The 243,793-nt window shown below is 42.9% G+C and overlaps 3 protein-coding genes across 18 annotated transcripts; 1 reads left to right on the top strand and 2 right to left on the bottom strand.

The window, feature by feature from the left end:
- Positions 1–102: 102 nt before the first annotated feature.
- Positions 103–7,770, bottom strand: arm (armadillo). Of its 7 annotated transcripts, none has more exons than XR_010890405.1 (11): positions 7,523–7,770; positions 6,200–6,260; positions 5,889–6,119; positions 5,013–5,807; positions 4,664–4,932; positions 4,247–4,588; positions 3,985–4,167; positions 3,505–3,810; positions 2,263–2,359; positions 1,948–2,009; positions 899–977 (listed from the first exon to the last, which is right to left on the bottom strand). XR_010890405.1 is itself a non-coding variant. In XM_012372751.2 (10 exons), the coding sequence occupies exons 2-10, from the start codon at positions 6,234–6,236 to the stop codon at positions 793–795; spliced, it is 2,436 nt and encodes an 811-aa protein (XP_012228174.1). In that variant the 5' UTR covers positions 6,237–6,260; positions 7,523–7,769; the 3' UTR covers positions 103–792. The 7 variants fall into 7 exon arrangements, 5 of the variants coding, with proteins under 5 accessions (XP_012228174.1, XP_012228172.1, XP_012228173.1 ...); XR_010890406.1 differs by having other exon boundaries at positions 905–977; positions 1,948–2,006; XM_012372751.2 differs by lacking the exon at positions 1,948–2,009 and having other exon boundaries at positions 103–977; positions 3,985–4,158; positions 7,523–7,769.
- Positions 7,771–45,720: 37,950 nt separating this feature from the next.
- Positions 45,721–113,015, bottom strand: LOC105675481 (zinc finger protein 600). Of its 3 annotated transcripts, XM_012372675.2 has the most exons (10): positions 112,869–113,015; positions 112,702–112,783; positions 92,384–92,587; positions 73,326–74,154; positions 72,653–72,937; positions 71,557–71,874; positions 70,191–71,275; positions 52,714–52,905; positions 49,672–49,843; positions 45,721–46,147 (listed from the first exon to the last, which is right to left on the bottom strand). In XM_012372675.2, the coding sequence occupies exons 4-10, from the start codon at positions 74,133–74,135 to the stop codon at positions 45,911–45,913; spliced, it is 3,099 nt and encodes a 1,032-aa protein (XP_012228098.2). In that variant the 5' UTR covers positions 74,136–74,154; positions 92,384–92,587; positions 112,702–112,783; positions 112,869–113,015; the 3' UTR covers positions 45,721–45,910. The 3 variants fall into 3 exon arrangements, with proteins under 3 accessions (XP_012228098.2, XP_012228097.2, XP_067212185.1); XM_012372674.2 differs by lacking the exons at positions 92,384–92,587; positions 112,702–112,783; positions 112,869–113,015 and adding an exon at positions 87,892–88,030; XM_067356084.1 differs by lacking the exons at positions 72,653–72,937; positions 92,384–92,587; positions 112,702–112,783; positions 112,869–113,015 and adding an exon at positions 87,892–88,029.
- tio (tiptop) lies at positions 88,429–231,681 on the top strand. 8 transcript variants are annotated; one of them, XM_012372665.2, is made up of 5 exons: positions 88,429–88,888; positions 89,387–90,070; positions 182,706–182,837; positions 222,454–222,697; positions 224,963–231,681. In XM_012372665.2, exons 3-5 carry the CDS (start codon positions 182,771–182,773, stop codon positions 228,672–228,674), a joined length of 4,023 nt encoding a protein of 1,340 aa, XP_012228088.2. In that variant the 5' UTR covers positions 88,429–88,888; positions 89,387–90,070; positions 182,706–182,770; the 3' UTR covers positions 228,675–231,681. The 8 variants fall into 8 exon arrangements, with proteins under 8 accessions (XP_012228088.2, XP_012228087.2, XP_012228093.2 ...); XM_012372664.2 differs by having other exon boundaries at positions 88,429–90,070; XM_012372668.2 differs by lacking the exons at positions 88,429–88,888; positions 89,387–90,070 and adding an exon at positions 113,342–115,161.
- The last annotated feature ends 12,112 nt before the right edge of the window (positions 231,682–243,793 follow it).

Here is a 243,793-nt window from a genome sequence, read left to right on the forward strand (position 1 = left end):
TCTGCTATTAAAAATAATCATAAACACATGAATTAATCTCCATTGTTATTCGCGCAATTTGTATTATTGCAAAACAGAAGCAATAATGTAACAACGGAGATGTAATTTTTCGGTTAATTTTATTTTTATGGACAGTTAAACGATACATGTACATGTGTGTACGAATTACATGTGTCTTAAATTTAAAACATCGATATAATGTTTATATGCTCGGGTGAATATCATATTAGGCGATTACATACAGGCGATACATATACATGTGTGTACGAATTACATGTGTCTTATATCTAATACATCGATATAATGTTTATATGCTCGGGTGAATGATCATATTAGGCGATTACATACAGACGATATATTTTCTCGCCAAGAGAGGAAGGGAAGATTGATAGATTGAGATTGATTGACTGATTGATTAAGATTAATTTTCTTTATAATACAGTTTCGATTATTCGAACTGAGCAGATTTTTACAATAAAGCTTCGACTCTTCGAATAATAAAAGTAAAAGTCCGCTTAGTTCGAAGCTGCATTATAAAGAAAAGCAATCTTAATCAATCGATCAATCTCAATCTCTAAATAAATCTCAGTCTGATAGAATTGATTACTTTTAAGCGAATATTTATTTATTCAGTCTTTTATATTTTAAAATGCATTTTTAATAATAAACAATAGAATAAAAACCATAGAAACCGTACGATAAGAATGAATTTAACTTTGACTCGCTTATACATTTCTAACACAATCTACCGATCTTTCTTCTTCTCTTGGCGAAATTGGCGGCGGTACGAATTCAAAGATCGGTGTCGTACCAAGCCGCCACCTGGTTGTTATCTTGGGGCGGTGCGGGAAGCTCTTCCAAATGATCGAAACTCAAATCACCCTCGTGCGCCACATCCATAGTATCCATTGCGCCGTACGTCGAACCACCACCTATCTCCAACCCTTGCATGGAATCTACTGGTATCTGGTCATAACCTGTCGTACGGAAAAGATATGTTGTTAACGGTTCGGGTTTTTATCGCTCGTACAATAATTACACAGATAAAAATTGACATTGCACACGGTGGTGCGGAACTTTATTGATCAGTTAAGCATAAAGAACTTTGTAGTATATTAGCTTTTGAGATATATAGTTTGCTACACGTCATCAGACTACTCTTTTTTTTTCCTAATGGCTATCGTGTAACACTTAATTCGATTACTTCACGATTATGACACCAACATATTTATTAATTAATTTGTGATTCTTTTTTTTATCATAAATATTTTGTAACAAATTGCAGGACAAAAACTATCCAGTGACAAAAGCTACTTACTAAATAGTGCTAAATAAATAATCACAGGCAGATATATGGTATAGATACGTAATCAAGTCTCCGCAGGGTTTATCTCTGTATTCCTAACGAGTTTATCTTGTGAAGTGAAAAGGAAGAAGTTCAAGAGGAGAGATAATGAATGCGTTTAAAATACCGCGGAAACTTGACAAATTAAAAAAAACTCTTAAGCCTTTGGTTTTAATTAAATACATAACAAAATAAGCGATACAATATAACATTAATTTCATGCTATTATAAAAAAATAAAAAAAAATGAAAAAGCGTCGCATTATTAATGTTTCCAAGAAAACCTATGACAAATATACAATACTTCCTTTTGGAGAGGCAACTGTATTGGGAAATTCTTTCTCTCTCTATTTTTTTTTTACTTACAAACATCATCCTTCTATACGACTCCTCCACCACAAAGCGCATATTGTTGCGGAAAGAAACGGATAGAGGAGTAAATGTATACGCATGCAAGAGAAAGTGTAGAAGCAGAGAATTATAGATGAAGCGGCTTAAACATCGCAACACTACGCATACTTGAAACGACGATAATTTCAAATAAGAAAAGGTGTTTCGAAACAGGTAGCATGCAGTTAATACCGACAATAGATTAGACGTCACCTATTTTACTGCGAGATACTGTTGATAGCCTGTATTTTAATTTAAGTCCATGGGTTAAGCTGCTGTTAAAATAACATAACACGATTAAATGCATCGTTTTATTTTAGAAGTAAAATGTCGGGGAAGAATTGGATAAATCAATTAAACTCCCACGTATTTACAATTTGTCATTTTATGATTATATATACATAAAGGCATTTACGCAGAGCGAAATATTATTTTTATGACCAAACTCCCTCTATCTACCCTCTCGAGTAATAAGTTGATTATTTAAAAGCGACATTCAATGAACCAAATGGATAACACAAAAATTACCTTGAGGTTGATAACCCCGACCGCCATGGCTGCTGTGTACACTAGGAGGTCCTTGGCCATACATACCATCATAGCCTTGATCAGGGCCAAGCATGTCCTGAAGATTAGGTAGCTCAGGTCAACACAAAGCATATCGTCTAAGGGAGGCGTGTCATGACGCCCCAAAATATACGGCGAGATACGCGTTATAGTTGGTAAGTCTCGTACATTAATAAAAACGGCTAAGGGGCTTGCGTGAACAATAATAATAATAAAAAAAAGGACAACTTGAAATAAATATCTGCAGAAGGGGGAGAAAACACATTCCCATGCACATTATAATCTTGCAAACTATTAATTAAACTAAGATTCTATTTAAAAAATATCGTATCCGTTGTTTCCTCAAGCGTTATCTCCTTTAATTTCTACTTTTAACGAATATAATATAAATATATTGATATAAAGATGTCATGTATAACTGAAAACTCTCTTCGAGCATAATAAACTTGTATGTTATAAAGCTTGTAAGCATGAGTTTAAAATTCATATGCACATACAAATTAATGTAGTATTAATTAAAATATATATATATTAAAGTGCACTTTGCGCGAGAGAAGCAAACATTTAAACTGTTGATGAAATGTTTATCATAATACTTGTTAAGCGACAAAATGTAAAATCATATGAAATTAGTTTTAACGCATTATAATACCGGCCATTTCTGTAAAATGTAATGATAAAAGTTTAAAGCGTGAAAATTGCTGGACAATGAAAATTAAACGCTGTAAAAACACAAATGAGAAACACAAATGAGAACTGCAGATGCCTTAGTGGTGCAAAATTGGAATAATGGACAATTATATCGTACATGGCTTATAAACAGCTGTGCTCAGAATTAATCTTACATGGGAAAAACCTTGTATATAAATACCTGGATTTATAACTAGAAAGGGGTGGGGTGTCTCTACGACCAATAAGAGCTATTATCATAACGTGGCACAATTTACTCAACACAATGTAACGACCTAAAAGTATTTAACAAATTTCTATGCTACATCATAATGTATCTCTATTGAAATCGCATTACAAACCTGATTCCTGGCAGGTACTTGAACAAAAACAACTATAACAGACGAAGCCTGCTCTAGCAAGTAAACAAAAAAAAAAAAAAATACTTACTATGTTACATAGTGTTGGCAAGTAAATATATTTCGCCACGGAACGAGATGTTTGACATGCATTAGTCTAATTTTTTTATAACACCTGTAGATCTGGAGCCATGGTGAAGTCTGCGTTGTTCCACAAGTTGTTTGTGTCCTCACGGAACAAGGAATTCGTCAGTTCCATGGAAAGTCGTTTTTTGTATTCCTGAGGCTTGTCTTCGCTCATACGGAACAACACCGCTGCTGCGTAAGTGGCGACACCCTCATTCCTGGAGTGCAGCAAGTCTGTCAATGGGGCAGTGGCACCCTCGTGCTCTATTAATTCGGCGCCTTCCTTGTCGGCCGCCAGTTCGCAAAGTACACCGGCCGCCACGCGTTGAATATTTTCGATCTCGTTAAACAGTAACTGAAAGCATGAAAAGTAGAACCGTATTATTAGAAGAAATCGATAAAAATTGTGCCATGATAAAAATAGAACAGTTCCTATTTTATTATTATTTTAGATTTCTAGCGATATAAAAATTTAGAAAATAAAAATGTATACTGAGAGAACTGTTTTCGTGAAAATAACGATACGTACTCGTACGAAAATTGGAATCACGTTCTGTGATCGAATTATCGCTCTGTTATGGGACTCTCTCGCCAGAATGTGAAGCGCTCCCACTGAACCTTCCACTATCTCATCCATGCGCACTCCATCTGCATACGCGCCCGACGGCTGTTGGCTGCCGGTACTAGCGACAGATGACCGTTGCTGCAAATACTACATATGTTAAATGTGTAACACTGTATATTAAATAACGTTATTCTACACAATAATAAATCGTGTCGTGAATACTCACTCGTTCTGTGTCTTGGAATGCACGCATCAAAAGTCTTATGAGATGATGTATTGCTCCGTTATCGCGTAGTGGACTGTGATTCGCGGGGCACAGAGCCAAATTGCGGATTAAACCAATCACCGCCTTCACTAACGGCCAGCGAGATGGTGGATTTAATAATTTAACTATAACTGTAATTCCGTAATTCATTCGTACTGCATTTTGCGCCATTTCCGCTTCGCCGTGACGCGAAGTCAAGTGACGCAATGCGCACACCGCCGGTTCGGTAATTTCCTCTCGATCGCCGGCGTTGACAATCGTGCGAACGAGAGCTTCGACACCTCCGTAATTACACACCATAACCTAAAAAAAAAAAAATTCAAAAAATTAATCTCTGCCAGATGTATCATGAGAGTCGTGCCAAGTATTCCAACATACCTTGTTGCGTTGATTGTTGCAAGTTAAATTTGATAAAATGCCAGCCGCGCATGTGACGACATTCACGTCCTCTGACCCGAGTACAAGTACGAGACTTTGCAGCAGAGCGTCCAGCCCCTCGACTTTTGTGCCTGCGTCTGACAAATTACGTAATGTCCATAAACAATTTTGCACCAATCGTTGACTCTGATTCGTGAGATGCATCGCGAGTGCTTGCATGCCGCCTGCTTCTACGATGGCGGGTTTATTGCTCGGGCAAACAGACAGTACTGAAAACAAAGTAAATCGCTGATTAATAAAAGTAAAATTCAATCCATTATCAAATTATTACAATAATTTGTAAATTTACCCTTTAACACTCTCGATGTGGTCCACAACAATTTCTCGTATTCATAAGAGCGCATGATGCGCACTAATTCTATGGGACCCTGTGAAGCAAGAATGATTAACTTGCTTTCCTGATTTCCGTATGCCAAAATCTGTAGACAATCGGTAACGATGGCCAAGAATTTAACGTTGTTGCGTTGCAGTAGAGCGACCATCTTTTGCAATCCACCGGCGAGACGTACGGCCATTTTGGAGCCATCCTGATGGAGCAGCAAGTTATGAAGCGTCGTTATTGCGTAAAAAAGAACGGATTCCACTGGAGAGCTTAGCAGCTTTACGAGTGCGGGAATGCCGCCGCTCTTGAAAATGGCCAGCAAGCCTTGTCTGTGATGTGATAAATTGTGCAAGGTGCCGACCGCGGCCTTCGTCGATTCTAGATCGTCGCTGTTAGAGATTGCTCGCACCAATGCGGCCACCATTTGCGCACTGTTCATGATAGCGTGACGAGAGGCTTCTTTCTTAGATAATTGATGCACCATCATAGCTGCCTGAGAAACGACCACTTGATCTTCATCGTTCAGGAGCTTAATTAATTCGGGAATAGCGCGAGTGGCGAGATCAGCGTCGTCCTGATAATTGATCAAATTAACAACAGCGTGCTTCAACATTTGGCTCGGCTCTGCCAATCTTTGTACAGCGGTGGGCTGCGCCGGGTCGAACTGTGTGGAAGGTATCTCCACACCTTCCTCCAGCGTTTCGGGGAACATGGCAGCGCGCACACGCTGTGACCGAGTGTGATTTAGCTGTTGATTCATCTCTGGAATATACAAACTCTCAATGAGAACGAACGATATTTAAGTTTGCAGTGTTAAGCCAATTTACAAGAAGACAGTCTCACCGTCAACTTGGTCCTGTGTAAAACCCTGTGCAAATCCTTGGTCCAGATCAAACATCAATTGATCCCCTTCCATCTCTTCGTCCTCTTTGCCTGAAAGAGATGGCGCCTGAGTGACGGCGCCAGAATGGATGCCTGAATCGTTCATGTAGGAGTTTTGCTGCCACATCAGTGTCTGCTCCTTGGCAGAACCCATGGGCAAGTCGCCCGGGCCCTGATAATTCCCTTGAGACACTACAAAGCCAAATAAATGTAAGGATCCGATCTCGTTTATATCTTAAAATGATCAAATAAATCACGCAAATGCGACTTACTTGGTCTGGACTGATTCGTTGGCATTGGATAACTCATGTCTTCAACGAATGAGTTTGCCTCCTGTAATGAAGCAATATTTAAGATAAACCTGCAAAAATCTCCTGTAATGAAGCAATATTTAGACAAAGCTGCATGTTTCACATAAATTTATATTATACTTTATACGCAAATGCTGATTACGCAAATTTCTCTGAACTATCCTGAAACTTGGAGCTTTTAAATACCATTTCTTGCAGTGCAATTTGTCGGTCTCAATATTCCTTCGAATTATTTCAATTATGCAAAGGAAACAACAATGTAAAAAGACAACACGCAAGATAATGCTTTCTTATCTGCGAGATCGAGTCATATCCGGTTCACTGGCTTCGACGAAACGCGCAAATACTTGTAACGCGAATCGTTCGAAAAATTTTTCCAAACAATAAAAATAAAGATTTTTCGAAATCGATTTAAAATAGGGCGTACGCTCTCATCGAAATACCTGCTTACATGTATCGACAGCGTTTGTGACAGGGGTAGTGCGCGACACTACGATGGGTCAGTGCATCCCGTTTCGATGCGGAAAGATGCTCTCGTGCGGAATGTGGGCACGATCGAAGGGTCTCCCCTCTTTTCATTCTTTCTCTTCCCGTCTCTGTCTCGCTCTCTCCCACATCGCACAGCTTTGAGTGCCGCACGGCCGGTTACGAATCGAATACGCGTTTCTCAGCGTGCCGTTGTACTCGCCAATATGATGATATGATGATGCGGAATCCCCGTGGAATGCAGAAAGAGCGAGACGCGCGGTCTTACACGGCACACTAAGCCACCGAGAATGCGATGTATCACCATTTTCTGACAATCGATGGGGCCGCGTGGGAGGGGAAGAGAGAGAGCGAAAGAGCGAGAGAGAGAGAGAGAGAGAGAGCGAGAGAGTACAGTAGCAAAGGGAGAGGCAATTGACATGTGTGCGTGCATGTATAATATGACAGAGACGAAACGAGCGAAAAAGTGGTCGTAGGAGCGACCGAGAAGGGAGAAGGGTATAATCTCGAGAAAGAGAGAGGCTGGCCGCTAGACAAAGACGGAATATGGATTAACGAACGCCGACGAAGCGAACGTTCTGTCGGCAAAGAGAGTTTATCTCGCGGGATATTAGCCGACACCGATGCGCATGTCGTGTCCAGCGATCGACTCGGAATCCAAGGGTTCGAACCGATGAACCATTTCATGTTTCCCTTAGCGAGATCGTAAATGACGAGAGTCACGGTATGCTGTCGCATACTTTTGTCAACAAGCGTCATCGCTTACACGAAAGATGAATAAGCCCTACGTGTACTTACTGGATATGGTCGGAATTATCTCTCTCCGTGTACTCTGATGACAAAAAACTTTGACACACCCAGTGTAAACACTCGCGACGTAGCACTTCTTTTTCCGAACGGGCTGCGAACTCGCGCAACGGAACTGCAGGCGCGACTTACTGTGTTGCGTCGCGACCAGCTCACACCTCACCGCGCGTAACTCCGACAACGACGGATCGCACTACAAAAGATGGCGGAAAGTGGCGGAAAGCGACGCGCAATCGACGCGACGCGCAATCGACGCGACGCCAACGCCGCCAACGCAGCTGCGCCGATCCAGAGAAGCGCGCCAGGGCGATGAGACTGGATGGAACGAATGGAGCGAGAGATGGATCTCTCTCTCCGTCTCTCTTTTATTTTCTCATCTCGGCCGGCTCGGGGCATCGAACCGCCCGCCTCTTTGACGTTTGGTTCAACTGCGAAAGCTATATTGTTCCCGGAAGAAGTCACATGATACTTCTGAACGGATCCAAAAGAGATAAGGATTTAAGGTGTTCGCCCATTGTGCTTGACGAGAAGAGAAGCGCGATGAAGGGAAGCGTGGTTTCAGGGGCATCCGCCCACTGGAGCGCGGAGAGACGAAAAGAAGCCCTCGTGGCACAGGTTGTGCACGCACACAACTCAATGAATTTCCTATACCACACGCCATAATCACTACAGTACAAAGTTTATCGTTGGGAAGTAGGTTGTTAAATATTAACGAGACTGATTTTTTTAAAGTGATATAAAAAGCATTTAAATTTTCAGAAATGATATACTTATTATTTTACATATTCCCCCCTGGAATTTAAGACATTTTTCCCAAATTTCTGGAATATTCTTTTCAAAAAAGGTTTTTGGCTGAGTACGTATTCAATTTTGCACGTAGTCAACGAGAATGAGGTTCATTGTCGACGCGTTTACGTCCTTATTTGAACATATCACACCACTTAAACACTTGAGACTACTTGAAAAACAATCATTTGTAAACTGTTTTTTCAACTTTCATAAATTTTAATTGATTTTATCATTTGAACCTGATTCTTTTTAGATGTGTGTAAAAAGACGCACTCAGTTAAAAATCTTTTTCGAAAAGAGTATAAAGAAATTCCTAGAAATTTGAGAAAAATGTATCGAACTCCGAAAGAAATATGTAAAACAAGAGGTGAACTATTTCTGAATAAATGCTTTTTATACTACTTTAAAAAATCAGTCTCGTTATAATACCTTCAAAATAAACATTTCAAGAGACGGCAAGCAAGCAACAGCTACAACAGCACACAATAACCACGATAAGAAAAATGCACATGCCTTCTCTACCTAGCGAGAGAAAATTCGCCCAACAATAGCTGAAAGTTTACGAAGAGTGACGAAAATATTTTGACTTTTCGCTTCTCCTACCCACTGCTCATTGGTGGAGACGAAGAAAGGCGACGGAAGAAATTCTTTTCTCTTCGCTTCTTTCCGCCGCGTCACAGTGGACGAGCACCTTTAGCCTTTTAAATAGAAAAGCTTCATTCATTTTGCGAATTTTTACATGTATTAAAAATGTTCATTTAATTCAAACAGATTTTACACCGTTCTGAAAGAAATTTGTTTCCCTTCCTTTTTTTAGTGTAAAATCAAATTTGAAATTAATGAAATATATTATTAAACGTAATGTGATAAATAATTATAAATAAAATAAAAAATGTAGAACTAAATTATAATATTTTGTTAAGATATAAATTATTTTATGTATTATTACATATCTTTCCACACAGCGATGCGCCTGCAGTCTGCAACTCAATGAACAGAACAGCATGTCGGGACAGAGATCTCAGGTGCAAGAATAAAATGTAAGATGCAAGAAATCGTCAGAATCATAGGACGATGCAACGTCTCGGTTCACGTGCAAGACAGACAAGGCGCTCGCGAAGTTTTTGACCGAGGAACGATGATCGCGCGCGCAAGAGACAGCAATTTTTTAATGGATTCGCGGGTATTTGTCCGGCCGCGCGACTCGAAAATTCCTGATCGAGCCCGGCGAGTAAATCGTACCGGGCGGACAGCCAGAATGCGCACAAAATAACAGACACTGGAGAGCAAAGTAAAATATACTGGCCGTTTGGCGGGAACACCATTTGTTATCGGCTGCGCCCACGCCGATTAATTTTCGGATGCGTGATGGTGGTAGCGTTCCTTCCGTTTCGAGCGGTGATGATACATTTTATGTCTGCGCTGATATTAAGCGGATAACTGAAAAAAAGTGGAAAAATTTCCTTCAAAATATACGGCGACCGACCGGTGAAATACAGCCGCGAAGCGCGCGATAAATCCGCGCGGATCCGTTGCCGTAATTAATGATAAATATCGATTAAATTTTTACAAGTGAGTTCGCCGGTTGAAATACCAGTAGATCGAGCGCCGCGTTTTTTAATTATTCCCAGAATCTATGATCGATGCACATCATTGTTTTATATACGATTCTGTTTTTGTCGCTCTATCTTCTGACTCTCTTTTCTTTCTCTCTCTCTCTTCCCCCCTCTCACTCTCTCTCTTTCTCGATGGAATATGTATCATCGCTTCCGAAGCTTCATAAAATCCTGTAAAACCAACATTTTAGTTGAACAATTTATCATGATAAAAATGCAGAGATAATAAACTTGAACTATATTTTTGATTGGTAAATGCATTCGGCATCGATAGCGCGTTTATGCCGGCTCGCTTCATAAAATATACGACTCATAATTGTGAGAAGTATCTAACGGTAATCCGTTGGATAAACGTTAGGCAAATATTTATCATGAAGATGCACCTTTGCTCGGCAATAAAACCAGACAGTTTATGACGCCTATCACTCGCAGAACCTCTCTTTCTCGCGCCTCTTTGTGCGCGTACATTTTCACCGAGTGGAAAAATATTTGATCAGTAAGACTTAGCGACGGACGTAATTATATACCTGTTAACGAATGAAATATCACCGAGTCGAGGAAAGACACTTTCTGATTTATGAGTGGGAGTCTTATTCGAGAGGGGTAGAACTTCGTGCGGCGCCCTGATAAGTGTCGCCGATAATATGCTAATAATGATTTGTGGTGATGGGGACTTCCGTGTTAATCTACGTAAACGCCACGAAGTCGATCCGCGCTGGGAATTTAGAGTGTTCGAACGTCCTCGGTGAAAAATACCGTGGCATTCCTCATGCTGAATTGAAGGGGATCGTTAATCATCGACGGGCGATGCCGTCCATGTGTCTCGAATCCTTCTTGAATTCCTCGACCTAATTTTGCCATATATTATTCTCATTTCCTTACATTTTCATTTTTCTCAGATTTATCTTATTTTTCCTCCGCTAATTTCTTTAGCCTGTTTCTTTATCTTTTTGATCAAAATTTATATCGGATTGTTTCTTCCACAAAATATTTATTAATTCATGAATCCTTTTGCACAGTTATCATAGAAAGATGAAATTAACACGCGCAAGAACGAAGCGAAAAGAAAATGGAAATTTTCTCCTCGAAATTATATAAATTACTGGAATATCCATTCTATTCGATAGCATATCCAGTGAAATTTGTCATACGAAACAAGAAATGATGCAGTGTGTCAGACAAAAAAATCTCGATTTTCTCGCGCGAAGGTGCTTTACGTAAGTACAATATATTGAACAGGCAAACACTTTTACGATGATTCACATCGGAAGAGGAGAATGTACACGCTTTTTATACGAGAAAGGCCTATTTATGCACACGCCACTCCGCCGCGGTATCTTCTCGTAGGTTTCATTTATTTATGAGCCTAAGAAGAGGACGATCTAGCCCACGCTTCGCCATATCGAGCACATTGCTCCCTTTATTCAGATTGGCGAAGTCGCACGTTGCCTACTTTAAATACGGTACGGTGACACGGGGTAAAATCATCGCGGTCGTTTGTTACCATGCGTTTTACCAGCCGCGCGCTGTGCAGCACCTTTCACATCGGAGGATATCTCGATAATAATATTGTTGAAAGGATGTGACAACGAAAGTAAGTATATGCCGTTTTGTCTGTGTGGTTATACTATTTGTGCGACAAACCATGTTGTATTTCATCTAAAAACATTTTAAAAATTAACATTAAGCGGATGGTTGTAGGAAATTTCGTATAAAAGCAATTAAATATTCTTAAGTTTTCGTAAATTGTTATATAATACGGTAACTTATTTGTATGATTAAATCTTGAAATCAAAATGGCCGTCTTTTTGCAAGCGCAACATACATTTGTAGAATCAATTTTGTGATAAAAATTGCACAAAGTTTGTTAATATATTGTTTTACTTACCATTAGCAAATGTATAGTTGCTATTTTCACAATATCGTTCTTGGATCCACCAGCACTTTAAATAATCTCTAAATATCTCTCTCTTTATCTAATCTCTATGCTAACAGAAAAATCTGGCCTCTCTCTCATAACAATATGATAAGTTCTTCCTTGATATTAATCTTCTGCAAACACTAAGAAAATGTTAGATATAAATCAAAGAAAAGATAAAAAAGAAAAAGAAAGAATACATGCGACGTCAAAGATTTCAGTATGCAAACAATTTGTTATATCTTACGAGTATTTTTTACTGATGTTTCAAATCCTAATTAAAGATTTTTCAATTATTCTCAAATTATGTTGACAGAAACTTGATAGACATATGTACATACGTTTTGAATGCACAAGAATAGCTTATATGTTTATTCAAGAAGCACTTGCGTGGATCCTAGAGCATATAGATAAGCCACTTAAGAAACGCTCATTGCCGTTGGTCAGCATACACAGTGTATTGCCACTGTGTAATCTGAGTCTGTCATTGCTTCAAATGCACCAACACACAAACACACTAATTAATACAGTTTACTTATACAGCATACTCGAGTTTTATAAACACAATGCTCTTCAAATGGGCAATATACAATTCACAGTAATTAACCACAGTAATTGCAATCGTATATACTCGTTAATTAATGCTCTTCGATGATTGCCTGTTATTTAAGTATATATAGGATGTCTAAAAAATTATCATTGCAATTATGAAGCCATATAAATAGACGCAGTTACGTTTCACGTTAAATTACAAGCAACAAACGAGTATGTCATGTCATCCTAACCTGTAAATTCGTCGGCTGGTAGATATTGTTCCGCGTTTTTGTAGCATTTTATTGTAAGAGTTAATTTTATTCTTATAATCGAGCGATGATATCACTCATCTGAGATAAATCCGATTTTGGACTTGTCGAAAGTGGTTTCAGCTTTTAGATAAAAATCTCATTGTTGTCTTTCATCGCACCTTTTCGACGCGCAAATATTGACAATTATATCGACCGGTGGTGCTCATATCGAGTGCAGTCCGAGTGATCCCGAACCGAAACCGAAGTCGATCGATGATATTGCCACGAATTGTGTACGAGTCAATGACCGGCCTTGTCGCGGCCTTCCACCTGTTACTCACGTGATCAGCTGATCGTAGTACCGTAATAGTTACGTAATATTATGCATGCGTGCACACGTACGCGCGCACACACACTTATAAACGGTGCGCCCGCGCTCGATTTTTAAAACGTTATAACTCGGTGAAAAATTGACGTAGCGACATGCGACAAAAACGGTTCTTCTGTGCTTTGCATCCCGCACATGCCTATACCAAATAAATATACTCTTATCATGACACGTTATATGTATTAACAAAAAGATATAATCGTGCAAGGGACTAGATGACTTTCTTCCGCGAGTGACATATTTTCTGTCGATATTTCTAAAATGTGGTGAGACCTTGTGCGACTACGAAGAGATTTGTAAGCAAGTAAGCCGGCCAGGTCGGCCGAGTGATAGATGCCTGTTCAACAACGTGTCTCCCCACCTACGCGGAGCGCGTTGCTGACACGAGCGCTTATGTCTGCATAAATTCTCATTTAAGACTCGATAATAAAGTAAGCACACAAGGGGGGACGGACACGTGTTACTCGGTTCGGCGAGTACAGTCCGACCGATAGATCACCGTGAAACGTGGGACAAGAAATCAGGATCGATTTGCAAAATTGTAGGAATCTAATATCTACTTTTAATGCGCAAAGTTTTACTTACAATTAGTTGAAACGTCAATTTTTCGAAATTAAATTTCAACAATATAATTTTACGTTCATTAATAAAGAAAGCCTCTAAAAGCCTAAATTACCTAAAAGTTTAGTATTTTTCCTGACCTATTTAAATTAATTTAATTTTTTTAATATTGAAAGCAAAGCTCTTTATTTTCTCTTTCAGAGTGTATTAGCGCACTGTGCACCCGATCTTGCGAGAAATAGCGAAGAAAACGGATGGTTGAAAGTTTTTTTTAACGATGGGATGGCAGATTCCATCGATAGTACTAGTATATATTTACTAGGTATATATTTACGCGCTATATAAGGGACACATAAGCGCTCATACGTTATACAAAGGCGTCTTGTACGAGCGCGTGGCAAGACGCGGCATGCTTAATTATATGCATTCTCGGAATCTGTGCGGATCCGCCTCGCCTAATGCTCGTGTACATCGCAACGCTTCGTGTTTACGCGTTGAAAGGAAGAAAGGTATGGCGCGCCATGCCTTATTTACAGCCCTCAGTCGTATAATGCGAGAATATCGGCGTCTCTACTCTTTCTCGAAAACTCGGACTAGAAACGATCTCAAAAACTTTAAAAACTTTTTACAAAAAAATAAAAATCTTACATACATCAAGTAAGATGTCCTTAATGTATAAACGCAAAAAACTTACATCAATTGTTTCATTTCCATCGCAAACATAGAGATCACTTTCACATATCTGTAAAATCAAAATCTGAATTTACTGATATTACATATCGCTTATTCAACCGTTAATTTTAATACTTGAATTTACTTTGATAGAAATTCGCTTTGCTTCGTCAAAGCTTTCCCTCGCGCATTCGATTATTTTTTGGAGTTCTTCGCGCAACTTGTACGTTAGACGGAATGAAAGACGGTTATTTTTGCGGCAAGTCCAGGACGCGAATAGGTGGAAATGACCACTGGCCTCCCGTGGGAACGAAAGAGCTGGAGGGAGGCGGAGTGAGCTTTCAACGGGTACACAGTCGTATAGTCTGGCGCGCTTGATGGAGTAGTCTCGCGGCTAATGTCGAGCGAGGGTGAGTACAGGCCGCGACGTGGACGACGAACGATGCCTGATTCATCACCCTCGCCTCGGTAGACGGTGGGCTCACGCTACTCCCAAGACGCAGACAAATCAACGTACATTCGAAAATCGGAGGAGGAAGCACACGGCGGCCAGGACCTGACCGTCAGGATCGATTGTAACCGGCGCTCCCGCGGGAAGGAATCTGACTGCTCGCTGTATCCTTGAAGAGGATCGCTGACCTCAGCATTCGACTACAGATTCGTAATGTGATGCAATATTCGTCACTTTCGACGAACTAACACATTTTATTTGATCTAATTTCTCGTTGAAAATAATCAGTTTATAATCTCGGATTATTTGTTTTTTTAATAAAGAAACGTTCTTGGGAATGCTGTCAAATAAAATTGTTTGTCAAAATAATGTTTTAATAAAACAAAGTGCAAAACAATAGTATATAATAGATAATTAATGTTATACAATATATTTCTACAATTTTTTCTATCAAAATAATATTTTTCTTATCTTTCCATATGCATATTAAATTTACTTAATAGAAATAAAATCAAAATTATGATTATTAAGCAATAATTGTTAATTAAATATTTGCAAAAAATATTTGATATGCATATGTACCACAGTTTCCAATCTTTATTTGTTTTCTCTTTTTACATTCATACTTGATAAATTAAATTGTTCTTTAAAAGCATTAGCTAAATAGATATTTAAAATATAAAAGTATATATGTATAAGTACATGAAAATTGTATAAAATATATAAATGTAAAAAGTATAAAAATACTAAATAAAAATTTGAAATATAAATACATTACATTAAAACTCGAAAAATTAAAACATTACATTAAAATTTGAAAAATAAAAACATTAGATTAAAACCTAAAAAAATAAAACATTACATAAAAATCTAAAAAATAAAAACATTAAATTAAAATTTAAAATATAAAAAATAAAGATTACGAAAAATAAAGACATCAAATTAAGATCTGAAAAATGAATATAGATAGAGATAGTCGTCAACAAACTACAAACTAACTGCCAAGGCAGAAGTTTCAAAATTTATCGATGCAAAGAATTATATAGAATGTAAAATTTGTAAAAATCTAAAAATTCTACCCAAATGGAAATTTTCTACCTAATGGAAAATCCTACTTAATAAAAAATTCGATCTAATAGAAAATCCTACCTAATACAAAATATAAATACTTCAAAAACTCGAAAACTACAAATCAAATGAATCGATAAGATCTAACGAGATCGAGAACTGCGAATAAATATAAATAGAAGTATGAGAATCTGAAAATTAAATCCCATTTCGCGTTTTACGTACTCGTGTGCACAAATATCTCTCAGCAGAGAGAAACTCGAGAAAGAGTTTTTCGCGGAACAGTTTGGCACTTTTTTACAGAACCGCTTGCGGCTTTTTCGCGGGACCGCTTGGGACTTTTTCGCGAGATGCTTAGCGCAGAGCTCAGCTCAGTTACCGCAATTTGCATTTGTAATACGAGAGGCAGTTTTACGCACGACGGTTTGAGAGTTTTTTGCGGGACGCTAGCGCACAGCTCAGTTCAGTTTCCACTAGTTGTGTTCTAAATTTGTGTTGATAATCGACCATTATTCAATGATCGATCGTATCAACATTGTTTCGAGATCCATGCTCGATGGGACCATAAATTTCGAATTTCCGTGCTCGACCATAGGATAAATTAAACTATGGGACCACGGATGTATGGTAGGCTAGAAAAGATTACAAAGAAATTGGCGTGTAACAAGAATAAATATATTTAAATATCAAAAGTCCGTTAATCAAAAGTGCACTCTTTTATGAAATTATTTCAATTCTTTTATGAAATTAATAAATTATTTCAAATGTAATTTCAATTTTTTATTTTCAATTTATATTTACATCTATGTATTTCAAAATTTTTTACTTTTATACTTTTCAACGCCAATTTGTACAATATTTAACCCTGGAAAGATATAAAAATACAAAGTACTTATCGTATTTAAGAAAAAGGAAGGAGGAGAGATGAAAGTATGCACATAAACACAGGAAAAAAAAAATTTCGCTATCGTATGAAATTATCGTTGCTATTGCATAGATGTAATCCACTCTTAAAAAAGGCATAAAAGATCGATACTCGAATGTATCGAAATCTCGAAAGTATCGAAGTGTATTGTTGCATTTTTATCGCGACGCTGATTGGTTATCTCAATGTTGTCATGTGCAAAAGTATATTTTGACAGTTCATATTTAAATGGTTGTCAAGGCAATATTGATTAGCAATTTATTGATTAGCAATTTATAAATGTTTCTATGATACTTGTTTACATTTTCAAAAGCTGTCAAATTGTACAGACGTATTCTCTGTTATTTTTTTAAAAAGAGTGAAAAAAGAGTGAAAAAAAGTGAAAAAAGGAGAAGGAAAGGATAAAAGGAAAAAGTAAAAAAAAGGTAAGTAATAATTTTAAAAATTCTCATACCTATAGCGCGCACCACTTCCAGTACATGCTTTCCTCTCCGTATTTATTATTTGTCATTTCAAATTAATATGCTTTCGCTTCTTGTTAGACATTTATTCTTTACTTAAATTTAAAAAAACTGCACCGCTGTGATCTATCCAATCATTTTGTTACATGCTAAATTTTGGTAACTGCACATTGCATAATAATTGTATAATCTTAAATTACACAAATTTATCAACTTTTTAAACACTATTTTTGATGCATGATTAGCATTATGATATAATTTTAATGTAATAAATTCTTAAACATAAAATAAATTCTAAATTATTGTGGAATAGCAATTAAAATATACAAAATATACAGGCCAATACAATTAATATTAAAAATTATAAGATGCGATAAAATATTTAAATGGAAAGTAGATAAAAAATTATTTTTTTATGTGAACAAAAACAAAATAATTACAACGAATAAGATTTGCATGTGATTTATAAACGTTTATAGATTTCAAATTTTAAGTAGCAATTCCAAATTATATTAAACTGTTTTAAATAAAAAAAAGACTTTTAATTAAATTTTCAAACTAAAATATATTTGCAACGCTGGTAAATGTTGTTCACTGAATCAAAAATTTCAAAATTTATTTAAGAAATAAATTTTTAGATTCTGGTTTCCTCCGTCACGTTTTTATCTTAATTATCTAATTGTAAGTCAATCCGTTAAAAACGGTGATATTTTCGTTACGCTTTTCGTTCCAATATTTGCGTTTTTGAATATATTATATAATTAATTAATTATTAATTAATTAATTATTCTATAATTTTTTCAAATTTCAAGTACTTAATTACATTATTTAAAAATTTTAGAGAAATGAATTTTAACAAATATCATCTAGCAATTGCAAATATCTCAAAGTCGATCTTTCAAATGGAGATTGTTGCTTGTATGAAATTAAATCATCAATGTATTTTAATTTCATACAAATAAAAATTTTTATTTGAGAGATCGACTTTGAAAGATATTTGCAATTGCTCGATGATATATGTTAAAATTAATTTCTCTAAACATTTTAAATAATGTATGTATAAATAATAACAAGAAGATAGCAAATAATTTCAGCATTAACGATTTTGTGCTTTGATTAATGTATAATATTTTTTTTTACATTGGCTGGATAGCTTAATATTAAAACGGTTTCAGCATTAAAATAGTAAATAGAATATCAAATTATAATTATTAGCTCAATATTAAGCTATCCAGGCAATGTAAAAAAAAAATATTATGCATAAGTCAAAGCACAAAATCATTAATGCTGAAATTATCTGCTATCTTTTTGTTATTTTTTATACGTACATTATTTAAAAATTTTAGAGAAATTAATTTTAACAGATATTAGCGAGCAATTGTGAATATCTTTCAAAGTCGATCTCTCAAATAAAGATTTTTATTTGTATGAAATTAAAATACATTGATGATTTAATTTCATACAAACAACAATCTCCATTTGAAAGATCGACTTTGAGAGATATTTGCAATTGCTAGATGATATTTGGTAAAATTCATTTCTTTAAAATTTCAAGTACTTAATTACATTATTTAAAAATTTTAAAGAAATATATATATATATATATATATATACATATATTATAGACAAATTAATACACACACATACATATATGTGTATAAATATTAATATTTTATATATATAAATGTACATATATATAATATCGATCCAACTATAAAATTATGGTTGGATTTACCATAATCCATTGTGGTAGATCCAACCATAATTTTATAGTTGGATCGACCATAATCCATTGTGGTAGATCCAACCATAATTTTATAATTGGATCGACCATAATCCATTGTGGTAGATCCAACCATAATTTTATGATTAATTAGGACGAAATGGTTTAGTAATTATTACCAAATATTTGGTAATTAGGACGAAATAATTTAGTAATTATTACCAAATATTTGGTAATTAGGACGAAATTATTTAGTTCCCATTACCAAATATTTGGTAATTAGAAAAAATATACAAGTAAAAAATATCTAAATAATTTTGCAAAAAAATTTATAATTAACGTCCTAATTTTTTACATATTTTTAAATTCCTTTTTTATTTGAATACAACTTGACAGCTTGAGAAAATGTAAACAATTGTCATAGAAACATTTATAAATTGCTAATCAATATTGCCTTGACAACCATTTAAATATAAACTGTCAAAATATATTTTTTGCACATGACCAATATTGCCTTAACAACCATTTAAATATAAACTGTAAAAATATATTTTTCGCATATGATATTGAGATAACCAATCAGCGTCGCGATAAAACTGCAACAATACACTTCGATACTTTCGAGATTTCGATACATTAGACTATCGACTTCTCATGCCTTTTTTAAGAGTGGAATAAATCTATGACATTTTTTATGATTTTATCTTTTATAATATTCTTGTATATATTATTATATTTAAAATTTTACACTGTATAATTTACTTTATTCTAGATTAAAATCTATCATAATTTATTGTATTCACATATACGAGGGTAAGATAAAAAGTAAAAAGACTTTTTGATTTTCAAATAAAAATAAAAAATGTTTAAATATTGCAAGATAAACTATTCCTCGTATAATATTCTTATAATGTAGATACATTTACATACTCTTTAATTCAAATTTTTAACACATTGCAAATCAAAAGCATAATAAATAGATGTGTCGTTAATTAATGTATTTTTTGTTTCATAAATATATTACACCGTTCTTTAACACTTAAAATTTTTTTTATAAGAATGAAATAATTATAATTTTATATAACGTACTCTATAAACTCATATAATATATAAATGTACATATGTATTTCACAACACGAACAGAAAGTTTCATAAAATCAAGCCAATACGAAACGTATTAACAAAAAAAAAGCATATAAAGCGCACGGTAAAAAATATCATTCGTCAAAATAATATAAATAATTTTTTTCTATAAAAATTAATGTCTACCTCCATCAGAATTTAAAATACTTTAAAAATGCATGAGAATAAAACTCTTAAACAATCATTGTATGGTCTGCAATGTGTCATAGAGAGTATTTATTATGTATCATAGATCAATTATCTTGATAATAAAATAGACAAATTGAACTGACTCACCGATTGATGCGCAGCAGCGGAGTTGTCTGTTCTGTTGATCTGCACAGTTAATCTGTAAAATACAAAAAAAATCCAGATTAGAGCTGCGTTCAAAATAATTAATATTTATGAAATTATAATTGCACACATTGAACTAAGCAAATATCTAATAAAAGAAATATTTAAAAAAGTTTCACTATATATATATTTGAAAAAATAATAAATATGCAAAAAACTTCTAATAATAATGAATATTTTAAGTCGTTTGAATATTTTAATGTAGCAACATTTTCAAACAACAGATAAGAAATAAATTATAACTCACCGTAAAGTTGCTCCGCCAGCGCCTGATGCTCCTCCTGAGCCTCCTTTTCTCCTCTTAGTAATCTTCAAAGTATTCACACACGTTCGCGACGCGAATACGAAAATCGCACGGCATTTTAAACGGCACTCCCGACACGCGTTTTATTATATTACGGAATTACGGCGGAACGAATATAACGATTCATGAAGCGCGACACAATAGTTTATAAAATACATTTACATTAAAACAAGATTCTTATGTTAAATCAATGCTGGAGATCGCAAAGAAATTAAAATATTACATATGAATTTTGCTAATATAAAATCGAAACTACATATAGAATATTAGTTATGAGAAACTAAAATTTACATAGTTGGAACATGCAATTTGGAAAATATATAAAATATTTTGTAAGTTTGTACATTAATGTTATATTTCTATGTATTTATTATAAATATAAATCATTAATAAAAAATAAATTCTGGTAATAATCTACTCGTGGTGTCTGAGAATAATATTATTATCTATAATAATAAAATTTTGTCTTAGATTTTTTAAAAATTATCTAATTAATTAATTATTGATAAATGATCAATATATCTCGACTTTCTATTATTTAAACTGTTCTGATGCTCCAAAGAATTGATATTTAACAAATAATTCTATAATTCTTTAATTGTTTCTCGAGAAATTTGATAAATTAATTGTGTTATTACTAAAACAATTTAATTTCTAAATAACAAATAACAAACAAATATGATTAATTACCTAAACGTTGCTCCTGAGTCTCCTTTACCTCTTCTTCTTGTTGATAACAATCGTTTTCGAAAGTACATTAATCTGCAAAATACAAAAGTAAGTTTATATTATACTTGCGTTAAAAATCATGAATATTTTATAAAATAAATTGGTACGTATTAAATTTTTTAATTCTTTAAAATATTTGAGAAAATAAAAATAATTATATTATTAACAAAAAAATTGAATTCTCAAATAAAAAAGTATAAATAAATATAAATATTTTAAATAATTGTAAATATTAGAAAGACTGAAAGTATTTGTGTTATGAGAAATATAAACTATTATTTTATTATTAAAATATCAAATAATAAAAAAATATAAGTACTTTAAAATTGCTCCGCTGGTGTTCAATGGCAATGGAATCCTTTAACGTTTCTTTAACGCATTACATGCGTTTGCCACATAAGAGCCATTGATCGACTCGTGGCAATGCTGTGTCTGGGTACGTTAGCTTCCCCTTTAAGATAAACGATTCGGGTACTGAGCCCTCCCACCACGACAAGGTGTACCCATGGGAGGGAAAAAATACATTTTACTTACTGCAACCAAAAGAAAGAATAATTCTAGCAAGTGCCAGTAAAGTGACCTAATACGTGAAGTATATAAGCGATAATTGAGAATAGAAAATCCGAAGTCCGTGGAATGAAAATCCAAATTGTTAAACATTGGAAATGAATAACAACCCGAAAGCTATCGGCTATCAGTTCTTTAGAAAATAATAACGTTATTTTGAATTATCGCAGTTGATTTGGAAGGATAATTAGGAAAATAATAGAAAGGTGCTAATATTGGAAAGGATAACGCACCGAAAAATTTGCCCCGTACAAGTGCCGCCGTGCGAAAGATAACAGGACAATAACGAGGACAAGGTCGCACCGATTCCGAAAGAATGCGAGAGAAGGGATGTAGAGCGTACCGGCTAAGCGCGACGTAAACAACCCCCACCAAATGTCGCGCGAGTCAGCCTCAAAAGTTTTAACATTAGAACATTTATTGAACATTTATCAAAATCGAATTTAAACTCAATTTCAACTTGATTTCAATGTTCGATAAATGCGTCAATGTTAAGAGTTTCGAGACTGACTCGCAGCGTTTGGTAGAATTCTTTTCGTCGTGCTAAATCCGCGTGCTCTATATATCTCTCAGACCCTATCTAACCGTACACACATTGTATGTGTATGTGTGTGTGTGTGTGTGTGTGTGTGTGTTGTTTCCTACACGCATTCTTACAAATCAGAATCGGGGAGAGAAGATATAAAACACGCAAGCTAAGCGCGACAATGAAAATAATCTTACCAAACGCCGCAGTCGGTCTCAAAACTTTTAACATTAAATATTTATTGAAGATTTATCAAAATCGAGTTTAAACTCGATTTTGGTAAATGTTTAACAAATGCTATAATGTTAAGAATTTCGCAGCGTTTGATGAGATTGTTTTCATTGCGCTTAGTCTGCTTGCTTTACATTTTCTCCCTCAAATTCGATTTAGAATGTGTGATGTAGGAAATAACAAGTGCGTATGGATACATAAGGTGTGTGAGAGAGGATATGGAACGCACAAGCTAAGCGCGACGTAAACAATCCCCACCAAACGCCGCACGCCGGCCTCGAAATTCTTAATATTGGATATTTATCGAAATCGAATTGAAATCGAGAGTTTAAACTCGATATGTAAATTACTATATCTTTTCTTTGTATCCTATCTTTAAAATCTTTACCTGTAGATTTATTATCGATTTATTATCGATTATTATATATTATATAATTGTAAATAAAATTGCTTCCATAAATACATAAATGTCGTTGGTAGTAAAAATGAATTTTAAATTAATCGTTATATAAAACTGTATATATATTTATATAATTGTACTTTTTCTGAAGTCAGTTCTACTTATGTGAAATATACAAGCGCAAGTCGAGAAAATGTCTCGAGGCACATTATGAAAAAAAATTGTTATCACTAAAATTTTTTTTAATATTTCCTCAGACATAATATCCGCCTTAGTCGACGCGCTTCTGCGAGCCGCAATAATCAGCATGCACTCAACTGCGGATAACGAATTGTGCAAAATCCACGGTATCATCGGATGTAATTTACATTAGGGAATCGGAAGCTACTTCGGGAATCGTACTTTAAAAGGGAGGCGTACCGCAGCTGTGATCAAAGCACGGAGATCGCGGCGCGGCCAATTAAACGCGGATGATTACGGCGAATCGTGTCCTCGCTTCAATGACAATCAAGCTGGTCGTATCTGTGCCAAGTGCTCGAGTCAGTATTAAAGTCCATTATCCGTGGCTTGAGAGCCTCTCGGGATCACTCTTTCGGGATCCGTTCGCAGCGTGCGCCTCCAGTAACACGGTATCGTCGTCGTCGTCAAATGGGGAACCCTCGATGAAGGTCATCGAGATCAGTGCACTCAGCGTGTCGATCAGACGATTTTGCGCGGCACACCTGCGCTTATCCGGCGCTCTTCGCCGTGCCGGCACCCCGGCGTGTGGGTGTGGGCTGACAGCTCCTATCGCAATGGCGCGGATAGATTATTGGAGGTCCTGAAATGGTATCGAACAAGGCTCCGCACGGGGAGGAGTGATAAGACGTGATTTCTCCAAGTATTGTAAAAGTCACAAATGCACACCAGCGAGACCGAAAGTAAAGCACGGACAAATGACGTAAACATGACATGAAATCGAAAGTAATGTGACGCTTTCTGGTTTTAATTAGATCAGTTTGGAAAGTCGTAATGACTCGCGAAGTGAAAACTGCATCAGCGGATACGAATTCGATTGTTTATCGCGTCGTCTTCTCCATTCCCGATCTCACACGCCGGCGTTTCTTTACATGTTTCAGACTTTATCCGCGCAATTTCTGCAATTACTTTGAATCGTAACTAGCTTTCAAATGCGCGGCGGAAGCCGACATTATTGCGTCAAGAGCGACACATTTCCCGACGTGTCGATTTTCGCGTGTCGCTTCGTTGCGCCGCGTGAATGTAAACGCGTACAGGCGTGCATCTCACGCGCCGCGCGGAGTCCGGAGATTGGCCGGCCTCTCTCGCCGGTTGTGTGTCGAGGGAAAAGATACTGGCGGGACGCGGCCATCACTGATGAGCCAACCCACACCGCGGCGACAGCGACAAACAGGACAGCGCCGGGACAGGACAGGACCGTCTCGCTCACGGTATCAGGACTGTAAATCCGGGATTTTATTCGCCCGGTATCGAGGTTTATAGTGTCCTCAGACCGCCGCGGCCGTATGCGTCGCCGTACCCCTCGCGTACGTGTGCCTGAGTTATGTCCAACCGTCGCGCGGCAAGACGTTTGCATATCTCCGCTTCTCTATACGGCGTGGGCAAGGCGGGGGGGGGGAGAGGCGCGAGAGGGGACAGGAAAGCCGTCCCCCCTCCCCCCCCTCAATTCGACGCTATCTCTCGTCCATCGTCGCTCGTCGTCGATTTCTTCTGCCCAGTCTGTCATCTCGCGGAGCGAGTCCTTCCTTCCTGAAAAAATGCGCGGTTTATATCTTGGCCGCCTTCTTCCTCCCCTCAGCCCGCTCGTCTCGCGCGGGTATTAACCGCTGTCCGGCGAATTGAATTTATCGGACGGACCCGCTTTATCGAACGCCCCCACTTAATGTCTCGCTTAATTAGACACCGGCCGCGCCGGTGTGCTTAATGACGTAGAGGAGCCTCGATGACGCCGGGACGATCGTGGGCTTCCTCGACGAACCACAGCGGTCGCAATTTTCACGTTCGAGAAATATCGTTGGTGCGGACTCGACTGCAAAATCAAGAATGGCCATTTCTGTTAATTGTCATTAACTTCTCGTTAGTTTAAGCGTTTGTCTCTGTAGAAGTGAAATTGAATAAGGTTCGAAATGAACGACATTGACAAAATCGATCGTGAATGAGGCCGCGACTGTCGGAAGAAATGGAGGGAAATAATTCACCTTTTCTACTTCGAAAATACATAAATCTTGATAGAAGAGACACGTGTAAATAATATAAAAAGATATTACGTTAATTGCGTTTACTTTATCATGCCAATTTGAATACCGATCTGGAAATAACGTTATTGATTCCAGTGTGATCAATCAGGAGAATTTTCCACGCGTTAGATGAACGTCCAATTTGTTTGCGCGTATTGACTGTCTTCGAAACTAGTTTGACCGCGTAGACGATTCCGCCGAGTAATCTCCGTGGGAACGCGCCGGACGAGAGTTCGCAAAAAGATGACACCAACCTGCAGCTGTACGTTCTCATAGAGTGTTTTACGATACGCCGGAAAAGTGACAGAAAAATAATACGGATTGCCCGTAAATACCGCGACTGCCGCAGAGACTGGCAATCAGAAATAAATTCGCGCGAGCTGCGAGCGCGGAGACGCGGAATTGTTGCGCGATGGTTACGGCAAGATGATTCGCGTCCATCTCTCCGGCCTCCACTTAATCTCAGCACGCCGCGTACTTTGTGATAAGACCGGCCGTATCCGACCGAGACGGAAATATTCCAGAGTCGTATAGAAACATATTACGCGACATAAACAGCCGTTGATTAAGCTTACCGCTACGTTTTATGATATAATTTTAGAACGATATCAGATCCGATGATTTTCCACGTTCGCCACATTAACGTCAGCCTCAATAACGTCAAATTCCGCTGGCTAGTTTTAAAATTGATTCGTGAAACATCATCGCGCTGCGCTCGTTCGGTCCGCATCCTCTCGATGCAACAAAGGACATTCAATTTATATTTTGACTTAATCTTTACTGTCTGGCAAAGCGCATTCTTAACTTTAGGTCGCCGTGAATCGTCACGAGTTTTAAAATAACACGATCGAGCGATCTTCGGAAATGTTCCCCGTCCAATTCTATTGTTTATAACCCGCCGTTTGTAGAATTCAATTGCGTCGAGGCATCGAGCGGGAATATACATACGCAAACGGTGAGAATCCGGAGATTGCAGCGATCACTCATATCGAACTGATCTGCGATCCGAAATACGGATCTGCGCGATTTCCTAGCAGACCGTCTCGCCAGCTACGCGGTCGGCCGATGGTATTTTTATGGCAGACAATGGAATTAATCGCGCATGTCCGCGCTACCGGGCGGTTTTAATAACACGAGACGATAAAACTGGACGCCTTCGTCGTCGAGACGCATTACGCGGCAATCGGAGAACGATAACTTTCGCGTTACGTGACAGCGATACGGTCGGTACGGTCCCAAGGAAATTCTTCCCGTTACGGGAAGAGTCCCTTCGTCCGCGAGGAACGACGGCGGGACCTACGCCGGCAATCAGAGGCGATGGCAGCGGTATTAAAATTATGGACGCGCGTATACGCGCCGATTCCTTTGATCGCCCTGCAACATGATACCTCGTTACGATCGCGAACGCAGAGAAATACCGCAATCGTCGGCAATCAGAAAAATGCGCGAACGCGTTTCTGCAGCGTATAAATTAACGAGGGATGGCATCAAGAAACAGCTGCGTATTAAGATAACTCACTTTTCACATTGTTTCAGCGATAAGCGAATTAAATTTAAATCCGAAAAATTTAAATAAAACGAAAGTAAAGTAAAATGTATGTATATAATTTGGATTCTCTTGACAGCTGTGTGCATTGCGACAAAGTTATGAAAAAGTTATGGAGAAGTAAATTATACTTGTCTGTTTTTCGACACTCGTTAACGTTTATTTTATTCTGCAAACAGCTTTATACTTTGTATTACAGTAAATAAAAAAGCATGTCTTGCGAAAAATCTAATTTCTTAATTGCTTTCGTGTACTCCACTTTTACTTATTCATATTCTCACTTTGTTATATTCCGGAATTGATATCTCAACGAGTTGATATTGATGTAGTAATCCTATAAAGCTCGCCTCTCGGTTCTTTAATCTTCAGTCTCTTGCTCATCGCTATTCATTTCTCTTCAGTTCCGCCAGCGGCTATTGAGAATTCGTGAATCGATAATAGTCTAACAAGACCTACCTATATGCACCGCACGATTCGGCTAACTAATAACGATAGTGATAGCGACATGGATAAAGAAGCACGAATACGAGAACCGAGTTGCGTGTCGAGAACTATTGCGCCGTTGTTGAGAAAAGGTTGGTTGATTAACTCCGTTGCCAGTTAATACATCGCAACGGCTTTTGACAAATAATAGTCATAGCGCACGTGCCTAAAAAAATTAGTTGTGATAAAAAAAAAAATTCTTACGGATTTCTGAGAAATTAGATAACGATAATCGCGCGGCTCTTTGGATAAAAAGATAGAAAGCGTAACACAAATATGCGCTCGCCGATTATTATTATGCTAAACTTCGACTGGCAGCAATAAATTATCGCGACAGTATTGGCGATTGATTACGCGCAGTTAATTATTCGAACATACCGGTAAATACCGGTTACGCAGCGATAAATTGTGGGAGATTAGTGGCAGTCCTGCTCTCTCTCTCTCTCTTTCTCTCTCCCTGCACGCCTGCTACGATGTGACTTCGCTCGCGGGACTCCGTCTAGGATCCCGTTCGTCGTCGTCCACCCTGGGACGTCCATTCATAGATCGCGGAAAAATCGACATTCCCTCGCGCATCCGCGACGGATGGTTCTTAGCACGCGACGCCGCGCGTCGCGACGGGGGTTGAACGATCGGTGTATCGATGACCGTTCGCGCCGTCCCGGCCGTAGGAAACGAGACTTATAGAAATAAATTCAATTGCAAGAATAATTATCGTCGCTTATCCGCGTATAAAGTAGGATATCCTACAGCAGACCTCGTGACAGGTACCAATTACCTTCATAAATGAGAAGCATTCAATTCAATTTTCATAAATAAGGGCTATTCAAATGAGCGGGGCGAGGCGAGACGGCGGTGACTCCGGCGGAAGGAGGAGGAAGATGAAGAGGACGAAGAAGAGGACGAAGAAGAAGAAGAAGAAGAAATGAAGGTGGAGAACGATGACGCGGTAGCGGGGAGGAGGTCGGAGAAACAGCCGCGGGGGGAGTCGCGGGAGAAGAGAGAATCGGCCCCGAAGAGAAGAGGAAGGCTGGAGAACGGAGGAGGCGGGCTGGCTGGCAGGGAGTTTTGGTGAGCGGGGAAGTGATCTAAGCGATGCGACAGCGGGGAGTAAGCTGGATATATTGCCGCCTGAGAGCGCGCTGTTTTCAACCAATTATTTCTACTTGTGGTTGCATGACGGGCATGGCCGCGGCGGGGTAGGTCGGGGGCGGCCAGCGTACGAGAAAGAGGCGAGTTAATGCCATAAATACATCAGCGTTATGGATGCCAGCAATTATATGAGCCCCGGCCGAGGTGGAGCGGCCCCGGTGTGTACACATATAGACACACACGCGTCGCAGCGTACGTGTATACAGATGTATCTATATAGAAATATGTATGTACATACGTCGGCGTGTAGAAATGTACGAGTCGGCATGCGTGCGCTGGCGTGTCTTTGTATGTATGACATGATCCTTCTTCTCGGCCCTGAATATCTCCTCCTCGGCCTCACCTTGATCGCGACTGGTCCGGTTCTCACGTTAGATCGAATCCATTGCCGATCGAATTCGTTCTCGGTCGTTTGTCCACGATCGCACGCGCGTATGTATGATCTTTCGCGACGGTAAGATTCAGCGGATTCGGCGAGGGCTGACTTATATTCTCCGTCGATTGAAATATTGCCCCCTCACATTCGTTAAATGTAGAGAACGTCGCTTTGCATAGAAAATGATAAATATGATATCATCAATTAGTTTACGTAGAAAATAAAATATCACGCGTACTCGATAGTACTTTATTTTCTACGTGAATAAATTAAGCGCGACGCGCGACACGATTATTACAGGCTTTTGTGCGATTTCGGGATTAACTTGCGCATTTGCGAGCGAGGCCGTTTTGGAACTAATGTGTCCGGTATCTGAATAGGCTCGACACGAATTTAAGACCGCTTGTAGGCGGCCCCGCTTGCAGCCGAGTGAATATTTTCGACAACATTGCGAGCGCGAAGTGCGTGCGGGGACGTTAGACTTCCGATCGTCCTCGGCTCAGCGTGTGCGCCGATAAGACGCGAGAATCGCGGCCGCGGACGAGTATGAATCGTGCGATTTTATTCACGGCACAAATCAGAAGATTATTTCCTCCCGGCACCGCGACAAAGTTGGTCTCCCCGGCTTGTACTACGCCGAGCCGGCTGCTCCGCGGTCTTGTGAAATTGAATCGTTGCATTCGCAGCCTTAAATTATACGTCGTCGCCGACACCCACGCGCGGTATCCCGCTACTCCATCTGGTATATTCGCGAAGAGGCCCTCGACTCGCGCGAGAATGGAAGCGAGAGAGGTGGCGGCGGAAAGCCGCGCGGATTAAAACGTTTGTTTCGACGAGATTGCCTAGCTGCGACCCCTTTTATTACTTCACCCTGGCACTTCGCGCCTGCTTCGTGCTCTTATTCACGCTCCTTTGATACGCGCGTACGTGCTCTCTCTCATTTTCAGGCGCCTAAGGAGAGGAAGTGACTCGATGCAACCTTGAGTTCTCGCGTTCTACCGCGTCTCTCGCGTTTTATATCGACGCGAATAACTAAATTTGCTCCTTTCTCGTTCTTGTTGCTTCTCCCCGAGTCATATATTTTTCTCACTTAAATATAAAATATTTTTTTCTCCTTTTAATTTACGGAGTGAGCTAAAGATAACTTCACTGCTGGATTCTTTGATTCAACTTCTCCCCGACTTAATTTGAAATCATAATAATTCCTTATCCGAAAAAGATGATCCGTTAGCAATTGTATCCTTTCCCCGTCAAAGATGTCGTACGTGAAAAAGGGATGCGGATATAAAGAGAAATATTGAGCATTGAGATAATTAACAACAGCGCTCTCGGCAGTATCACGGCCCAGTCTGCGTCGCTCGATAAATTAACATCCCCTTCGTGCGCACTTCGCGCGCGAGCGATTGCAAAAATGCCGGCCAGCGCCGGGCTCTCTTTCTTCCTCTCTCGCGCGCGCGAAACGTTCCGTCCGAACGCCGGCGATAACTCAGCTATTATCTCGCGGAATCTCGCTCCATCGCGCCGCGCGCCATCGTGGCTTGCCGCGCTTTTGCCGGGGCGTGCCATCAGTCAATCCCCCGTGGATGTATAGGTCGACGGGCATAAATTTGCGTCTCGCCGGCGCGCGAAACTTCGCGAGAGAGTCGTTCGAGCCGCGCGATACTCTCGTGCGAGGAGCCCATATTTCTGATCCGTCCATCGGAGTGCCCGGGCCTTCATCCGCGGAGGCGATTGGCCGTAGCCGCGGGTGTTCCCCGCTGCTCTCTCGCTCTCTGGGCCTTTATCTCGGCTTCGCTCCCTTCCTCTCGCGGCTGCGTTTGCCCTCCCCCTCGTCTCGTCCCGCTCGTCGTTTCTTCGGTCCGCCGCGCGACCGCCTTCCGAGATCTCTCTTTTAATTCTCAGATGTTCAATTAAATCAGAGCCCGCTCTTTCGTTTCAATTCCCCTCTCCTCCTCCCTTTCTCTCCTTGCTCGATTTCTTGACCGCACTTATCGGCATTATCTGGGAAGCGTCGTTGCGCTTTTCATGCATCCTGCGAGCGCGCTACTTACGCCGAGAGGCTGCTTTAAACCACCCCACGTTAGATCCACGATTCCGTGGAAACGATTCTGTGGCCTCTCGTCGATAAGTGCTCTCCAATTAGTGCGAAAACATTTCTCCGCTGCTTTTTGCCGCGACTGCACGGCCACGACGGCGGAAGGAGGCTCGATAGCGATCTCAAGGAACGGGCATTTCGTGACCCTGGCTAACTCTCGTTCAACTCCGCATCTTGTTTCTGACAACTGGAATTAGATACCACCCTTGCTAGAAATCGACTCCTGCGACTTCTATCGCCGATTTATTAGCCTTGAATTCGTGACAATTGTTTCGTCAAATACGCGAGTTTGCAGAACTTTCGGAAATTTTTATTGATTTTTTAAATTTTTAAAGGAAAATTTCTGAACACTATATTGCAAATTTAATAATATTTTTCTCGTAAAATTTCATTCAACTTCCCGTCATAAAAATTTAAAAAAAATCGCGATATTACTATGTTCGTATCTTTACGAGACGTGGCAGTCGCGAATATGAATGTCCGAATGGTTTTCCCACGAAATAATTTCCGTCGTCGGATCTACGAGGGCAAACAACGTGTCATCGACAAGGTATACCAGCGGTCGGTGGTATACTGTAAATCCCAGACAAGCGTCCATTGAGTCCCGAGAGGACCCGGCTATTAGGGCCATCACCGGCATGCTAAATGACATCGGTGGAGAGCGCTTAGTCGGGCTAAGGACGACATAAAGTTGCGTGTACGAAAATGAATGTTTGCTGGAATTTATTATTGCCGGGCCCGGCTCGTAACTCAAAGGAGGCTGGCGTTATCTTCATCAGGGGCTGCACCGGCCCCGGCCGGAGAGCGCCGCGTGAGCTCTCGCGATGCCTCAGCATCATTCGTATTAGGAACATCCGCGCACACTCTCGCACCCGTGCGAATCCCCACGCGCTCGGACATTAGTCTGCGTAAGCGCTCGCATATATCTGCGGCTGATGCGTGCCCGTCCACCATAATCCAGTAACGTTTCTTCGACGCTCGTTCTCTCGCGCTTTGCTCTCCAAACTCTGAGAGATTTCACCGGAAAGCCCGTATCGCGAACGCGCATTATCACGTTTACAATAAATTTTGTGATAAAACCTCCCGGTAATTTAAATTACACACGCATACAGTAATTTTAATAATACAAATATAATACGTCCAATATATATTCTTTTAAACTTCCTTCTATCTTTAAAGTAGATTTCAAAATGATTGTAAGTTGAAATTTAATAAACGCTTAGAGGATAAATTGTGTTTATAGCGCGCATATTAATAAAATTATCAATATTGACAGAAAAATGAAAAACGATCTCGAGAATATTGTGTATTTTCTTCGAATTCTAATAAAAATAATTCTTTCGAATAACAATTATGACAAATGTACGGGAGGAAAGCCGCCGCGCATTTTACGCGACGTTAAATTACGAAAGCGTCTTATGTACCCGATTCCTGATGTGTCGAGAGATGCTTTTCCACAGGTATTCGGGATCTGTCGATAAGCGGAAGGGATGCAAGTGGATTTGGCAGCCGCTTCGCGGAAATGCTCAATATTTACGTCGCCGTTCGATCGGCCGTCAGGAGCAGGTAAGGCCAGTTGAAAATAAGAGCAGCGGAAGGCAAACTGACGGTGGGAGTTATCCGCAGTAGAAGAGGAACGAGACACATCAGACGAGCAAGCCACAGGTTGGCTGGCTCTTGTTGAGATGGCGCCAAGGGTTCTTCAGAGTCTGAACGAATTTCCACTTCAAGAGTACGCGCAAAGGGATACGCCGTGTTTCTTTTCCACTAAGCGTCTCATTTGAATCTCTGGAGAATTTTGGGTTTTCTAGAATCCCTCCGGTTGCCTAAAAGAACCTTTTTCGACGATAATTTTGCAAATTGCAACACTACAGTAGATATCACAAAAAAAAAAAACTGGAAAAAAGAAGGCTACTGGGAATTATTTAAGCTATTTAAAGATGCTTGAAGTATTTCTGAAAAAGATAAAACAACTGCGGAAGAGAGAGACCTTATTTAAAACTGAAAGATGTATCAGTAAATTAATAAGAAATTCGAATCAATATTAAATAAAATCTACGCAATCTGAATGGGCGAAAAAGTGATACAAATAAAATGTTTTAGAATTGGAAAATTCCCAAGTGATACAAGTCGACGTAAAGCAGCTTGTTTATCATAACAACTATTTATAGAATTTTTCTAGGATTTCATGAAACACAGAATCAAATGTTTCACTTCACATTGATACAATCGTGCATGGAAACTCTGAGTTTTATTTTACTTCTACATGTTTATATGATTTATAGCAGAATTACATTCAACAGCTTGTACGTCAAGATTACACACATCTCGGACATCGAGGAATCCTGATCTATAACGAAACGGATATCTCCTATATCTCTCGGCGAACGAGCACGGCAACTTGCCGATAAGTAGACGTAGGCAGAAGGTCGACCCTTTCGAACAATGGAGACGAGCTTCCATATGGAAGCGGCGCGATACCAGAACGAACAAGACTCCGCGCGCCCGGCAGGGAAAGGCGCGCAGCGCAGCGTCGAAGGAGAAGAAGAAGAAGAAGAAGAAGAGAAGGAGGAGGCGGAGAGGCGGTGGAAGAATAGGCAGTAACAGACGAGAGAGGCAGGTAAGCTTTGAGGAAGGCGAGCGCGAGGCACGGCGGGACAGCAGGTGCTTTGTCACCGCGCGAGTAAATCCGGCCAGTTTCTGGTGCGCTTCTACGTAGCACTTTGCGAGTCGCGCGGCCACGCAAGCCCCTCGCGCGCGCGCGCGCTTTTGTGCCGATGACGTCATTGAAATATGGTTGGCCCTTTTTCGGCGTCGCGGGAGCGGAGGCGCGCGTACTACAGGTGAGGAGGAGGAAGGGAGGTAGGGGGGGAGGGGACGGTAAGGGCCGAAGAATCACGCGTGGTCCGTACATCGAGCAGTACGGGTCTGTGGTGCACGGGCCTACAGTCAGAAGAGAAGAACGAGAGAGAGAGAGAGAGAGAGAGAGAGAAAGAGGAGGGGGAGCGTTTTTGTTTCCTGGTGACATTTATTTGGGCGCTGGGGGATGTCGGGGTCCGCGTTTTGCATAAGTCAGACGCGGCCGTGTGTGAGTGCAGGCACCGTGATATAAATCCTGGCGCGAGGAGACTGCCCAGTGGCTACCTCCTCCTTCCTCGGCCTCCTGTTCCTCATCCATCCCCCTTCATCGCTCCTCGTGTCCTCTCCTAATCTCCCCTCTCTCTCTCCGGCTCGCGTCTTCTCGCGCTTTCGCCTCTCTCTTTCTCTCTCCTTCTCCTTTCCTGTATCTCCTCCTTCCCCCCCCCCCCTCCGTCTCGTATCCTTACCGCGGGACTCTCGAGCGCAGTATGGTGCACCCTGTTCTGCATATAATGTACCCAACCACCGTTTCACCCGCTGCCTTCCCCCTCCTGTCCCGCCGTTGACTGGACTCGCTCCACCCTACGGCACATGCCGATCGGCGCAACGTTGATGACCCACGAAAGGATCATTACCGAGCCAACGAGTACCAAAGTCTCTTCTCCGGCTCCCAAAGGAACATGATCGCCTCTCGCTCCAAGAGACTTATCTGAATAAACGGCGCCGGCACGAAAAATTAACAAGCTGATAAGGCGTCGGCTGTGCCGTAGCCAAACGATCGAGCAGTTATGCTCGCGTAATTATGTGATTTGTATAAGCAGATGTGAAATTTACAAAGTATTTTCGACAAGTAATATACGATGCTATAGATACAGAAAATATTCAATAAAAAAAATATGCAATGCGAAAAGTCTTGGCGATTCTCGATCGATTAAAGCATTCCGCGAAATAATGACTGACTGGTCGCGTCGATCATAAAATAAGATTGCTGACGCACCAGACGAAATAGATCAGGACCGCAACGATTTTCCAACGATCGATTGCAAAGAGTGATGCACGAATCACGGTAATCTTAAATCGATATCTCGGGGTGTTTAGTAGATTTACCGAGGCAGCCGGGGCACATATAATCCGATCGTAACAGCCGATGGTTGATGCCGTGCCTCATCGTAACGAACGGTCGCCGCGCCACCGCTGCACTCTACGTAATACGTTTCAGATAAGCTAAGAACGCAGTAACTCTCGCGCCGTAATAATTCTAACAGACGTACGAGAGTCAGGGTGGATACGAGTTTTTCAAGCACTGTCGCTTAAAGTTGCGCGGAGAGCTGTTGAAAGTACGGCGTCACAGCTCGCGAACGAACGAAACGAATGAATACAATTAAATCTGTTACTTGAGAATGTTATAAAGCTCTCCACATCCACTATTTATTTCTATCTACGCGTGTAAAGTCACGATTTTTAGTTCAAAAGAAATTGACTCAAAGAAACTAATATGATTAATATAATGAATTATATTTAGAATATTTATAATAAATGTTTTTCAGAATCTAATTGAGATAATAATCTTTTTGCAATAACAAAATTTAAAGCTGCAAAGCAAAGATTTACTGGCAAAAACACAAATATGCGGCACAGTTCTTTTCTTCTTTTCTGAGAATCATTACTTATATATAACCTCTTTTTGCGTAATTTAGCTCTTTTACTGCGACACGTTCAATTACGCGACGGGCATTAAATCGATTTCGTGGACGTGCAATAAGCTGATCGGGCAGTTCATAATTTTTTTTAATGAGGTCGAATTGACATCGATGTGCGCGTGTCTTGCATTTCATTCGGTGGGATATCGATTGCGGAAGGGAGAAAGGAAAAGAGAAAAAGCGAGAGGAAGGAAGCGTCGAGAGGCGCCTGTTTCTCGAAAAAAAAAAAGGTACGCGACGATAGCACTTTCGGTCGCGAATAATTCAGATGGGGGAGTCGTTTAAACGTCCGGGCACGTCGCTCGACAGGTGTAGGCATCGATTAGCATAAGGTACGCCAGCGAACACGTAAACACGTCGCGGCCGAGCGATCGATGGATCATGATCGCGCCGATCTTTCCGGCGATCATGATTAAAGTGGGTCTTTAGCTCGAACGTAACGGATCGTCCGTTCGTCGAAAGAAGCGCTCCTTGAGGGACAAACCCCGTATATTCTCGGACGGATCGTCGCGGCCTCCGTTCGCGCAGGCTTCTTTCACCTGTGTGAGACGTCCAAGAGACCTTGGCTGTGATTAACACCCAGGTAAGCAGACTCACCGGCTCGTATATATGTCGACCTGTCGAGCAGGTTCAAGGCTTCCCCGCCCGAACTGATCGACGAATTTTCGGGAAATTCCGCGCGTTAGCAAAGCAATTGCCAAATATTTGTGAAGACATTTTGATTGTTATTAATGTAATTACTAATTTACGCCTTTGCGTTTTTTTTTTCTATTTCGCGTATAAGAGCTATAAAAGCTGGATAAAACTTGAAAGCAAGAAGGCAAAATTTGCGTCACGATGATAATTGATCTATCGTTGATTCTAATAATACGAATAATAAGGATCCGTCGATTATGCAAGTTAAATCGATCCTCATGTGACATATTTAGTTCTCGGTCCCTTGAACCGCAACCCCGAGGCAGCTCAGGTGATCATATTGAATTTATGCGCTCAGTATAATGGCCTATTACCGGCGCACGCTGTAATGATCGGATGGGCCGATGCTAATGGGGATAGTGAGATTTTTTTTTTTTGCAATCCTGCAGTAACCGCGAAACTGCGCGGCTTTGCTACCGAGTTACTGCTGGCCGCTGCGGCATCACGCGCGTAGTCTGCAGCAAGGGCGATCCTTATAAGGGTTGTCACCGTGGTCGCCCGGATAGGATAATAAGATACTACCTTCTTGCTCCTGGATCCTGGACAACGGGCGGTAGCTGTCTCGATCGTGACCGTCTTGTCACGAAGCAACCCGCGCCTAGCGTCTGCCTTTTCCCGTGCGAACTCCTTTATGAGCGAGTGCGTATCCTTGATGTTACCGGCAGTTCCTTACATCGCGTCCAAATAAAATCTAATAAATATATAATAAAATATGTTAACTAAAAAAATTAATTCTCCACAGAACTTCCGCCGATGTCTCATTTAACAAACAAAAAATGTAAAGACAGAAAACATTTAGCGTTCGTATTGTTATCACATAAACGTTTTATCACAAAAATAGCTTACAAACTATTTACAAATAATACTGTAAAAATAGAGCTATTGTTTCATAGAATTCCTCTAATAATTATTATCTCGCAATAAATTGAAAAATACAAAATATATTATTAAATTTATCCTACAGTAAAATAAAATGATATTCATATATATATATATAAATTCATTCACTGTGTTAAATAATCTTCGAAATTCATATTAAAGTTTATATATAAAATCAAACCAATCAAAAATTTGAGAATTTTTCATCTGCTCATCTCCGTATCTCGCTGATATATTTAATCCAACTTTAATATAATCTCGTATCTCGAGTATACGCCTGTTTCGAGTGGTATCTGACGAAGCACCGATAAGTATAGTCCCGAGAGCGACCTAATCCCGCACGTTACATATAGGCAAGCATCGAAGTTCACGAGGATCGAACGCACCGGGGCCCCACAGATCGTATCTGGCGAGTGAGTTTACGTAGAAATTCGCGTTCTACCGGCGGTGAGCAAGCAGCCGAGCTGCCTGGACCGACCTAACTTCACCGCTCTCCGGGAGTCAGCTTCGTCGGCTGCTAGTATCGCACTACGAATCGTCTTTTCTGGATCCTCACCGCATATATTATCACTTCGACTGCGGCGAAAGTCCACCAGTGAGATCGAAAAACTTTCCTTACACTTCTAGTTTTTTAATAAAAATATACTTCGATACAAAAAAATCAATTTTTTTAAAATTATTTTCTCGGTGTAATATTTGTTAAAAAATCTCAGTTATTATTCGGGGATTAAATATTTCAATAATAAAGAAATAGTATTTAAAAACATTAAGAAAAAAATAGCAAAGCAAAAATATTAATAAAAAATATAGCAAACATTGCGGACCAGGAATATTTGCCAGGAGTAGGTTAAACTTTTTATTGAAATATATTAAGTGTTTTATCACTCACTCCATAATTCCAGACATCTTATTTTTATCCTTAGCTTAGAAAAAAATTTTAGAGAAAGACGTACGCCTACATATATTACGAGAAAAAAAATGAATTCACAGAAAATATGTATTCTACATATGCAAAAATTATCCTAAAGTATGCCAAGTTATTTAAAAAACACAGTTACACTTTTTCTTAAATAATGCGATATTTATTATCCGCACAATGACTTGTATATGCGTTCCATCATATATGCGCAGACCGCACTCGGGCGCGTTTGGCTTGGAGCGCGACGCTTATCCGAAACCCGGTGACGTTTATGGACCCATACGGTGGTTGCGCGCAGCGAGCTGATCGGTTCATAAAGCATCCGAGCCGCGATTCCCTGGTAGTCACAAATCAACTCAACTGGATCGTTCGGGCCCAGTGTTTCAGCGATCTGCGATGCAGCCGCCGGAATGTACCTACGGGCCCGCGCTACCAAGACGGACACAAGGAGGACCCGGGAGGAAGGAGGAAGAGCGGCGGGGAGGGGGAGAAACTCGCACACATTCATGTTGGTTAGAAGCCCCCGTCGTAGAAGCAACAACCGAACCTTCGTCTTCTTCGTGGTCTCTCTCGCAATGGACGCGGTGTGATACACGTAATGCGACGCCCTTAAATCACTGCGGACCCAAACCATCTCTCTGCCCTTTCCCCGTCGCCCCGCCACGCTCCCCAACCTTCGGGGAAGGCAGGCTTCGCAGTAAAAAAAGATGGATTTATAAGGGGCCGCGAGCAGCCTGGCGTTTCGGAGATTCTTCTCGTTTGCGATTCGGGGATGTATCGCCCTCGAACTGCGCCTTATGCCTTTCTCTCTGTCTTTCTCTCTCTCTCTCTCTCTCTCTCTCTCTCTCTCTCTCTCTTTCTCTCTGGAAGTGCCCTATCGATTCGAGGATTATGCGCGATCTTAGGTCCCTAAGAGTCAACTGCCGCAGAACGTCAGACTCTGTCGCTTTTAAGAAGATGCATGGACGCAGATGCAGATCACCCCCTCCCCCCCCCTTCGCTTTTAAATTTATCAACGCGCTCGATCCGAGAGATTCGACAAAGCGATACGAAATTTATTCCTTACACGAAGCTGGGCGTTCGAGATATATGTCTTTCCGCTCCTTATTTTATGATTATATATATTCGCCTTATAATTTAAAGGTATTTAAATATATGTAGAGGAAAGAGAATAAGTATATTCCCCTCCTTGGTCGATCGATCCGGCCGCATTTAATAATCATTCTCGACGCGACGCGTGACGCAATTATTGCAGGCGGCGGGATGCACTCTGCATGTTGCATACATGCCAGCACGTATGTCCTGCAACTCTCCCACGGACTTCCCGCGCGCTACAAGAGAGAGACCATATTGCGCGGTCTTGATATTTACGATTGAAACAAATCAAACGTTATCAAGCATTCCGGACCGACGATAAAGAACACAGAGGGGACGCGTAGGCATCCGAAGCTCCCGGGGGAGACGTCATCGCGAAATCCTCCTCGGTGGCGTCTCTCGTGCGTCGAGTCGCGTCATGCTCGCGTTATGCATCGCGTTATGCATCGCGCTACCGACGATTATTGGGTGATAACAAACGTGTTATTACGCCTCCTGAAAAATTCACGAGAATTATCGCTCGGCCCGCGCGTCGGTGCACGCGAAGGTACACGATATGTTTATTCGAGACAGGGTGTTTTCGTGATGCGAATTATACTGCGATGACTTGTATAGCGATTTATAAAAGAAGTTTGGCGCTTATGTTATAACATAAAATGTAATATAATACATTATTGTAACAGAAAATTTGATGTAATTTTTTTATTTTGAAATAAACGTAAGAAGATATTTTGGAGCACACTTGAGCCTCGCTCTTTGTATCGCTATCAAACCGATGTCTAAGATTTTAAATACAATAAATTAAAGTAAATTTTTCATCAATTAAATTGCTATATATAATTCGATGCATTAATCAAAATATCATCTGAAAAAAGTAAAAAATATCGCAAGCGACACTTTGAGCGATTACCGTCACTGCGGAAGTAATCTTTGCGGAACCGATGACTGAGATTTTCCGCAATCTGCCTAAAGTCGACACGCAACGTTTATCTCGAGGACGTTCACCGACACTCGATAACTCACGATTAGCGTAACACGCTCGGAACAAGATATCGTCGTCGCGGAGCAAAAAGTCCGGCTGTTTCGGCGCGGACGCGCTCTTAAATCCTCGAAGAAACGACGCGGCGAGACGCAAAACGAGCGAGGAAGCTGGGAGAAAAAAGAGCGCGGAAGGGAAGAGAAAGATGGATGTAAACGCCGGATGCACACGCACAGACGCGCGCATCGTGGTTTTTCAATCGGGTTTTGGTGCGTCCTTTAATTCGTCGAGGATAACGCCTCACCCCTCCCGCGGACGCCCGCGCGGCGCGTTTCTACATTTGCATTCTCGGAATAAGAGGTGCACTCGCTCGCTCGCTCGCTCGCTCGCGCCAACAAGTAGACAGCGGGCATCGAATGTTTAATTCAAGATACGCGAGACAGAGCCGGTGCGTGAGAATGAGCGGGAGGAAGGGAGAGGAGTCGTGCGTGCGTGCGCGCGCGGGAGAGAGACGGAGCGAGCGAGAGAGCGTAGGGTAGCAATTGATGGGACAGGGTGGCGCGTTTGTTGAGCTAATTACTGTAAGGCGAGGCGCTTACTCGCGCCGCTACATACAAACGGCATTAAAGGTGGTGGTCATCAATCCCTGGTAAGGTCTCTTCGCCCGCCCGGCGAGTCGGCCCTTCGCTTTGCCACTGAGGACTCTTCCCTTCGCGTCCCTCGCCACCTCGCGCTCTCTCGAGACGCGACATTAAGGATAAGATCGAATCAATGTATTTGTAAAGTTGCTCAGTTCAACGTAATTACCAATTCCAATAAAACACACTACTTGAATTTGCGACTGTAAAATTATTAAAAATTTTTGGTATCATGTTTCACGATAAAAAAAAAAAAATTTACTTTATACAACTGTAAATAACGATGAATAATGATACATTTTTCATTTTGAATTTTATCCGAATCAAATCTGTCGTAATTAATTCGATGCGGTAGAAACGACGCGGACAATAATGATTACATTTGCACAGATTTGAATACTTCGCGTTGTCGGATTCGATAAATGACTTTCGCGAGACGTGAATCGGTGAGCGTTTAATTGACCAGGTTCAGGACGATGCCTGTATAATCTTTTCCCGAGGAAGTAGGCATCAATATTTTTGACGCAGAAGCCATTAATACCGTCGCTTAATTGTATAAACTGCGGTGGGAAAGGATGCGCATTTATTTTGCATTTGTTTAACACCGAGATTGATTATTATTGGCGTTACTACTCGATGGGTACGTGTTGCCGCGGGATACAAATAATGCAATATTAATTGACCGAGATCCGCGTTGGTCGAGTCTATCGATTTCTATCTAGCACTACATGCACTAGATTGAACGAATTAATATCCCTCTACATCTAATTAAATCGGTCTTCTTCCTTTAGCTTACTTTGAACAGCGGTTGCACTTGATTTATGCATCGCATGATGATATATCGCGTCGATATTTAAATGTCCTAAACGTTCCGTTTGTAAAAATATTAAAACTATCTCCGTGTCCGTTTTCCCGACCACAAAAGAAAAATAAAACCAAAACCACTCTACAACTACAATATATTCATTTTTCCAAGTTATTTTCGCTTATTCTATAAATTTACCAAGCTTCGTCGAAATCGGACCAAGACGGTGTGCGAATGCTGCTGCTTCCTGTTTCTGATAAACATGTCACGAGTAATGATTTATTACATCCCCATCCTTCAATTTGCAAGAATGATAATTTCCGAGGTCCGCCGTGGAAAGACTTCATTATCCGTCTAAAATGTCGGCGCTCCCGGGAGAGCTTGAAATCGGTGCGTACATCATCTCGCGCCCGATCGGTGTGCGCGCACGGTCCGGTCGCGCACCGCCCGCGAAGATGTCGCGCGTGTTAAGGCCTCCGCCGAACCGGTGCAGCGGCGCGTCGCGGCATAAATAATAGCGGTTGATAATTAAGACGGCGTTTCGGCGCTAAGCGCGGGACGGCGCACCCGCTGTCTCTCCTCGTGGCGCGACACCGAACTCGCGCGTGTAGACACGCGAGAAGACCGCGTCCACGCCAAGGCGAGGGAAGAGCAAGATATATCGCGTCCCGGACTCGCGGCAACGATGGAATTTCAACGATCTCTCGCAGGGGATGGGAGCTAGTGTATATCGGTAAGGGTCCTTCGCTTTGTGTCCGTTTCTCGGCGTCTCGTAAGGGAGAGAAAGCGACGGGAGAGCGCGAGAGAGGGATCGGAGAGAAAATGAAAAGGGCGCACGGAGGAAGTCGCGCCATGTGCGAGAATTCCGCCGCCGCGGTAAAAAGTATTGCGCGGATTCATCTGGATAAACCGCGGCGCGATCAATCACTCGGTGATTAAATGCGCTACCTACGGAATCGAACTCGTCCATAATTTATGGCGGTTTTTCTAGATAAGATATAAGGGACACGTCGAGGCATGTGACACAGGTGTTCATGTAGGAAGTACCCTCGTTATTGAAATAACGCGCTCGCTGTGTCCAAGATAAAAGCGACTTTTACGCGCGTGTATCTCAAACAAATGTTTGACTGCGACAAGACGATAGAAACGGATTATTTAACTTGCTCATGTAGATTAAATTAGATAATTTTTCTACTTTTTGCATCAAGCTTTTGTCTACGGTGTAAGTAAAAATATATATTTTATTATCTCTCAATTTGTCAATGTTTTTGCTGTTTATTATTATTTTCTCGTCTCGTCGCCATTATTATCAAACATCTTCAGAAAAAGTCCACAGTATACAAGATTCCTTATAGCGGCAAGTAATTATGACAAAGTACCTCAATTATCGTACAAGTGACAACGTTAATTATGAATAACGCCTGAGCTTTAACATAAATCGTTGAATTCAACTATCAGAATTTGGAGCAAAGTTTGGACACTAATGTAGTTAAATAAAGAGAATTACTCATGTGAATAAATGTTATCTTGCATGAGTTGTAGATATTATTAACATAATTTTCAAATTGAAACTAATATGATCTAAGTAGAATTTGGATCTAATTTTATGTCGCGTATATCGTGACACACATATATATATATATATATAAACATTCAACATTTTGAGCAAATTGTTATTGTACTCCATTTCTGTACAATTTAATTTACTTTTATAATTATTTTTAATTATTTTCTAGACACAATTTTCTAAAAAAAATAAATGGCGTATATAATTATGATTTAAATAAAATGTAACGCGGACTGAAATTTTATCCTCTCGGAAAATTCAACGACAAAAAAGAAAAAGGCTTTATTTTTGCGATCAAAAGAGACAAGGATGGAGTTAACTATCGCACGAGTGCTCGGATGAGCACTATTGTGAATGCGCGGCTCCTGCGCCATCGATATAACTTTCCAAGTGTAATTGAGGGAATAAAGTCCGCAAAATTTCGCGAGTCACGACGTTGGCGAGGATCGTAAAGAGGATGAGCGTGTCCTGGCGTAACCTGAAGCTGCGAAGGGGCTGCAGAAACGCGACGAGGACACGTCGGGAAATGAAAACGAGGGGCGTCCCGGTGCCGGCGACGTCCTACCAACCCCACGGGGAGCCGGCACGTTATATCTTCATTAAGCAGTATACCTAACCGTCCTGTCGCGACTTCTTAGCGCTTCGCAGCTCGCGCTAATTCCGCGTTACTTCTTCTGTCTACATATCGGTTTCTCTGATCCCCACGTAGTCGCGTAAAGACGTTCAAAAAAAGAGCGAATCTTTTTGCACGTTAGCTGCGATGATGATACTCTTTGGGTACTTTTTCTGGAATTCTTTAATATTTTTGCGAAATTCTGAAAATATCAGAAAGTCTGCCGAAATTTTTTTGCAAAATTAAAGAGATTTAAATATATTGTATTTCTCTTTTTTAATTAATAAATATATTTTATAGTATATTAACGGTTCTTAATAATTTATACAAAAACTTGCGTATTCTCACTTAAAAAAATATATCACTATTATGACTAAAATCATCATTTTTGTTTGAAAAATTAAATTTTGACAAACTGTACGACTAATGAATATTTTATTATTTACTCGATTATTCATCTTTATATTTTTATATTGATAGCGGATGTATCAGAAAATTTCTCACATATAAAGGGCAAAGCCTTTGGTCGGTAAGGACATGGTCGAGTGTCACTTCGTTTCCAGCTTTTATTAAACCGGACAACCTTAACAGCCTCCTTTCGGTATCTTTCGGCAGAGAAGGAACCAGCGCGAGCGGAGCCTCCTTAGGATTTAATCGCGACCCTTTGTCCAACGAGTAACGCCCGCGAGTCCCATGGTCGTGTCGGCACCGAGGGGTAAGGTCCTTCCCCCCCTGTCCCCGACGGGTCTCCCTGGTTGCGGAGGAAATTCCAGGTCCCCGAATCACCGTAAGATCGGGACACATCGTTATGGGTATCCGCGCGGCTTCTTCGTGCCTCTCGCTCGCTCCCGGACGGTATCGGGGCGGAGGAGCCTCGGTCCAGAAGGAGGACGCGGTCGTAAATATTCGGGCGCCAAATAATGCCGGTTCCGAGCGAGAGCAAACGACCACGGCTGCCGGCCGACCCGTAATGAAGGACATCCTCATTAATTAGTCAATAAATTATCCTTCACGCTCACGACGCCCGTGGTCGGCCTCCTCGCCCGCTCGCCCGTCCGGGAGCGTTCGAGAGGGACGCGTACTTTACGACACCTATCTCGCGCGACAGCACGATGCATTTCTCACAATCAGCAGCCCCGAAGACGGAAAACGCGTCTCGCGGGACGATCTACGAGGTGGTCCCGTCGCGTCGCTCGAATCTCCGCCCGGGTTCGCGGTCACGCTCGAATCTCCCGAGAAGCTGTCGCACACGAAGAACGAAGAGTCGCCGATAGCGCGAGGTGACGGCCAATCACGACGAAAATAGAATCCCGGGACGAGCTCGCGCAAACCTGTTTCGACAAAAGCGCGTCAAGGTGGCCGGATGGCAATGGTGTCATAAGGCGCAGGATGAAGATTGTATATAGAGTATGAAGAGCTTGGTCCTTGCACATATATGGGCCAATTTTGTATCTTCATAATACTGATAATCGAGCCGACCACTCGTTTCTACGCTCGTCCAGATCCACGCGGTGCGCAGGATCAGAATCGGTAAGACGCGTTCGTAGATGGTGCGATTCTTACGCTAATCATTATAAGCGCGTTCCATATGAAAGCAGCGCGTGCTGCTTCTACCAGGTGGACAGTGTAATGTCTCGTAATGTCTCATGTCGTACGGTGCACTGAGCATAAAGATTGGATCCTATACGTGTCCAAGTTACATACCGTGCCACGTGACCGTATATCACTCTAACTACTTCCTAGCTCGGTACAATCCCACCGACTCACGCGGTCGCGAAGGACGGTGCTCATCTTCCGAGAAATCGCGAACATACACGATGTCGCAATGTATCAATCGTTATTTAAAAAGGAGCATATTTACTCATCCGAAAATATCTCGAAAGAGTTGTTAATAGCAAAATCTTAAATATTATGTTAGCTCCTAGCAATAATCAAACTTGAAGAATTTTCACATGAAAGTATATTAGAATGTTCTTCTTTGTGTATAATAATCATTTTTAAATAAAAAAAACCTTTACATATACGTAATATTCTCGCTTATTCAATTAGCAATTATAAATAGGGGAGCCTTAATTAAATAACTTAAATAAATACTTAATAAATACTAATTTCTTTTTTGGCACTGTTTTTGGTTAGTTGAGTGTAGAATCGTTAGCATTAAAATTACCGGAAAAAATTTTGAGGACGTAATCATTCGCCTCGTTTGGTGTTGGAAAGTCCTTGGTGTGAGCTTCCACCAGATGAGCACGAAGTTCTTTGGAGAAGTTCGTGCAGAATACGTTTCCCATTTCCTCCGTGCAAAAATCACATTCATAAATTGTCTTACCTGGATGTAAACTCGTGGATACTACGTGTTTCCGAAGATTTTCCTGCAAACAAAAATTATATCAAGTTAAATTGAAATAGAAACAACTCAAATAAACGCTGAAGCAGATAATTAATGATTAAGTAGAAACAATTATTAAAATTGCGTGATGTAGCGGTCGCTGACGATTGCCAAATATCCTAATGTTTTTAACGGCAGCGCAATTAACCAATCAACAACCGATATTCTTATAATCTAACGACTGTTATTAGTCGAATCAGGCACATTTTACGAGCGTGTACTCGATCGTTTTACGCAATTCTCCAATTCTCATCGAGTTCTTCAAATGAGCCTGCTGTTCGGATGTCGTTATTAAAATCTCATTCGAGTTAAACGCTTATACAAAGGAATCTTTCACCGCACTCGGACGCCTCGAATCAGATCGGCCTTTCGTTTGCGCTTGTACGACAGCGGATACTCGGTGGTGGAATCGGTTCGCCGCAGAACCGGACGTTCGCGTTCATTGGCTACGCCGTTGGCGCATTTAAAGACGCTTCACCCTCTCAGGCCCTAAGTAGCCGGTCATGGTCGTAAACATCTTCTTACCAGGCGGGCTTATACGAGCCGTTGATGGCAACAGCAACATCAAATTTAATTTCCTACAAGTAAATCTTCCCGCGGGGCAGCGCAGATTAAGTCTCGTTCACACCGCCATGGGCGGTCGCGCGCTTTGACGATTGTCACGGAGATCGGATCGCTATCATGCGAATCTAGCATGGACGTTTCATTAGACCAATTGAGTTTCCACGAGTATAACTTCTCCTGTACTGATGAACTACACGCTGCTATAAGTTATCCGAGGTGTAAAGCTGTGCGGTTCGCTTTTACGACCGAAATGATGACTTGATGAATCTAATTATTTTTGAAAGTTAGCAGCTGCAGCACAACGCAACAAAAACTGTTGGAAAATGTATCTCCTATTTTGATATATCTATTATATCTGTTTGACAAATTAATATTTTGAGTTACGCATCTGAACAAAATCAGTATATATATATATATAAATTAAATATATATATAAATACGTAAAGCTAATATTCCTGCTATTATTTAATGCACATAATTTTCCATGCAAAAAATAATTGATATAAATAACGAATAATTTTCTATGTTTATTAAAAAATATATAAATCGCATAACAACAATTTTATATGTATGTAAAGAAATCGTTTTACGATGTTTTTGATAAACCCATTCCAGACTATTGCCCCTAGGAAGCCGCAACGGATATTTTATCTCTTTAGCGTCTCTCTTAAGAAACCGCCGATATTAATTTTCTTTCGCGGCAGAAGGAGAGGTAGAAACGCGGCCGACTGCAATTACAATATAAACGTCCCGCTGGATGCGCAAAAATCGCCGAGAGCGGCGGACAAGTCAGCTGCACCCTCGACCGCGCGAATGGGTCGTAAAATTATGGAGAGAGACGGGGAGGAGACCTTAACCCAGATCAACGTTTTATCAAAGATCCGCTTTTGTGAGGTTCGATTCGTCCGCCTGTTTTTCTCTTCTCCCGCCGAATGTCTTATAATAAGTAAAATTTAATTGACCGTCTCGCGTAATGTTATATGGACCAATAAAATCGTGGATAATGTCGGCCTGTAATTCCTATTAAACCGATCCGCGAAATTTGTCGATCGCGGAATGTAGCATGTTGCAAAAAGTAAACTTTGTACAGATAAGCGGGGAATGCGTGACTGATGCAGGCAATAAAAGCTTTAATCGTTTTATGTTGTAAATAATTAAACGAGTTTGAAGGAAAGAGATTGAGAAAGTGTTGCGAGCAATTAGAACATGCCTGACGCATGAGTCGGCAAAACAAAAATTAAAGATAATACGACACGAAACGGAAATCATATATTTGTAACATTGTAACAAATTATTTAAACCTCTGGCTATCGCTATTAATTAAAAAATAACCAATGTATGATTTTGTAACTCTTATTGTTGAAGATAAGACAAATTATTCATCGAGCATTGCTTCAATTTCTACAATATTTACCGCGATTCAAAGTCCATCGGAACGAAATAAGAAGCGACTTTTCGCTGACTTTTCGACGATTGATGCAGGAAACAGGACACAAGTTCCGGATTCAGCGTTAACCGCTGTCAGCTTGAGGAGTTACCACCCTCGACGAAAGTTTCCCAAGTGCCGGTGGTAGCGAGCCCAAGCTGAAGGGAAGCAGGAGGGAAGACGGTTTCGAAGCAAGGACGGAAGTGCCGGTCGGCAAAAAGAGGCGTGTAACCATCCGAGATAAATCATAACGCGGAGGGAAGAAGGAAGGAAGGAAAGTGGCGCGCGTAATCTCGTCGACGCAAGGCGAGCCGTCTGCTCTACGTGGAAGAGAATCCCCCCCTCGTTAAATCGTCCCGCGCGTTGCTCGCACGTTCCTTCCCTTATTAAAGTACCGTGCAAACAGCTATCGTCGGGATCCGATACTTTTTCGTAGTCACGATGCATCCCTCCTCCAACACATTATTTTTTTCCCATCTTCGGTCGCGCGAACATCACCGATTTATCGGCGCTTTGAGATTGTACAGCGCTGATCCTGCAGATCCGAGAACAAAGATCAATCGGATATACATGCCATTACACGATGATTCCAAAATATTTAGTTTGCGCTTTACACGCAATATTTTGCATTTTAAATATATAATTGGCTGTCTTTTTTAAAGACTAAATTAATTTTCTTTACATAAAAACGAAGCTTTTTTTGTATTTTTTTAATTTTTGTATTTTTATTTTGCAGCACTTTTGCCGCATCGATAATTGATTACTTCTTCTTGATCCGACTTCGTCAACAGCAACAAACACTTGATCGAAGTATCCGCGAACACGATTGAGAATCACTGGAATGAGTTTATGTCGCTATCAAAGAGACAGGGAGAACCTCGTATGCGAGTCGCATCCCAAGTCAAGCTTCAAAGGACATTAGCATACCGGCCGCACGGTATGACTGGGCTGTGCGTGTGTGGGCATCCAGTGAGCACAATTAACTCGTTATCTTATCGCGCCTCGGCAGCGGCAGAGACGGCGGCGCGGTCCAAACGTTAAGGTGTACTTTGCTTAATTTACGCCACGGAGTCACCGGCAGGACAAAAATTGGACTATGTCGGGATTACAGGCGCGAGTAAACCTCCGAGAGCGCTACCACCGCGATGTTAAGAAAGAACGAGCTTTGAGTCATGACGACGCCCGCGAGCGTCGCGGTGGATGTGTGCACGCGATAGACCCTTCGAACACACATGCATACCGGAAAGCGTGCATGATGCTACTGGTTTTAATCGCGGAGAATGATACGAAGTTCTCGCGACCTTTGCCATCGCTAAGCATCGTTAGAAAGTCTGATCTCGAATTACGAAATAAAATCTAAGATAGGTTTCTAGATTTCTCATTTTTTCAATATAAAACCGGCCAAAGTTGATTATAATACATATAAAAAGGGAATTATATGGCATACGTGTAATAGAATTTAAAAAATTCTTTACCTCATGCTTTTCGTAAATTATATATTTGACATAGTAACTTACCAAAGCGTTGCACGCATAGGAACAATGTCGACACTTATACGGTTTAGAGCCTGTATGCAGCCGTAAGTGCCTTTGCAGATGATAACTAATTTTCGTTTTAAAATTGCAACCCTTATAATTGCAGCAGTGGACTTTCTCCTCGTTTGTGGTACCCTCGTGCTTCTTCCTATGCCTGGAACAAATGCAATCACGTTAAATTAGAACGATACCAATGATAATCAGCAGCCGTAAAAGATTCTTGCAAATTTACGCAATTTTATGAAAGCGATCGTTATGGAAGCGTTCTTTCCGTTAATTAGACTCTTTCGGTGTTGAACCACTGACGCAGGCAATTAAAGCATAATGATAAGGATTTACGTATCCAATATATATGCACGATTATTACCATTAAATGAAAATTCCCATTGGAATTGAGCGGACGCGAAATTTATTGGAGCCAATCGAAGCATTTTATGAAAGTCTGATTAACGCCCAAGCGCTAATACCGGTCAACGCAGCTATTAACGCCAGATAAACTTTCCGTGCCGAGGTGAAGTCGATACCAAGTATCTAATCTCGAAAATATATCTGTTGGGGCATCATACCGGTCTAAGTTGTTGCCGCGATACTCGCCGAAAAAGATAGATACGAGTTTGTCATCAAAAGGCAGTTAGACGAGGTAGAACACGAAGGTAAAAGCAATATCTTCTAAAACATATCCAGTAGTGAGATTGTTATCAACATTGCAGCGTTAAACGATTTATATTACAAGTCAGCTTTAAAATCAACTCATGGCTAATTAAGTGGTAATCACATCCAGCGATTTCAACTTTGAAAAGTATTATTTAAGATCCCTATTCGACAAAAATTATTCCAATTTAGTTCTGGTATAAATGAAATCGAGATCCAACAATTTACTGAATTTATTAAAAATGAACAATTTATAATAATTAATTAATTAATGCATGTACGATGTGTCTGGAGAAAAATATTTTTATACAATCAGGACGCAACATCAATGTAGAAGTATATACTTTTTCAACATGGAAGACGCGAGATTATATCAGAGATGTGTCCTCCTCATCGGCGTTTCCTCCTCCTCCTCTGTACGAAGTTCATCGTCGCAGTCGCGGCCCGGTGATTATGAACGATGCGATATGCGTGCGCGATATTACGAGGGGGGAAGGGCGCCGTTGGCCGCGGCTACGTGTATATCAGGTTCGAGATGCGTGACACGTTTAATTAAAATCCCGCGTGATTTACTCTCCACTGGGGCTCTCGCAACGAGATCGTGGCGCGGGAGGACGGGCGAGAAAGAGAGGAAGAGAGAAGGAGGCGGGAGGGGAGCGACGAGTGGACACACGCGAAAGAGAGGCGTCGGTGGAAGAGAGTCCGCGACACACTCTGCGGCTGCGTTGAGTTCGACTCACGTAGTAAGTACTCAATTCACGATGAAATATCGCGGCGACCATCGGCCATGCGCGGACGATCATAACGGGTTGCCCGCACTTAGCCGGTTGCAACACGCAACTTCCGCTTTCGCGGTCCTCGATCTTTCTCCCGCGCCATTCCTCTCTCGTTCGCGCCCGCCTCTCTCTCCCTCATCCGCGACATTCGTATTTCTTCTCCACTTCTCTCGAGAGCTGTCGCGGGAGCGGGAAAAAAAGTGCGGCGTCAAACGAGGCGAAATTTATTAGAGGCGCTTCCCGCGCCACAATGGCCTTAATAAGGCTTAATTTAAATCGAATATCTCGCTTTCGCGCAAATTCATGAAAGGAGGTTTAATGCGTCACGCGATTTTTGCAAGCTCGAATATCGATCAGGAAAAAAATTTAAAAATTGATCAAAGTGGAACTTTTATAAACATGTTGCTAAATAATATTATGAATTTGCTGCACTGTGTTTAATTCTTAATCGGCAAATTAAGTTAAGCTATAGGAATTTTTTCTTGTATAAAATAGTCATTAATATTTTATATTTTAAATAGAAAGATAAGATAGAGAAGTGTAAATCCCCATATTTTGTTCACGAATTGTCAAAGCACTGTCGTTTGTATAAAATTAATTTAGCAAGTTTAAATAAAAGTGAAAAAGTCAAAAAATATTTATACGTTTTTCAGTTTTTCTCTGCATTTTGCTTCTTCAAAGATTATTATCAATATTGGATATAGCCTAGTGAGTTGAATAGAATATCTCATGTCTGAATGAGTCGCGAATTAATTCAGATACAGATGATCCCGTCTGTGTCTTAAAATAACTAGAGAATAAATCCAGAAGAGATAAAAAGCGATACGAAAATTGCCGAGTATCGAGGCCATGCGCCGCGCGCACGGAGATGCAATCGGATTTTCGATAAATTACTCTTCAAATTATATCCTCCCCATTGTCTCTATCAATAATCCGTGAAGATTGATTCTTTCGCTGTCCGCATCCTCGCAATTACGTATGCGTAGCGGCGCGCGACGCGAGTACTTGCGTCCTCGCAATTAATTCTCCGCTTCCTCGAAGCCATCGATCATACATACGCGAGCCGTGAGCCGCGCGATTAATGGCGCAGGAATGCGTTGTTCCCGCCGGGGACCTCGATTAAAATTAATGTCAATAATATCGGCAGTCCGAGAAGTCGTGCCGCAGCCCTCTGCGAGATGGAGCAGTGGATCGCACGCGAACTGAATTGTTAAAAAGATCCTCGTATTGAAGCGCTTCGCCTTACCCCATTTCGATAATCGCTAACGAGCTCGAAATATCGAGCACCGGTGTGTGATACTCAAATATTATAATCGTTGTACGATTCTGACATTATATTTGACTCACCGCCTTCTGCCGACACGTAACGATGAAATTGTTACGTGCGTTGAAAATTTTTATCATAAAATTATTAGCTTTCGATTTAAAATTTATACACTTTGCAGTTTCTCTGCTTTGCATTGCAAAACAAATTTTTTGTCTCTTTCTTTGTACACGCTTAAAGAAATATATACTTTGAAAAATTTCTAAAAATAATCTGTCTAGATTAATTCATTAAATTACAGCGAATAATAAATTTTGATCTGATTTTATTTACCTTCTCAGCTGCGGCTGCGTTTTAGTGGCGTACGAGCAATTAGGACATTGATATTGTTTACCAACGCTATCGTGGACCAACTTTCGGTGCCTCTGGAGCTCGGATGGAGTGCGAAGGACTGTGGGGCATCCCGGAAGCCCACACCTGTACTTCTTGCCAATGTGTCGCAGCATGTGCTGTTGAAGAGAATATCTAAAATATTAAAAAACATAACGCATACATTAGTATAAAATATTTTTCACATTACACAGCTTCAACCTACATATTTCCTAATATACTTCTTATTATAATATTCATTAGATATTTTTACATCTTATATCACAAGCAAACATATGTAAATGAGAAGCGAAAAATATGGAATATAACACCATTACATTTGCTATTCTAAAGAGCTATCAAATGGAGAACTCGTAAAAATTAAATGCCTTTAGCTGTGAAATTAAAAAAAAAATTTGCTTGATTATCATCTTGGTATTTCGTATAAGTATATTTCTGCCTCATTCTTACTTAATCTTCTTTCACAATATAACTGCGCTTTAAAATGTAGCGATAATTTTGCTGGAAATGCGTATGGCGCGTTACAAGGATGTTGCGCGATTTTTGGAATGCCGCTATTGGCCGGCGCGACGTGTCGCAAATAATGATTTTGTGGTGGCGAGAGAACGCGGCGCTTTCGTTAAATCCAACTTGTAATAAGACAGCACAATGGTCCTCGCGTATGCCTGGTACGCGTGTGACTATCGGCCCGTTCGCACGCCGTACGATCCGATCGCAGCTGTTGCATCTTATATCAATGTGCACGTCGGCGGAGCGCAACGCAGGCACGGCGCACTTTAAATAGTTCCCGTCACGAGGTGACGATCTATACGGTTAGTGAACTTGCCGTGTTGCGCTAAGTGAGTCAACAAGACGTATTGAGGCCCGGATCTAGTTCTGTGCGTTTGCCCGCGCGCTTCGCTCGCCGTGCGGAATTCCCCATCCTTTAAGCGCAAGTGAAATACGAGTGCAATACGGTTGCTTTATAATTAGATGGAAACGAACATTCCGCTCTCCGCATCAGTTCGAAAGCAACTTGAATTAGCAGAAGCCGAGCCGGGAAACTCGTAAACGCGATAAACACGTGGCGGCACTTTTAATTAACGGCCGGCTCGCAATCGCGGCGATAAATGCGCATCAATCTGCTTGACCATTTGACGCGTTTAAAATCTAATACAGATCCTAATGTAAATTGTCGTATGTGTAAACGTATATCCTATTATCTATGTAATAGCTACTACATAGATAAATTAAAAAGATAGACTTACTTTGTATTAAAAAAATTTTATGTTACAATAGAATCAACAGAAGAATTTTTCGCTTCAATAAACAAAAATGTTTCGAATTCGCGATTAAAGTGGCGATTAATTTACTGCAATTTAGAGGCACATCTTAGCAAACTGTTCCGCGACATTATGCAAGGCGCACGAAGAATCGTGCAAGGAAAGACACGAAGCAATCGGCGCGCGCTTGTCGTAGAAACCCAAGCGCGTTCGTCGATGTTATCGAAATCGGCAGCAAATTTCCGAACGTAGTGTAGCCACGATCTTCCCGTACGTATCTCTGGTAATCCTGTCCGGTGCTCCTGTCGGCAGATCTCGAGAGCCTCGGACGAGGCCGGAAGAAAGTGCTCGCGGTAGCAGAACGAGGATTTTTCGAGATGGCAGTTCGACGATATCGAATTCAGAGTTCCGCGGAAGCGAGACAGAGAGAAAGAGGACGACGAGGACGCGGCGACTGGAAAAAGAGAGAAGAGGACAAAACCCAAGAGGTCTGGGCCGTCCTAGAAGGAGTCGGCCTATCCAATTGGCTACGCAAGTGTAACGCTGAGCTTTACAATGTCAGAATATACACGCCCTCGCACGAGCCCGCGGACGACGCGGCCTACCTGGCTCGCCAGGTGCGAGCCAGGTAGTCGTGCGAGCTGCGTATCTGGACCTGCGGATACCTGCGGTGCCCCTGCGTGTGGAAACAGGTACCCCGCTAGATACCCTCGCGTGCTCACGCATTTCGCTTGCGTGCGAAGCGGCGGACCAGAGGCGACAGAATAAAGATAAGGGTCAGAGACGTGTGATCTTACTTCGTCATATCAGATTTCGGGCTTTCCGAGATATCGCGATTGGTTAATCCGAGAATGTATCGCGGCTTCTGTTCGCCATGCTCGCCCGTCGTATTTCTCTTTTTACAAAAATCGCGATGGCAGAGAATAACCGATTCGGACAATTTCAAATCGTCTCACGATATACTTTTATGGCAGGATTTTAATCCAAAAGTGATATAAAATGCAGAGCGTAATTAACACATTTAACAAATTAAGTGGCACTTTTCAGTTCTAAAGATAAAAAAAAGAAAAAGATGCTTGAAAAATATGAAAAGGATTAGAATGCTCTTTTCCGCGTCATATTTTTCAGTAATTAGTAAACTCAATGGCAATGCAACAGCGAGAATCTGATAATAGACGGGTTAATGAATGACCATGCATATATACATGCAGAATACAAATAAAATTTGCAACACAAAGATATGTGGGTGGATAACATCTCACATTTCGTTGCCAGTGAAGATTCCTTAAAATATGCTCTACGGAGATGTTAAACCCTTCTCAAGGCCAAGTTGTTTGGTACCGTAACATTTAAGAGTTTATGTCCGATGAATTAAGCGTTTTGGGATTCTTTGGCTATACGGGTATTTTGATTCTCCACTGCACTTTTTATCATACACAATCTCGGGCATATCTTATTGCTGATCTTTTATCACAATTTTTTCGAGCAGTGTAAACAAGATGTGAAAAAGCTATAAATTATTAAATATAACGATCTATTAATATGCTTTATATAACATAAAGATTATTTTTTATAAAAAGACAGATATTGAATATAAAGCGGTGAATAGAATATCGGTGATTTTTAATAACAGATAGATTTGTAATTAAATACGAATTCCAAAACTGAGTTTAATCATGATTCAAACCGCCAATTAGTATATTCGTCCATAGCAGCTGAATTATCAAGAAAAAAAGTGAATGTTGATATATGTTTCATTTCGTGCTATGTGTTCGCGAGCCTCGCGAGAAAGATGCATAATTTAGTTAGCTGTGGAAGCGGTCGTTTCTTCTTCACTGCACATCACATACACCACGGAAATAATAAAATCCTCGTTACAATAAAATCAAAGAGATCGTACGAGACTCGCGGACCGTTTCCTTGATAGAAATTAATGACGGGCGTGACTGTATCGGAGTTCCTATACGCTGGCCGCGGTGAATCGGTTCAAGGTCCGCTTCATGAACGCCGTAATTGCGCTGAATTATGACAGTCGAGGTATACGAAGACAAGACCTTTCCGGTGGATCGAAGCCCGCGATAAAAAGTGACAGCAATGCGTATAAAATTATTATCTGCTTGACGCCTTGAAAAATATTTTTCTCGTAATAATGCATTTTTGCACAAAATTTTATCTCACATATGTAAAATTATTTTTATTTTAATTATTGACGCACTATAAGTTGATTTTTTCAAACAAATTTTGGCCCGCAATGTAAAAAAAACTTTTTTGCTTTGTTTTCTACTTAAACAAATTACTTCTGACCGCTTGGAAAAAAAATGTATTCGTGTGATTTACTGTATTACACGCTGCATTACATTCTCAACGCAAGGTCATGTATTAAAGATTCGCGTAATGCAAATTGTTCGCCAATATGGTTTCCATAAAACGTCATAGTTTATAAGTCCGGGGAACATTTATACGAAAGCTTCGACCGCAATAATTGATTTTAATCAGCGAGCGAGCGAGTGAGCGAGGGCAAGACGTCGGTTTCACACGAGAACCCAGATCTACCCAAAAATATACCGCGACCGCCATCCATATCGATCGCTCGCTACACCCGGTGCTTGAATTATGACGTTGAGAAATCCCGCGCGCGACGCATACTGCCGCCACGCTGGAATTCCGATAGAACAATATTAATATCGGCGCCCGGCGAGAGCGCGCAACGCGTTAACGCGAGAGACTAAAAGTGATGATGAGGAGGAAGAGAAGGTGGCCGGGTCTTCGTTTTTCAGCGAAATGTCGTGAGTATGACGAAAGATCGTTAAGAGGGGAACTTTGGTTCGGGCAAGCGGATGCGGTCGCCGGCGAATGATTTAGCGCGACGTCCGCCGTCATCTCGTGAAAAAAATACCGAGTGATTCGTCAGGCTTTAGAGCTGATTTCCATTTAAAAAGACTAATTCGCCGTTATTAAATAATTATATTGATGAACGCACAAATACGGTGACGCTTCTTGGAGAAACCCGTCTTGCGGGAGGCGATCGCGATTTCCGGGCGGCCTCGCGCGGACCGCCGTCGTCTCCTCAGGGTCATGCGATCCCTTCGGAGGAACGAGCGCATGGCACTGCGGGCCGTTAACGGCCTGATGACTTTATAGCGTTCCGCGCGAGTTTTTAACGCTTTTTATTCCACCCGAGTCCTGCAGCCGTAAAAGCGATGACGGGCGAAGCTAAGGTTTCACTTTACTTCACGCGTCCGTTGATCGGCATTTGTAGCCGCAACGATACACGTTGTATCGTCTTCGTGTCGTTCTGCAGTGCGGACTAATGGCTATGATCAATTTGCGGAATGGTCGTGTCATCAAAGTGTACGATATTCTAGTATAATTTAATTTTTGCTAAATAAAAACATTACTTTTATCACATATTTATGATTTTATCACGTCTTTCGATATCTCAAGCAGAATTTAAATTTTCGAATGCAAACGGAATATTAAAATCACGTAGTCACTAATTAAATAAAATTACACAGTCGACCACTTAGACTTCATAGCCCATTAAACATATCGCGTTATGATTGGTGGAATTAATGCTCGCCCTTAATTGCTAATGTGTACTTTCATCAAATAGGCATATTTATCCTATTTGTCAAAATTTGATTTTCCCGCGTATCGAAGCATCGCAGCGTCATTGGCGAAGAATTCAACGTGCGGATGAGTTTCTCTTCCTAATTACGCGAGTCGTGTAACCGGTTTATCATCTCACATCAGAAATTATCTCGTACAAATCTAATATATACATTCGTTACAAATGCCAAAGTAACTATGATGACCCCGTAAAAAAAAAAAGAGTAACATTTACGGTTTCGAATAAACGGCAATAATTTTACAATCTTCGCTTCGTCTGCGCCGGTAATTCAGTTTTATGACCACGGAACCTCATAAGACGATTAAGATCTTTGCTCGTCGGCATCCGCGCGGTAATGCAAGGTTTACAAGCAGGGGCGAATGATGACTTTTCAGAGCTTGAAGTCAATAATTCTCTTAAAAGTATTGTTTACGCTTCTGTTAATAAGCAAACAGTATTTAGGAGCAATTACTTAAAAGGCAATATTGTTAAAAGAAATGATTCTCTTCCTTCTCTTCGCGCTTAGTAACCATGTAAATTGACTGGGAAAAAAAATTACTTTTCAATCATTAAATTGCCATATTAATTAATTATAGACTATAAGTTTTCCTTGAAAAGAAAAATTGATTTTAAATAGACTTGACAATGAATATTGTGAAAAATATATGATAATTCTTGGGACATTCTGCGAAAAGAATACTTCAAGTTGATTTTCAGGTAGCTCCGTTCCTGCGTGCACAGCTGCCACTTCGATCTACAGTGATTCCTTCTCTAATTTCCAAAGCTGGATGCAAACCATCACGACCTGCAGTCGCAAATAAGCCCCCGTATTCTTGCTTAAAGTAACGGTGATATTAGCATCACACTTAATTCCTTCAGAAACTTACGAGATACGCGAACCACGGGCACACATATGCCCGGGCAGGTAAGTCGCCGATCTGGAAACGCGTAATTAAACAAGAAAGCGTTAATCACCGCGCGAGAACGTTTAACGGCTCTCATCCATGAGAGAAAAGGCGAGTCGGTATCTTCGGCGGATCGGAGAGGAAAAAAGTCGCGACATTCCTTTATCCACTCCGATTGCGAAAAGATGCGTGTTGCCGCTAATAAGTATAAATCTCGTCGATGGAGGCTAATTTCAGCGCCGAGAGCGGGATGAAAAGAAATCAAAAAGTGAGAAAGAGAAGGACAGAAAAAGAAAAGAACAGAAGATGTAAATGGGGAGGAAAAAAAGCGCTGCGCGGCTCGTAATGCTCAAGCGAAAATTCGTATAATTAAAATCAAGTAGCTAAGTATAGTAAGCTCGCTAGATTGGCTCGCCTTCGGTCGGGATTGCTCTCGCCGGGTTATAGTGATCTCGCGGGCAGACGTAGCGCGCGGAGAGATACAGTCAGGCGGGATATAGTGACGTATAGGTTTTAATATAGCTCTCTCCGATCGCTCTGGGATGGGAATGGCAGAGAGTCGCGGCCCTCTTTCTCTCTCTCTCTCTCTCTTTCTCTCGCTGTAGCCGATCGTGTACTACGCGAGGAGGAGGGAAGCGGATGGGAGCGAGCGAGCACGGGCATTAATTAAAAAGGTTGCGCATTAAAATGATTTGTTTTAATTGGCTGAACGCGCTGAGGTATTTATGGCCTCGCGGTCCTTCGCTCGGTCTGTCGGTCTGCGGCCTCTACAACGACCGTCGACTTCTTCTTCTTCTCATCTCCCTCCCCCCCACCCCCTTTTTCCTCACCCGCCTCCTTACGGCCTCACTCCCCTCGGCCCCCTCGTCCGCCCGCCCTTTCCGGCTCTCTGCGTCTTCTACAGCCGCTAAGTCCGCGCCCTAGTCCCCTCCGCCCCTGACCTCTTCGATTATCTCGAAATCGGACGATCGCTCATCCGGACCGACGCGAGAGAGCTAAAGATTCTCCTCTGCCGTGCGGAGAGAGAACCGAGGGCGATTCATAAATATCCGGCCACGACAAGTGGATCTTTATTACCGCGAATGATTTATGCATGACTTGGCCGTTATTGTTCGACGTCGACTCGTGTGTCACTGACGTATCCTCGCGTTTAGAACGACCCGCGCGCCCATGCCGTTTCTCCGTTTGCTTCGCCTTCGGCACCGTTCGTAATTTCGGCCGGCCGGACGCCCGACGAAGAAACTCCAATGACGAGATATAAATTGGTGAACCTTGCGAATAGGCAAGGCTGATTAGTGTTCAAATCCTTGCGCGCGTCCTCGAGGACAAAATATTTATAATATATAGCTATTGTATTTTTAATCCTTCAAGTTTCTATGAATGCCGACTGATCAGAATGCGGAGGACAAAATGATGCAATGAAGGACGAATCTTTCATTGTTGCGTCCCATTTTTATTTTCTGTGTCCTTCCCCTCCTTCAATCTTGTCCTTTCGCAGCAAAATAAAAAAAAATCTCATTTTTATACATGTAAGATTGTTGAAAAAGATATCAACAAATACAAGTCATCACTACTATGAGGAATTCGACTTGATACTAATGATAGAGTATCGATATTTCTTGTGAGAACCGCAAAAATAATAAAAAAAATGCGATAGAAGTCACGGTCGCGATGCACGCGCTCGCGCGCAACATATTATAATCCCTCCCCCCCCACCCTCCGCCCTCTCGCCGTAACGAGAAAGTGGAGAAAAAAGGAGCACCGATGGAATCTAATGAGCAAGGAGGCAGATCCCGATGGCTCCGCGTCGAGCTCGTACTTCGCCATGATCAAGATCGAGCCCTCGACGAGAAGCGAGATACGACACGGGCGCGCGAGGGAGAGAGGGAAGCGCAGGGGGAGATGTCGGCGGAGGAGAGAGACAAATGCAGGTGCAACCTGCACCGGTGCGGGACGGACGTACGGACGTACGAGCGGACGAAGGTGGGATTGAGTTATGACAGCGTTTGCTCCAGGGGGCCGGCTCTGGACCCGGCGAAGCGGATATTCTTCTTATTCTTTATTTCTTCGTCTGCGGCCCCGCCGTAGGAACCGTCGGCCATGCATCACCTTCGGTTCACTCCGGTCCGGCCTCCTCTTCGGCATCGTTGCACGACCGCACCGCCATCACGGCCCATCACGATCCCACCTCAGCCATCGTCCTGGCTGGAATTGTCGATTCCACCCACCTTAGCAGGTCGAGAGTGCTCGGCCGGCTCTCGCAAGTATTTACGTTTCGTGCGCCGTCCGTCTCGTCTCCACTCCCCCCCCTCGCCCTCTTCCTCTTCTTATCTTCGCTGTTCTTTATAGTCGAATGAAACGATCCGGACGACTCTGTTCGTTAATTGCATCTCGAGTGACACTTGGCGAAACCTTGACCTTCGGCGTTTCTCTTTCTTTCAACGCTCGGCGACTGAACCGTGACAATAATATTCCTTTCTAATGTTTTCTCGACGTGAAAAAAAGTTGTCATAAAATCACGAGAAAAGTTACTTTCTCTCGTAAAGTAGTTATGTGAACAAGGCGTAGAAAAACTATTCTTACGTTCCTTTTGTACGACATAAATGTCAGTCGTGCAATCTTAACACGTGTAATAAAAACGTGGTTTTTTTTTTTTTGTTTAAACATGGAGAACATATTTACAATTCTCTCTCTCCATTATAATTTAGGCTTGTATATATTTCTTTCTTGTGTTCAATTTATCTTTCAATTTTACCATAAAATCTAAAAAATATTTTGATTTCTTTTATTATTTTTCTTTTTTTACATATTTAAATCTTTTATTGAAATTGTTATAAATTTTTTGATGCACTTAAAAATTTTTAAATTTTACCATAAAATCTAAAAAATATTTTGATTTCTTTTATTATTTTTCTTTTTTTATATATCTAAATCTTTTATTTAAATTGTTATAAATTTTTTGATGCACTTAAAAAATTTCCAATATTGAAATTTTGACTAAAACTTGTTTTCATCCGAGAGTTACCCAGCGCACTCTGATTTCGTCACCTTCGCTGCCATTGCACCGCGAAACCGGTTTAATCAATGATTCACGGACGTTACTGAAATTATATATATGCTCGTTTCGCGGTGAAGTAAAACTGGGAAAGATAAATCACAAGATTGGTTATCAATTTCTGGAATTTACATAAACAAAGAGATAAATCAGCGATTACTTTTAATCAATTCTAAAAATTTATTAAAATATAATTTCTTATTTAATATCTAATAAATTTGAAATTCAATATGTTTCTCAAGGAATTGGTACTTATTTACTCTATAATATTGTTAAGCAAATTTTTAACCATAAATCACTGATTAATCATCATTTAATTGCATAAAACTTAATATTTCTCCAAGTCAGTAGAAATAGTTGTGCGTGCTTGCACAATTTTAATAAAATTCTCGTTATCGGGCAAGAATATAACTGTAAATTATGTCTTATTTGCAAAAGTCCGTGTCACGCAGAATATGACAATCCCCTAATCGGGCGCAATCGCAAATCACGGTAAGCCATGTCGTCCACGCGCGTGCACCGCTATCCCCCACCGAAAGTAGGTTTCATTAGCGCACACGTGACCGCGCGTCGGAATAACTCGGAATTAACGCGAGTCTCCCAATCAAAGACGGCCCCGGCGGAACAAACAAAACGGAACTTCGTTCCCGGCGATCCCCCGGGGGAGCGGTTGGTTAGCGGCAACCGGCATTGGCGCGCTGACGCTGAAAGTCGAGGCGAGAGAGCGTCTCTCCGACCTCGCCGCGTCAGGAAGATTAGGGGGATCGCGCGGGGGAGAGATGGTCGTAGCACAACGGACGTAGGGATGGCGCGCAGGGTTGTGGGTGGGAAGAGGGAAACCGGAGGGGTGGTTAACGCTTCGCAGTCGGGGCTCAGAATAAACAACAATATTATAACGCGAGCTTAATTGCGCCAGAGGGCTCGGTAACGGGCGCATAAATCGGAGCAGTGAACGCGCGCCCGCGCCCTCGAAACTACCCTCGTTCCGTCTCTCTCTCTCTCTCTCGTTCTTCCATGACTCTTCCTCCTCCCTCTCCGCCCCGCCCGCCGTGTCCCCGGGACACGTAACAGTCCTCCACGAGCCGCCTCCGGAGTAGGATTCATTTACAATAAACATGTCCCCCGCTAATTTCGTCGGCGGAAAAGGAGGAATCTCTGGAACAGAGGAGCGTCTTAAGTACGATATACGTTGACGTTTCCTCGCCGTCCTGCTCCGAGAGGACGATCGCCTTCATAAGAGTTGTATCCCGATCCGGCCCGCGATCTTTGTCCCCGAGGCTATCGATGACGGCTACCAATTTAATATATGCTCGCGGTTAATTCCTGTTTTTCTTTTATTTTTTTTTTATAATTCGGAGGATCTTTGGCGGTTCAGCGTTTCTACCTGCCAACCGTGACATTTTGATGATTCGCCTTTTCAGTGCGGTGCCGCGAGAATGAAAGAAAGAAACAAGCTAGATTGACGCGAATATTTAGGCAAAAAAATCATCGAGAATTTCTTCGAGTCTTTGTGGCGCCTGTTTTCAATAATATGTTTTTGATAATTACGCACAAAGCACAAAAGAAGCAAATATGATTATTTTTATAATTTCTATGTAATTGTTTTACGTTTTAAATTGTTTTATTACTGCATAATGTATTTTTCAATACGCATAATATAATGTTATATGTGCGGTTTGTATAATGTATAAAATTTCATTGTAACTGCCATCGCAAATTATAAAGCGTGGAAAATAGAATTTATTGCGCAGTAGTAATATTATATTCGTTTTCGTATATATATTCCCGGTATTTTATTTATGTAATTTATTGTACGTCGGTTCCTGCAACATGGCATTCTTATGAGGGACCTCCCTACAGTAAGCTGCGTTTTGTAACCACCCCTGTGCGACCCGCAAGTGCGGATTCCACGACGAAATGTCGCAGCGGTGGCCGAAAAATTTGGACGCGCGAGGAAAGCCGGCGTTACGACGCTTGCGGCTTGGCGGCGTTTCAGCCAACCATGGATAAATGTACGAACACGTACGGGAAGAGGAGGTTGAAGAGGAACAGATAAAAAAAAAAGAGCAGGGAACGCGGAGAGCTGAAATGATATGGAGTGTACGCAAGCAGGCTCGATTTACAGTTTTTGGGAATCTCGACTATGCGCATAATTGTACCTAAACATTTCTAACTCTAGTTTAAATCAAGCCTGCAAACTGCAGTCTGATAATAAAGCAGACGTAATTTAAACAAAAATTCACAGATGACAATCTTTGAAAATATATTTTTAACAAAAATTCTGACAATTACAAGCGAAATGTTAAGCTAATAATAAAACAAAATGATGAAATAATATTAATGGTATAAATGTGATAATATAAAATAGTTATGTGGTTTTTAGAAGTCTTTACATTCCACCAATATTACGCTACGATATTAATTAACATCGCTGGAATAGGCGATCGTAGAAAACGACACTTCAAATTTACGTGCCACCGCTATTTTATCCCGAAATATTTTCGATTGCGCGCTCTTTTTACGATTCCCCCAAGAGTCTCCGTACCCATTGTGCCCAATGGATAATCCAGCGACGGAAAGAAAGATAAAGAGCTGGGGTACAGCGATGCAGTCGGAGGGCCGGGAAAGAAGGGAGGCGAGCGGAGGAAGAGAGAGAGAGGAAGAGAAAAAGAGCGAAAGGGTGAAGGGGGTGTCGCACCAGTCGAGCAGAGAGAAGGACCACGCTGGAAGGAAGAGAACGCGATGGAGAAAGGGTAGAGAGGGCGAAAAGAGAACAGAAGGAGGCGGGAGGACCGGGCGGGAGGGGGGAAATAGGGGGTAGGAGGCAGAGGGTGAGCGTTAGGACGGTTAGCGGCCGGTGGCTATACGTACGCGTCCTCGACCGCAGGCCTGTTTTATTTTATGAATCGCAATATTTTACGCGACAACTGGACTCGCGGGGCGGCCACCACTAAACTGTCTGCATACGGAGCCGTGCGCTTACCGCGTGCCACACCATACCGTACGACGCACCACCATCGCCGCACCCGCCATCCCGTCGCGTCGCATCGCATCGCATCGCAGTGCGGCCGCCGCCGCTACCACATCGGCGAAGGCGGCTAGCCAAATAACAAAAAGCGTCTGAGATGCGCGTCCAAGTGACGTCTGACGGCGAAAAATTAGGATATCGGCTTTCACAACGTTTCTGTTGATTTGGATTTGCGTATGCTAGAATTCTCTGCGCCGTGTAAAAAATTATTATGAGAAATATATTTGTTTATATAATAAATATTATTTAGCTTGATTCTTGAAATATTTAAATTATCCGCAAAATCTTTTCTAAAGTCGACGCTGAAAAATACGTACACAAGTACGTGTCGTGGCCCGCAATGCGCGAGCGAGAAATGCTTTGCCGATGCATCTGAATGCGACGAACGCGGCGCGCAACAGTATCTCATTGTTTCGATGCGGGAAAGAGTGTGCGGAGATATCTTCCCGCGCCTTTTTCTTTTTCTACGCGAATAAGTCTTCCCTCACCGGAACGATAGCACGCGAACGGCCCTGTGGGATGCGTCGAGGCGTCTAAAGGATGATCCGTAAAGACGACACCGCGTTTAACACAACGATCGACGAATAGTACGAAACAACGGAAGCTACCGTAATATTTAATTGTTTAAAAAAATTGTAGATAGACTCTGGCCAACTTACCATTTTCAAAGAGAACACAGGCAATAGTTTTCAATTCCAAAAATTGAATTAAATTGTCACAGTTAATTAAATGAACAAGAAAAATCACAAATGATGGTTCAAAATATTAAATCTAAAAAAAATATAAAAAATTATTTTGTGAGTAATAAATCAAATTCTTAAGAGAGAAAAAATGTTTTCTGTACGTGGAAAGAATCGCACAGCTAAAAGCAGCGCGACACAACGTAACGTGTCTTATACTGCAGACTTGCGTATAACATTCCAAAGCTACTGTCCAAGGAACACGCTGTATCCTGCCGTCACATATCTTCTCTCGATATCAGTACTGTCGTCCAACAGGACGTCAGCGGATAGCAAAGTTAGACCAATCTCACCCCGTATGCCTATCTATGCGGTGTTTACCTGGCCGGGTGTACAAAGGAGGTGGACGCGCCATTACTGCTACGGGAGATAAAAGATACGCTCGCGCGGTCCATATATGTAAATACCTCTGGGGATCTCGCGTACACGTCGTGGAGGCCGTGGAAGAGAGGGTTGCCACAGGAGGCTGGACAGGGCCGCGAGAGGACAGGGGAGGACCGGGCCTGTCGGGGGGGAGCGCGCGGGGGTGGACGAAGGAGCGAAATGTACGGTCAGTAGCTCGCGTATGTAACATACTATCTTGAATATGCGCATACATCGCGAGCTGACCACGGATTCCGAGAATCGGTTAGGCGATCGGTTGCGCGGGAGCTGCCCGTCTCCTCCACGTAATTACCTTCTTTCTTTCTCTCTTTCTTTCTTTCTTTCTGGATTCTCCTCCGTTCGCCACCCGGAGCGCGGCGTTATGCTCCTTTTCTGCCCCCGCACGATCGCGGAGACTTCGCCATCGTCACGTTCGCCTGGGCTCCTTTTATTCCCGCGCTGCATTGCCCTCGCATGCAGCAGCTACGCGAGTACGCGTCTTGTTCTACAGGTAACGAACCTGGCGAACGAGGAAAGGAGTATCGCGCGCTCTCGTGAAATGCCGAACGATCGATCGTAAGACGTCGGACGCGGATTAATTAGATTATTCGGAGTCCTTGATTCGCGGAGCGATACAGAAATATATGTGAATAATAGTGCAACGATAAAAAAATATTTATGTTAAAAAGATTGCAGTGTAAAAATACAATCAATTTAAATTAAAAAAAAAAAAAAAAGGAATTATTTAATGAGTAAACACTTGAAATTTAAGATGAAAGTCGAAGATACGACCATCAAGATAAATTGTCGCAAAATATTATGCGTCAAAAGTTTTGTATCATTTCATTTTATCTTGCGTTTCTAAATTGAGATGCAGAGTGTCATTAATTTTCCCTGCTAGGCAACTTGTCTAACAGGTTGCCGAATATTTTATCGATAAGTTTGCCCGTATTTCCATCCAATAGGATTGCCATTTTGTCTGTTTCTGCCGTCAGGTGAAATAAATTCCATCAGTAGTGCATAAATACATCTGTCAGACAAGTGTGAAATAACGGGATCGAATTTACTGTATAATATGAAAATCTAAGAAATCTGACATTTACTCATCGTTAAAAGCAACCGAAATACGATAGCCTGGCGTGTTTACGATGCCTGGCGTACATATATTTGCATTTTTCTTTTGATTTTTTTCATTATCGTTCATCATTAATATTTTCCGTACTTTCAAATTAACATAATATTTATGTAATAATTGTTTTTGTCACAGTTTCTAATCAATTATTATTTTACTTTAAATTTAAACGATATAAAATTGTCTTAAAAAGACAAATATACAGTATATTTCTTTTGAATACCTTCTTATTACCCTTTTGCGAGAGAAAATAAATCGCGCAGTTAGTAACTCGCGCGTATGACATACTATCTTGAATATGCGCATACATCGTGAGCCAGCAGAGTATTCTGGGAATCGCTTAATGCGCGATCCATCGCTGCGCAAGCTCATCTTTTCGTATTTGGTTTCTTCCTTCATTTTCTCCCTTTCTAAACCTTTGAGATTCATTACAAATTTTTTTCTCTTCCACATACTGCAACACTACGCCGATATGACTTGCATGCTTTCGATTTTACGTTTTCGCATATTAGAAAAAAATTTGCCTAATAAAATCTTGCAGTTTTCGGATATCCAAGAAAGTTTAGTCTAATTGTAAGCATATACCTTTAAAAAAAATATTATAATTTCTTTAATATTAAAGATGGCTTTAGCACGAGGAATTAACGTCCGTCTTGACGGTGGAGTCAAGGCGCAATACTTTCTGCTTGTCCTTATACGAGGTTTCTCTCCCGCCATCATTGCGCGTTCCTCGTGGTCTCCCTACATTGCCACGGCGCGTTACTCATCCACGAACATGCCTCATCTTGGAGCTAACGAACGGACTTGCCAACTGGCTCTCGTAAGAGATGACGCATATGCCTCTGCCTGGTCTTCCCTTTTCTACTACGAGACGTAGTAGAAGCGGCAAGAAGAGGTGGAGGAGAGTTCTAATCAAGGTAGCGTACCGGAACTTCTAACTCCTTTCGCACAGAACGGTATGTCGACTTCCAAGGTACGTCGATCTCGCGTTCTAAGCTACAGGAAACTAAGCCCGAAGGAAGATTATAGGGTGTCTGCATAGAGATGGTCCGAGTTTGCTGGAAGGTGATAGTCTTGTCGAGATGGTCGCGGAGAGTGATTTTCCTAGGATAAGCCGAGCGGGGTTGTAAAATTTGTCGATTAAATAATTTGAGGACTTGTCGAAACTTTACAAAACTAGTTTCGACTTTCTTAAGATGCCACCGCGTGATCGCGGTCTCCACCGTGAGAGACACTCACGCGCGGATATAAGCTGCCTGGATTACGAAAAGATGAAATTTTCATGCATAATAATTTTCATACTCAATAATTAGAACGGTCAAATTATTCATGTCACGTTATTTTAAGGAATTTATAATTGTAAAATAACGCAATTTAAGGAGTCGTCGTCTTTCTTAACAGAACATTTTATCAACGACAATTTGTATCTTAATTTAACTAATTTTTTCAGAATATACAATTTTAAGAAAAAGCAAACAATCATTTGAGAGGAAAAATTGCCCCATTCATTCCGACCAGTCACTAATTTTTCTACATAAAACAAAATACGGAATAAATCGGAAAACTTTGTCGAAAGATGAATTAACTTGGGGGGGAAAAGGGAGGAGGGAGAAAAGAAAGATATCAGCACGTCGGAGCGCGCACTAAAGGATGTGCCAAACGACGACGGTCAAGCGTAATCCCACGAAACGATCGGAATCGCGGCATTAAGCGAAACCCTCGTGGCTCAGGCTGCATGTCGAGACTTCTGGCCGGTCGTTCGGCCTTCGGAGTCACTGGCTGTGAGAATAGGACGGTGGCTGGGTGTTGAATAGGTGCTGTTACAGAAGGTAATGCGTGTACGGTGAGGACTCTGAGGAGACGGCGGAGGCGGAGGAAAGGCATGAAGAGGAAACCGAGACAGCGGAGCCAAGGTGTTAACATTTGCTTTATAGCAACCGCTCTACAGCCGGGGCAATGGTTTAATACTTGTGTCGGCGCGCAGTACGTGCGACACACAAACACCTCCGGAACAGCCGTGGAGGCCCGCTCCACCTGCATGCGTTGATATTAAAAGGACACGGGGTATATATTCGTTATAACGCCAGCCCGTTAAACACCGAAATGATCCACGCGCTGGCAGCCGTGCGTGTTACGTCGCCTATTGGCAGCAAGCCTATGTCGTTACTAAAATGACATTACTCTTATTTTGCATATGATGCAGTTGGAAAAGTGGAACTCTCTACCCGTTAACGCGTTATATTCGCCGAAAATAGCCACTTATGAATTTATCGTTTGACTCTCGGCAAAATTATTTTCTTTAGAATAGAGTTTAATTATCGATTTATTCTAGTTTATTTATATTTTTCGGACGTAGGTTTGCAGTAACGCATATAGCGATATAATTATTAAAAAATAAGGTTTCGCATCAAGTGTATGAAAAAAAAAAATAAAAACGTGAAAGTTATCACATCATTAAAATAAATTATCAAAATAAAATAAATGTAAATAATTTTTTAATTAGATAAAAAATACGAGAACGGGAAAATTATCAAAAGCTATCAACCTCATTAATCTGTGTATTTTAATTTTACGATACCTCGTGTTAATGTACTTATAAACATCGCACTGCGACGTTGGCAGAAATATATGACGCGTACTACCGCGAGCTATATAATGGAGGTTCGTTAAATAGTGAAATAACCGGCGAGTTTATATACATTGCTATGAGATGTTAATACGCGACCCGTAGTCGGACGTGCATCACCCTCCCCCCCCCCTTTTCTGTGTTCCTCTCCTTCTGTCTTTCAAGCCCAACGACACCTTAACGCTCTCGTCTCGTTTCTTTTCTCTCGCGTTTTCGATCCGCTCTGTCTAGTCTCTTCCATTGGGTCACGCTCCTTTATTTTATAGTTATGCAGCGAGGACACTTTTACTACGACCGCGCGAACATTTCGCGGTTTCAGCTCGCGGTGAGCGCTTTTATTGCTGAGGACGCTTTTACCCCCGAATACGCTATCCTTTATTTATTACGAAGCGGTCGCACGCGTTGCAAAAAGAATAGCGTGTAACGAATCAAAAGACAAATCGAAATCAAAGTAAGTAATACATTGAGAAATAAATCTATTTCAATAGATAGTTCAAATCTGAAAGATCTAACCACGGAAAAAAATTGTTATTTGCATTTAAATGCAATTTTTGTATTCGCCGTTTTCGTAAACATTCGAACTAGCGTAATCAACAAAATTATGCTCGATTATAAATAAAGATATTTCATATAATTCAATTTACTTATATCAATATTCAACTGCGATAATTAACAATCAGTAATTAAACCTTCACTTACTTGGTATAGAAGCCTTCCTTGCACTCCGAGCAAATAAATCTTCGCCGACGACCTCTTGTGTCCAGGCACTCCGACGAGAAGGTGCCGCATATCCTTTGATGAACGCTGAGCTCCGATCGCCTCGAGAATGAGATGGAACACTTCGCGCAGGGAAAGGGTTTTTCTCCAGTATGCTGTATAATATGATTCCGCAGCGAAGGTTTTGCAAAAATCTTCTTACAGATCGGACACCGGTACTTCGGCAACAACTTGCTGGAGCTCGGAACTTCTTCGTCAACTTGCACGGCACCGGTGTGGAGGGCTCCGTGAAAGATGAATTCAGCTTGAGAGTCCGTCGAGAAGATGCAATCCTGGCATTTCCATTCTTTCTTCACGTCCCCTTCACCCGCATTCGAGCTATCGTCCTTGGTGCAGTTACCCTCTCGCGTATGTTTGGTGACGTCCTGCGACAGGGCAAGAAGCAGACCGCAACACGGACATCTGTGACAAAGTTTCGGATGAGAATTGAGAAGGTGAGTCTTGTATGCCGCGAGATTCGGCAGCTTCTCGTCGCAGTGAGGACACTCCCGCACCACGGTCTTCGATAATCCTTCCCGACTCTTGTGCGCTTTTACGGCTTCCTTATGACTGGAGGTTCTCCGATGCAGAACTGCTTCCTGGGTGGTGGTAAAATTCATCGAGCAAAACGAGCAGAAGTATGGCGCCAGTCGCGCGGCCGCCGCGACTTCGTCCTTTTCTTTATTCTTAGCGACGTGACAGAGCAATTTGTGGCGTTGAAGCGTAACCAGGGATCGGACGACGCAAGGGCACAGGTTGCACTTGATACGCTGCTGATACTCGTCCGACGCAGTGTAACTCGCGTCGTGGCCGGTTTCCTTAGCATGCGACCGCAGTTGGAAATTGTATCGAAATTGTCGATCGCAACTGCCGCAGGGTAACGCTCGTTGACGACTAATTACCACCGGCACGGAGCCGTTCATCATCGATACCACATCACGATGACTTGCACTCATAAGGTGCGACTCCATTGTCCCGTTGTCCTCGCACCAGAAATCACACGGCGTGCATCTACAACTACCGCTGATCTAAAACGAAAAGAAAAAAAAAACACCTTTCTCACAGTCGAGAAATTAAGTTTAATTTATTCAATAAATTCGTTATTTATTATATATTTAGCGTTCAATGAGCAATAAATTAATCGGCAGATGCAGAAGAATTATATGCATAAAATATCAGTACGGAATGAATAATATCTTTGAATCAAAACACTTCGTAAAAATATTATACAATAAAAAGACAAGAGTAATTATATCGATTATAATTTGGATTTGACAAATCTTTTATGTTTTCGTGATCGATGACTCACCTGTCCTAAGGTCTTGACATGAAGTTCAGAACGCCAATGAAGCAAAAATGTTTCCTCGGTGTTGCAGTAGAAACGACAAGGAGCGCACTGGAAAGGGCACTGTCGCACCACGTTCGCCATGTTCTCCAGCAGGAAACGTCGCGCGCTCGGACTGCTAGGATTCACTCCTGCCACACGGCAATGGTAATGGGACAGCAAATGTTTACCCATTTGAGGCCTTTTCACACGCGCGTGGCACATCTCACATGAGATAATTTCTTTTTCTCTTCGACGCACGCCTTTTTTAATTTTCTTTTGCTCGGGCTCTTCTATTTTTCTCTAATGACACAGCATGTTTTAATCGAAAAGTTTGTGCTAGTAGCTTAAAAAAATTCTGTCCATCTATATGTTCGCAAAGTTATCATTGTTATCTTTATAATCGAAATATTTCATCGCAAAATATTTTTATATACTTTTTAGATGTTAATATTAATGTGTTTAAGATACTACACACATGTTATTTCATAACAAATTGGACAGAATTTTTTTAAATCTTTCACGCATTAAATATATAAAAGAAAAACATTTCACAACAAGAAATCTCTTCTTATTACAATTTTACATAAAAAAATAATCTTCTTAGATTTACTCTAAAAAAACTGGAAATAAAAATATAATTATTATTTTAAATTAATATAAGTAATCAAAATTATAAGCAGGCGAGCAAGTATGGAAAATGAGCAAGCGAATGGACAAGCGAGCGGGCAAGCGAGTATATGAGCATGCAAACGAGATAAGTGTGCGAGCAAACAAGTAAGCAGAAGAGTGAACAGGAAGGAATAGTTGTGCAGAGTAGAATTTATGTGCAAAAATTTTAATAAATAATATATAATATTTTACGTAGATAGCTGATTGAAAAAAAAACATTTCAACTGCATTCATCATTATCTATTTTCGTAATATGTAGAAAGACAGCGACATGCAAAACGAGAGAAAAATTAATGAAAAACAAATTAGCAAGTAAAACGACAAAAAATAATTTAACGGAAATAAACTGAAAGATATAAATATGAAGATTGATTCCACACTATTAATAGGCCTTTGAACAGATTATTACCGTTACGAATGAAGCTTGTCTACGAGCAGATACTCTCCTACTCGCGCGCAGATTCATTCCACATGGTAAATGGAGATCACCGTCGATCTCTCTAATGCTCCTCCTGGCGTGCAAATCAGAGAGCAGATGCCTGTTGTAGACCAATCGTGAGGCGAGCTTCCTGCCGCAAGGATTGCACCAATATCCCGATTCGATATCCGTTCGTGCACCCGGTACCCATTTCCCTCGCGTATGTCCTGGTGGCGGCTGCCCGGATGCATCCTTGCTCTCGTATTCCTCGACCTTCTGTAATGGTCGATGTCTCTTTGTCCAACGGCATCATCATCGCTCGTGCGCGCTTGCGGAATCGCATTGCATATCGCATTACACATTACATGCCGATAAATCGAATATTCCGGATGATTCTCCGATGCCGGACAAATAGAAAATTGGAGGACAAATCGGACTTCCACTAAAAAACTCGCGCTTTTCATTTCATTTTATTTGCATCAATTGCAAATTTGCACCCTTCCGTTTACATTTATTAATTCTAATTAAAAAATTATTACTCTGCTGCCCAATCACTGCATTTTTTCAAAGTGCAAAAAGTAATGCTCGCCTCGCCAGATTTCCAATTATTTATCACCTATGACATAAAATTATTTATGATTTTATAAAAAATTTTTTCCCTTACTTGCGACGCCTCCGTGGGTTTCCATTTGCCGCCGGTGTACGTCGGCGGTGGATGTTCCTGATGATCGTCCTCGGGATCCACATCCTCCTCATGCATATGTGGCATGTCCTGCGGCAAATCGTCGAGCTCAGGCTTCCATTTGCCGCCGGTATGATCGCGCGGCGGACGCTCACGATGTTCGCCGTCGTCAGAATCCAAATAGGAGTCATCTTCCCCCAAATCGTCGTCCAACATATCGTCCTCGGAATCATCGTTCTGGTGGTACTCGAAGTCGTATCGCGCCAGCTCTTTATTCTCGCTATTTTCCAACGCGAGGTCGGCGAGAATGGTGTCTTCCAACCAGCTCTGCTCCATTCGCTGCGGATTCTCTTGTCTCTTTCGATTGGTTTGCTTGAGGGGTTGGATACATAGGGGATCGGTTGGATCATCCAGATCGCTGACGGCGGGTAGCATGCTGTGAAGTTTATCTTTCGCACCGGGCTCGTCCACCTGACTTTTCTGATCTTTTTTTCTACTCTCTACTTCCTCCTTCTTGAATTTTCTACCGCTTTCCAATAAAGTCGGCGCCCGTCGAGGATTTGTCTTCGCGCTGCTCTGCAACTCCAACGAGCTGAAGAACATATCCGCATTGAGAATTTCGGGATACGACACCGTCGTCGGCGTCGCGGGCGACTCGTGGACGGTCTCGTTTTTATCGTCAGGCGGTCGGCAGCCTGACCGACGATGCCGCACATAATTGTCGAGGCCGTGTACTGTCAGATTACACTTGATGCAAAAGTGAGTGTCGTCGTCGTCTTCGTAGCCTTCCATTGCTTGATCTTAGATAACGCTGAAATTACAATAAAATGACAGAAATTAAAATCGCGTAACTAGGAACAACAATTTCCTTCTTAGATATTACAATCAATATATCAGTGACAGCGTAAACAAGTTTGGATAACGTATTAGAATTTAGAAGTATAAGGTTCGAAGAAATATGTAATAAAAAATTAATTAAAAGTAATAGATCGCGGAATAGCCACTCGGTTTTTGTTCTCGGCGACAACGCTACTGTCGTTTTGACTCCACAAGACATCGACGCTCGCTCTCACACAATTAAATAACACGACTTTCCGCTGTTTATACATTCTGTCGGCTTCTAGCAGGTTAGAATCACAAAAGAATCACTCGGTTTTGCAAAAAAAGAAGTAAACATGATTTAACATAAACTTCGGATTTCGCAAGCAATAGGGTTTCTACATATATTTGTTTCAACATGATTTCTTAAAGAAATATACATATAGATTATATTAGGTTTCAAATTAATTGCAGTTTCCTCGACAACAGTTATAAAATGTTAGAAATACATATAATCTGAATTAACTTTGCTTATAAATCATCTTCTCATATTTTAATGTGTAAAAAGAAACGCGTGCGAAAGAAACGCTCCTCCTAGTTATTTCGTTTTGCCCGCCCGTTCGACAACAGGAATTCATTTGCTCGCGGTTTCGGGCGTGTGCATCGCCGCGGAGTGAATTCGGGAACCGTTTAGCCCGTCATACCCCGATCACGCGTCACGCAACAACCGCGTCATGGACAGCTCGCTGAGGACAATCGCGTTAGCGAACCGCAGTGGGCAAATTGAAGGTCCGACATTCGCGCAGCAGAAGGGAAACAAGTTGACGCTTCGTGCGGGCCGGGGGCAGGAAGATCGGTCGATGCCGCTTGGCCGTTATTCGGACGACGACACTTCGCCTCCCAGTCCTGGCCGCCCCTCCGCAGCCCCCGCCGCCCTCGTAACCCCCACCCCCCTCCACCCCGCAGCCACCGCGCGCCCCTTTCCGCCGGGGGAGCCCGTGCGCGTCCTCCGCATCACCCCCGCCCTTGTTGCGTCCTTTCTGTTTCCCCTTTCCGAAGTCTGCAAACCGGCAGCGACCTCGTGGCTCCGTCTCTCGTCTTATTAAGCGGAGAAAACTAGCAAATGAAATTTCCATCCAGCTCCGAAACACGCTCGTCGGTATCGTCTTCTCCCCCTCCCCCCCCCCCTTTCCAACCCCCTGCGCTCTTTCTTGCTCTTTGCCGATCGACTAATATCCCGGTTTCGTCGTCGTTTGTACTTCTACCGCTTGACGTGACTGAAATTCGATTTGCGTATCGTCGAAAAGTTGCAAAAATGTTACCGATACGGCGTAACCGACTTAGCGGGTTAACCGCGCGTTGATCGGATGTCGCGTATCACGCGTGTCCGCGCAACGGAGGGGACCGAACGAGCCCTTCGTGGATTATTCCCCGGCTGCCAATATACTCTTGAAGAGTAAACTTCAACGTATAAAATTCCTCGGAGAATTTTTTGTAATTTGTTCTTGCGATATCAAACGGTGTAGCGAATGCTGTTCGAGTAAGAGTACACGTTGTAATCTTATTATACGTAACAATGGTAATCAGTAATAAATTTTCTCTCACATCCCCAAGATATCTTTTGCATTCTATGCGATTTTAGAACAATGTACATGTTGTCTGTACAACTATATTTGTAAAGATGCATCTCATGTTTGTATTATATTCGTCAATGTAATTCGAAAGAATTTGTTAGTGATGTTGGATCAAATATATTCATCAAGATAAGTTTTGAAGCGTATGTAAACTAACAAAAAATAAATTAATTTTTAAAATAATTTTCGATTGACACAATTATCAAGTTTTCGATGAGAAAAAATCGACTTCAACTTTATCAGACAGCGTGTCCTTATAATAAGTTTAACATCCTGTAATATTAATCGTGAAAATAATTGATTGAGCAAATTACAACAAATTCTGACATCGATTATAAAGAAAATGTAAAAGTCGACAGATGAAAATAAACAGATCTTTACGAAAGACGCGATTATCACGACAAATGAGATCCCAAACCCGATTCTGTATAAATCCATTGTATCACGTATGTAGCACGTGTACGACATTAATAAGGAGAACGATTGCCGCGAGTATTGCGGAGGGTGGAATAAGCGGACGATCAGACTCGTCGAGATTTACGAGTATTTGCCGAAAAAACAAGAACGATCGTTAATTGGGCTGCGCCCATGAACATCGCTGAAGTATCGATACGTCTATATAATATCCATGGTTGACGCATCGCGCTGGCACTTTCAGCTAACTGCCCGTTGTCGCCTTTGATCGAGGGTCTCGTCGATGACTAATCCCTAATTACTGATCGCAGCGCGGAAAAAGGATGCGCACCTGCCGCCAATAACATTCGCGTAAACACAACATTGCACTCCGAAATAATCTTATAATTTGATCATGAAGCGAAAAAGATAGAAAAATCCGAAAAATAAATACTTGTTCAATGTCATAAATTTTCGAATTTTCCACAATTTTCCATTGCATGATTATATATATGGTAAATGTAAATTTAATTGCAAAATAATAACCGTGCAAAGTCTCCAGTAATTGCATTTTGTTTCAATTAATCGAATTATTTTTAAAATTTTAGAAATATGAATTATATATTTTATGTTGTATATAAAAATGTTAGATATAAAATATTTTAATATAAATATGTATCGCTTTGAGACTTTGATTTGAAATTAAAATATTATGAAATATCACTATATTGTAAAAAAACGAATTATTCCATATACAATAGCATATTACATATTTTACTCGCAACCAACATAAAATTCGGTAGAATATTGAAGACATCAGTGCAATCTCCAGCAAGCATCTACCATGCCTTCGATCACCATTACTAATCTGACCAGAATGATCGAGGGTCCCGCACCCTCTCTCGCTCTTAATGCCCGCTATAATTAACAATAATCAACGCGATCCCTCAGACAAGAATGCCGACCTCGCACGATTCCGTCACCGGTATCGAAGCTCGTAGAGCAAGAAGACGAAGAAGAAGACGACGGATAGAAGGATCCTTACGGGACTCGTCGAACGAAATTAGACGATCTCGATCCGAAGCCGTAAGCGGCCACGACTCCATTCCCGCAGACTCCCTTAACCTTCTTTTCATCGCTCTCCTTTTCCCAGTTCAGAAACGATGAGATCTACCGAGTGATTGTATGAAATCAACCGAATCTCCCTAACGCAATTCTACTCGACCTGTTTGTATTTGTAAGAAAAATGGCGCGGCGTTCGTTCTCTCGTATCTCCAATTACAATTACAGTGAGTAATTTATTGTCCCGTGTCGATCTTTCGTCGTTAAGAATAGAAATTAATTAAAATAAAACGCGAAGATGGATTTTTTCAATTTCTAAGTTTCTCGTTCTGCAATTTGCATTCCGTTCGATAAAATTTAATTCAAGAATCGTCACGCGACGAATGAAAATAATTGTGATTTATATTTATTCCATCGCGTCAAGCATTCCGCATAATTTTATGTAACATATGTAAAAAAATTTCATGTATTGGCAATTTTATTAAAACCTGGCTACCCTGTATAAAAGACACATATATCGGTGGGTCTGAATTTCTCAGTTCGTTTTCAGCTGATGCTCAAAAATAACCGGTCTCGGACAAAGGCGCGCATTAACGGGTGGACGGGTGGGCAATGTCCGAAAGCTAGTTACGCTGCAGGTACCATTCAACGTTTCGTACATTCGCTAAGAAGTGGCGAGTACACCCTTTCGACTTCGGTCATTCGAAGCATACCAACTAGGTAACCCTTCGGATAGGGTCAACGAAGGACCCGGAAACTGTAGCAAGGTGAGCTCGCCGCATGCGAGCGTCCGGCGGGCAAATAGGGGGACGGGGTTCGCCCGAGAAGGGAGATGGACCGGAGGTAGACGCAGGGGGATGCAAGGTCCGGGGAATATTGAGCCGCTCCGTTAATGTTTATAACGACGTTAGACGTTGGTGTCCCCGACGGCGCGTGTGTAGGTGCTACGGGATAGGTAGAGAGAGGGTGGCTTCGGCCACCCTCCGTAGCCGTAGCCGCTGTCTCTTTTTCTCACGGGATCCGCCGCTTCTCGCCCGCCGCCACCGTCTCTCTCTCCTCCTCGCAACGGTGGCGGCAGTGGCAGCGCCGGCAGCAGGACAGGAACTGACATAAGCGCGCGAGTGTGTATGTAGAGCACGTACTCGGGGGCTCTCCAGTTCGACGGAGTAGGTGGAGGTGGGTGGTCGTGGGGACCCCTGTGTAGAGCGAGGGGGAGGCCGGGGGGTGGTGGATGGCGGGTGAGTGGGTGGTTGAAGGTGGCGGACGGAGGAGGGTGGGCTGCATTCTAGCAATGGGATGAGGGAGCCTCTGTCTAATCGATGCCGCGGCGGTGCGCGCTCGCCCCGCTGGCTATTACGCACCTTAATGTCCTTTTCCCTCGGTCCCCCTTCCGCCGCCCCCGTCCGGCCAGCCACCCACTCGACGGTCCCCGCGTCGTCCTCCTCCACCTTCGACGCCGCGCGCCACCCGCCGCTGTGCCGCCGTCGCCGCCGTTCCTTCTCACTCCCTCGCCCTTATTCCGCGGCTTCTCACGACGGCCGACGTCCTTCTCTCGCCTTCCTTCCTTTCGTTCTCTCCGGCGCACCGAGAGAGGCGGCCATGACACGTGTCAATCTACCGCAGACGCCCGATCGATACCGACGGACCCTCGGCTTCTCTCTCGGCGCTCCACCGCCTCTTCCTTCGCCCTACTGCCGACAACTGCCACCCCTCCTCCCCCCGTCACCCTTCTCACCATCCCCCTTTGCCCCTCGGTTGGCCGCCGCACACCCTGCAACGAACCTTCTACGAATGCTGGCGCTGTATGCTAGGCTAACACTCAACGTCTGACCTGCTGTCTCCATCGAGATCCTGTCTATTCGGATACCGAGGAAGCTTCAGATTCGGTCGAAATATTTTCGAGTTTGGCCAGTCGAGGCGAGATCTTTGGTCATCTGGATCGACGTCGCTTGAGATCCGAATGAGACAGAGTTTCGTAAGTAGACGAAAGAGGATCTCTTACGCGGACACGTTCGTCCCTTTAAGGATATCATTTAAAGATGTTTGATCAGAGGATTATTCAACACTGTCGGCAAAGACTGCGACCTTTGCTGACAGTTTTAATATAGTTCCGAAGAGTATCACATTCTAAGTCAAAAGGATGTTAGGCGGTCAGTAAGTTTGCGGAACAAACTTCTTGCGTGGCCGGAACTTTCTCACAAAGTGCATGATTATTCATAACGGGTCTGAAAGAATCGAGCCGCGCGAAATAAGTATTCCGAAGTGGATGCATTTCCATGATAACTTGCACATTTTATTTTGTAAACGATTAAACGGTGTGAGACTGTATAAAATTTCAAAATCATTTTAAAACTTCATCCGATACATTGTAACACGGTGACAAGATAGATAAAAGCCAAATAATAAATTGTTTTAAACATAAAATTTTATATCAATATATCGATGATATTTTTGCATAGCATAAAATCAAATATTTTATACAGTATATTTTATTTTACAATTTACTTTCAAACAACATGTTTCAGCATTGGCATTATATATTCTGAAGTTTATTCCATTATACATATGCGCATTTTTGCGGTTATAATTGTGTAAATTTCACACCAATATTCTTTTATAGTTATTATCTCGTGAAAAAATATTTCAAGTTTCATGAATGCGCATTAGATAAATCAATGTTTAATGGACACTGCAATGGACTGCAATTAATATCACAAAGTAACACCGGCTAGATTCTCTGACCACAACCCTCGTGACAAAAATGGAACGCGCGATCTGGACTACCCTCGCAATTCAGAAACGCGACCCCTCGATCGAGTCATAAAACTTTTATTCCGTCTAACAAGCGCAATGCTTATTTATAACGGTATGAAAAAAAGAAAAGAAAAGCATTAGCAACTATTTCAACCATTTCAACACTTTGTCTAGCATTTTAAATAATATTGGCGTTTATAAATATAATTTCGATTTCTAAAATATGCAATTGCAAATTTTTAAAAAGACTATTTTAACAGATAGATTAATTTATTAAGTTTCAAGCGTTAAAGATAAAACTTCAGGAATAAAGTATGTCGTAACGAGTTGTTGTCACAGCTAAAAGAAAGATTAATAAAGCAGTAATTAAATAAAATTTCAGTCTTTCCTTTACTGCGTAAATTAGCTTTTATGTCTCACTTAAATTGCCGCTTCGGTATCATGATTAAACGGTATGAAATAATTTTTCTTTAATATCGAAGTGTTCGTTACGCAAGCAGAAGGATTAATTGCGTTAAGAGAATGTCGACGTGCGTGAACGAATTACAGTGTGATAACGTTCCTTACAAAAGTGGAGGATAAATTAATGTCTTTCATCCAGACCAGCAGTCCGCTTGCGTTTCTGGTACTTTACACTCGCCAAGTTCACAATATTATCGCTCGCATCACTATAAAAAATTGCGCTATGTCGCATATGAGCTTGCGTACAGTACGTTGCAACCGTAATTTTTTAACGCGAGTAAAAATATGGTGTCCGCGCCAAAATATAATGGAGCATATAAGAATAAAATATAAGAAATAATAAATAAATGCAAAAGAAAATCTAATGCTCGCAATACCATGCTCTTTGTATTGTATTTTCTGACTTATTATAAATCATAGACTAATATCAGATACTATTCCAAAATTGTTTACGTCTTAAGAAATTGCATCTTTTAATCATCAAATCGCATACAAAATATTAGAAATAAATTTGTAAAAAAATTAAAATATATGTTTTTTCAAAATAATATTATCCGTTCTAAGTGCAATATTTTTTAAATAATTTTACTTTCTATAAATCTGTAATAATATTTTAATGCAAGCGGAATGCATAATTATATTATTAGTTATTTCTCTTAAAGAGCAGTCACGCCATTTTTCGACTTTTACTAATCATAAACAATACTTTTCATGCATAATTACATTAACATTTTAACTATCATAAGAAAGCAAATAAATCAAAATGTCAATTTTAATTTCTCGCAGATCGAAAATACCGAGTGTCTTGTGCGATCTAAACATTATCTATTATTGTATAAATTTCTGAATACTTTGTTTCGATATCCGCACAATTAAGACATATATTAATTTCTAACTGCAACGTTCATGTCTAGATGTAACTCGCGAGCCTTCAGATGCTTTATAATTATCGTCAAAAGTCACGCGATAGACGGACTCTATCAGCGATCTAAAAACAAGCGAGTCGTAACAAACGGACCATGGGGGGTTCGTCTGCGACTTCTCCACGTCGAAACATCGTGGCAATTATTTTCAAACATGCCGCCCCCGGACGGTCAATCTTCTCATCTGGTACCCGTAGGTATTCTAATCGCCGACTCGATCGCTCGCTCGAGCTATTTTCGAGACTACGCGAAGGTTACTTTGTTGGAAATGCGACCTGCTCGTCTCATCCCGTTCCCGGCTCCCTTTCGAATCAGACGAACCTTTCCATTCTCCTCGCTCTCCTCGCCCACCGACTTTGCTTCCCGTCGTTCGAAAATCGAGTGCAGGATAATTCATGGAGGTCTTGAGGAAAAGAAGGAATTCGAGGGAAAAGAGTAGAAGATGGAGAAAGAAAAGAAAGAGAGGTCGCGCGGTATGTCACGCGGAAGAGAAAACCCTCGTCCTTCGCCCTCGTGTCCAATAGGCGCCCGTTGCTATGCGTCCGAAAATTGATCCTCGATAGTGAGATTTTAACGAATTCTTTCACTTAGCGATCACTGTGCATTTATCGCAGCGTTCGCTGCGCTTTGAAACGAGCGATAAAAAGTATGCGACATGGTTTATTTGGCAGATTCCAAAAAAATAGAAAGATAAAAGAGAGCGAGAGAGAAAGAGAGGGAGACAGAGAGAGAGAGAGAGAGAGAACGAGAAAAAAAGGGGAAAGAAAAGTATGTGCGAGGCGTGATAAAAAAATAAATGTAAAAGCCTGTAACTCGCGCAGATGCAATTCAATTCGGCAACAAACGCGTAGTATTTAACTGGCGGCAATCGACGTCTGTAAACTATTTCGTATACGCAATTTTTTCAGGCGAATTTATAGCCGCGAGAAGCGAAATGTCGATAGTAGATCTATTTTCAAGCGTGTACACGCAAACCGTGTGCGTGCGTCCACCGTACAGTGCTGTGCGCCATCACGCACATAGACGTACAATTGTCCACGCAACGTCAGTTCACTATTCGTTGAGCGATTCTTATTGCATTGCTGCGTTAGGATTTTTAAAACAAATCTATATAAAGTTTATTGGATGTGTGTGTGTGTGTGTGTAAAATGTAAAAGTTCTATGATACTGTTTTAAATACTAAAAAAATGTAAAAATTCTATAGTATTGCTTTAAATAGGCGACGCAGAATCTTTGCTCATTATGCGATTTTATTGTATGATAAAAAACCATTCTTAATCGTATATTAAATTAAATAATCATAAATAAATTAAGTAGATATTTTGCAATTTCTATTGCCTTTAGATTTCGAAAAATATTTCCGAAAACGCAAAGTATGCACACTCGAGAAAAATAATAAATATGCCTGGATGATCGTATAAATTTCCAACAAAGAATGATAAAAGTGCAAAATTAAACTGCTGCGGAATAAGTCTTCTTAGTACACAATAAAATCGAGTTTTACTTTATCCAAGTATCGCCGATTACGTCGTTATTAATTTTTCCTGTTAGTATTCGACAGACTAATGATTCGAATTGATAGCTATATTCGCACATCTATACGGATTTCGACGCGTGCGGGATCAAGATCTAGGAGGATTGTCACGGTATTGTAAGATGGGTGCTGCCGGCGATAGCAGAAGATAGCTTTGGAAAGGGACGTACAGTGCTTTATTTTACGAGATGCACTTATTTTGGCCCCGCAGGGGGCTGACTGTACGGATGAGCAGACACACACATAGATACACGTACCTATATTCAACGGCTTGTGCACTGACCCACATTGTCGTTGCATAACGGGACGTCTTTCGAAATATTTGCAGGTTTAATGCCTCCGGGTACCGTACAGACATCGGCAGCGCTCGTAAAAGGAACCCCCGCAGCTAGCGAGAGGAGACACAAACGCATCTAACACGTTACATTTGCGCATGAAACCGTTTTTCGGCTGGCCATCTGGCCATTGACATTGTTATTATTTTCAAATACAGCTTATGTTTCTCTTAATTATCAGATATCGTAAATTTCCGAAAAAATAGTTTACAAGCCTGGAAAATTTGCACGAAAAAGTACTCCTAAATACCGAAATTGTTGAAAACGTTATTTGTTCAGATTTGTTTCTCAAAAATCATATTCATTCATTCTTAGAGATTTTGTAGATGTGGAGTTTTTGATAGCAGTAATTAATATTGTTTCTAACAAGGCTATGGTAATATTTTAAGACAAGTAGAACGCATAATCGCGACATTAGCTGCTTTCTTTGGAGAACGCGGTCATCGTTTTTTGACTCGCGCTGATCGTGTACAATGCTCTGAGTTGCACTGGTTCGATAAAGTTTGCCGTTGGTAAGACGTCGGAAGAAATATTAGCCTGGACGGAACCTTTCGCACAGAGAAAAGTTATCGCGAAGTTATGAGAGCCGTCAAACATACAAGTTAATGATTTATTGAGGAATTTATTTCATGAATCTAAGGTGACTGCGAGATACGTATTTTCTTCGACAAGCGGACGTTGTTGTCGACACACTCCGCTAGCCTTTCACCTCTTTGAGCCAAATACGAATGCCGTATCGCGAATGAATCTTACATCGCAACATAAAAACATAGAAACTTATGCAGTATGTTCGCGATACATACAGGATAACTTAGAAGTTGGGGCACTTCCTTTCTCTCACTCATATTAGACATCCAAGTAAAAAAAAAAAAGAACCATGTTTACTTCAAAGGAATGATTATCACACGATATTTATAAAATTAAAATTATTGATAAATTAAGCTATAAAGTAATAAGTAAACGATAAAATTTGTTTGTTATTTTCAAATCTTAATTTATAAAAATTCAACTTGGACTTTAAATGTTAAAATATTTAATATTACATATTGTCAAAAAATTGCGACAATAGTATCTTATAAAATTATCTCTTCTCGATAACTTATATGTAAAATTCTATAATAAACATAAAAAAATATTTCGAAAAGAGAAAGATATTAATTTCATATATTTAATAAAATCCCAACACTGTACATCAATGTAAACTTCGTTTGATATAATGTAAATAATTTGAATTAAAAAAATATACAAGTTCTTTATAAATTCGATCAATCATATCATCAATCATTAACTTGTATGTAAGGCCGTATAGATATATTCAATAATATTGCACTCGCGCTTATTTAACGAGCAGATTCGCTCAATCATTTATTAGTCAATCCGTCAATCGTATCAATTCATCGTTAAAAAATTCTCGCGAATGGATAAATAAAAGTTTTTACATTCGGTCGATTTATGTCTCCGTATTTATTATCTTTGGCTACTGCTCTGTTTGTCTCGCGTCGCAAACATCGCCGATATTTGGTCAAGTTTCACGATCAAATATGGCATAGGATCTCAGCCGGGTTATAGTTTCTGGAAAGAGCTAGCAGATTCAGTCTGCAGCCAAGTTGCCCGATGAGAACGTCACCTAATAAACGATCTCGTAAACGTCGCATCGTGAATGTCGCCGGCGTCGAATTGGCTTGATGCGCGTTGAAACGGCACAGCCTCCTCAACCTCGCTGCGAAAACGACGCGACTGTCGCCGGAATAAAGTGCTCTTTGTAATATCACATTTGTCGAAGATTCAGGTGATCGCAAAAGTCAAAATGCAAATCTTTACAGGCAAACAAGTATAAAATTTGGAAACAATCAACATCAACTTGGAAACTAACACATGCAACTACAAGAAATAAGATTAATCCGAGTCAAATTATAAAGTTACGTTAATAAAACTCAATAAAACATTTTTTGTTCAGAACGTTCTCAATTAAAAAAAAAAATAAAAATATGAAAATCAAGTATTCGTATTTAATATCAAAAAATTGAAAAATAGAAAGCGATGACAAATGTAATATTTTATACTTTGCAAAAGAATATATATGTGATATTAATAATATGTTAAAAAAGTGATTATAAAAATACCTACTTCCATTTTTTATTTGTGAGATATTCTATATCTGAATAAAAACATAATAAATTTTCATATCCGTGAACTATCTTCAATTCAAACGACCTACATTTTTTTATAAAGAATGTAATTTATATACAATGTAATGTGACATATATTTACCAGCTTCGATAATAAATTATGGTTATCACGATACCATCATGGTTATAAACAACGAGTAAAAGTCATCTACGTCGTGCGAAATTTCCGTGCGAATATATTTGCATTACATTTCTGTCGACATATTCACCAATACGTACTCCAAAAAAAAAAAAACCAACATTGTATTACGGAAGATCGCTGTCTCCCTTTGGAACGCTTCGGTCTCCGCGAAAATGAGAGCCAGTGCCATAATCGTAAACCAAGGTACATCTGCATGCGCGCTAACGAAAAGCCCATAAGTACGACTATGCCCTTCTGCTCGGCAATCCAGTAGGAAGCGCGCCAGAAGACAAAAAAAGGGAGGTGGAAAAAAAGGAAGACCGAAAAACCCGCGGCTAGCCTCGTTAATATCCGATCCGCGAGGCGAGATCGCCAGAACGACAGACGACCGCCGGTAAATTGGGCGTCGGTGCACTTTTAATTGACAGGAATGTTTAGCGGTAATGAACGCGCGCGGAGTGGAAGGAGTCGGAGGATAAGCCGGGGAGCCGTATGCCGACGGTAGCAGTAGCGGCATCGACGACGACGACGACAACGACGACAGAAGAGAAACAGCGCAGCGCCAGGGCCACGACTAGATAGAGACGCGGCGGCAGGAGCATAAACATCCTCGGTCCCCGGTGGTGGCGGTGACGGCAAGCGACGGCGGCGGGGGTGCAGCGCGCACGTTCCGCACTGTGGGCGTCGCCGTTCGGTTCCTACCACGGCTGCAAGGGTGTTCTATGACGCTATAGATCATGCGGGCTCCGCCTGGTAGGCGGAGACTGTCGGCCAGTTGGTACGGTTCACCCCGCAACGCCGCAAGTATTGCCAGCACCTCCACGGATACCCGCCAAAACGAGCTCCGTCGAGCTTCGAGAGAACGCGGATCGCTTGGGTTCTTTGGAAATGATATTTTCGAGGGAATTTTTCGGCGGTGAAGAAGACTCAGAAAGGCACGGAGGGAGAAACGAATCATTCAGAAAGATAACAGTCAGAGAGAAGAAAGTGGTAGTTTAAGAATGAAGAATGAAAGTTCTTAGGAAGTCGCCTGCTAGAAGATAGCTTTCATACGATGCTGAAGTAATTGCATATCAATATCGTTTTATGTAGTTTTTCTTGTGAGCGATTTTACAATAATTTATAAATCACAATGATTTGATGATAACAATTGTTTTATGCCATAGAAAGTCTAAACTGTACGTTTAAATAATTTGTAAGTGAATTTTTCAAAATTATAAATGTTTATAAGTTTTACAAATGATAAAATACTATCTGCGAAGAAATTTCATTTTCTAATATATAAAGTAAATTATAAAATTAACCAATATAAAAAATGTCATGTATCCCGAGACAACATGACGATAGATATTAGAGATTATTTTACAATTAAAAAAAAATTTTTTAATATTTTTGCAATTGTCGAATAATTTTCAATTGAATAACTATTGGCAATAATTTGATATAAATTAAGCAAACATAAAGGTATGCTTAATAAGCGCAACGCATTGTAGAATATGAGAACATAACTTAATAATGAGAGAGAAAAAGAGCATTGAGCAAAACTTTAAAGTTTTTGACAATGTGCGTGTACAGTATTGAGTATGAATTTAGTATGTTTATATTATATTGTTTATATTGTATTATGTTGTATATTATATTATGTCTATATTTTTAGTATGTTTTACGTTTTCAGTATAAAAATCAGTTTTGCAACTGATATTTAATTTTCACTGAATATTTCATAACAATCCGCTAACTTTCATATCAGTTAAACTGATATCATATCTTTCATACCAAAATATGCTAATTCATTCATTGTCAACAACGACTGATCGCATCAAAGTGGGGATATTATTACTCTCGGCTGTGGACGCTCTATCGCGTCATTTTTAAATATTCTCTCTCTCTCTCCCTCTCTCTCTCAATTTAGTCTTAAATAAAAATATGAAAAGTAAAGTCTAGTCATACAATAGGTATACACATATACATATGGGGATGTATCTCTAAGAGAAAGAAAAATCAATAAAGGACTCTAAAAAAGGACCTCTACCATACAAAATGTAAAGTAGTGTCTTGGCTGTGAGCGAGACTCTTCATGCTCATTGTCAGCTGGCAGAGAATGATTCAACAAACACAGCAAACGAGATCTACACAATCATAGTTTGTTAAAAACTGACTGTTTAGCAACATTATCAACATAATACAACTGCTACAGCTGACCATACGTTTTTGAGGTTAGGTTTAAAAGTACTCGGAAATGCGCTCAGTGCAGCCACTTCTCAGACTACTCGTGAATTACATACTTAACTTGCCAACAAACAATACTGATAAAGCACTCACATCGACCAGCAATAGCCCCAGACCGCTTTCCTGAGGAAAATCACGAGAAACTCCTAGGAGTGGCTCCACGTCGCTGTAGTACCGTAGCACGGCGCCCCCCGTGGCAGCTTTCAGAATCACCGCAGTGAGAGCGACGTCTCCCCGTGCGCCTTCCTCCCTCTCTCTCGGCATAATCGAGAACCCCGCCTCCTTTTCCGACCTCCCCCAGAGCACGCGAGCGCGTCTATAGTCCCATAGCCCGGTCGACGGATCCCCTCGCCGCGATCGGCTCCTTTTTCGTTCAGCTTCTCGCATAGTTCCGCCTGAAAATCCCGACAGTCCGCGAAACGTCCCGCGAAAAAGCAGTAACGGGGAAAATCGCGGGATTTCGTTGCGACGGGGGACGCGTGGGTGCCACGTTGCAGCGAGCAGCGCATCCGCCAGCGTCTGGTGCATCCGCAGACGAGAGTGGCTGGCTTTTGCGCCGCCGCTGGCGCGGCAAACCCCTCGCGCGCGCCGCATCGCGTCGCGACGCGCGTGTATGGGTAAACCGAGAACGACGGAGGACAAGGCGCACGGATCCCTCCTCCCCCACAGCCTCGCTCATTCATTCGGTACACTTCGCTCCGTTGGATGTCCCTTCCCGTCGATCCCTTCCCGCGTCCCTACTCCACCTCCTCCTCGCGGCCACCACGGCCTCGTCGTCGGCCGCCTCGTTTCGCGGACCGCGCGCCGCGAACGCGATCGCGGAGGTCGCAGAGGAGAGAAAGAACGAGGGCGACGGAAGGCGGGAAGGAGAGGTCGAACGAGCGCGAGTGAGGCCAGCAAGGAAGAGCGGGCGAGCGAGGAAACGAGAACGGGCGATGGAGGAGGAGGTCGCGGAGAACGAGGAGGGAAAGAGGACTACTACTACTACTCCTCGGGTCCCCCCCACCACACGGCCTGCCGCCGCGACGCCAGTCCGTAGTCAGTCAGCGCTGGACCGCCGCCCGCTCGATTTCGCGATCCACGAACGACGGTAGCCACCACCTCCACCTCCTCCCCGCTTCTTTTCCGTCTGCCGGATCTTTCTTTCTCTCTCTCTCTCTCTTTCACTCGTACACATACACTTCCTCCCTCTATCTCTCTCCACCGCGCATCTCTTTCTTTCTTCTCTTTCGTCCGCTCTTTGCTACCACGTTGTCTTGCTATCTATTGCATGCATTCTCTCTCGCTTGTTTTATCGTTATCTAACCGGTTAACTCACTCTGTTTTTCTTTCTCTATCTTTTATTTTATATCTTTCGGTATTCGTATACGTACGCGGAGCGTCGTGCGCGCGTCGCGAGTGAACGCGACGCGTCGTCGCAGATCGTAGAAAAGTTATCGCGCGATTATCGAGATCTCCCCCCTCCCCTGATCTATCCGCGAGACAGGCTCTTGGCGCGATCCCGATAACGTTCGTCGGAGACGAGCGGTATCGGCGTAAACGACGACTGATCGGGAAAGTGACGAGTGAGACTGATGATTGCTTGCAGAGAAAAGTGGTAAACCAGAGAGTTGGTGCACGATTCGGATGATCCACGTTGGAGAGGGCCGATTTAGCACCGCGAAACCGAGAATAATAATTCAGTGTGATAATACTGGCGGAGGATGTAGTGACTTTAGTCTGGAAGTATCAATATTCGCTCCCGCCAACACCTGTCGAGGCATATTTACGAGAATCATCAACATCGGTCGCTCCGGAATGGCGATGCGAGCGCGGATGAGTACGCAAGAGTGAGAGAGATCTCTGGGACTTTGCGTTCCCAGTCGCACACCGAGATTTGACAAGTGCGTTGTCGCATCGCTTCGCGATTAGTTCCGCCAGTGAACCATAACACCGGATGCACCGGTGCCGCGAATAAAATGATGACGATCGCGACGATTGCGCCGACGAGCGGGTTATCGGCGATCACGATGAGGTAGTGATCGTCGGGACACGTGTCGGTTGGCTGCTCACAAGTGTGTAACGGAAAAGGCGGCAGACTATCCCAGGTGGCAATCTCCCGGAAAAGATACTTGAAGAATATTTGCACGGTGTTCACGACTGCTTGACTCTTTTTTGGGGACCAACCGATCGCAGCTCAGGCGAAAAGAACTGGAGGCTGCACGGATAATCGAGCACTTCCGAAGGACGCAGATGCCCCGAAGGAAACAGCACGCACCGCAACGCATGAAATGTGAGTCAACTGAGCGAAACGCAGAGATTTAGCCACGACGGTGGAACGTAGAGGAAGTTTGCCGATTGAATCGATAAACCAAGTACCTCAACTAAATTCTTTTAATTTTCCACTCCAAAGAGTAACAATTGCGCGACAACACATTTTTGCAAAATGACATCCGTCAATCGCCTGAATTTTCACTCGGATTCAATCATCGCATTTTTTTATGTAAAGTAGAATAATTTAAGTGGTGAAATGTAATCGAGAAGTCGGCGTTCCACCGTCGCTGATTCGTCGACCAACTCGCGAAGCCACGTGGAATACCACGTGGAATGCGGGCGTGATTTCGGGAGTAATCGCGGACAATTCCGTGCGTAGAGTTATCTGTTTATTTTCCTCCGACACAATCCATTTAAAAGAATAATTGACGCGTACAAAAATTCGATCAATGTGAGACGGCGTTGAAATTGTTACTCGATGATCCGTCATGAATCCCGGGAACCGTCACGCACCGACAAAATTCTCGACACGCATCGCCGTGATTTACTGCATTTCTGCAGCGCGTGTTTATGGATTAATTAAAACGAGGAAAATGTCTAGACGATCGTAAGGGAGCTTGCATAAAGTCGCAGAATGTCTTTTACTACCAGTTTAGCGTTCACGCGTTCTGCGCTGCCGGAGTTCCTAAGTTACGCCGCTGTCATGCACGGTGAATGTTTTATAGCGCAAAAACAAAAAGTTTTAATGCGAGGATTAAAGGAATAGAAAGTCACGGTTTTTTTCTTTGAACCGAAGCAAACTCGCGTCTTGCGATGCGTATTCAATGCGAATAATTTTGAGTGATTCGGCAGTAAATCATATATAACAGTTTATTCTTGAAATGTGAGTTTTGCGGCTAATAAAAAAAAAATACACTTCCCTAAATTTTCGGAAAAAAATATGTTAACTGTTAAGAGTGATGGAGCGTTATTTTGCTAATAGACGTCACTTATGCGGTATGTGCATTGTTTGAATAATTTTAGTATATAAGAATCGAAATATTGTGCAGAAAATACGTGAATTATCAGGTCAGATTTTTTGAGATACCTTCAAAATAGATATGTTGAAAAGTGGTATTGATGTTTCGGACAGTATTTTTATATTGCATATTTGATGAAAATGTCAATCCCAAAAACAAATAATTTTCCAAATATACATTGACATATTGTGTGTATATATATATATATATATATAACAAACTATCATTACTCTGTGATATTAGATAAGCTACTTCTTACGAAATAGCACATAAGATATTGAAAATGATATATTTCTAGAGAAAAAAATTTGTAATCACATTCTAATTATTATTCTTTTATAGGATTAATAGAGATTTTAACGTATTTTAAACCAAATTATTGTTTCGTCAAAGAATGATCAGCCAAATGTATTTGTACTATTCTTCTCGAATTTTAGTTTATATCACTCAAAATTAATATGAAATTTTCATTCACTGGTTATCTGACAATCGAATATATTTTGGAATCTTCTATAGGGGAATCTTCTTGGAATCTGGGAATCTTCTATAGGCAACTATTTGATTGATTATGCTATCTGTTACAGAGTTAAAGACAAGTTACAACGAAATACGCAATGATATAGAAAAGAAGTAAAAGTTATATAAGAATTTTAACGAACATAGTTTCTCTTAGAAGGTAATTTAATATCATTAATATATAGACGATATAAAATATTTACTATTAATATTGGAGAATATTATATTAATATAAAAGTGGAAATTACTAAAGTGGCTTCAATATTCTTTTGATCTTTACATTATTTTCTGCAAAAGTTATATAATAAAGCATAAAAGTTAGAAGACGTTCGTTGTAATTTGCCTTATTAAAATATTTTATAAATTTTTTTTCGAATTTACGATGTTTTATGATTAATGCACATATATAAATAGCATTCTTATGTTCAATTTGAAATAGATAAAAAATTGCCTAACGCGCATATAATAAAAGTTGAAAATTTCCCTCATATTAACGCATTTAACGATCTTCTGTTGCCGAGGAAGCTGAAATCTATGTACCCCCATCTTCGTTGAGTAAGGTCGAAGATGGGCCGAAGGCGAGCACGCCATTGCATTGAATCTCTCGACAGATGGGCAGAGCAGCCGAGGCAGCGTCAGGCCGAGGCGATTTGTGCGTTTGAGGCCGTGACGCGCGCCATGCTGCCTTTCCCACGTGGGGAGTCATGAGGCGTAAACAAACTCGCCCCCGGTGGTGGAGGGACGCCATCTTGGTGTGTGAAGTTCTGCCGGAAACATTTACAATTCACTCAACTTACCTTACCGAAACTCGGCCAAGCGCCGATAAATCTTGTGCGCCCGCGCGGCGCACATACTCCGACGCGATGCCGGCTGCGTACATAAATTCGCGGCAGTCCGCGGAGTTTCGCTGCCGTGTGTGCTACGGTTTTTCACCAGTTTCCGGCATCTTCGGTACTCCTTCTTGAGAACGAATGCGATATCCGATTTTGGTGACTGTCTTCCTGGAAAACAAAATGTTTCAATTAGCTACATTGTTAGCTAGAAATTAATTTTAGCGGTGAGCTTATTCGCTGAACATTATTCCGAAAACTGCTCACGATTTAAATAAGAATAATTTATATAAATTTATGTTTTGAAAAAAGTCTTTTCTGATTTAATTTAATAATAATTTAGAATTTTTTAAATGTTTTTTTTATGCTTTATATATGCACACTGTCGTTATCATGTAAGAATTATCACGTCGAAGCAGTGTATCTAATTTTTTAAATGTAAAATAGAATCGCTAAAATTATTTTGATGAAATAATGAAATGTGTATATACAAATCTATTGTATGTATCTAGAGATATTTCAAAAAAATTTGCACATAAAATTTATAATATTCATAGATTTATGACACATAAATTGCCAATCAATTGCTGAGTGCATAATCCACAAAATTTGATATTTATTTGCGTTATATTTATAATCTGCGTATCTACTAATTATTATGACGTAAAATAATTTTTAATATATTTCTATTGAAAGAGGATGGAATTTTTTTTTATTTTTGTAACGGCCTATTTATTTATTAATAATTGTAATATAATGATGTCTATGTAATATATCCAACTGTAAAAACATATTTCTACAAATCACTACATTTTTCTTGAACATTGTCAAGTTGATAGTTTATATGAACCGGAAGGTGAAAGTTTGTAAGGTTTGTAAGGGTTCGTTTGAAACGATAAAGCCATCACAGCAAAAATAGACGTGCACGGGTTAAGAAATAACAAAATATGGCCTGCAGGGATGGCAAACTACGGCGAGGCTAATTTCTCCATTTAATTTACGATGTTTTGGTGAAAGGATCTGTGAAACACGCTGTGTAGATTCTTATGAATCGATCTGCCGGCTATCGATCCTGCGATCACGCTGCACTCTCGATAGATCCAAGAATCTAATTAGCAGTATATTGTGGAGGAACAATCATTGTCCAGTTGTATTAGTCACTGAATATGTTCTGCCTCTTGCTAGCAACCGCAATATATCAAAAGGCGTGTAAAATGATAAAGTTTCTAACTGCTCCAGTTAAAGATAAAGATGAAAACAAAATGTATCATGGCAGACGCCATGATTGGTTCTCTATAATATTAAAAATTTGCAATTCAATTTCAAGATATTTCCTGATCGATAATTTTCCGATTGATAATGGCTGTTTTGATCGAGCCGTTCAAATAAAAATATCTTGCATTTTTGTAACAAAATTTAATCTATAGAAAGTTGCGCTATCACTTCTTATCGCTGTCACATTTTTATGTACGCACTATGAAATTAACTTAAAACTAGTATATACAAGCTATTATTTATTAACGGTTATCGGATTTGTATTTACATTTATAATAATCGATATAACTTTTTAACGATATTCCTCAAAACTAATGTCGGCTTGGTGTACTGTAGCACTTAAATCGACCTTCAAATACAATTTTCCGAACTACTTGCCAGGTTCCGGCGAAGGAGATATACAACATTTACTAACATTCGCATTCGATGCAACAGGTGCAGCCTCGATGCATTCTTCGGGCCTCCATGCCCGAAATTTGCATTACTAACACTTCGTCGTGTCTTTATTAGCTTATAGCGTGAAAATGCGTGATTGCACTTTTCCAATCAGCAAATGTAACACTTGCATAAAGATGATAGCATTTGTTTCGATTTTATTTTTTCCTCCGTCTCTGTCGAGCGCGATGTTAAAAAGTTTCTTCATTTCCTATTTTGAGAGAAATTACTGAGATAATAAGTCTCGCAACCTCGTACGACTCTTTGGCTTCATTCATAAAGAAGGAAGCGCGCGTCCGCGCACACGCGTTGCTCTTGCGGTATTTTCGGCCGGCACGGAATTGCAAAGTCAAAGATAGTCCGCGACTATGTGACACGATGCTCTCGCGGCGGCGAGACTTATCGTGAGCAATGAAACCGGGACGACCAAATGGAGATGATTGATTCGCCGACAGACACGTCTCATTTATTCAATGCTGAAATTCTCGGACTCCAATTATATTTAGAGCGTCTCGTCGTCGTTATCATTCACCTCCTTTCTCGCTCCCGCTACGATAGAATCGATTTTCGACCGTTCCTGAAAAAGCATCACTGCATCGAATTTAAAAGACTTACGAGTCGTATTGATCTGCCATATGTAGCCGCAAGTCAGCCGAGTCAGTTTGAAGTCTTGCGTCCACAGACTCAAAGCTCTTTTCCTTTGCAATTTTAATAAGGCGCATTCCTGTTCTTAACTCACACGATGCGAATAAACTAGGCATTTTGGGATTAATGCTTCACCGGTAATATCCTTGATTAGGCATTGATCGACATTGACGACATCCTGTCGTCTCATCAATCGCACATTGAAATGTTAAAATACTACATACATCACAAAAACTGCTTATGTATCTTTAATTCTTTTTTTTTTTTACGTGTATAATATATTTAAAAATTTATTTAATTTTCTTTCGACTTCAAAGCTTTTAACTCTAAAAATAATCATTAAATAACATTAAATAAACTCTTCTTGGTGAACGAAATGTACATATCTCTCTATAATATTATTTTCTAAAATCCTATATTAATTCTTTTTGTATATCAACTTCATGAAATGTTTGTACAAAAAGATATTTTACATTGTGAAATCAGCGAAATTTATGGTTTAATAAGTTATTTAAAAACTTCCAAAATTAGCAGGAAAAAAAATTAAAAAAAAAAAAAAAAAAAAAAGACTTCTACTATTTTTTTGCGACAGAATTTTCATCCTAACCAAATGATCTACATATGCTCGCCAAATGATTTGTCTCTGGAGCGTTTGCACACAAAACATGATAAAAATAAATATCTTCGCTCTTGCTAGATGGCAAAGCTTTGAAACATTTCTGCGCTAGGAAACTACGGATGCGAAAAAGTTTCGGCGGAAAGTTTTGCTGGTTGATTCGCGTGTTGCTTCGTTTACCTGAAGCGAAACCAGGAAAATGTTAAAATTTTATGACGAAGCTAAACCAAGGAACTGTGTTTGTCGAATCGTGCGTGTATCTACCTGTTACCCTTGTCGTGTAAAACCGGCCATTGTAGTAAATATCTTTTTGTAGATTCCGTGACGAATAAAGTCTATTGCGTAAAACTTTCATCTCAAACAATGCCGACGTAGTTTTTGGATATAAAGGTCCTAATACACATCGTTGCCATAAATCTATCAAGTTGAAAATGATGCCTTTTATGATGGTAGGAAATTTGTGAGCCGGAAAATATCGCTTATTCAATGTAAAATAAAACACCTCTGTCGTGACGAATAAATTATTTTAACTACGACGTTCAAATTTGACAATTTGCATATTGAGCGATCGAATAAGAGTAATCATTAATATTTTAATAAAACTGAACAACGATCAACATATATTAAAAGAAATAAGATCTCTTGTTATTTCTATCAATTTCATTGACTATTCTCACCTGTTATTCTCCCTCGAATTAAATCTATGAAATATATAACAATGACCTAGAATATTGACTATTTTTCTGCTATTTACATTGATAATTGCGATGAAGTTAATTTTATTATATTTCTAATTCAAATAAAAATTTATAATAAAATTCTGCAAATAGAAATTGATTTTTTCTTACAATCGCACATTTGTTAATTCAAATGGGCATTATGATCCTACGTATTCACAAAAATACCTTATGCGTGAAAGCTGTTTGTAATGGAAATAAGTTAATACATGGCAGCGAGGGAGTTAAGTGTAATTAAGGTTAACGTGTATTTATCTTTTCCACAGTGGATGAAAGCTAAACAGACAGTTCTACGTTTAAGATACGATCAATTTTATAGTGCTTTCTGTAATTGAACGATGGCATTAATTGTATGAAAGTCAATGGACATGTCCAGTGCGATTATGGTTCTCAATAAAATTTCCCGCGCCATTTAATGGCTGTAGCGTATCTTGTGCGTTCGTTGATTTTTTGTTGCAATCTTGTAATTAAGCAAATGCGGTAGCTAAAAATTGAAAATTAAATTATTTTATAGATCAGATTATCTTACAAATTTTACTTTTAACATTTTAAATTCTTGTGAAAAATAAAGTCTAACATCACATCGAAATGATCATAAATGTAGCTTAATTTTGCATGAAAATAAATAAAATATAAAAATAATTTTTATACATTATAACAATATATAATATATGACGACAAAGTCTTATAATTTTCATATGTAATAACAAAAATAAAATGTGGCACGTGGGTTGAGAAGCGAAATAATTTTTTTGCGGGACACGAATGCCGTTAGATACGCGCGATTACCGTTGCAATCATACACTTTTGTACGCGCTGGCAGAAGCTGGTTTTCAGGATTTTTACGCGGACGAGCACGAAAGAAACGATGACGAATGGAAGAGCTATCTTCGGCAGATATTAAAGACGTATCCGCGTGTGAAACGGTTCGACGCTTAGATTTCCGCGTTATGCCCATAGATCAAGCGTGGAGTCAGCTTTCTAATCGGCTCCCATTATTTCCGGTGATCATGATTTACACGCAATGCTGCATCGACGGGCAAATATACCGAATGCAGTATATCTCGAGATAAATGAGACTTCGCTCAAGAACTGCGTGCTTTTCGTTTTGCAATCTCGGCCGTGACGATATCTCGCGACTAACATTTGAATTCGCTCATACGTAAACGGTAATATGATCGATGATGACCACTCAAGAATTTATACGGCAGAAACAGACATTTTGCAGGTTTGATTGCGCCGTCATAGAGTTGGGTCACCTGGTACATGTGTACTTAAACCGCGCGTTGCCGGTTACCATGTTTATTGATAGAATCTCTGAGAGTTATTGACAGATCGATGTGTCCTAAATCGTATTTGTACAATATGCAGATTTTGTAACGAATGCTGAATCAACTGTATTCGAGAAAAATATTTTCATTTCGAAAGAATAAAAATTCTGACATCGTACGATATTCTTTATGATAAAGATTGCAAATATGCGGCATTTTAAATTATTATTCGATCGACCATTATAAAAGTAAAATAAGAATACCACAAAAATATAATAACCTATCAGATTTTTGTTTTTTATTCGATATAATTATTTTGAGATGTACTTATTGTTCATGTATGAAATAGAAAATAATTATTTGAATAGAATATCATCTGAACCTTTCAGATAATATTTGAATGATTTTTATGATAAACAAAAATGCAAATATATGTAATAAAAATGATTAATATATGCGACCTTTTTTCATATAAAAATTCCGTTTCTTTTTGTATGAAAAATTTCATCATGAGACACTATTTTGTATAATTTCTATGAGAAGAAGTCATGTTTAATTTTATCATTGTCCTTCAAACTGTTCGTATTCGTGAGTTAAAAGTATCATCTTGTGAACGACACGACACGACACGACACGTTATAATCGTTGATGTGGAGCGTGCCACAGTCGCGAACGCTCGTCACACATCGATATCTCCGTTCGAAACGAGTCATTTAACGACGCGACACTTTTCGTCGTCTCGCGATGGGCGCGCGCACACTTCTCGCACCCTATTTTCGAGACCCATAAAATCCGCCGCGTTTTCGTATCCGACTGATCCGTCTCTCGATTTACACTGCAGCCGCGCGTCGTCACCGCCGTTGACGACGCCGCTGCTGACGCTGACGCGTCGCTCTCTGCCCGGATCCTTTCCCGCCGTCCCCGCGTCTCATGCTTTCCCCCTAAGCGGCGCTAATAAATTAGCCGTAGAAAAAGACGACCGTATGACAGATGCCCGATGGCTGCCATAAAGGAACTGCTAGCGACGCTTGCGGGTGGACAGCGTGCACATCAAAGCGTATCGGCAAGGCTTCATGCTGATTCGAGCTTCATGCTGATTTGTTTACCAAATGATTGGTTGCTCTTTTCACGTCACACACTATTCAGACATTTCAGAGATATTGCAGTTGACGAGTGTGTGAAAAAAAACGTGTTATTTATTAAAAGAACACGTCGAAATAGTATGCATTCTTGTAACAGAGATTGAGAAAAAAATGCAGCTTTGTCGCAATAAAATTTAGACTAAACAATATCTTTATTCCGTGAAAGTGATGTCAGGTACTGACATTAGAGACTTTCAAGTCAGACTGTATTAAATCAGAAAACAATGAAGGTGAAAAATAATGCTAAAGTGTAAAGCCCACACGCAAGTGTGTATTGTGTGAACACTCCTAAACTGCAACTTTTTTTTACACAGTTTTGTCTGCGCAGTAAAAAGCCTGCAGGTAAAGCCTGCGTGGTAGAAAACCTTGTGGACCTAAGTCCAAGTAAACTAATGTGGCTTAAAATACAGCTTGCGTAACTAAACGTTTTAAAGAAAAACGTTTTGAAAAGAGCAGGTAGCTCTGACTCGAGTGTCATTAGTAACAGCATGTGCCTTTCTAATTAGTTTGATTGTAAATAAGGAATCGAATTGTAAGATCATGAAACGCGCGGGAGAGGTCGGAATCCGTCTCGTGCTACGCTCGACGCCGAAGTGGCGGTGACGGGTGTGGGTATACTGAAACGTTGGGCTGTTATTATCACGCATTATGCATTGCTGGGATATATTAATAATGTATCAGGATCACCAGTGGCGCTGCGTTGTCGCACCAAATGTGTTTCTCAACATAGACGACAGCTTTAATGCGATTAGCGTGACGCATCAGATTTGCTGTATTAAATCTATTAAAATTATTATCTCAAAGCGAAGATATTCTTAGCAGCTCGCACGACATAGTATTTATTTTTTATTTTATAATTGCGATCAATTAGAACGCATTAACATGTAAAAAAAATATTTTTTTATTGATTCCGTTTTTCTGGAAACTTTATTTCCAGAAAATTTATTTTCAAAATCTAATATAAAACGTATTTGTTAAATATTGTATTATTGAAAGGCTAATTCTCAACTTATTTGTATTTTTTGCTTTGTACGAAATTTTAAATTCAGTTCATTAATATTGCCTAAACTACCGATCATTCTAAAAATCTGCACGAAACAAACCGCCTTATACATACGTCGAAAACAAACGTTATCAACGGTCATTTCTTCGACTTCGGACTGCGAATGACTGCGTTGATCACTAAACGAGAATGCACTGGCGCTCTCACGTAAGAGTTGACAGGCCGTGCCACTCCAAAACGAACCATCGTTCGAGCGCGCCGGCAGGCACGCTTAAGTGACTTTCGGTGTTTGGCCTTTGCACGCGGCAAGAGCCTTTTGCCTTCGCGACAAGTCCCGCGGCGCAGCCGGCCGCGGAAGAAGTAGATGGGAAGGCGACGGTAGTGTACTGGCTCTTTCTCTTTTCCTCTTTCTCTTTGCACGAGCGCTCCCTTCCCTCGCGATCTATGTGCCACCCTCCGTGCGGCGCGCACCGTAATTCAACGCTACCAGCAGATAGCTAAATCACAACGACAAACCGCCGGTAAACGCGCGAAACGAGACTCGCCGCTCGCAAGATACGCCACGAACTGGAAAGCAACCTACCCGTGTTTCATACTCGCGTTTCGTGTTTGTCATTCCCCCAGTTTGGTCGAAACTAAGGAACTGGGTTTAAAATTGTTACAAGGATTGTTACGAGCGAAGTGTAGTGTCATCTAGTACGTCAACAGCCTTCACAGCAAGAGTGAAAAAGACTTGGAGTCGACAGTCAAAGTCAATCAAAGGCAGTCACATGTGAAATGTTCGGACAAGTTGCGTCATTTCTTTTTATTCAATAAAATTCTTTGCTGAACTAAACAAGTCTGTCATTTTTGTTGATGAATTGTGTATGATGGAATTCGCAAATGTGAAAAGTTCAAAATATCAATAATAATAAATTTCAAAAATTCTGCCTAATTTGCCTCAATTTCGAGAATTTAAAAGATACATTTTGAATAAATATGAGATTTAAATGTAAAATAAGATTGCATATCTAGATATAAAACAGGAAAAATTCTCTAAAGATTATTATCAAGTTTATGATTAAAATATTCCAACACATCGCCGATAATGGGCTCGTGGTTCGGGCGAAGTTTGGGGGGGTGACGCAAGAGAGTGCGACTGCGAGGGAAGATCGAAGACGGAGAAGCTGGTCAGTCGTGAGGGAAGGCGGAAGTGGAAAGGGAAGGAGCGAGTCGCCGCACATCGGTGGCTTCCGCGAGATGAACTTCACAGACGAGCAGACGCACGGTCAGCACGCACGCACACCGTCTCTAACGATAAGTCACCTCCGACAAAGCGGATCCTAGGTATCCCCTCCGTCCTGGGCAAGCAGCTTTTGAGGATGATTGTATTTGACATTCGCCCCGGGACCTCGCGCGTCTAGGGACTCACTCTATATCGGACGCTAATGCACGCAACATCGGCTCGATGGGACTCCAACTTTTTTCACCGACTTATTTTTGATGTAGGATATTTCGGAGATCTTCTTGACTAAAGGAAGAATCGAAGTAACAACGAATTGGCTTGGCATCCCTAATAGATTCTTGCAATTTGCACGATACAGAGAGCATAAATTATGACAATTCACGAGACACTTGCAAATATATATTTTGTTATAATAATTGTATAAACAAGCATGTGATTTTTATTGTACTTATTAAAAATGAAACTATCGTTAGTCAGTACAATTGTTTTTAGCCAATAGCTATTACGAGTAAAATAAATAAAATTGATTTCCGAATAATATTAAGTTAAGCGATATATTTATTATATTATACTTTGACGCAGATTCTGTACGAGTGAAAATGCATCGTAATGTGCTCTAAAATGTATTAAACAAAAAGACGAATCCGTGTAGTTGTAAACGTGACATGGCACAGCAAGCTTAACTCCATAAGAGGCTTGGAATTAAAGAGCTTAATTTCAAAACACCTTAAACCCATAATTTAAAAAATGAAGATAGTATATTACAAAGCTTTTGTAATTATTCAATTGTTTTAAACGCAAAGCAAATACCGTGCTTGATTTCTCTTCCGCTCTAAAAGCCGTCTTAAAACATTGATAATTATATTCCGTGAGTTTGTTTGACAGCGGTATTTTCACTAATAATCTGAGTTTGTAAAATCGTTAAGTGATTAAGTGTTGACAAGAGAGCGATGTCAAAAGTGCTTGGCTGACGGCATTCGAAAACCCTCACTGAACCTTCTCGCTTGAGAAGATCCACCCACCTCTGCATTGGCAGAGCGACATTCACCGCGAGAAAGAGAAAGAGCGAAAGAACACGCAGCCTAAACCCGTAAACGTCCTACGGAGAGTCCGAAGGGTGAAACGCCTCGCACGTAAAGTAACTCCCCACACACGTACGCATACAGAACCACACTGCCATGTACAAGGTGTGCTTAAGAATTTTCAGAACGGATTAAAGAGAACACACAATGCATAGGGTTGAACGAATCTTTTTCCCGTTTCAATTGTGCTTCATAATATACGTATTTAAGTTAACAATGCTAAACGTGGATGGCGCATCACTTTATAATAAGATTATAAGGAGACTTGATACTAATTACGAAATATAATCAAAGGAAATTACAATATATTATCACGTAAAATATATATTTTCTCATAATTTTGATAAATTATCAAGCATATCGTTAGACGATGTAGAATTTTAAAATCCTTACATCTCGAAAATTTTTATCTCTTAATTTGCATTGAGAAATTTGAAGAAATTTAAAATATTTAAAACTTTGTCAAAAGTATTAAAAGAAATCATAACGTAACTTTCTACGTGGATGTTTAATGGATTTTTTACCGTAGCAAAAATAATACCGCGAAGAAAATCAGAGATTGAGTAGATTTTGAATACGAAATTAGTGTAATTCTGCAAGAATTAAGTTGAATAAATAAACAAAACAACCGGCAAACATGTCCATCCGTACTTTATCTCATCTGAACGAAGTGACGCAACTATTCCGATACCTTGTATAGAAGCACGCGTATAAGACACGCGTGTCGCAGCAACATCGATGGCACGGCCACAGCGGCGGCCGAGCTGTTCGGCCGCGTATACGTACAATCTAGATACTGTTTCGCGACGAGGAGGCCCCGAAGGGGAAGTAAGCAGTATCTCTCGCATGCCCCTGCGTCCCTCCGCCCGCTTTCCTCGGGGGCGACCCACCCCCGCCGCCTCGCTTCTCCAGAAGCCGGCAGGCGAAAGAGGGGCGCCGCGGGAGAGAGGGAGGGCCTTCTCCGTCCGTCCGTCTCGTCTCGACTCGTCTCGCGTGACGGCCTCGTCAGCCGTCAGCCAAGCTCCGTCCGGATCGATACGCCTGCCACCCTTACGACCCCAACTTCCTCCACCTTCTACTGCGAAAAGCAATGCACCTACCGCCCCCGCTCCCGCGCAGCCCCGTCCCTCCTCCGCCCCGGCGCTCTCTCACCTCCTCCGCGCGAGCCTTCTCTCCCTCGCCTCGCTTCCTTCTCTCGCTCTAGCTGCTGCCTCCTGCCAGCGCGCGCTGAGTCTAGTTGAGTCGAGTTGAGCCACCGGCCGGGTCAGAAGACGTCTGCTGCCCGGGCGAGCGACAGCTACCCCCTTGTCCCCCTCGGGGACCCCTCCTTACCGTCCCGACCCCCGCGGGTTCGGCCACCCAAACACCCCCATTTTACCACCCTCTCCTCGTCCACCTTCGACCAACCAAGCACCCACCCCCCCCTTGCGTCTTCACCCCGTAACCCCCCGCGGCCGTCCTCCACGACTCCATTCTACCGCGACGTGCCGCGAGATGGACAGCCTCGCCTTCACGTCGAATCCGCACTACACACACATGCATACACCGACGCGCTCACATATACGCATACATACATCCGCGTGTATCGCGAATGCCGCTTCGCATTCTAGCTCTGGTGTTGGTGAACCGCCACCGACGTTCTCTCTACGGCCACCCGTCCCCTTTTCCGCCCGCTCTCTTCCTCGTTTCCCTTCCTACGAACGCGCGTATCTCGAGTCCGCACTTTTCGCGAGTACTCCCTCGGTATCGAGCGGACTCTCTCTCTCTCCGGCACAACGCTGCCGGAAACCATCGCCGCGTCATCGGTGCCGCGGCCCGGATGGACAATGGGTTCAACGGACGGTCGTCTACTTTTCGTGGACCGAGACGTCGTTGACGCTACACGTTTCTCCGTGGCGTTACCTTTTTAGGACTTGCGTAAATACACGGGGGCATCGGGAGAAGAGAAAGAATGATCGAGAGCGTTCATTTTATTTCTTTCTCGTACGTCGTCTTATCTGACTTTTATATTTATTAGGTCACAGTATATAGAGATTAAATACATGTCGCGAGAAGATGAAAAGCTGCACTAACTCATCCATATATTAAATATTTACTCAATACCTAAATTTCACCAAATTTCATTATGGAATAACTCAATAATTTTACTTGAAAACCTGTACGTATAAAGCCTACTGCATTTTTTAATTAAATTAAATTTAATACATATGTTTTGTTCGAGTTTGAAAAGAAGAAAAGCCTATTTAAGCATCCCAGTACGCAATAAGTGCAGCTCTGAATATTTCAGAATAGAATCTTTAGATTTTTCTTAAGCAAAGAACGAATCACAATATTATATTATTTTTCTCGTTATAACCACGCGTAAATTCTATTACGCTGATCGCATATTAAACTCATATCTCAATTACAGTCTTCGTTTTCGATCAGTAGTACCTAATAGGGCAACATTTAACGATCATGAACTTCCGCTTCTTTCCGCCACTTTAATATCGGGTATATTAAGATTTCATAAAGTGCAGTTGGTAATGAAAGTATTAAATTCACATTTGCAACTGACTCTTTACTTTTGATATGCCGAGATATTGTAATTCTTCATTAAGCACGCTTCCGCGTTTTTATTACGTACGCGGTATCGTTTATGGTCAGTGAACCACTATTACCAGATACGATCTATTTCCATACCCCTACTTACGTTAATGTTTAAGTAATGCTCGAGGCGCATTGCACAGCGAGTGTGGAGGGGGTCAAGCTAAAAGTGGGGAGTAGTGGAGATTCTCCCTTTTCTCCCCCTTTCCGAAGGATGGAAGTGTGAAAAAGTAGCATATAGGTCAACGCGATATATGGCAAATAAAGTGGAAGCACGTTGCTTTATCCATAAGCAATCAGTTTCGCTAAATAAAAACATAAACATGTTGAATTATAGAATGCGAGCGCATATTGTACAACGTTATACTTTGATATGTAGAGCCTTAATTTTGCCAAATAAAAGTATAAATACGCAACGCATTGCATATGAAATATGACGAAATATGATGTTTTACATTCAGTTTACATGCATAAATAGTACGATTGATTGTTCGATACGTCGGGTGGGAATGGCAAATAAAACGTTAGTGAAGTTCATTTCAATGCTTCGCGGTTTCAAAGCGAGACGAGAGAAATCGCGGATGGAAAATGTTTGTGAAAATGTAAAAGCGAATAGACTTCTCTCCGATTCGCGCATTAAGCAAACGCGATTACTGCCGCGAGCTTATAATCGCCCGCGTTTCTCGAGACAATGTATGCGACGCGATGCGACCTCCTCGCCCTAGAAGTAATTAAAATTATTCCAACTTTTTTTTCGCTCTTGTAATATTGAAACCGCATCGTTAGGAGGCACGATTTCCTATCTTCGATTTCTTTCCTGTCGAGCACCTCTTCTGTGTAAAGACAAAGATCCCCGATAATGAATCATTAGTAGTCGAGAGTCAATCGAAGATTAATTAATCGTTCGGATTCGAGAGCCAATTAAAGTTACCTCGACAACAAACCCAGCCGGTCGCAGCTACTGGACGGTATAATGCGCCCCCGTATAGATTCTCGCTTGTGTTTCTCACTTCATTCCTTCGTTTCCGGTTCGCGTTCGCGCCAATTCATAATGACGCCGAGTTTAATACCGGCAATTAAGATCCTTCGATTTCGAACTCCAAACATCTTTGGCGAAGATTTGCGTTTATGATCCATGCATTAATGCAAAACGTTTTAATATTGATTTAACTCTCAAATATTATACCGAGGTTCATTCAATTAATTAATTACATTATTACAAATAAACTAATTACTAATTTTATGATATGCTGCGTATCCCCTTTAACCGCTCGCCATTTCTCAATTATAAATGGAACTTAATATTGATTATCGCGGAATATGACCAAGCTGGGAAAAAAATAGCCCGCATTCTATCTTGCCAAACTCGCGCTTTATTTTCATGAAAGGGAATAGCCGCACAGGATTAACACCGGCTTGCCGTCTACTTTCCAAATGTACGAAATATAGCCGGCAATAAAAAAAAAATATTGCACGACGGAGAATTCAACCGACAATGAGTTTTGGCCGCGACTTTGGATGCGCGCTGTACGGCGAAGCGGGATGGAGAAAGATACGGGAGGACGAGTGTGTAGCGTGAAAAGAGAGGCGGCGTGAAGAGTGGAGCATATTTGGCACGCTGACAGTTCGGCGCACTTGTCGCTCTTCCTGCCAGAGAGCAAAAGGAGGCGGCGGAAGGGTGGATCGCGAGCGGGGCGAACGGGGGAGGAGGTGGCGGACACGGCCGGCGATTGACAGTGATACGGGGCGACGTTGCGCGCTTAGCCAGCGCACGTGTAAGCGTGTCTGAGGCGTGTAACGATGACGGTCGTGCAGACACCGCCAATCAATCAGCTCATTACATCGATTCAATCGACGTCGTCGACCCTGACACCGGCCGACCGCTCGATAATCGTCGCGTCGCGTCGCACTCGCCTCTTCTCGGACTCCTGGAATTCACTTCGCGCGCGTCGCTTCCCTGGTCGAATTTATCGTCACTCGTTACGCCGCGCGTTTACTTTCAAACAAAGATTCCGCGAGTTAGTCGTTCAAACTAGCGGCTTATGCGGTTATACACAATCTTTTATCGGTGTTGGTTAATGTAAATAGTGCTTGCCTCACACTTTATTGATTTTAAAGCACACGTTTATTACGAGTGAAATAACTTGGCGTTGGGCGCTTGCAATTTTATTCTCGTCAATATATTAGTATTAAATATTTATATTTTATACCGATACCATTTTGATAGAAACGAATTGTTCGCGAATTGTTCGCGAGCAAAGGCAAATATTTTGATAGGGAAGAGAGAAAGGCCCGTGACGTAGGAACGGCGATTTTGCTGCGAAATCGCGATACCTCGTTCTCTAGCGCTATCCGAAAAGTTGAGCAACAAAGTGTCCGCCAAGATTAACAGCACTCCCAGTCTTGAGATATAAGCAATCGATCTGCGTTCCACGCCAGCGCGCACGTCTAAATCTAATATTGTTTAAAAGTACCGCCTGCGCGGCGCAGCAATAAATACCTATCACCCGCGTTCGGTAATTAATAACCTGCGTCCGCATTCAAAAGCCACCGAGTGCCGTACGGGTTCGAAACACGGTCGGACCGGAGGGGTCAGCTGGAACGCCCGTGTGATCCTCCGTAGCTGGTATCCACTTCTTTTTTTTTTTTTTTTTTTCTTTCCCCGCCATGACATACGCTGAAAATTATTGCCGTCGTCCGTGCTGTCCCGTCGCTCTCTCCTACCTACCTATCCGACCCCGTCGCCAACCCTCCCCCCCTCCCGCCCGACCTTCTTGCGCCCCGTGGACGAGTCGGAGGCGATCCCGGCCTCCCGCGATACGGCACTGACGCCATCGTAGAGATGGGTGCCAGAGCTATCTAAGGGGTGATTTCTAATTTATGAGACTGGGGCGATGTGATGAACAGACGTCATAAAGCATGTCGCGCCCCGCGTCTGCAGCCTGCCACACGCCCTCCCCCCTGCCCCCAAACCCCACCGCCTCTTGCCGCCAACGGTGCTCCTCGCCCTCGACTACCCCTGTTATCGCTGCGTTTCCCGAGCGCGTCCCCCCTTCTCCCCTCATCCCTTCCTCCTCCGCAGACCCCTGTGGCCCTCTTCCACCTTCCAGCGAACCCCCCCCCCTCCACCGTCCGACACCCCCGGCCCGTGATTTGTGGCCTCTCGAATTCTCCTCGCGAGCTCTTCTCCTTCGCGAAACTTGAATTCCCTCCTTCTCCGTTTCTCGCCTCTTCCATCGTCCGCATCTCTTCGTCAACGTTTATGGTCGGGCGTCCATCCGGAGACTCGCTCGAATCCTTTTCAGTGACCGGACGAATTTTTTCTTCCTTTACGAACGATATCGTACATTCTCTTTCGGCGACGGCAGCTTAATTCGATCTCGGTGTAACGCGGTGATAGTACGTCGTGAGAAAACTTTCGTGAAAACTCCATTTTAGTAAGCAATTAATAAAATCACGACTTGTCGGCGCAGCATATCCATCGAATTGCATTTTGATCGAATTTAAAATAGGCCCCGACTACGAAGTATGCAAATGCCGATTGACGCGATACGATTAAACTAGTTATTTGAATATCATTATGTTTAACGTACAAATTCAATACGAAACCTATATTCAGATTGTATGAAATTTAATATTAGCATTTTACTGTGCTAATTTATAGGTAAACCATAAGAAATTGATAAAATAATGTATTTTTCAACATTATTTATAATTTATTATTATTACAGTCCGTAAATAGCAGGTAAAAGTTTGTTTTAGCAAGAAACTGTTAACTGTTTTCTGTGCATAAGGCATAACGTACAGTTATATGATACATCTGTAATAAATCCATTAATATCTATTATACTTATTCATTAAATTTAATTAATTATAAATTATTTTTAAAAATAATTTGCATGAAACAGTCAAGCACTAGATTTAGATTGTCGATATTTACGACGATAGCCGAAAAACCCGAATATTTTTTACGTCTAGCTGATAAAGTTTCTATTTTTCAAAACTAGAACATTTTTAGTCAGCGTCAGACGTCGCGCCAATTTCCACTTTAATTTCTTCATCCACGAAACAGGATATATTTACTGAATGACCTTAATAATTACGTCTGGATATACCGGTGTATCATTACAACTGTCCATAACAATTGATTTGTATGCTATTATATCTTATACATATATCAATATTTGATAAGATGTAGTCGTAGACGTTTATTTTCACTTGCGCAGTATAAATATTTTGTTTCATTTTAAGAAATATCAACCGGATACTCATAAGACGTCGGATGAGTGTATTGAATTATGGTGTATAGAAATGAACAGCAGCACGAGTTTTCAAAGCTAAAAATTTACCTATTTAATATGACAAAAAATATTAATGAAAATTTTATAGTAAATGGATGGTTTGTGTGTGTGAAAATAGTCTATACGTAAAATAAAAATACTGATAAATATAAAGATTATAAAATATTGCAACGCAATATAACATCTTAAGAAATATTTATTTGCATAATATCCAACACATATACGTGTTCGTATTTCTTTTATTAATTGTACTTGTCGTGCACGCCTTTTTGATACTCTTCAAAATTGTCTGTGTCAAGAAAATATATTTATATATAGCATTGCTAAATTCAAGTCACATATACATATACAGACGAGACGTCTACAATACAGCATCCTATTATTGTGAAAGGTTGCATGAATTATTTCGCAAACGATCATTGCTGACTGCCATCTAGACAGACCGCCAATAATACTCGTTCTCAATTAACAACTAACGTGGAGCCAATTTGGGAAAAATCGAAGCCAGACGCGGCAACAAGATATGATAGCCGCAAATTGTCAGTTTTAGAATTATCTGAAGAGATTAAGTCTTACAGGCCATTCTAATACTGTTGTAACGAAAACATAGTTTAGAAAATTGACCAGTCAGCTGAAACAATTCATGATTTATAACATTATTTGCTTAATCTTTACGTTTTAGAATCAATATCTTGCAATATCCTGCATTTTCAGTGGCTGATCAAATGTTCCTATGATAACATTAAATCATCCCGTCGTATGTAAGTATCATAATAATGTCGTGAACTTAAAGCACAAATACTTATTAAATGTTTTTAAACGTGAAATCGCATTTATTATATTCTGCTTTTTTGAGATACAAATAACAATATGCAAATAAAAATTGTGAATTGCTTTATAATATTAACAAAAAATGGAAGATAAAAAATGATAATGTTATTTTTAAATATATACTGAAACACTTTTATATTTGAGATACTGATATCGTTTAGTCTTTTATATTTCAAAGAACATCTGTATTTATCGATTTGTTAACAGAAATAGAGATGCACACAATAAAACTGCGTTTACATACTGTCTGTGGCATATAAAATAAAATTCTTTTTTTAACAAAAAATACTAGAAAATGTCTCGTCTATGTTAAAAGCTGAAGATCTTAGCTTTTTAGCAGTGACCCTTTCACAACCGTTCGCATATGTGTACACGCATGAATGTACACAATAATATTTCCTTAAAAATTTGAAATATGAAATATAATGAATTATGAATTATGAATTATGTAGTAAAAACTTAACGTTTGCCATTAAATGAGCATAATATATGAGAGTTTAATGTTGAAAATTCTTGTTTCGTCACGTCGACCGGCATCTGTATACTTCATAAATGCACTCGAAACCTACTTTACGTTCAAACAGGACGCGAATCGATGAATTTACGGTGTCGACAAGTCGAAGAAACGAAAACGATGTAAGCGCGCGGCGCGCGCTGACTTCGTCCAAGTCGCGGCGCCGCACCTGGTGCGATTTTATGCCTGTGAAAATCTGCCGCGTAATCGACTCTAACATAGCCGTAACATCGTGCAAATTGTCATGCTATACCGCGCCGATGCCGGCCACTCGAGACGCGATGAAACGATCACGATCAGATCGGGCAGGTATCATCGAGGCAGGTAGTCATCGGCATAGCGATGGAAAAAAGAGGAGCAGGGGAGGGGGGGGGGGAGGAGGAGGTGAGGGAAGATGTTCCGGAGGAGAGAGAACGGTTTGAAACGCGCGGTGCGGCCCACGGAACCTTTGTGAAAAATCGTGTTATAACCCTAATTTAATTTTATGGCCGGCATTACGGCGGATTGTGTTGTATATCGGGGCCCGGACATAATGGCCGTATATGGCCGCGTATAATAATGGTGAAAGAGCGAGTGAGATGGGCAGAGAAGAAGGAGGACGCGCGAACGGATGGATAGAGAGAGGAGAGAGGAGCCGACGATGCGGAAGAGCGGGGAGGGGAACGGCAAAGGGGGCTAATAATCAGTTGTAACGCGAACCGTCGTAAACCGCAAAACAACGAGAATCGAAAGAGGGTGTGGAGAGAGAAAAAGGAAACGCGGCCGGACAACGACGACGGGACAGCGGAGGGTAAGGGAGTTGTATGTTTATATTTAAGGGGTTGGTGTGGAGGAGAGTAGGAGGTATCATTATCTCGAAAATGGAAGACGCCGGACTTTTTCATTCGCTTCTATCTCGGGCCGCTTTTGCCTTTCCCCCCCGCCCGAGTCCTCGTTTTGACTCGCGGTCCCCTCGATAGCCGTCAAACGTGACCACTTGGCGCCGCCAATCGTAAAGCTCTCCCGCCAATCAAGCCGCAACTCGTCCTGTTCAGGACGCTAGCGAACGGTACGGCCGACCTCGCGAGCTACTTATAAATTATGATTATAAAGCTTCAGCGCGGGGTTTAAATAATATTTTTTTCCATCTATCTTTAGTTCTTTTATCTCAGTGCACGCAATAAACTTTCTTTTTCTCTCTCTTTCGCGCTGCTTCTCTAAATTTCTTTCTTTTAATTTGCGTAAACATCTATATAATTTGTTTATTAAACTGCTATTAATAATAAGTTGATAAATACTTTGCATTGTGTAACTCACTCTTTCAGATTTTCAACGATCAGATAGATAATTTCCCCTAGTTTTATATAAAAATAAATTGTAAATTTATCTTATCGAAGAAAATCATCATTAAATTTTACAAGAATAATAGTTAAAATAATAAATATAAAGAAAGTCTAATTTCTTTTAAATCATATTTTTCTACCTACAATAATTTATATCTATTGTATTAATTTTTTATTTGTTTTATATATTATTCTTTTTGTATTTGTAATTTTCCGATTCTATTTTTCTATTTAGAGACTTAAGAAAACACTTAAGATTCAGAATATATGTGCTAATAAATTTTGCTTTATTTTCTCATGAACGACGCAACGTGAGAAAGCGGCCAGCGCGTTCTTGCGGACTCTCGATTTCCAGCGCATCGATCGCGATGACCATGAAAACGGCCGATAAACTCACCGTGTCGCGACTTTTGATTTTAGTTCGTTTCTTGTGCCTAAAATGCAAATGCGAAGCATAGGTTGTTTCTAAATTTTTTGCTTTTCGATATAGCTTGTAGATTCGACAGTACATTCCACATTTATGAGGAACGTTTTGATTAATTACGCGACATTTAATGTAAAGTATAATAATTACGGATTTACAGAATACAATCATATTTAACTTTTTTTTACTCGTGATCGTCCGATATTTGACGGTAACTGCTATCGCTACTCAGGATAGAAAAAAATAACGAAAATATTGGCAACGTCTGTGGAATGTCTTCGCCGGTGACCTTCCAGCAGCGGACCAAAGGAGCATCGCGGCGGAGGAAGGAAATCGTGCCACAAAATTACTATAATACGTCGCTCGTATCGGCATCGAGACAAGAGAGCAACGTATATTCCGTTATTATTATTGATCGGCTCGGACCGATATTAAAGTGGCCAGGGGGATCACTCTCTATGTTTACGTCGGTTCATCCGAAAAACCATGAAATTACTTATAATCAGCGTAAGCGGCGGTCACGAGGCGACGACGCGCCCTCAACTTGCCGTTACTCGCGTGATTATAGCACTAGGAGTTATTGTTAACCCACAATTACTCGCGCAGGGTGTAAAATACTCCATACTTTTTCAAATTTTGTAAACTGAACACCAAAATGTTCAATCAATCGAGCGTTATTGTTCACATAACCTATACGCATAACTTATATTTTACAACACAATACATAAACAATCGCTATAAAATTGCATAGAACATAAAATTCTTAATTATCATGCTCAAAATATGATAAGTTTGCTTAATTGTGCCTTATTATTATTGAAATATCATAATTAATCGAATAATTGATGGCGTAATACAGTATTAAAATTTACTTACCAGCCGATGTTTTGCTGCAACTCGACGGCCGGCACTGTTGATGTCGCAATGATTGATGTACACGCCTTGACCTCAGTCTTTGCTGCTGGCAGAAATAACAATAACGTGATCAATTTTCTTCCATGGACGTGAAGCATAATACAAATATAATGCTAAAATTTACTCACCAGCCGACATCCCGCTGCTGCAACCGTTGGCCGGCACTTCAAATGCAGGAGTTATACGGCACTAATTATTCACTCGCGATTCGACCGGACAATTAATACGGCACTCCCGACTTTTACACACGCATTAACACTCCGCGACGATCGCGACGATGATGCGGCCATTTTGATACTACCGAGATACATCGAATGCGTTTGAGAGACGCAACAACTTCACATTGATGCTCGTTAATATGCTGAGTAATGTCCGACGCAGAGCGATTCGATTGATTATACGAATGCTGAAAGGCTGATAATCGCGACCGCGCGCGCTAATTAATACTGCACGACGATCGACCGTCGTTGAATTCGGTATTCCCAATACTCGTTTGTATGCGAAATTCACTTCGAATGAGAGAAAACGCGCACGAAACGCAGAACGATGCTCGATTGCATCCGATACCGACTTCATCATTTTGCAAACTAAGCAACGGAATTTCGTGACGTCATGTATCACCTATGGCGATCATAATCAAATGTTGCCAACTAAATTTTTATACCAGTACTGATAGTTTTATCTTAGTACTAATTTTTATGTTTGTATCTGAATAAATAACGCAAAATATCGATTATTATCAAATATTTACGCAAAAAATCTATTTCTAACATTATTCCTCGTTATTTTTCTCGATATTCATATCATTAATTATGCATAAATTTTACAATGGAAGAAGCAAAAGACGTATATGCTTTGCATTATGCTATTCACGTATATCGAATTATAGAGGTTAAATTTTTCGTGTTCGTTACACGTAAGACGACTGTGCGATATTGATACGGAGTAGAAGTAAACAAAATTCCGAGAAACGCTAAACGCTATTACCTTATTTATGTTTGGATACGCTACGAGATAAATAAGACGCCTAGCTCACCGACTGCCCTCGAAAAAGACCGAGAAAGGCACACGCAACAATTTTTATAGATGAGCATAAACTATTCGGTTACTTGAGTTACTATGTAACATATCCTAGAACACACAGCAGCCAATCAGATGGCGCGAAATGAGTGATGCTAAATGACACATTTCGGATCACACCAGGGCGTTTTGTTGCGCAATTCATACGAGACGCGAGAAGTCATGGCGGGACGACGCGGAAACGTCGAGTAAAAAGTGTTGATGTACGTATAATATTATCAATTCTTATCCTCGTTTTATTATCTTCAAAGCGTTGTAATCGTATATATTGGACATTCTATTGGAGAATTGTTGCAATGTGCTTTTTCCTCGCGAAATCTATTCTACGCTCGCGGCGCGCTTGTGGTCGATGCACGCTTTATTTTGGTTACCTCGCGATGAACAATCAAAATAAACTGAAACATTTTTAGACTTCTGCCGTACAGCGATCCTTATGAAAAGTTAGTTAATATGATTGCAAGTCTCTCGACATTCGTAAACACGTATAATGCAAATACTTGTGTACAGTCAATGGCATTCGTCGCATTATTTCCAACATTGCTCGTCGACTCTAATTGTAAGCGTCGGTATGAAGTTGCCCTACTTTGTGAAATTTTTCAACGTAATTCAAAAAAAGAAACAGTCAAATTGAGTAGCGCGCGATCGTCGTGGAGTGTTAATTAATGCATTTGTTTGCAATTATCAGTCTTTCGATAATCGTATCAATCGTGTCCATTATGTCGCGCCGAAATATCTCGAGAATATCGAATTGAATTACGGACAGTCGTGAAAAATATCAATATATAATGGCAATCTTTAACCTAACCTAACCTAATCTCTAGCACATTTTTCGACAATTAAAGCTAAATTGCGTTCGTCGTGTCGCTCAAGCATCGGCATGAAATTATCTTTGTCTTTCAAATTTTTTAATTGTATCAGTGATTTCGCGGGAATATTGAGGAAAACTTCGGACGATATTGTTTATCGGATCGTTATTCTTTCGCGATTTAGTAGTGTCAATTGTCGACCAACATGATGATGATAAAAGCATATAACGATAATTAATTTTTTTGATGATATTCTTGTTCGATGTTTCTTAACTCGCGATGCTGCTTATTTGAATCTATACATATTTATATTCGCAATGTTGAATTTTTCAATGAGTAACATTATTTCGCGCGTGTAATATTCGAAGTTGTCGGGATTGTCGTATTTTATGTTGAAACATATCGCGTGTATAAAAGTGTCGGGAGTGTCGTTAACCGGTCGTACTGTAGTGATAATTAGTGCCATGAGCGGTGTGCGTCTTTCTGGAGCAATGATGCCGGGTTGCCAACGGATTGTATAGGCAGATCATCATCTGTGAGTAAAAATTTTAGTATTATATGATTATTCATATTGCACAGTAGTAATAAGGTTCAATAGGTGATAGGAACTCATAACTGTGGAAAATATTGATAATTTTTGAAATTTATTTACCAAAGCTACAAAACAAGTTTCACATACAAATAATATTTTCTCTCTATTTGACTAAAAAGAAATAATATTATTGCACATAATTATCATAAAACATCAAACTTCGTTTATTGATAATTAATTGTACTGCTGTAATTGTTTTTATGCCATCACAATGTTTTCTCTGTTTCTCTTATATCGGTTTAAATATTAAAGAGGGCTATAATTTGCTCTTAGAATATTGAATATTGATTTTATTAAATCAAGGATTGAAGAAGACTTTTTACAATTACTATTATAACAATACTCGCGTGTATTCAAGTATCAGCAGCTTCGTATCACGGTTGGCGCGTATCGTACCTTTATAAGAGGTGGCTTTTTCCTCGATCACGAGGGAGCGGCTCAGGGAAAATAAAGCGAGAGAAAAAAGAGGCATGGACGCTATGGGAGAAGAGCGAGAATACGTCGTGCGTGTACACGCGTTCTTCTACGCGTATTCCCGCGAGCGAACAAGGCGGCAGGGTCAGGCCGGGTGTAGGCAGGAGTTCGACTTCGGCTGCCGGCCGCCGTAAAAACGTCAATTAAAGTGTTTTATTTGATCCTTCGTTAGAACGTTGAAATGGAATTTTGATTTATGGCTGCACTGCTCTCTCTCTCTCTCTCTCTCTCTCTCTCTCTCTCTCTCTCTCTCTCTCTCTCTCTCTCTCTTTTCCTCTTTTCCTCTCTCCACTCCGCGCGCGTATATACGAGAGCAGAGAGTAGTGCGTCCGCGCGCATACGCGTAAATAAAATAAATAAGAGGCTATAATTAGTCGGCAGATACCGGCCGACCACTCCGCTGCGATCGGTATACACGACCGGTTTTGTGGGCTCGGTTAAGTTCGACAAACAAATTCCTCGACTCGTTTTACGCCGATCCTCAGAAAATTCGGACCGTCGAGCGAGGAACATCTATGTGCCTGACATTCGATCCACGGATTCGAGCTGAATCCAAATCCCTCGACTTATTGTGTTGACGTTGTTGCTGTTGAACGCAAGAAATGTAAGAATAACAGAATATATAGTTTTCTCGCTAAAAATGGTTATATTATATAAACGAATCGAGAGATTCGATTATTATAAATTTAAGATGTTAATTATACAGAAAGCATCAGCCACATAAGTTTTATATCTTCTATGATAATAAATAGTGTTAAACAAATCTTAGATTCTCTTTTAGCTGCAGCTTTAATAAATAATAATATTTATACACATTTCAATTATCGCAAACATATTTTGCATGTAATTAGATCTTTCTGATTACATTCTTTACTTAATTTTTTAGTAAACATTGCATGAAATTAATTTTTAATATCCATCTGTTTAAATTTCCAACAATATGTTGAGCTCAATTTTTTTAATACTTTTTAATCTTTAATCTTTAATATTAAATAATTCCGTAATTATGATATTGATAGTCTGAAGTGTGAAATTCGGATTTTTTAATTTATACAGATTAAATTAAATTGAGGTATTTAATATAAATTAAGAAACATCTATTATAACTTTGTAAATTTACCCGACTATTGAAAAAATTTTTAAACGATGTGAATAAGAAAGAAATATTTGCAAAAATCAATCATTGCGGAGAGCAGCGCGTGTGGGAAAATCGATCCTCTTGCGTAAATTTCGTGCTACCGAAACGCCGAGCGGCGCACGACGCATTCCCGTAAAATTCTTGTGCGCGCCCGTCGCGATGTCGCTTGTCGATCGATTTATTATCGCATGAAACGGCGCGCATTCAGAAGAACCGAGGCCAGTGAAATAACACGCGCGATCGTTGCACGGTGCGAGCGAATGACCGAGTTAAGTGAAGAAGAGTCGCACCAGCCGTCCCACCAGCCGTCCCGCCAGCCGGCCGTCCAAATGTTATTGTTTATTGTGGCCGAACGACAGCTTGATTTATCATGTGAGCCAGCCATATCCATGTGTAAAATAGTGGCATAATCCCGTTGATTTGTGGCGACCATTGTTCGCATCGGCACTCCGCTAGATATTTTTTTTTGGTCTTTTTTTGCTTTATTTCGGATTATTGTCTCTTTCGCATCTCATGCTGACGATTTCCGCTTTTTCACTCGTCGTTCACGAGACACGTTTAAAGGTCATATTAAATTGAATGCAGTCCAGTCGCGGCTATAATTTTGCTTCCATTAAATAAGATCTGTCAAATATGTAGAAATATATAGTTAGAAAAATTGTACTGAAAATTGATATAGTTACAATTAATAATTGAAATTAATATAGTTTTATTTTTTTATTTAACATCTGCAAAAAATATTTTTTTGTCTGCTGAATCTCGAATGTAAAATATATGATGATAAATTTCTCTTATAAGAAATTAATGTATACTTGACGCGACAAGTTTCCATGTCTCTTGATATCTGAACATAAATTATCAGAATCGTTACTTTGTGTATTGATAACTGCAATATTGAATGCTAAATATCATCTTGATCTCAGACCTTTAAAACTCAAAATGTCAGTGCTGTGATGATGAATATTCTTGTTGACTTTCTTAAATTAGTATATAAGGAACTTTTAAGAAGCTATATGAAAAAAGATTTAAACTTTAATTTTACTTTTTAAAATAAATTTATTATTGTCCATTAAAAAAAAATTATTATAAATTTTCCTTGAATTGTAAATATTCTTATTTGTTCTATGATATATCTTAAATTTATTTAAAAATACAAATTTTAAAGAATTATTAATTAACGATGTTTATTTGAATAGTCATTTTTTCAAACAACTTTCTCTTTCTCTCAATATGCAAATTTTATATTATTTCGTCTAACTTATTTATGTGCAAAAGAGGAAGGTCTGATCGATCTGTACATGGCAGGTTGGCGGGGGCGGCTCTGGAAATTTCAGCGGTGCGAGCTACGAAATAAGAGGATCGTGCATGGGGCCTGATTTTACGTCGTTTTATGAGGTGATAAACGTGAGAATGTTTCCCTACCGACAGACGTTTCCTGTTTTCGCCTCAAAGATTTTCCTCCATTTTCTTTTTCCCCGGATGTCATGTCGGACGTATTCTCGGACGTAATATGAGCGGTCGCGCTACTTAATTTCCCAATTAGTATTCGCGCATTGATAAATTGTCGAGATAATTTGATAATGATAGAGCGATGTTGAATAAAAGGAAGTGTGTCATAATTTCTCAATGATAAATGCTGGACATTATCAGAATCTCTGTCGAGAGTTCTCGTCGATAACGTAAACGCGTAGGTCGCGCCACAAAGTTGCGTTCTCGAGGTGTTTATGATGCGTGTCGAAATCGATTCGCAATTAAAAAGCCTCTCGCGAGCTGCCGCGCGCTTTAAGTTATCGCTCGCGATTTTACCGCGATGGTTTTCTCCGTGTGTTTTTTTCATCCTTTTCCAATATGGGAATGCGACTGGCATGCGGAAAATAATATGCGAGAAAGATCGCCCGCGATTAATGCTTTCACAGTCGAGGAAGTCGAGAAGTTTTACGAAGATAACGTGTCCGGTTTCACTATGACGCGAGGGGGAGTCAATAAACGCGGCGAATGTAGGTGTAGCATCAAACAATTTATTACACGAAAGATATATAATCATTGTGTATTTATCACTATATATTTGAATACTGGGCGCACTCGATTCTTTTGCAAGATTAGAAATATTAAATCTTAGATATGCACGCAAAAAGATTTGCTCGATAATATTTTTTCGGCACGCTAAAGATGTCTTTGATTCTTTATAGAAATGTATAGGAAGTCATATTAAAGTTTATTTATTGCGGAATCCTGGATGCAATAAAGAATGCATATTTAAATATTTTTGAATTCGATGATATGAGAAATAATTTCTAAATAATAATCATTCTTCTAAATTCACACTACTGCATTTTAGAATGACGTAATCTATAAGGTGAGCCGAAAAATGGACAGGCCACTCTCTCTCTTTCTCTCTGCGGGTCTCTCGGTAAATATCTTGTTCTCTCGTAAGTAAGTAGCTGCGTGGTCATCAATAAGCCGACCTACTATGCCTCTTACGCGGACGAGTATTATGGCGCGAAACGGCGGGCGGTCCCTTCCGTTTGACGAGAGCCATTCATCCTCATCCACCTACGTTGATACCCACACATTCGGACGGCGGTAACACGCACGCGTGCACGCGTGTTCTTCCATTGTGCATCCATCTATCACGTGTCAGAAGTAACGCGGCTTAGGTGGGTCGATCGGGACCACGAAGGTAGAGGCCCTGTATATATCCTCGAAGCAAAGTCGCACCGGCAAACTCGTCGATCAGACCTGTCGCTAAATGCGCGGGGAAACACTCGCGAGTAAGCAAATGCGAGTAAACAACGGTGGATTTATGACAGCTGCCGATGCACGATTTCACGATTAGATTGGCCTTTTGACAGCTCTTATCAGACTCGAGATATTATTATTTTTATTTAGGACAGCGTGACTATAAATCGGACACGTGTGTAAAAGATGATTAAAATATTCAATTAAATTTAAAGAAATAATTTCTCGACGATCGAACAATTAATTTACGCACAATTAAATACATTACTATCACTAGAATTCATACTATTCTAGTGTTAATTTTAGTTAATAAATTGCCAAGTAAATGTTGAAGTTACGTTAACATATTTTTATTCTCAAAGATTTGACAATTAGAGGGACGCTATATTACATGCAATTATAAAAACATAGAAAATAATAATTGCAAGATTAACTTTAATAGAACTCTATTGGTTGATATAATTTCAATTATAATTTTCATCCAACATTCATGTCTAATCGTCTCTGCGAACATAGCAAAACGCGTAGCATTACGTTTGCGTTAACGGGATCGCATATTCGACCTTAGCTCCCGGCGTTGTCCCTGACGCGGAAGGGCCTCTAGTGGCAGGAAACTCAGGGCCCTTTGGCGATGACCTGCCAACGGCTCGCGCATTAGCTCGACAGATAGCGGTGCCTAATCGGGCCTCATAAATTACCAAATTAATATCCCGCGTTGCCGACGCCAGGCTATCCGTCAGGTGTCAGCCACGGTGCAGATAGCAGCCGCCTCCACCTACTCTCCGTTTCTCCCCATACCATACTCTAACGTCATCTTCCGCGCTTGTTACTGACGGACGGACATTCTCTTAACGAACGCCCGCGCGGAGAAACGACACGACGATGCCGCGGGAAGTGTGAAAATATTTTTTACTGATAACAGAGTTGATCGTCAATCACGATTAAAGATAGAATTGCATACATCTTGGATATTTATGTAGCCTTAACGCGTTAAAATAATCTGAAATGCAGAACAGATTTGCAAATTGCAAATATCGTTAATATTAATGTGGTTCTATTCTCTTCTATATGAAAAAATATAAATTTATGATTTATTCATTTTACTTGACTGAATAACGAATATATAAGAATTACAATCCCTACTTTTGCTAACAAAATATATTCCTATATTATTATTACTATAACAATTTGTATTAATGATTATCTTTTCTTACCTTTCTTGAAATTGGTACTATAAAAATTACATGAATTTAAAATTTTATAACCACACACACGCACACGCACGCACGCACACACACAGAATATTGAATATTAATGAATATAATTTATCGGCGAGTTCTCGAGATTAACGGCGAGAGTAGCTCTAAGCCGGACCACGAAGATTTAAAGGTTTCTATCAATCTTAAGTTGCCGACGACAGACTATCCGTCCAAAGCTAGCAACACATTGAAGTAGCCATCCTCCACCTACTGCTTTCTATACCACGCTCCAACGTCATCTTCCGTCTCTGCCGGTGACGTTCGAAGTTCTCCGAGCCGAGTGCTCCGCTACACGCATATTATGGCACATAGAGGGAGCATGAAAGCTCCCTCGAAGTTTCGAAGTGAAAAAATTGCCGGCCCACGCCGTTTTCGATGCATCGCGCTTCTCGAGATGCGAGAGATGACGGACAAATTACTCTTTCATTTAATGACTCGCCTAATATTCGACGTAACGAACGGCATTAACAAAAGGTGCTTAAAGGCGCCCGTCAATCTCGAGTCGCGAACATCCGAACATCCATCAGCTTTCAGACACACGCTGCTGAAGCGGTTTCAACGTATCAGCTGCCGCCTTTCTGCGAGCGCGCTCTCACATTTTCTACGATCAAATCAATACTTACGCGCAACAATATATTCAATCGTTTCTTTTCTCAAATATTTTTAAATTCGTAATCTTTTTCCAAATATTTTTCAGTTAAAAAAAAAAAAAAAAAAAAAAATTGACTATATAATTAATTCATTAATTAATAAAAATTTGTATTTTCCACTTACAATTAGTAACATTGAAAGAGATTAATTTTTATCTTGATATTTTTAAGACACAAGTGTGTCATAAAAATAAATATTTAATTTAGAAAACGAGTCAAATTCCTGGTAATATTTTTCAAGCTTTGGTTTCCTGTACATCTGCTATATGTAGCTAACAAAAGATACTTAAAGCACCTCGTGTCAACCTTGAAGTACGATTGATAGAAAAAGCATCTCGGCTAACCAGGAAAGACACTCGCGCATGTACGTATGTGAACGAACGCGAGGGGACCACCCAGAGTGTCCCGGTGTCTTACACAAACTAACGGCGCTCGTAGGTATGCGAGCGAGAATACGTCGTCTCGTCAACTCGCGTCTCTCCTTTTCCGCCCCCTCGCCCTTTCGATCTCACCGTCGTCGTTCGTTCCGTTGGAATCGCCCACGCATAAACGCATAGAGAGAAGCGCAACGGAAAGATGTTCGGCAGCGTGTATCCGCCGGTCATTATGCCGCATTTCGGAATGTTTAGTAAGCTGTAGGTGTGGGTAAATCTTAAGACAGTAAGCTTAATTGCAGTGCGTAGATTTCGAATTATTTTGTTGTTATTCATACAACTCTAAAAAGACATAAATAGAGTAAAGAAACTCGAATATTTTTCTAAAACAAGTTCAATTATACAGAACTTTACATATATGAAGCGTGCTTTGAACATTCAGCTACGATATTTCGCGTTAACAACGTTTGCTCGTATCATTTATTATTAAAAGCTGTTACTTACGATATGATGATTAGCACTAATTGATAAATTTTGTATTTTGCTACGGATAATCGGAAAACATAATCTCATATTGAATTGTTATTGTTATAGCCATAAACGACATTTTTAAATTATTCAAGTTTCTATACACATGTATGTACAATATCACTATAGATCGTGAATTGTAGATAATTTAACGATGTGATTATTAACGAAGTCTGGCACGTGTTTCTAATAATGATTAAATTATTTAAATCTTGTAATTGATAGCTAATTTCATAAATCGACTGTCAAAGTTGAAAGGTAGGTTTATGAGGATTGTTTATGAATCAATATTCATGAATTAGCGTTTCGAAGCTGTATTAAATACGAGGATTTCTATGCCGCTAATTTGAACCACATTTAGTTTTTACTGCCGATTAATCTTAATAATTATTTTACTCGATATATCTTTAATCACATTATACATCTCTGCATAATATGCATTATCCAATATTACGTCCTTTATTTCAATATTAATATTGAAATGAAGGACGATTATTATATATCAACAACTTTATTCTGTTCTTAAAATGCCTAAACTTAATTTCGACCTCTCGCACGAGTCAGAATCGCATTCGAAGCACAGGTGAAGAGATGGCGGGGCAAGGTGGAGACAAAGTTGATGGTAGTCGAAGAGAGTCGACGGGTGAGGAGGAGGAGGAGGAGACGCATCGCGAAAGTAGGGGCAAGAACCGCTTACGAATTACGCGACGAGCAGCCAGCTACACAAACCGGCTTCGGGCTACCTCTATGCGACACGGCTGCCAATTAGCGGACTGACATCGACCTGACTGACCACCGTGCATTGCCGACCAGTAGTTTCTTCAACTCTTTCTTCGAGACTCCGTGCCCTGCTACCTCCTTTTCCTTCTCCTCTTCCTCCTCCTCCTCCTCCGCCACCCTCTCTGTCATCGGCGCCCGGCGCACTCTTTTTGTCGTTCCGCTTTCGGATCGCTTTCAATTTTTCTGTCTTTTACACATTCTCCTGTCCTCGTCACCACGCTGACGTGTGTGCGATCGCCGAGGTGTCGCGGCACCTCTCGGGCCGAGGCTTTTTATGTGCACGGACGTGCGCGGCCTCGAAATGCGGGGTCCGTTTCGGGTCTTTCTGTCTCCACATCGACCGGCGTGACCGGATAATACATGCGCGTATACTAAATAAATCTTAACTTATCATTAAAATAATAATGTATATCTGCATAGCAAATATAACGAAGCTTCACGTTTTACTTGCGTTATTTTTAAGTGACAAATTGGTAAAATAGTAGACACTGATAACTTTGACGTATGTGTTTTACACAAAAATAAAATATCTAAAATCTCTTACGTCTTTTATTTTTAACGTGCAAGTTCATATTTTCTATTTGAGAGACACGTGCTGCTATAATGATAACAGATTTGTGATATTTTGTTCAATTTACATTCGACTTCCACGCTTTGGACGTTCATTATATCCTCGGAAAAAAGAATATATTCATTCAATTGACCAATTAATGCAGTCTAAATTGTCGTTGCAACGAAAGTGGAATGCGTATTTTAGAACTTGAGGGTGAAGGCGCTTCTTTAAATATCTTCTGTGAAATGCGCTCAAAATGCAAATCTCGGATTACTCGTTTGAATAAATTACAACGCGCGTCCCTAAAGTAGCAACATCTATACGAGAAAGAATTCAATTAAAAGTCACCCTTTGGTCCGCTCGGGGATCAATGAGAGGCCCGATTGGTCGGGTCGAATAATGAGTGCTACGCGTAATTATCAGCCGCGTTCGGACGCGACGCACGAAAATGCAATAAAAAGCGACGTCGAGTCTAATAAACTATTTCCGGCGCGCAGCGCACTTCAGCTAAAAATCCGCGATATCGGATGACGATCGGGGCCGGATCGACGAGTTTCTCAGCGAAAACGCGACACCTCGGTCGATAAAAATGGTAATGAAGACGAGTGCCGATTGTGCGGTCGTCCAATCGATTCTAATCCTACTCCGGGCAGAAGTCACTTTATGAATATTAACGACCTCCGGTTTTGCAAGAGTCCGCCGGCGCTACTCCCGCGACAATTGTTTCCTCGCTCATTATGTCGCCCGGTGAGGTATTTACGCGATTCGACCCGGCTGAGGTAAAAGGGGGCGCACAATGGGCATAAATAAGCTTAATTCGCGTTCGCACCTTCGGTAACGCGCGACTCTCGCGGTTCCCGCGCGCTGCGCCTTCCGGGAGCTGCGTCGCGACTCGGTTAAGTAATTGACCGTTACATATGCAATTTACAGTGCGCGTACCGTCGAATGCACGCTACTTCTACGCTTCGAAGAGCATCGAAACGCGCAGCGGCGCGTTTAAACCGTTGGATCGATGCTGCTTTTCGATGATAAGAGTGTAGGCGCGCATCGCGCGCATCGGTGTACATTGCCGCGATCGGTAGCGATGCCGCGACACTAATTATTACATATGTCAGCCTGCATTATCCACGGTCCTTTAAAAGTCCAATAAAAATTTCGCGCATAGCCGTTATCTCGCCTGCAAACCTCCCCCGTCCGTTCCCCTCCCCCGCCCTCCCCCGCCAATGTCGACTCTTTCTTCTCTCTGTTTTTTTCCCGACGCCGATGCAGCTGCACACTTTTCAGAGGAGGACCCCGCGTCATGTTGCATTACGGAATGATATTTGCTAATTGAGCACGAAGATAAAACGACAACAGCGGCCGGCTTGCTAATAACCGACCCCGACTGCTCTTCGTACCCTTCGTTCACCCTCTTCCCTCTGGCTCTCGCGGACCGACTCTCGAGGGAACGGATAATCATACGTTGAACCATGTCGCACCTAGCTGCGACACTTCGGGATGCTACGCGGCTCCTGTCCTCGGCTATCTCCGCGTTTTATCGGTTCGTTTCCTCGTGGCGGGCTCACGTTAATTAGCTTCATGCATGAAAAACGCTCGCGGTTCATGTGCGATCAGCTCGCGATGCGTACATCTCAAAAATAGATTCGGGGAAATACGCGAAAATTTCACCACTAAATGCCACGAAGATTACGTTTTTATCATTTCAACCGTTACGTGTGATAATCACTTCCTTTTACATTATTAGCTCTTATCATGATAATGACATCCATGCAAAAAGACTCACTTGTATACTGACGTCTCGTTATACCGTTCAGATCCTCGTCTTGAAGGCAATTTTATTTCTGCGAATGATCATTTCGCAAGCCGCACGCGTTGCAGAAGCACTATTATTGCGGCAAAGCACGCGATAGATATCACGATCGTACGAATCTATAAATTATTGACTTAAATGGGTCACGGATCGAACAAGACACCGAGTGTCTATGTTAGAAACGAGTAAGCTCGCATAAAGCGAATGAAGCGGAAGTCAGCGTGCGCCTCGTTATCGGCACATCGTTTTTTGTCCCACGAACTCATTTAGGTCGATTAATTATTATTGCTCTCTTCATGTACGCGGGAAAGAGAAACGTGAACATCGTTTACCGACTGTTTCGTATATTCTGGAAAATTTCAGAAAATAGATCGCTTTGTATGGTTAAGTGAGAAGAAACTTTTTAAAAGGATTAGAATTTTAAATATATACAGAACACAAAAAATTATTGAAAAATTTTGAAATATATATAATTTGAAATAAAAATTTATTATTAAAGCGAATATTTTTCACTAATAGATTGCCGTTTGAATTATATTAAAATATAAAAAAGTATCCGAATTCGCTGTTACTTTTTCAACAAGTTAAGCCTTCAGGATGCATAACGAATGCATCAATTGTGTGACTCAATACTATTTTACTTGATTATCGTCCATACTGCAGGCGCCGAGAGTCGGTACGCTCCTGGAGCGATAATAAAAATGAGAGAAGCGAGAAGCGTGTTGCTCGATCTGACGGTTGATGGAGACGTCTTCGTTCCAGACAGACGCCTCGGACGTTCGCGACGTTTGATCGACAGTTTCTTTCCTCTTTTCGCATGCGTCGCGCCCGATCGAGTTCTCCGCTTCCACCTCCTTCTCTCTCTCTTTCTCTCTCCTTCTCTCGTCCCACTTTCGTTCTCCACGCCGTCTTCCTCCTCTCTTCCAGCTCTTCATCTCCTTCTCGTACAATCTCCAGCCTCTTCCGAAGTCTAAAGGAGGCACTTCGCGTCCCGCCGTCGTCATTCGTGTTTTTGTCGGGGCGCCTATAAATAGGTTTACCGCGCAGCGCGTAACTCTGGACACCAGCCGGGGGCCAGCTTCCTCGCGTCACACGGTCGTCATAAGATTCAAGGTCGCGTCACTGACGAGATCACCCTTTGTCTCGAGTCTCGCAGACCGTGCGAGAAGTTTGGACGGCGGCTGCATGGTATCAATGCAGCCTTTGAGCTTAATTTGCGAGCTCTTTGTGAATATAATTTGGCTGTATCGAATTTCTTCTCTATAGAGTGCTACTTTTTTAACTTGTATTTAAGTCCATTGGAGATCTGAATCTTTTCCATCATCTATTTCTGACTTTTAATTTTTGTGATTTGACTTTTTGATTTTTAATTTATGTAAATATATTAATTCGTAAAACGAGGAATATATTACGATAGATGTAATTTAATTATATGGCAATTCAATTTCGGCTTTTTCCGTTCAACGCTAATTGAGATGTTTTTGATTTTATTGTTAACTGGTTTTCGAAATGAAGTAGAGTTTCGATCAGTTTGTGTTTGGAAATTGGGAAATCATATAGTCGAATCTCATTGAATGCATGATTGCGTATTATAATTTGCTATCATTATCACATTACACTATAATAAGTGTGATTATTAATTATTATAATTCATTGCACTTGCTATTGTATTTGATTATTTGAGTAAATTAGCAAATCTCGCAAATTCGGCTAGATTAACATCGCAACCTATATTATTAAAAATAATTTTTCTTACATTCGTTTATTTGTTTTATTTGCGTGCTACAAGCATTTATTACAAATCTTGCATAATGATAGATTGCAAAAGAGCTTAACACATTCTACTTAAGAAAGAGGCCTAACGCTACAGTCGTATGATCAACTTTCTACTTTATTATTATGTCGAAATACGCGTTCCCGAGATTTATTATTATTGTAATGAATGTCTAAGCAATATAATTTCTTATCAAGCGTAATATAAATACATCGTTAAATGCAGCGGAACACGTTTGGGGACTTAAAAGTGGAACAGGAATATACGAACGATTCACTTTCGCGCGGGCAATACATTTCTGGATATCATCGCAAACAGCGAAAAATATGCCCGACGAGAATAGCAGTTTGCGAAGCGAAGCTTAAACGTCGGCTATTAAGAATTCACTTCCCTAAATTTCCGACGAAACGATGCGCCTCTATCCCGCGGTGCTATCTGCCTACAACGTCGTCTTTCAATCTGTCATGAAACGGGAACGTGATGCTGCCTTCTGTTTCATTCAAAATTCTTCCACGGGAGAGATAAAGAGGATCGCCTTCTCCCTTTACTTCGCTGTCTCAGAAAATCAGGAATGCTCGATAATCATCGGTAAATCATTCGAGTTGGTGTGTGTGTGTATGCGCGAGCATACGCGCGGTCTTACCTGTGCGTATCCACAACGTGGGTCAATCTTTATGGCGGACATAACTCGCCTGATTTCACTGGAGATTATCTCGTTATTTATTGGAAAGGTGGACGCGATGTCTGCGACTGCCCAAAAAACCTTCTCTTCATCGTCTTCTTCTTTCATCTCCTCTTCATCGTTCCCTCGACTCACTTATTTATATCAAACACGTACAGGTAGAAGCTGATCGTGGATGATTCACGATGATGTAGGCCTGCAAGTAAAGCCATGGCGGCTTTCACGCAGAGCAGAGAAATTTTTCCGGAATGCTCGCTCTCCAGTCTGTTACAATTATTTTCAACTGCGCATGAAGTCGGGCAGCGTATTGTGTCCAACGATGCGAAGCTCGCGAATGTGTAGAAATTTTCGAGAAATTCAGAGTTTGCAGAAACAATAGCACTTACGGATTAGATAATTTAGAAAGTGTCGAGATTGAAGTGTATGAAAAATTTAACATTTTTATAATCGTGTCCATTTTTCCAAACTAATTAATTTCCTCATCAACCATATATTTCCCAAGACAATAAGAGTTTTTAACATTAGATCACTTGGCAATAAAGTTTCCAATTAAAACTTTGTTAAGTTAAAGTTGCAATTAACTTAAAGTCTTGAAGACTCAAATGTTATTTATGAGAAAGAATGTCATTTTGACGATTACATCATTTTGATTCCACAAATAATATTTTATTTGAAAGCAATCTTCTATAAAGTCTTCTATAAAGAAATATTTAATTAATATTAATCTTAGGTGACGGTATAGATATTTTTTAAATCTTGTAATTGAAGTATTCTTATAAAAATCCGATTATACATATAGTTTCAGTAAGCGAGTCGCTACAAGTACAATGTTAAATTGTGAAACAAAAAACTTGTGAAATTATCGCGACCGATCGATATCCATCGTTTTCAAAAAAAACGACTGTGCGGGTGCGCCTCGCAACGACAGCCTTCCGTTCGTACTTAGGTAAACACGAAGCGTTAATTCTCATAACGGAAACTTCCTAAACGCGAAGTTACGAATACAGTTCTACGGCCCGCGCAAGGGTGGCAGTAGAAGGGGGATAAAGGAGGCGAGCGGTGGGGTAGTTTTAGCGCGTTATACATACCTAAGGTGCCGCTGGTATCTTCAGTGGTCGGCGCGGGGAGGATGAGTGAGAGAGAGAGAGAGAGAGAGAGATCGGAAGGATGGACGAGGGACGAGCGGTGGAGGCCGAGAACGGAGAATGCAGGCTGCACAACTTGATAATAATAAACTGAAAAAGGAGCAAAGGGCGTTATTTTAAAAGGGAAATGCAGCGCCGCATTTTTATGTCTTCGCCAGAACTTTTCATCTCCCGTGCCCGCGCTAAAAGGTATCGCGCGGGGGCAGCGGGAATTGCGAGGAGGGGGCGGTGGCGAGGGGAAGCGACGCGGCAACGGCCAGCCGGCTCGTGCAAGACAAGATGAAGAGGAGGATGTAGGAGAGACAAGGCAGGGGCGAGGGGCCGTCAGGGGAGGCTAAAACGCGGAATGAAACGGCAGACTGCCGCTGATGAAATTCATAATTTAGATCCAATGCGCTCTCTGTACCTCGTTTAGAATACACTGCTATTTATAGTCGAAATTTTCCTTCAGTACGATCCACCCCGCCCGTCTATCCTTCGAAAGAGCGCGAAACCGTCTCTCGCCTACCACTCGTTCCTTTCGCTTTTCCTTCAAGTTTCCTCAGACAGACAGGGCGCGCCACGTGGATCAAAAATCGCAGCGCGAGAAAGATAGATATTCGCGACGACTGGTATACGATAATTCATTACCATAATGCGCGCAAAGCTGCAAATATACTCGTACATTAAAGAACAGAATATTTTTTTTTTGTTAGAGCAATCTGAAAGATGATAAATAATAATAAAATATGAGATTAATTATATCTGAAATTATAAGCAATATTAAATAGCAGTAGATTTTTATGTTTACTGAATATTCACGCGATATCTAATTTCCGAGATTGATAGATTCCCATAACAGCGTGTAACGCTTTCGCTTTTGCTGTGGATTATTACTTAACCCTTTGAATACACGATGTATGCCACGGAACTTCGGTTGGTAAACAACGCGGTCGCCCCCGCATAGGACCGAAGGCAACGGGGTGAAAATGGACGTAATCGACGAACATCAGTTTGCGAATCTAAAGGGGAAGGTCTGAACGCCAGAATCTTTTTAGCTTTGGTTAACCTTTATGATGTTCTTATGAAAAAAATTAATCATTTTTTAAGAAATTATTAAATTTTCGTTAAATAAAAATCACGTAATCAAGGAGAGAATTTATATAAATAATACACAGAATGAAGTATCAGAAATATTATTCTCGTTCTCAGAATCTAAAAGTTTCAGAATTTATATATTTGAAAAAGATTTCTTGATTTATACATCTGTTAACAATCACGTAGACGCGTTAAGGTGCACGGTGCTCGTTGTTTGGAGGGTCTACGGCGGCGTCGGAGGGTCGAGGAAGCCTAATCGGCACGATCGGCACGACACGATGGTGGGAACGTGAGAGCAAAAGTAATTGAACGTCGGCGTACGCGGTGGTCGCGAGTACTCGAGTATTCGAGTATATACCGGCGCTCGGCGGACGCATAATGCAGGTATCCGAACCGTAATGCACGCTAAATAGGCGGATAGCGGGGTCGTATGTTAGCCGCGGAACGTCATATTATTCCACATGTGACGGCTGGGTGGCACGCATCTTGAGGCACTGCCCCTTCCGTTTATCGTCCGCTGTCGCGTTTCGCCCGGCAGTTACTCCGGTCCCTAATAGGATGTAATATTATACGGAGAGTCACGTCCACTCGAATCCGCGGGTTTTAACGGTGACTGGGCACGAAACGGCCTATACGCTCGACGCCGGCAATTCGACGACGCGGCCCCGCCACGCCGTCGCACTATCACACGCGCACCGGGTAGAGTAGCGCGCGAGCGCGCCTCACGCGCTCACACCACGATCCGGTGAGCTTTGAGAGCTCTCGGATCCGTCGATACCGTGACTGAAGGAGTCAAGATGAAAATTACAAATCGCCGCGTTCGACCGATAGATTTTTGTGGCTTGTGATGGTCGTGCGTGGATGATTGTGGAGCTACGTCGAAGATGAGATGGCAGGTGTCGCGACGATGGCCATTTCTTCCATGGCTTTTGTTCGATGATTTGAACAGATGATTCACGTTTGAACGCGAGGGAGCTAATTTTGTGTAATATTCTAAAATCACCGGGATTCGATGAATTAAATAGCTTAGAATAATGCACATATGATTAAAAGATTGTCAAAATATTAATGTGCTTATTTTAATTAAAAATATACAGTTATTGCTCTCTTATTCAAAGTAGTTACACAACTCGAAGAAATTAAAATTTCATTGTCATAATAAATTTACATCTTATTATATTAACCTTTATTCATTATATTAACCCTTGAGAGATAAAACAAAAAATATTTATGGGCAGTGATGCGTTTTTTTGTCTTAAACTTATATTTTCTTATTGTAACTTCTAGTTTACAATCAGTCGAATAACATTCACGTCAGATGACCAATTCAGTCGCGAGCAACGCTAAACGAGCCGTCGCTTTCCATGAAAAATCGTAACATCCGCGGTTGCGTTCGCAAACGCAGCATGCACGCCCACGCTGTATTCGCGTGCTGGCGCGTTAATTGGTTGCGTTCGGAGTATCGGATGAAATCCCGAAGCAATCGATACGCGGTCCTATCCACCTACAGGCGATTACCGGGCCGGCCGGCGGACGGCACGATTCGTGGAGGGGGGCATTGTAAATTGACCATAATTGCGTTCAATGTTACGCGCGCACACGGACGGATCAAAGTCAATTGCTCGAAGTGACGGTGTGCCGCAAGAAACGCAGCCAATTGGCTTTGCGCACTCGCGCGATCATCGCGAGAGATCTGCGACTAGTCATGTAACGTGAATTTACGATGATGAAAAATTAGGACAGAGTAATGTTCTCTGTTAATTTCTGAATTATTCGTGCGCACATGTCATTCTCTTTGTATTCCATTTAATTTTTTCCTGTTTTTACAAGTAAAAACAAGTAAAAACAGATATCAAAAACTTTATTTTTGTAATTTTGATTTTTTTTATAATACTTCGATGTTTATCGGAATCTGCAGCAATATAACTTTACGTAAAAATACAGTACAGCTTTTTTGTTAATTTGTCGCTTCAACTATTATTGCAATTGCGTAATGACTCTTGAAAGTCAATATTCTCACGTAATTAACACATTTAGTGTCAGAAAGGAAAGACTTGAACTTTTGCCTCTTATAAATCTAGAAAAGTATAAAGCTTTAATTGATTGATTGTCGACGAAGTTCATTGATCGGCTGTAACTTCGAACGCTGATTAACTGATTTCATGCATCGGATCACATCATATTAAACTGCAGCTAGTAGCGTGGATAATATTCAATGATTGGCAAATTATCGCCGTAGGTATAATATTTTTCTAAACGAATACGTAGTATTAATTTCTGATTAATCCGATTAATCTATATACAATTTCTATAATATTTAAAAAAATATTACTTATATAGTCGAACACTTTCGAGACTTATTCGATAATAATCCCGCAACCAACGATTTCAAACGATAACCATCTCTTGTCGCGGAAGTGATAGGACACTTCTTAACACGAGTCAGTTGTGAATGCCATGCTGGAGATAATCCGTGAAACAAGTTGAGTCGGCGAGTATAGTCGAGAGACGAGTGCATACAATAAGCGTCGAATGCCGATTGGCTGACGTTCCAAGCTCGATCCGGAGAAGAGAAAATCCCTGATCGACTGAGTCTCGAAGGTGAGACGACGATGTGTCGATCAAACGGCCTATCGTATCGGCATTGAAAGCCGTCTTTTTCTCCGGTAGGCAGCTTACTGATCATTAGGAAGCCGCGTGTCAAAGTGTCCGGTCTGTCACGGCTCGCACGTCCAACCGATATCGTTGCATTTACATTGCTGAAATGAACGTTGAAATTCGCGCCGCCGAAAGATGAACTCGGTCGATGATGATTGCAGCGCAACGGGCGAGGATCCGAGAAGAACTGGTTTTCGTAAGTGAGGACACTTGATCGCGAAAGATAACGGACCGGTTAATTACCGGTGATATTAGCAAGCGGGAGCATATATTCGCGTTGATGGCGAGATGAAGTTCAACTCTTCCTAAACGATGCTCGACCAGTTATGTTGTGACAAGAATTAAACTCGATTGTGAATCGATTGTTGTGCCAACCATATCATATTTTTGGGAGCGCGGTAGGCGGACGCAATTCTTTTGACAGTTTAAAATTGGTATCTCTATCTGCGCGTGAAGCCTATTGGCTGTTTACTGACGACGAAACAGCACCACGCTCTATGAATATTCGCAGAAATTAAAAACTGACGTGAACAGTAGAAGGCGATTTTAATTGTCATCAGCAGCACGCAAAGTATTTCAATATTCCAAAGTTAAAAGTCAGCACATTTTCCTGTGTGCGGAATGATTATTTTTAAAAATGCAAAAAGGGATTCAGTGAAGCGGTGTCATTGTTTAACGCATAAATCGTATTGGAGAGCTATTATATGATATGAATAAAATTTTATTTTAATCGAAAAAAGTCTAAAAAACAAATCCTTTTTTTTTAAATTTTAATATATTATATATTTGAAAAATGGCCAGTACGACATATCATAAAAGAATAAAGTACTTTAACGCGTCTTAGTTTACAAAGAGTTAAATTGCGCCAAGACGACCGCAGGTGCCCGGTAAGTCGCACTTCAGAAATCAACGCGCCACCCACGCCTGTTAAATTGTTTCCGGCTAACGAGGTCGCAACCGATACTTCCGCACGCTGGTCGATCGGTTTCCGCTCTCACGAGAACATTGCGCCGCGTCTAACGGTGTGGTCAATGCGGGCAAATTCTTACGAGCAACCGATCGAGATAGAGAGAGAAAGAGGAAAAGAGAGAGAAGAGGTGTAGCAACGTAAAAGAAACGTCAGCAGAGCGGCGAGCACGCATATGTAGATACGGCGCGGATCGCGCGGAATAAATTAACATGCAAATTTCGTGCAACACGCCTACCGCGCTCTCATAGGCGCGATTGACCTTCTTCTCTAGCGTACGTTCGCACATCGAGAATTATAAAGAATACTCTTTCATTGGACGAGCTATCAATCTTGGGATACCGATAGGTCACCATTGCGATTAAAACCGTTCGCTATGCCGCGCCTCGCGTCGTCGCACTTCACCTCGCCTCGCTAATCCCAACGGTTGACATGAAAAAAATTCGCTTGGCACCTCGTAAGAGTCGTGCTCGGGCACGAGTGAGCCGTGATCGCGCGGCGAGAGTGCCGGGGCATTGCTAACGAACCGGTAATCGGCGATCAACGGAGGTAGCGTAAGAGAGCCGGTGTAATCTGGGACGGGCGTATTATAACTCAATTATTCATTCGACGATAATGAGCCGCTGACAGTGGCGCAGCCGTGCGCCGTTCAATCTGCGAGAGGTGGTTTTTATCTCGCGGCTGTTTTCGTCGGGGATGATTAAAGTGGGACCGGCACGCCGCGCAAACAATGCACGCCGGAACATTTTCGTACGAGCTGGAACGGAGATATTGAATGTGATGTACGAGCAGGTCCGTGGTAACGTACAACCGACACGGCGTACAATTCGATAATATCGATTTTTTTCTGCCGTTTCTGGTGCCTATATGAAAAATTATGACATAAATATTGAAATATAAGATAGCCGATAAAGCGCCAGGAAGATGAAGACTTCAAACAACGTTGCGATTGCGTGAGATAAATTATACCGTGATACAACTTTCGCATAAATCCATTTTCGCACTTGAATAATTTTTGACAATTTACGAAGGATCACGATGCAAATGTTAAAATATGAGATATTTGATAAGATAACTCCCATGCTCTCAGGATAAAGACTTCAAACAGTGTTGCGATCGCACAGGAATAATTGCAATAGCATGACTTCTACATAAATCTATTTCCACATCGAACCGCGCAACATGTATGCTACGTGTTAACACGCATCGCTATGATTCTAATCTTTCTTCTCGATCGAAACACTTGACCGATCGACCAATCAATGTGAGATCAAAGTTAGAAATCTCTCTATTCAGAAGCCTTCATACTTCGTCAGTTTCCAGATTGAAATGTATTGTTTTTTCGATTGCACTTAAATCGCGGCCTAAGCGCCTGCTAGTCAAAACTCGCATATTTTATGCTCATCACCTATAGACGTTTATATTTATATTTTCTATAATATTATGTTTGCAATCTTTGTTTGATTTAAAAATTATTACTAAATTTTTACTAATTTTTAATTGTTAAGAAATTTAGTAAGATATTTTTTATAAAGTTATAATCCGACACATATCGTACACGATTATTTAACTCACACAACCAACGCTATTTAAGCAAGACTACACAGTCTTTCCGCTCCTTCTTTGCATTTCACGCTGGTTAATCATCGCGCCTCGAGCAGCAGGGTTGTTGAGAGGACAGAAAAACTCAGTAGGTTTACCCACGATAAATCCCGCGATCAGGTACAAGAGAGGTTCATTCCGTTGAACGATAATAATCCACCGCATCCCCGCCGCTCTCTTTTCACCCTTTAGGCCGCGTATAGGCATTGTTTTCTTCTCTTCGTTCGCTTTATCACGTATACTCGCGCTTGCTCCTTCATGCCTATCGCGCAAGGAGAGGCTTCGGACTAAAATGAGGAGGTGGGCGAAGAGCCTACGGAGAATCGGAGAAAAGAGAGCAGCTCGAAGGAGGCAGGAAGGGTTGTGGAGATTGGGCAGGCGATAACGTTCATAATGAAAGGCATTCATTCCACTGCGAGGCCGACGGTGAGCTTGAGTGACGTGGTTGCAGACAGCTGCCTAAACCTGATCGGTCCGTACGCACGTCCATCCATCCGCTCTCTCTTTCTCTCATGTGATTTCTTTTACGATATCGTATAACCGGCCGGACCAGCGCTCCCTCGCGCCCGATCGGACCCAGCGACAATCTTCATGGTGCACGCACCTTGTATCCACGACTAGGTTGGCCGGTTCCACGGAAAAATGTTTACGCGCAATTTGCGCGCGGCCGCGCGACAGAATTAGTCTCGAATAATTCGACGCGACGGGACAATTCCGCCAAATAAGTGTCGCATCAGGATAGATCGCCGGATTTCTGTTTGTTTTCGCGCGGGCGGAAATCGACGTCGCGACTACGCACGGTAATTTTTCGCGCGCGATGGCGCTCGCCTGACAGTTCCCATTCAAAACGGTACACAGTGGCTCGAAATTAATTAATGGCCCGAATTCTCGCAACGATACACGGGAAATATTAAAAATAATATTTCACCGGCAGGAGGTGGGCTGATACACGAGATTTTCGACTGGTGATGACATATATACATAGGACGCGTGTATTTTCGAGAGAGCGTCAACGTGTGTAATGTCCATTAATGTCTTTCGAAATCGCTAATGCAATTTTATCGCACCGGTTTACCGCGTTATTCTCAATAATTACCCGCAATAATTAAGACCCTCAAATTGATGATACCACAACAATTTCAGAGAACACCTGAGATTTTGATAAACGTTTCTCAAAAGGACACGATTATGGTATTTTTAACGCAGTTTGGATTATCGAATATTTTAATATAAATCATGACAAGAAATAATTTCTTGATCAGTTTTTTATAAAACGATTCATTGTTCTTCCTTTGGATAAACAAGTGATTAAATTTCCGTAGCATTAAATGTCAGAATTCCCTTTTATTGCACTTTTTTCGCCAATTGCAAAACGATGAGAGGAAAGCCGAAGTTCGGAATTCGGTAGAGCGTTTATTGGAAAATTTAACTCGTCGAAAGTAACGGCGAGTTTGGGAGGCTTGCTGAATTAATAATGAGATACAAAAGTTGACACAGTACAGCCGTCACAAAGTATTACTCGACACGTATCTGCTTCCAGTTTATAGATGTACGTATGTGCGTTTGTGAGTGGCACCAATACATAGCCGAGGGTCGCTCTCACTCTCGTTCGCTGTTTATGCCGGTTATAAAACGTTTTACGATATTTTCATCGGAATATCCTTTTCCTCTCTCGGATACTTTCTCTGCTGTAAACGTGACGGCCTTCTCATGCCCACCCACTTAATAATTAAAACGGACCTCGAGAACTCGGGAAATGTGAATTAGCATATGTCATCGCGTTTCGTGATATGACCCGTTGCCCCACAAATCGAAAAAAGATGCCGTTGCTTGTTAAGAAGAATGTTTCATAACGCGAAAAAGTATGGATTGCGACTAAAACTTGTACTCAATTAAATTAATTTGCCTGTACAAATATATCACGCCGCCTAACATTTCTGAGTATTTTGTTAAAAATAAATACGCGTAATACACACATAAAGTAATAAAAAATATTACTTTTAATTAAATATCACATTATTGGTGTAATTTAGATATGTAATTTATAAAATAATTATACGAATGATCCTTTTAACGGTAACTCAGCTGGCAAGTGCGCGGTATACTTTGCGCGATTCACGACAAGACAAATGTCTGGCTTGCAGCGACTGCAATTTAATAGCGGCGCATTATTCCTGCAGAAGCAGCGTGTGTTTCGGGAAGACGGGTTTCTCCCGCGTGGAAAGATGCCACGGTGACGATTCCGTCATCGCGACATTTAGTTAACCCACCCACGGTGTGCAACTCGTTTCTCATACCTATAATAAGAGGCGGGCGATAAATCTCTCGGCTCCTTGGACCTCCTCGAAGTGCGCGCTTCGAAACCGTCGTATAAGATTTCTGTAGAAACTAGCGAAAGCCTCTCGCTTTGAACGAGGTCGTCTCGAAAAGTTCGTCTCGCCCCGTGTTTTCTTACGGCGAATATCGACACGATCTAAACTGGGTGCTCGCGTGTTTCGGAACGTATCGTGATTACTGCACGGAACAGGAGGCTTCAACGTTTTGGGTGGCTAATCAGCTTGGGATAATGCGTAACGCTCATTCCTCCGACCTCGTTCTACCTGTCCGACGGACTTTTCCAGCCCCGTAAGTTAAGAGGGTTGCATGAACTTGGTCGGGCCGTGAAAGAAGTAATCTTATATACTTGCCTGGCCCGCGCAGGCACTTGTTTCACTCGCGCGATGATATCGAGTCAGCGAAAAGACGGATGTGGAAGAAACTTGGTGAGCTTTGCGCTATACATATACATACACACAAATCGCTTGCGGTTTTATTTCAAGTAAATATAATAAAACTTTTCCCATGCTAAAGAAAGAAGAATTAATAATTCTCTCTTTATCAATAATTAACATAAATTAGTATTTATTGATTTTTAATTGAAATAACGATTTCTATTGAATAGCTGTTTACGGCGCAATTGCGAGATACATTTTTAGAGACATCATTTAATTAGCTTTTACTTCGACTAATATGCGCGAGTAATTCTCGACAAGATTAGTCACACATTACTCTCGTTTCCATTGTAAAATGATTGCAAGACTCGAATTCGAAATCCAGCTGATCCATTCGCAACGTTTCGTAGTTAGCAGTTGCCAGGTGGATTGACAATGCCGCCCATTGACAATCCCGCCCATTGACAGCGGGCTCCATTCACGTGCTAACTAATGCAAGCTCGCGTGCCACGTAATCCCGGCCGGTTGTAAAGAAGATACTAAAGGACCGCCCGACCGAGAGAGTGCCGTGTAAATTTGCGAGGTTAACGCTACCGCGTTACCTCAATGGACAATAACCTTGACTGGTGATATCAGAGGTCGACGTTACGTCTTACCACGAGACGCCCTCTCATTTGCTAGCACCGGAGCATTGCTGGAAATGTTCCAGTGACCCTTTTTTTTCTTTCTTTCTTTATCTCCCTCCCCCCTTTCTCTCTCTCTCTCTCTCGCTTTTTCCACGTGTCTCGTTTTCTTTCGGGCATCTTACCTCCTCTGCGAACTCCTTCCTTCTTCTGCATCTTTCTCGCTGACTCCTTCGAGGCAGAGCGTGACGCTGACAGAATTACACGCGGGCCCTGCTTCTGCTCTTTGCCGTATAGCGAGTCGAACCCCTCGGCCCTATGGCTCCCCATAAATATCGGCGGTGACGTTTAGGGAGAAAAAAGAAACTGGCGGCTGGGAACCGTAGATGACCTGATCCGTCCGTCTATGAAACGGCAGTCAGCCATGGCAGTCTAACTACCGTTCGTTATTTCCGAAGCCGAAACGGGTCTCGTCTATTACATGCGTCAGAGAACCGTGGTCATCGGATGAATTTATTTCTTCGCAGTGGTATTTGCTATTGACACGAAAGCAATCTTCCAATTCTTCTATGTTTTAGATCTCTATGAGTATACTGAAAGTATTCTTTTATTATTACAATAATTTTTATTTTTTTTATTTTATCATTTAATATTACATATATCGTAATGATAAAACATGATGGAGTTAGACTTCGATCGTTAATTGACAGATATTCGGTCAAATATTGTTTGAAACCATATTATTTCTTTTGGAACCAAAAATCAAAATTTTTTTATTCGGATTAAATCTGGTTTTCATCAATGATAAATATTAAATGGTCACATATAGTTTTTACTTAAAATATTAAAACCGATTTGTTGAGAAAAATATTATTTCAACCAAAAATAAAATCTGCTCTAATTTTTGTGTGGACGCTTTAGCAATCACAAAAGTTTTGATGATGTTTCTTGCAATACTCGGTATACACATCATTATGTATGGAAATATTCTTTAAGATAGCATATTAGTAGAATATTATGTAAACCGTAACGTGTACGATAACACAAATGATGAGTTAGACGTTGACACAAATATGCTTAATCCGAAGTAAAAATGTTCGTCTTTTGAAATGATTTTTTCGTTGCGACGCTATTTTTCTTCATATCCTTATGATATATTAAATATCTTAATAAAAATTTTATAAAGTTAAATAAAAATTTTAAAAGTAAAATCCGGCAAAATTAAATTAAAAAATAACATTTTTCTATCTATTTGTATCTTGAAGATTACATACGATTATGAGTGCAAAAAGATTTTAAGAAAAGTTTACTTCTTATATGTAATGCTCAAAAGCAAACCATCATCATGACATTCTACGATAATGCAAGAAATATATACCTCGAGCTTACTTTGTTCCGATTGAAGCTTTGACATGGCGCCAGAAGAATTCTGTCGCGCTCGTGACGCTTTCGGCGAGAGCATTGAAGCGCTCGAAAGGTTAAGCATCGGCCAAGCCTGACGTTCCTTGCATTTGTCCGATGCATCCACGGTGACGAGATAAACGATAAGCAGTGTCGTTGCGAACTTCGAGCGACGATGCTGTGATCGATAGTGGAAAGAGTTATACGCGACGACGACGACATCGACGAGGGTTACATGACCGAGGTCGCGTCTTAATGATTCGGAGAATCAGCATGACGAGGCTGTGCTCTCCGTCATACACATTGATTCGGTACATGCGCATCGATAAACGATGCTGATTTAGCGTCTCGTAATTTCGCGATTATCCGAAAAACAGGGAAAATTGTCTTTGCACGAAACCGAATCAGTTCGACTCTCTTCCAATATCGCGGTTAAATCAAGGCTCGCACATCAGCAATTTTGGGCAAAATGTTTTTGAAAAAAATAAGAAAGAAGTAATTAGAGTAAGAAAATTAAAAATAAGAAAGAAATAGTTAATTTTTTATTTAATAATTAGTAATTTATTATTATTTGAAAAAATATATATTTATTTTGACGACATTAAATGTTTTTTTAGAAAACACATGCGTATAAAAATACGAAATTCAGTAACATTTGCTAAACAATTTAAAAGCTTTATGCGTTACTGTTTTTAGCTTAAATAAAATAAAAGCTTAATTAAATAATATTTAATTATTAAAAAATCTAGCTTAGATTGTGTGAATGTTGTCAATTCTTGAATACTTTAACGTTACATATATTTAATCGCGACGATTTTAATACTTGGGTTATGCATGAGCAATTATTAAGTGTTTTTATATTGTTGAATGCAATAATAATTTCGTCATATAGGATATATGATGAATAAGTACCGTCCTTGGATCACACTCAATACGACATAAATTCTATGCCGCATAAATCCTGGTAAATGCGACGCTTGTTTTTATCGTCGCATTTAAGATCATAATTCACGCCGTCCTAATTAGAATATTCCTCCGTCCGTCCAAAGAGACAGATTCCCTCCACAGTGCGACTCGCGATAAAGTCGCGTTGTAAATTACAATGTTCTCATTATCGATTGACGCATGATGTATTGATGTTTCAACTTTGTTGACGACCGAGCGAAGTAATCTTGTGGAGACAAATACAAATTTTTCAACTAACTCCAGATGTTACCGCTAAGCTATTCGAACAAACAGTAAACGTTAAATCCATTTGAATAACACACAAATAATTCATATATTATAGATAACGAATAATTATCACCCAAATAAATTATTCGCTTAAAGATAGTTATTCTAATGATTATTTAAATAAATGAGGACATTAAATTTTCCTATCTGAATGATATTCGTACAATACTCTTTTCTCTCCGGCTTTCACGTCCTCGGTGTTCGCCGTTCACAAGAGAACACTGCTCGATGATCGTGCCTTCTCGCATGGCGAGGCAGGCACCAGGTCGGTAGGCCTGCACGCGGATACATTGTCGCTTTAGGATCGTCGCTGAATAAGCGACAATTTGTATGACAATTCTTCGATGGTCTGGTGCATTGTGCCGGTATGTGAAAGTACGGACGTAGGCACGCCGTCCCACTGCGGCGATTCCTGTGCTATCCTCCGGTTCTTTCTCTCTTCATCGGAAAGCACGAGTGGGTGAGGAGAGTCGCCGGACGAGGTATCGGAGCGTGATGAAGAAAGAAAGAGAGAGGAATAGGAAGGAGAGGGGACAGGGACGAAGAGGTTCTTCGAGAGATCACGATGGAGCAAAAGCAAAGGTCGATCCATGCCGCACAGTGCAGCACGACGATGTCGCATCACGACGACGGTAGGACGAACGTTTATTAGAAGCGGAGGAAGCGCCTCTGTGACAAATGGCACGGTTTCATTGTTACGCCAGGACACCCCGGGCCCGCTCCGGCAACCGGGGCCCTTCGCGCGACGTCGTAAATCTGACCGACGCTGACGGACAGAAATCAGAACGGACGGCCGCGGGTTTTCAGTTGAAGCGGGCGAAAGGAACAGCCGCTGGCATGTCAGAGGCTGCTGGCGAGGAGAGGCGAGCGGCAACTAGAGTTACGCCGACACCGGGGCAAATATTTACGAGCTGGGTGCAATTGGGAGGATCCGCGCCGCGGCGTCTGGATCCGATGCAAAGCGTAGCCGTTGTAAAAATTTGAGGGCTCTTGTCGGCAAGATCCGACCGTGAAATATGTCTGTGGGATATCAGCATTTTCAATTGCGTGTAGCGCTTGCAGGTGACAATGCGACTCCGACCGCATTACGAATCTTTACAAGACGTCGTAAATATTCGTAAAAGCGTCATAAAAGGTGATGATTTTTGCTGACCTTTGTGTCGCTCTACAGGAAGTTATTCCAAGCAGGTATTAACGCTTCAAGATACTTTGACGAATGTTCGTGCATAGATTTTACTTTTACTTTTTGAAAGAAAAAGTGAAATCTAACACCGGATGTACCTATTATACACTGACAAAAAAATTGACATTTCAAAGCGAGTATCCTCCGACCTTGCAGCTTTAGTTTAACATTAAGAATGCAGATTTTCTTAAATAAATTAGATTTTCACGCGTTTTCACTATTGTTGTCATTTCTTCGGCCTGTCATCAACGTAACGCAAAATTTTGCCGAGTGAAGAGGCTTGCTTTGAGATGCATCGACTTTCTGCCAGACTTTAGACAAATCTATAGCAGCGGAAATTCTCTTATCGAAATAATATCGATTTCAATTTCTGATCCCAAGTAAAAGCCGCGAGTTTTGAAAGTGTACCTGCATTCTATTCGATATCTGTTTTTCAATCCGAATTCGTTCGAGTAACTTGGAAGGTGAAGTGTAGACGAGAAGCAAGCGTGGGTACGCTGGTCCAGGAATTAACTTCTACAAATCATTCTCGATCCGTGCTTTCAAGCCGAAAGGTTAACATCAATTGCCAGCGCGGCTCCGTAAAAAAGTCGAATATCAATTTCCTCCTGCTGCGAGGAGGACGATGACTAACAGAAACTCAGGAGTAATCGGGAGGAGAACGATAGAAGCAAAAGACGAAGAGAATGGAAGGTGTCTCATTGTTGGGGGAGGGAGGAAGGGGTAGAGAGGGAGATAGAGAGAGAGAGAGAGAGAGAGAGAGAGAGAGAAAGAGAGAGAAAGAAAAAGAGAGCGTAGGGTGGAGAAGAGGAGGAGGAAAGGACACCGGTAGTGGCGAACAAGAAAGCGTGAAGGAGCGTGGCGGAAGAAAGGGGGGAGGTTCGTTAAGCGGCGATCGACCGCGGGTCTGTCAATCGGTTCGAGGGCCCTGGAGAAACGAGGGGAGCTCAAGATGGCCGCGCTCCGGCAAGCGTGTACACGGGGCCCCTGCTTCGCCAGCATCAGCGACTTAGCATAAATCACTCCCGCTCTCCGCTCCGCTTCGCTCGCTCTCCCGCTCGCTCCCGCGCGCCTGTTCGATCGTTCTCTCGCTAACAGCCTACAGAAATGCGACCGCATCGCAAATACGGGTTTGTCTTTGCGTCTACGTGGCTCGTTCTGCGACTATGATCACATTTTGCGGTTCGTTGCGGTCACGAGGGCACCACAATGTATCGCCCCGAACTATAGCGGCGGTCCTTCCATTTCTTGTGTCGATGCGACACGACTAACTCTGCCGACATTAATTAAATTTCGTCATGAAGTCATTGTAGAGCAAATTGTTCTAATTGATGCGGATCATTTTCATTGATATAGATAAATTATCCACATAAATCCACTTATAAATTTATTTTCCGTTTTAATTTTTTTAATAGCTAATCATTTAATTGATGTCATCAAGGGATTAGTGCGCTATACTTTAAAATAAATGCTTTTGATATAAGGATTAAAATATGACAAAATCAATGTATTCCGCTTTATACAGAATTAATGATTTTCTTGCTCCGATTGAATTTCCATGCACGTCACTTTGCGTTTTCACAAAAAGTGTGAAGCAGTGCAGTAAAAATACTTTACGATTTTTATGATCAATTTTTTTCCGAGTTTGCATAAGCAAATATGTGCATCAATAACGCGACGGTGATAGCAGTAAACGCATATTATTTGCGCGATAGTCGGCGATCATGATTGCGCAAGTATCGACGCCAGAAAAGATGAAGAAGGTGGGGATAAACGCGACAAGGAAAAAAAGAGAGAAAGAGCGCGAGAGTAAGAGAGAGAAAAAGCGAGCAAACCAGTCGGTCAATCAATCACGGGAATTGATCTCGGTGGCAAGTGCAGTCACGATCAGCCAACCTGAAATATGTCGGACGTAAGAATTGATTTCGTAGAACGTGCACACAGTCCGTCGCGGTTCTCTATCCTTCTCCTCCCCCCCTTCTCCGATGGCCCGTACTCCACTCCCCCTCCTCCCATGCATTCTGCAATGCCGTTGACACGCACGATCACTCGAAGGAGTTGGACGACGACGAGATGGAAGGAGGAGAGGGAGAAGAGGGTCCGTGATTTTTCCTTCTTCCTGGCGCTGGTGAAATACTTCCTTCGGCGACTGGCTCGCTCCTCGCATGGCTCCGATATTACGACTGCAGGAAATTCAGGGGGGGGGGGCGGGAGCGGACGGAGGGAAAGAGGCGGCGGAAGAGAAAGAGAGACGGCCTGCGTGGTGCGAGAAAGACGCGAGGGAGCGAGCGAGATCCGCGAGGAGGGCCGGGCGAACAGAGCAAACGGACAGGTCGCTTATTTATGGCGACCATACTTCAGATATATGAACTGGTTCCCGTCGAAAGTTCGGGACGCCGCGTCTTTCCAGTTCAAAATGTATAGAGAGGTGTCCCGCCGCTCGCCTTCAACGGGAAGATTTGCGAGGGGTCACTCCTCGCGCGCTATCATACGAGCTTAATTCCGTCTTCCTACTGTCGCGAACGCGCGTCGAATTCTTGGCGCGTCAGAACGACTACCGGTTTTATGGCGGAACGATGGCACGGCGAACGCGTGAATATTTGATTACCGTAACCCCGTGCCTCGCGCACCGGTCCACGCACGGCAGTGGCCGCGGTGATTTAAGTGTTACTCGAAGCGTTATTGTTGTACCGCGATTTCTCATTGCCACGTGAGAGTAGCGTGACTGAATGCTTTTTGAATGTGATGTATAGTATGTTATGTTTTTCGAAGACCTTTACGAAGATATACCTTGGCGAATTTGAAGCCGGTTTTGCCGTAGCGAAGACTTGACGAGAAGAAGTCCCATTGTGACAGCATTATATTGCTGAATATTGAAGAGTTTTGCCAAGTACGATTCCGTACTTTCAAAAAAATATCTTGCCTCTTAATCTACAAATAATTATTTACATCATTTATATCGTTCGATAAAAGCACACTGCAAAATTCACTGGCGTGTCTTAATTGAAAATAGCGTTCACGTTTCCACACAATTTTGCGGCAGCGTTCGTACTCTGAAAATGTATTTCGAGAGACTAATATGAACACAATACAGTCCAACCATCACTCTTACGTGTCAGCGATCACGCAAATCCGTACGTACCAACAAATCGCGCATCGTCCCCAATTGCCCCTCCCGTGGAGGATCAGCGAATCTCCGCAGGATCGGAGCGGCCAGGAATCGACCCCTTTGTCCTGAGTATCCCCCGTGTGCAGCGCGACGTCGGTTAATTTATATTTATCCTCTTCTTCGGTATATATAGAGAGAATCCTGCAGGCCGTTTCCGATATTCGAGCAGCGTGAAGCGTTTACGCGGTGAGAGAAAGAGGGAGAGAGAGAGAGAGAGAGAGAGGGGCGGCCGCGAAAAGGGGCGAGACGACGAAGCGGGACGGGGTGGAGGAGAGAGGAGCGATGGAGTAGATAAATAGATGGATGGGCAATATTATAACTCACCGGCTGTCATCCTGTACGGCCGAGTCAGGCTGCTAATCAGACCCTGGCGCGCTCTCGCCCCTCGACCGACCCTTCACGAAAAATGGATTTATTGCCGTTCGCCTCGACTTCGGCACGCTATCGAGCTCTCTGATCCATAGAATGTAACCATCGTCGTACTATTCGCGCCGGATCCTCCCTCCAACCGCTCCCTCCGGGCCAAGTCTCTTCCCGGACCCGCCTGCCCTCTCGACCTCACTCGCCGAAAGTCGAAAACCGCCTCCCGAAGGTCTTTCGACTTCAATGTCGCGGAAAACGCTCTCCGCGTCCAAAAATCGAGATTCCGCCGCATTTTCGCACATGACTGCTGGAAGTGAACGAGGAGAATGCGATGATACTATTGATCATTTACTTGGATAAAAATATGAAGGCAAACCGGTGTGAGAATTGTCACATATGGTCGAATGAAATAATAATGTCATGTGAAACCTCTGTATTAAGGCGTGAAAATATATATACTGCTCTTTTATTTTATATAAATAAATTTCACGCTTCTATTTCTGTTTTTCTCAAACATATGACTACATATTTAATCGCACACAAGTATTTATTATTGAACGAAAAAAATATCCACTTTTATTGTTCGTTATTTTAAAGCATCTGTATCTGGCGATGCAAGCTTATCATTTTCAAATGTATCGCATTTCAAATTATTCCATAAATCACGCTTTCTTCTGAATCGCTATCGCTCTCTCCTCGCGCGCGTCGCGGCGCCCGCGGGTGCACTCTTACGCGGCGGCCCGTTCTCTCCTTTCCGTCACCCTTCAACGAGCCTCTCATCTCGCGTCCGACTTATGTGCACGTGGGTGTACTCGGTTTCCACGAGAACGCGCTGCTTTCACCACGGTCGATGACGACGAGAGGGTTGGATCGCGGAACGGCGGAGGGGGCGAGGGGGCAGCCGCGGAACGACAGGAGGAAGAATGGCGTGGAGCGGAGGGTGGCGGAACGGAAGAAGGAGGGGGAGTAAGGGGTCAAGTGAGGACCAATGCATCAAGCAAACCGTGACACTCGCCTCCGCATGGCGTGCATAGATCATGCCGACCTCGTCGGTGCGCGACGAGGATGGCGCGAGGCGGGGAGGTGATCTAAGCCGCACTGTGTGGAGAGAAAGAGCGAAAGAGAGAGAGAGAGAGAGAGAGAGGGAGTGAGAGAGAGAAAGAGAAAGAAAGACGGACAGAGATCTCTTCCCCCGCCTTTTGTCCCATCCCGTCCCTTCGATCACCCTTCCGTCTTTCTCTTTCCCATCGCGACTGTGGCGGGAGAGCACAGATGTACGAGCTGAACGAGATAGACGCGAAGAAGAGAGCAGAAGTGCCTGAGACCCTCAATACGCAAGCATGCATGTATGTGTGCGTGCGTGTATGTGTATATGTGTGAGTGCGCGCGAGCGTTTTTTCAACGAGATTTATTACCGAACTCCTAATGCTCCGGGACAAGGGGAAGGGGCCGGAGTCCCTTTCCCACCTCCACCTACTGCCGCCGCCACCGCCGCCGCCGCCGTCGCTGCCGCCGCCGACGACGTCGTCGTCGCCGTGTCGACAGTACTTCGTACCTTCTCGCCGTGCTTCTGCTCGTCTCCGCGCGTCGCTTAATCCCCGGCTGCCATGCTATTACGAGTTGATTTACATTCTCGCGCTAACAAGGGTTGGGATAGGGCCCGGAGGATTTGGTGGCCTTCTCGATAGGACGTCGATACGACGCGAACCGGGGACTGTCCCAGGCAAAACGACGACGGCGTGTCGGTGGACTTTAAATTGGCGATCAAATTAATAAATTTTTCCCGGCAAACTCCGACCGTGATCGACCTTCGTTGTTGTCGGTCTATTAATGAAAGACTCAAGCTGGAGCGCGCGAAATTATTCGCGTCAGCGTTAGTTGGACCTTTAACTCTCTAATTTATTATGCAAAAATGGAGTAATGTAACTAGGACCGCTAGATCTTGGAAATGGCAGAGATCGTATATAGGCTCGGGTTACGGCGTAGTAATAAATGTCTTCGCTAGGAAATTTACGGCTGCAAACGGCGTCATAAGAGCGAAATAAATCATTATTAAGTAAATCGTATTACTGTTTGTAAATTTTACTCTTAACCGGCCTAACTTTAATGAGATCATTACGATGGGATTATATAATCGCGACACGCCGTGTGTACGCGTCGGAATTCGTAAGTACGCCGATTGCTCGAGGAGCTGAGCTTCGGAAGATCGAGATATTCGATCAATGTTCGATCGGAGATAAAAATTCAAGAAACACGAGGTTGCACTTTGTGCGGCTAAATGTTATGGGAAGCGGGAAGTCGGTTAAGTAGAAGCCGCTGCATCACTGTCAGATAGGGAAACGTTCCTACTGACTCATTTTACGTATAGAGAATCAAAGAGCACATCGTATAATGAGCGCAAAATATATTTGTTACGTAAATGATATAACACACTTGTTCCGCAAGTTTAACGATTACAACGCACTATTTATGAGAAAACAAGAAAACTTTATTTCTCACCTATTTCAAATCAACTATGTGTGTTGAGAGAATTTTAAATGATAAGTTTTATTTATGAAGATTATTCAAATTATATTTTTTCTAACAATAACTTAATAGTAAGTGTTTGGTAATACAGTTTGAATCATCCAACAAATAGAAATTGAAGTATTTAAAAAATCGAAATAAAAGTCGGAATACATTTCATTAAGTTCATTAAATATAATTATTAATATTAAAATTATTATTATGTATATATTTTTTTGTTATCATCAGTCGTATATCACTCGAAAAAATTTTATAAATTCTCCCACATTTTCATCATACGTCTACTTCATGATTGTACTTACTGAGCACTTCTCCGAAGTCACCCAAACTTTCTCGATTCATTATCACATCATTTACATATTATTTTATACACCTGCGAAACGTTTCGCAATCGCGATCTGGCGATACCTGCATTACACTTCATCACGTTACTGAATATCTTTCAAATAATCGGACGGTGCGTCAAGCGCGTGTCGCTCCGAAGAAATCGCGGGCAGCTGGACGTACGGAGAGAACGCGGGAAGGACCGAGGCAGAGGAACTCGGTTGGGGGAAAGAGAAAGAGAGAGAGAGAGAGAGAGAGAGAGAGAGAGAGAGAGAAAGAGAGAAAAAAAGAATGAGCCGCGAGACAACACATACACACACATATCGTCGCGGAAGACGAGAAGGGCGACTCGCAAGGAAGAAAGACTCTCGGGAACTCCGAAGAGAGGGATGGGGGCGTGGGTGGAATGGGCGATGGTGGGGACGAGAGATGCACGGCGCCCCGCTAGGCTCGCCGATGGTGGGGACAGTTCAGGGCTGCGGAAAGGGGGTACACGGAGTGCCGCCGCGGCAGGGACGCATGAGTAGGGGCACGATGCCCCGATGGAGGGGGCAGAGGTGGGGAAGATGACCGCGGAGCCGTCAGTGCGCCACGTGCTGCCGTCGCGAGCGGGTCTTTACTTTTGTCCTCTTCCGTCGGCGTATCTTGCATGTATCGCGAAACCGTGACTCTTTCTGGCGGCAAATCGGCAAAATACGACAAGCGCGTGGTATCAGTTGGATTTAATATTGCCGCGACGATGCGCGTTTCCGCACGGTGACGTATGACTCGAAGGAAGAAACGGAACGTTTCGCGCGGAGGAAGTGATCCGGAGGACGACGTAGGCGGAGAGAAAAGTTTAGTGAGTAGTGAAGCGCTGTTGTCTCTGTCCCGTGTTATATCGCGCGGAGCAACGTCGTAAGGATGATGTGGTGATATGGTGCCGAAGATCTCGCACCCGAAACGCATCCCGATGCTCGTCGTTCCAACCTCGCGTTACTTTTGCCGTAACTGCTGGACGAGGAACGGCGCGTCTGAAGTGTCGACGGTGACGGCACGTCGGGATCGACGTATCCTGCCCGGTGGAACCACTACTTCGTGGTGAGTGTGCCGTGTGATTCATACGTTTCCGGTATTACGCGGCCAAGTGTCACGTTGCTCGTTACACCGTCCGAAAGCTCGTAATCTCTGCCGAGAGTTGTGCGTGAACACATCGGAATGCCCGATCGTTGAGTGTTGTTACGACAAGAGAGATGATGCTATTCATGTTTGGTTTAGTCAGTTGCCGGAGAGTAAACAGTGAAAAGCGATACGCCAGAGAGTAATGTTTACAAAATTAAATGTAGATACGCTGTTTGTTAAAAAGGAATCGCACCTAAAAGCAGGTCTTTGCATTCAGTGAAACTTTATATATGTTATGTTGATGAGGAAATGAAAAAAAAAAATATAACAAATCACAATACAAGAGAGAGAGAATCATTTATTTAAAAAAATCCGTGTCTTAAATGCTACAAACTACTAATATTTTGTAAAGTAAAATGTTATTGCAATTATTTTATCAGGAATGCATAGATTTTTTAAATAAATAGTGTATTAAGGTGTGAAGTGTCGAACGATTTCAATGATATTGCTTAACTCCAAAGCGTGTTGTTTTGCACAGTGTGTTTTTCGAAATAAATTTTACACGAAAAGAAAATATATTATACAAATTTTTGTGCAAAGAGTGAACAGTCTAGTCTGAAATACCTAGTTTCGGGTTTCATTGAATTCAGTAAAAGATACAAAGTATCACTAAATTATTAATTTTGAACAAATTTATTTTGATCAAATTACATTTTTATTGTAATTATATAATCTTGTAGTTAATACACTATCAATCGTAATAATACAGCAGGCATCACAGAAAATCTTGGATTCATTCCATGAATTTACGCGTAAACAGTTTCTCAGAAAAGTGCTGCGAATTCTAAGAATTCCGCATCAATTCATTTTGTCGAAGACAGATTCGCGCGACGAGTCGCGCGCGAGTGGGGAAATAGTCGATTCTTTGTCAGACGGCGGTCTTAAAAAATTACCGCGACACGGGTAGCGCGAGCGCGTGGCTTGCATAAACAAAAGTGCAGTTTGCGCAGCAGGTGGCGGAATCGCGTGTAATCCTCGTGCAGAAGCGTCGGCGGAGCCCGTTGTTTCTACCCCCACGGAAAATTAACGTCGCGCCGCATTAACCTCGATCAAGCGTGTCGGCCGCGTCAAAGTGGAGTCGCGGATTAAATCGCACCGCACGATTCTATTTTCGCCGTGTCCTCGTGCCGCGGTTCAGATTTTCTCTGTGTCGCGCGCCCTTCTCCCGTCCAACCCTCTCCCACTCCCGGCTATCTCTGATTCTGGAATATCTTACGAGCTGTCAGGATAAAAACGCCCTGATTTCCTATAGCGCAACTGACATATTAAAGCGTTCAGACCCTGTAAAATATGATATTATATCGATGCGATATGATATGCGCAGTATGTGAGATTATCGACATGTACGCGACGGGTTAATTCCGATTTAGGTCGAATTTTGATTGGTAAAATGTCAGTATGTGACTAGATGTCACATATGTCGTAATGCATGCGTCGATTAGAATAATAATGGCGAAAGTCAAATTGCTGTCAAAGTCACATTGCTGTCAAATTTTCGCTTTGTTATTAGAACGAATGAAATAAAAAATGTTTCGTGTAATGAATACCGATTTGAAAGAAGATATTTGTATATAATTTGATTCGAAGTTGTACGGAAAATGTGGAAGAAAATTCCTCAGATAGATGTATATTTGTAATCCTTGTTTAATTAGTTGTATGCATACATCTTTTTCTATGTGCAAACTAATAATAATGATAATCATAAATTCATAAAGTTTACCCGTTATAGAAGTTTCACTTCGATATGCTTTCAGGAGGCATAATTATAAATCGATTTTATTAAGGAAACTGGAACTCTAATCGTTCTTTTATTAATTCTCTTCCGTGATCAGGTATTATCTGCAATAAAGACAAGCAATTCAGATAAAGGCTGTAATAACGAAACCGTAGTTAATTATCGTTAGGTATTGATTGACATCGTGCACGAGTGATGGAACCGGCTTTGAAATTATTTTCAATTCGACACGCAATACATTCGAATCTTCCACTCTCGTCTTTAGTTCCTACTTGGGTCATCCGTGACGCAGTGCGCGTCAGAGAGCGAGCATGTTCATGTATTCTCGTGTGTGGTTTACCCTATATCCGCGCTAATTGTCAGTTCATCAATATCATGCCTGAAAAATGCATTTTTGAGCGAGCGCGCGCCCCCGGAGCGCGCTCGAGTGGACACCTCCACCCTTTTGCCACCTACCAGGGGGTTGTTGGGACGGGAGGAGGCGGCAGGGGTGGGCCGCTTCTTGACACGCTTTCCATCTTCGGTCTGATGGATGCGGTAAACGCTGGCGTTGACAGTGCGTTTTAATTGCGAAGTCCGCGTTACTGAAGCCACACGAAGTGGGTCCCGGGCTCGCTGACGGGATTGAAAGCGCGTCATCGATGAGAGATTTTTCGCCGCGGTGCACCAACGCCAGCAATGGATCACTTCGATCGTGATCTATCGCGACGACAGACCGCGGCCTTCGATTCCGGGCGACAGTTCGGCCTGGATTTTATCAGGGTGTATTTATTTTGCGCCCGCGAACGCGGTGTAAAATTGCACGCGCGCGGAAGTTCGGCGCGGGGAAAGCAACACCGGCGTTCGCGTCTTTGTCGTTAACCTTATTTCGGGTCGAGAGTGTCCGCGACGCAATTAACGGGATTGCAGCGAGTCGAATAAGGTGCGGGCAGCGCGATCGGGAGAGAGTCGGCGGCCTGTCAATCTTCTTGCTCCATCCATGCAAAAGTGGTGCATTAATGCGCTCGAGTCACTTTGTATGTGCTACCACACGATGATTCTCAATTATTCGTGCAGGTATCCAGTGTTATGCTTTTTCTTTCTGTCGATGGCAATCTTGAAGTCAATTTGGATCGGACAGCCGAGTGCCTCATTTTTATTATTGCACTGTCCGGCAATTCGGTGGTCAATATAACATTTTAAGACATTTTCGAGCAACTATGTGACTTGCAAAAATTTGATCTTATATAATTTAACTTTAATTTACATTATTGTTTTCTCTTTACGATTACGTAGCGCTCTGTGTTCCGTGCATTAAGAATCCGAGAAAACGCAAAACACGAAGGAAAAACCACTTCCGTTTGTGTGTGTGTTATTTTAACTATCGTGCTTACACTCGCGCTTGACGTTCGAATGTAAACGTTAACGCGAATTAGTTTATTATTTTAAATCCGGACATCTGAAGAGGGAGAGAGAGAGAGAGAGAGAGAAAGAGTCTAGGATTTCGTAGACTGAACGAAATATGTTCGCATACTGTTTTCGTATTAATACAGACGGTTATTGCATCCATAATGCGTATCGGCGTGAGGTGAGACAGGCTGTGCTTACACAGACGTTACATTTGGCAATTCATAGGAATTGTTCCAAAAATCTATCTAGATAAGTCTTGTGTTGACAGGTGTTTAGTAAATCTTTTGAAATCTTTGTTTCTTCGAAATTGGAATTTTACGGTAATTAATTACATTGATGAAGATGCGAAAAGAGAGGTAGCGTTTTTTCAACATCTGATTCTAGAACTTGCTGTTTACTGGAAGTTGCAAAAATATTATTAAAAACACCCGACTCGTATATCGCACAGACGTAATGCATTTTTTATGTTTTTTTTTCTTTTCATTGATTTTATACTTTGCAGAGAAACCCGTTTTTATAAAAAAAAATCCATTTTATTGTGCGTCCTATGCTCGTGGTGGCAATTGGCGGATATTTACGAGACAATCCGATGTGACAAACATCATACGGGACGATAAATTCCCTCGCGTGTCTCTCATCATTAATTAAATAACAACTTTTTAATAGGAGCGCACTTGAACAATTAACCGGTTTTAACCGCATTGTGTACTAAAAGTCGACTCGCGGCGATTAGAATGAGAATGCACAATAGCGTGAATACGTAAATATATATATGCATGTATGTATACTATATACGCATAAGTTTACTCTCCATCGGTCATGCGGCTCGAAAATTCGTCGACTCGAAATGAAGCGGACATGACGTCATCGGATAGCGATTAAATCCGCCATGTCATCGTGAGACGCTCTCTCTCTCTCTCTCTCTCTTTCTCTCTCTCTCTCTCTTGACATACGTATGACGAGTCATTATAAATTCATGAGAACCGAAGAGACTTTGATGTAAATATTGTTTATTGCATTTTGCTACTTCTTGAATTAATTCATGTCGATGTAATTCAGCCATTAATTCGTTATTATTAATCATCCAGACATCTTTGTGACTTTTTCGATATTCGCGATTTACCACCGAGTCGTTATCCGAAAGGATAAACTGTTTGAATTTAATATAAATAGTAGTATTAAAATTGTGAACATGAATAATAATTAACAAAAGCAAAAAAATTAAGATCTTTAAATTTTAATTGTGCAATTTTTTAATGCAAAACAAAGTTTTCTTTGTTTAAAACTATACTTTTTACAATCACATTGCTTTTTACATTTTTAATCTACATTATAGCGGTCGATTTACTTCATTCAATCGATCGTCGGTAAATTTCGACAAATTGTTGTCTAATCGTGGCACGGCGATCGGTTCGCGCGAGAATGCACAGTGAAAATTTGTCGTCGTCGTAAATCCACGTCCGCGCGTAGTCGTTCTTCCACGGAGAGTCGCGTTGCATCACGTTCGTCCGCGTTCGCGATAGGGAGTGCTACGACTCTGTTGATTTATGAGTCAGTTTCGTAAGCGTAATGATGGGAGGATTAAGATTCCGCTTTTATGTGTCGGCGGATAACAGCGGATCGAAGGTAATTATCGTGCGTTTTTTTTCCCGCGAGATAGACTCCGTCGAGATGCCATCGTTATAATTTAACACGAGAACGACCGGTAATAATATCGTGGCTAGAGGAATATCTGTTTCTGTCATCGCTCTTATTTCGCCGCTTACTCGCACTCGAATCGCGAGCAAAGGAGATAATTGAGACGCTCGCGCTTTATCGCGGCTGAATAATTTTTTTTCACGGTTGCGGTACATATTCGTGATCTTATCAATTTGCCGTTGCTTTTTCCCATTTTTTCATAATGCAAAAAAAACAGGACTCTTTGTTTAATATTATAATAATATAATAATATATATATTATAATAATATAATAATATTATAATAATAAGTATACTTAATTGCCTAAAATCGAACATGAAAAATGTCACTTTATTATACTTAGACTTTTTCTAAGTTACTATTTCGACGAAATTTACTTTTTTTATGTAAGAGAATCTTGATAAGTTAGCACTTTGGGGTAAAGCAAACTATCTGAGAAATAATCTGAGATCATCAAAATATTCTTGAATAAACTTTATTTGTGGATTGCAAACAATAATTCAAAATATTTGATATAATTAATCGAGTGTAATCGATAATCCTTTCTGACTCATTCTTAAATTCAATCTTTAGGATAGGCAGTGAAATTTGATCTAAGAGATTTATCTTGGCATATATAAAGCGACAGAGTATGGATGATTTGATCAATCTGGATTGACAGATCTATTCTGACAGATCTGACGCAACAGATCTGATCTGTCCTGAATCTAAAAAGGTACCCACCGATTTTTAAGGCTCGCGTCAGAGGAAAGGAGTGTAGGAAGGATGTAGAATGTATATAGGAGGATCAGAGCGCACCTTCTCGTCCCCTTCTCTTGTAGCTATTTGCTTGTCAACTCGTCTATCCAAGCATGAAGGCCCGTCAGGATGCTCGTCGAGTTGTACTGAGCTTGTTCCCCTTATTCCCCGTGAATGGATTAATAATAAAATCGCTGTAAGCTCACCTGCCAATGTCGCTGGGATAAAAGGCCTCTTTGAAGTCCGCCCGCAGGATTTCGAACGCAAATAAAAGAAGCCTCCCGCGCGGTGCCGGCATCGTATTATGAAACGTTAATGAGATACGCGCGTATGAAAATGAGCAGCTAATAGATATCATTAAAACTGTTCACCGCAAGAGCGTGAAAAAATGCGCATGTTTCATTTGTATTACAAGTCGATATTACCGTGTGTAGTCATTAGAGTCGCGTTAATGTCGTACACAGTCTTTAATATTTTGTGTAAATAGAAATCGGAATAAATATTTTATTATAATTCACGTGGTTCTGATAGCTCGTGATATTTTTAACACATTGTGTTTAATGCTGTGTGCACAATTGCATTAAAAGTTTCTGTGTAATACACATACACGTATAATTGTATGATATTATGTAATATAAATGTTCCATGTATGTATGACTGAAAAATAGGTCTTTGATATGATATGCGATATGAATAAGGCTTATGAAAGACTCACCACTAAACTTACTATCTCTTTATCTCTTTCTTATCATTGTTTTGCATTATTAAAATATTGCGTTTCAAACTTTTCGGATCTTGATGAAACATTTAATTTAAATACTATAAATGGAATGCTTGATCCATGCACTTACAGACCATCACATCCGCAATTTCTCCCGTGTGCTAGTATTTGCTTGTATTTGCAGCTGCCATTTAATTTCCGCGAATCTTCATGGCGAATCGTTAGCTCGGAACAATTTCCAATCGCTTCTTTTTCCGCTTCTCCTTACCATATCGATGAACTCTCCAGCAGCATTCGTTAGTACAGGTGTATAGCCCCTAGACAGCTAATGCGAAATGCAAAAGGGAGTAGTTTTGCAGCATGTAAGTGTGCGCCGACACGTATAGACACACGTCTAACGAGGACGCAGCGGGCGTATGCGCTGCAAATGCGCGGATCCGTAAACAAGCTTCATTCGCGTCCGTGTGTGCGCGCGCGAAACACAGGCTGCACACGCGCGAGAAAAACATACACACACACACATACACATACGCACATACATGTCAATAGCACACCCCCGCGATCCAGTACCGCCTATTGAAGTCCGCGATGACGGGGCCCGTCTGTCAGCAGATCAAAGCTGAAGTAAGCTCTCTTTGTGATGCTTTGCCGGGTTGGTATTTAATTATGTATGAGATCGATATTCGGGCCTTCGGGGGTGCGCTGTCTCTCTCACGCTCTCTTCCTCTTTCACTCGTCTCTCTCTCGATCTCTCCTTTCTGCTTTTCGCCCGTCCGTTTTCCTCATCTTCCCTTCTCAGCTCGTTGGTCGCGACCGAACTCGGAGCTCGGCCAAGCAAATCTATATCTCCGGTATGACTTTGTTATGGGTGGTTATGAAGGGTGAAAGGGAGACGTTTGCTCTTTACAGAGAGTGTGCGTAAAATTTATCAGTGCGACTGTAATAGTTTTGACTCTATTTGCTGATTTATATATATCTTGAGAAGTGGATAGTAATTAATGTTATCATTTAATGCATTTCAAATCTTTAAATTATTAATGTGTGTAGGAGACACTCATTTCACTTTTATATTAATGAAAAAGCTTCGAATTTTAGGTAGAACTTTGTATACAGGGATTTGTTTTGAAAAAAATTCAGTTTTCTGTCATAATAATGTTTGAGTTTGTTTCGTATTATATGAAGCAGATTTCACGAAGTTTATCGGAAACTACGATTTTCTCAACTATGATAACAAATCAGCGATAGATCGCCATCTCAGCTGTCGTTTCCTTTTCTTCTGACAAAATGATAAAATGATGACTAATGATAAGTAATTTTTGAGGAGTTATTCTTCAATTATCGCTATTTCAAAGGAAACTTGCAGTGCTTCGAGCAAGCACGGAAAGATATAAAGGAAGAAAGAGGGAGAGAGAGGGAAAGATTGAGTTTATCGATAAAGTTAATTAATATTCGCATTCGTCCAGTTTGCACGTGCAGTTCAAAGCAGCGGCACGGCGCAGGCATACATTTTACGCGTACATTTGCGTCCCGCTCAATCGTAAAGATCTCGTAAGTGGCGAACGAATATCTGTCGAAAGGAGGTACGGTGGAGTCCTGGGAAGAGAGACGAGATTATTGCCGAGGTAAACGAACGAGACTGCTAGCTGTAAACCGGCGAGAAATGGCGCTGCCGGCCTTGCACGTAACGTTTCAATGAACGCGCGTCGTCCGTGTGTTCGTGCCTTCAAGGTGTATCTTCTTCTTTTACTGTTTGCTAATAAACATAATGAAAGGTCAGGTCTTAATGATGATACGGGCCTTCTTTGATAGTCCTTTGCTTGCCTACGTCTGCTGCATTCAAGTAAAGAAACACGCTCTACATACGTTGTATATATATTCCGGCTAAGCTTACAAAAATAGTTAGACTTAATGTGTCTTGGATTAGCTATCTCACAGCTAATACTCTTTGATCGTAAACTTTTCAAACAGGATCTGTTAAAATGTATCACGCGCAATTAATGCTTCCTTCGACAGACAAACGATCTGTTCTATCGCGATGCACAGTCATGGAGGAAATGGATTCAAAATGTATTCTTCGCGGATGTGAAAAAAAATATTAGCCAACCGTGATGGCGCTAATTTGGCGCGACCGGCGGCGCTTCGATAATTTTGCATCTCCGTCACGCGCGCAAACACCGCTGCTCTCTTTTCCCCCGTTTCATCCCTTCCTCTTCCTTCCTCCCACGCGCTTTTTCTGTGCGAACAAATCCATTTCGCTCGATTTCCATTTTCACGCACCGATTGCGCGTGTGTGCAATCGTGCCGCACGACGAATGGCCGCGAAAGGTTATCGCTGCACTTCGAATTACGATCAATGTGTACCTTTCGATCTGACGACTCTGTTTTTGTCGCCGCGCTCCGGCGCTGAATGAAAAGTGCAGTCGGCTCGCCTCTCGCCGCGATAATCTGAATAAAATGGGGAGCTAATAAAACGCTCTTGTTTTACACGCGGTTCTCACCCTCGCCGTTGTTCGATTTTTCACTATGTTACCTTGCACTTTTCACTTCTGAATCTTCCAGCCGAGATAATCGAATTTTATATATTAACTAAAATTCTTCGCTTTAATTTTTAAATCCTTCATTAATCTCTTTTATTTTTAGAAAAGTATCGAAAGAAAATTAAATCTGTCGGTTGATTTAATTTTTTTATTTTTTAATCGAGACTTAACTTTCGTTTAATGTAACTTTGGTGGATTTTGTGATTAAACCAATGGCTTCACAGGTTTGTTACACGCGTGACAATTTTATTAGGAAAGTGTAATCATGAACATTTAAGTGTTTGTCATACGCGTTTTATTTTCTCCTCCATCCGGGGTTAATAAATTTCATTGCGGAACGCTTCTCTTTCTCTGTCCCGCGATAAATATCACTGTGACGTCTCATTGTAAATCTCATTGTTTTCGTGTGCAACATTTTTCTATTATCGCCGGGTTATTGAAGGCTTATTTTTCATTTTACACGGCCCATTCGTTAGAGTACTCTCATCGGCAGTTCAGAGAATCGCGATCTAAACGGAAAAGCAAACGCTAGAGGCGTGCTGATGATGTAGACATACGCGGCGAACGAGGCATAACGCGGTCAGGACGGGGTCAGAGTAGCAGGCGGCAGCGCAACGTTTTGATCATTCGCACAGAAAATTGTATTTTCGAAATCAATTAATATCCGTGCGAGTAATAATACACTGGCTAATGATCGCGCAACTGTACACACCAGGCCGGAGCCGACCTCGCCCTCCACTCCTACAAACTCCCCTCACGCCCTCCGGTGAGTACCCCGCGGTGACCCCCGGGCTACTTCGAACTGGGCTCAGCACCGGCTGTGTGATGCGCCAAAGTGCATTTGACAATTTTTAATTATCGATAACGAGCTCGACCGCACGACGGTACGCTCACTGAAAAACAATGCGTCGACGGCTAACTGAAAAGCCGTCCCCCTCCCCCGCGACCGTCTCCGCCCCCGATAATTCAATATTAATCCTATTACTTGCCGATGAGCGCGCGAATTTTCCGTGTAACTTAATGGTGTTTAATTTTTATCCATCCCTCGTGGTCTCCACGCTGTTTAAGCCGGACGCGTTGCGTTTCTATATCGCATGATAGGATGTTCTGTCTCGTGACACATGATATTTTTTTCGCCGAACAATGGCCGTTATGTAGGAGTATGCTTCTCGCACTTGTAAATTATTATATTGATATTGATATATTAATCTAATAACAATGTGATGTGTCAAAAGTTTTTTATTTGCTAGTAATTAACAATTTTCACATCGCGCAACTTCGGCAAACTTTAACAGCGATCTTAATAAAATATCTTAATTGCTATGTACATTTTAATGAGCGTAGTGCATTTCCATATTATACACATTACGGAAGAAAAATATGTCATATTAGTAGATGAATTAATAAATAATTATCCCGCTAATTGTGACATCGATAATAATGAATAACACTCTTCTTCTGTTCTTGTATATTTTTGATTAACATAACTCCGTTCGCTTTAATTATCTCTTTCATTGCGTCGCAGTATAAACGAATGTAGAACTGAATAAGAAATAAGTGTAGGTGGTGGCTTAATGCAGCGTGATATCAGAACGATATGATTTACATTTGTACACATGTACAAACTACGGCTATTTTAGTTCCTTTTCGGATAAGTCGATAAGTAATGATATCATACTTCTCAAACGCATTAAAGCACAAGTTATATTCTTGTATTTGATAAGCTTCAGGTGTGCCGATACTCGAGAATGACTCACAATCAGCGCTATCACTTTCTATTAAATTGTATGATATTAATACGATAAAAATAATTTTCTAAAAAATGATATGCTTTTGATTCCATTTAAACGTGTAATGTAGTGTTAAAGATATCAAAGATATCTTATATCTAAATCGCAGATTAAAATCTTTTAAAATCGTATCAGCGACGCGAAAGTGCTGACTGACAATTTCTAAATTTGTAGACGAAAACAAAAAGTTGATATATCTAGCATAATTCCAAGGAACTTTAAAAACATTGTATTTTTTGCTTCCACTTTTATTCCATACGTCATGAATGCTCTAGATATGTCTTGGATGACAGAATAAGATTAAATATGCAGCAGCATATTGGTTCGATATATCAGTTTTTTTTAATTTTCTCAAAATTACAATTTTTTTAGTTAATTAACACGAATTTTTAACTTTTGATAGTGCAGTTTGGTAGCGAAGAGTCCGGTTAGCGTGAACTAAATTGCGAGCAAACGAGGCGACGAATCATATTTGCATTTTTCTTTGCTTACGGCTCCGGAAGTTTCACAAAATTCCGGAGAAATCGGCGCGTCTTACGTGCGAGAACACTTGATAGAGAGTCGCTCCAGCGTACCGGGCGCCACATCGATCAAAGGAGCCGCCAAGTTGACGGGCTCTCTTCGTAACTTACGCGTTACACCGGCATCTACATAAAACTGGCGCCTACTACTGTCGCGTTTCCGGCGGTTTCCCCTCCTTTGTCTTCGTTGCGCTTTTTGTGAGTAAAAAATTGCTGTCCCTCTTTCTCGGCGGGCTGCCGGGAGCTCAAGTGCATTTGCCTCTCGTACGTCTGTCGCGCTCGCGCCAACCGTTGCCGTCGCTTGTACGTGCTTTACGTAACGCTATTTGACGTAGATCTTTCTTGTTATTTCGACGCGCCGCTTTTTGACGCCCTGCCGAGCTGGTAAAGTTGTTGCCAGTCGTTCTGGCTGCCTCCGAGATACCGGATTGAAAGTAAATGCGAGATATTTGACGCAGCGGCCGCACGCAAGTTTTAGCAATTTGTTTTCCGTTGTCGTTTGTTGGAGAAATTGCCGATTTGTTACTGTAATTATAAACATTACAAATTTATTTATCATTTTTATTTTAGTTTGCGGATAAAGCAAGATTATCGACGATCTCAGCGATCTGTCATTGCTCTTTTCATTCACATAGGCCGAACATTTTCACTGACGTAAGCGCGCGCTCGGTGGAACTGCTTTCCTCGTCACAGCTTTCCCGGCCGTCAACGAACGAAAAGTTGCGTAAAAGAGTTGAACGAAGCGAGATTAACAGTTCCGTATTATGTATACGCGCTTGCATACGAACGCACCAATATCGTTGCAGTGGCGCGGCGCGCTAACGGGATGGACTTATTAATTAACAGTGAGTTATGAGTGCCGACAGCCGAGTGTCGATCCCGGTTATTTTCTCCTTCCTGCAGCGACGCGCCGTGCACAGTTTCGTCTTTTCGCGACGTTGTTGGAAATTTTAGCGGTGAATCTAGGAAAAAATTACATCTGCTACAATAATTCTGTAGATCAAAAAACCCGGCTGACACATTTCGCGCGGGCCTTCACAATGGACGATAAATCTATGGCTGCCTTCGCGGCGTAAGAAAAATTCCTCCGTGAATCACTCACTAGATTACTCACATCACTGCCTTCCAGATTTCGCGTGACAGAAGTGTTTCGCTATGCAAGAGCAGGGAATTGCGCGCTGCCAACGCAACGCTCTCTGGCCCGTGTCTCTCCACGGTGACTCCATCATAAATCATTTCCACGCTGATCCGTAGACGCGCTTACGTACTTCCCGCATGTACCGCTCTATTTTCCTTAATTTCGGTCAGTGACCACGCGGTGTTCTTGATCTCGCTGTTTTAAAATCGCGCTGTCGTTTTTATTGAAACACTTGAGTTATCGCGCTTTTACAAGACGGCATGTCGGCGCGCGTTAGCTCGAGCGAGCGTAATGTCCGATGAATCATGTAATCCACGCGCGTGAAATTCTACTTGTTAGTCGAATTCCGCGTGTTATGTGTGCACGTTCTTACATCTTCGAGGTAACCGATCAAGCTTGTTGGGTTCCGTAGTTAGAAAAGAACTGCTGAGTAATGTTCGTAGCAGATTGTAATACATCGATTCACGCGCTATAAAAGAATTGATACGTAAATACAAAAAAATTAAACCAAATTTATTTCTGTGAACAAACTTATACCATTTTATAAACAAAAAAAAATGGAATTAAAAATATGCATCGAAGCAATCGCGCAGTAGAGTTTTGGGAATCTCCAATATTTTAGGTTAAAGTACAACAGTTTTTACTCTTTTTTTTTATATTTGATTTTGTTTGAATATTCCGATTGCTGACGTAAATGTAAAATATTTTGTACAAAACTTATGATATCTCATGTATCATAACTGCTTCACGTGTCAGTATGTCTATACGCTGATGACTCAATCTTCGCGCGTAGATTATATGATTATATCCACCTGTTCCTTATACGGAATGTACGAGTGGATATATGACACGCGCTCTATGCGCTCGCTGCGCATTAAGAGCGATAAGATTCTATACTATTGGCGGAATGTCATCGCGCGATGATGAATTGCAATATTGTAAATTACGTTTATTTTTTATATCATTATATATAGTTACAAGTAAAACACTCGGATACATGAACTTGAACTACCCGCATAACAGACGTCAGCGATCAGAATATTCAAACAAAATTCTTGAAAGTGCAAATACATCTTACGAGTCAAAAAGTTGATAATTCTGAGAATATAATTGATATTTACATATTTAATACACCTTGAAAGCGTAAAATTGCGAAATAACGTGTGGCGCTTGATCGATCGATTGTTGACGGCAATGTTAACGATCGCTGAAAGAGCAACCGGCTCTCAGTGCGCCGCATCGCACGCATGATTATCCCATGCAACACCGATATGGTAATTCCTCTCATAAAACGTCGCCGAGACGCTGCGGCGTATTCATTCACACTTTTCCCCCGCGGTAATCGTACGCGACAGCGCGGCTACGCACCTCGCACGTATACGGGCGTATACAAGGAAGCGCGCTGATAACACTGGATAATAATTGCGCGCGTTATGTCAGCGCGGTGCCGGGAGTGCAGCCCGTAGCGCGTAGATCACACTCCCCATCCTTCTCGCTCGCTCTCTCTCCACGTGACGGACGGTATTCTGAGGAGAATCTAGGATCTCACAGCGACGTGGCGAAATGTCTTGAGTTGGTGTGTACAGTATCAGCCAAAAATTAGAGATTACTCGCGAGAGACACGAAGTATCAGGAAACTGATACTCCAGAATGTACTCCAGAATGTTGATTTGGAATATATATTTGAGGAAATAATTGAGTTAGAATTCAGAATTTAGTTTTATCTTATTTTTCTTCAAGTTACTTAGAATTTGGAAATTATTTGCATTAAAAATAAAATCTCTTACATTTATGCAATTGTATTATATGCGAAAAAACCTATTCAAAGTATAAAAAAAAGGTATAGAAAAATGTATGTGCAACTATAGATAAAAAAATGTGTATGTGACTTATTTATACGAAATACATCGCAAAAATCGAAATTGTAATTAAACTAGTACATCAAATTTGATGTTTTTTTTCGTGATTTCCACATTTCTGATGTGCGATCTTAGACTTTCGGCTGACACTGTAGACGATCATGCATACATGTTGCGGCAGCGTCAAGCTTTTGCCAGTGCGCTTTCAGCGGAGCGCACACGTGTAGCCCGGTGTGCCCACACACGTGTAACGGTACCGAAGTCGCGTGTAAGCCGGTGAATCACTACACGGCGACGCGACGTACACGCGTGGGAAGTTTCGAAGCGGGAGGAGGGGTGGTGGTAATGGAGCATTGCCTTCCGAGGACGCGGATCTCACCTGAGCGCGACGCCGATGACGGTGACAACGAGACGACGGAGACGATGTCGTCTGGGCGGAGCTGACGACGCCACGAGGCGGTTGCCCTTTCCGCAAGACAGGTTGTAATGGGCCCGTGGGTTTAGGGAAATGCGCCAAGTACGCGCCGGCGTAGGTGCCGCTTCTCTGTGTGCGGCATTGAATTATGTCTTTCTTTGCGCTCGTCAATTCCAACCGATCGCGCGTGGTTCAGGATCGAGTAAGATGTGAGGTATTTATATTGTGAATTCAATTTGATGATGTAATTTCCGTTTCGATATATAACTTTTATTATGAAGGAGTTTTATCAAATATCCATTTTTTTCAAAATATTCACTTTTAGCTAGACTTGTATTTTTTTTACTATTTTTCTGTTGAATTGATTGTTTAAAAAAATACAAGAGATATAAGATTTAATATACATAGACGTTTTATGGAATAATTTGGAAAATATAAACATATATTTGGAGATTATTGAAAAATAATTTATATCAATAAACTTGTGCTAAAATTGTATTAGATCAAGAGTTATTCTTTACGCTAATTTTCCTAATGTTGTAATGGATACGATTAATATCGTTATGTGCAATGTAATTCCCATTCCAAATAGAAATGTTCAGTTTCTTCAGCTGATCAAATTATTTCATTCTTTATAATTATCTATATTGCAAAGCTTGCATAATTAGATAGATATCAGCTTTCCACATTTTCCGACATCTGAAGTTAATATAAAAGTGTTCCGTAAATTGAACATGCATTCGAAAGCTTGCGAGTCTATAAAGAGTCTGATATCAGCTGCTATAACTTTAATCATAATCCAGCATTGACACAGACATAATATTTATTGATCTTCAGATTAAACTAATTAATATTCTAATATAGTAGACATATCGTACATTTCGGAAAATCGTGTAAGAACAAATTACACACATATATGATGTTGAATATAATTATATCACATCTATTAGCACATTAGTAATGATTTTATATAAGAATTCGAGATATAATTTAAAAGAAATTACTTGATCATATTGATTGGCGCAGTATATTAAATACAAAAATATCACCCTGTACATTTGTGACTCGTTCTATTACGTAGTCGGACGAAAACGCGTGACCGGTCTGGCTTGATTGATTGGTTACTTTGGTGTTTGCTCTGGTTCGCCGGCACCAGGCGAGTCAGCTTCGAATTGTCACGTCGATCGATTATTTTTGACAAGGTTGATTGATAGGCGGGCAGGATCGATCGATTGACGAACATTGTAGCGCGCGAACCTCGCCCCGGTTATTGCGTCGCCGATAATAATTCCAGGTGATATTATTGTCACCTTCAGCGTGCCTTTCCCACATAAAATGACAAGTAAGCTGGTGCAACCGTGCGGCACAATACAATCGTATGCAATAAAATTACCAATGCCCCGGTCGTTATCGAAGTATTCCGACGGATAATCGCCGCGCGTTTTAATTAAACGAGTTTCCGTTCTTCTTTTTGTGACTTAACGCACTTGGCATAATCTTATATGCTTCTACGGTATGAATAAAATTGCTTCTTTTCGTATTCATTTTACTGTTACGCTAACTATAGCTAAAAATAAATTAAAATATAAAAATTTTACGTATAACTCGAGATATTATAATTAAGCATAAAGATAATAAAACGTGGAAATTTTTCAGTACACCGTAACACTACGATATTTTATCGTAAGATGACATAAGATGAAGATATGTCAATCCTTCGCAGCTAGATTTTTATTTAGTGATAAGCAAGCGCGAAGCGAGTAGCATATTTCAACACGTAGTAAGCGTAACGTCAGGCCCGTATAAATTAATCACCTACAATTAAGATGATCGCCGCACTCCGCCGCAATATTAAAAGAACTAACACGTGCAACGTCGATAAATCTTCATCGCGTTGCGGCATAACGACGCTTTTGTCTCGAATTTTTTCCGAACGATGAGTTCTCGGGAGAAGGATCGCTCGAGAGCGGTCTACGGAGCGCGGCGTTCGATCGCCGGAGCGATCGACTCATCGACCGTGTAACCCAATTCCTCGACGATGGGAGACCGCGTCGACGTCTTGAGGCCTCGTCACGAGGTGCCATTCGTCATAATTTTATCGATTACCAACGGATAGGCTGACGACCAACCGGTCTATGTATCGGGCCGGTATGATCGATTCCGCGTCGACTCCGCGAGTCCACGATTCCAATTAACCCGCTTCCACGCATCGGCGATCAGATACGATCCGTAGATTTCATAATTTCGAGTGTATCCGACACGCGACTATCAATAATTGTAATCAATCTGCGCGGCTGTTTTGACGTATTTAGAGGCGGCTGTGAATTTCCACGCGATTTTCCTAGGATAATGGCGTAGGAGGAAACATAGTCGCGCGCGAGGCCGCATCCGCGACGCAATGCAATTACAATGACAACAAGTTCGAAGCCGCACAGTTATTACTTTCCAGTGAGCCTTATTTTCTATGCAGATTTGCAGTTGTCATCGAACGTGTATGATTTATTATTTCATTATACACACACCTACCTCATGTAAATTATTCGAATAATGCAATTTATCATATAGTAAATCGTCGTCGATGACATTTTTGCTAATGCCGCGTACGAGAAAGGATATTTTTTCCGTGTCACACACTCGCAGTCGCGGCATCTGTTAAACAATCAAATCGTCAAGCAAAAATTCTCTCCGTTTTGCTGTAATTTAGATCGTCGCCGAGGGCAGTCGGAACGCCTAAATCATTTCTGCTCGCCGACCCCGGCGGCAAGACCGTTAACTACCGGCCGCCTCTAACGATCGACGATTGCTCGACATTGATATAACGGGTCGCGGACGGAAAAGACCGACGCGACGTACACGACGACGCGTTGATAATAACAACAATAAAAGGCAGCCCGCAAGTCCTCGGCCGGCAATCGACGATTGGCGGCCAACGAAGGGGAGCGACGTGTCTCCTCCCGGAGGCACATTTCTCATTAATATAAACGTCGTCGTATATTACATGCCACCTATTCTTCCATCCTGTTCGAAACTCGTTCGGCGCAACCGATTGCATCGGGGCGATCGACTCCTCGCGTCTCGCTCTCGCTTCGATTCGTGGCGCGACGGGTCCGCTCTTCTTCGCTCTCACTCTCTCCCTCCCTCTCTCTCTCTCTCTCTTTCGCTCCGGCCGCAGTCAATCCGAACCGCAGAATTCATTAATAACGCGATCACCGGACTGGCCGTATATCGCGCTGCCGGTCGAGGGGGGAATACGTATTGCGTCGCTGCGCTGATGGCAGCTGATGAAGTGTGGCCGAGCAATAATCGTGCATCTGCATGTAAGAGCCGGATTGATGCGACTGCGCGCGATCGAAGGACGACAGTTGCCGCGATCGACGCGCCCGAGAAGACACCCGATCTCGCGGTAATTATTTCTGACTTATTGCAATTTAACGCTGCAAACGCAGCGCGACAGCAGGTGTCCGGATGACTCGAAAGATTTCTCTCTTCTTTTTGTGTATGTTTTTTTAGCTTCTAGAACTGGAAATATTAAATATCGATTCTAATAATTTTCGATTTCGTTAAATATGTATAATATTATTATAGAATTAATACACTTGGTTTCGCTATAACAGTATTTAAAATTGTTATGCTTTTGAATAGTGCGCCTGAGGAACTCTATTATCATTTCTACATATGAATCATTGCTACATATGAATCAGTTCCTTTAAAAACGGTGTAAATCCGGCGTCGGGAATCGTGCTGAAATTGATATATCGCATTAATATCCGCGTCTCATTAAAATTCATATAACGCTTAAAAGCTACACTCCGCGCCGCTTCCAAAATACACGGTACATATTTTATAATGGAATAAATTCGCGGGACCGCGCGCGTAAAACGGACGTAAACGGATGTAAGGTGTAGCGCGCAAATCCGACGGATGCGCGGCGCGAAGGATGAGGGAGAGCGATCGCGCGTCGAGTACCTGTCGATATGCATTATGAAAGTTTCAAGAGCTAAGAGAGCGCGCTCTTTCGCGCGTTTAGCTACGCGTAGGATATAAAAAGACCTCTTGCCGACGATGCATTACATAATGCGCGCGCCCGTTCATAACCATCACCGCTTAAGTATGAATGGAGGAGAGAAGCCTATGCCGGCGCGCTCGCTCGCTCACCCACTTCCACATATGTACACCGGCGTAGCCGACCGCCGATCTTGACCTGCCTCAAATCATGTAAATCCTAATCCGTTTGTATATATACACGCTGCTCGTTCGGGCACGCGCGTCCCGCGCATTTTCAATAATTAAAATATTAATGAGTAACACCGACACACCTGCCGCGCCTGGCCGCTAGTTAATTATTGATAGCCGATCCGCGTATTACTTCGCGTTAACAATTAACGATGTACAACCGGGAAAACAATTTATTTGCGCGCAGTCCTCATGAAAAATTCATCCAGCGCCAATAATCCCGCGTTCGCGATCGAGCCTCGCGCAAGCTCGATTTTTGTCTGAATTTAGGTCTGAATTTATTATCGCGCGTATACTTACACTGTATAAATATTAAATCACGTCTGCTGCATTATATGTTATTATTTTAACTTTAATAACTAGAATGAAGCAACAGATATATTTGGAAATATTACAATAAACGAAGACTTTGATACATTATTTTATATTATGCATAATAATGAATCGGAATTTATATTAAAAATTTATTCGGATTTATTTTTTCCTGATTATTTTACTAATAATACAATAATAAAATATGTTTCGTTCTTATTAAGCATATTAAAATTATTATTCCATATTATAAATAAATGTCGAATTCGAGAAACTATCCTTTCAAACTTGAATGCTCGTTTTTGAACGAACGGTTGAAATTGCATTATAAAAGTTTGTCATAATACGCTTGTTTTTTTATTCTTCTCGCGAGGGTAAGCGACCTATTTAACTTGTGAAAAAAATATTTAAGAGGCTCAGGTGCAAGTATCCTACGGTATGGCGTCCGGCTTGAGAGATCAGGTTACCTGATGTCTTCTCAAATGCCTAGGGAAACTTAAAACGGCTAAGTCGCCGACTTTTGCGCCCCTTGCCGCTTTCCCCGCACATGCACTGTCTTCTTTTCTCCTTCATTTGCAGATAACAACTTTTCGTGGCGATCTTGTTTTTAATTGTAATTATCTTGTTAATTTAATTTAATTCTTTTACATAATTACGGAAAATTTTTATATCGCGCAAAAATACACACAGAAGTCCTTTGTTCCTCTTTCATAAATATTCCTTTTAAAGTGAACAAAGATAAGAAAACGAAAGACGCGAAAGTTATTGGGTAATTAGTGCCTAGCGAGCTTTGCACGCAGGCATGCAATTTCGTCGACGATTGACGCGTGTTATTGCTGTTTTATTTTTGCACTGCGGGAAGGTCCTTACTGAAGAGCGACTCACCGAAGCAGCGAAATCGAAGATACGATCGATCTTGCTACGTAGATGAATCGCTGCAGTGTGACTTTGCAATAAGATGACGAGAGACCTCATCTGTGGAAGGTCAACAGCAATTTGGACTTTTCTTTTCTTGTTTTCGGCGCTAATTTAACCGATTCTCTGCGATATTAAATCTTCAGTACCGTAATGTAATTACGAGAAACTTTTTTAATATTTTATTTTTATTTTTACACAATTTTGATCTATTTATGGAAATGCAAGAATTATGAAAAATTAAATTCTTAGATTAAAACGTGCAACAAAACTCACTCGCCGATCTCTATATGTGTGTACGCGATCTTTTCTTCTTTTACGAAAGAAACAATTAACAGTGAAAACTCAAGCAAATCTGGACTGCTCTGATTAAAAGTTTCCAAGTAAAGGATTTCGGTTTTAATGCGTGTAATTAATACTCTTCGGAGATATCTACAAGTAAATAAATTGCGCAATAAATTGTGGAAACGAGTTTAATGTTAAATAAATGACCGCGCTATTTATATATTATAACATAAGTCACTTTTTCGAAAAAACGTGACTTCCGACGTTTGCTATAAACTGTCTATTCCGTAATAAGTTCTGTTTCTATGAGCAATTTCTTCACAAGCCGGAGTACCCTTCGGATTAGTGTACGCGCACGTGTTTAATAGCATCTGACTGGCGTATACGAGCCGCGGTAGCCTTTTGCCGTTAATGCCTAACAGAATTCATTACTCGTTGAACATGCGGCGCATCGCGAATTACTGTCGCGCCGTTGGTCTAAGGACCTCTCTCCCGCTTCTCTTTTCTTGTCGGCAAAGATAGTATATTCGACCTCGTCGAGAGATATCTCGGCGTTTGGTACCCAACAGTCAATGCTCTATCGACGGAAGCTGTCGAATGACCGGCCACCCAAGTGTCGAATGGTAAAATGTCGCCTGAAAACATTCCGACGGCCTTTTGAACTGCCCACTTGTAAGAATCCGCTATTACGTTTGAATAGAAGATGCACAAAACACACGTGTGTACGTAAGGTAGACAGCTGTAAATGCGATTTAACGGTAAACGAGTGGTTCCGTGAAGATACTCGCGCATAATTATAGGTGCATGCTTTCTTACGTTTATCGCGTTAAATCTTATTTATTGATAATAATGCGAATTATTAACATGAATGAAGATAACATCGATGTGTAACAGGCATAAAATCCCATTTTTCACGATAAATGTCAGAAAACAGTTTTTTTTCTGAAGCGCGAAACGTTAACATTAAACTGTTTTGATCAAATTATGATTCAAGATTGCAAATGTATATAATAAGACTTCATATTATAATTATGCTGATTTTAAACGACATAATTATTTTACTTTAAACGAATCTTAAGCCTTAGCTATCGAAGTGATTAATATTTATTTATTCTTGCAATTCATTATTCATTTATTCATTAGTTGTTATTTAGTTTATTGCGGGAACTATTATCGTAAATTATTCTATTTACAAAGGCGCGCTTGCAAATTGCAAATTGCGATCTTGAACGCAGATAAATGAAGATCTGTTGCCTCAAAGGAGATCGTCATCGCGACGCGAGTTCGTTGTCTTTTGACGAAGTAAAACTTTCTTGATTTATGAACGCGATTTCCATCCGAAGAGTCTCGCCCTGACGGCTCAGTGATCAGCCAAGGTCTTGACGTCCCCGCGGTTCTACAGGATTGACAGCTGCAGAGAGTCATCCTGTACGTCGTCATCGTCGTCGTGGATACGACGATGATTGGCTGAACGTACATTTGTTCCGTGACGCAGCAGGGGCGATCGTAAGGTTCGCGCGCAGTCATATGGCCTGTATGTGTGGCTATATTTGTGAAGGATAGGGGCGGCACTATGCATCAACCACCGTTTTCCTTTGTCGTTGCTCAACTCAAAGTAGAGGACTATAAATAATCTTTTATGAAAGTTTCACCGAAAAATCCAGTATCTATTATGATTAATAAGACCTATTGTAAGTTTTCCGCGAAGAAAGAATCGTTTTTGAGGAATTTGAAGATTTTGCAGGAAGTTACAGGCGAATTATTTTTAATTCCGCGATGTATTTATCTAACATTGGCATACAATTTTTTTATAACAGCACGGTTGACCGCGGTAGACGAGATTCAGCTGACGAAAATGAGATTTGCGGCACGAACTTTGAAAATCCAATTTTCCAGAATCGCTCTGTCGCGCCGAACAAGTCGCGATGAATTTCCTCGGCGTCGTCGTTTCATGAGATGAAGTTTGCGCGCATAGCACGTGCGTGTATCTTATACCTGAAGAGCACTGCTTCGTCACTGGCCTTTGGGCCGATGCGCGAGGGGAAAAGAAAGAGAGCGGCCGGAGCCGGAGTATCCGCACAACAGCACGAATAATAAATAATAAAGGTATAGGTACGGAGATTGATGGCTGCACCATGACTGACGTTCCATCCATCAATCCTCTTCGTTCTTCATCCGAAGGATTGACTGAGATACCTTCGTTCGCTACCTCCTTCTCTCATCTTCTTTCTTCCTCCGATCGCCTCGTCGCCGCTCTGTTTCGCTATTATCGCGCTAGTTCTTATTACCCGAGCTGTCCCTCCTCGGTCCGAGAAGGACTACCTACCGCGATTTCAACTTTCCTTCAGCTCTAGGATGACTACACCATTTCCGAATCCCTCTTATTATTTGACGTTCACCTATTAAGGATCCTACGGCGGGGGCGCCGACTTTATGGTCCCTAATTCCCAGGCGTTCCAGGAGAATTCGTTTTTATTATCCTGCGTTCCTGTGATCTTGCCTGCTAATATCTACCTGCCGCCAACACGAATCGCGATCTGAAATAGATTTTTTTTTTTTTTTCCGAAAGACATACAGGCTCAATCATAATTATCGTCCGCGTGATTTCTCTGTTGTTTTATTTCGATAAGCCTCGCTTTATCGATGTCCACTTCTGCTTAAGAGAATCTTGATATTTTCGATTTCCGATATTTGCTCTCTCCGCGCGACCCTTCATTAAGCGGCTATCTGTCCAGAGCGCCGGACGTCATCGACATTCGTTTCCAAGAGGCTCGCGCAAGGTACCCGGCGAAGATTTCGACGCGATCCCCGATGGGGCGGATCGGCCATCGGCCGACTAATCCATCCCCTTCGGCGTATGGTGAGTGGCCTGGACGGATCAATCGGAAGGCTGGTATAAGTTTCCGCCGTTGTGGTTCGGCGGTACCGAGGTTAGCTGTCGCGGTCAGTTTCGAATTGCGGCGATGTCAGTGACAGCTGTGCTCGAGGGCCACGTATTGAGCTCACGTCCAGTCACGCTCCTTTATACCTACTTACCTTGCTCTCCTCTGTCCTTCTTCCCTCTTTCTCTTTCGGTCTCTCACTTTTCGTTCTCTCGTTCCATCGCTCCCCCCCCCACCCCTCCTCTTTACGCCACTCGTTTCCCCCTTTCTCTCACTCCGTTCTTTCCATCTCGATTTCTTCGTCCCGTCCGGTCTCTCTCGTCCGGAGGCTCCGCCGCGGCCGCAACCAACCAGTCAAATAATCGTCCACGTAATAGGACACGCGCACAGAATCGAGCCAACCGGTAATAATAAGGTCGAGGGCAGCCTATCCAGGCCCATCTACAGCGATTAGGACGTACCGCGAGACTCTGCAATCACCAGAGACGCGCCGGGCATCTCATCCCTCCTCTTTTACTCTGCTACGCGCGACGATTAGGTATCGTTCTTGATCAGTGACCACGAGGAACCTACTCGCACGTGTTATTAGCAGCACTTTCGACCGATTCTACTCTGTAGTAACGATCGTAGATTATACTTGATCCGGCATACGTGATTCCGGACTAATTGTTACGGGGAATTTTGCGAGCGCCCAAGCATTTCGCATGGAATTTAACGTCTTTTCGAGTTTGAGAATAAAGAGACGCAATACTGTCGCAAACGCTTAAACGGAAGATACAGATATTTATCGAGCATGTAAATGAGATTGGGCTCAATATTATTGAATTGCAGACGTCACAATGCATTTTGTCAAATTATATTATTTTACAAATAAAAAATAAACACGGAGATAAATCTTTTTTAACAAACGGCATATATTAATCTACGATGTCGAAAAAGATTCAACAAAATAGTATTAAAGTTTGATTACATCCTTTGCTTTAAAAGTAGCACAAAGTAAGTAGAAACTGAATGCTGGAATGTATAATAACAACACTGTATAATCTTTTACGTTTTCATTCATAGTAAATAAGAAATAGGATAGAATTGTTGTTCGGCTTCCATCTCGTGGTGGAAGAAGGCGACTACTCGTTACTCGCGACCCTCGCCGCTCGAGGAGCGCTTGACTTTTGAGAGGAGGCGAAGGACGATAATGGTCTTAACCCTCGGTGCTCTTACCCCTGGAAGCTTCTTGACCCGAGAAGATACGTACCTTACTCTCGAAATCGTGAAAGGATCTTTCAGGCACTCGATCCGCGCCGCGACGGGATCCTCGAAAAGGTGGATTCGGCTTCTTTAATTAGCGCTCTCGCCCTCTCTCGGGATAATACCGAGAGAGTCTCCCTCCTGAGAGCATCCTAGAGCCGGTGGAAGCCCGGAAAGTGGAAGGCCTTCTTCCTGGCTGGCACGTTTCGTCTCGGCCGCCATCGCGAGGAGTACGAAGAAAAGGATCTTTGCGTCGCGGTGGAGCGAGGGATTCGGTGCATGTCGGAGGGCTGTTTTACTTCCCAATTACTCGAAACATTCGACTATCGGCGCGAGTATTAAAGAGAGGCTTCCTCCCTCCGCCGCTTCCCGTATCTTCCACATGCTCTTCCTCCCCTCAGCCTCCCCACCGCGGCACTTTCTCTCCGCGAAGACCCTCGGCGGTGCCTTGAAGATTTCTCGTCCGACGCGAACTTGTCGCGCGCGCGCGCGTGTGCGTGTGCGGCGTCGGTGTGTGCTCGGCCGTCGACGTAGTTTCGCCCATAGCCACCGAGAAGTCGGGATAACGACGGCAGGAAGCGCGAGCGCGATATTACACGGGGGTCGACGATACTCCAGGGTTGGTAACGCCGACGGTCGTTACGCGGGGCGGCGGGACGGGTGTAGAGCGTCGGGACGCTTCGGGACGGCCACCTAGGGACGCTTCAGCGCAACGAGCGCCTTATCTTCGCTACACCTTCGCCAACGAAACGCAGCGGACCTATCTGGCCCGCTCGCTACGACTTTATCCCCCTCCTTTCTCCCCCTCGTTTCATCCTCCGAGCGAGACGGCTGGGATATCCGCCAGCCAAATAAACTACTCGCACGAATATAATTATCAACCAGCGAATATACTCTTGTCTTTTCTCTGAATGACCGATTCTATTTCTTTTGTATTTTTTTTTTTTTTTTATGATGAATAAAGGGGTTACAATTAAAAGAGTAGCTGAAATGCAATTGTAATAATTATGTATACGAATAATTGGAACAAACACTGGTTCGAGTTATATTTTTCTTATTTTGAGTGAATAAGAAATTATTAATTATTTTCTTTTTAGTGCGAGTAGTTCAAATATCACGAATGTTCTTTTTTTCTCGGAGGCGACTATTATTTCCTTTCACGTTGAAAGGAATTGAGGCAGAGGTCATTAATCGTATCAAATTGCTGTAGATTGCCACGTGCGTGTTTCACCTGCTGACCGTATGGCTTCTTTATTTCGATACCCAAACTTTTTTTCTGATTGTGATTAGCATACGCGATCACAGGCTTCTTCTTTTATTATCTTGCGTTACAAATATCTCAGAGAGCAAACATAGGAGGAAATATACAGAGATAAAATCTCTCGCATGTATGAAACTGCTATATGAATAATAATATGTAAATGTGTATATTGCTAATTTTTAAATTAAAAAAAAAACATTTTTACACGGAAGACACTATTGCTGAATATCAAAAATTGTGCCAGATACAGATTTGAAAATAATTTTTGTTGAACAATCAAAATTTATCAATAGAACACTCGATCTGGTTGATGGATGGCACACAATGAGATCATATCGCAGCAAAAAGTTCGAGTGCTCTATTGATAAATTTTGATTGTCTAACAAAAATTATTTTCAGATGTGTATCCCGGCACAATTTTTAAACATTTCAGCAAAAATGTTCTTTCCGTGTACGTTTTATAAATTAGATACACTTAATAATTTATGCATAATTTAATTGATAATTTATATTAAGCAAGATATTTGATACCGGCAATTATTAATTCTACTTTGGTCATTCTAATACTATTTCACAGAGACGCTTTTCTTGTATTCTCACGCGTATAAATCGCAGTGTTTCTGTAATAAACTTACAAATTGATTTCTAAGTACAAAGCCTTTGTAGAAGGAATGCATATTTCACTACATTCACGCTAAATTACTGTAGATTGTGTAAATCCGGTAAGCCAAATATAAGATCCATAGATTGCAGTCCATATATCAAGTTGTTCGCCGAATGTTACAATTGTCTTCAGTCGTCAATGTTACAGTCGTCGTCAGTCAGAGTTTGTCTAAGACTCGCGACGAAAACTATATTTACCAGACATTTGTCCGGTTAATATAACTTGTCAGTGTTACTGTTCGACATGAATACTTTGTCTCCTCGTCAACTCTGTTCAAGGCCGTTCTCTGCATACACTAAGCGTCAACTCCGCGTCAGCCTGAAACACGATCTGAGATGGTAGCATTTGATACTTCGTTTTACGCATCCAAGCGCGGCGTCGTTGCCCGTCGCGGTGAACGACGACGACGGCGACGGCGACGACGACGACGACGACGACGACGACGAAGACGAAGACGAAGACGAAGACGAAGACGAAGACGGCGGTGCGTCGTTCTTTGCGATGAAGCGAAGGAGGACAGCCGCAACGGCTGACAAGGCGGGAGGAAGAGAGAGACGGCCTGACGATTTATAATCGGTGACGAATGGGCGCGATCGCGGAGAGTTCTCGTCTCTTCCTCGGCGTTTTATAAATGTCGCGCAGCAATAAAGACGCTCGATGGATTAGCCGCGGGCCCGGCGTGCCGAGGCAGCGGGTTTCTATTCTGGTGAATTGAAACCAGGCACGCGCGTCCAATGAATCAATCGGATGCCATCCGCTGCGCTGGGTCCTCACCCCTTTCGCCTGCATCTCGCGTCTTTGATCTGACGGACGCCCCTTAACGCCGCAGCGACGGCTTTCCGGAGTTCGCGGCGCTATCCGCGGGATCCGCGGACCTCGTCGCTTCTTTTTCTTCCGCGTTGAAGATGGATCGCGTAGCCGCACTTTGCAATTTTTGAACGGCAATTTTCGAAAGGTGTTGAAACTTCAATAAAAATAACGAAAGTACGCTTTAGAGTCTCAGATGCGGATTTATACGCGAATTAAATTAAAATTCAAACATTAACAATACAATTTTATAAATCTTGAGATATTTGCCAATGTTTGAAGGTCGCGTATCGCGTGGAATAAGTAGCTATTCATTGTTTCCGACATATTTCTTGCTTGAACACACTTGCTCTAGCGGCTGCCAAAAATGATCAAATTCCGACTCCGGAAAGTCGCCATACGCTTTTATCGCGCTTTGCGCGAGCGTGAGTGAACGGTCGCAATGAAATTTTACGGCCCGGAAGACTGCCGAAGACTTGGAGGAGAGACTTCGATTAGCGACGACTGATTATCGCCCCCCATTAAGGCACGCTCTCACTTTATTATCGTCGTTAGCTGCGAAACTTGGAACGTGCGCGGGGTGTTCAGCGCTCGCTGGATCCGGCCGGCACCTCGCGGCGCCCATGTAGAACCTCGGACCAGTTGTTCACGTCCCTCGTCGCGCGTCCATTGTTCTTTTTCTCCGGCGATGGTGTGACACGAACACGGCGTATCCCCAATGTTCTCAGAATTCACGTACGCGTCATAAATAGTACCCTGCTCGCACTCCGCCGTCTTCTGGTCTTTCTCTCCTTCGGCTTTGGCGCGCGGACCGACGTTTTCCAATATTCCGAACTGCACTGATTCCATCTGGGGCCCCTCCGAAGCTCCTCCGACGTTGCTGTTTTTCCCCTCCTCCTCCCGCCCGTCTGTGCTTCTTCGTTGAGTCTCATGTATCGATCGACGCGTGTATATGAGTTCTTTTTATGCCTTCAAATCGCCTTACGCTGCTGCGCGCTGGCGAATGTTACGCAGATGTGACGATAATAAGTAACGCAACGGTAATTCTTAGATACATTGCGAGATGCTGGCGCTCTCGATAAAATTTAATCTTTTATTAAACTATTCATGCATCAACCTTCGTTCCGTCGACAAGTTTGTAGCGCTCTTCTTCAATTGCGGTGGCGTAATCACAGTTTATTCTCTGCACTTTTGCCAGTTTCTGATACATCGCTGTACAAACAACTTCACTTCGATTTATTATTCTAGATATACGCGATTTATCTACTTGCAATAAATCGCGTTACTTACGCATAAGCAGTTCTAATTCCAAGTTCGATTCGATGTACTTGTTTACAAGAAAATATTCTTCTTGGACGCGAAAGCAAAATCGTCCGCGCGCAATAATTTCGAGGAAACCCACTCGAGATAACTTCTCGTCATACGGATCCATTCCGTTGAATGGAATTGGCGCCAAGCATTTTACGAGGGTGCGCGCGCACCGTTGCCGTAGTCGGCATGGGACTGTTGTGCGTCGACCTTTACCTAACAACCCTCCCGCATTGTAGCCACCTCGCTTCCTCTTGCTGCAACCATCGCGGCAACCAACCCCCGTCGCCAACCCTGACCTGATTTATGAGATTCTGGAAGCGTCTACTCTACCGACGCGCGTTTTCGGTCTCTCTCTCTTTCTCTCGTCTCCCCCTCCACCCCGCCGTCCCCTTCTTCGCTCCCGCGTAGACAGCTGGCTAGTGTTTCCACGGACGCACGTACACGGAGACGCTCCCGCACGTGGAATTCTCGCTGCGTTTCGTTCATTTCCGTCCTTTTGTCCGCGCGCTCGCGAAATGCGAAAACTTATTTCGGTACGTGTCTCACGATATGCATCGAGAGCAGCGTCCTAATTAGTCGAGCGATGGGCATTCGAATCGCGAATCAAATACGATTATTGTCATCTTATCAATTTACGTTGGTCGGAACGTTACCGGACGCGGTTGTCTTTCAACCGGAACGACATCATCTCTCTTTCATTGTCGTTTCGAAGTGTGTTATTTTTCTGCCCGGTACATTAAATTGATACTTGCGAAACATTTGTATGACATATGCAGAATGCTATTGCGATATTAACGTAATGCCATCTGCACTCTTTGAAAAAAAAATGCGCACTGTCGCGCGACACTCACGTTTGACGTTTAAAGTATATCGAAGCAGCACACAGTTTATTTTGCCGCGCGGAAACATTTCACATCCTCGAGAGCGTAAACTTCGACTCGACCGACGTGTTTGACGTAGTTTTGACGCAATTAAAGCAACGTCGAATCCGAATAAACTTTTCACCGCGAAAGATTAAACTCGCCTTTTCACCATCGACGGCGTCGCTCACCGTCGAGCGGAGCGAAATGCCGCGGCCAGGAAAAATCCAATTTTAGGAACAATTCTGCGCGCGCAGAGCTGACGTTTAGCGGGAATTTCTTCGTCAACAAGTAAATTTTCTTCGCTCAGGGAAAAAGAAAAAAAATATATATTTCCACGGAGGGCTGGGTGTCACACAAAAGCCGAGTGATTTGTGACGTTCGCCATTCTTTTGACCGCTCGGCAAGGTTTGCCCTCTCCGCACCCCCTCCTCCTCCGCTCGCCCCGTCTCTTGTTCGCCGTCTTGCTCGTAGATATGGCCGAGTAATATACGAGCCCTGCATCTGTTCCCCGAGTGACGCAACGTCCCGCCATAGATCACACCCAGGCTTTTAGAGAGTGAAGGCTGTTAAGGAGAGCGTGCGAGTGAGAGGGCGACCGGGGGAAAGGAGATAGGGCGAGACGCCACGCGGAGCGAGGAAAGAGAGGGCGAGAGTAAGATTGAGGGAGGAAGAGGGAAGGAAAGAGTGACAGGGTGACGTACTGTTACTGTTAAACTCGCCTGCACGTAAAGAAGAGCATGAGCAGGAGTGCGGCTGCCTCTCCAGCGTGTCGTGGCACGAGGGGCGAGGGGAACGAGGGAGGTTGGAAGTGGTTGCTGGTGGAAGACCATGGAAGGTGGACGCGGACGTCGGTGCTGTTGTAAAGGGACGTACAGACTTGGATCGTGGATCAGGGAGACGAATGTAGTGTGTTCCTAAAAACGTGCACTTAGTCGGGACTCATTAACGCGATCGTACTGGCGATTGTATTCGAATTGATTGCCCCGACGCGATGGAGAGGAAATGTTAAAACGCTTCGGACGATTTAACGCGCTGTCCTATCTTAGGGCATTTGTAGAATATTTTGATGCGATGTGTTGTTTCCGCTCAGTGTTCAGCACTTGTAAAATTTCTGACATGTTTATTACTAGAAAGAAGAATAGAATAGGAAATATAACTTTGATGCTGATAGATTGTCTACAATCACGTATTTATAATTAAAGATTTTTATACGTTTCATTAATATGAATATAAATAGAATGTACGAGATAAAATTTTATTTTCATAATTTTCTATATTTTTAGGATTTGAGATTAAAATAATTTAATAATAAATTTAAATAATTTTAATTTATAAGTTTCAATCACAGCTGTTGTTTTTTTTTTAATTATCTGCCGATATTTATATTAAATTCAAGCTGTTTTAGTTTTAGAAGATACTTAAATTGTAATCGCAGCAACAGGAGAGAATTTTTAGAGTAATTGGACGAGAAAGAGACTATGTCAACTCTTTTAGATATAAATATCGATCTTGCTCATCAAGCCGGGCTTATTAGCATAATGCCATCGAAGATGAAGAAAGAATTCGGTCGCCGTTGCGTAACGAGCGAATAATCTGTAATCGGCGAGTAGCTGCCGACTCGCGTCCCGTCGCTCGAAGAATATCACGGTAAATCAGTATGCCGGCTGAGCGATATATTGCCGGTATATGGGTTAAGGAATTTCCTCGCGTGAAGGGCCGAAGGTGGGCGGTGGGAGGGCGGCGGGGGAGGAGAGGAGCGGGGTACAGAGGAGTGAAAGAGGGCGACGGCGTTACGATACAGTACGCCTCTGGCGCACCGACGTAGAAACCATTGAGGCGAGATATACGAGCGAGAGTTTGTTTGCGCTTATGGCCTACGTCTGGAAAAGGGAAGGTGCGACGGGGGTTGTGGGGGGGGGGAGGACAGGGGCAGGGTAGGTTGGCGTTTTATCGGGGCACCCTTATGCCTATTATGCCTTCGCGCCCCGCACCGTCACGCCATGCAGCACCCCCGCGTCCTCTTCCCCTGTTTGGCAACCCCCCTCGTCCTCTTTCTACCCCCTTCCCACCCCTCTGCCGGCTGGGTGACGCGGCGTGCGAATTAAAACGCCTCATAAATATCTGAAACAAAGGCGGCCGCTTTCGAGGGCGTACGCCAGAGAGATATACGGCTGGTTACGATGGTCGGTACACCGGGTGGTTAAGGGATAAAGAGGGGGAGGGTGAGGGGACGCGCGACTGCGAACGCGGGACGCGATCCTAGGTTTGGCACCCTTCGTAAAAACCCGTCAAGAAGGGTGGCGCTCTTTCTCCGGAGAATCACGAGAGCACCGCCGTCGTCGATTGGAAAACTCGTCGTGAAAAAGCGTGGATTTTCTTAGTAGCGATCAGTGTTTGGCGGGCAATATATCACCCACGTATTCAATATAAGCTGTCTTAAAAGTTGCACTTTTTTTTTCTTAGAACCACGTACATCGGAAGTTAAACTAAGAAGAATGACGGTTGTATACAATATACAAAGCGTCGATAGTTTTGAATAACAATCGCTTGAGAAGAAGTGAAAGTTTCGAAAATTGTACTTAAAGAAACGATTTCAGGATACAATATTATATTTTATACCTTACAATATGCGACAATTGGTATAAGATTGTGACCAAAATTACGACACTATAAGATGAATAACGGGAACATGTTGATCATATTTTAAGAAAAAGTGTCGACTAAAAGTAAAAGAAAAAATTCTTTTGTAACCAGTGGCACATGACACTAGAGTATCTGTATTGAAAGACATGAGATTTATGATTTCTGAATGTTCGAATTGTGAGAATTTGTTTTTGGTAGCGTTTTTGAGTTGCAGCACTTTATGGGCTGCAGATATTTCAGACGGTGACGGTTTCCAAGGCAACCGATTTTAGGACTGGTATATCTCGATTTTACTTTGGTTCTTTCCTCCTTTTGTTTCTCTTTTTGTGCAACCGTCATAAAAAATCTGAAGTTGACAGGAAATTGCCCAGGATGACTAGAATAACAATATATTAAAGTTCTAGAAAAGACCTTTAGTGACACACACACACGCGCGATACTTTATATTAATATTTAATTATAAACTTTAATTATAAACTATTTAATTGTAAATATTAATTATAAACATCTCTCGGCGCTCAATCTCGTAGAATAATCCGGCATCTCCGACTTCGTATGTATCGCAGAAAAATTTCTTTGAACGATACGAGATTTTGACTGTTTTATCTTGTTTTCTTTCAGGTAAGTAGTGGTCTCCGATCGTTTGAAAAGCGAGCGGCTCGGAGCCGCCGCACCGGACGGGAGATATGCGCAGCAAGCAGCAGCCCAGGCCTTCTTTCCGATGGCCGCAGCAACGCGGTGATAACCTTACCGGTAAATATTCATATGTAACATTTCACGCACGCACGCACGCAAGCACGTGCTTTGTTCTTTATTTTGCATTCTGCACTTCTCACGTCCCGACGAGATACCGCTTCTTCGCGTGCCGCGTAGCGGTATACTGCTCGCGCGATAGAAGCGAGATCAATCGGTGATTAACTGGCGCTGCACTTGTAGCCATTTGAAAATATTAGTTTAGAAGGTTTCTTGATTATTTGCAACGTTTTATTAGTTGTAGAATTATTTTGCTATTTAATTGGAATTTTTTTTTTATTATTTTGCCTTGCAACGTTTAAGTGTCTAACGTAAAATATGCAGGTATCTAAATTTTAATTAGCATATTTTTCGTATTATATTTTGTTTTGGCAGGTGTAAAATTAGATTCAGTGTGACTGTACAAATTTTATTTTTACGAACGCGTAGTTAATAGCGATAGTAATTCCGACACCTAATCATTTCGAAGATCATGAATTCGTGTAATATTTAGAAACATCTACGTGTCGCGATTCATTAATCGATTATCGTGGACGGACCGGTTTGGCCTAGCCGTAAATTGGATATTTACGATTTATAAGCGAGGAATAGAGCAAACGCGATCGGTAACGTGTTGTGGCAATCGATAAGCGCGACCAAGTGTTACAAACGACATTCTGGGCGAACAGGTATTGACTGAGGTTTGCTCATATGTCCTTCGGTCGGACTATCCTTCACGATTATGATGTTCTTAAGTAACGTTCAATCTATTGCCTTGAAAGAACTCAGTAAATCATGATTTCTGTCTCTCATTTTCCTCTTGATATATGTCTGCATTAGAACTCGACGTTGTTTCTTGGAAACGGCGGCAACCATTCCCGCGTTTATTATAATTAACCAGAATAATCGAGTGTGATTAATCGAGTGATATCGATTAGTTGAAAGTTGAAAAAAGGATATAAAAATCGTAAAAGATATAGTACAAGTATTAGACGTAATACAATGCCGATACTCTTAAATTGTTTACATGACTTTCAACTTGGACTCGCATTGCGCAAACGACATCTCATTGTGCAACGTCATTATATTTTGTTACGAATATTATGAAATAAATTCGACCGCAGGATTCACAAATTTACATTTGCGGTTTATTTACCAAAGCTCGATGTCGATTAAGGGAGAACGATTTGCGTCATTTTTTATCCTTTTTGCCGACATGGACACGCTATAAGTTTATAACCGCGATTATCTTACACCGTTTTGGAGAGACGCGAGTGTATATTATAATATACATCACATATTTCGTTAAGAATTGTAGATGATATGATTGATCAGATTGAAATAGAGAGGAACAAGTCAAACGGAAAGTTCAAATCTAACGGAAGTAGTTATTCGGCAAGCAGAGCAACTGGTTGATCCTTTTTACTTGCAAATTCGACGTAATTCATACGTGTGTACACGCAATCCTGTGCGAAAGTTGCTAGCTTTATAACGCCGGAATTCCTGACGATAGAAAAGTAATTAGCGAGACAGGAGAAACTAATAAATCGAACGATAAATCGAAAGCGGTATTGTGTAACCGGCCGCTCTCAAAGGCAAAGACAATCCAAACTAAGCAACCGGTTGACTCGTCTCACTTGCAAATCCAACGTGACACTGTAACTCATTACGTCGCCTGAACGTCGCCTCGAAATGGAGCCGCAAAGCGATAACCGGGCGACTTTCCTTGATCTGTCTGCACCGTGAAACGGATAATCAGCGCCGATTTCTCAGCTCGCAAACCTTGTCGGAAATCCGCGAATTATCGTGAGTTAGTTTAAGGCGGCTGCAAATAGCGGAGCTTGTGCGTTGGTATTCCAACTTCGAATCTGGCTTGACGGAAACAACGTTGATTTGATTAACGTTATAAATATTTTTAAAAACCCGTAGGAAATATAAATGAATTGTTTTTTTATTAAGATGTTTTTGTATTTGATTATATATTTGCCATCCGCAGCATATTTTCCAATAATATCTGCAATGTCCGTAATGCTGGTAATACTGTTGTCTCGAGTGCATTACGCTCGTGTGGCTATTGTCATCGGATAACTGTCGTTTTACTTGCTACACATACAAATACATCAAGTATTGTATAATAGCGAGGGCTGGAAAGGCAGGACTGGCTGTTCACTCTAAATCAATTACTGAGGCGGTTTCTGTCCCGTGTTATTCTTCTTCATCGTCCAACTAATTACATGTAATACGATGTTACATGGTAAATAAATCTCACGGTTCATGCAATAAATAAATTACTTTGAAAATTCGGACCTATATTGAGTGGCGCAAATGTGATTGAATTGCCTTTCGTCGAGACCCTTTATACTTTTTAAAAACGACTTTGGCGTCAGCTGAAATGATAAGACCCGGTTGTTTTCATTCTGTTGATACGTAGAGATGCGTATCTCATTCGCAATAAAGCATTCGATGGTGCATATTTTTCGCTTTACGATCCACTATGTTACATTTGGTGTATTTGTTGCTGACTCCGCAGAAGTTCGACATCTTTGGACGTCGCCAGATTCGAAGAGATTTAGTTGTAACAGTGTCTTCGAAAAGTTGGTCGACTTCCTTTGCCGGATATAATCTCGACTAATGTACCTCGTAGTTGAACTCTTTGTAAATGCGACTCACGAAGAAATTCTCTGCAGACGAACTTTGCAAAGGGATTCTCCTCGCAGTCGTTTTTGAGAGGTACGTTCGCCGTAAATGCGCTTAACGAAAATACCGCTGTCTTCGGTACGCGATGGCAATCGGTCAACGGAGACGGAATTGAAGAAACATTTACATGTTATCGCAAACTCGGAGGCAATTAAGGATAAATCACAGTTTTAATAAGATCTTCGAAGAGAAGAGAACCGCTTAATTAAAATTCGCAAATTCTATAATGATATCTTCATAACACCTGTTATTGCGCAATGCGTTTTTTGAAACGAAGTACGTTTCTTTGCATCTTTTTATCAAGCAAAATAACATTTGCGAAATTATTTTTTGTCAGAATATATCTCTTTTTAAGAGCAACGGCTTTTAACTTTCTCCGATCGAATTACAACTCGTGAAATTATTTTTGCAGTAATGTTTTTTTTTCTCCGTTCTCTCGATTCGCTTGATATTAATTACTTCGCGCTCGTTCTGAGAAACGCTTTTAAGGAATGCGTCGAACGCGACGTATTTAGAATAATAATAACTATCGCGAAAGAAACGTATTAAAATAAAAGGAGCGCCGGAGAATTTACGAGACGTATCAGGCTTCCTTCGGATCTCGCGGCGCCCCGGCGCGTACTCGTTTAATGGTTAATAATTTTGCGGAGGCCCGTCGCCGTAAAAACGCGTTTGAGAAAATTAACGCGCTTTAATCAGCGAAATACATCAGCAGATACTTGAAAAGGCCACTCGTGCTCGGCTGTACGTCCCGCAATCGTGATACAACCGTCGTCGGCAGCGGCGATAAATTTCGCGCGAAACGTGTCATCGTAGCCGCCCCGATAAAAGTTACAAGGGCACGATCGGTCGGTTCGGAAACAGTGTCGGTCTCGTTCCAGGTACGCTACGATCCCATCGGGCATTCACGCGTCCACGCATTTCTAGCGGTAACGATGCACCTGTCTGGCATTGTGTGTACTTTGCGTACGTATGTATGCAACGACTCCGTGAAAATTAGCAACAGCCGGGATTTATTGCCACGTGCTCGGCTCAGCTCTCATCGCTCGCAAAAAATATATGGCAGCCGCGTTCATCGCTCGATTATGGTACATTTACCGAGCGCGGAAATTCCTCTTTGCCATCGCATCGCGGCCGATTGGGATTATCAGTCAACAACTGGAATACGAACCTTTTTCCTGCAGTTTTTTTGAACAGGAAAAATGCGTAGACTACTGTGTACTGTATTTGGAAAGATCGTTTTACCTGTAATTCAATATTTTCTAATGCGCGTAGCGATTTCAATTTTATTACATATATATTTTACATATGCAAATTTGTTCAAATTAAGAGAAATTACATCCAATATTTTCTTCAAAAATTTTCCAACAATGAAATAAAAAAAATTTGAGATTTTATAAAATTTGATTTAATCAAATTGTTTGTTTTTCAAAAAATAGCGAAAGTAAGTTGAATGCAATGTTTCGTAGCAAGCTTATGACACGTTATCACTTACAGTTAGTGTCTTTGCGATTTGGCAGTGAAAAAATGCAATTTTACTCTTTTATATCGGAGTGAAGATAAATTAATGAAACCAAGGCTAAGGTTTTCTCGGGAAATCGCTGTCAATCTGGCACGATAATTTATATTTCCGTTGATGTAAATCTTCTTACTTGACAGCTACGAGCCCAACGTAAGCGTATCCAAGTGCAGTCGCGCTTTCACTTTACAGAAGGCCCATTAATTCTAATTTCGCGTCATTGATGGTGATTTTACTTCTCGCCATTTCATGTTTTTCTCGAATGTCAGTTTCAACCAGTTCATTTTATTATCGACTCGTCATTACGGCATTGACGATTTATAATCATTTTTATTAAATACACATATAACTTTTTCTATAAAACAATAATTTTATAATTCTGGTATAAATCATATTTAATTCTACATACTTAAAAAAATATTATATTGCATTTATTTTTTTTGATCCGATATATTTTTTATAATCTAGCATAATCATATTACTCGCGACGGTAATTACTGTATAGAAATAATTTATTATTTATCTTTTTTTATCATTGAACATTACAAAATAAGAAATTTGTAATTAATAATTACGAGGAAAATATTACCGTACGTCAGATTCGTGTGTATTGGTAATAAGATCGCGAAGAACGCACGCCGGAAGCGGAGGCCGCATGCGTGCGTGCGACAAACACAGCGTCGTCGAAAGACAACCTTCCCGTGCCACCCCCGGCCGGCGATCGTCTCGCTGGGCGATAACCCGGTGGACGACGTGACAAGTGAAATTCTGTATCCACGAGCCGGTCGGCGGGGGATATCGGCGCACGTCTAAATGAACCGTTGTACCTTCTGCTTTGATTTCAAAGAGGACCCCTAACAGTCGAGGAATATTCATTTAAATATCTGTCAATACTCGAGCCCGACGCGGCCCACCGTCCGCCCTGGGGATGGACTTATGTGCCCTGGCGCGGGCTCTTCGTATTCTCCGTGCGCGCATAGCTGCACATGCACACGTGTACGCGACGCGGTGTCTGATCTCTGTCGCAGATATTCTCGATCCACTTTTACAACCTGACCATCCGGGCACCCCTCGATTTCGCGTCTACGTCACTCGACTTTTCCGCCAAGTTTTTATGTATATTGACGGCGAGCTTTCAATTGGACTCGTAAAATATACGTTATTGACTGTATAATAATATTGTAGAAAAGTAAAATATGGATATTAACACATTTGCACAAAGCAAGTCCACCGCGAATCACATTTGTAAAATGTCGAATGGATAAATTTGGAATTCTTTATATTTTCTTTACATAATTGAAAACTGTCAATCTTCGCATTCGATAACGAATTAATTAAAAATTGGAAAAAATAAAATTGCGAAGTTAAAATTAAATAATTGTAAATCGAATTAATATGGTCAGTCATATAATTATTGTGGTGCTATAATTACTGGTTATACAGTTGTAAATAGTTGATTACTGTGTTTTTAATAAGCACCCTGTCGCCTTCTTATTCAGTTCTTTTTATTTCCAGCGACAGATCACTATAATCATTACTGGACACGTACACTATTATTTTGTACGTGAACTATTATTATCTTACAGTAAGCCTACTGTGAATTATTCGATCAGTGTGCGATCTACGTGTGTATGTCGCATACATTACGCGCTTGCGTGCTTTGCTTTGGTGTTTTACAATTCAAAATTATGATCGATGATGCGTTATGCTACAAATTAAACTCGATTCAGAGATCATACGCAACAGCAACTACGTCACTGCAAATTTATTAGATAAATATTTACAAATATCACATTAATCATTAATTAATATTTGCTCGAAATATTTCTATTTCTGTTACATCAAAGCTTTCATCAAACAACAACTATATATTTCGTTGATTAACACGTAACAATTTTGAGTATAAAATTTATACACTTATTGCCTCGCTGTCGATGGCGTTATAAAGGAAAGAAAGTGGCTGTTTAAATGTGTACGCGTGGGCAGATAGATATTAAAGTCACAGAAGCAGGAACGCGGAAGAGACACAGGACGGGTGTGAAGTGACTTGGTGAAAAGGTGATTTTGCACGACAGGAAGCAGCTTCTTGGCTGGGTGTAGGTGGGTGGACCGGGATGGTTAGCATCCCGGCCAGAGGTAGATGGGGGCAGGAGCACTTTGCGTGCGTCATTTAAGAGAAGCTTAATGCCGCCGTAAAACGCGCTAACGGCCGACTCTCGTCGTTCCCCGCCGTCTTCCAGGGGCGGCCATCGCTCTTCCGCCTCTGAACCCCGAAGCGGCGCGCTCGCGATCGCCTCTTTATCGCACTTTCGAACTGGTCGTCCTTACCCGGACCGGATGATGCGCCATAAGGGGTCTTTACAGCGATACTCATCGCGATAACGTTTTACTTCGCCGTCGCGTTACTCTCTCGTTCGCATATTTCCGCAGGGATTCCTGACGTCTGTATAAAGCGGACGTATGGGGTATAATTTCGCGTGTAACGCGATTAATGAGGAAAAACGAGTAAAAAGATGTTTATATATATACAATATATATATACATGTTGAACCGAAGTCTTTTGCCATGTAATGGAATAATGGCAAGTCAGCATTATATATGCAGAATTCATACGTTTGTCGGTCTATTATTAGGCGTATCAGCGGTTAATCAAGAATGTGTTCCTCTCGAGAATCACTGTATAATAATATTTGTTTAAGGCTTTGTAATGCATAATGTGAAACAAGAAACGAGCTTATTAAACGATTTATATATTGTGCAATTTGCACACTTATCTCATATATGCAAAGTTGGATTTTTATTGTAACACTTAAAGTATTATTTCACATAATTATGATAATGAGATTAACAACAGCGACGACGTGATTAGTTCGCTGTCTTATGTTGTAATTCGCGTATATCCTTTCGCTGTCTTTCCCATTGACTTTACGTGTTTTATGGTCGTCGTAAAGCGTCGCTTGAATTTTTATTATTATTACTGGAACCGTTCTCCTTTCGCGCAGCGACATCCGCCATCGTGCGACATCTTTGATTATAACGTAGAATCGAATCTCGTTAGCTGTCATTCATGATGTAGCATGATTACATGTCATTACAGATGCGCGCGAGAAAGGTGCAAGTAGAGTGTTATCTTCATGTAGAGTATTATTTTGGAGCATAATTGCGCAGATACACTGCGACGCTATTTTTTTATACTTACAGCTCGATCTTTTCAATCTTAATTATTTCAATTTTATTATTGATGCCATTTGATGCCTATTATTTAACTGAAATTACTCGCTTTCAATTTCACGATCTATATATTCACTAAAAACATACTAGTTCTCTTATGAACTAGCGTATATTAAATATTCAAAACTGAGTAAACAAGGAGCTAGATTGAAGATCGTCGGGTTTCGGTTAAATTAGGCGCAGGAGAACCGCTTCGCCGAAATTGAGAAACATGCGGCGAATTCTGCGACAGAGATGGCGGAGTAAACGATGCGCCGGCAATGTCGTCGGTTGAGTCGCGAGAGATGAAGCGGCACGTAGCAAACGGCGCGATTTCGAAAGGAAAACAGCAAAGAGGAAGCGGAAGAGGCCCCTGAGGGCGACATCCGCCGCGTCTCCACCCTCGTTACAGCTCCGGCTGGTCCTACTAGCGGCGTTTTAATCCGGCCGACCCGACGTCACTCCGCCGCCCCGAATAATCAGCCCCGAAATTCGTTGCAAGCACAGGCGGGCGAATTGCCGTGAAACGCAACAAAAGAACGAGATATTAGTCGGTCGTGGCCGACGAAATGGTTAACAGCGGTTTGTCGAGGGGTGGTTTAACATGGGGGGGTTCGTTGCAAAGCTGGTCGCCGCGCGCTCAATTCGGTGTTCCTCTCCGGAGCTCTCGCTCCGCGCTCGGCTCGAGCGAGTAATTAGGCCACGCGTCCAAGGAACTGGCTGTCCTCGTCCTTTAGTACCGGCGATCGCTTAGATCGGATCGCGATCTCTCGGCAGCGGCGGCAGCGGCGGCGGCGGCGGCGGCGGCGGCGGCTGATTGATTAACAACGTCATCTCACCGGCGAGCGCGCCCGATGCACGGCAGCGGCGCGACAGTGATATATCGTTCATTTATTCGAACATAATGATCTTGTGTTTAATACGGAATCGCACAATGTCCGTGAGCGACACGCTCTTATTGCTTAATATGCACATCGGGAATTAGTCTTCGGCGGAAATTAATGTGTGAACGATTTGTAAGTAATCCAGGCGCGCCGGTAATTCATCGCTCGCGTGCACTTATTTACACGAGGCCGCGGTTTCTCGACTCGAATTGAAACTTCGAGAGCCAATCGCAATTACGCGCGCTTGCGGTGTGTTCCCTTGTCGACCTTAATGGCACTCCACGTTCCGAGAAGAGCCCACCATCGTGGAATTACGCAAGGCGGAGTTACTCGGTTAATAACGCGAGAAAAACTAAATATCGAAACGATTAACCGGAGGCGCGGCGAGGCGTCGTGCCGCCACGCTCGAGCGAGCGCGCAGCGCGCGATGGGAAAATCGCGATTAAGCGTTAGCGAGCGCAAAAATCGATCGAACCCTTTACGCACGATTGATTTCCCATCCCGTGGGTTAACGAACATAACGAAACGTCACGATGTGTTGTCGTGTGTCGGGAGGGAGAGTCATCCCCAATGAAAGTTCAAGATAATTATTGTGCGGCTTTTTCACCGATATTATTATGAAGCGTTTAATGCCGTGAACGGTGGGGTGCCGCTTTGCGGCGACTCGTATCTAAGGAATTACTACATTTTCCTTTCTAATGTTCATGTTTACATAAAACAGCGACCAAATGAGTTTAAAACTTTAAACGGTAAACTGAAAATGATTGTCAGAAAAGTTTCGCGATACTTTGTTTCGCACACGAGCACGCAGACCGCTAAGAACTATAAAATTAAACAAAGTTTTTGCAAATACAATGAATGCGACATATAACGCGATATCTTATTGCGAAAGAAAAATTGCCCGAAGATATAAAATATTCAGGAAGCGAAAGAGCTCGACGTGCGATGCGATGACGAACGTGACGTCAAATATCGCAATGATTTCATGGCGCGCTCGGTAATATCCCGTGCACTTTTTACTCATCGTCGAGTAAGTGCGCGCGATTGTAAGTGCCGACAACTCTCATGTGCATACGCATCGACAGAACATTCACTTATCATCGCTTCATCTGACACGATGCAAGCGCTCGAGCGAGCAGCATAGTCGGGCAGAATCGGTTGCTGCCACTCGAAAAGCCAATGCTGCGCTCTGACGGACTGACAAGGCCACATTCGTACGTCGCGCGCGCGATTGCAGATTGGGAAATTTATCGAGGACACTTTCATCACATCGTTTTCTTTAATGCTGGAGAAAGCAAGATCCTCACTCGTCGGGGATGACTTACGCAGCGGAGGATGTCTGTGGCGAATTATATTTCTATATAAGGTGGGCCATAATGGGCGACCTTAAAAGTAGATGACACACACTTACCGTCCATTTACTGGTAATTTCGCATCTGCGTCATATCTCACGTCTCGATTACACTCCTGATCCTGTTTGCAGCGCTTGAGCGTGGAGCAAGCGCTTTACGTACCGTCAGTTGCAATCACTTTGCCCCTGCGGGGGTAACTTAGCACCGCAATAGAAAAACTTGCAGCAATTTGCAAAAAGTAACACGCGAGCTTTAATTTTAGCGAAGCTGGTCGCTTATTTTACCTTCTTAGACGCCGGACGGGTTCTAAAAATACTTTTTAATATGCCGCAAGGTTATCCGCGCAAGCGAAGTAACCCCGTACGCAGAACATGTAATATCTCTCGCTGCGCCAGGAAGTGTGTGTACACGTCTACGTTCTATATAGATAAAAACGAAGAAGCGGAGAGGGTTTCTTCTTTGCGGCGGACTCGAGGGAACGGCGGGATGCTTGTCGAGCGCGGCTGGCTGGCTTGCTTGCTTGCTTGCTTGCTTGCTTGCTCGCTCGCTCGCTCGCACTCTCGCTCGTTCGCTCGCTCGCTCGCTCGCTTGCTGCGCGCATCTCGGTAGTGGACGCGTATATCAGCATCGCGTCTTCAACGTCACGACGTTCCAACTCGGCCTTGTCAGTCCATCCGCCGCATCCGACGGCTGCTCCTTGAGTGGCAGCGATTCATTCCGCTCTCTTATACCGCTCGCTCCGCTCTTCGCGCAACGTGACAGGCGATGTGAACGCACCCGGGAGGATGCGCGTGCAATATGTGACTAGTATATCTCCGTGTGCGTCACACGTGAGGCCCCGGATACGGTCGGTTGATGTCGTCGATGAATTTCGAGCTTGACACCGCAACTCGTCTGTCGACGTGACAGAACGCAACTTCGCGCCTTTGCCTCTAAATTAGCGCGCGATAGTAAATACACGGACGGATTTAAATTTCTCGGCCTGCATCCAGATCGTGACTTCGACGTTGCGCCGTAATGAATCAATGCCTTCTTGAGTCGTGTAGATGCATTCCGTCTCCTCGCAGCAGACTAAACAAATCAAAATTCAATAAAACAAATCAATTCCCGGTTTTTCTATACCTCTTTTTGTCTAGCTAATAATTATGTAGTAGAGCTATTTAATTAATTATTTGTCGTTAAATTAATATTCCAGTGAATATGTAAAATTATTTATATTTGTGACTCATTTCCAGGTGTCTTTTATTACATAATGTTTCTCTACCAAGTTGAATAAATTAAAACTTAAAATCTACCTCAAGACTTTATCTAAACAATAAGTAAAATTTTCATAAATAACTAGATTATTACTAACATTTTAATTACGGGATTGATATGCGACATTTATTACGCACTTTCCCCATTTATTCCCGTTAGAGGGAAATGAACGATCGATTGATGGATCTTTAAAGTTATCAGTATTTTCCATATCTCGCGTTTTAGCGGCTTCGGATCAAAGATCACTGAACGAAAGGCCCATTTGCTTTCCGGCTTGCTCTGTCTTGCGTGTCCCGCACACGTTGCCCATATACTATACTCTCTTGCCGCCAGCTTAATTATAATACCGTGATATTTATTGCCAGACGTATCGTTTATTTCTGTCGACGATCGTAGGAGGACCGGGTAAACATGATCGCGTGAAAGCGACGAGCTTCATGGATCGGCTGATCAACCTTATATTCTTGCATTCGCGATCGCGCGAATGTTTTCAAAAAGTCCTTACTTTGTATAAAATAGCATTACAGGCACATTCACGTTTGGCGTTCTTAGGTACCTGACATATTTTCAAGATTTGCAAAAAGTTTCCTTTTCTTGTAACACTGGTTTTTTTTCAGTACTGAGAGAAATGAGATATTAATCACAGAGATATTAACTGACGTTAAGCGCTACACTTGGAAAATTTGTTGCCGCTCTTCAAACTTTCCTACAATTAGATTCTCGCTATTTAGTTTGCATTAATGAAACACAAAAGTTGGATAATTTACGATTTTTTTCCCAAAAATCGCGATATTTTTTCGATACAATATTTGGCAATTTATGTCGTAATTTTTTGTATGCATAGCATATATATTCATGTATATTCCAGTTCACGCGATCTCCATGACGCACAGCTGCTTGTCAATTTTACGAGATAAAATTGTCATTTAAAAAAAAAACGGCTGCGGAATATAAATGTTACTGATGACGATTTTTTTTTGTGAAGATTGAAGGAGAAACAAAATTCTGTTGTTGAGATCGTGGCGGACAGTTAAGCGCAAATTAGGATAAGAACAGAATTATATTCCTTGATGATGGGTTTATATACGACATACACATGGCAAATGCTGTAGGCTGGGGATCTTAAATCGTACATGGTTAGCTCATTATGTTAGCGATGTGATTTCCATGTGTATTTATACGTTTATTACGTGGTTTTATTACATCTATTTATATGTTTATTGCACGCGGTACATCGTTCTACGCTGTGCACTATGAAATATATCTCCCTAAAGTGGAAAAAATTTTTATTTATTTCGTCGCTTTGAATGGAAATTCAACACATAAGACTTTCTGTATCTTTTCCTTCCTACATTTGCTTACTTTCATTATAATTTTATCGTGAATAATTTATACTTTTCTTGGTAAATCCGATATAACCACGCTACGCGAAAAAACCAAAGTTACCAACTATATAAATTTTCATGCAGGTGTCATTTTTCTTAGATCAATCTGGAAGAAATCCGAGATGATCCAATGAAACATTCCTACTCGTGCTTGTGCATTCATAATTGACTCCTTGTCAATTCTTAGTCGACGAATACGATCACGAGTGGCGGCGCGTCGCGTTCGCTCTCAAAGAAACCCGACGAACGCGTTTATAAACTCGTTACCAGGGATCGCTATATTGTCTTGAAGGAGGGGGTATTTAGAGATCCCCGGCGATCGGCGACGAGTCGTCGGGGAAGTCGCGGGGGCGGCTCTCGGAGCGGTTGAGCGATGCCGGGTCGTTCCGGCGGGCGCCCGGGTTAATAACGAACCGCTCTCTTCTTCAGACAGGAGAGAAAAATTCTTCGGTGTTTCAGGGCCGTACGTAGCGAATAAATCCTTTGAACGCGAATAGGTGGCTAAAGATGAACGGTACTAATCATTAAAAAAAAAACATTTTTCCTACCTTAGCGACTTGGAAAAAACAAAACATTTTTGAATAAAATTATTCAGTGAATCTCTTTCAAGAATCGCGAGTCCGAAGTTTATATTTCGTTATTTTCCATACGAATACGTCCCTGAAGATATCAATCCGTCGAGATTGAGGAAGACGCGCGATCGCAATCCTCGTGGCGTACGGCCGCGACACTCGCGTGTCTCCGGCTGGATTTATGCGAGGCCGCGTGATAAGGACGAAGCCGGATAATACGGTCCTCCTCCACCTGCCAGCGGGCGTTCCACCGTCATTTTTAATTCCCCGCGGGACAACCGATTTCGTTAGATCTTATCGCGGCCGGTGATTCCAGGTGAGCTGACTGAAAAGAAGGCACAATGGGGCCTTCGCACTTGCCGCCGAAAGTGTGCAGGTGGGTCCTCCGCGGCATTTGTCCTTGTAAAGCGGCGCGAGCCACGGTTCCTTGTTTCCTCTTCTTCTTTTTTGCGTCATATAACATCGCTTTTAAACCGTGGCGTCGGTACAATATGCAGCGCGGGTCATCGCACTCGATTCTCTGTTTCTATATATAATGAGCTTATCAATCTGGAGAAGTTTGCGTTAATATTACAAATGAGAGACGTACGTCATATACGTCAGACGACGACTAGTGTGTCAAAATGTGTGTATAGAAATAGAAAGGAGATCAGCGTGGAATATTATTAAAGAATAGAACTTTCAATGATTTACGATGCTCACAGAGATCGAACTTTTTATGCGCGAGTGCCAAACTCGTTATCACCCGCGACACAATCCCCAAAGAATTGCTATCCGACTTGGTCGGCGATGAATCATCTCGCAAATGTAACGCGAACTAATTGCACTCGCCACGCGATGCATCAGTATATTTCTTTCGTTCGCCGATTTCGCTGTAATTAGGAAAATTGCAGCGGTATCTTTTCGACCTATCGGACGTGTGATTTCCTCAATCGCGAGACTGGCAAGCGTCATGCGCGGGCCGGTCGCGATAATTTATACCGCATCGGGTTAAATTATTCCGATTATATGCAGTCTGGTTACGTCCGTCGGAATCAATTGGCGAATCGAGCCAGAGAGTGAGAAGAAGCCATCGAAGACCTCGCTTTCGCCTCTGCTGTACCTGTCGCGTTCGCAATTAACATCCCCGTCGCAACGACCTCGATCCGTCTCGACGCACCTGGCTTTCGTCTCGCGGCAAACGATGACTCGAAGTGACGAAACTGGAATTAATATTCGGAAATGGGACCACTGGCCGAGAGGTCGCGCTCAGCTCTTAGCTTCTCGTTGCCGTCTCGCATATAATTCTCGAGTTATCTCATTTCCTTCCACTCTCCGCCACCCCTCGCAACTTTTCGTTTACGCGTGGCTTGCTCCGGCGGTGCGCCGATGCGCGAAATCGTCTCGCAAAATCGAAGCAGTCGTTTGACGAAGTTGTTGATAGTGTCGCCGTTTCATTCACAACACAGTGTTATCAGCTAACAATTATCGCACGGCCGTTCTATCAGATTTTCCGTGTGCGACCTGTTTCGCGTTTCCGGAACCTTTGTCTCGTGGCGCGCTCGCTTATGTTTGAATTATTCGTCGCAACGGCACACGCGGGCAAAGCTTCCCTTTGCGGATAAATCCTGATCTCTCGCGCGACAGTTGCGTCAGGCCGGAGCGACGGCGGAGCGAAAGGTTTCTCTTAGGATTGCGATGGTCTCCGATTTCGTTTCTCCTTCGCCTCCTCCGCAGTCGCCGCCCGTATTCTTTTTCAATTTCTGGAAAGGAGGAAAAAAGGCAATACGTATGTACGCCCGGAGAAGAACAATAAATGTTACGGGTCGTGCGTTTGCGGAACCAGCGCCGGCGATAAATCACGTTAGCCGCGTGCTTAAATCAACGTCTAAATTCTCTTTTAAGTCACACGCTGTACGTTTTATAAAAGAGCATTATTGATCGTCCCCTTCTTTGTAACTCATGTACACGTCGCCCTGAGATACGTGCGTACGTACTTTCTCCCGTTTCTTATCTTCTCTTTATCACTGCATCTGCCTCATTATTATTCTATGGGCATTCATTATTATCCTGTCGCTCCTATTTACATTTTGCGTATACACAGTCTATCTCGCTCGCATATTGGACTATAAAGTTGGTATTTAATCCGCGTTTCCCGTTTTAGAGCGGCGCGGCACAAAGGAGTTTAAAATTAGCATGTTCTCTTCACGAAAGCGATTCTTATAGAGTTTTGACTTCTTATTCACTTCAGATAACGTGTGTGTTTAATCGAGTTTGTTTACCTCAAAGATGTTAATAATCGTTTGACTATCTCACGCATTTATCTTTTAACGTGTACAAAGTACACCCAAAGCATCAGATAAGAAATTAGATATTTATTCTAAATTATAAATATTATACCGAGATACAAATACCAAAAGTCGAAGTCGATATTTATATTTTTATATTTGTAATATGTATATATGTAGCTGTACATTATAAATCCAGTGCACACACACACACACACACCACACTCTTAGTACAATTAAAATTGAAATATTCTCTACAATTTTTACAGCACAAGTATATTTATGTTACGTGAAGGAGACATGCGCATTTCAAAAACGGGCGGCATTTAATATAGCCCGGCGTGTCTTGCATTAGTCGGAGGCGCGCGGAGACTGGCGGGGGGGGGGGGGACGAAGAAAGAAAAGGATGACGGGAAGACGTGAGAGTTGAGGGCGAAGTGGACCGTTCGTCCTGTCCATCACGTTGCCAGCGTCAGATTATCGTTCTGACACTTTCCGAGTTACTCCGGCCACGCCGCGCCCGTCTCCCGACTATTCCCTGGTAGACGGGTTCGCTGCCGCTTCTTCCACCTCGTCATCTCTCTGTCCACCGCTTGAGACGGACTTCCAACGTCCGACCACTCGAACAAAACTCGGAAGCGCGGGGGAACACGGGGAAGGAGAAAGCGGGGAGGAGGCGGGCGGCAGAAGGGGCGCGCACGTTTGAAGTCTGGTCTACCCGTTTGACCGGTGTCGATCAAATTTCCGAGGGCGAGATCATTCAAGGCCGTCGACGAGATCGAGACAAAGCCCTCTTCGCGGCCTACCATCTCCGGACGCGATCTTTTTTTTTTTTTTTTCTCCCCTCTCTCTCGTCTCGTCCTGTGTTTCATTCGACCCAGGTGCGCCCGCGCTAATTCCGAAGTTGATCCAAAAAAGAATCCGCTCGATGAAGCGATGCAAACCGAGAGCTTGCGAATTACGGTGAATTTTGCGGGCGAACACACCGACGCGGAAGGCGGGGGAAAGAGGGGTAAGAGGGAGGCACTTTGTTCGGCTTGTCTGATACGCGATCCGCCCGACGCACCAAGCGCGTATTGTCATAATTATATAACAAAATATAGCGAAAGAAATATCGAATACATTCATCGGGCGTGCTGATAAATTTTTAATTGAAAATCGTGCGAGCGGCCAGGAATTTAAAACAAAATCTATTTTTGCGTACGCGCGCGCTTGCCTTTTGGCGTGCTGCTGTTGTTGCTGCTGCTGCTGCTACTGCTGCTGCTGCTACTGCTGCTGCTGCTGCTGCTGCAGTAAAAGCATGGGAAAGAGGAGAAATTTAATTCTGTCGGTTTATCGGTTGTCGATACATTTTTCGAGACGCATTAAAAGGCACTAGCTGCACAAGCCCGACGAATTATTAGCGATGAGCAACCGTCTCATCGTTGCGAGAGAGAGGTCGGATACGCGGCAGCACGCGTGTGACCCCAGCCACGCGCGTCATTCAATTAATAATTCAATCATCGTTCTCGATTGGATTACCTTTTGGGCGAAAAAAAAATAAAAAAGGGTGATGGGGAGGGGTGGAGTGTGGCGCCCGGGGCGAAATGCAGCGAGAGGCTGTCATTACGCGCAATGGCCCGTGCATTTATCAAATTATTTCCGTTTTGTATCGACCTATCGATCGGGAAAAAAAAATTTATCAACGGTGAAATTCTGGATTTGCACGACGCATTGATAACACGGAATCTGTCCTCTGTCAAAGCGTTTGAATCATTTAACAGAAAGATTGCATAATTTAGTTGAATATAGGTGATCTGTTAAACGGAAAATTGCATACGATCGTAATTAACAATATTTGTTGTAGCGAATCGTATCGTGAGATTTTTCGCGATTCCTGTTTTCTCCGCGCATTCGCGCTCTCATTGCAAGGGCAAGCGTGATCCATTTACGAGCTCTCGTATCTGAGCAGCTTGATCCTTTTGTTTCAGGTAAGAAAACTTGGCGATGTACTTTGCGACAGCCAGTTGTAAGACGTCGCGATTCGTGAGTAGCATGCGAAAAAACGTTCACTATGGATACAATCCGCGGTTGCTAATTATTGGTCGTTAACTGACGCACGGACGCGCTCATTACGCGCCTATTATTAGGTAACGCGAAAGTGTTACGCGAACCGAGAACATCAGTCCCGCGTATTAAAATGCAAACATTACGTTCGGTACGGACGGTTTAATGCCTCGTTCGGTTTGAGCGTCAGGTAATTAAATCGAATGAAATTACGAACGATTAATGGTCCGGACACGCTCCCGTGACTCATGCGCGAAATCACGAACTTCCTGACAAAAAGTGTTTCAAGCGACGTCGTTTGATTGTCTGCGAGCGCGCAATTACTCGTAATGTAATGGAAAATTCTTTGGCACATATTCAACACGCCTTGTACGCACTTGAAATTTTTAATGTAAATTCTACACACGTTAATTCTACACACGTGCAACACGTTTATATATTTCACTTTTTTTTTTCATTTTTTATGACTTACGTCTGTTATTTATTTATCTTGGAATTTGAAAACATTATTTATTATTTTGTGATTTTATATTTTTGAATTTGTAAAATATCAGAACTTTGCTTGTTGCTACTGTTTATATTTTCAATTTATATATACATATATAAATTAATATGAATATTAATATATATATATATATTATATTGCAAAATTATAATTACATTGCGCGAGGCACGACGCGTTTCGCCACTACTCGAGGTGCACCATTATCGCGAAATACTGCAGATGCATCTACATACACGGTTGCATTCCTGGACATTAGCATTGCCACGTAGCCTGCACGTATACGCGACCGGAGGGCTCGTGTATAGGTTAATGCTCGTACTCGCGTGAGAGTGGTGCGACATCCCCCTGATGAAGTTGAGCCGCGACGTGTAATAAGGGTCGCGAAAGGCAGGGTGGGGAGACGAGCCGACGGACGGACGCTGGTAAAAGGTGGGGCTGAATAAAATCAGGGACGGATCGGTCCTCGCGGCTGCTTCCGGAAAAATACACGCGTTTCCGAAATATTTTAGCCACCGTTCTCTCACTCGCACTCCAATCTTATGCGTCAGACAAATATTTCTGGCACATTTCTCATTTTCTTAGATCTACATCTGCGCGACGAAGAGCCGACGAGATTATCTCGGACAGGATCACGTAAATGATAGTGTATTAGGAAAGAGACGAATATCCGTGGACGCACAGCCGAGCGGCAAATATCGGCGCCTTTCTTTGAACTCGCGGGCGTGCGAGATGCACCTGAGTCCGAAGAGGACGCCCTACGTCCCTGGATGAGGTTGACACGCGGGGTGGACCTGTCGAGGAGGAGGGTTGAGGCTGGAAGCGGACGTGACACGGCCGTCTTGTGACCCATACCCTACCACACCGACACCGCTCCTTCCCCGTCTCCTCCTGACCCCTTCTCGCTGACGTCCACCCCCGGTCCACATGCCACGACGGCGACCGACCGCCGCTAGTCCAGCTCTATTGTTGTTATTATTAAAGGGGGTCGCCGGGGGGGAGGGGGAGGGAGGGGGTGGCTGCCGGTCGGGTGAGAGGGACGATGACGGAAAGGAAGGCGGCGTCTGCAGGTGACAGATGAAACAGCCGGCCTCTCACTCGCTCCCGCTTTAGATCCCGCTCGTTTCTCTCTTCCCGCCACCGTCGAATATACTCGCGCGCCCGCGCGCCCGCTCACACACACGTACGCGCACGCATACCGAGACAGCTTTCTCTCTTTCGTTACTGCGAACTCACGTTTCACCCTTCACGTACCACACCCCCTGCCTCGCCGGACCTTTGGATCGTCGTCGTCGTCGTTCGAGGTTCCAGCTTCCTTCAAACTATCGGACTGAAGCGTTTCGACACTGTCTTCGACGGATGCTTTAATCGATCCTTTAAGCAATCACTTTGGACTGTCTCTCTCTCTCCGTCTCTCTCTCTCTCTCTCTCTCTCTCTCTCTCTTTCTCTCCCTCTGCCTTTTTCCTCGCTTTTTCTCTTTTCATTCGTTCTTGTTCTTTTATCTTTTCCAGGACAATGCGCCATTTTTGTTGTGCCTTTACACCGGCTTCGGCAAAATTCTTTCCTCGCTCTTGCAGTAGAATTATCAGCAATTACACACAGAGCATGTTTTAACAAGAATTATTGAAACTCAATAATTTGTATAGTCTTCAATGCCAATTTAAAGGATTTAAATGTATCATATTAAGAAATAAGTATTAATTAAACGCGGTGTAGAATTTGTAGCTAAACATCAACCGGATCTTATAAATAAGAGCGTGTAACGGAATCTTGTTATCAACTCAGCGGCGAAGGTAATTCGATAGCGTGTCTTACGTACGACAAGCCTTTCATCGACAAGCGTGATCTTAGGATAAACCGTGCCATGCACACGTTCAAAGCGAGGTCCCATTCATCCATTCGAGGTTTATGTCTATGTTACGTACCTCGATTGTACATTACAGAGATTAGCGCGAACTCTGTTACGTTACATATATGTGTGTGTGTGTGTGTGTGTGTGTGTGTGTTATATATTGGAATATATATATATATATATAGTATATATTGTATATATATAGTATATATTGTATATATATATAGGATATTCAGTATCTGCTCCCGTCTGCGAATGCACGTCCTTCGTTATGGATGACTGGCAGAGAAGTGATTCTGACGTCCATTGAGACGCCAGTCGGGAATCACGCGCGCGTATTGGCACGACGTCCTCGCAACCGCGGTGGCTGAAGTTAGTTCGCGTTTTGTCCGCATTTATGTGATCGAGACAGTCAGTCGCGCGTCAATTTGCCGCAACCGAGTTCTCCGCACTCTCACTCTCCCCACGATCCCCACTGGTATCTATTCGCGCCCGTCGTTGTCGTCGGCGTCGTTGTTCGGTCGAATCTGGAGAAACACGAAGAACAGGAGAGGAAGATGCGGCAAGATAGGGAGAGAGAGAGAGAGAGAGAGACCCACGGCTCTTCGCCGAGATTAGTTTTATCGCGACTCCGCTCTCTTCCCTTCTCCCCCCCGCGACGACTCGCCGAAGTGGACACTCCGGAAAACGCGAGGAATGCACGCTCTCGTCCGTCCGGCGAAGGAGGGACGGTGTAGTTACATACGTACGTCCTCCGGGCCGAATTCCCTCTCCCGGCTCTCCCCGCTTTCCACTCTCGAATAACTCGACGTCACCGCATCACCACCCTTGTAATCACACTCGCCGCGCGCTTCAACGTCTCGCCTTCTCTCACCCCCTCCCCCCTCCCCCCTCTGTCCCCAACGTCTCGCCGCGACTAGCTCCGTGAGTTTCCACCGGAAACAAAACCAATAAACCCGGCGCGTAATGATATTCTGAAGTCCCGTGGAAGGACTGGCTCCTTCCGAAGTCCAATGGCTCGTGTCACTTCCTCCCGCCCTCCCTCGCGTTGACACCACCGCCGCCTTTCTCGCGTGCCCCCGGATCTCCGCGCGGAGTTCAAGACAAAATCCTTCCGCCCGGAAAGCTCCGCTTGCTGAATATGCAATGAAGCTTACGCGTGTGGTTTCATTCGTCCGCCTGTCCATCAGCCCGCCTCGAGCGCGACCCACCTACGCCTCGCTCTTCCAGGCGCAGCACTTTTCGGAAGCTACACATATTGCGGTTCATCGATCCTTTCGGGACATTATGTTTTCCACGGAAACTCGCGCTCAACTCCGCAACGAACTTCACCGTGACCTTCTCGATTTTTCTTATTTACTTTTACATAATTTCACCAATCGATAGAATTATTTTGTCCTCGCTAACTTTGCGCGATAAACAGAAATATTGCAAATAGCTGCTAACTACAAATATTAATTGTATCGTATCTATTATAAAACACATCTTGTGGTCACCTTTTAAAACTTTAGATGACCTATAATTCGCGACAAAATTCGAGAAATAGAATTCTATATGTAATCTTATCTGTGTAATACAGAAGCGATTTCGCGAATACATATTCGTATAAATATATTAGTGATATATAAATGTATATATATTCTGATTTTTCAGATCTTTTCACACACAGCACGTAAAATTATAATTAGAATTCTGTTGCGAATTATAGATCGTCCAAAGTGGGTTTTAAGAACTGTTTGATTCTAAAATAATTTTTCGGTAATAATACGCAAAGTCAGCTCCGGATAATCTCAAAACAATCTCCGATAATATCGCATATATCTCTCACGATCGACACGGCTACAACAATCGATTGTCAATGCGATTGATACTGAGCGATATCTTAAACATTTTGTTTTACGAATAACTTCGCCACGGCTGATTTCGACCGTTAATCAGTCTCGACAATGCCGCCCTGATGTAGTGGTTTTCGAGCGAGCGAGTGCGCACAATGGTTCTTTGGAAGCAATCTACGTTAGTTCCTGCGGAGCCGTCAGCCGATTTTCGAGGGTCCGTCTATGTCCATCCGTCCGTCCGCGGAGACGACGGTGGACGCCCAGGCGTCGTCGCCGCTCACAGCATTGATCTGTCCGACGGCAGTCTTGATATCGACGGTGGGGAGGGTCCGGAAAGGCGGCTAGGAGGGTGCCTACTCCTGCAAACTCCCCCCCCCCCCTTTCCTCCCCCTCGGACGATGCGAGTGTAGGTGTATATTGTACGTACTGGCTTTCGCTTCCATACCTATCAAAGCTTGATCGGCGAGCGGGGGCGAGGGGGAGGGGGAGGCAAGGAGGACGTCTGGAGTTGTTGAAGTGGGGATGGGCAAAGGTGAGCCTTGAAAAGGATGGCTCGGTTGGAAAAGGACGGAGGACGCTCGTGTCCAGTCGTCATTCCGAGAGACGGCTCGTCACCCCGCGTCCTGATTACATCTCCTCCCGCACTCCACCCTCGTCCTCCTCTTCCCTCCCTTTCTTCGTCGGAACGCTCGTCTCTCCCCCCCCCACCCTCCCCCTCGCCCGTCGCCGTTTTGAACCGATGCTCCCACAGCGAGAGAAGAGACGTTAATCGAAGCAAATTGAACACACCGCGGTTTTGAACGCTCAATTAAGTTCCCCCTTGACGTTTCCACCCTTTTGCAATGTGAACTACGTGCACCCTGCACTCGAATGTGGTTTATCGTATCGTACAACGGCACACGCGTGACTCTCTGCGAAATTTTAAAATCTCGCGGAATATATTCGAGATGAAAGAGTTCATGCGATTCGCCGTGTATAATTCTATTAATTTTCGGCAGCAAAGTTCGTGGAATGAAGATGCGCGCGTTCCGAAGGAAAAATGATAAAGCAACAACCGATGAAGTGGCTCTTAATGACAGCCCCGAGTTTATAGTCCCAGACGAAATTCTACGAAGCCGACGAGAGATCGTTATTACGGTAAACCCGACAAATTGTAAATGGAGCCACTCGTTCTCGCGAACCTACGGATACGGTGAGCAACCAGCGGGGTCGAATTAAGCTCTGAATTTTGCTTCATTATCCGTAATTATGAATAACCCTAATTTAGGAACGAGCGAAGGAGTTTATCATAACGGCCAACGAATAAAATTTCCGAACGCGTCGATTATATTCGCTGTGTAAAGCGCACTGACTGTCACAATCAGCCAACATCCACCCATGATTCTTAATAATTATTCGCCGTTCCTCAAAGCTGTTATCTACATCAAAGAATCCTGGAGACGAAAACAAAAGGAAGAGGGGGGGGGGGGGGGGGGAGAGAAAGGAGCGGGAGGGTAACTGGTTGCGTACACGGATGAAGGGAGACGCCAGAAGAAGAGGGGTTCTAGAGTTTAAGTTAGGTCGGTCGGCTGACCCGGTTGACAATCGATTGACGGCTGTCGCCAAGACCTCCACCCTTGCCTCTTTCTGTTTCGACGTGTTCATCGTGTTTGAATCCGTCACCCTCCTTCGCGCAGAACCTGCTCGCTCCGACAGGTCGAATAAGTTCCCCTAATTATTCCCCGCCATGGGAACAGGAAATCGAACCTCTCCGACAATTAGCCGCGTTTCATATTTCATGCCGCTAATTTCTAATTCATTATCATTTTTACCCATTTCGTCCCTATTGATTCCGCGCCATGCGAACCGAAAAACACACACCGACATGTATATAATAGCATGCGGCAAGCAGAGATGATGCTCAAATGATGTTGTCGATTATTAGTACGTTCATAATTTAAGTATCACGGTAATGACAATACCGCGGGAGAAAGATTGTTTCGCGAAACAATACAGTTGCGAGTTTGCGCGTTACACAATGAGATAAAATCGTCGGGGAATAATCCTAGTCTGTTTACCGTCGGGAAAAAAAAGATACGGCCGCGCGCGAAAGACTCTTTTCTCTTTGTGTCGCGGCGAGCTCCGGTACAATCCATTTCCCTCGTTTCTATCTGCGATCCTGAATTTAATTAAGAAGTTGCCAATGGCCGCCGATAAATTGTAGCTCCGCTCCCGCGCGCTCCTGTCGAAGCGCCGCGATTCGATGACGAGGGGAGACGAAGACGGCGAGGCGTGAAGCAAGGCCGCGCCGAGCGCGCGGGGTGAGTGCGTTGAACGAGAAAATGTACAGCATACGGCCATCCCTCACGACGCGGCGACGGTGTGAAGAGGGTGTGTATCTATACAAATGCATAATGCGAGCGTACACCGTCGCATGCAGCCGCGAGCACATACACGCGACTTCCACAGCGGGCCTCTCATCCTGAGGAAGGTTTGCGGAGGCGGCGAGGTGGGTGTAGCGGGCGGTGCTGGATATTATTTGCCGAGGACAGTGACAAACGCCCGTCAACGTCACTTCCACTCGCACCCTCAGCTTCCACCACTACCGTCACCACCGCCGCCGCCGACACCGCTGCCGCTCCGTCGCCCGCGTGCCCTCCACCCGCGTTTCCACCTCCCCTCCTCTTCCTCCTCTCGCTCTTCGTCGTTCCTCTCAGGAGCTAGGAACGTGACGAGCATATCTAGCTCTGGACCAACTCGTCATCTCTGCCAGCCATCAGAAGGCGCCTCTGGTGACTGCGATGGCACCACCACTACTACGGCCAACGCCGTTACCAACACACCGTTGCATCTTCAGCTCCTCTCGCGCTCGCGCTCTGTGTACGTGAAATCGAAGAAGGTGAGAGGCGATGCGGCGCGGGTGGAAGGTCGGATGGAAAGGGGGAGGGTTGGGAAAGCGGGGGGGCTTGACGTATCGCGGCCTCACGTCATCCCGTCTTACTCGACGCTGTCCGTCAGACGAACGAACTTCTGCTGCACGGAGAATATACGAGCGCTTCTCCACGATTTTGCTCCCGTGAAAAATCGTTATTACCCGAGAGTCCTCCGAGATGACGTCCCTTCCGCGGGTCTTTCGCTCGAATTTTCGGACAATTTTTTTTCACCTATCGCTTTATCAGATGATTTGTGCACGCTCTTTCTGCTCGATCATCCGATTGTTCACTCATTTTTTCGCGCTTCGATAATAGGTCATACTTGAAAGTAACTTTTCTATAAAAATTAATCATTTACTCACGCAAAATCAATTGGAGCAATTGTTTCGATTGCGCAATTTTGCTTTAACCTTTTGTAACGTTCGTATCTTGTATTGATAAATTCTACAAATTAAATTAAATACAAACAATTCCAAAATATTTGAGAGAAAATTAGGAACAAGATAGTATCTATATTGTATCTCTATCATGATCGCGACTGCTATAAATAAAAATAAAATTCAGAATTCACTACACTTTTTCGTGAATAAATTTCTCACATAAGGAAATATATCGCGTAAAATCGCGTAAAAGTCGCAGGTGTTCGCGCACCTTTCAACTGCACCTAGACCTGCGCCCGCATCGCTCATTATCTTACCTTCGACACAAGCGAGTAATATTGTATTCCAGCAAACTGGAAGTATAACTAGACGAATGCTCTAGTTAGCCGTTGCGAGGAGCAGGGGGTTAGTTACGCAGAAGGGTGCACGCTTCAGTACCGAGACAGCACACGGGCAGGAGGGTCGCGGAGGGTGAGAAGAAGGGGGAGGGGGGGAGGAAGGTAGGATCGTACAGACGGGGAAGGAGTCAGGGGCGTAGGTAGTCATTATGTGGAGGGAGGTGACGTCACTGACGGTGACGGATGGCTACACGTCAGGCAAGTATAAACCCCATGGTACCCAATAAATTATTGCAACTATAAATTACTTCTGTGCTCACGATATAATGCTACGGCTACTGCGGCGGACGTAGTGTGCGTAGGACGTCGTACGTGCGGACGTGGTGTGCGTGCGCGTTATGTGGATTTGCGTGCCTGGTCCTCTGTGTACGTACGGTCATGACGATACGACCGCCGGTGGGGCGAGCAAACAAAGGTGGTACGATGCCAGACTAACTAGGCTCGATATGGGCATAGGTAACCCCCTCCCCCCCCCCTCATATACGGGACTTTCTTTCTTTCCCCCCTTGATGCTCTCTCTTTCGCTGTGTCTCTCTCTTTCTCCTTCCTCCTCTCTCCCCTTTTCTCTCTTCTCCCTCTCTCGCTCCCGTTCGCTCGCGCGGTACGCGCGCAAACGGGCTCCTCGATTTACGAACGTTTCTGACCACCATATCCCGACTGCACCGACGTTTTTATTCGCGTTATGGGAATATACGCTAAGCCGACGAAAGCGAGAAGTCTGCGGGATTTACGAGAGCGTTCTCGCGCGAAAAGCTTTTTCCGCGATATTGATGATTCTGGACGGAGCGATTCGTTGTCGGAGGAAACAAGCGAAAATAGCGACGTCATTATTTAAACACACAGTGCGATATTCCGTATGCCGACCAGTGTCCGAAATATATTTCAATATTGCTTTTTGACCTCATTTCACTTGTTTGCCGTCCAATTATTAGCGTCGTCTTTATTTCAAATCAAATCTGAAACAATCGATTTCTTTATTCAAGATTGAATCGTCATATTAATGCTTCAGTGTCGTTTCTCATTATATTTAGATGACCCGGCTGACGTTCTCAATATTTGCGATTCAGAATGAGATGCGCACGAAAGGACGATAAATTGAGAGATTTCACGATATACATGCTAATAGTGGATATAATCGGCGAATGCTAAGCAAAACACCATTAGGGCTTAGATAGCGCGCACCTCCTACATCTTCCCAGGGCGGAATCGTTTTTCGCACGCTTCCAGAACGCCCGGCCTCGTCGCGATGGAAACCACCGGGATAACATAATCCCGATACGTAATAAATATCGCCACGTCGGTGCCGTTCGACGGTATTGGTGCGTCTGTCTCTCATCTGGATGCCTTCGGGGGCCAGGAAAAGGGGCAGAGCGGGATTCGGCGGGGCCCGGGGGGCGGATATTATGGGCGAGCGAGTGAGTTATACGCCTTGCCGCATGTGTGTCGCATAAATCTGTTCCAACCTCGGTCCCGGCCCCCCTTACGACTACGCTGGAACTGCTCCGGCTTCGGAGCGACGGAGGACTGAGTGACTGACTGACTGCCACCTCTCCACCTCCTGGCCATCACCTCCTTCCGCCCTGCCGCGTATTTCCCTCAGCGAAACTCCGCTCCTCTAACTTTCCCCGACGTTTCCAACTGCGCGCACTGCCGAATGCCTGGCGCACCGAGAGCCAAGGGTGCACGTAGTTCGCGTTCGTTTAGTTTAAAATACGTGTTACACCGCGCACCAGTGGTATTTCGGTAACAGGAAAAACGTATTCTCCGCATTTTTCACCTTTAGATGCAGCGCACTCCGCTGGAGAAATTTCCGGACAATTATCGTGTAAAAGTGCTATTAGCAGACGGACGGATAAATCTTCTCTAAGACCGGAATGCGTAAACAACGTGAATTACTTGCTTTTTTGAAACAATTCTAAGATTTTTTAATTATTCTTGCGATGATTGTATCGCGATTAAATTCGCGATTTGCTGACACTTTAGTTTTATTTCCAAAGTACCAAATAATGCAATTGAGGAATTATTTAACACAATTAAGATTAGCGGACCGCGGTAAAGTTTTTCCAAAGATATCTGCCGTCGCGTGAAATTTTAGCCACTTCTTTCGTCGTAGAATTTCAACCGTGATTCATCGGACGGAACATCGAGATGATAGCTGCCGGCGCTTCGTAAATCGTACTCCGCGGCATATTAGTAGGGCTATATTTAGACGACTGTCCACCGATGAAATGGCACTACCCTAAGTCCTACGCGACGTAAGGAGGTGACTTATAGACCCCGGAATTACGAGGAAATATGGTGTAAATAATTCTCACCGCGCACATTGCGCGGAGCACTGAGTGAAAAAGTGTGCAATAATATACGCGACGATATCAAAAGTTAAACGGGTGCGTAACTTTAGAGTATTTAGTTTCCGCGTGACATCCGCTCTTTGACTGCACGAAGACGGCCGAGTGCTCGACGTTCTCGAGAGGATGACAGAGATACAATGTGCTTTCTGTGCGACGATGATATTCCATTCGAATGAGAGGCATTTCGCGCGCGCGCGAAGACGACTAAAAATAATCGCTATTAGAAACGCGCGTGTACGAATGCCGCTAGGGTTACGACGAGATACTAAGTGCAAGTTAAGACGCGAGTTATTTGTGTTGGGAAATCGAAGCTTGTCGGTGGACGTGAATTAACTGAGGTCGTCGTGTGAGAGAGGAAGATTGAGAGATGCACCTGCCGTTCGCATCACCCATCCGTTACTCCAACGACACGAGCGCTTCTCTAATTTCCATTCACACTAATCCGTAACGGAGCTCTATACGAGAGGAATCTTAGGAATTGATGCATATAAATTAGATAACGAACGCGCGCGTTCGTTAATTAACGGCCGGTTTTGGTTAACGGCCGACTAGGAAGCGACGAGATCGGATAACTGAAATGGCAATCATAAAATTCCACGATTGGCAGCGAGCGTAAGCGGTCTTTCACGTATCCTCCGTTCGATTCGACGCAACCGTGAGAAAACACTGAGACCAACATCTGCCTCGGCGCGTTTACGTGCCACATTTCGTACGAAATCGCTCGCTGTGCGCTTTTGAGCCGTCAAGGCGAAACGAACGCGCGAGCGGTCCGGGGCGCAAGAACGATTCGGCGGAGTTAAGGAGAGAACGGGGCAGACGGGAAGACGAACGGCGAGCAGACGCCCGAGGGGAGAAAAGATCGAGAGGCGCACCTGTCCTTCTGTACATCAGCCGTCCGTCATCCGGGCGACAGATCGACTCTGTCGGTGCGCCCGCCACGTTTCTCCACCTTCTGCGAGATGCTCGCGCGTACCACGTGGCATCGCACTTATTTACGTTGACACAATATTTATTAGGACGGATCGGTGAGTCGGCCGTTCGCTCATTCGCGCGGCCCGCCAGCCTATTTCGGGACCGCCCCCTCCCTCTTTCTCGCCCGCGGCAACGAAGACGACGACGAGGACGCCGGCAGCGGCGGACTACTAGCCAGCCGTTTCACGTGAGAGACACATCCACTCTTCTTTGGGATTAAGACGCGAACTGGTCACGCGCCTTATTTTCTTCTTGCCCGTCAAGACGCGCCGGATGCGCTGCCGCTCGCCGCTCCGCCAATTGCATCCCACGTTGAACGTTCGTCACGGAAGTTTTTATTTCGGGCCGTGACGGCGATCAGACAGGCGCACCGTTGATCTACATACGCCGTATGTTACATTTCCCAACTGCGTGTTGGTCGCATTTCAGTATTTTCGCCAAAATAAAGCGATACTTGTCTTGGAGTTTTGCTTCTTTTATCGTGTCGTGTCGAGACTAAAAGAGATATTTATCTAAGATTTAATATAAGGACGTCAACAGGATAAATAAATGCTCTAACAATATATTCCACTTGAAAAGAGTTTTAACAAGTGAGAAGTATCTAAATTGTATTAAAAAAGACGTATATTCTCTTTACTGCCAAAAAACATCTATAACGACAGTCACCAACAATCTATCTTGCAAAAATTGATTAGAATAGATTAAATAAAAAGGCAATTACTTAGATTATATGCGTATTTGTTTACCGATTCATTAAATTATTTCCAAAATTTCACGAAGAAATGAATCTTACACTTCGCGAGCGTCAATCTGTTTTTCGTCGAAAATTCAGAAACCGCAGTAGTAAAATTCGCTCTTTGTATTTGCCACGGTATCCAGAAAGAGGTGGATATTCGAGGTTCGCGCGGCCGCAAACGCCACTTCGCGAGAGGATATGACAGGGGCTGTGTAAACGCGGCGATAACCGGACGGATCGACACCAGCTGCTCTATGTTTGTTGCCGGTTCTATAAATAGGCCAGTCGGCCCTTTCTCCTCCTCGCGTTCGCGCTCGTGCGCCCACCGCCCCGCCGCCACCTTCATGCTCTTTCTCTTCCTCGCGATGCTTGAGAGATGTTACTTCGCTGACAATTATTGTTGTCACGGCCTCCGCTCCGGCAGTCGGTAACAGGACTGACACTTCGAAAGGCAGCGTGACGGAAAGCGCAAGAAAGAGCGGCGGAGGGCGAGAAGACACCGAGCAGCCCGACGGAGTGTGAGGGAAAGAGAGAGAGAGAGAGAGAGAGGAAGAGAGGAGACAGGGTGACGAACGAGGGGGGAGGAGAAGAGTGACGGATATCGTGATGAAGGCGTCCTCCTGTCACCTACCTCCCGCCCCCGTTCTTCGCGGCGCCCTCGCCACGCCGCGCTTGCACGGCTTCTCTCTTCGAGCCACGTCCGGTTCAAGATTCCGCCGGAATTGCGCGCAAAGGACCAGCGGGCGAAAAGAAAGAATCGAATCCGTATGAGATCTCATCTCCCGGCAGCAGCAACATCGCGCTCGAGACAGCTGCGCCGATCTTATTCGTGACTGTTGCGAGGGCAGTTTAATCACACCGCTTATCATCGGATGAGATCTAGATGCGATCTTCCGACGGAGTTAATATTATCCGAAAGAAATATCAATTTTAACAGTTTTCATTTCAACGTCAATCCCCCCCTTCACTCGTGATTTGTTACCTTGAGAAAGTCTTAAGTTTTTTCCGCCTCGCGGCATAAAGTATAATCGTATAGCCTTTTAATTTCCGCGTTTGTGTAAAACTGTCGCGAAAATACAGCACAATATGTATTATTGTAAGACGACGAAAATTAATCCACGAGGATGTCATCGGAATCAACTTGCCGCGCTTCAAACCGGCGATATTTTGAGCTCGGAAAAATCCGTTAATTTCCGCTCCCGGTGGTAATATATCACGATAAGCCGCGCGACGTCGAGCGACGTTGTGTGCCGTTAAGGGTTAAAGAGAGAAGTAAACGCGTCGCAATCCTCCGGTTCGGAATATTAATCGCGCTCCTCACCGATCCCGACTTTCGCCTAATGTAAAACGCCGTGGGGACGGATGCTACTAACGAAGAGCGAAACGAGTTCGCGGATTTCGCCTTCCTGAGCAGCGGGAGCAACGACGCATCGATCATCACTGTCGCCTGTTGCGCGATTGGACGGACGGACGGACAGACGGTCGGACGGTCGGTCTTACCGGACGTGCGCACCGTCCATCCATCATTCAGTCGTCGTACCTGCATCAACGGGCGCATCTTCGGCGCCTCCGTGTGCGCGCGAGCATTAATACCATTCCACGAAGAACGCGCGAGACGATTAGCCCGATCGGTCTGCTATATTTCGGGCCGCGTCGTAAATTATTTCGCGCGACCGCATTAAATTTATCGCGGCGATGCCCGAGACCAGTTTCCGAGACGAACGAGTGCCACTTAGCGGACAACTTTTATTCGCAATCGAGATGTGCGATTGACGCGAAACCGGACTTTTTATCTTTTACATCAAACGGTTGCGATGTTCTCAGGTTTTTGAAAATTGACATCTATTTCGTTATAAATACAATACATTTGTTTTTCGTGTAAAAGCGATATATGATATTTATCACGTTTGATCGATCGGATGAAATAGCAATATAAAAGGCACGAGTAAATGGATAAGCATAAACTATTTATTTAGTTTTCAAATATCAATATTTCAGCGTAACACAATTTTAAATTCTGCTTCTTAAAAAAATCATGAAAAATTATATTCGATTGAGCTTTACGTCAAGTACAAATCCATTTGTTTAATGGATGATTTGACAAATGTATTTTCAAGTTCGCCGCGAAACAAGCAGTACGTATAGATAATAACATATATCTGAGTTATTTTCGTGCATTACGCTATATAGTTTCAAAAATAGGTGACAGATGCGAAGTTTGCATTGTGTACGTTTCCGGACGCTTTTAATCGCTACATTCGAGAGACGTTACGAAGATTAACGCCACCGAGGAGGAAGAAATGTAAACTGACAACGTCGAAAAATATCTTCTACCGGCAGGTTATCCGCCGTCTGTCGAGGATTCCTCGCGTATGATATACACTGTGCAAGGACTGTCACTAAAATATGAACGTTAATAACCCGTACACGCGTTCGAGCAGCGAACTGCGCGCCTTGCCAAAACGCCAACCTTTTTTTCGCGAGACACAGCTTTCGCGTCGCCGGACCTCCTGTCCATCACTCACCGTCAAGCCCAAATGTCTTTGCTCCGTTATCCCCCACTGTTCACTCTGCTTCCCGCTCCATCGCTGGGTCACTCATCATCCCAGATTTCTACGCTTCTATGCGCTACTGCGACGTTGGCGCGACGTCTAATCGCGCGCGGACAATCCACGCTCGCGCCAGAACGAATTAATATACGAATCGAGTCACTCACCCTTGTCGCACGCTCGCGAAAATTGGATTAGCGCGCATCGAGAGAGCAAATGTGTTGAAAGAGTCATTTTTATTCCGTAGAATTTTGTCGGAATATCAAAGTGCAAGTGAAACGATTCTATTTCGATATAACCTATTTGTTTTTCTATCAAAAGATAATAATGAGTTCATATAATAAGCGTAGAAGAAACAGGATTAATAACATTTATGTGAAACATTTTCGTAGCAGAATATGTTTCTCAGTATAATAGTTCATAAAATTTTCCATTTTCTTTATCTGTTAAAATGTGAGTATGTTTATTATCTGCATCATCACAACAGTGAGCTGTGTGAAATATCTTGATAAAAAAGAATTTTTCTACTTAATTATTCATTCGTAATAGATCCTTTGGTAATATAGATAATTTTAATATTTTCTTAAACGTGTGAGTACTTGTGCGCAAATTTTTTCGCGCATCTAACAAATACAAATGGTTCTTTTTTATCGAAGTTGAAGTATATTTATGTCGCTGGTCAAATTATACACGGCAATTAATCTCGGTTAATTAGTCGTTGCGTCACGTTAATAGTAAATTATAAGTTATTAGTTTATCGACGGTGTAAATCGGCGGAAAGATTGACTTTGATTTAACAGTTTTATGTGCGCGCGATCTGCACACGCAGAGTAGCCTGTTATCATTCGCGTAAGAGTACGCGTGTATAGCGCACGAATGATTGCCAACGGGGTGATAAAGTCGTCACGATCGGTCTCTACGATAAATAATCACACGGTTGTGCGATACCTTCACCCCCGCCGCGGTAATTTATCGCGGCTCGCGAGCCCGCGAAGCGCGTACAGTTAGGCGGGCTATCAGCGTCGCGAATATCTCTTTAGCGTCGCTCTTTGCTCGCTGCATGAATATTACCGCACAAGATTTATAAGTATTCTGTTGTTCGGAATCAGGTCAGTGAACAATAGTTTCGGAGAGATATTAGTTGGATTTTTCGGAAAACAAAATATCAGAAAAACTTTAAAAAATATTGTGTCATAAATCAACTGTATGCTATGATAGATATAAAAGATCTTGACGTTTATCGCGGAAAATTCGCTGAATGATTTGTAATCATGGAAAAATGACAATTAAAAGCCACCAAGATTTTCGCCGAGATTATTATTCGAGACTAGCTTTGGTTCTGTCTTATGACGAGCACCAGTCGAATCAATGGGTACTAGTCGAAATCGCGCCTAGGCGGGCGTCCTACAGACGTCAGATTTTGTAGCGCTCGGTCGAACGAAATGAAAAGCGCGAACGAAGCTCCGTGGATTGCGGCGCGTAATATTCGCGGCAGCTCGCGCGATTTTGTTACGAAGCGACACGACAATTTCGCAGCGGAAACACCGGCCCCGGAAATCCAAGATCTCCGAGCTCGGTATTTCAAGGCGGGGGCAACTTGAAAGGGTAGCGCTTGGAAGGCGGACGCGCGATAGAGGGAGGGAGGGGGGAGAAGACGGGGGAAAGATTTCGAGTACACGTAGAGAAGGCGACGGCAGCAGGGAAAAGCAATCGGGCGACGCGGATTCGGGGTTTTCACAGCCCTTGTCGATCGCGCGAGATTGAACGAGGCGTGTCCAAGTGCCGCGACTTCGGAATATCCGTGGAAAATTGAAGGAGAGCACGCTCTATGCGGATTCCGCTTCCAACGGGTCCTGCAGCGCGGCACTGCCTTCCGTCGATCGTTTTTTAAATGGTTAACCGGTGGCATCTATGGGAATGCCTCTGCGTAAGGTACTTATAAACTTTAAATCGCGACGAAGGTACAAACTTTATCAGTCAGAAAATACTAGCGTCTTCAAGAAATATCGAATTTGTCCTCCAAAAAGAATTGCACATGATAAAGTAACTTTGCAACGTAATTTTGACAAGTAGCGGAACTATTGTCATTCTAGTCCGTCTTTATCTTAATCATCAACTTTTTACTTTTCAATACACGTAAACCAGTCGACGCCGTCAGCAATTTCTTTTGATGGACCATTTCGAGAACTGTACATATAAATATAGACTCTGATCGACAACACGTTTACGATGACGCGAGTAGCAGCGGAGGAACGCGGTGGAAGGGGGAATTCGACAGACTGATGGAGTGAGTGTTGACTTAGGATAACAGTCGCCTCATCAGTCAATCAGTCAGGTAGACAACGGTAGGAAGGTACTCCGTCTTCGGTTGGAACCTGTCGTCTTGTTCTGTTCACGTCGTCCTAAAGAACACCTAAGTGAGTCACGAATCTGACCACCTGACATTCAAGGGACTTGAGATCGAGGGTCGAAATGGGAAGAAAAAAAATAGAATGAGCCGAAGGGATCGAATGCTAAAGAAGTCCGTTTGTGGTCCTGATACCGAGCGCATTGATCTAATTCCTCGAATGTTTCTCAATGCGTCCGCGTCTCGGAGTGATATTGACGAAGAATGAATCCAATTTTTATAAATTCTCTCTTCCTTTTGTGATCGTGAATTTTGTATATTTTAATTTGCAATTCAAATAAACGCGCATTGAATGATAATTTTACCTCATTCTTCTCTTTTACAGTGTCTCAGATGTGTCGGAAATCAGTCGGAGCAAAAGTTTTCGATCACTTTACGCGTAAATATTAGATTAGGAATTTGTCAGTTTCATTCGGAGCGATACTTTAATAAATTTTAACGGACGTCCCAGATTATAATCGTCTCCACTGAAACTCTTGAAACAAGAGTGATATTCTTCCGAGCACAGAGCGCGACCCTCCCAATCGATCTGAAAAATCTGGATCATCACTTGAGGAAGTCGTAAATCAACGTCTTGTATCTCTCGAATGCGGATTGAGTATGAGGCTTTGAAAGCCGGTTGCTCCGGGAGGAAGCGGAGTCGCGGGTCGGGGGCCGGGGGGAGGGAGCGAAAGAGACACGGAAAGAAGGACAGAAGGCACGCGCGAGGAGGAGAGGAAGAGGGGCGCGGAGGAAGGAGAAAACGGATTCACCCGTCAGTCACTCTCTGGCAGACCGCGAGAGAATCACAATGCGAGGCCTCCCTCTTCACGCCGTCCCTCTTCGTCCTTCTGTCCGCCCGTCCGTTCGTCCGTCTGTCTGCCTGTCCATCCGTTCGTCTCTTCGTCTGCCTCCTGTCACTCTCCCCGCCAGCCTTCCGACGGTTCTCGCATCAGAAATTCATCTCCTCTCCTGTCCTCCTCCGGGTTCTCCTTTTGTTCCTTCCCTGCCGCCGTTGCAGCCGCCGGCTTGTTATTATGTACTGTTTTATTGCCAGGACGTAGCTAAAGTTCGACCCGGTTACTCGCCTGCCCCGGCGGGCCGCGCGAGTGCGCGTCATTGCCGATCGTCCGCGCCTCCCCGGGATATTCGCCGAGATAACCGTGCGCGAGATAGTACTACTTATCAAAGAACCGTCTCTCGAAAGGCGTCCCGGCAACTTCGCTTGGCCGTCCCGACGTGGAAGAGACGAGAAATTAACTTCGTGCCCCATCGTCAAGTTCAGGCGGCTCGCGGAGATCTTTTCTGATGTACGCAGCTCTACATTCTAACACGGTGGTTACGTAATTACTGGTATCCACCGTCGGCCTGTCCGACAATGAGGCAACGGAATAAAGGCAGCGGATTTATACGTGTAGTAGCTCCTCGCACACACAGTTAATTGCGAACGCGTAATACACCGCACATCGATAGATGCGAAATAATCTTGAGAGAGCAAGTTTCCTCGACACGTTCAAATTCTAGACGGGATCCATTTTTTACACGGCGTGTTACAAGAATGAGGCCTTAGATTAATATCGCGTTCCTTCATTATCCTTGGTGCCTAATAACAGCGTTTGTGACTTTTTTCCCCTTTTCGAGACACGGCATGTTGCGATGCTCCAATTATTGGTTTTAATTGCGTCTTTAATCGCGCCGAGCTGTGTTTGTAAATCATATTTGCATAAAGAATGCTCGGTTATCTTATGTCGCTTTCAGAGCTACCGCTATGCATATCAGATTCTTACAAACAATTAAACAGGCACCTCGCGTTATAAATTTCCTTACTAGGCGGACGTTCGGCGTGGATGCTAATTACAAGCAAACCTAACTGATTTAGCGCGTTGATTGCGCGTAAATCACTAAAGTACACAAGCTGACACAGAGAGTGCGGATGCTTATGCACGCTAAAATTTACGCCTTACTCACAGCCGCAATTTATGAACATGCACTAAAGGATCCTTGTCTTAACACCTTATTTTTCGTTCTGCCATTTGTAAGGCTTACCGCGTTTCATCTTGGCGACTCGTTCCGCCTTTGCACGTCTAAGAGTGACAAATCGTTTTCTAGAAGAATAGCCTTAAAAGAATACGTTCGGAAATTGACGGAAAATAAGCAGTCTTATTCTCGATTCTGAAACGCATGTTACATTATACTACATCGCAAGAGAGAGAAATATAATACGTCGTATTCTAATTAATCTGAATTATGATGTAAATTAAGAAAATTTTCTATGAGACAAATTATTCATGTGTAATATATCACTAGTAGATTCGAAAACAAAGTAGATTAATGAAATTAATTAATTTAACAGAATGCAAATAATGTTTTGCTACAATATATTTTTCCACTTTACGATTAACAGAAGAATTTTCAGTACATTACTTTTCTTATAAATCGTAGTTGAAAATTCTTTCTACAAATTGAAGAATAATTAATATTCTTCGATTGATCTGTAAATTTAATCAACTAAAATTGATATAGTTTTCTTTCGCAAGACGCTCTCGAGGCTTTGCCATCACATAAAAGATTAGGATTTACTAGCAATTAACAACTGCCGATCGTCCGTGCAACTAACGAGCGTGACTCGCTGGGTTGTTTAGCCTTGCAACTGACTCGCAGGATTGCTAATACCGTCGCGGCACCAGTGCCAGTTAACCGTTCGTACATCACTAACATATGTACGCCAATATATGCAGGTGTCTGCTATCTATATCCGGAGCTCGTGCGCAAGTTCGTCGTGAAGAAAGGCTCAACAAAGGAGCGAAAGGGAGAATGCATGGAGAAGATACACATTTGTAAAAGAGAGTGAGAGAGAGAGAGAGAGAGAAGGCGGACAAAAAAATCAGGCAGATCGGTAACGGGGTTAGAAAGCGGATGCTTCGCCGATAACGCTAATTATTGTTGCGGGCACCGAGTCGTAGGCGGAGTATTGGCGCGGAATCATCGCGAAGATAGCGCGATCCAGTTTGCGCACGGCCGCTAATGCACCGCGCTTCTTTCTAACGTGCTGCGCTCCGAGTGAGTCAAGGACAGAAGGAGCAGATATCGGCCGGTAGCATCTCGCCGAGTGTCAAGACTCGACCGCTTTTAAGCTCGGTACGCCACGCTCCTTGTTCTCTCGGCGTATCTCACCGGCTGCGTCCAGGATGTGCAACGCGATGCGGTCCTTGTTAGCGGCCGGCCAATAGGCCCGCACGAACTCCGTTCGTGCGGGGTATTTGCATCCTGCCGAAGCCCGATGCCGGCGTCCGATCGATCCCAATCATCGGCGAAATACTTTCGAATCGCGGAACTCTCGATTCGACCTACATCATTCTGGCTGGATCGCTAATATCACTAAAGAGTTGTAATATTCGTTAATAATGATAACTATTGATATTTTCCTTCTTCGAACTTCAAAATATAATAAACGAATTATTTGAATGCTGCTTTTTGGAAAAATTAAACACAAGCAGCAATAATAGATGACAATACGAACAAGTTTCATCTCTCCAATAAAACATTTGCGATAAATGATTCCTGCGAACGTAATTATCGTGCACGTTGAACATAAAGATAGGATCGTTTCATGCGCTGCTTTCGGAAACGAAGTAGCGCTCGTTGAAGTCTCTGCCCGGAGACGCGAGAAGTGGCGTAGCGTTATGGGTCACGATTGAAATTTCGTAAGGGTGCTACTTCGCATTAAGCTTGTATCTCGCGGACAAAAGACAAGCGGCGCAAACCGAGAGAGAGAGAGAGGAAGGGGTAAAAGCGAGCGGCACGCAAACGCTAGATTCTAGCTGGTAGCTGACGACAAGAGCGACGAGAGGACCGAAAGGGCAAAAGACCGGGCTGCTGCGTTTGTAGCGGGCGGGGCTGCCCGCCGGTGGTCCGCCCGCTCGGTTCCTCGACTTCTCGCATTCCCCTCTTCGATACGCGCCCGGATCCGTGCGATCCTCGAGGGTCCTCCTTTTATCTCCTCTCGTCGTCGTCCCCGTCGTCGTTCTCTCCTCTCCGTGCACCTACCGTCCTGCGACTGGTCCCGACCGGATCGGCGACCGGCCGGTCGCTTCCATCGAATGGTCCGCGCCAGGGTCCCGGCGACTCGCTTCGCCGGTGAGACAATGGACAATGGGGACATAAATCTGCGTAATTAGTTGCTGATGCTCCCGTGGATCAATGTGCGATCTCCTTTCTCTCCCTCTTCCGTGGTCTGTCCGCGAACAAACGATCGTTTGGTTGGTCACTCGGCAAAGTAGGACGGTGCTCCCCTGTTTGTCCCCACCCTCTGCGAGGGGAGGTGTGCTGCAACCACCTTCCGCCTCTCTCTCTCTCTCTCGTTCTGCTCGCGCTTGGCTTGCCGATTGCTCGCGAGCGAGGACACAACGCTGCCTTTTTTTTTTTTTAAAAAAAGATGCACCGGCAGCAAGATGGCGATTCCGCGTTGATCGAATATTTCTGTCTAATGCGCTTTATTTTTGTTTATCGTTCACAAACTTTGGGATAGTAATTTAACGAGACTTTTTTATGCATATGCACATTTAATATTCAGATTGTAAACAAAACGCACTGTAAATCGGTGGAAAAAAGTGTGTGAAAAATCTGCGCGGCATGATTGCTCCTGAAATATCTGTCTTAGATCAGGTCACGTTCCGCGATGTGCGGAGTCGCAACGACACCGGCGTTCATTACCGCGGGTTCAAATGGAAACGATTTGATTAAAACTCATAATGCAGATGATGGAACTCCTTGTCCCGCAACACAATACCCCGCCGTCGTCGTCGACAACGACGACGTATCCGACATAGCTCGCATTTTCTCTTTCTTCCTCTTGAGCGCGTATTCGTCGCCGTCGTCGTTGTCGCCATCGCCGTCGTCGTCGTCGCTGCCGTCGCGAAAGGCTGATAAATGAACCGATAGTGCCATTGTGTTACTCGCCATCTAAACCTTTATATCACTCCTAGGTACTTAGCTTCGTCATTTCTCAGTATCTCCACTCTTAGGTCGTACGTTCTTCTCCGCTCCTCTATCAAGATACGGCGGCTGACAGAAGGATTTGATTCGCGTCCCACATCAACGATCTCCGCGAAGAAAAGGCGATTCCGACGTCATCAACTATCTAATATGTATTCGCATTTTATTTCTTCGATTTCTAAGTTTCTCGGTGATATGTAGTACATCCTGAAATACAAGTTTGCTTATCCGTCACGTAATGAGATTACACCGGTGAGTATTTTTCTTCGCCGTAACGACATGGTGATACTTTTCAATCCAACATCTTATCCTTATAATAAATCTTATCTGCGTAATAAAAAATTCGCCGATGGAGGCCGCGATGAAATAAATGAATTGCTGATTCGCAGCGCAACAATTCCACTTTTATTCCGTTATGCAAATAGCAAAAAAGTATTCGCTATTTAAACATTTAACGGAGATGCATGTCGTTATTTTATGAAATGTGGCATGTTGGTATAGTATTTTTTTTTTTTTTATCGAATCTATTTTCGCAATTGACGACGTTGACTGATCCGTTCGTTCGGCGATTTGTTTCAGGGGAGGACGGCGTCGAAGGCTCTGCGCCCGGTACGGACCTCCAAGGCGAGGAGGGCGATTGCGTTGACGAGGATGGCCCTATTAGTCCCAGCGAGAGGGGCTGTGCGCCCGCTGCCAAGGAGGACGAGGATGCCGAGGGAACGGACGAAGAGGACGACGAGGAGGCATCGCCACCTACGCCTCCGCCCTCCGCCACCTCGAGGTTAAACCCGACTATCCTGAGAGACACAGGACCTCCGGACAGGTAAATTCCACCGGTGCTAATTAGCGTTGCCCGTCTATCCCCTTATTGTTTTCTCTATATATTATTATTGCTGACAAATGCAAATATCGTATAGTAAAAAGAATGCATGAGCATGTTTCTTCAACGCTTCCGAGAAGCGGATAGAAATTGACACAGAAAATTATTATTATTATAAAACAAGAAAGATTGGATTGTGCCAAGAAGTTGAGGGAAAAGATTCTCCGACACACGGTTGACAACTGGAGTGTAAAGTGGAATATAAATTTAAACGAGCTACAACGAGCTAGTGATAACTTTTATTCGCTCGGTAATCAATTTATCTCCGCATCAACTTTTTTTCCCCTCTCTTGTACATTTATCAGAGGAATATTTTCCCACTTATGCTTATACACATATATCTCTGCCTGCGTGTTTCCGCGCGCAAACACGGCTGTTACATCGAACGAAGAAGAGAACGCTGGGTGTCAAACGTTTCCGCGTGAAGAAGCGACGTGATGTAAGCGAGCGTGTGCGCATCCGCGAGTGGTCTCGCGAGTAATCTGCCAACGCAAATCACGCGGCGGTCGTAGAAGCGACACGTTATAGCGGCACATAAGCGTCAGAAGCGCGCACCTAAATTTCGATCAACATTGTCTGCCAGAGACTCATTAGACCCGGCAGCACTTTATCCGCCGCTCGCGGCGGAGGGAGGCTCCTTATAATAAAGTGCTTAAATCATCGCGAGCCGCGCCGACGCGACGCCGCCGGCTTTGATGTTCGCCGTCGTCGGGCGCCCCTCGTGTGTGTACACAGAGCCCGCTCGTTGTTTAAGAGCAACAAATCGTCACGCGGGGTCTCGCTGGTAAACGCGCGTGTACGCGAGGTAAGCGGCGGGGTTAAGCAGCGGCGGAGCGCGCACGGAGCGAGGCCCGGATAGGGATAAATAAGCCAGTGTCAGAGTTGATATCGGTGGCTGCCGCGCGCGACGTCACACGGCTAATAGAGATAGGCACGTGTTACACATCGTCCCGCACCGACGACCCCACTAGCGCGGAGCAGCGCTCGCCTCCTAACCGAGGGCGGCGGTGGCGCTTCCGCCCTCCTACACCCGCGCTCCGCGCGCCACGCCGCACCGCGCACCGCGCCGTCCCGCCAGCCCCCAAAAACTTCCCCTGCATGCGTGGCAGTGGTCCCCTTTCATCTCGCGGCACGCATTCGGCATTCAGTCAGGAACAGTCAGTTACGAGCGAGCCGTCGACAGGCCTGGTACGCCGCGCTGCGCCGCGTCGTTCCGCAGCATCCACGCCGCCGTGTGCATCGCATCGGGAGAGAGAGAGCCGAGGGAGAGCCGAGTCGGAGACTCTCCGTCCACCGTCGCGCGTACAGCCCACGCTGGTTCTAATCGCTCCAAGCCACGTGCACACTTCCCGATAGAGGCGATCTTCGTGCACGTTGATGACGCTGCGACAGGTATCGATCGCTTCCGCGCGCACACGGCGACTTCGGGAGTAAACCGCGCGCGGTTTTTGTTGTCGCGCGCAGAATAATGACTAACGTTCGTTGTCGGGGCGTGCAATTAATCGCAATTTGTCACGACGGAGGGTCCGTTACCTCGCGAGCGTTATCGCCCCGCGGCGGCATTATTTGAGCTTGAGGAGCAGCGCTCGCGATGCGAACGCGCTTATGAAAAGTTCACGAATAATTTATCGCAAAGTGTGTTTTCGTTTCCGATGTCGATAATACGCGGTAATAATCAGTCATAAACTTGTTGTGCGTTCGTATATTTACACGGTACATTCATGCGTTTCGCGTGTACGCGTGCGAGGCCAACGACAGACGTTTCCAAGCGTGAATTATCCATCGCTGTTACCATCGCGCAACACGCCAACGTCCCTAAGCTCTATCTATCACGCGAGACTTTTTTTCCGCTTACTTCTACCGATGATTCCGGGTATCCGTCCTTTCCATCGTGCCGTACGGCGAAAGCTGTTTGCGCAGTAATTCCCATGGCGGACGCTTATGAAATATTAACGTCACACAGCGTCACCTGCGTTATGCCGCGATGCTCGCGGATCGGTTACAAGAAAATTATCGTACGTTTATCATGATTAATCGCCACTGCCCCGGCCGCGAGTTTCTCCGAATGTTTTCTAGTCTTCTAGCGCGGCTCCGATAAGATTCGTTTCGTTCATCATTCAGCGGCCTCGGAAATTAGAGGCGAGATCGGGACGCGAGAATGGAAGGTGTTCCTATATTATAACGCACGGCATCGTTTTGCAATTTCAGGGAGCAAATGAGTCCGCGCTGTCCCTCGAGAGACTCTCGGGAATCGTCCGGTCCGGCGACCGGAAGTCCCCCACCACCCGCCACCAGGAGCAGCGCGAGCCCGGTCAGTCCAAGTAGTATCGTGCCTCTACCTTTCGGAAATCACCCCCTGCTACCGCCCCAGTCAGCAGCGGTCATGGCGGCGTACCTGCAACAGACTCATCAGCGCCTCCTCCTCGGCCACTCGCCCTTGTCGCGCGGCTCGGTGTCGCCACTGGTTTCTTCCTCGTGTTCGCCACCGGCCGCCACCCCCGGTCTTCTGGTCTCGCCCACCAGCATCGGAGAGATCTCGCCGTCGGCGACACCGCTGCCAGCCGTGTTGGATTTTAGCACGAGGAAGGTGTCCACCTCCGCCGAGGAGGACGAAGAGGAACAGATATTGAATCTCAGCAAACCGCCTACGCCGTCATCCTCGACGGAAACGAACAACGGTCCGCTGGATCTCTCGGTATCCAGCAGAAAACGACCCGGTCCGGAGGACTCGCCGCCGCCGCCACCGCGCAAGTCGTCGAGACTGGCTTCCTCGACGAATCCTACGAATCTTCCGGAAACGGCGGCGGGTGTCACGTCATCCGGCTTCGGTCGACCGCCCGTCGTGTCGCCCTGGACGTCGCCGGTGGTGGCCTCGCACTTCCCGTATTTCGCCGCGGCGGTGGCGGCAGCGGCTACTAGTCAGCAGCAGCTCTCGCCGAAGAGCACCAGCGGCGTGGTGGATCATCATCAGCTCTGGAACGGGAAAATGAAGCCGCCAGCGGCGCTGGACAAACCGTATCAGCCCAGCGAAGCCACGAAGGCGCTCGAGAAGATGAGCGAATTGAGCAAACTCGGCGGCGAGGATCTCTTCAGATCGTCCTCCGGCGGTGGCAATACAACCGGCGCCAACGCATCGGCGACAACGTCCAGCAGTCGTCACAGCGCCTGGCAATCTCACTGGTTGAACAAGGGCGCCGATCAAGCGAAGGACGTTCTGAAATGCGTGTGGTGCAAGCAGAGCTTCCCCACGCTGGCCGCAATGACGACGCACATGAAAGAAGCGAAGCACTGCGGCGTCAACATGCCCGTGCCGCCGCCAGCGCAGGGGATTCACTCGCAGCAGACGACCATGCCGACCATTCCGCCGCCGCAGCAACCGCATCAGCCGCAGACGTCCAGCAATAACAGCGGCAGCAACAGCTCGGTGGCGCCTAGCAACAAGCAGAGTCCATCCGATTTAAATCTCTTGATCAAGGAAACAATGCCGCTGCCGCGGAAGCTCGTGCGCGGCCAGGACGTCTGGCTGGGCAAGGGTGCCGAGCAGACGCGGCAGATTTTGAAGTGCATGTGGTGCGGACAGAGCTTCCGCTCTCTGGCCGAGATGACGTCGCACATGCAGCAAACGCAACACTACACGAATATCATCTCTCAGGAACAGATAATATCTTGGAAGTCGTCCGACGAGAGCAAAGGAAGCGGCGCGACTGGCGGTGCCGGGGGTGGCGGAAGCGTCGCCGGTGGCGGAAGTAGCGCGGGGGTGCAGCCGGGCGGAGGATCCGCGCCTCACGGTGGGAACAACGGCGGTCCCGGCGCCGGTGCCACCAGCAGTCACGTCAGCGCTGTACTAACCTGCAAGGTCTGCGATCAGGCGTTTAGCTCTCTGAAGGAGCTGAGCAATCACATGGTGAAGAATTCACATTACAAAGAGCACATAATGCGATCGATCACCGAGAGCGGAGGTCGCCGGCGGCAGACGCGCGAGAAACGGAAAAAATCACTGCCCGTGAGGAAGCTGCTGGAACTGGAGCGCGCGCAAAACGAGTTCAAGAACGGCGACGCCGCCGCCGGACTGACCCACAGTCTTGGCAAGCACGCCGGTAGGATCACGTGCGAGAAATGTGGCGATAAGATCGAGACGCCGCTCTTCGTCGAGCACATACGCCAGTGCATCGGCGCGGGCACGGTGAGCGGTAGCCAGCGAAACTTTCTCAAGAACGCGCTCATGTCCAATCATTTGTCCGCGACGTTACCGCCGAGCGAAAGCGGGCGGAAGAGCGTCAACGAGGAGACATCCTCGATATCGTCGAGGCACCACCGCTCACCGTCGTCGGCCAGCGACGCGACCACACCCGGAAAGGACACTCCCACGCCGAATACCAATGACAACGCCGCACCGATAGGCACCTCGCCGTCAGTGCTGAACGCAATAGAGAAACTCATCGAGAAGAGCTTCGATTCTCGCGTGAGGCACGGCACGCCCGGCCTGCATCACGCTCAGCCCGGGGCGCCTATGGGTACGAGCATCCTCAAGCGTTTGGGCATCGACGAGAGCGTGGACTACACGAAACCTCTCGTGGATCCGCAAACGATGAATCTACTTCGATCGTATCAGCAGCAGCAGCATCAGCAGCAACATTACAACGCGAGTGCCGCGGCGAGAAGAGAGCGAAGCGGCAGCGAGTCCAGTTCAATATCGGAACGAGGAAGCGGCAGAACGGACACGATGACGCCGGAAAGACGCATGGACTTATCCGCCACGAGCCACGAACGACACTCGAGCTCTCTGTCTCACCATCATCGCGTCACTCCGGAGAAGCAGACCGCTCCATTGCCACCTAGTCGCCATCATCAGCCGACAGAGGAGTCCGGTGATGAGGAACCGTCCACTGTGGTGGTGAAAAAAGAGCCACGGGACGAGGAAACGGAGGAACGAGGCGCGAACGAGGAGGAGCAGCAGCAGCAACAACAACAACAACAGCAATCGACGAGGGAAGTATTCGTGAAGAAAGAGGTGGTGGACGATCGGGATGAGGAGGATCAGAGTTCCTACAATCATCGACGGAGCAGCCTCCACGAAGCGCCGGAAGACGGACGGGAGGGTCTGTCACCCCGCATGAATCCACCGACGCCTCGGCCGACCAGCCAGGTGGAACAGGTGGCGCGCAGCCCGTGCAGAAACAGCACGAGCAGTCCAACGAGCAGCGACCGATCGGTGACGCCGCGCGGCACGCCCGACACCAAGGCGTCCAGCAGCCTCGGTGCGCTGTCGTCCATGTTCGACAGTTTGTCCGGCGGTGGCGGTGGAGGCAGCGGCGGCAACGTCGACTCGCAAGGGCGCAAGACGAGCAGTCATCCTCTCGCGGCGCTGCAGAAGCTGTGCGACAAAACGGAGACGCGAGGCTCGAGCGCGAGCGGCGCATCGAGATCCGGCGGCGGTTCCGCGACCACCATCGGCTCGAGCAGCGGCAGCGCTGCGGGGACAACGGGTCCGGGTCCCGGACCGACACCAGGTGCGATCTTGGCATTCAGCTGGGCTTGCAACGATGCCGTGGTGACCGCAGATTCGATAATGAAGTGTGCGTTCTGCGACACGCCCTTCATTTCAAAAGGCGCTTACAGGCACCACTTGTCGAAGATGCACTTTGTCAAGGACGGCGTTATCCCGGACCCGTTGACCATCGGCAGATCTGCCGCAGCCGCTGCGGTGGCGGCCGCCACGGCGGCGTCCCAGGGCACTTCCGGCGGGCCGAGCCGCAACTCCTCATCGCCGCCGACGTCGCAGCGCAACAAGTCGCCGCCGATTCCGCAGGCGAACGGCAGCCCGTCGCAGTCAGCGGCCTCGCCCCTCGAGGAGAGCCCGCACTCGAAATTTCTCAAGTATACGGAGCTGGCGAAGCAGCTGTCCAGCAAGTACGTATAGTCCGAGCCCCGTAAGTAGCGGTGCCACTTGTACATAAATGTATCTATACTGTAACGACTGTAACTAGCGATGTGATTGAAAAAGGAAAAAAAAAAGCAAAACTTTGATGACCCCTTTCCCCGCGAACACCGCCGCGCCGAACGACGTCGTGGCGCATCCGACGTCTTCGGGTTTATGCTTAAAGAGGCTGTGTCGTGGCTACATCGATGCCGGAAGAGAAATTCTAGTAGGTACGCGAACGATCGCAAATGTAATAAAAATACTTTCCGATCATCACTTATTCGCATTCGGAATAAATCGCATCTTATTCGCGTATTATATTATTGTCGTACGTAAGACAAGATCGATCGTATCGTAACATTCGTAGTTTTGATCATTCGATTCTCTTATGACCATACGATGCGTATAATAGGTACGTGTAACGAATCGAGGATGGAAATCGGTACAATTTCACTGAATTTTAATCTCGATGTCGAATCTCGAGCACGCAAGTCCGTGCCATTTTCCATTCATGTTATATACTATGTTTATTTGTAACAATTGGCATATTACTTATAGCATTGAAAATTAAATTCATCGTAATTATGCCGGTTTTATCCTTATCGTAAACTTCTCTTTGGTGATTCTGCATTTACGTGCTCGATAAAAAAGTAAAAAATACGGAATATAAACGTTATCATATGTGACTCATCGCTGCAAGCGTCAAGCCTCGTCACCGCGCTCTTTCAGCCTAAATGTGGATATCTCCGTCGAAAAGACTTCGCCGTTACGACGATTATTACAATTATTATAATAAGATATTTCGTTCACACGCAGAGTTAAACAAATACGCGGTGCAACAACGCAACACGTAAACTCCTTTTCCGTTTTTGGCTGATCGTTTTAGTCTGTCATCGAGGACACGCATTTTATCATTCCTGGGTTGACGACACGATTAGCGTGCGTGCGACCTCGTGAAACTCAAAAGAAAAAAAATCTCTACATCGAAGAGAGGCTTGAAATTCCGTTTTATATACGCCTCTCTGTCTCTCGTTATTTCTTTTATACTGATTCCTCTCTTTGTCCATTTTATTAGTCCAACTTTTTTAGTCGTTACGAAAAAAAGATTACGCTATAGAGTAGACTTGCGCGCGTAATCGTTTAGAATGTGTTTCCTTCTCGCTGTAGACCGCGCGCATGGGAAAGCTCGCGAGTTTTTCGCTCGCGAAATTTTTCCTCGCGATCGCAATCGCTATGGGAATGTAAGAGTCGAAGACAGGAAACGCGCGCAACTTTGTACAATCGCCATTTCGTATCGTTAAGAATTTTCCCGCAACACGTTTCACCTTCCGTTTGTCTGTATCACTTCCATCGGTATGAAGAATTAACGAATTATAGCAGTGACTCTTATTTTCTTTTGTGCCCAAGAAACGTGAGAGGATGTAATGACGATGATGTGGGTGTTGAACGAGCGTTAATTAAATTGTGATGCCACCATATCTCGCGGCATTGCTGAGTCATGGGGCTCGGCACGCGGCCAAGTTTGTGATTTTATAAATACTTAAGGACGTTTACGACGTGAGATGAGGAAAAATCGTATGAGGCAAGGAGAACTGAGAAAATCGGTTGGAGACGGAATCGGGGGAGGCGAGAGGAGAAAAGTGGAGAATCGGAGGAGGAGCGGAAGGAAGAGAAAGCTTACCTATCACCTGTCGTAAGATCGTCAGCATGTATACCTCTAGATCGTAAGGCCGTAGTTTCTTAGCGCATAGGATAGGTTTAGGGTTCGACCCTGTATAGGAATCTCTTTGTTGATACTTATTACTACGAAAAAAAAACCGGTGAGTTTGCTCGCGAGAATGGAGAAGAGGACCGTCTCGCGGTTACGACTGCTGCGAATCGACTCGGCGCGGAGACGCGCCGGGCGAGCGTAAAGGCAACAAGAGTGTAAACGCGAACAGCGCGAAAACAGGGGTGCAATAGCGAGTCTTGCGATTAATTGAATAAGAACGCGCGAATCGAGTGCGTACGCGTGAGAGAGTGAGAGGCGAGGGAGATGGAGAGAAAGAAAGTGCAAAAAAAAAATGAAGAGTGCGTGTGAGAGAGCGAGAATGCTGCGTCGTCGAAGAACGCAAAAATTTCTCGACGTGACGTACGCGTGTAGACCATTGTAAATTTTCTTTGTTCAAATAATATTTATTGCGCCGAGAGCGAGCCAACGACGCGTCATTTTACGTGTAAAATATTGTCATTATTATCACTCGAATTATCGCGAATACTGTGTATATTGATTATAATTACAATTATTATATTACGATGATGCGTGGCGGAGAATGTAGTGATGGCACATGATGAATGCGGAGCAGTGGGCGCGATTGGATTGAATCCTCAAAGTGCATGAATGTTACAATAACGAGAGAGCAAGAGCGAATGAAAGAATGAGTGAACAAGACGAGAGGCAGGAAGGTCGAATGACAGTTTGGATAAAGGAAGAGTGCGAGAGATCGCGAAAGTAGAGACAGAGATTGGGAAAGATGGAGCAGCTACGTGCGGCCCTCAATAGCGAAGGCCGGGAAAGAACGGAACATACTTGTATACGTATTTCTTGTAAACTCTAATTCTTCCATCGCGGACTTTAAAAGTATTTATCGATATAATAATAATATTAATATTATTATTGTAATTATATACGACTGCTGAGAGTGTGATGAACGTAACACGAGACGATTACGTGACAGCGAATATAACACATGTACACATTCGCGTGCGCGCGCGCGCGCGCGACTACACACACATGAGAAACACTACGCACTGTCGCAGTAACACTCGAGGAAAAGGAACAGCCAGCTGTGCGAATGATACGTTCGAAACGTACCTACCTACTTACAAACACGCAACCACAAAGATATGCATCATGTATACGCGACTCTTGAAACCATTTTACCAGATTTGTCATTATTTAATTATTTCGGTTGTATTTTAAAATGCAATTAAAGCTCAAATAAATATATATGTTATAAACTAAGAACGTGCGTACGTTTTCACTTTGCCGCATCCATCCGCTTCCCGCGTCATTCACAAATCCAAAATCGAATAATAATGATCCCCCGAGAATTTCAGGCGTTATCGACAAGCGACGATTGGCCGCATCTCTTTCAAACATGTGCCAAGCCATAATTTGTTGCAAAATTTTATCTGAAATTTTTTTGCTCTTTTTTTCGTCGCCATCGGACAGTTATTATCTCGAATTAATGCAACACGTGAAAATCGAGTGGTCGAACTGCGGGTAGAGGCGCTTCGCCGAGAAGAACCTAATTATCGAGAGGCGATCTGGCGACTCGCGACAGTTTAATTACCGAAGATCTTACATATTTCAGGAAACCGGCGCCGTTCCGAGTCCTTCGGTTAATTCTTATTAATCTGAACGGTGTAAATGAATGCACATTCGCGCTGGTTACGTACTTACGGTAAGTATTCGAAATAATTTGTCATCGCGCGCGCGACGCGTCGCCTTAAATAGGCGACTGACAGTTCGATCGTTAAGTGTCTAACTAATAGAGCGGATTCTCGCTATCGACGCGCGATCATTAAGCGTGAAACCACTTTTCGCTTTCTTTCGACAGATGCCTGCATTAATTAGAAATACCGGTATCCGTCTGCGTTCACTCTGCGCGCGGCTTATCTCCCTCGCCTTCGCCGGGAAGATGGCACTCGAAATTTACACCCGTGGACGCCGGAAAGAGAAGGAGAGAGAGAGAGAGAGAGAGAGAGAGAGCGAAAGTCCACGGAATCCTTAATATAGCGGGGAGTCCGGAGTCCGCTCGCTAATTCGGTGCCATACAATACCGCATCGAATGTACCGCATCAGTATCAAACTCACTCCCGCGTATGTTAGCCGCAAAGAATAGACACGGTCGGCGGATAAACTAGATAAACCGACGACTCTGTACACAACATTACGAGCGCACGATTTCGCTTATCAGCCAAGAGACGTTTCGCGAGATATCATCTCCCTCAAGGCCGCCGCTCGCCTTCGGACCCTCCGCTGAATCCAGCGAATTCCCCGATCATCCCGCCCGCCTCTCGCGCGCCACTCCACCCCTCCTTGTCCACATCGGCTGGATTCGCGCGTCGTCCTCTTCTCCCTTTTTTTTTCCCCATTTGCGGTGCATAATGACGACTTCGAGTCGCTGGATAGTGGTCGCCGGCCAGCAAATCACGGTGAAGGTCGATCCGCTGAAGGAAACGAAAGGAGAACGGCCACAGAGGGGGGAACATCGCGAGAGACAGGGGGGGGGGAGGAGGGAAGCTGAATAGGGAGTTGCAGAAACCGGTCGGCCACTACTCGTCCTCTTCATAAGAGATACGCCGCATGCCGCAGATACGCGGGTACTTTTATTTTGACCGTAATGCGCTAATGAATTGATACAGCGCCGAGCGGCTGCCCCCCCCCCCCCTCACTCCGCGCCTCTGTTCCTTACTTTACTTCGCTTGCTTATTCCTTGCAAGGGGAGGATCACCGGCGGCGGTTGATACAGTCTCGAGAACGATCTTTCTCTAGCCTGCGACCTATTCCAGGAACATCAACACCAACGAACAACAAACGGTTTGTTTTGGATAAAAGTTAGTTTCGCTAACTGCGCTGCTGAATTTTCGAAACATTTTTCCGCAATTGATGCAAGCAAAAAGCTTGTTTCGTTTTTCCAGTGCGTCGTGGAATAAAAAAGATATAATTCATAATATTGAAACATAATATATAGAGAAAATGGAAACATGAGATGGGGTAGAAATGTGAAATATCCAAATATAACTTTCATTTTTTCTAAATAAATAATTTATATTAAATTACCGAAATGAACATAAAATTCAAGACATACGCGTAATAGGTGTAATTTATAATAAAACCGTTGAACATTATGAATCAGAAACACGATAGGTATCTTGTATCCTCTTCACTGCGAAATACAACAATACGCATTATAGCGAATTATTAATATTTATAAAAAGAATTTACAATCAAGACTTTGAGGGGAAAAAACCGTTTGTCCAGATTCGAAATTAAGCCTGGCGCAAAAGCACGGGGCTGCTTCGGATAGCGGAGGAAAATCGAAAGGAAGGATTTGCGAAGGGCGAAAAAGGGAGTCTCGATGAGGCCGGTGAAATCCGATTGGAGGGTGGGGGGAGGGGGAGGGGGCAAGACGGATGGATAACGCGCGGTAACGATAAAGAATTTAAATCTTGCTCTATCTTAGCGAGCGCCCAATAAATCCTCGATAAGACTTGATTCCACTCGAGTCGGGGGCTATTAAAGCTGCCGCGCGGCGAACGCTCTCGATCGCCGGAAGTCGCCCGTTACCGCGCGGTCAACGGTGCATAATTACTCAAAGCGTAATGATCGTCGATCCGAAAGAAGGCAATCGGATGATTTGGCGAGCACTAAAACCGTCCGATAATGCGTCCGCGGCGGAAAGAACGACGGTTATCGTCGCGCGCGCAATTGCGCGCGAAGATAGCCGCGATATACTGTAACAAAAACCGTCGATCGAGCGTGCACGCTCTTGGTAATCGCCAGTGCATTCAATTCGAATCGGTACATCGCCTCTGATTTCCCTATCTAAATCGCCGGGTGCATCAGCCGGCGCATCAATTGGGCGACGTTATCGTAAACATAGAACGTACATATACGCCTGATCGGTGCTCGGTTTCGATCGACCATTCGAATAATAATTACGAAGTGGTCGACCTCTTGGACTTTGTGGTGATTGGAAGAGGGGCGGGGGGGGGGGGGGGCAGGAGGAGGATAAGTCGCCGGTTCGAGACGAAAACGATGAAGAAATGCCGCGCGCGCATAAGGCGAGTGCCGAAGGAAACGGGAGAAGAGAGACGAGAGACGGAGTGAGAGTGTGCAAGACGGAAAGGCGAGAGGAGTGGAGAACGATGGTGGCGAGGGAGAGGAAGGCGAGGGGGGAGGATAACTGATGAAGAGAAAGAAAGGGAGAGAGAAGGAGAAAAGAGGGCTTACGGACCTCACCTACCTATTGCCCGGGGCTGGTAATGAATTCGTCTAATGGGTCGTAAAGAATGCGATCTTATGGAGCGGAGAGGATAAAATAAAACATCGCCGGCGAGGCTACCGATTCTCGAACGGCCCTTAAACTAACCCTCGCCTTAAAGGAACGAGCCCTCATTCCTCCCCACGGTATTTAAACGCTACCGTCGATACACACCGCGCCGGACGCGAGGACTACTGTAATGTAAAAGAGGTTTATTGCTGACGACGTGTGTCCCGATGCCGATGAATATGTGCGAAAAAAAAAAAAAAAACAGTATCACTTTCACTCCGCGTCCCGAATTGCACAATCCAGAACGCGTTCGTTTTCATAATAAATTTTCTTCTCACAGAAATAATCTTCGCGTACATTTGTGCATGCTTTTCTTCGCGCAAAGCTCCGCGAAAACTCGTGGAATGATCTTTTCAAATTGTGAGAATCGCTGTCGAAAATCGAAGGGACCTTCACGATGTCGGAATCGATAATTCCTCGGCAATCGAGTCGCCGATGAACTAGGTCCTTTTTCCTCGTCGCAGCGTCCGAATTCGTTCTTCTTCCTTTTATATCCTCGCACTCGGCCGTCCTTACCGCTCCGCTCGCGTCCCGTGGCGCAATCCGCATCCGCGTAAGCGCAGTTCGTCTTGAACACGTTCCGACGTTTCTGTTCTTTATGTGCGCCACGCCAAGAGCTATGGGTATCCCTAGTTACTATCTATACCGCCGGTGACTTCTCCTTCCCTCGCCTCTTTCCTCGTGTTCACAAGCACCACCGCCGTTGCCGATTCCCGTGTCCCTTTCCGCCACCGATGGGTATATATGGGTACCGGATATCCATCGGAGTCCAACGACCCCCCCCTCTCCTCGGCCCTCCAACCCGCTCGCCGTACACACATACTCTCTTTCTCGCTTCCTCGTCGCGGGCAGTCCCACCCCGAGCATTCGCGATGTTCGAAAGCGAGAGCAGAGGCATTAGAGAGCCACCAAAAACCAGGAGAGATCCGACGATAGCCCAAGATTTGTAGCGGTCGTGGCCGGCCGATAACCAGCGCGCTGGTTGTCCGTGTGCGAAGGACCGTTCATTCCATACCCACTTCATGCCCGGCCACGTCGATGACATCGAGGCTTAATCCTCGCCTAGTGGTCATCCTATAATACGTAGTTATGTCGCAGGGGAATCGACGACTATCCGCGCCCGCTCGTCCAGCCCGGATCTCCGGTCCTTGCGAATGTCACTGATGGTACATTTCGTGCCAACAAAAACTTATTTATTTTGGGGGGGAAAAAATAGGAGACAGAGAAAAGATGTGTTTTAGTACGCATTCACTTGCAATTGTCCGCCGAATAGCAGCTTTTACTACTTGAGCCATTTCTCCCGTGTTGAAAAAACGGATTTTTTTTTTCGTTAAATGTTACATTACGTATGACATTCCCCTAAAATTTTGAAAGTAATTTTTGCCGATATAAGTATATCGATATTAGGCACAGCGCCGAGATTCGTCGCGTCGCAAAATTCACGGAAGGCGCTGCCTGCCGATCCGATTTCAAGGATGGCGGAGAGGAAAAGACCCAGGTGTTTTTTCGACGGATACGTCCTTCGAGGTGGCTGCACGCAAGGATTTTAATCCTGTTACTACGTGACTCCGGCGGCGGATGATGAAGATGTCAGTTGGCCGAGAACGCGTGGGAGAGCCAGCTGGATATGCCGCGCCTGGCCGGTGGGTGTTCGCACTCTCGTCGTGCGTTCTGTGCACCAAGTTTCTGCCCGTTTCTTCTCGCTCTTTCCTCCGCCCGGTCCTTTCTACGCTGTCCCTTCTCTCTCTCTTTCTCTCTCCCTCCCCCGCCCTTCTGCCATTTCTATCTCTCGGCTCTCCCGCCTTTTTTGCTTCTCGTTCCCTCCTCGTCTCGTTCCAATTTAGTTTCGTAAGATACGCGCGATCTGTACATCTACTTTACGACGGTCGCACGTGCATACTAAGAGGGCCTCCGCAAAAAGAAGTTGCGCTTAAGGGTAAGGCGCGCCTGATCAGGTAAGCTACTATCTGAGTAAGACGCGACTGCCTCGTTACATTTGTTCTTCACTTTACACACAGGCCCTGTATACCGTGAACAACAGGCTTAAGTTCACGTCGCAATAATAAAAATTCCGCAACGACGCGTACGTCGCGGAATCGTGCGTGCCATTTGCATTTCAGATTACTGCATTTTATATATCCCCGGCCGCCGCTCGTCTCTTCGTCATACGCACGAAAACACGATCGATCGGCGAATCGACCCGAAATTTCGGCACAAAAGTCCATTTCCGCGCGAGAAATAAAACCGCGGTGCTCAGCGCGTCATCGACGAAGATTCGCCGGTCGAGATTCGTCGAGGTTGATCGCAAGATACATATATTGGACATCGAGAGAAAATATTGATTAGTGAAAATAAGAAAGGCAGTGTGATATCATTCTGAGAACCGAAGGAAACGTCAAAATACGGGAATCCTTTGTTTGGGGGCGAGCAATAAAATCGGATGATCGCGTCGGTCAACGCAAGAGAGAGAAAAAAAAAGTTTCGTGGGCAGTGATTAACGATGCTTTACGCTTTACGCCTGTCGGTGCGTCGCCTTGTCAGATATTCGGGTTAGCATAACATCGTAAAATACCTCGACGTAAGCACAACTACACCGCGCCGACGAGGCACTTTGCGCGATATCCGCGCGAGCTACGCGCTTTCTACATCAACCACGAGATCGAAAATCGCGGCGGGATCGCTGTAAATAAATAGCTGGCTGACGACCTCACAACTTCTCTTCGTTAAACATTTGCGTTGGCACTGGCGCAGAATTCATCGCGAATGCCTCGTCGAAGGCATAAGAAATATGATAAAATAAACGATGTGTATGAGTAACAAGCAACATTGGATGATATTCTATCGCTATGTACTGCAAAATTTTATTGCACAACTGCTAAAGCACACTCTATTGTATAATATTATAATAACATTTACCATTGCAGTATTTTTTAAGTATTGATACATTTTATTTGCGACAATTTTATTTGCAAAACAAATTTGCTTAACTATTTATTAAATTTATTTAATTAAATAAATTCATTAAATTTATCAAATTTATTATTATCAAAATTTATTAAATTTAAAAATATTAAAAAGATACAAAATTATCGTTTTGCTAGCGACATTTTTAAATAATTACATTGTTCATAAACGCTGTTAATATAGCGTGGAATATTGCAATATATAAATAAAAATCGAATACACCATAAATAAAATAACTAAAGAAACTATAGAGACTGAAAAATGTGTGCACTGTATGTACCGTATATACGATTTTTATTACTTGTAATCCTGTTGAAAGGATATGGGCTTTACTTTTCGTGATATTTGTAAAAAAAATTTGCGATAAAATTCGCCGTGTATTAATTGTCAGGATATAATTTACGGTGGAATACTCGCGGCGTAAACACGGTTCACACGGCAGAACTGAAAAGCCCCTTAAAACCTGATCTGAAATTATTAAAGTAGTAAATTAAATGTTAGAGAACCGCAAGAACAAAACTGGATCTAGACGTCGGCGTATGCAGAGGCGGGCGATAAATACATCTCAATTCTTTTCGAGCCCCGCTAACCGCATATAAGTGCACGTAATGTAGAGAATGTAGAGCTCGCGCGATCGATGAGTCGTGTTAACGATTTCGAAGAAGGACGGGGACAATAGATATCGTAAAAATCCAACAGCGTCACGCACAAAGAAAAGGATCCAAATATCCAAATGGAAATGGCGCGGGTTAAACAAAGACGTCGTCGCGACGGATGAAGCGAGACGCAAATCGCCATTCGTTCTCCGCGATCAGGATTTGTCTGGCAAGCGTATATCATCTGACTCATCGCCTGACTTCATGACGAATTTGATCCGAAAAGTGCGCCACCGTCCCTCTTCCGGCGTGGCTCCCGAGTGGCGATACCGACGATAAATCCGCGGCGTTGAGGTTGCGGCACCGCGAAACTGGTGCAATCTTACCGCGAAGGTCGCCGCGTTCGCGACGACCTCATTATAAAGAGACTGTTCGTCGGCGGTGACTCTGACGGTGGGGTAGCGGGCGTTGCGCGGAGGGGCGAGAATCTGACAGGACTGCCACACTCGAGCACAGATTTACAAGGCTGCCGCTGTTTTACGACCCCACAAAGTGCCGCTCGCTTGCTGAGTACCCGAGCGCGCGCACACACACACACACACGTACATGTGTCTACATATACGTATGTACATTTTACGTTTCGTATATATTCGTGTATATACGCGCGCGTGGGCTTGCAGAGGAGAGCATCGGTACGTTCATTCGGATCGCGTATTCGCATGAGCGCGGACTTATAAACACGTCATTTCTATCACCTCGCCAATCCCATTATTCAGAAAACTTTACCGTCGTTTAGCGTCTAACGGGTCCGGCCGCGAATTACGGATTTTGTCCGGCGATTTGCATCGGTTTTTCCCTTCCGCGGCGATGACGCGCCGAGAAGCAGAGTATGGATGCTCCGGATGCAACGATTAAGTCTCGTGAGATATCTTCTTTTTTTACTTTATGACGCTTCTCAGATCGCGATGAAAAAAATTTGAAAAATACATTAAATCTTGATCTGCCATAATTGAAATTATAGATAGGTAGTGTCATATTCGAGCGCGTTTGAATTATTCACCCCGACAGAATTACGCCGGTTTGTTGTAAACAGTAATTTATATTTCGCGAAAATAGATTTCATGACTGCTGTTTGTGATATTGCAAGTTGCGATCCGGCGTAATAAATCGCGAGCGTTTAAATGCGACATATTTTGCGATTATTCGCAAATTCGTACGTCCATTGCGAATTGCGCGTATTGGCAAATTTATTTTATTATATGGACGCAACTAGATGATAAGCCGAACATCCATTATAATGAGCCCGTTACCTGGCGCGCCTTTGACGTCAAATTTTTCAGGAATTATCTACCGCCGTAGTCATCGTGACAAATAACACGGTTGATCGCGAAAAGAGCCCCATGATTTACAGTCCGGGAGCGCAGCGGCAATCTTTGTAGTCATCTGAAATAACATCTCGAAAGCGGCTTCTGATTACTGAGTATGTTTTATCGAGCTCCCTACTTACGAACTTGGGCGATAAGCTAATGTCAAGTCTAACGACCACTTACGCGCGTCGAGCAATTCTCTTTAAAATTACAAATCGAACGCAGTCATTCGCCGTGTAAAAACGAAGATCAATATCCAGCTCGCCGTTCGATCTTACTTCTCACATTTAGATTCGTAGAAAATTAATCTGTACAATATGTTATAAGCGCGTTACACACTTGTGCAATAAATAACGCTCATCTATTAATGGGAAACGCTTCTCCCCGCAGCAGATCCTCGTTCGCACTTAAACCGAACGAGACCGAGACTCGTTTAGATGCGCAACCCGATGTACTTAATTCACGGATTTACGCATATAACGTATTTCGGTTTTCGCGAATATAATACTTAACGTATGCGATAACGGGTGGAAATTGAGATAACGCGGTGGAACCGCAAATGATAAATGTGAGATTACTTCCGGCAAGTGTCTATCTTCTTTTACGCCGAGTTAAAACTCTCGACGAGTCGTGTTCACACGGTCAGAAGTTATCAATTCTCCGGAGGCGCGCCGCGATTTTTGCACGCACGGTCGGTTCTCGAAAGAATATAGAGCTGGCTTTGTGGATTTGTTATCAAGAGACGGAGACAGAGGTCCCTGTCGAGCCCGCAGGTGTCAGGACGGTGTTTTATTGCGGTGTAATCGAGCCGACGGAGAGACGCCGGAAATGGTCGCAGATAGTCGACGGCACAGGAAGCAGTCGTGGGACCTCACACGGCGCGACTGTCGAATGTCTGGCGTGGTTTTCTATCAAGTTGACAACCCCGCGCCATAAAATCTTAGATATCGTATTTCGTGAGTCTTCCAAATATGTAACCAGCTTTAATGACTAATGGGTGTCTCGGCCTCTCCGTCCCATGATCGGATCAAAGGAATTGCGCAATATATTTTAACGGCATAAATGCGGCAGTGATATATGAAGACGATTTTTAGATGATAAAAATGATTGAAAAAATTGTTCTGATTCGAGCGTCCGATAAGATGCGACGAATAATCATCGCAAACGCGCATGTTCCAAGAATAAATAACACGACGCTTCGTATTTATGATCGTAAGTTATCCTTGTAAAATCTACCGGACGGCGCTTATATCGGTTTACCTTACGCACGGCCAGCAACGATTCTCGGAGGCAAGAAAATCAAGTCAAGGGAAACGGACATCCATCCGACGTGCCTAAGTTATTACTCGATAACTTGTTTATATGCGTTACCGATGCGAGGCAAGGAGCATGTGGGTACCGTACTTACTTTAATCGATACACACACACACACACACACACGCTCAATATTAATCCGGTCGATTAAATCAATTACGGGAAACGCTACTGGATTTAGTGCTAAACCGAACGCCCAACGCGGGACGAGTTGCTCGAATAAATTAACTGGATATAATCGTCGGACCGTTAGCCGTAGGCGTATAAATAATATCGACAATATCCTCTTCTACGAGAGTTCCAGGTGATAAAGTGCGCGTCCTCCGTGGCGTTAGGACTTTGCGCGCCGCATAAATAATTTTGAACATTCTGGCGAACTTTACGGTGTCTGCGAGCGTTTAGCACAGGGTAATTAACATTAGTGCGGGCTAATGAATGTCCTTAGGTTCTGATATTCGACAGTGGGTTGAGAAGGTTTCACGGAAATTATCGAGTATCTAAGATCTTCCAAGTACTTGAGATGTTTCCTTCGCAAATTTTCGGATTCTTTTTATCATCCAACCGATGCATTTCATCTTTGAAGTAATGCGCAAGATATACATTTAAAAAAATTTTTTATATTTAAAATAATCGAATAATCTATTTTTCAAATTAAAATATTATATCTATTTTCTAAGAAAATGAAGTATAATATTTTCTTGCTTGATGAATCGATAGAAAGATTGAGATGTCGATGATATTCGAAGAATGGAATTGTGACAAAAACTCCACATGTTAGCAATGCGTGTAACAACTGTACATTTGTAATGCGAATAGTCGCATGATTTCACAGTATCCAGAAAATAATCTTACCACATCGAGAAATCGAGGAAACTAAGACGCGAGAGAGAACCGAGCATCCTGGCGAGTCGGCTAGATGAAGAGACGCGCGAGAGTACAACGGGAACGGCCGTGTGGGTGAGAAAGAGAAAGAACGAGGGAGGCTACTATTTCGCAGTTTCTTATAAATATTCATTCCTCCTTGCCGATGAATCAGGAGGGCTCGAGTCTCGCGCTCCAGGCGGTAAGTCGCGTTAAGAGCGCTAACGAGCGACTCCTCCAGCCGCGCGGGAGAGAGTTTCTCTCTTCTCGCTCTCCTCAGTCCTCACCGTCGTCCGCGAAGGGAGGAAAAGGCAGCGAGAAAGACAGGGAGCGGGAAAGGGAAGAGGGAAGGGCGACAGAGGGAGTGAGGCGGTCTTCCCGTCTCCCCCGGCAATTCCACGCGGCAACCGCGCAGCGCGCTGAGTTGTGCGAATTTGTTTAATTAGAAGTTAGGCCGGCGATACATTAGCAATGTAAATACTCCCTTTGCCCCCTCCTCCGCCTCTCCACTCCACCATTTCTCCCATCTTGCCCTCAACTCGCCCGCCGATCTCCTTCTTTGTCGACTGCGGGGCCGGCAATCTCGCCACCCCTCCCCCGCAAAAGGCGAGTCGGCGTTTCGTCTGCTGCCGGGGACACCCGGTGATTTAACGTTTCTGTTTTGACTCCGCCGCTACGTTGATTCCGCGCGCACACGTCGGTGTGTGTAGGTACGCGTGTCGAGCGCAACGGGCGCAGTCGCGAATGACGGTGCAGCTACGTTACGGAACCGTTATTATAATAATGATTTATGACGTTTATATCGTCTTAGCGATATAAATTCAAAGTTTGTTGCGACCGACGGCTTCCGACACTGGTCCCGTATACGTGTGGGTGTAGGTCCGGTTCCACGCCCGGCTACGGCGTGTGTACGTGTAGCGCTGGTCTCGTATGTAACGTCGTACGTGCCAAAGCGCGGTCGGCAATCGAAGACTGGAGGATCCAAGCTCGAATGGCGCTAGAAACTTGGATGCCGAGCGTACGATAGTCCGTGCAATAAACCATAGTTGACACGATATATTGTCAGGCGAACAATAGATAAGAACGCCAGCTTAATTTTACGAGACCGTCGTAACTTTGGAAAAACAAAAACAAAACTGTAACAATTGATTTTTTCGTTTCATTAAATGTAATAAAAATCACATTTTATAACGTGTTTGATTTCTTTGCCCACACAATGTTCCTCTCTCTAGCAGACTGAAGCATATTCTTAAAATCTCATTAACAGTTTCATCACAATGTTCGTAATTTAACGGTCATTCTATGATTAAAAAGACAAATGTCGTATATTTAAATATCATATATTTAATATTTCCGCGCTTTCTAGTTTTGACTATAGAGAAATAAATAGTTAATTAATTAATTAGATAATTGGGGCTAGTTAGGTGTAGATTAACGGCTGTTAAGTTGAGAGCCACGGGGTCATGGATGCACGGAAGGAGTAGTGGCATCACTCCAGCCGAGCGTCATCTAATTATGTTTTACGTGGGACAGTGTAATAACTTCCAAGGCTGCCTCCGCTTGCATTTCTTGCCGGCCAGCGTGGCGGGGCTGATGCACGCGATGAGATTTTCCTCGGCGATTCGAAGGCGAAGCAAAGTGCCGCGGCATAGCCTTCGGAGGCGAGTCGCTTTTTGCGAGAAGCGCCTATCCTCAAAGAACAACAGTAACGTCCGCAGCGGCCAATTTCCTTTTTCCGATGTCTCATTCGGAAGAAAATATCCCGCGGCATAACTAAGGCGCTCGCAACACGAAAGTTAAATCAGTTAAATCTAATCGTTGTTTTTGCCGCAATAAAACTCAATTGACTGTATCAGAGACATATTTCATTTATTCTGACGCTCCGAGTCGTTTTGTTCTTCTCGCAACAGTTACGA

Source organism: Linepithema humile, chromosome 5, assembly GCF_040581485.1.
Source record: "Linepithema humile isolate Giens D197 chromosome 5, Lhum_UNIL_v1.0, whole genome shotgun sequence".
Lineage (NCBI taxonomy): Eukaryota > Metazoa > Arthropoda > Insecta > Hymenoptera > Formicidae > Linepithema > Linepithema humile.

What these genes read in the sequence shown, in the direction of transcription:
- tio (XM_067356081.1), top strand. Translation starts at nt 222,339, where the DNA reads ATGTCGTTATTTTATGAAATGTGGCATGTTGGTATAGTATTTTTTTTT. An exon ending in GACACAGGACCTCCGGACAG is followed by an intron (nt 222,698 to 224,962) that starts GTAAATTCCACC and finishes TTGCAATTTCAG; the next exon opens with GGAGCAAATGAGTCCGCGCT.
- LOC105675481 (XM_012372675.2), bottom strand. Translation starts at nt 74,135, where the DNA reads ATGGAAGGCTACGAAGACGACGACGACACTCACTTTTGCATCAAGTGT. An exon ending in ACGCAGCCGCAGCTGAGAAG is followed by an intron (nt 49,844 to 52,713) that starts GTAAATAAAATC and finishes CATTTGTTCCAG; the next exon opens with GCATAGGAAGAAGCACGAGG. An exon ending in CCTATGCGTGCAACGCTTTG is followed by an intron (nt 46,148 to 49,671) that starts GTAAGTTACTAT and finishes TTTTGTTTGCAG; the next exon opens with GAAAATCTTCGGAAACACGT.
- arm (XM_012372749.2), bottom strand. Translation starts at nt 6,236, where the DNA reads ATGAGTTATCCAATGCCAACGAATCAGTCCAGACCAA. An exon ending in AACGAATCAGTCCAGACCAA is followed by an intron (nt 6,120 to 6,199) that starts GTAAGTCGCATT and finishes TTGGCTTTGTAG; the next exon opens with TGTCTCAAGGGAATTATCAG. An exon ending in TACACAGGACCAAGTTGACG is followed by an intron (nt 5,808 to 5,888) that starts GTGAGACTGTCT and finishes TGTATATTCCAG; the next exon opens with AGATGAATCAACAGCTAAAT.